The sequence below is a fragment of the Artemia franciscana genome, chromosome 7 (genome assembly GCF_032884065.1).
Source record: "Artemia franciscana chromosome 7, ASM3288406v1, whole genome shotgun sequence".
Taxonomy (NCBI): Eukaryota; Metazoa; Arthropoda; class Branchiopoda; order Anostraca; family Artemiidae; genus Artemia; species Artemia franciscana.
In genome coordinates this window covers 40,712,982-40,976,286 of record NC_088869.1, presented here as the reverse complement: position 1 = coordinate 40,976,286, position 263,305 = coordinate 40,712,982, and the positions used below count along the sequence as shown (strand labels likewise).

Genomic DNA, 263,305 nt, shown 5'->3' with positions numbered 1-263,305 from the left:
TAGAAAACTTTACATTAATTAGAGAGGAGAAGGGGCTTGTACAAGAATTATCTGAATGATAGATCATATGAAAACAAAAGGAATGTAAAGAAAGTGGAGAAAGTATTGAAATATGAACTAAGGAGGTATGAAGCGGAGGCTTTGGATAAAATTGCCAAGAATCTGGAAGATGCAGCTAAACGGCAAAGTATAGTACTGGCACGTTAATAAATTGAGAGAGAGTAGTCAATCCGGATTTGTCCCAGTTAGAGATTGGAACGGGGCTACAATTAGTGATAAGGAAAGAGTTAAAGAGAGATGGGCAGGACCTTTTGAGAATGTGCTAAACAATGCTAGAGTTGCAGGAAAAGATATAGAATAAATTGAAAAAGCTTGTGATACCTTGAATTTGAAAGAAGATTTGTTTTGCGAGGAAGAATTAGCGATAGTATTAAAAGCATTAAAAAAATAATACGGCTCCAAGTGCTGATAGTGTGGTAAATGAGTTTCTTAAATGTGGTGGCTCTGAGGTTAGAAATAAGTTACTGAAGATTATGAATATGATTTTTGAAAAACAGGAAGTACTTAGCGATTTTAGGAAAACTCTCATTTAACCCACTGTATAAGAAAGGTGACAGGAATGAGTGTGGTAATTATCGAGGCATCTTTTTAGATTGAGAGATGCTGCAGACAAAGTCATGCAGGAAAGGGTTGTTTTAGGAAAGGTAGAGGATGTGTCGATCAAAATTTAACTCCTAGGTTAATAATTCAGAAATGCCTGAGTTATCAAACACCTTTGATTCTCTGTTTTATAGACACAGCAAACGTACGATTCTGTTGATAGAAGAGCTTTAGTGAAGGTCTTTTCCTTGTATGGTATGCCAGACTAATATATCAAAGTGATTAATGCTATGTACGAGAATAATACTGCTGCGGTTAAGGTTGGAAATGAGGTTAGCAGCTGGTTTCGTTTTAAATCAGAAGTTAAGCAGGGTTTTGTTCTATCCCCCTTTATATGGATCATTTTGATAAACTTTGTTTTAAGCAGCTTATGAAAGGCAATGGGAGACTACGAAATAAAATGTGGAGGGAAAAACCTCATGGACTTAGATTATGCCGATTATTTAAGTATCCCAGCTGAAAGTGTGAGCAAAATGAATGAACTTTTAGGGGTTTTGCGAGTTCTGGGTGCTAGAATAGGTTTGAAAATTAATGTTCAGAAGACCAAGTCACTAAGGCTGGGAATAAGTGAAGATGAAAAGGTGACGTTGGGTAGCGAAAAGATTGATCAGGTGGACAGCTTCACTTATCTTGGTAGTATTATTAGTTAAGACGGTGGGAGCAGTGAAGATGCCGAAGGTAGAATAGCCAAGGCTCATGGTGTTTTTTTTTTTTTTTTTTCGCAGTTAAAAAAAAGTTCGGAAGTATAAAAGATGAGACTGTAAACCAAGATCAGAATGTTGGGAGCAACTGTGATGACAGTGGTCTAGATGACAGGGGTTCTGAAGCATGGGCGCTTTGAAAAGCGGATGAAGATTTGATAGATTTTTTCCTGTGAAATTGCCCAGATGACTGACCGTATTCCAAACAGTAGGCTGTACGAAAAGTGTGGTTCAATCCCGCTTTCTAGGGCTATAATAAGAGAAAGGTTGAGATGGCTTGGGCACGTTCTGTGAATGAAGGATGACAGCTTGCCGAAGACTGTCCTTTTCGGCCCGCCGTCTAGGGTTAAACGGAAAGCGGGTCGTCCGTGGTTGGGATGGGAGGATGTCATAAAGTAGGATTTAAAGGAAATAAAAACTTCCTTGTAGGGTGTAAAGAGGGAAACTTTTAATAGACTGCGATTGGGTTGACCTCAGGCGGCTTAATGCTGTGACGAGTTGTATTAGCAGTAGAAGTATATGAATATGGTTTTTTGGAAGTCTAATTTTTAGAAATATGGCCGAAATGTTGCATATAATATGCAAGGAGAATATAAATCTAATAAACATAAAAATCTTGATGTTTTAAAAATTGTTGTTTTGAACAACGTAGTAGTATTTCCTTCTTAATTTATTTTTGCAGAAAATATGATACGATTGTCCTTTGTGGCTATTAAAGTAATAATTCCGTCTTCTACTTATAAACTAAAAACAGGAAGTCTTTTGAATGGTCTTTCTTCATCCTATTCTTCTTTTATTTTTAGGCCCTTTCAGTACTTGACTTTGATCTGATGTCGATCCTTATAAATAATCTTGCCCGTTTAGCGTAACTATTTCTAGTCTTGTTTCATTTATTTTGTCAATTGCACTAAATTTTAAAATTATTGGCAGCACAAACAAAGACTTTAACATACCGTCTAATACTTCTTTCTTTGATATCCAGCTTTGGTCATAGAACTAGGCATCTTGCTTTGACAATTTTAGTTCATTGCTTCTGATTAAAAACTCGACAAGTTGTTGCTCAATAATTCTCTCTGCATGTACATAAACTCTTCAGACTGATGAATGACACGCTTACCATTCTGTCTCAAATGCTTGAATTGACTCTAAAGTGTGCTTTATATCTAATATACTCTTTTTGTGTCACATAATCTGATTGAATTGCATCGCCTTTAAATTAATTCTAAAAGGGATTATGTCGATATAATTTATGTATGACTACTCTCTGCGCTTGCGTCCTCTCTAAATTTGCGAGTGAAGTTGCCAAGCTTATTGCAAGACAAGGCAACATAAATATCTGTTTTCACTACAGTGAGTTCTTGATTGCAATTAAATAAAAAAAACAAGTTTTTTCAACTGAAAGTAAGGAGCGACATTAAAACTTAAAACGAACAGAAATTACTTCGTATATGAAAGGGGCTCCTTCCTCATCAACGCCCCGCTCTTTACGCTAAAGTTTGACTCTTTCTCTCAACTCTTCTTTTTAAAACAGTAAAAAACTTTAGCGTAAAGAGCGGGGCGTTCATGAGGAAGCAGCCCCTTTCATATACGAAGTAATTTCTGTTTGTTTTAAGTTTTAATGTCGCTCCTTACTTTCAGTTGAAAAAACTTGTTTTTTTTATTTAATTTCTGAACATTTTTGAATCAATGCATGTTTTGATTTTGGCTCTGCAGAGAAATAATTAAAACGAAATTTGCATTTTTTTTTTTTTGGCTAAATGGCTTTCTCATAATTTTGATCGAATGATTTTGAGAAAAAAAGAGCGAGGGAGGAAGCCTAGTTGCCCTCCAATTTTTGGTAAATTAAAAAGGCAACTAGAACTTTTAATTTTTTACGAATCTTTTTATTAGTAAAAGATATACGTAACTCATAAACTAGCTTACGAAAAGAATGTTTTATTCTCATGTTTTTATTACACATATGAGAGGGTTCGCCACCTCGTCAGTACCTCTCTCTTTACACTAAATCTTAAATTTTGTCCCAATTCATTAAGAATGACCCCTGAATCACAAAAGCCGTAGAATAAATAGTTGACATTGCTAAAAACACTTTAGCGTAAAGAGCGAGGTATTAGGAGGAGATGAGCCCCTCATATGGGTAATAATTTCTGTTCGTTTTAAGTTTTAATGCTGCTCCTTACTTCCAGCTGAAATAAACTTTTTCATATTTATTTTTTCATTGTTTTTTTTTTAAATAATGCTAGTAAATCCTGCGCTCCCTTCATGGAAATTTTCTTCCCCCATGACAAATTCCTCGATGGAAAGTTCCCCCAGTATATCCCCCTCTTCTCAACCCCTCCCCCAACCAAAAAATCCTCCTGAAAACACCTGTACACTTCCCAATAACCATTACTATATGTAAGCACTGGTCAAAGTTTGTAAATTGTAGCCCCTCCCATGGGGACTGTGGAGGAGTAAGTCGTTTCCAAAGACATAGTTATAAGGTTTTTCAAATACGTTGAGTAAAATGGCTATCTCAGAATTTTGATCCGTTGACTTTGGGAAAATAATTAGCGTGGGAGGGGGCCTAGGTGCCCTCCAATTTTTTCGGTCACTTAAAAAGGGCACTAGAACTTTTCATTTCCGTTAGAAGGAACCCTCTCGCAACGTTCTAGGACAACTGGGTCGATACGATCACCCCTGGGAAAAAGAAAAAAGAAAAAACAAAAACAAACAAACAAATAAACACGCATCCGTAATCTGCCTTCTGGCAAAAAATACAAAATTCCACATTTTGGTAGATAGGAGCTTGAAACTTCTACAGTAGGGTTCTCTGATACGCTGAATCTGATGGTGTAATTTTCGTTAAGATTCTATTACTTTTAGGGGGTGTTTCCCCCTATTTTCTAAAATAACACAAATTTTCTCAGGCTCGTAACTTTTGGTGCGTAAGACTAAACTTGATGAAACTTATATATTTAAAATTAGCATTAAAATGCGATTCTTTTGATGTAGCTATTGGTATCAAAATTCCATTTTTTAGAGTTTTGGTTTCTATTGAGGGAAAACACTTGTGATCTCTGGGAAGCAGACGACTGACGATAAACTGAAAAAGGAATTTGGCTCTAGCATTCAGACTTCAACTCGGATTTTTTCAAGTTCGACCTGTAGTTTTAGTATACTTTCTTTCGCTGGCAGTAATTCGGTAAAGTAAGGAAATAGCTGTAGTTGTTACAGTTTCAGTTCCTCCACTATTTTAAGAATTGTTTTTTTCACAGGACAATCGCCATATGAAGAAAAACCGAAACCTCAAAAAGGTGAGTAACATTTTGTGTTAAGTTTTGGCACTCATCCCTCAAGTGGGGACAGTAGTTCGTAAGAATCTAAAAGGCTGAAGTCTTTTTGGGAGATTAAGACATTGATCAAATTGCAAGTAGATCTGGTTTAATTTAATTTATAAATTCAATGAATGATAGTTTAGTTTATTATATTAAATCTTGGGTAGATATTTGGGTGGAACATTAATCAAACTTAAGCTAACAGATAATAAAATAAATTATAGTCTAATCTTCTGGCTTCAAGCAGCATCAACAAAAAAAAAAATTGTAGGGTGTGAAAGTGCTCAGAGCTGACTCAGTAGTGTTGACTTAGCAAAGAGCGACTTGTCTCTCATGTATTTTTTTTTACCGCCGTTTCGTTTAGAACGGATGGTCCTAGGAGTTTTTAAGGGGATTCCTTCAACGGGAAATCGCAATCCTTTTGCTCTTTTCTGAGAGTGCAACATAGTCGGAGAGTAGCCAACACCTACCCATTCCTTTTTGCCTCCGCAAAAATATAGAACTACCCCCACCTCCTCCTCTAAGGCTTTGTATCCAATTTTAAAATAACTATTTTTCTCGAAGTGGTTTCAAGTATTTAAAAGATGCGCCTCCAGAAGAAGTGGAGGTATGAGCCAGGTAGTCACAGAGTCTTAAATCGCATAATCGGCCCATTTGTCAGAGACATATTTTAGTAGAAAAAGTGGGAATATTGCACTTTGTTAAATCTAGCTGAAACCATCCAGGGAGCTGAATTATAGATCATTGAAGACACATCTTGGACGTGTGAACCTAACATGCTGCACCTGTTTTTGAGCTGAAAGATAGGCTTGTTATATCTTGTTTAAGTTGGAATCATTTAAGGATATTCGATCCATAATCAGGTGTCCCCTGGGAACGGCATGCGAAACCGAGATAGGTCTTAATTTGATACCAAAACCAGACAAGTGCAAGCTGCGTACTGAAATTTGCTTCCACTTAACGCAGCTTGATAAGTGCAAACTACAGGAATGTGAAGCTTGGCTGCAGACTGATTCGTGGAAACGAGCAAGTCCTGAGTCGTGGGAAAAAGCATTAAAATGGTGGGATTTCGGGGATACCACACAGAAAAGAACCGAGTTCTGATGTTGCTAAGTTCAGTGTTTATTTCCAGTTTTTGGAGAGGCCACTCAACTAGTCATGCTGCTATTCACCTCGTTGATAACGTAAATAATTGTCTACAAAGGAACAAAATTCCCCTAACAGTATTCTTTGATTTTTAAACAAGATTAGAATGCTAAAATATAAAAGGATCATGCACTTTCAATGGTTTGAAAGTTATTTGAACGGTAGGTTTATTAATGTTATGATTGACGACGTCGTTTCTACCCCATTTCCTGTAGCTTGTGGGGTCTCACAAGGCTCGGTGCTTGGTCCTCTACTGTATTTGATATATGTTGATACGATGAGGTTTTACCTGCCAGGTTCTTGTCTGACCTCGTTTGCTGATGACACTGCTTTTAACATTTTCAAGCCAGTGTTTCATTTTTTGATTTTGAAAGCTAATCGTGTTTTAAATCGTTCTTATATTTTTACTAGTTTAAGCTTACTCTCTGTTAGTAATGCGAATACAAGTTTTATTTTATATTCAAGAGTAGGTGAGCCCAAGGACATTAATGTAAAAAAAAAAAAATTTCGAAGAAGCCAGTAAAACAATTGCACGAGACGCGATACCTCTATTTCTACCTAGATTAAAATCTTTCATAGAAACGACATAGTGGTATTGTCGCAACGATAATTGCACAAGGAGTTGGAGCGATTCGACATTTTAACCCTTTCAGTCACGAATTATTTTCCTTCGATGGAAAATTCTAAAAACCAGACTGCGTGACACCTTGGGGTACCTAATCATCGTCAATTTTTTTTAGATTTTTTGGAGGAACCTTTCTATGTTTTCTAGCGTGTACTCAGTTGAGGACAGTGTGATCAACTTTGTAGTTTTTCATCAGATATAGTGAGTTTATTGAGAAGTTATAAAAAAATACTAGGTACAGACAAATTTCACTTTTTAATGTGGAACTCTTTGAAGCAGTTCCTGTCCTCTTCTAGACACAATGGAACATTGCATTTCAAACACATAGTGGGAGTTTTCAACACGCATGGCGAGTTTTTACACCTACTCTGGCCCTTTACTTTTTGAGGCCAATGAGAGAATGCATCATTTTTCACTGCTGAGCACGGACGCTGAAACTTCATCTTTCTTTTGCGAGATGCTGATTCGTCTACATTTTCATGTTCGTCCTCCTCACTAGAGGTGAGATTCCTTGGGCGACCCCTTCTTCTGGGGGTCATGCCTTCAGCAGACGTAAGCGCCTCTGCTATTTCCATGCGGAAGGAGAGCAAGTCCATCGAGCGTTCTGCTTTGGCCTTCCGATCAGCTACATATTCTAGCCATGAATTGCAGATGGATAGGTCGACCATGTGGAAGATCAGTCTCATGGTCCATTTCTTAGATCTAATGAATGTTCGGTAATATGATAGCATTTGATCCATCTTGTCCACTCCACCCATATACTGGTTATACAGGGATACAACTTGGGGCTGGTCAACCTGCAAGTAGGCTTTTGTTTGTTTACACCATCTGCGTACCTTGTTCACTGCTCCACTTTCAATCATATTCGATGCAAGGATAACTGATCTGTTGTCCATCCATTTCACCAAGCAGGTATCTCCACTACTAGCCACTACTTCACAGAATGATCCCCTTCCTCTCTTTTTCATGTCAGAATCAGTTTCCAGCCTAGCTCCCTGAAGCCTGTTGCCTCGTATAGTGCCTGTTCTGTAGAGGCCCATCTCACTTAGTCTTTCCAGCAAAGCCAAAGACGTAAAGAAATTGTCGAAATAAATTTTAGTAAATTCCACAAGCTGAAGTCGTCCAGCAAGATTCAAAACCATACCTGCTCCGAGGCCAAAGCTTTTGTACTCTTCAGCCATGTTCGTCTTTTTGCTCTGATAAATTTCAAAAGAGAGTACTCTTCCATCCGCATTACACAGCACGAAGATTTTGATGCCCCATGGGCAAGGTTTTCCCCGAATATACTGTTTGATATCAAGGTTTCCAGTAAAAGGGACCATCTGCTCGTCACAGGAGAGGTGCTCAGACGGAGAAATAGTCTGCGTTTTCTTCTGCACAATATCAATAATAGGTCGCACTTTCCAAAGACGATCCAAGTTATCAGGGTCTTTGGAAGTATTATCAACCAAGTGAACGAAGGACCGAAGGCGGGAAAATTTCGTTATTTGAAAGAAACAACGAAAAAAGCAATGTAAAAATTACACGCCGCTTGCTCAGTTTGCTATGCGTTGATCACACTGTACTCGGTTGAGGACACGTAGTTTGAGAAAAATCGCCTGCCCTCCAGTGTTCACGCAGTTAGTCTATTTTTGGCCACTAGATGTCTCTACTTATCTTGTCTAAGTATTAGTTGTTTATGGCCTTAGATTCATCCATATTCTTACACATAGACTGGAGTCTTACCTGGTTCTGCACTATTTTGAGATCCATCCATTCCTCAACTTCAAACTTTTGTATAAAATGGAGTTTTGAAGTTAGAACTTTCAAACTTTTTTCAGATTATTTCTTGATGAATGAAGCTTATGGCGCGCTAATTTGAATGCATATTTACCTGTAACATAAGACACTAGGTGGCAGATAATGGTATGTTCTCAACTGAGAACAAAATGACTGAAAGGGTTAAGAGTGTTTCACCGCCACAAATTTTATTAATTTTATATAATGCTTTAGTCCACCAATATATCCCATATGGATGTGTGTTGTGGTCAAGCAAGTTTTATTCAAATTTTAAAGGAGAACAAATTCTTCAAAACGAAGATGTAAGACTTATTGGTGGATGCTTGGAAAATGTTAATGACAATGATCCATGTTATAATAAACCTAAAAGGCTTAGGGTGACTTCGTGGCTACCAAGCAGGAATATTGTCGTGTCAGGTATTTCATGGTCTTTACAGAGAAAATAAATCACTTCATAGTTATAGTACCCGCAATGCTGATAATCTAATCACTGAATACAGAAGTGGAACTAGACTAGGTTTTTCTGTCAGATATCTAGGTCCTATGGTTTGGAATTCTCTACCGTAAAGCATATGGGTGGTGGGGCACCTTAGTTTATTGAAGAGAAAAAAAAATATTTGGGGTCTTGGTTCATAGATGATTTTTTGTTTTGTTTTTCCTTTTCTTTTCTCTTTTTGATTTTTGTTTATTATTTTTCCCCCATTTTCATTATTAGAGATCGGTCATAATTTGGTTGTTTGTTTATCATTATTTATTTCTTTTTTTCGTTTGTTTGTTTTGTTCTGTTTTTAAGAGTTTTGTTTGTTAAGTGTTTGTTGTAAATGCGGTCGCCAGTTTCAAGTGCTGTTATATCTTTCTTTTGGCAGCCACTTAGATTAATGTTCTGTGTTTTGTCATTTTGCAATTAAATGAATTAAACTGAAAAGACACAAATCACGGACCCGTGAAATTTGGTATGATTGTTTTTTTTTTCAATTAATACTATATTACGAAAATAGGAACGTCAAGAATCTGCGAGAAAAGAAATTTACCGGCTTCCTCTTTTTAGGAAGTTAAGAACTCGAGAAACGAGAAGAAAGAAGAAAAGAAACTCGCAAGAAGGTTTAAAAAGTTTTTAGCTGAACATAAAAAGCTTTATTCCAGCAGGCGTGAGATGCAACGTCGTTTCGAAATCTATAGGTATTTATAGCTATTACAGCTGTTATTTTATTACCTATAAATGCTGGTTCTTAGTGTAAAATATGGATATTAATAACGGGGTGAACTTGCAATGTTATGTCCTTCAGGGCTGGTGTTCCAGTCCGTTGTCGCAATTATTTGGTTTGGAACGGGGGTCAGCTGAGTGACTAAGTAAGCTCATCTTGAATTGACCCAGCTCGAAATGAGTTTCTGGAAAAACCTGGGGAAGGGAACCAGAAAAGGTATGCAACAGCCCAGGATAGCCGGTTTCCATGACATTTCCTGGCTGAAAGGCTATGACACGGAGATTAGCACCGTCGGTATAGACTGTAAAGTCTAGTGCCGTTTCTTTACCTTTTTCAGTTTCCGGTTTGTCAGTGTTGCGATGAAGCATTCTATTCTGCCCAATCATGATGCGTTTTGTAATGTTTTTTTTTTTTTTTTTTTTTTTAATCATGGTTTTACGGCTGAATGTGGTTGAGCAGACACTCAACAACCGTCTCAAGGCTGAAAATTTTATTTCAAGAAACCTGAAAGACATAAAATGTTAATTGCACAACAAAATTGAATTAAGTGTGGAAGTGCAAGGAGCAGAGCGAGTATTTACCGATTCGATAAAATTACAAAATTCTATAATATCGAAGCATTCCATCGCCTCCACTACAGACACACTGTTTGCAATTCTTTCATTTCTACGTTAGACAGGGCTATACTGCTCAGGGAAAAGATGACTTTTTTCCTCAACCGTGGAATGTTTTACTAAATCTAATTGTTACTTGAGATGGTCAGTGACCTTAAAAGGAATTAAAAATGAGGGATTCATTTTAGAATTTATTAAGAAATACTTTGAAATTTACCAAAAAGAATGGTCAGATTTGACATAGCTTCCGCGAAGAAATTTTTTTTTTTCCAAAAAATCAAAAATATTTTTCTCAAATTTCACTCAAATAAAAAGTGGGCTCGTATTTTAAGATGGTTGCAATAAGATAATTTTTCAGTGTTTTTTATGCGCTTCTATGGTAATTTCTTCTTGTTTTCTTAGACTCGATGCTCCACCACAACCAATAGAACATATTATAAGTTTTAGTTAAATCAAAGTGTCAGGTCTATTATCGGGTATGAGAAATTTGAATGGTAAACAATGTTTTTTTTTCTTTTAAATTGCCAGTGGATCTTCGATATCGAATATTGGGAAATGAAGATGAAATTCAGTTTTTTGGTTGTAATATGTAAATTGTAATTCTTACAGTTAAGATAGAGTTCTAAGTTGTATAGGTACGCTGGATTCCAATCCCTCTAATTTTTGTTTGGTATTGAGGGGGGGGGGGGGGGGGGTTGGCAGTGGTTCAAAATATAAAAAAATCCTTCCTGAAGCGTTTTGATTAGTCAAAATTAGAAACAAAGGTCTGTTTAATCATAAAAAAATAAATGAGTTTGATTTCAATGATTCGCTCTTACTTGAGTTTATATTATAGTTTTATATCATATATAATTATGAGTTTAAATATTTTATATTTATATAATGATTCGCTCTTACTTGAGTTATAAGCCTCAATATCAAGCAAGTCAATGTTGAAGTCACCGTAGTGTTTCTTTGTGCTTATTTGGATCATCTCGAACCCCTGCTTGTCGATTGCTCCCATGTAGGGTGCAAGACTATCATGCTGACATAACTCTTGACGTAACTTTGATTTAGAGATTTCAGGGGGCTGAGAAACTGAAATTATCAAAGTCAAATTTGTATTAGCACTTTTTTAAAATAGTCGTACAGATTTTGGTTCCCTATGTCAACAGTACTATAAAACTCCTCGTGGTACAACAAGATCCCGTAACCGCTATATATTAGAGGCTTATAACCTCTATGTATTAGAGACTTAAACCCAAAATTTTGAACTGTGAATTGAAGCTCAAAATATAGTTTATATCGATATATGTAAAAACAACAACCAAACCATACATAAGGCGGCTTAATTTAAACATGCAATATCGAATATTCTTAAAGTACCAAGGACACTAGTAATGAATTCTAATTCTTTAAATTGGTTTAGTGGAAACTTGAAAAACCAAATACATCTAAAAAAAAGAATTTGAACCATCCTGGAACTCAATTTTTATGTGTTACAAACATGTAGGCAGTTTTAACACTTAGTGGGCGCCAAATTTAAAAGTAAAGAGCATGTGTGAAAAATCAGCAAAAAAACAAGCGAAAAAATATCTCACCATGGAACTCTAGAATGTGCAACTTTCCTGATCGCTGGAGCAAAGGACAAACGGTGCCATTAATTGGCAGTAAACTGGGTCAAAAAATTGTGTTTGAATGATTGAAATTATGCAAAAATATAACCCAATGTCTCGTTACCAAATAAAGGTTAAAAAGAAATGTATATAGCATTGAACTGTTATAAATCTGAGCTATATATTGATGTGTTTAATTTTTTTTTTTTTATTATTTTTTTTTTTTTTTTTTTTTTTTTTTTTTTTTTTTTTTTTTTTTAATGAGAAATTTTAGATTATTAATTAGTTGACTTACCTACAGGAGCACATTTTTAGAAAGACTAAGTAGGCTAACTTATTTTGTTGTTTTTTATTCCTTTAGTTGACTATTGACTTATCAAGAGAGTCGTCTTTTCTTCTGTTTCGAAAAATATCATTTTTCTTACTCATTTTGACATATTCCCACTAGCCTATATTTGTCCAATTGCTAACGGTTGTAGTACCCTATTGATTGTTGGAATGCTGGACTATATGATGTTCGGTTCAGTTTCCTGTATAAAGAGGAGAGGTTTTCGCTTTTTTTTCGTAATTCAGCAAAGCAACTAGGAGAAACTTCACGCAATGAAAAATATCCTAACATTTATGTAACAACCAAAAGAAGAATCGTGGAAAATCCCTTCCGGAAAATGTGTTTTGATAACTGAATAAACGATTTCTGTCAAATTTTTGTGGGCCTAAAAAATCAGCTACACAAACATTCGAGAAGCTAACTGACGCCTTGGGGACAAAACTTTATCTACAGCGAGTGCGTCCAAATGGCATAAACAGCTTCCCGAGTAATGGGACATATCTGCAGTTACTAGCCAAAACATTTCTTAAGTTCACGAAGTGATAGAATGAATGTTTATGCAGTGAGTAAGCTAGTTAGCGTGAATACAGAAGCTGTTATGATTCCTTTCAAGTGATTGTTCGACTATACAATTACCAATAGCGGTGCCTTAATAATTTGTGCGTGGACACGCTAGAATGCGTAAAGAACGAGCCAATTTTGTTCGAGTTGGTTGTTACTTGCGATGAAACATGACAGTTCATTTACTACCCTGAAAATACATGGCAATCAATGATATCCAAGTCTCCAGGATCCTCAACACCACAGCTTGTGTTTCAAACCAATACCTGATAGTTTTTCAAGGTCAAAATTCAAATCAATGCTGATTGTCTTCTTTAATATCAATTGAACTTTAATGGTTACTGGGTTCTAAGTGGTCCCAGGAGAAACAATATAGATGAAGGCCATAAAAGTGCTGTGAGGGGTGGCTGTTTCACCAAGACTATGCTCTTGTTTACAAGGAACCATAAGTGAAGTAGTTTCTTACCAGTAAAGTAACTAGTGTGATAAACCATTCAGCTGATTTGACTGCCCTTTGTTTTTTAATTTCCTAAAGTCAAATTAGTGGTCGTCTTTTAGTATTTGGATCTTTGCATGAATATTTTATGATTATCATTTCGAAACTTTACATTCTTTTACGTTGGTTTCTTTTAATTTTCTCTACTTTTATTTTACTAAAGTAGTTTCTGCGTTTCAAATTTGAAGTTGTCCGAAGTTGGACCTCATTCGCAAATTCTGCAATTAACTTTTGTAAACTTGTTTTGTTTCTTTTCCAGGCAAAACCAAAATATTATTAAAGAACTTCAAGAAAACGAACAAGGAACAGCTGTTTACGGAGACACGTTTTTTGCCGATTTGACACGTAACTTTCATTAATTATGTTTTATCATTACAAATTTGTTGATTAGTTGTGAGTGTAATATTAAAAGAACTTTCAAGCAAAACAAATTTTAAATGAAAATTTCTTTACGTAATAATGTGTTATAAATTTTTTTTTCGATACGTGCTTGAAACCCTTGTATACTTAGTTGATAATTTCCATTTGAAGATTTTCGTTTTAAATACGTCCCAAATAATTTCTGTGCGAAATTATTTGTGTTTGTTGACATCCGTTTCCGAATATCAACAAAATTGTCACCGCCATTTTTTCACAATAACAGGGATTATAGAAACTTGCTTCAGAGGTAGTTTTATACAGGGTTGCCGCATGTTGCAGTGTAAATGATGTAGATTTCCAGTCTATGTTTTGATTAAAAATCATTCTCTGGCGCCTCGCCAGTAAAAAAAATTTGTACGGGTTAGCTTATAATACTGTCCCGTCATCAAAATATCCTGTCTTTTACACAAAAAAAAAAAAGCAAAATTAATAGGTTTTGACTCTTTTTAGTCGTATAATAAACTTTCGGTCTTCTTTCACTTATTATTATTTTCCGCTTGAAGTACTTTCACCATAGTATCAGAATTGACTTTCTTCTTGGTTGCAGAAAGAATCTAAATTACTTAATAACTACTACTTTAGGTAATTTCTGTATTTCATAATACTAAAAAAAGAAAAACAAATCTTAACGATAACGGTTAATGGTCTTTAAATAAATTCTAAGATCCCATCCTCTTTATAATCAACATCTTAGCAAAAAAAGGAGAAACAATATTCAAAAAGAGAGAACCTTTTAGTAAATATTTTACAAATGGAGTGTACACAAATTGTAATTAGTTGTGGAACCATGTCTGGGACCTTTTTTTTCTACAAAAAAAAAAAAAATCAAATTACTAACACATAGCCTATTGAAAAAAAATCAGCTTACATCAGTAAATAATGGTGTTCATGTAATTAGTAAATAACGGAATTAGTTCATATTTTAACTGAAGCTCTACACTCCACTGTGCCGTAACAGAAACATATTAAGCAGTAAAGAACAAACTGAACAGGAAAGACCTGGTAAACTTATAATTTTCAAATAATAAGCCTTCTTCTTCGAGAGCCTTGCAACTAAGAAATACTATCAATTAACTAATGCTGACACAAAAATTTTTACTTTGTAAGCTAAATGGAGTCATGCTTAGGAAACTACATTTTAATTCCTCTTCGGGTTCAATATAAAACTTTAAAGAGAAGTATTTGCGCAGAACTTGCTTTGAGAGAAGCTCAGTTGTAACTTTGGATTTGAAAACGTATTATATGACAAACCTATGAAAATACTGGAAGATTGTTAAAATTTGAGATTCTGAGTGAGGAGATTGGAGGATGTACAAGAAGACTAGAAGTAATGAGAATTTTCGTATACGGGTTTACATAATCATTCTAATTAGTTTGTCTGAAACTGGCATTCACTTCCGCAATATTTACTTTAAAACAAATTTAAATTAATTTTTCCTAAAATTTAACAAATATTGGCAATTGGGTTCGTATCATTATCATTACATTCATAATCTACTCTGAAGATTTTTTCGAATAGGTTTTTTTTATGCATGTTTTGACATGGAACGACTCAAAATACGCGTTCCGTTCTATGGTCTGTTCTATGTTCCAAATTTTTTTTTTAATGTATCGATGGACTAGTCACAAAAAAAAGAAGGAATCAAAGAGATTGATTAATATTTAGTTAGATTTGGTTTAGATTATTCTGAAGTCTTTGGATATTGTATACTAAATAAATTCTTAACCTGGGGAAAAAGTTAGTTAAGCATATAATTTAGGATTGGAGAGAAAACATACTAAAATGCTGACAATGTTACAATGCAGAGAAAAATATTGGCTGCGTTTGTATTGTTCTCTGTCAAAAATTAAATACTTTGGTCAAACGAGATGGGCTAAATTGTCCGATTAGGGGGCGATTTAAATAGTTCTATTATAAAGGGCTAAAAAGAAAACAGGATGTAACATGGGCTCAATCATTTGTAGTAAATTAGATAAGTTCAACCACCCTAGTACGAAACAGTTCGCCTTAATTTTTCTAATTATTCTTATATATTTATTATTTAGAGGAAGAGTTTCAATATCACAAGGGCTTAAACATGTCTTACAAAAGACAAGAAACACTTTTAAAGAAAGCAGTAATTCCTAAGCAATCTGCTCCTGAAGAATTTGATTGGAGAAATAAGTCAGCAGTCACGCCTGTGAAGAATCAAGTAAGTTTGGATTTTGAGGTTTTACAACCCGTTTACGCTTATCATAGTCAACACAGTGACACTGATTTAGTAAGAGCCATCTGCCTCGAACATTATTTTTCTTGCTAAATTTTGTCTTCTGTCTCGTCATAAAATGTGCAGGATCATAGCAGTTAAGAGAGGGGAGCTCATTCGATTGTAAATTTTGAGATCAAAGATGCATTTAGTAGAAAAGTGAGAATGTAATTCTCCTCCTGAGGCCACTCCCCCCTTAAAAATATGATAAATGGTAGACACAAAGTACCTTCTTTGCTTGAAGCTGAACAAAGTCACTTGGAAACTCGGATCATTTTTAATAACAATCGTTTAAGGAGGCTATATCACAATCTAAGGGGGCTAGTTAATGAGTACAAAGGCTATTTAACCATACAACAATATAATTCGTAGCTGTTGTTATGTCGCTTATATGGTTGATTATTTAATCGAAACTGGCTTTTAATAAAACACGATCATGGTTTTCATGATGCATGTTTTGGTTCCAAGGGGAAATTTCCATAGTCAATGGTTGTATGTCTAAAAAACAGAGGAACGATAATAACACATTTTATTTATATTACACAAAGTGTAAAACTAAATCTTATTTATTAAAAAACTAAATACTAATTTATTAAGCCGTATATTTTACTACCACAAGAGATCTGTATACATATGCATCGATTGACCGAATTACGAATTGTTTTGCCATGGATTAATGGAAGACAAACATACCCAAAAAAGTTTAGATGCAGCTCAGTTCCCACAATTACAGTGAGAGAATTGAAATACCTTCCAATAAGCTGGATAGAAGTCCAAATATATATATATATATATATATATATATATATATATATATATATATATATATATATCCCCGTCGGGCCCCAGCACGCTTCTATATATGGATTTTAATGGTTGGTCGTCTTCTAACCGCAGACATCAAAGCTATGTAGCTGATTTCGACACGAGCCCCGGCACTCGGTAAGTAGTAACCTCAAAATGAGTCAGATTTGTTTACTACTCTTTCCTAGGGAAAATAAAGGGCTCAGCAGTGAATACATAAAATGTTGAGGGTTCCCAATGACTTATAATAAAGAGTTGTATTGTTTATGGCACCTTTGTAGGTTTGTACTGGGATTTTGCGCCACATTTTGTTCGTGTCAAATTCAATTTCGGATTGAAAAGGAATTTCTTTTGAAGTGTTATGTAAAAATAATAATGATTTGTTATAATGTTTGAAATTCAAATTTTTGAGTATCGCTGTGCTCGTCCATTTCTTGTATATGCCTTTGAAATAAAATCAGCGTTTTATAGTGTCTGTCTCATGGGTTAACATATACATATTTTCAAAAGAAACATGTCGAATAGACAAACAGAAACATGATAGTTTGCAAAACTTATCAAAAGTCGCTTCATATTCGTAGTAAGGAATATCTTAAGGGAAAAAATATTTTAGCCTTTTTCGTATGATCCTTTAATGGAATTGTATCATCGAATTTACTTCTACTATTTACTGTTTTTTTTTTCAACCGTCCTTGAGGTATCACAAGCTACGGAAACAGCTAATTATACTTGAATCGGAAAACAAGCCTAGTGGCAGTGCTTCCTAGTGTGATGAGCTGCTGTGTCAGTCCACGAAAATGTAGGTAAGGGGGCAGCTTTTTTCAATGAAAATACTAAGGAAAAGATAATTTACTAAATCTAGACAAATACCCCTCCCCCTTTTTTTTATAATATTTGAATGCCAAACATATGATTCCATAATAAATGTATGTCCCTGCAAAAAATAAATTTCAAGTGTCGAGTTCGAAGAGTCGTGTAAGTTTATCAAGCCGAGTGGCCGAGTTTCTATCGACTGGTCATGATAACAAAATCTTTTTTTGTCTCCTTTTATTAGTCCCAAACTTTTAAACCAAGTATTTGTCTAAAAGGAGTAGACCAAATACTTACTATTATCAATGAGACAACCGATTAGCTTCAAATTGCTATCGTCGAAGATTTTCTTTTTTTTTCCCAGAAATAGTTTTCACTCTGTTTAGAACGACGTTGAGAAAATGCAGAGAAATCATTAGAATGTCGTATATATGATTCCATAAGAATAATCCCTGTTTGAAAGTGGAAGCAACAATTGAAAAAATAGGGAATAAAGTCTCGTTTTTATTCAGTCTCGAAATATTTAGATATTATTTTAGACTACGATAAATTTTGAAAATGATTTTTTTTTAATTTTTGTTTTTAACAATGACTTTTAATGTTTTGGTTTAGAACTTGGTCACATAGTTAATTAAACCAATTGTTTTACGATGGAATTTTGCGAGAGAAAGGTTAGGATAATAAAATTTACCCGCATGGAGAATTTAGAACTGGAAGTTTCATTTAATCGAATATCAATTTACCTCTGGTTTTACTTGTTTTAGGGTAGCTGTGGCTCTTGTTGGGCATTTTCAGTTACTGGCAACTTAGAAGGTGTCTATAGCATTAAACATGGAGAATTGCTTTCATTCTCAGAGCAAGGTAAAGCTATATTCATCCTTTCTTGTTCTTTTTTCTAACATCTTCCTCTTCATCTATAATGTTTAGTACCAGGAGACCGAGTTTCACTCTATGGAAAGAAATAAAGAGAAATCCATAGGATGATTATGGTATTAGTTTCAGTGTTTAATTTGTCTTCGGAACGGGATTAATTTCAGCTTCAATAAAATATCAGTATCAATGGTCCTTAAGTAATAGTTACCGGGATTTCCTCCATGACATCAGATTAACTTGGCATGTTATGGGAGATATTGAAGAATTGTCAAATATATGCTGTCTGCTTATTTTGGAAGTACGGCGTAAATTTATCTGTAAACAATTCTAAGGATGTTGTATGGTGCTGGAGTGCTTAGTTAATGAATGGTATTGCAAGACTTTTCGTGTTTTTGTTTTGATAGTGCTCTTTGAAGATATATTCATTTATGGTTATTTACTATGAAAGTGTTTGTTCCGCCATAGTTTTGGTCGCTGGAATTTTATTCTATCTCGCAGTAGATGTCTAATCCTTGTGTAATTTGATCCCAAAACCTAAAATATGTTTGAAATTCAAATTCTTGAGCATTGGTGTGTTTTATTTCAAAGGCATATACAAGAAAGGGATGAGATTAAATGAGTTCGGGGGGGGGTCGGCCTGATTCTTCCCATCTGCGGTTTAAGGTTTTCGGGTTTATGTTGCTTTAAGGTCATTTTTCAAGAATTTTTCGGCAAATCTTTGCCAGTTGTTTCTTGTTGCTTCTGCAAACAGGGATAAATCTCACTCATGTAATTAAGTTTGATATTGAGCATATATAATGGTTGATTTAATGAGGAAAAGCCAAGGGAAGTATACCAAGAATTTTGGTGTTTGCTAATTGAATAACTTGCACAGTAAATATTTGTTTTTGTGCGTATGGTATATTATTATGCTATTAATAGGCAATCTAATAAGTGATAGTAATCCTTATGCATAATAACGGAACGATAAAAAGTCCTAAGAATCATTAAATATTGACTGGCTTGTAAGGTTGACCTGTTATACGTTAATTAGGAAAATATGAAGGAAAAGTTCAGACTTGTGGCATCTCAAAAATGTTAAGATTGCTGCAATTTTCACTGCAATATCTATTATTTTCTTTTATTTACGAATTTATGAAGTTGTGTCTCGTTCCTAAATGCATGCCATCGCCTGGCTAAAATCTTGCTTACGGCTTTGTGGTGATTCTGGATTTTTTTTATTTATAATCATGACAAGTTCAAAGCTTAATAAAGGTATATCGCAACAGTGAGAAATCAGTTTGGTAAAAAAAAATGTATTACATCTAAACTGAATAAATATATTACCCTAACTTCATCAGTGTATTGAAAACATGGAGCTTTTTTTATGGTGTATGTTTATTTCTGTCTTTTTGCTGTTGCATTGGTGATTTCTTTTTTCATTCGAGTTATTTATAAATACAACACGGTTTCACAAAGAAACCATTTCCTTTTTTCATTATGGCGTTTGATGCCAAAATGTTGCGTTCAAGCGTCTCTAATTTAAATTACATAAAAAAAACTAGTTTTTTTAACTGAAAGTAAGGAGCGACATTAAAACTTAAAACGAACAGAAATTACTCCGTATATGAAATAGATTGTTCCCTCCGCAATCCCTCTTTCTTTACGCTAAAGCTTTTAATTGTTTTAAAAAGCAGAATTGTGGCAAAGAGTCAAACTTTAGCGTAAAGAGCGAGGGATTGCGGAGGGAACAATCTATTTCATATACGGAGTAATTTCTGTTCGTTTTAAGTTTTAATGTCGCTCCTTACTTTCAGTTAAAAAAACTAGTTTTTTTTATGTAATTTCTGAACGTTTTTGAATTAATTCATGTTTGATTTTGACTCTCCACACGTAAACTATTCAAATGAAATTTGCATATTAATTCCTTTTTTGGCTAAATGGCTTTCTCTTAGTTTTGATCATACGATTTTGAGAAATATGGGATGGGGAAGGAGGCCTAGTTGCCATGCAATTTTTCCGTTACATAAAAAGGCAACTATTAATTTTAATTTTAACGAATTTTTTTATTAGCAAAAAATATACGTAACTTTAGAATTAACTTACGTAACAAACTTTTATATTCTTTAATTATTATTATGTATATGAGGGGGTTTGTACCCTCGTTAATACCTCGTTCTTTACACTAAATCGTAAGTTTTGTCCCAATTTTTTAAGAATGACCCCTGAATCAGAAAGGCCGTAGAATAAATAGTTGAAATTACTAAAAATACTTTAGCATAAAGAGCGAGGTATTTATCTCCTCCTAAATACCTCGCTCTTTATGCTAAAGTATTTTTAGAACCCCTCATATGCGTAATAATCTCTGTTCGTTTTAAATTTCAATGCTGCTTCTTCCTTTCATTTGAAAAAACGTTTTCATGTTTATTTTTCATTGTTTTCTTATAGTAATGCTAGAGAATCCTGCGCTTTTTTCATTGAATTTTTCTTCCCCCATGACAGATTCCTCCAAAAAAAGATCCTCCAACATAGCCCCCTTTCCTCAGCCCCACCCCCAAACAAAATAAAATCCCCCTGAAAACGTCTGTACACTTCCCAATAACCATTACTATATGTAAACACTGGTCAAAGTTTGCAACTTGCAGCCCCTCCCCCAGGGATTGTTGGGGAGTAAGTCATCCCCAAAGACATAGTTATTAAGGTTTTCAACTATGCTGAACAAAATGGCTATCTCAAAATTTTGATCCGCTGACTTTGGGAAAAAAATGAGCGTGGGAGGGGGCCTAGATGCCCTCCAATTTTTTTGGTCACTTAAAAAGGGCACTAGAACTTTTCATTTCCGTTAGAATGAGCCCTCTTGCGACATTCTAGGACCACTTGGTCGATACGATGACCCCTGGGGAAAAGAAAAAAAAAAAACAAAAAAAAAAACAAACAAATAAACACGCATCCGTGGTTTGTCTTCTGGCAAAAAATACAAAATTCCACATTTTTGTAGATAGGAGCTTGAAACTTCTACAGTAGGGTTCTCTGATACGCTGAATCTGATGGTGTCATTTTCGCTAAGATCCTACGACTTTTAGGGGGTGTTTCCCCCTATTTTCCTAAATAGGGCAAATTTTCTCAGGCTCGTAACTTTTGATGGGTAAGACTAAACTTGATGAAACTTATATATTTAAAATCAGCATTAAAATGCGATTCTTTTGATGTAGCTATTGATATCAAAATTCAATTTTTTAGAGTTTTGGTTACTATTGAGCCGGGTCGCTCCTTACTACAGTTCGTTACCACGAACTGTTTGATCAGCAGACGATTTATTAAAAGGGAATTGGGAAAAATATGAGCTTTCCCAAACTGATGACCTATCTAGATCGTCTTTTTTGAGAAAAAATATATCAGTCTCTGTGTATAGCTATTGCTCATTTAATAAGATAGGTAATCTCTTCGTATTCGTTGAAAACCACAGTCAAACTTTTCAAGAAAGAGAAGTGGTAATTTCGAATTCTTTGATTTGAAGTAAATCGAGAATTTTTTCTGGTTAAAGAAAAGAGAAGAAAGAGCTGTTTAACAACGGTAAAATAATGTACGCACTGCAATAACTTGCTTGCACCTTGTTAGCGAGCATACGATTATAAGATGGATTATCTGACTCGGACATCTCTGGTACATATTAAGAATATCTTTCTTCTATAAAAGGTTTTGTTTTTCCCTCGAATTAGCTAGAAGGTGCATTATTCTCTCTCTCACTCGCATTTGCAACTTCTTTAGAGTTTTGGCTGTCAATGATATGTTGGCCTAGAAGTCTAAACATGCTACCTTGCTCTACTTCTTCTATCATATTCAACAAGAATAAATTTCCTAATTTTGTAAACATAGCTAAACTGTTTAATATACTGAATTTTATCTACACCAATATAGATGTAATTCACCAATATACTGAATATTTTATCTACACCAATGTGTACATACGTGTACATACGGGGTAAGGGGAAGGATTTTCCTCCAAGTTTGGTTGGGAGGATCTATATGTCTCCTGTTAAAATTTTGAAAAAGTGATATGCAGAGAGGGGCACCTTTACCACCTCCCCTCCTTGAATAACGTCTTTTTTTTCCTCACAGAACAGGTATAAAATTCGAGGCTTTTTAGTTTCACTGATCGTAAAAAAAAAGAACAAAAAAAACAGTACTTCTAAGCTTGAGGTGTCATTGAATTTAAACTTATTTAGATTTAGTAAATTTTCAACAGGAATGGTATTAAAAGAGAATCCATTAATTACGCAGTCTTTCAAGCCCAGATTTTGGCTTTCTTGGTGCAGATGAGTGTAGTATGCTAAATATTTGCTGGTATGTGTCGATTTTATTTTTGTCTAGTATGGAAAAACTAATAAGTAAATCATAATATCAAAAGTTAAATTTAACAGTTAATAATTTAATTTATTTTTGAAAAATAAATTATCTGTTTTTTGGTTGATATAGACTAATTTTAGTCAGTTTAATCAAACCTATTGAATTACAGTCATAATAGTTAATTTGAATGGATTTTAATCAAATTTAATATTCCATTATAAATAATTTTTTGCGATTTATTCATGGAACTAAAAGCATAAAAGTGAGATTTTGAGAATGTGTATAAGTTTTACTTTGATTAGACCTACATACGAAATAAATCCAAACTAGAGCCTGATTTTAGGTTTTTGTTCTAGAGTTGCTTGACTGTGACAAGCTTGATGGGGGATGTAATGGAGGACTTCCAGAAAATGCTTACAAAGCCATTGAAGATTTAGGAGGACTTGAGACAGAAGACGATTATCCTTATAAGGTATGCCTTAAGTAGCAGTGGGAGAGCCTGGGATTTATCCTTTAACAGCACCATACAAACAAATGAGGTTTGGTGGTTTCACAAACTGAAAAAAAAAACAACAATAAATAAGATAAAAATAAAAACATCATTTTCAAAACAGACGGCAACAGTTCGAAATATTCTCTTTCTCGATTTCTTCTCTTTCTTGGTCATTTTTGTTTTATGTCTAACAATAGAAAAACGTAAAAAAGCATTTCAATTTCCAATAATCAGGCTATTTGCGCTATGGCTGTAAAAAATTAATATAAAATAGATTCTTATTTCCAATTAAAATCCAGTTGTCATCAAGCCATGGCTAATTAGGAGAAAAACCAAGACAGAAAGTCCGAGTGAGAGGCAAAGCTGGAATAAGCCTTTTTCAGAATTGTATAAAAAAGATATCATTTAACTTGTTGATAGATAGTCTATTATTCATCCATCCATCCTGGGGCAGAAGTATTTGAATTTCTATGAGCCATTTCAAATATAAATAAGAAACATAATACTCGGTGATTAAGATAAAAGCTAATTCAAAATGGCGGAAGAAAGTTTTCTAAGAAGTACCCAAGTACCTTCGAGTAGGCATTTAAATTCCCCAAAAAAGTTGGCTCAGTGGTACACTACTTTAAATCATTGCACCTGCCAGTTAGTTGAAATAAAAACTCTTCTCTATAAGGTTAGACTCTGCTGCTCTGCTAACAAAGATAGCTTATTTTAAGATTAGGTAACTGTAAAGGATTTGTAAATTAGGTTTGTTGCCATATTTCAGTTGTTTATTTATGACAATTCTTCCATTTAAGCAATATTTTGAAACCTAGAATTTCCAGAATCGTTGTACGAACTTACATCCTCTTCATTGCTGGACATGAAGATTCAAATTTAAATTTTATCTATGATTTTCGCTGATTAAAACTTGCTTTCATTTTAATGATTTAGAACTAGGGCAGTCGTCAAAAGAAACATCTGCCCATATTATTTAAAATCAAAAATTCAGGGGGGTGGGGGGGAGGTTGTTTGTTAATGAATGCAGCATGAAAAAATTAGTAAAATTAACAAACGCACGACCTTGTAATTGAACAATATTGTTATTTAACATTCAAACGGATAATTATTGGTCCTTATGAAGTCGTGATATTCTTCCTCCTTTTCCAACGACGACGCATTGATGCAAAGAAAATGAGTCCCCCCAAGCAAAGAAAATTCAACCTTGAGAAAACGATAGAAGCTTCCAAAACAACTACTTTCCTTTTCAATTTAATTCCGCTTTAATTCATTGAGGTTTATTGTATCAAGCTCGTGTCATATAAATTTGGGTGAGAGCTTGTCCGATTTGTAATTTGCCTGGTTTTCTAAAGGAAAATGTAATATGAAAACTAGCTATCTGATATGGCCCACTGTGAAGATCTTTTTTTTTTTTTTTTTGAATGTTCTCATCATTTGAAGTTTGTCCTGTTTTATTGTTAAATGTTTCAAGCACCTTTTATTTTTCTTGAAGTAGAGATCTCTACCTCAGTGCTTTCACGAAGGGAGGGGGGCTAAAGGGTAGACAGGTCCCTCTTAAGCTTGTTAATACCCGCCTGTAATAAGTCTTGATCTTGCTCTCTACTATCGATAGAAAAAGCATCTTTTTTCTCTAATAAAAATTTAGCCGGATAAGGCAACATAGAAAAGAAAAGCTAGTACCAAAACTTCAGTATTGAAAGGCCTTGAAATTATAATGGCCTTTATATGTTTTATTTGTTCGTATTACAATTACTATAAAATGGGGAATTGTCAGAATTAAAGAGTTGCTGGGAAATAGACTTTCCAAAAATACGCCCTTTTCGCGTTGTTTTTTGTCGTAAAAAGGAAAAAATAATATTTGAATATTTTTTCTTTAACCCCTCTTAGGATGACCACAAAACTTTAACTGCTAATCGTTAATAAAGTTCAAATCTAAACTAATTATTTCTGTCACTTATATGATTTTTTTTCGTTTTGAAAAGCAGACTGTGCTCAAAATATACTGAAGCTAGAAAAGGAGTGAAAACCCTGGCTCAAAGTCAGGTAAAAATCCTCATCCAGCACTTTATCGGAAAATTTCCAATCTGGATATTCAGTTCATGCTACTACCCCAGAGTTCGGCTTATGGGTTTCATGCAAAAACTTACATTTTCATGGCATGAAGAAACGTTTCTCAGACAAGGAGTTTACTTGCCTTCGTCATTGAAACAGTGCCAGGTGCATAGTAGTTATCGTGTGAAGCCAATAGCACAACAACCAGTGAACTAAAATATACTTAATTAAGAATCTTATACTTGCTGTTCTTTTAGTAATCAATTCTTAATAAGAAAAAGGCTAGCTTGTTTTCTACTCAGTCTAATATTTCAGCTCTGTAATAGTGTTAGAGGATTTTGTTGTTCCTTGTTTGTTCGTTGACATGAAGTACTGAGACACGCCGAAAGATTGTTGACCTGCCAGTGTGACGCTTTAATGACTCAGTCGGGCATGGCAGAGTCGAATTTTCGTTTGTCACAGATTATTTGTTTTGTAAAATTTTATTTATATAGGGTCGTGGAGGGCAGAAATGTAGTATCGATTCGTCGGAGCAGATAGTTAAAATAAAAGATTTTTTGGAGATTTCTCAAAACGAAGAAGAGATAGCCCAGTGGTTAGCTGAAAATGGTCCTGTGAGTGTTGGAATAAATGCTAATGTTATGCAGGTCAGTAAGTTTCTTTTTTTGTATGTATTTAATTATTTAATTTATCTGTAAATATATATTGTTTGCTGTTTTTAACTCATTTTTATTAATTTATTGTACAAACAATACAGAATGATCATTTGAGTTGGATGTCTAATATGCTAAGCATTTATGATCTTTCAATGTATTTTAAATACAATTTTATAACTTAATTGGATTAAAAAAAAAGTTAAATGAAGCATGACAAAACCACTTTTTTAACTACGTACATCCTAGAAATCTTATGCAATTAGGTTATGCCAATAAGAAAATTGAATTGAAAACCTCCATAGTTTTGTAATAATTTATTGAATTTATTTCTTTTAAGATTCTCGGTTTTTCAGATAAAAGTAAAATTATTTGACACTAAAATTTATCAAACACATATTTACTTTACAAATAAGACTTGTTCTACACAGAATTGTTGTAATGTAAATGAGACTTGAATGGTACAGATCCTACTTGAATGGGTACCACGAGCTTAATAATATCGGAAAGCTATGGTTATGATGAGAGAGTCAAATGAGTTATAAAGAGGCACAATAGAGTCCAGATTTCAAGGGAAGAGGCCAGGCCATTCCCTGGAACTTTGATTTGGGTAGGGGGTTTTATTTTTAATCATGGGAGCCACAAAACGACTGGAAGGTGCGTATTTCTTTATTTTTCGAGAAGCGGGGGGACACATAACCCTTCTCCACCAGATAACCTTGGAAGAGAAATTTTTATTATTAATAATGTTCCTAAATTTATACAAAAGTACCCGTGGTATAGGAAGATTCCCCCTCCCTCTCACTAAGATATTCTCCTCCTTCTAAGGGTCTAACCTATTCGTACCTATGCCATGAAATCCTGATGAACTTAGGTTCGATCAGAAACTTTCTTTGAATTTTTTATTGATTTCTGTAAACCAAATTTTATTTTTTTTTTTTTCAGTTTTATCGTCGTGGAGTATCACATCCAAAGAAATTTTTCTGCAATCCCAAAAACCTTGACCATGGAGTTTTGATTGTTGGCTATGGAACTGAAAGTAAGTTATTTTCGTATGCGTGTGTTTCTTTCCGTTAATTATCTGCTTTAACTGATGAGTTGTTTGCAAATAATTGATTAGAATTTCGGCAATTTTGACTTACTCCTATTTAATGTTTAGTATAACGCATTCAGTCTATTTCGATCAGCAAAACTCTTCTTATCGGTTCCCAAAGAAATAAGGCTGAAAAGATGGAATGAAGTGAAACAAAAACGATGCAAAAGCTAACCGATAAGGACGAACGAATATTCATGACACATGAAGCCGCTGCTTAAGGATAATATGTTTCCAATAAATGTCGACGCAGTCAATATAATGTAGAATTTACTGGACAAATTCTTTTGTCTTTGCAAGAAAGAAAATTCTATTTTGCAATATATTAAAAACCATACCATTCAGATCCAGTTTCGTCTGTGTTCAATACGCTCAATGTCCAATTTATTTTAATTCCGGAATTTCTGAAACGGTAGGGTTTTGCTGAGCAAACCGGCTTAGGGAGTTTTCTTTGAATTTGAGAAGAAGGATTTGTTTGAAATTTTCCACACAGTACTTGAAGAACTTCTTTTTATAATATTTGGAAAACAAAGATTGAATTTTAGTCTGCAAAATAGTACTGTTGATAAGATAAAAAAGGGATATTAAAGTCTTCCTGTTGCTTATTCTTAAAAAAACAGACTTCAGTACCTCTTTGAGTTGACGAAGTAGTTTGTCTTGTTGATGAGTAAAACAACTCAACCTTTCCTTCAACTCCGCCAATTAGGGGGAAGCGGGGCATCTGCCCTCGAAAATTTTTAAGATACCGATTTTTGTGTTCTTGGCAAAAAATGAAAATCATATTTGTTTTTTGTACTTTACTAGTTGAAACAGTTTGACATATAGCAAAATGTTTTGAATGGAACTTTATTTTTTTATTAAAAATATTCAGTCCTGTGGTGGCGCAGTGGATTTGACCTTAGCTTGGTAACACGGGACCCAGAGATCGAATCATGCTGCAGGAATGCACTGCAGGGCCGACGCACGGACCATAGTAGTCAAGAAGCGTCGTTAATTCTTAAATAAAATAAATAAATAAAAATATCCATAGCGTGATCTGGATATAGACGACCGAGTTATTTTACCATTTTATGAAAACAGTGTACCTAGAAGGTACTTATCCCTGAGCAAGAATTCTACTAGTACCAGTTCCTCAAAAGTCTATAGAAGATACAATGAAAATTGAGTTTAAGCAGTGGCAGAGTATAAGCAATACTGTCAATGATCCGCACTTTTTCAGGGTGGTAACCCGAGGTTCCAACAACAATTCTTTTTTCTTATGCAGAACATATGCATGCATCAAAATGTAAAGCTGCCCAAATCATAGGTAACATTGATGAAAACAAAAGTAGTTAAAATTAAAAATTATATTAAATAGAAAATGGAGAAATATTAAATATCTTTAAGCGGCCTTCTTTTCGTTGCAGATGACATAATAGCTTCTCATAAACGAAATAAAATGTTTTAACATTTCTAATTATCGTTTTTTGTGTTCATAACCATAACCAGAAACTTCGAATCATTTTTTCAGTAAATGGATCAGTTGAAAATATTACAACGTGTTCAGTCAAACGCTATAACGCGTACCTCCCCCCCGAAAAAAATGGCGGTAATCTGATGGAGAGAGTGACCGTTCTTGTGTGACATTGTAGCAGTTTCTACTCATAGTAATCCTTGTTATCTTTGACTTTCCCTTTTTGACATTTTAAATGTCAAGAATCAACTGGCCTTTTCAACAGATCATCTGTCCAAAGTCCTGACCTATGCTCTGCAAAGGAAATTTTAACTTAAATGCGCCATTGCTTCCGTGGCGTTGATTTATGACATTTAACAGGATTGTTGGATATGTGCAATTTTATTCATTTTTGTTCGAAATACTACGAGAGTTTTATAGTGAATAAAATGTTGATCATGAATGTGAAAACAGATTGTTTGTTTAAAAAATTATGAATCAATAACGGTTTTGTGGGAACTAAATTTTGTAATAATCTGGAAAGGAATTAGTAACATTTTTAAGATCAATTAAAACTTATTTATTAGCATCTAAACGGTCCAATGCTTTGTTTAGTTCACATTTTTTAGCCTTTTAAAATAGAGCAAGTACTTTGTGTCTTTTAACAAAACGAAAAAATCGCTAAGAAATAGTAAGATTTTCAAAATCTTACTTATATTCTCAAAAAAGAAATAGTAAGATTTCAAAATTAATTCTGTTCAAGCAAGATTTGGTTAGCAAAATTTTGATTTGAGTTTCTGATAAATCAGTTGAGTATTTTAAAACAAATTGTCTAGCCAAAATTTATTTGCTATATGAAATTGATGAACATGATCCTGTTGATTACCTAGATCTCTTCAAGGGTGCTTGTCTGTTGAGCTTAGGTTGGACTGTCCAAACCAAGCCCGTTCATGTCCGGGATAATACAATCTGATGATAAAATACCCCTGTTTATAGCATGATGAAAAATTATTTGCTGTATCAATAATATAGGGTCAAAGAAGATTTGCCCGCTGATTGAGCTAGTAGAAGGGTTAACTAAAGAATTCTATTAAAAAGAAGAAGTGGCTTAAATTAAGAATAATAGATAAAGAGGTGATGTTAGGTAAGGAGAAAATTGACTGGGTTGACAGTTTCACATATTTTGATAGCATTCTTAGTAAAGGTGATGATAGTAAGGATGTAAGATGTTTCGAAATTTATGTAGATCATATAAATCTTATGTTTTGGCTATTTTTGCCAATGATTGCTAACCACAAATGCGTTGCTTATTTCAATAACACAGTTGTTGAAAAACTTTTTTTTTACTCGAACGAATTATTTGGTTTACCAGTAGTGTTTATAGGCCTCATAAATCTCCGGGAGGGGGGAATGTATACCATAGGAATGCGAAAATATAAAGTAAAAGTAATTTGATGTCAGATGTCAGAAAAACTGGGGGTGAGGGAGTGCAGATGCCCCCCCTGTCCAGTTCTAGAACCACCACTAAGGGCTACTATGCAGGAGGTGGACAGATTCTAACCCTTCAAATGGGCTATCACTTGCTATGCAATCTCGAAATTTTTAAGCATTGCTTAAAATACGTGCATTACCAGAAATGAATTTTTATCTTGTGCGACCTAGACAAATAGTGATGCAGAAACGAGTCCTATAGTTAACTGAAAAAAATGGATGTGGTTTTAGCTATTTGGATATTTAGCGTCTGTTTTGATAAATTTTGATACACATAAATTGAAATCTTCTACTTGGCTTTCGATTATTCGTATCGTTTTACTATGTCATGTAAAATGTCTAATGACCTAAACCCCCACTAGGAACCGTTTTAGCTACTGGCGAATAGGTGAACCCTATCTTTATATCCTGATGAATCCTCTCCTTTTGCAATTTTATTTCGTAAGGGTATATATGACCTTTTAGTAGTATAACTTAGATTTAAAATAAGGATTCCAGGCGTTGGCAGGCAAAGTTTATTTCTCAGCGGTTAAATGAGAAAATGTGTTAAAGAAGGTTTTATATTGCGAGAAAAATGTGTCAGTCAGTTTTTACAATGAAGGTATTGAAGCATTTGTTGTCCTTATCATAATATAGCCTCTATATCTTTTCTAAATATATTTACTTCTAAGAATGTGCCATGGATGGAAATCTATAATACGTGTTTTGAGAGTGAATACCTAATTTTTAGCATGTGTCAGTTATGTCGTTTGGATCTGGGAAGACCTTTGTCATCCCAATTCAAAACTAATCTACTTTCAGAACCCACTCACTGTGTGACTACTAATTTTTCGGATTTAGCTAGCAGTAAAACTGGGAATTAGTTAAAATTAAACCCGTTCGTAATTGGCATTTAGCTAGCATCCAGAACTGGATCAAGCCAAAGTTGAAGTTCAATCGATCTGAGCTTAGTTAAGCTGAATCAATCAGAATTTTACGGTTTTGCTACTGGCGAATAGGCGAACCCTATCCTGATGAACAAAACACTTCAAACAAACAATAAATAACAAATTGAAAATTTGAATAAAAAAGAAGTGAACTATTAAGAGGAGCTATTGTATTTACTCAATAGAATACTTGTGAAGAGAAACAAGGCCTGTATGAGATCTCAGATACTGACAAATGGGATGATTATGGTTTTAGTTGATTTGAGCATTTTAATTCCCTATTGCGAAAGGTAAAATGTGATCAGAAGCATCAGCTTAAATATACTTTCGAAACGGGCGTATTTTCAGTATTAAAATCTCATCATGAATATGAAGAAAAAATCAGAAAACTGATCTATCGTTGTTTGTTTATTTTGGTTTTTAGTTTTATCAGCAATGGTGCTTGAGCTTACCTACATCATGAAAATACTATTTCATCCTGTTCAACCTTCTCTATTCAATCTTCTGTTCAATTTCTTTTTCAGTTACTCCTGTTAAACAAAAAGTTTTGCCATATTGGATTGTGAAAAATAGCTGGGGAACAAGATGGGGTGAGCAGGTAAATAATTTCGTATATTCTTCTTCATTTTATATTTTTCCGTTTAATACAAATTTTCTAGAAAGAGTTATTCTTACGCACAATTGTGCGTAAGAATAATTCTTCCACAAAGTTTAATATGTAAGTAGAGTAGAAATTATGCTAAGAGAATCTTTCTTTTTAAAAAAACGGCGAAAATCCTCTTATCTTTGGATTTTTTTAATATTTGATTTGGACATTGCTCTCTTCAGTGAAACGCCGGCTAAGAATTGCGGTTTCATTTGAGTATTGTTATCTTACAAGTCAGGTAAATAGGGAAGGAACTTTTATAGAAAAATAGGGAAATAGGGAAAATCTTTTCAAAGTGTATTTGAAGTAATGAAAGATTAGTGATGAGTAATAGAATTATTTTTCGAATAGCGGAAGCAAGGCTCAAGTATAGAGTATTCACGTGACCTTCTAAAAGGCAAAGAAACAAAAGCAATTGAAGAACTTCCGAGTCCCTAAAAATTAACTTTAAGCCCAAGTGTTTTCTAAATAAAATGGTGACCTGGTATCAATAAAGTTAAACTTAAATTACCAACCAGTAAACCTTAGTTACACGCAATGATTCAGGAGGAATCAGCTGTAATTCGCTATTGGCTCTCATTTTCAAAGGAGGTGGTTTTTTCTTCTTTTTTTGCCTGAAATGACGGAATTTATTATAATATTTGCAATGAAACCAGATTTGTATTGTCATAATAGAAAAATTGAAATGACAAAAAAAAAGAAAAACAGACACATTCACCATATGGATTGTGTCAGTTTCATATGTTTTCGCTCAAAGAGATGTATATTAATGAACTAGCAGCGAAATTGGAAAGAACGCTGAACGCAAAACTCAGGACAAAAGATTCAGTCGGACAAAACTTAACCCGTGGAGAATTCAACCAGAGAAAAGTCAACCTGGCAAAACTCAATGCACACAAAATCAATTATTGAACCCCGGCGCAGGAAGGGGAACCTTAAGGCTTGTATCGTCTTTAAAGCCTTGATAGTTTCATAATTCTACATATTTTTTCAAACTTTTTTTGCAAAATTCCAGAAGATAGTGAATGGTTTTTTCTCCGGGGCATAGTCAATGTTCTTGACGCCCCGACCACGTTGAAAACCGTGATGAAAGATGTAGTAAACGTTTCGGAAGGAGGAAGGGTTTATAGGCGATCAAATCTTTGTTGGTCATTTTCAGAGGGCTATATTATGACGTCGATGATTAGGATGCCTAGGACAAAATATCTTTAAGGTGATCAGCATTGCGTGAAAAATAACGAAGACACTAATTGTCATTCTCGACCTCAAAAACAGCAAAAATACATAATGACTCGGCAGTTAATATTAGCACTGATAATGTCCATAATGATGACCTTTGACCATGGCAATGGTATCGATGGTGCTTAAAATGATGCTATAATAATGATGAAGATGGGCGACCTTTAGTTCCCGATAGATCTTTTGGTCAGGTATGTGAGTTCCCCTCCCCTCCTTCCTTTTAGAAAAAATCAACTTAGGGTTTGACTCTGTCTGGCTTTAGGAATACTCGTGAATAGGTCTTGGGGAGTTCCTATCTTAAAATTGCTACACAGACTACTCGAGAAAGTTAAAAAAAAACTTCGGCTGAAAAATGTACATTTTCGATTTTTGAAACGTTCTCCGCTTGAAAAATCCTCTGAGACTTAAACCTATTTACCACACAGACCTGATTCCAGGAATCTTGTTCATAAAGAGTAGATTTAAAAAAAGTATTATCTTTATGCCGAAAGATTCAAGCAGGGTCGGGGTCCCTCGCATTAATTTTTGGGGAATGTTTCTTGTAACTTCTCGTAACGAGTTTCCTTCCAATCTCGTAACTACAAACTGCAGTGCTGAAAACTTGTTTATTGGAGCGAATATGATTTGTATTTGGGATGAAATGGTAAAATTTAACTTTCTTTTTTTTTTGAACTGTATTATGTAGCTTACAAGGATAATTTTATTTGCAATCAATGAAAACCTCGTTTTTTATAAACAAACTTATTTATAAATATCAATAATGCTTTTTGTTATACCATCAAACTCTCATGTTCAAACAAATTCACAAATGTAATTTTTAATTAACAAGTCATAAGTAAATATTGTTTTGTTGATCAACGATTACAAGAAGATTTTTATGATATTTATGACTGAAAAATTTTGTTCTACAGTTTAACTTGACCTACCTTCCTCTCAAATTTAGCTCTAGTAAAGCTAGGAACAGATTTGTTCCATTGGTTTTAGCAGGTTTTTATCCAATGCGTCATATGATTAGTTAAATAATATTAGGGAACAGTCATTTTACTGACTTCTATCTACAACTTGTTTTTTATTAACAGTAGGTCTTAGGATACAAAAACAAATCCAATTTATGTCATTTGTGTCATCCCTTTAAGCTATATGGCAACATCCTTTCCTCTTGAAAGTCGCATAAAATGTGCATATGGTGGTAGATAAAGATAAAACTTACTACTCTTCACATTAAATTAGTATTTATGAAAAGGTCGTATGTAGTTATTTATAACCACACAAATAGTAGAATTGTTTTTACCTAACGGCAAATATTTCACAGGTAAATAATTCCACCTATAGCTTTTTTTCTTAAGTGTTTAATCCATGAAAATTCTCTCTTGATGCTCCAGCAATAGCCAGCCATTATGTACATCCCATCTATATTCACACCGGGCCTATATGACCTTCAAATCTTGGTGGAATCGCTCATCCTGTTCATCAATGACAGCGTCAAGATTTTTTGAAAAGTTAGCAAGTTGGTTATTGAAAAAATACAATTTCGTGCTCATGTTGCAATCAAGCATTTTGAAGCATTTTTTTTTTTTTTTTTTTTTTTACTCTATGCTAGTGTTTATTCTTCCTCATTTCATATGTATTTTTTGATTTAGGGTATTATTTATGGTTCTTTTAGTGTTCTATTATTGTGTTGTATGGCCCATAACAAGCAAAGCTTCTTGGGCTGAATGGCCTATATGACCTTCAAATCTTGGTGGAATCGCTCATCCTGTTCATCAATGACAGCATCACGATTTTTTGAAAAGTTAGCAAGTTGGTTATTGAAAAAATACAATTTCGTGCTCATGTTGCAATCAAGCATTTTGAAGCTTTTTTTTTTTTTTTTTTTTTTTTTTTTTTTTTTTACTCTATGCTAGTGTTTATTCTTCCTCATTTCATATATATTTTTTGATTTAGGGTATTATTTATGGTTCTTTTAGTGTTCTATTATTGTGTTGTATGGCCCATAACAAGCAAAGCTTCTTGGGCTGAATGACTTTTTTACGTTTGTAATAGTGCTTTAGTATTAATAAAATGATTGTTTGATAATATGTAGGGGGAAAAGATTTTTTGAAGAAAGATACTTTTAAAAATTCTTTTACAAATTTTTGATATGTACAAGAAAATGGTTTTGCTATATTATTTGCAGATGATGCGCCATTGGAAACAAAAAATTGCCTACAGCACTAATGGTCTAAATCTGCAAGTAAATCCAAATTGCATTATTGCAGGTTTTCATCTAATAGACTAGTCCCTAGTTTAGTCCTGGTTGGTCAGCAATGGTTACTAACATGACAAACTCATGCAACCCAGTTACAATTGAAAATCTTGGAAACATTTATCTAAATTTCCTGGGCCTTAAAGCCTATGATCAATGATTTAATCTGTATTCTTGATATTGCTGTTTACATGCCAAACTTCATCTCTGACTGAAAGAGGGGGAGGTTGTAGCCTGTTAACATCACTTGTATCAATAAAAAAAAATACTTGATCTATTGCCAAGAATAAGTTCTGATTAATTGTTGAAATTTGGCATATTTCATTATTTTTTTAGTATGACTAAGATTGAAAGTCATTTCAGGGTTTAAAGTACTATTAAGGAAGATTCCTTTTTTTTACGGTCAGTTTTATGTCTTATTAGAAAAAGCGTTAGAACTATCCAGCCATCATCGGAAGAATTTTCTGTTATTTAAATGAGTTGCAGTGATATTCAAGTACGACTAGTAAATTCATCCCAGTTGTGGCTGAAACTTGTTTGTACATATCAGACTTTCCAGGGCAATTTGTTCGAGTTGTCCCTTTGTATTTGTTACTTTGTAAGACAGGTTGAAACTTAAAGTTTCATCTACGAGACTACTGACTGTCCTAAATGAGAACTTTGATTCGGAAGTTGGTCATCACACAACTAAATGGTGTGCAATGTAGTGTAATTTGCACCCTGAGGTGGGGAAGGATCGACTCAAATCTTGCTATTATCGGGTACGACCTCGCTGCTGGTATACCCCACCAAAATAGGCCTTAAGATGGCCTTAATAGAAGCTATAAACGTCTAGCTTTACAAATAGTACTGTGGTGCACATGAATTAGAAAATGAAAAAATGAACGTTGACAATGCTCTTGCCAACTGATATCGCCAAGTGTTTTTTGATTTTTCTCATACGGAGGGAATTCAGTTTTCATAATCGTGGTAACGATCAATAGAATATAGTTGCAATTCTTTTTAAACTAGGGGAAATTACGCATTTCTATTTGTAAATGTCTCTTATGCGGAAAAATTGCATCAAATAAAGCTTATAGTGGAAAACTTACCCCTTCCAAATATCATTGAGAAGCTGATCGATTTACACAATAAGATGATGGCAATGTCGTATCGGCGCTTGCCGTCTTATTATAGTTTTGATCCATTTGTATTATAACTGTTTTCCTTCTGTTTGTAGTTTTTCTTTCCAAATACCACACTATTTATCTTTCTTATATGGGTGGTTTATAAATTGATACTATTATTTTTCTCTCAGGGATCAACATACTAAGATGAAATTTAGCACAAGTATCTACAGCCTTTTTTTCTTTTCAGGGATACTATCGTGTTTATCGGGGTGATGGTACATGCGGTATAAATACAATGGTCACCAGTGCCGTTGTGGAGTGAAGCAATAAGGCGAATCTCTTCTTTTCATTTTATTATATATGTAAAGCTTTACTTATATGAATGGATTCTTAATTACTTTTGCTGTGGTTTTTAGTATTTCCGTTATTAGTCAATTATATGATTTTCAAAGCGTTTACAATTGTATTTTACCTTTTATTCCAACTGTAGGAATACCTTTTTATGACTAGCTGACTGTTTTTATGGCTGTTTTGTTTGGTACCTAGAACACAGTGTTCGGTGACCCTTGAGAAAAGGTTACTAAAATATTTTTGGGTCAACGTTTCTTACTTTTTATCTACTTTGTGTAAAAGAAAAAAGGTCTGATACCTGCATTGGCTTTTCATGACATTATCATTGCTACGCATCAGATAGGGTACAAACTCAACTGTTGAAATCAGTTTTTCCTGTCAAGACCAACCAAAACTGACATGAGATTTAGCAGAAATAGTAGTTTATTGTGGTCCAGGTGTTTGTTATCATAATCCTTAGGTTCTTTCTTTTTAAAAAAATTATAGCTTTTTTTTTACTGTTGAGTGCTCTGAAGTTCTCTAACAGCGCATGTAATAACCCATTTTAACACAAAATGGGTCTTTCTGTGAACTAAAGGATAGGTGAAGAGTCTCTATACCAAAATCTTGGAACCTTTCCACACAAGTAAGCGTCTATTTGCGGCACCACAATCTTTAAAGTTTCTTATATAAAAATGAAACTGTTTTGACACCAAAGGCACTTTAGCAATTTTAGAAATTGTGACCTTATTCTTTTTTCAAACCGTCAGCTATTCCTCTTCTTAGGAATCAGATTTACCTCTTAGATTGGGTGGAACCCTAAATAAGCTTCTGCTTTATCAACGATGACAATTTCTTTGCTGAAGATTCATTTAGCAGTTAGTCCGAAAGTCCAGTATTCTGAAATATTTTGCCATATCGCAGTCCATACATACACAACTTGTATGTTTGGAGAAGGGTTTATGGTTAAAGAGCAATAAGGTATTCGAATAGTGGCTAAAACCGTGTACAGTTTGACAGTCCTAAGATTCAAACACATGATAAGAGACCATTACTATGTACTTAACGCGTTTAGATTAAAGACTACGATCTAATCGTAGCAGGACTGTTGTCCAAATAATCCCTACGTAATCACGAGTCCAAAGAACTGTTGTCCAAATATATGATGCTAAGGAGAATGTGTTGTACTGAAAGGTTCTTGAATTGGATAAAACACAATTTTCCATGACTCTCATTTCAAAAAGACGCAGTAAGCTCAATATCCTACTAATATGTAACTTGGGTTTCAACTTCAGAGGAGAAGGTAAAGCTAATTTTTCAATTCTTCTGGGTATGAATATCAGTAATGCACGGGAAAGACTTTTCTTCAGAAATGCTTAAATTTAAAGGTTAATAGAAAAAAATTGAAGGTTTTCTAAAGATTTTCATGCAGCGTGTATAGGTAATTCTTTCATATAATCCTAAATAGGGTTGTTTCTTCTGGGAATATTTCTAACAATATCTTCAGAACTTTGGGTTGCACCATTGATGTAACTGGAAACTGCATGTAGAGGAAGCTGTAACTAGGTTTTTCCCAAAATGTACTTTTCACTTGCAGGCGGTGACTGCGATATTTTGAAGCAACTCTATAACTTACATTGCGGTAACGAAAACACCACCACCGTAAACTAAACATTATGTTAATTTGTTCTTTCTTTTATTAAGAAGGAGTTAAAATTTAAAATTCTTAGACTGGAATATAAATTTTGGTATTTTAATTGAAGCTAATAGTCAGCTTGCTTAACATCACAGACTCGGGTACAGCTAAGGGGGGAACTTCCCCCAAAGCTCCAAGGCGTCTTAATTTAGCTCATGTTTCCGCATTTGTCGGCACACTGGACGATTTTGTTGGCACACTCCATATATCACCCCTTCAAACTCAAAACCCTAACTTCACCCTTGCATGGGCTCTCTTTTCCAATTTGTAACTCTGAAAACTGTTGGAATTCAGAGATTTGACAAGAAATGGTTACAGCCGGAAAAAAAAAATATCGAGTTACCACACAGGAAGGCTTTGATAATGATTAAGGACCTTGAAGTATTTTTAGATTAACCTCAACAATCTTAAAAGCAGGATATGAGTGAAAATCACTAAAAGCACGCTTTCCATGATGTTGTAGGTAGAAAGTAATGTAATGCAGGTGGATTAAAAAAGGTGTTTTTGCATAAAAATGCAGTTGAGTAGCTAGGTAGAAGTAAGGGGATGCACCTGACGCCGGGAACAGTATCTGCTGTGTCATCATTTAGATACGCACCATTCAGGAAAGCGATAACCAATTAAGTTCTTAGGGGGGGGGGCAAGACCAACGTTTTCTTCAAGTGCTGATAAACCTACCTAGACATCTGTGGAAATGAGGATCTCCATGGATTAGTTTTAGCCAAATGTGTTGTCTACAAAGAGATGTAAGCATTATTTTTGGCCATTGGCGATTAGCCTAGTCACCACACTATCGGCATTTTCCTTGCTTCTATCTTAGGGCCACACAGGCAAAATTTTGCCAGAAAAAAACTCGTTTAATCCAATAAAACCTCAGATCATCTATTTCGACCATTCAGTTTGATATTTCAGCCTTGTAATATTGACATGGGATGCTTGTAACATAACAGTCTATCAGAGGGTAAGACTTTTTGACGTCCGTTAGAAAACGTCGAATGATCAACATCACAGGAGAAAACGCTGTCGGATTAAATTGCAGTGTAAAAATTCAAGCTCAAAACAAGTTGCTTGATTTTTCAAAATGGTTAAATATATTCTGTTTGTTTCTAGCCACTATTTTAGCCTGTTTCCGATCAGAAATACCTTAAAGCATTTAAAATTTAACCATTCTAAACTAAAATTTGATAAAGATTTGGAATAGTTCTGCTACATCTTAAAGATCTTAAGAATGTGCAGTCAACATAGTATAGTCTACACAAATACACCCCTTCCCTCAATAAACCTTGTATATTTCAAGGAATATTTTTAATAATCAGATTATAATGTTTCCTTCTATTATTATAGGCTATACGTTTTAAAATAATTTCAAACAATAGCCTATTTTGAGAAATTATCTACTCAATCAAACAGTAAGATAAATTGCAAACTGGGAAGACAGTTGGTTTTATATAGGCCTACAAGCTATAAGGTATGGCTGGATTTATGCAATAGAGGAAAAGATAGAACCCTAGAATTAGGGTTATTGGGTAAAATTCTTGTTAATTGACTTCTTGCTATCTTGGAAAGGGTTTAGGTTAGGAAAATGAAACTTTCAGGGATGAAGCTACAGACTAAAGTATGTCCCAGGAAGGTATTTTGAAATAACTACCTCCACTCCTTCTCCCTCTAGAGGCCCCTGACCTTTGATGACCTTTTAAAATATGTGTGTTATAAAAGTGAAACCTTGCAGAATAGATCTTCTGCTTAATTAAAGTACAACAAAATTGTTTTCAGCTTCATAACTTTGCTTAATTCCATTTTATAAGGTTTTAAATATATGCAAATACATTTCCTAAATTTTGGAAAAAAACATTGATATGGCTCAAAATTATACTCAAATAACAGGAATTGCATTTTCAGAACCAAAGGCAGAGAAAAGACAACTAGTAATTGAAAATTAAGGTAAAATGTTGTTTTGTCAAAATTTCAATAGGTATAGACCTGTCATGTAGGCAAATTTCAGGGCCCTCTAGAGGGAGAAGGAGTGGAGGTGGGTACTTTAAAATATCTTCCCAGGACATACTTTAGCCTGTAGACCCATCCCTGAAAGTTTCATTTTTTTTTAACCTAAACCATTTCTGAGATAGCAAGAAGTCACTTAACTAGAATTTTGCCCAATCTGTCTACATATAGCCTGAATTAAATCACTGCTTACAAAATCAAAAACAGAAAAAATGGGAAATATATTTGCACATCAGAGGGGAGGGGGGTTAAAGTATAGCAGAGCTACAGAAAAAATGTGTTAACTACTGTTTTCTGCATATTATGAAGTAGCATAAGAATTGTTTCCTTAACATGTTTTCCTCTCCATAGCCCTAATTCTAGGCTTCTACTAATAAAAATATTATTAGGGCTATATATGGGACCATCGGGTGGGCATTTAAATACAAATATTATTCACTTTCTTCTTTGGTATACTTTAAAATCACCCTACCTTTGTTTGCAATTTGAAGCAACTAAATGGTAAGGTTTATTACAAGGCAAAAATTAGATTGGCCTGAAAAATAAAACCAAAAAGCAAACTTACCATTAGACATTCTATCCAATGCTCAAGGTTGCTATTTAATTACAACTTCTTATATGCTATAAAAGTTGTAAATTTTTTCCCAGTTAGGTTACAAGATAAAAGATGAAATTACAATTTGATGCATCTTTTTGAAGTTTCTCTGAATACATTAATTGGCATATTGTGGACTTTGAGCTCATTTGCTTGCTCCTCAACTTGCAAATAAGTTTACAAGCTGATTTTAAATCTGAATCATGGGGTAAAAATGGACTAAACCCAGCAGAGATAATACTAACTGAGAATCAGTCAAAATCAGTGCATTTTTTAGTGTCACAATGGAATTAATAAATACCTCTAAAGCCATCTCAATTGTCCAGATTTCTGGGGAAAGTATGAAGTAAGATTTAGGCATAAGGTTTTAAGTGGGGATGCAAGGGGCACTAATTCTACCATGTTCCTTATTTTATCTTTTACTTCCTTATCTGAGTGCCATGATGGAAACCAATTTATGGAGGTATAGGCTTTTTTATTATTTTTTCCATTATATAGAGATTTCAAGTAATAATACATTTGGGTAGGCTATAAAAGGGGCTGATTATCCAAAAACAAGGCTTTTGGATCTACTATCTTCAGGTGCAGATTATTTTTCTAAATTTTTATGTATATGCCTGTTAGGATAGGTAAAAATCTGAAAACAAGGCAACCTAAAAAAAAAAAAAAAAAAAAAAAAAAAACACATTGGTGTGATTTCAAGGTAATGTCATTTGAAGAGGGTTTCCTCATTGTCTGTGTACTACACTTTTTGGTGGTCAGCTAATTCTAGTGAATAACTCCCAGTTTTGCCAATTCACAGAAATGATGACAGGGGGAGGGGTGGGGGCAAAATGCATTTTTTTATCTAGAGGGGGCAAATTTGCAGTTTTTTTTTTATATTTCCAATGTAGATACCAAAAAGGGTATTTTCAATGAAAATACCACAAAAAAGGTATTTTTAAAAATCTAGAGGTGAGGGGGAAGCAGGTACAAAAGTGCTTTTTCCATAAATGCCAAGCAAAAAAAAAAATAACACACATTTGCAAGGAACTTACCATTTGTTAAAAGCAATTTGATTTTTTTCAAGTATTTCTGTGAAAAAGCAAAGAAGATGTTGTTTAATGAAATAGATGAGTTTTGTTTACACAATTGGACCCAGAGAAAGCTTTATCTCCCAAGGCTGTTCCTGTGGGTGGAATCAAATGCAGGTGTATATGGTATAGAGGAGAAGGGATAACCATCATGTCTATATTGAATGCTTGAATGAGATTTTGACAAAATAATACTAAATACTGTAACTATACTATTGATTTCCTATTGACAAGACCAACCATTACTAGTTCAGTTTAGTTTCATACTTTTACATAATGTTTTTCTATTTCAGTTATTTTTTTCATTTTTCAAATCTCTGGTTGGAAAAGATGTAGTCATTGAGCTGAAAAATGATCTTTGGTAAGTTTGCAAACATGTTTTTAAAAGGTTCTCCATTTGTCATTAGGCTATTGAAAAAATCTTATTTGAATATAGATTGTGACCAGACCCTCCAGCAACTGACTTTCTCGCGTGTATATAAGGTCTTAAGTGCTGATTTCCTATAGGTAACACCTCTGAGTGAAAGTATCCCTTGAAGTGACTTCTCTCACTAGCCAGTTTTTTTTAAACATTTTTTTAATTTTTGCTTAGTATGGGCTGTGGTTTGTTCTTTACTAGGTTGCAGCTATCACTTCAAACATGATTAAAAACAAGAAAGTAGTTTAAATCTATTAGCTTTTTTTTTAAATCTGGAGTCTAGTAAAAAGGAACCAGAACCACCAACAATATGGTTGTGCTCGACTGTCAAACAGTCAGGTTGAAGTGTAGTTAGTCTAAAGATGTGTGCTAAATATAATTTGTCATTTAAGTAACTTCATAGAAATTTTTTTTGGTTTGTTCTTTTCTTGACCCTTCTGTTGCATGGTACCTCTTTGATTGTCTGAATGTTCCTGGCTGATAAAAATAACAATATATAAATAATCAGATTTAACTTCAAGAAAACAGAAACTACCTCAAACCAGAGAACAGCTAATGTCTCCAAATCCTGCTAAAGACCAGAATGACATTTGCAATTAAAAGTCATTCCTGAACAGCAGACAAGAAAATTAGAGCATTAAGAATCAATGCAACGAGATTTGTTTCCAGTTCGGGTTTCCTTGGCTCTGTAATTTTCGTTGAAGGTCTTCATGGCCTGAGTATTTAATCAAAACATACTGGAATTTTCAATCAGATTCATACTGGATAATTTTTGCATGGGGCCAAATATGATGATAGTTACTTGTCCTTGAGCCAAAGTCCACAATGTGAGAGCTGAGGTTAAGTATTTAAATGTATTGGAAGGAAATTACCACATCCTGGCCTTTAATTTAATATAACATTTTCATATACTATATTAAATCCTTTACTAGCAGTTACTGCAGAACAATGGCTGCAGGAATCTCCTAAGGAACAAGAGGATTGGAGTTTCTGTTGCTTGGTAGTAATAATTATCACTTCCCTAAAGTGTTAGAAGTCATTAAATATGGCAAGCTCAATGTAGAAAATGCCATATCTAGTGTCTTTGTTTTTCGTTTTTTTTTAGTAGTAGTGCTACAGCCATTATTGGCTGGCATTGTTCTGAATCCAAATAAAAAAATTGAATCGATAAAGAGAAAGCAAGACATATAAAGAAATTCTGTGTAGAAATTCTGTCAAATTCACCCAGTATGAAACTTCTCCTGACGAGCTGACCCCCTGGAGACTTCCCTCTCAATGGGAAATTCTCCACATTCAAAATCCTCCCAGCAGAAAATCCGTACTCCCACCCGAAAAATGTATGCATGTTTCCCAATAACCAAAAAAAGCAATTGGTAAATTTTATAACCCGGGGGTTTTAGGGGTCACTTTATCTCTATTAAAATCCAAACAGAGATCATTGAAATATTGATCATTTTTCCGCGTTACCAAAAGTATTGTATTCACAAAACTTTACAGTTTCATGAATGTAATTAAACAAATAGAAAAGGTTTTTCAAATAAAGTAAAGAGCAGCTTTAGAACTTGAAACATATATAAATTACTCTGTATATAAGGGGGGCTGCCCCCTTTTTAACACCTTGCCCATTAAACAAAAGTTTTTTAGTGCTTCGACAAATATTATCTTTCCAAATGCAAATTTTCTTAAAAAATTTGAAAAAAGCCAAACTTCACAGTAAAGAGTTAGTAGCTAAGGAAGAGATAGCCCCCTTAATGTAATGAATAATCTGTGCCTTACTTTCATTTGAAAAGCTTTTTTCTCATTTAATTTCCGATTATTTTACAAATCATACCCAGGCCCAACCAAGATATAATTTGAGGTACCGGTCCCTTAAATCCCGTATTAATTGCTTTTAAAGTGTGTAAATCAGTAATTGTATTGAAACGTCCTACGTTTAAATTCGCAATATCAATTTTGGATAAAATTTGATTATACTTTAAAAATTGTCAGTGAATAGTAATTTTGGTAAAAATTCCTTGCTAATAGTACTACTAAAGAATTTCAGATGAAAAGGAGTATTATTGTTAGTGTGGATGGAAATTCAGTGAGGCTTTTGATCTTTTATATAACTGAAGCCATCACAACCTCTACAATAGGATTTTCTTATCGATAAATACATTACATACATTTCTTTAAACACATTGAAGTACCTCGTACAAATAGAAAAAGAAAATAACACCATTTAAAATTGCTGAAAACTAAATTACCAGCAGCATTTGCCGTCCCAAAGAAGTTTCCTCGTGGGACTGATGATACCTGCCTTGCCTTTTCCGCCTCTGTGCTGGTAGATATGGAAATGTAACATTTTAGTTGTATAGAGAAACGATTTAATTCATTCCTACTCCCGCCCTACCTCTTTCGACATTTATCTGAAGCCTCATGAAGAGTAAGCAGTTTGTCTATTGAAATGTGCCTTTTCAGGAATCAGCCCTGTCCCTACCTAAACAATGACTCACCCCTTCCTCAATATAGCAGATACTTAATTACAGATCATCAATAGTAGCCTAATTTCGTTACAAATAAAGCGAATCAACTTGGTTGAATCCAGTACTGCCACCGGTAGCTTCTCAGAATTTTAAATTGTTTGTGAGTTCGTCGTCTTTGGGATAAAATCGTAGTTTAATGCCCTAAAATGGCAGAAAACAAGACTTTCCCGGGGTATTTCCCCTTTTTTCAAAATCAGGCAAATTTTCTCAGATTTTTGTTTTGGGTGGGCAACAATAAACTGAAAGAATTTTATATATTTAGAATCAGCATAAAAAGCCAATACTGTCGGCGTATGATAATTCCATTTTTAGTTTTGGTGAGTATTGGTCCAAGTCACTTTTTACTTCCAGTTTTTTTTTTATCACAAACTATTTTATAAGATTCTCTTGACATTTTTTTTTTGAGCCTGTTCATTTTATTTAGTTGAATAGGACAATAAAAACAAAGAGGGTTAATGTGAGAGCTGGATAGTAAGTTTAAATTTTGTTTTTCGTTCTCTGTTTTTTTTTTAATGTCTGAATATATAAGGGATTTAAGTTTGAGGGGGGGGGGGGTGGTTTTTCCTATCTTGAAAGAGGTACATTTTACATGGCCGTTATAAAATTAAAACGTGGTACCTATGCAGGCAGGATGGATTTTGAGCATCTCTCATCCTTCCGGAAACTATTCTATGGCGTAGAGAATTGCATAAAGACAAGTCTACATTGGTTCTAATCTACGTAAGCAATAAATCTTTCTGCAATTTTGGTTTGAGTTTGATTTTCTTTTAAGATTAAATGCATAATAATTAGATATATCATTCATGAAATAATTGATCCTTTTGCCAGAAGTCCTTGTCGTTTAAAATTTATTGTATTATGTTTCATTTTGCATGCAATTTAATTGCTCTTTTTATTTGAGTTTTTTCCAAAAAGTATTTGAAAATAAACTTCTTCCTTCGAAAAAATTTCATGAAATATATTCCCTGTCACCCAACCACCACCAACATTTTGACGTTTGGCCCCCCCCCTCCCTGGAAAATTTTCTGACGGCGCCCTTGTTCTTTTGAGTTTGTATGTTGCTCCTTACTTCCAGTTGAAAAAAAAATCTATTATGTCATAGATTTTTCATAAAAACCTCGATTCTCCCTGTTCCGATTCATGTCCTGTTCAGGGGCGCTCTGAATGGAATGCCCTAGATTTTTAAAATAACTTCTTGGTATTTTCATTGAAAGAAAATCGTAAAAAACCAGCAAAATTGGCACCACCCCTAGATTTTGAAAAGTATATTTTTGTCTTTATTAAAAGAATTCTTACTCCTCCCTAAATTTTTATGAATTTGCTCCCCTGGTTTCGTGACTACTTTGTAGCTCAGTTGAATAGTCGTAATCAATTTTATCATTTAGAGAACAGAGTTTCTGTTTTTGGAAATAAATCTTACCTTGAATGTGATGTTGGTCGTCAGGGCTGTCGGTTTGCAATTAGTCGTTTTAGTGTACCCTCATACCGATATGTCGTTTTGAAAATATTTTTTTCTAGCATATGTGGAACGCTCCACTCTGTAGACCAATATTTAAATCTGAAGCTAACTGATATTGCAGTTACTGATCCAGATAAACATCCACATATGGTAAGTTAACATATTGTTTTATTAATACTGCTCTTTATCTCATTTTGGATAATTAATTTCTTTGACAATACAACTTGTCTCTGTCTTGTAAAGATAAACTTTTGTTGGAAGTTTGTTGTTGGCCCAAGTCTCATTCTTAACTAAGAGCAGAAGGGACCAAGCAACCTCTGTGACGCTCTAAGGGAACATAAAAGTTGATTAAGAGTAACATCTAACTACGAACTTGCCTGTTCTACAACACACTATTAAAAACAAGAAAGTATTAAAACATTTATGGCGAATACAGATACGAATGACTTGAGCAGCGAATGATTAGAGCAACATATGTTTTAATATAATACTGGGAATCGACTAGATTTCATTTTCCCCAAAGTGTCATCCACACAGGTTTCAACAATTTCCAAGAAATACTTCAGTAAACATCAACATTACATAGCTTAATATTTCATCGTCCATTGTTAAACTGATCTAGGTTTTAACTAGACTCAGTGTAGAAAAGAACATCCTGTTCCTAGCAAGAACTGATAGAGCTATGCAGATTTACAGACATTTTTAGGACTTCTGGATACAGTATTGAAATTTCTTTCAGAAACTCAAAAAGATCTCAAGGCTTTTTGGCAGAATCATTCATAAATCTTTTCACTGGGGTCGTTAGTAAGTTTGGGTTATGCCAAACTTACTAGGTTATGCCAATACCAGCTTCCTTTTAACGCCCTGCTTCACTGGCTAATATGCTGGTTTTAAGTCACACTGGCAAATAAGCATCTATCACAGGCATCAACTCCAAGTTGAATAGTATTTGTAAAGTGGCTTTTGAACTCAAAAGTCTACCCATAAAAAACTCCCTTTACATAGCATCCTTAGGCAATTCTTTTACTCTAGCAACGTTACTTTTGCTTAAAGTCTGCATGATTTAAACATTGCTTAGTTGGAAATTCGCATTCCCCCAAAAATTATTTGCTTTCTGGATAGTTTGCTCAAAATATTTGTTAGTTTCTATATCTATAATGTCGTCTTGTGTAGCTGTGATAAGACCGGTAGTCTGTGAAAACCCGTTCTACCGCTTGTCATAAGTCAGTGGCTATCTAAAAGTTAATACAATTTATAGCGCATCCTTCTATGCATGATAAAATCATACATTTTTTAAAGAAAAATGATATAATTTGTTTCAAACTCATAATTAAGTAGTCCAACACAAGGTAGACATGGCAATGAATGTAACCCACGACTCAATTGCCTTAATTTAGGATAAAAGTGACCACTTATGATAGTTCTAACACAGCATTGTGTACCAGTCTGAACATTTTAACCGCATTTACATGCTTCATGGCAGATGTAAAAGGTTAGAATTTCTGCAATAGGGTGCACCATATTAGGCCAATAGATTTAGTAATAGTTCTGTCAAAATCTTTCGTTGACTATTGAAATGTCGATTATATATATATAAAAAAAGGAAAAAAAAGAAGAAAAAAAATGCGTTGCTTCATTCATGTATTTTCAACTTCTGACATTTTTTTTTACTCTACTTTGCCTCTAAATGAAGTATTTAAGCCTATCCATGATAGTTATACATTTGATGTGCATTCTTCACTATTTTGTATGCACTCCTGAATCCTTTTGGCTGTGAATTGGCTTGTTTACATATTAAAACAATACGACTGTATGCGTAGTGGCAGACTTAAATTTTTCACTGCATGCAGTTACTCTTACTTTGAATTGGGAACAGGTGAAATGGATTACGCCAATTCTCTATGAATCTCAATCTTCGTTCGAAGTCCTAAAATAGAGTTCAAAATTCTTCCAAAATCTCAGGTTTTCGCGAGAGAATACTAATTTTCATGGAGCTATCCCTTACAAAAAATTTTTCTTTATAGAGTACTTATTCCGAAACTGGTATTTCTAATCAAACACATTAACTCGAACTAGAAGTTTTCGTTAGTCTCAACAAAAATATTTAACTATCTACTCATGTTTTTAGCGATTCTTTAAGTAAAAGTAGGTATGATTGTATTGTACTCAAGCTCAGTAGCGGTTGTCTCTTATAGAAATGCTGAAAAGGCTAGCATAAACGGCTTAATTGCTCAAGAAATGATTGCTCTTGTTGCGACTAATCAAAAATTAACTCGACAGATCAATAATTTCCACTAATACGGAAACGTAAGGCATACACAGAAGCCGACCTTCCAAGTTTTACACGTTTCGCGCTTTTATAATTTATAGAAGTAAATAAACCCTGTCTATACATTCAAGACTCCTTCTGATCCCTGAAAGGGGAGTGGCTCACGCTAGCTGGAATCAAGAGAGCAGCGATAGCTGGATAGTATAACTATTGGTTTTATGTACGGGATGAAAATTTTGTTTTGGTAACACGACTTACTCTGTTTTTCGCTCGTTTTTCTTAAAACGCGCGAAAAAAGTTTTTTAAAGTTTTTAAACTAAAAAGTTTTTCTTAATTTGCCTAGTAACTATAGATTTTTATTGACTGAGTGGACACCAACAAATGGAGAAAAATATTAGCTTTCATTCACTATATCAAAACTTCTGCTGCATGCAAATTACCTTTTTCTAACTAAGTTTAAGAACAATGTAGTATACCTTGGCTATGCTTAGCTATAGTGAAAAATCCGTGAAAAAAACTACAAAAAGTCCGTGGTTTCTAGAAAAATCAAGAAAAAGAATCGTAAAAACCAGTATTGAGGCACATAACAATACCAAATTTTCATCTAAGATGAAATTAAAAAGTTAGCTTCTTTTTTAGGTATAAAATCAACTTTTCTGCTTTTTTGTCTTCCACCCAGTGCTTCCACGATATATTTGTTGAGTTATTTGGAGGACGGGCTCCTGAAGTCGTAATTCTTCCAAATAATGCCCGTGTACACCTATTAATACCGTTTCATGCTTTTAGCTTTCCGTTAAGAACTGCTTCATTCGAGGTTCAGTAGTAAGATATGTCCAATTACCAGCTGACGAAGTAGATACACAATTACTACAAGATGCAGCAAGAAAAGAATCGTCCAAAAAATGAAGGAATTTATGTAATTTTTATTTTATTATAAATCAGTTTTCACACGGTGTCTTTCTTGTTATTAATGATGTGAAATTAACTCTTTGGCTCCAAGAGAATTCAAACGTGCAATATCACAGAATTTTGTTTGACCAGAAAACATCTAATGATTCCGCTCGAAATTAGATGCTTGTATAACCCCGATTACTTTAATCTGAATTTCCTTTTTTCGTAATAGAGCCTTCCATGGTAGGCAGAATATTGGATACGGTGATTCGAAATTGTTTGTCTGAAGCTGATTCGTAGCCTACATTCTTAAACTAAGCAAACTTAGATTAAGTAGATGATTCTTCAATAAACAAGGGTAACTTAAACGGTTCCATCGATATTAAGTATAATACGAAGATTCCAATTTACAACATTTCTATAAAAACATATGCAACCTATATACTGCCTATCAAAGACAACAGTCCATGGTACGTCTACTGATCCGAGTGGTAATAGCCGAGATGATTAATCTACATGACTCTTCAATAACATAACATTGTTAAATTAAAAATTTCCGCAGAAAAACTAGACGATAGAACTGTTCATCTTGTCAGAAAGTTACTTGAATCAGCTATCCTTTTGTTAGAATAATTTACTTCGGCAATCCAGAATAAAATATGTGCACTGGACTTTCTATGTAAATAAAGAAATTCGCAGGAATAGACAGAAATCTTCAGTAGTATGGACGCCGGGGATTATTCTGAAACAAAAGATAAAACAGATAAATAAAAAAAAAAAAAAAATCGAAAAAGAATGCAATATGAATTTTCAGCAAATTTTGATGAGAAGTCTAGACTCTCATCTATCTTCAATAGCTTGGACATCATTGAAAAAAAAGTTCGAATACTGTAGGTTTGGTAGACAAATTTTCTTACAATGCCCAAGATTATTATTTTTCATAAAGGAGAACGGTTTCCCTTTTTTTAAGTTTAATTTGCTTAAAAAGATCAAATTTTCCTGCTGATTCTGGATATACAATTAACTTTGGTTTCATCAACATAAACTAATTCGCATTAGGAAAGGGGATTTAAAAAAATTCCTCGCGCGTAACATTTTATCACAAAACAAGAAGCCTTTGAATACGTGTCGAAAGCATACCATTACAGAAAGATAAGACATTACAATTACGAAGAAGATTCTATACTGTTGTAATTGTCTACGAAAGGCGATCTTTTGAAATTTTGACTTTTTCAATCCTCTAATAACCATTTTTTTTCATAATTTCGAGACAAGTAAAACATTTTCTCGTGTACAACAGTGTCTCATGTCTAATAATCTGAGTAATTAGATTCTTAATCTGAGTAAGATGAAATTAAAAAGTTAGCTTCTTTTTCAGAAGCAGATCTGAGTAATTAAACATTAATATTACTAAAGATAGTACAAATTAAACAGGTACCAATTTCAAAACATACCCAGTTCAAAACTAAAGTTGATTAACGCTGTTCAAAGCCAACAACTAATATCCATGAAACGTTTTTAACGGGTCACGGTATATCAAGTTAAGTTTATTAATAATATTCATTCAGTTACGGTTACTTCAGATGTTTTGTTTGACTTTTTTTTCTCTACTCCAAAACACATTTTTGAAGCGCACAGTCAATAAATTATTATTACTGGAAGCCCCATAAGAAGTAATTCTTCTAACTGTATGAAACAATTAAAAAAGTACGAATATCTATATGAAAAGTCCATAAGCTGTCGATTTGGCAATTTCCTCAATAGAACGGGATGGCGTAGATTTCTTTCCAAAAAAGGCCGATTCGAATAATCCCTCTAATCAGTTTTCCGTACTCGGACCTTAATCATTTTTTATTTAAATTTTTTACCATCATTACCATATTTCAAGTAATCAAGTTTAGTATGGTGTTCAGAAGAGGTAACCAAAAAATCATCCCTGTCAAACTTATATTCTCAGGATGTCTAATTTTTTTTCTCATACAATTTTAAATCCCTGAAATATTTGTTAAAGTCTTGTTTAAAAAGAAATTAACATATTTAAATAACATAGACAATTTTATAAACCTCATCTAAACTCTGACAGAAGCTACGTTTCGTCTTTAAAAATCACTAAACTACATGAACAGGATTTAAGCGGCGTTCCAGAAATCGTTGGGAATAATTTTGCAGCCAACGTCAGTGGTTTGCAACTAGCTAGCATGTATATGCATTTTTCATTGCGGCGCAGCCTGATACTCGCTAATTCCGGAATTTGATATAATCAAATTAAAAAAGTTGAAATGATATGCTCGAGCTATGGTTTTCAATATTGATATAATTACTGGCACTTCTTGTTTAAAAACTTAACAAACAGATCATATAAGCGCTTGTGCTGTGTATTATTTTTGATAGTAGCTGTGTTTGGACCTTTCTTTATACACATTCGATTCAGTCTGTACTTTCCAGAAAAGGCCGTGTTACTGATGAATGAGTTAAGAAAAATTGAGGGAAAATCACTCTTTGGTGACAAAATTAACGTGCTCATTGCAGACAGTGTAAAAAAAAAAAAAAAAAAAAAAAAAAAAAAAAAAAAAAAAAAAAAAAATCTGATCAAACAGTTCGTGCTAACGAACTGTAGTAAGGAGAGACCCGGCTCAATAGCAACCAAAACTCTAAAAAAATGGAGTTTTGATATCAATAGCTACATTAAAAGAATCGCATTTTGATGCTGATTTTAAATATATAAGTTTAATCAAGTTTAGTCTTACCCATCAAAAGTTACGAATCTGAGAAAATTTGCCTTATTTTAAAAAATAGGGAGAAACAACCCCTAAAAGTCATATAATCTTAACGAAAATCACACCATCAGATTCAGCGTATCAGAGAACCCTATTGTAGAAGTTTCAAGCTCCTATCTACAAAAATGTGGAATTTCATATTTTTTGCCAGAAGACAAATCACGGGTGCGTGTTTATTTGTTTGTTTTTTTCCCCCAGGGGTCATCGTATCGACCAAGTGGTCCTAGAATGTCGCAAGAGGGCTCATTCTAACGGAAATGAAAAGTTTTAGTGTCCTTTTTAAGTGACAAAAAAATTGGAGTGCACCTAGGCCCCCTCCCACGCTAATCTTTTCTCCAAAGTCAACGGATCAAAATTTTGAGATAGCCATTTTGTTCCGCATAGTCAAAAACCATAATAACTATGTCTTTGGGAATGACTTACTCCCCCACAGTCCCTGGGGGAGGGGCTGCAAGTTACAAACTTCGGCCAGTGTTTACATATAAAAATAGTTACTGGGAAGTGTACAGCGTTTTCAGGGGATTTTTTTTTTCGGTTTTGGGGTTGAGGGGAGGGAGCTATGTGGGAGGATCTTTCCTTGGAGAAATATGTCATGGGGGAACAGAAATTCAATGAAAAGGGCGCAGGATCTTCTAAAATTACTATAAAAAAAAAACAATGAAAAAATAAACACGGAAAAGTTTTTTTCAATTGAAAGTAAGGAGTAGCCTTGACACTTAAAACGAACAGAGATTATTACGCATATGAGGGGTTCTAAAAATACTTTAGCATAAAGAGCGAGGTATTTAGGAGGAGATAAATACCTCGCTCTTTATGCTATAGTATTTTTAGTAATTTCAACTATTTATTCTACGGCCTTTCGGATTCAGGGGTCATTCTTAAAGAATTGGGACAAAACTTACGATTTAGTGCAAAGAGGGAGGTATTAACGAGGGTAAAAACCCCCTCATATACATAATAACAATTTAAGAATATAAAAGTTTGTTATGTAAGCTAATTCTTAAGTTACGTATATTTTTTACTAATAAAAACATCCGTTAAAAATTAAAATTTATAGTTGCCTTTTTATGTAACCGAGAAATTGCAGGACAACTAGGCTTCCCCCCCCCTTATTTCTCAAAATCGAATGATCAAAACTAAGAGAAAGCCATTTTGCCAAAAAAGGAATTAATATGCAAATTTCATTTTAATAATTTATGTGTGGAGAGCCAAAATCAAACATGCATTAATTCTAAAACGTTCAGGAATTACATTAAAAAACTAGTTTTTTTAACTGAAAGTAATGAGCGACATTAAAACTTAAAACGAACAGAAATTACTCCGTATATGAAATGGGTTGTCCCCTCCGTAATCCCTTGCTCTTTACGCTAAAGTTTGACTCTTTGCCACAATTCTGCTTTTTAAAACAATTAAAAACTTTAGCGTAAAGAGCAAGGGATTGCGGAGGGGACAACCCATTTCATATAGGGAGTAATTTCTGTTCGTTTTAAGTTTTAATGTCGCTCCTTACTTTCAGTTAAAAAAACTAGTTTTTTTATGTAATTACACAACTGAACCGATAGACGGAAATTCGACGGAACTGAACCGATTCGACGGAACTGAACCGATAGACGGAGTCGTTTTGAAATCAATTCATATTCTTACAGTTACATGGATACCATACAAATATTAAAAAAAAAGACAACAAATTTTTTATATTTAGTTTCTTATAATGATTTGAATCGTTAAACTAGCTTAATATAGACTAAAAAAGTAGCATTTGCTTTAATTATACAGGGTGGGCCAAAACTCACTGACCCATTTCAATTTTAAATAGCTTTTTTTTTGAATAGTTATGTGCATGAAATTTTAGTATCATAAAGTCAAGGCGATGGAAATTGGTTTTCTATCGCGTAGGTATACCGTATGTTGTACGTATACCATACTGAATCTTTTCCATAATTAATTTCCAGGATCTGAAAAAAATAAAAATATTAAGAAAATAAAAGATATTAAGAAATAAAAAAGATTAAAAACTAAAAAGGGTAAGTGACTTTTGGCTCACCCTGTACATTCTCTTAAGATTTAATCCAAAATTCTTTATCATACTGTCAATAATATCACATCGATTCACTGATGATTGGTTTCAAGAAAACTGCCTAATTAAATATGTAAATAATAAAAATAACATTTAATCACCCACAGTCTACCAAAATAGATTATAATGGAGCACTACAAAAAGAGGAAAAAAAAAGAAACCAACTTCCAAAAAGACAAAGATACGACACTCAAATGAATGCAGCTGAGAAACATCGCCTATTTAATTTAACTTTTAGCACTGTATTATTTCGAATGCTAAACCATTGTTTGGAGGGCTCCGTAAGACCATATTTTTGAAGGCGGGAATGCCTATAACGCTTGGGAATGTACAGTAAAAGTTTTGTATATTTATAGTAGCACTTTTTGACGTTTTTAATGTCTCTCACTGACAGCATGTGTGATACACTGGCGAGGTAGGTTATGTGTGGTAGCCACACTGAACGATAAATCGAGGCAAGAAATTTAATGGAGTAGCGTCTGCGATTCGACATTAAAAACGCATAGGCACATAATAGTAGACTTCACAGAGGGCTCATTGGATTGGTAATCAAAAGTTCTAGTGCCCTTGTAATTAAAAGGTCTAGAAATTATGTCTTTGATGATGACAGATCCCCACTATTTTCAAGGCAAGGTTCCTAAGTTGTAACCTGGGGCATATAAGATATATATAGAAAGGGTAATCGTATAACCTTTGGAGGGCGCACATTGGATTGGTAATCAGAAGTTTTAGTGCCCTTTTTTAAAATTCAGACTGATCGGAGGGTGATAGCCTCCCCCCCCCCAAACACCTCGTATTTTCCTGAAATACATCTGATTTCAATTTTGAGATGGTCATTTTTGTCTTAGAAACTTCCAAAAGAGCTCATTCGATTGAAAATTGAAAGGGCCAGTGCCCTTTTCAATATTTGTAAGGGATTAGAGGGCAACTAACCCCCTCCCACACCCACCATTTCCCAAACACATCAAATAAAGATTTTGAGATGGCCATTTTGTTCAAAGTAATTGAAAGATCTGGAAATTATGTCTTTGAGGATGCCCCCCCACAGCTGTAAGCTATGCCCTGGAAGATCTGGAAGATTCTGGAATTGAAAGATCTGGAAATTATGTCTTTGAGGATGCCCCCCCCCCACAGTTGTAAGCTATGCCCTGGGGCATATAAGGTATATAGAGAAAAGGGTGACCGTATAAACTTTGGAGGGGGCTCGTTGGATTCGTAATCAGAGGTTCTAGTGCCCTTTTTACGACTCAGAGTGATCAGAGGGTGGATACCCCCCACCACACCTCGTATTTCCCGAAATGCATCTGATGGAAATTTTGAGATGGCCATTTGTTTTCGTAGAAACTTTGAAAACAGTTCATTCAATTGGAAATTGAAAAGGGCCAGTGCCCTTTTTAGCAGTCGAAACTAATTGGAGGGTGACTAGCCCCCTCCATCGCCCACCATTTCCTCAAATACATCCAAACAAAATTTTGAGACAGCCATTTTGTTCAACGTGATTGAAAGTACCTGAATTATGTCTTTGAGGATGACACCCCCCCCCCAAAGCCCTCAGGGAAAAGTCAGTTATGCCCTGGGTGCATATAGGGTATATATAGAAAGAGTGATCTTGTAAACTTCATAGAGGACTCGTTGGATTGGTAATCAGAAGTTCTAGTGCCCTTTTTAAGATTCAGAGTGATTGGAGGGTGGATAACCGCCACCCCTCGAAACCTTGTATTTTTCCGTAATGCATCTGATAGAAATTTTGAGATGGCTGTTTGGTGTCATAGAAACTCAGAAAAAGGCTCATTCGATCAGAAATTGAAAGGGTTAGTGCCATTTTTATTAGTCAAAGTTTTTCAATGAAAAGTAAAGAGCTCAATTAAGCCAAGAATGAGCAAAAATAAAGTCAAATAATCTTACAAAGGTAAAACTACCACAAATCCCTATCATTAAATAAATAAAACTCAAAACGAACATAAATTAAAATAAATAGCCGAGTCAAACTCAAAACGAGCAAAAATTAACATGAGTAGGGCTGATTACCCCTATGCCTTCTCAAGATTAGAACACACTTTGCGCTTTACTGAAAACAAAATACGTTTGTAATGTTTTCACCTTTCTTACTTTCACAAGTAAAAATTACCAAAACCTTAACGAAGAAATGTCAGTATATGTCAATTTAACTGACAATCCATAACCATTTGTTTTTTTGTTTTTTTCAGGACTGGAACTAAAGCCGTTATTTACTGTGACTCTATTTCAGCAATCTACCAAGGTGCGAATGTCCACTCCGTAAACCCACTAGCAAATCACTCGCAGAAAAAAGTCTTGCAGATGAAAAAAGGTAATGAAAGACAAAGTTTTTATGGTCCCAATCACACAATGAGATTAAAGACAAGGATATAGCTGGCACAGGAGTAACATATGTTTTGCTAAGGAATAATCCCTTGACTCGACATTTATCCCTTACCACAGGCGGGACTGAACCCGCAAACCTCTTATCAAGAGGCACTTGTTCATTTACCGTTCTGTGACAAGGTATTTATTAATTTGATTTTTCCACAAAACAGTATATTCTTTGGCTAAAGGGATTGTAATGGTCATCTTTGACAATTTTCAATTTAATTTTTTTTTAATTAGATTTTTAAGAAAATATTTAATAACAGAGAGGGCACCACAAAAAATGCCATCGGGCTCGGCACCTAGTCAATCTAGGCCTGAATGGAAGAAGCCGTATAGCGTAAAATTAAACATCGCACAGTTGGGTTAAAAAATGGGCGTGTCATACACAATATAGTATAGATTTAAACAGGAAATGCTGAATGTCTTTACTCATTCTTTCTTTTTTTTAGGTCAACTTTATTTTCTAATCTTATTTTTTACTCACAACGTTGGTTCAAACTGTTTTTGAACCTATCGTAAGAGTATCTTATGTATTCAATATTGACACACCTAAAAAGTAATACAATATTTGACAAACAATCACATTTCTGTTTGGTGCAATATCAAGAAAGGTCATACATCAGGAAGTGATTCTCGAATGGCGTGATTCATCAGTAAAAGACCATGGCAGATTATATATAATTCCGAGTGACACTTTTTTATTTACTTAAGCTAAGATTTGACATATAATGGCCGATTTTTAGAAGCAAACTCGATTGAACAAATGCTTTTTGAGAACTACAACTGCTATATCTGACTGAAAACCGATTTTGAAAAGTCTTCCTGTAACAATAGTCTGATAAATTTCACTAAATCTTATAACAAGCCAAATATTTTCAAGAAGTTCAGGAGTACTTTCAAGGAGTTCAGAAGTTTCTTTTAAATTAACAAACACAACATATCGACTACATACCAAGGGGTTAGGACGAAATCTGTAGGCTAGCATCATTCGTTTCCTATAAACGTCAAACTCGTCGTCATTGGTAGAAAGCTCCCCTGGCTTCTCCATTCCCAATCCATGAGAATCAGACGTCGCATTCCTACAAATAATCAGAAATTAACCAAAGAACGAGATAATATCAAAATTACATCAATACTTGAGCAAGTGGGTGCAGGTAGTCTATAAGCCATTAAGGCTCAGCCGATTAGTGCATCTTAGAAAATAAAAAATTAAAAAAAAACATTTCTTTTTTATCGCTTGAAAATATTCAACACCATTGCATTTTGTCCACTCAACTATAATTACAGGGGTATTCCAAACTTTTCGTACTATAAAAAGAAATAAAATCATTTTTGCTACAAAATACTATTTTTATCAAACAGTTTGCGGTAACGAACAGTAGTAAGGAGCGACCCGGCTCAATAGCAGACGAAACTCTAAAAAACGGAATTTTGATACTAATAGATATATCAAAAGAATCGGATTTTTAAGCTGATTTTAAATATATATAAGTTTCATCAAATTTAGTGTTACTCATCAAAAGTTATGAGCCTGAGAAAATTTGCTTTGTTTTGGAAAATAGGGGGAAACACCCCCTAAAAGTCATGCCATCTTGACGAAAATCACACCATCGCATTCAGCATATCCGAGAACCCTACTGTAGAAGTTTCAAGCTCTTATCTACAAAAATGTGGAACAGATAACTTTTTGCCAGAAGACCGATCACGGGTGCGTGTTTATTTATTTGTTGTTTTTTTTTTCCCAGGGGTGATCGTATCGACCAAGTGGTCCTAGAATGTCGCGGGAGGGCTCATTCTAATTTAAATTTTAATGTCGCTCCTTACTTTCAGTCACTTTTTTATTTATTTAATTACTCAGAGAGCTGCACATTTTTGATCATTTTAATCGATTCTCTGACATAACCATCAATGACAATTATCGAAACAGAATACACACTCCATCAATAATCACCTGCAGTTAGTTGCCAAAATTCTCAAACCTACTCAGATGACGCGAGATAGATGGAAAGCTCATCAGGGGAATGAATTTTAATTTCAGCCATTTATTTGCGACTATCGAGTTTTCTTTTCCTCTGAGCAGAAAAATGAAGAGTTTTGCGAGCACGTCATGTAAGTAACAAGGAGAACGAAATGATTTGGGAATTATTGGATTATTTAGGAACCAACAGGCAGTCATCATTTGAACTTTTACGGTCAAAAAGCATTGTCAAATTTAATTCGTCAGTTTTGTTCATTTAGTTTCATGTTTCAACGTGGCTGCACTTACAAAAACGTGATACTATCCTCAAACTTCATGATTTTGAAACAACCAAGAGATAATTATTAGACAACAGGGTTTCCAGGAATAGACCTAAAACGGATCGATGGTGCAAAAAATATTTTTAGTTTAATGTCCTTGCGCTTCAAATCCATTGGTAGATAGATATAATACCCTAATTTTTCTGGCATTTGATTGACTTTCTAGTGATATAAAAGCGATTAGTATTAAAGCTAATCCTGAGAATTTTCCACATCCATGATCGAGAATTGTGACCTCAGTGCGAACAATACAATAAGCTAAGTAAGACATTTTTAATTTGGTGACAAAAATATAGACCTACTATCTTAATGATGGATTCGACTGTAGCTGCAAAAATAAGTAACATGAGAGATTAACAATATCGAAGGTAAAAAAAAGTTGCGACAACATGAATCCGTTTTATTTTGTACCATAAGAATGCTGACTTTTCCGCACGATCTTAAAGCAAAAACACGAGTCATCTGACCTTGTACGTCGATTAGATTTTAGCTTCAAAGAAAAGCAAGTGAGAGAAAGATAGAGGGAGAGGTATAGAGAGAGTGAGAGAGAGAAGTTAAAAGATAGACTTAAGAACGAAAAACAAGCGTACATATTTATAGGAGCCGTTATCCCCGATCCAGAAGCTCCTAAACCTTTGCCTTCAGTCCAGCCAAACTTTTGAAGCATTTTAAAACCCACATTATCTTCAGCTATCTTGAAGTCTTCATAATCAGATACGGTCATTGACTTTCCAGTTTTCAGCGCTTGATACTGCAAAAATAACTATTATTTGATATACTATTCACTGACTATTTATTTTGAAAGTGGATGAAGGACAAAAATCAGTCTCTTGAAGGCCCAGCATGTCCACAAAAAGTGAAAAAGTCGACAAAGAAAAAAGTTATTCACAGAAAGAGAAGTTTAGACCTTGAAACGTTTAAATATTGTTGACGAAGCGACTGATTTGCACTGTTTTGCTAGGCCAATCTAGATATTGACAATTCGACATGACATAGCTAATGAAAATGAAATAAGAAGGCCTGTGTTGATACTTATGAGAGAGAAAGTTTCTCAGATCTAGATTTACAAAGTTGATTTAATTTTTTTTAGGTTGAGTTTAGTCATGCTGAGTTTAAAATCACTTTGAAAAAAAAAATTTAACAATTTTGTGACAATATCACAAAATGCTAAGCTACTCCAATCTAAATTTTCAATTTTCTGAAAGTAAAACAACAAACAGGCAATATTCTAAGGAAGATGGAAAAACGACAGTCCACAATTATAAAATCTAATCATTGAAAAAGATTTAACTCTAATTATAATTAGTTAAACCCCCAAAAATAAGCTAGGGAACTTGTTAGGTTCGGAGACATTGTTATTTTCCAAAAAAACATGCGTAATTAATCATAAAATAAGCAAATGATTTATACAATAAAGATGAAACGAGAGGGTAAAACTCTCTTAAACTTGGATTCAGACAGTTGTTATCCTAGATAAACATGTTAGTGGAAATGCGTGAATTTTTACAAGCTCTGAGATTTCAGGGTGAGAGTGGAAGATGTTAAGTAACAACGTCAGTTATTTTTACATAATTTAATTGGCAAACTAAAGTTAATATCAGAATTTTTTCGCCTAATCCCCATGACCTAACAAAAATATTCTTGCCCAAATAATTGGTAAGTACTAGCCTTAGATGTACATGATAGATATGTTTCAGTTTTTTTTTTTGCGAACACGCAGTATGTCTTTGGAGCTTAATAACTTTCAAATTATTATAGCAGGATTGCCTCTCTAACAGAGTAGGTTAGATCGAGGAAGCTTACAATGTTGGTTCTTCAGCTTTAAGTTAGATCAGTTACCCCCCCCCCCATGATGACTGGACTGAATCACGGACTTACAACTAATTTAAAAAAAGGTCATCATTAGAAACTCTTTTTTTACATAAAGGTGCCAAGTCTTCTGAGGTAGAAACATTGGAAAACACACTCACCATAATTAGTCATTTGCAGAGAGTGACAGAAAAATCACCACGGTTTTACGCCACCATATGTTTTCCACCACCTTTTAATTCAGGTAGGTCAGAATAGACACAGATATAGACATAAGAACTGACATAGACAAAGACACAAATATAGACAAAAACATAGACCATAAGACTAACATAACCTTTCTATTTTGACCCAACTAATCCTCTTGATGATTCAAGATTTCCTGGGTGGTGGAAAACATAGGGTGGCGGAAAACCACGGTGGCGTTAAAACACCCACATAGAAAGTAAAGGCTAAGAAGTTCGGGATTTTTTTTTCTTTTCTGTTTTCCGGCCAGTCAGAGAAGAGATTTGTAAGTTTTATCTGGTACCAGGAACGAGAACTAAGACCATTTTTGTCGAAAAGAGGAAAAAGATTGAGGAACTATATTTTGCAGCGAAATTACCTACTATTGTTCAGAGGCAGTTTCGACGCGAAACTACCTTTAACTACCAATAACAATATTGTTAATTTATTACTATTTTCGTCGTGAATCTCACAACAAAAAGAAAAGACCAGATTGAACTTAGTATCTTCAGATTGAGTGCCGTCAATGCAAAGACAAATGTTTACCTTGGATGTAAATTTAGCCAACTCTTCCGGAGGTAAGTAATCCCCAATGTGATGGGCACCACCTGCTTTTTGCGTCAACTCTTCGGCTATTTTTTTAGTTTTCTCCATTTCTTGTCGTCGCCGTTTATGCTCCCAGGTGCCACCTTCTGTATCCTCATCTGAATCATATTCATACTTAACTTTTCCTGCCCGCTCAAGACGATCTCTTTCCATCTTTTTCTTCTGCAGCTCTTGATAAAGGTACTGCATCTGCAATTAAATAAGTAATATAACCTATTACAAATCCTGTATTACTTGTATTACTTTTTATTACTTCTGTATTACCTTTTAGCTTATAAATGAAAAGAAGAGATGCTAACACCTAGCTCAGTCTTTCCTTAACTTTTATTACCATATCCCGGTACAAGTCTTCCAAATTTCTCACGACCGACCTCATAAAAAAAACAATACTTTAAAAAAAAATTCCTTTTTTTATATAAATTCAGCTATTTGTTTGCTTACTTCATAATAAAAAATTTCAAATGTATACGGAAGAAAATAATAACTCGTTAAAAAGTTAATAATTACGTTTATTTAAAACTTTATTAAAATAATGAACATTATTTTTTCCTTCGTTTTTTTCCCAGTGAAAAAAAAAGTCTGGTACAGGAAGGGCATAAATACAGGAAAATATTTAAGCCGGGAAGTATCCTGGGAGAATCATAATTGCAAGCAGCTCAAAGTACGGCCAAAAGGAGTATTATTTTTTCTAACAATGGTTAGAATTAGCAAAGAGTGCCGATTCAGATTGCTGGCAGCGCTCGCTGTCTAAGTAAAGAGCCATATGGCTTTATGTAATTTTTTTTTCTTTTGACCACGCCACTTCCTATGGAAAAAGTGGTCGTAGAAACTTAGGACAAGAACAATTCGTATGAAAATAGAATTTCTATTGCTATTTTTTAATGACTGACAGTGATTGGAAAGCAGCCAGCCCCCCCCCCCCACACCACTTTTATCTACCTAACCCTACTTAACCCCAAAGTCAACGGATTAACATTTCGAGATGTCTATTTTGTTCACAACTGTCAAAAGGTCCAATAACTACGCCTTCAATAATTACATAATGCCAACAGTCCCCGAGTCAATGACTACAAATTATAGAATTTTCCCATTGTTTACATATAGGTCCTATTATTGAAACATAGGGGCAAGTTTAATCCTGGGTGTCCAAAAAGGCTAAGGATATTAAGGTGGAATTTTCAGGGAGTGTTAACATAAATCAAAAGACACTACGTGCGTCCAGGTTGTCAAGAGGGTGTATCTGCAGGAATGGATGAGGGTATTAAATGAAAATTTCAGGGCAAGTTGAATAAATTAAAATATACTATATGTATGCCGTATCACAAGAGCGGCAAAGGATATTAAAATTGAAACTTTCAGAGCATTTTATTGGGGATATTAAACTAAATCAAAAGACATTGTGCGCTAAGTGCATAACGTTGAAACTTTCAGGGCATGTTGAACTAAATCAAGACACTATAAGTGTAGAGGTTGTGAAAAGGGAGCATCTGAAATATCTCTGGAACAGCTAGTGACTGAAGGTTTTAGGCAAGTTGAATAAATCAAAAGATACTACGTGACACCCAGGGTTTCAAAAGAGCTTGACTTCAATATATCAGGCCCAGCTGATAAATTGGTATACAGTCAATTGATATAAGGTTATCAATAAGCGACTTGGGGGACGGTGCTGAAGCTTTTAAGAACCCTTTTGACTTAAATTTCAGACCAAGTCCATCTTAAATTTTGATTTAGGGGGGGGGGGGAGGGACCTGGGAGAGCTTATTAATGAAAATAAATGATCGATGAAAAATATGTTCGCGTTGAATCTTAGCGCGAAATTTTCTTCTTTTTTCATGTTGACCTGCTTAAGATTTCACGCAAATAAGATACCTTAATTAAAGTATCAGAACCAAGCGAACCTCAACCGGAAACAAATCTGGTTGCACTGATTCACGAGGTCCCATTTTTATATTTATTTTTTTTAATAAATAAAGCATTTTTAATAAACGACTTCAGAATACCTTTACTTAAACAGACAATCACTTAATACAAAATATAAAACAATAAGACTCTTAAAAAAAAAAAAATCGTCAGTCAATGTTTGTCTATACTCAAGATTGTAACTGAAAAGGGGTTAGGATCGCTTCAGCCCTTTAGAAGGCCAAAAACTATGCAAATTTGTAATCCATTTCTTTGAATACACCCCCCCCTACCCATACATTTAAAATTCTGTAGTACAACTATTACTAAGATTAGTTGCAAAATTTTGTCTAAAATATAAATAGCAAGACACAGTTTAATTTTTTAAAATCTGAGTAGAAAAACAAAAACGAGTAAATAATACAATGAATAACCAAGCCAAATTGTAAACGAATAGAATTACCACAAGATTACCACAAACAGGTACAGGGGCAAAGCCCCCCTAACTTTCTAAGGGCCAGAGCGTCATTTCCGCTTTACAGAACACAAAATAAATTCTAAAAGTATTATGATTTATATTATTAATAAATCCAAAATTACTAAGTCTTCATGTAATGAATATTATTCCATATTAGACAGTCGTTCAACTTTCATTAGTTATTTTCCAGTTTGGTTACTATGGCGATTTTTCTTTTTTTTTGTTTGATGTTATGGCAAATAAAGACACACACCTCGAGAAAAGAATTATTTTCGGTAAAGCGCAAATGACGCTCTGGCCTCTAATAGGCAAATGGACACTAAATGTGTAAAGTAACAGTCTGTTTGTTTTAAGTTTGACTTTATTATTTGTTGTACTTTCTAACCATTTTGGGTCTCATTTATTCATTGATAGTGATTTGTGTTGGTTTTAAGTTTGAATTATTATTTGACATTCTCTCAAGTCGTCTTTGGTTTGCCTTTCGTCTTTGGCTAACCTACACTAAATTTACTTAGGCTAGGATGCTATCTACCCGATTTCAACCGATCTAGGCATCAAAATCCCTACTAAAAATACGAGGTTTCTACCTCTGATTCTGTCTATTGTTTCCAATAACTGTAAATCAAGTTCATATGTGTCACTACTTTCTCTGTCGATCGATTCTACAGGGGCATATACATATATCACTGATACCATGCACTTTTTAGTAATAAAACGAGCTACTAGAATTCTACTATTAATACCTTTCCAACCAATGTGAGACTTGGAAGCTTCCTTGTTCATCAAGAGCCCTATTCCCTGCCTATACACCCCATTTTTTCTACATGAATAAATAAATTCTGTATCATATAATCTCATGTTTCCTAACCCCGGGAGATGAGTGTTTCGAACTCGTCGACTCGATGAGTGACTCATCATCGTTAGGCTTTCTATTAACAATAATAGGTATAATTATTGCCACAAATTATGCAAGGATTGGATAAAAGAGAAAAGGAGAGATGGGGAGAGAGAGAAGGAGAGAGCGAGAATATTTTACCTTAAGCTGATCCGTGCATTGTTTCCATTGAGCGTCAGTCAAATTTGTAGTTCCAAATACTCTCTTGGCATACTGTATTACTTCAGGATCTGAATATTTTATTTGTGACAGTAAAGGTTGATTTGCTGGAATCAATGTTGGTTTCGTTGAACTTGTTCCTCCAATTGCCAATGAGGTAATATTGACAACAGCTTAAAAGGACAAAGATTAATATTCATAAATTTCTCCTATATGAAGCAAATTCTGGAGAAAAAAAAAATTACTTCCAAGAACAACGAAAAAACTACGTTTTCCCATTTAAGGAAATGAATACATTGCCGCACGGAACAAGCGAGAAGTCAGAAAGGACCCCCAGCTCAGTTCGAATTCTGAATGAATTTTTGTTATGTGAATATTTTGAGTCGTTTCCAAGTTGAGGATAGGAATAAAGTAACAATTTTGACAGTGAAATTTGTAGCGAAACTTGAATCAACCCATGAAAAATATAAATGGCAAAGAACAAAACAACAAAGAGCAAAAGTAATGCAAGTTTCAAGCGTTTATTTGACATCTAGCCAGAAAAAAACTACTGATCTGTATATACATTTAACTCGCAAAAAATGGATAAGAAACGCATTACGTGGTGTTGTACAACGGGTTATGGTTTTTCTAGAGCGTTTTTACAATTAGAGTCAGTAAGTTTTTGGATGGTCACTAGAGAGTATACATTTTTTTTTTTGTATCTGAAGCCTACAGGCCATTACTTATTTATCATCACAGAGATTGCACACAATCAGCAGACTATGGTTGTAACTTGTTTCATCTTACGATTGGTGAATCAAGTTGAAAATTTAAGAAAAAGGTATTTTTTATTCATGTTCTGGTGGTGGGGGAAGAGTGTTAAGTATGTGCTGGGGGAAAAGGGCCAAACTTTTGTCTCCTCCGGTCATTCAAAAAGAGTCTACCACCTACGCAACAGTTTCTTTCTGTTGTATGCCTGTAGCCAAAAAGGCTCTTTAGTAAGTGCTTTAGTGACAATACTGAACTGAATTAAGCACATTTTTGAAAGGAGGAAATAAGGGAACCCACAAAATAGGATAAGAAGATAGCTGCCTGTCTCAGTTCAAAAATAAATACGAAGTGTATATCATTGCAATATTATAAATAAATACCATTCTTCCCATCTCAAAACCAGTTTTTCCCGCCTTCGAAAAGAACCTTCTTTAAAAAATTCGGCAAGTACTCCAGCACAGAAAATGAGCTTGATTTTATTATATTTAAAACTGTTCGCCACTCAAGATCTCTAAGAAAACTATTGCCAATAAAATACAAACATTTTCAATACAAAAGATAGATGTTACTAAAGTTGAAAGATGAAAGCTGAAACACTACGATGAGGATTTTGTAAAATGTGCAAAAACTTCATTTTTTTTTTAATAGCAGTCACATATTAAAAAAAAAAAAAAAAAAATTCTGTACTTTCTATATTAGTTCAAACTTTTAGCAGATAAATTCCTTGATGGAACAATAATGCTCCACTCTGATTGCATCTGTGAATACAAAAGTAAAACAGTTCAAAATAGGGATGATACCTTTTTATTGACAGTGAAATATAAAATTATTTAACTGGATATTTCGAACACATGCTGATGATGAACACTGTATATGTGTTCGAAATATCCAGTTAAATAATTTTATATTTCACTGTCAATAAAAAGGTATCATCCCTATTTTGAACTGTTTTACTTTCGTCATGGAAAGGCAGTGTGGTCTTCGAAGTTATCTCTGTGAATACACGAGCTAAGATGATTCAGTGTTCTACTCGTAAGTTGAGCACTTCTTCTACCATCCCTTCTCTAAAAGCTATACAAAAAATCTCGAAAAAACAGCCCTATCTGCACCTACTACGTTTTCAGGAAGCTAGTTCTCCTAAAATATTCCAAATAAAATAATAAAAGAACCCTGAAAACTTATTAAGAACAATGGAATTCCCAAAAGAAAAATGTAGTGCGAAGATCCTGCCTGTGTAATCAACAAGGTGTTCGCAGTGAAAATGAAGGTGAAAAAAAGTTTAAACAACAGAAACTGAGAGTAACGTGAATTGACTGGAATAAAACCAATCAAGAATATACAAATCAAAATTTTTACATGAAGTCTAAAATGAATGTAAAAGAACCAAACAAACATAGGATTCAAACAAAGCCTCAAAATACACCGAACAGACTAGAAAGGAATCAAAAAGTTCGAAATTCTGTTAGATTTACCTGTAGATTTCACCTGTACAGAATTTTCCCCGTTAACATATTGATTGCGGTTATGCATTTGACAGAGCAATACATTGATCGGGATACCTAGTGTTTATACAGTGGCGGATTTACAATTTCCTAAGTGGCCAGTTCTGATTTCTCCTAATAGAAATTTGGACCATTTGGAGCAGTTTTTACAAAAAGAGGTATTAGCAGTGCCCACATTAATGGTGGCTTAGCAAACTGTACGTACAGGACCCGTGTGGATGAGTAATTGGTCCTTAATGAGGTAAGCAGATTATTAATTTTTTGTCTGAAAAAAAAAAAAAAAAACAACCATGGGACGTCGAAGAAAGCAACCTCGTACTACTGGAGTTGATTCAGAAAGCACTCAAAGGGGACTACTAGTAGCACTGATTCTACAAATATATTCACGATTTCAGTCGTTGCGCCAAGTCTAAATACTGTTATCATTTTGGTTACAGAAAATGGAAAAAAGCTAGATTTCTTAGAATATTCCCGTTTTCCATGTTTAGAACCCTTCCAGAAGGGAAACAACTGTATTTATCAGAAACAATCTATGTAGAGCACAAACTGCATAATAGAATAGTTATTTTTATACCTTCTCAAGAGGGGGGGGGGGGATTTTAAAGTCGTAGCCACCATTCCCAACCTAAAAGACTCTTCCCTCTTAGAAAATTATGGTCTAAAAATACAGCAGTTACCTATTTCAGTATCTCCATAGCAAGCAAAATCCCATATATCCCCGACTCACACACCTAAGAATCAAACCTGGGTCAGCTTTATCTATTTTCATATCAGTTAGCTTATCATTAAATCCTTTTCTCGTCCAAAATCAGGCATTACTCAACATTATACCTCCCAACTAAGTCATTCAATTATCAAATAGACTTATGAGAAATCAAGAGCTTAAAATAATATAAACCATTAATATTTTCATACCTGGAGGTGGAAGGGCTACTTTTTCGTCAACTTGAGGGCCCCATCTGCTTCTCTTTTTTGAAGATTGATCCTGGATTTCTTGTTTTATTTCCCTAGATGGCTCAGCTTTCACAAAGACAGGAGCTTCAATTTTTATACCTGAAACATTTGGTTCTTTCTTCACAACTACTAATTCACGTTGCTCTTTTTGAGAAGACCGGAGGTCTGAGACGAGACGTCTAAATTGTAAATATGTGGAGCTTACAGGACTCAGTAAGAAGCTGAAACATTATGAAAATACGTAAATATTACTATCAACAATGATTACTTATATGATTACAATAACTAATTACTAATAACAATACGCGCTAATTAGAGATTGACGGTTGTCATTCCTGTTTGTCATAAGCAAAACTTAAAATGAGATTTCGAGAGTATATGATAAGCCAAACACTAGGAGGGGAGAATCCTACTAGTAATATTAATAATGATAAAAAGATCTTTAATTTGCTTGTCTGATTAATGGCAGTTCCGTCTTTCCAAAAATATCCAACCAGCTTTAAACGCCAGGTCTCCATAGCATGGGCTTATACACGAAAATATATGATAAGTAGCAAGGGGAATGACCTTAACCGTTATTAAAGTTTCCAAACTAAGGCAATCCTATAAGCACTTAAAGAACCGATGATAAAACCAATTGTTTGTGTACCAAGCTATATTTAATGCATGATTATTTGCTTTAATTTATGAAAGCGACCCTATTTATAGAAAAAAATGAGCTTGCCCATTCTGGAAACTACCGTATAAATAACTAACTGTATATTTATTAAGTTTTAAAATACGTAAGTTGGTATTTAATGAGCATAAATATGAAAAGCGATTGGGGTTCTTATTAAAGTACTACTGAGAACACTTTACAGATCAGCTATACATATCTAAACTTAAAAATTATAATAAATGAATTAATCCTCAAATATTTTCTTCCACTTTGTAAACTTTCCTCCATAGGGAATTATGAATTTAAGGAAATGCTTGCTTAAATATACTACTGGTATTTTGGCGAAATGAACAGATTTATCAATAGATCCATCTTCTACATTCGTATTTAATGATGACAATTACAGCTGAAGTGTATCCGCAATAACTTACTTACTAAACAAGAGCCAAGAGCTCATATGGCACTTGTGACAGGTTGGAAGTGCCGAAAGCTTCTTCCCACTAAGTTTCAACACGAAATCTCCACTCAAAAGCGTTTTCCAAGATTTCTGGTTTCCCCCCTTGAACTCCCTAATGTCACCGGGTCCAGTCGGGATTTAAAATAAGAGCTCTGAGACACATATATCTTCTAAATATCAAATTTCATTAAGATCCGATAACCCGCTCGTAAGCTAAAAATACCTCATTTATTCTAATTTTTCCGAATTAACCGGCCTTCCACTCCCCTCAAATGGTCAAATTGGGGAAGCGACTATTTCTAATTTAATCTGGTCGGGTCCCTTATATGCCTGCCAACTTTCAGCAATCGCTACATTGATCACGCATCTAGTTTTGGATTTTCTTCACGTAAAAACTGAAGTAGTCCGGGGTTCGAACCTGAGACCTACGAGAATCATACCCCTAGAGCACAAGCCATACTCAAGAAGAACAATGATTTGTTTTATCGGCAAATAAAATTCTCTTCAACTACTTTGTTCACTTGCCCTCCCCCCCCCAGATGGTCAAATCGGGGAAGAGACTATTTCCAATTGAATCTAGTCTGGTCCCTGATACGCCTGCCAACTTTCAACGACCTAGCTTATCTGGAAGTGCCCGAACTATTCAATCCCCCTCAAATCCAAAAAAGTGAGCGGATCCGGTCCGGTTATGTCAATTACGTATTTGCGACATGTGCTTATTCTTCCCACCAAGTTTCATCCCGATATCTACGCTCTAAACGTTTTCCAAGATTTCCGGTTTCCCCCTCCAACTCCCCCCAATGCCACCAGATCCGGTCTAGGTTTAAAATATGATCTCTGAGACACGAGGTCCTTCTAAATATCAAATTCCATTAAGATCTGATCTCCCGTTGGTAAGTTAAAAATACATCATTTTTTTCAAATTTTTCCCAATTAACCCCCACCCCCAACTCTCCCAAAGAGAGCCAATTCAGTCTAGTTATGTTAATCACGTACCTCGGACTTGTGATTATTCTTCCCAACACGTATCATCACGGTTTCTCCACTCTAAGCGTTTTCCAAAATTTTCCGTTTCCTCCACCAACCCCCCCCCCCAATGTCACCTGATCCGGTCAGGATTTAAAATGAGAGCTCTGAGACATGAGGTCCTTCTAAATATTAAATTTCATTTAAATCCAATCACCTGTTCGTAAGTTAAAGTACCTCATTTTTTTGAATTTTTTCGAATTACCGAAATACCTGCCCCCACCCAATTCCCCAAAAGAGATTGGATCCGGTCTAGTTATGTAAATCACGTATCTAGGACTTGTGCTTATTCTTCCCACCAAGTTTCATCCCGATCTCTACACTCTAAGCGATTTCAGGTCACCCCAACTCCCCCCAATGACACTGGATGAGGTCAGGATTCAAAATAAGAGGTCTGGGTTACGAAATCCTTCTAAATGTCCAATTTCATTAAGATCCGATTACTCGTTCGTAAGTTGAAAATACGCCATTTTCTAAAATTTTTCGGAATTTACGCCCCCTCCTAACTCCCCCAAAGTGAGCGGATCCGTTCCAGTTATGTCAATCATGAATCTAAGACTTATGCTTATTTTTCCCACCAAGTTTCATCCCGATCCCTCCACTCTAAGCGCTTTCCAAGATTTCAGGTTTCCCACTCCACCCTCCCCCCCCCGATGTCACCGGGTCCGGTCGAGATTGAAAATCAGAGCTGAGACACAATATCCTTCTAAAAATATTAAATTTCATTAAGATCTGATAACCCGTTCGTAAGTTCAAAATACCTCATTTTTTCTATTTTTTCCGAATTAACCGTCCCCGACCCCCCCCCCCCCGAATGGTCGAATCGGGGATACGACTATTTCCAATTTAATCGGGTCTAGTCCCTGATACGCCTACCAAATTTCATCGTCCTAACTTATCTGGAAGTGCCCAAACTAGCAAAACCGGGACCAACAGACCGATGGAATTTGCGTTTGCTATATGTCACTTGGTAAATATCAAGTGCCATAAAAAGCATAATCACGTTCTTTACAGCAAAAACATTTCTGCTGTCCTTAACAGCATTTCACTCTAAAGGGGTAAGATGGTTTTTTTTTACTAACTACAGACGCTCAGCAATAACAACTTATGTTCAGAAAAATTCATATTTCAATGGTATGAAATGAAAGACTTCCTAAGAGAAAGGTAAATCAACCTAAGAAGAAAATTCCACTGAAAAATTATTTTGGAAATGTTTATAAAGATAAATACCTGTATACAGAAAAGAAGCAGATAAACAGGAAATATAAAAGTGGTTTTTTTTTAGTTATGACACTGAAAAAAAATGTATGAACATTTTCAAAATTTTCTTTTCAAGTTTTCACAAGCAAATATGGCATACCACATGCAAGGAAAAAGGTAGTTCCTAAGCATCTGTATCTTGGGAGCAAAACATTTTATTTGGTGCGATGAACACAATCAAATTATCTCGAAATTAAAAAGGGGAAAAATTAATATTTTTTGACGAATCTCTTTTCCATCTTGGAGCCTATGAAGCAAAATTGTCGAATTTTAGGGGTCAGGCTACTGAGTAGCCTAAGCATCTACAATGAATAATTGTTTGGCGCCATTTTTGGTCCGATATAACTTGTTGGGCCATTGTCTTTAAAAATGAGCAAGGAGTCCCTATTACCGTCTGCAGCAAACGTTACTGCACTATGCAAAGCGAATTTTTACTTCCAAAGACTAATGAATATGACATAGATGGTGTTCCGCTTACAAGATAGGGGCGCTTGCCCCACAGCTAACGTGACCATTGATCTTTTGAGAACTGTCTTTGGACACTGAACAGGCAGCTGAAATACTGATGTCAATTAGTTACCACGGACCTGTGATTTGCCAACATTGGATTGCTTTGCAAGGAGTCCTTATAAGTAAGCGTTATGAACCAGCCAGAAGTAACTGATGCATTGAAACATGAAACCAGAGCTGCTATCTATGTGAATGGAGCCTTAACAATCGAAAACTTAGTAAAAAAAAAATTACATCAATCAGACGGGGTACTGTCAAGGTAGCTGTAGCAGTCATTTAAAAGGTTTCATTCTCAAATAAAATCGTCCAATCTTTTTATTAAAATAAACAGCTTGAATAAAAAAAAATAATTGATTTTTTTTCATTCTAGCAGCATTTTTTTCATAAATATATACAAAAACAGGGTTCAAGTACCTGAATACTGAATTAGTGCCAGCAGCTGACCTCATGTCATCTTCCAAATGATCGCCCTCTTTAGCAACTTTTGCAGCAAATTGACGGACATCTTCTAGCATCTCCTGCTCACTAGGTGAAACTGGAAAAACTTTTCACCCTATTAGGCACGTCAAATAAAATAAAATTAAAAATTGGACAGTTAGTTAAATCTAAAAACAAGATCTGAATTTCATAGCAAATACATTCGTTTCAGATATAACTTAGTGTTTTGAAATTCTTTAAAGTGCAAAACAAATAAAATAAAAATACATTTCAGTTATTCTAGATAATTTATTTGTCTGATGAATGCTCAAATACAGGGCTATTCAAAGAGAGAAGAGGGTTATAATAATAACAATAATAATTTATTTATAACCCACATCATAACAAGTTATGGCACTTGTGGAGTAACACAAAAAAAAGAAAATGAAATACACTGCAAATAAAATACACTACAAATAGAAAAAAAAACACTACGCTACAATGAGATTAACCAAATAGACGGACCAAAGGATGATGAGGCGATGAACGATAAAAAGCTGATTCCGACAACCTTCCATGCAGGAAGGCCATCTTTGCACTTATATCAGGGACATCAAACTTACGAGTTATCTTACCATTGCTATACAAAGGGGGGACATAAAGTAAAAATTTACAATATCTGAAATAAAAAGTCCGAATCTGATTCACATCATTTTTCTTTAGAAGGGGATAAAGACCAGAAGGATAAAAGACAGAATGGTCACAGAATGTAGCATATAGTCTACCCAGTGCACGTCTATTATACTTCCCTCGATTAGCAACTATCTTAGAATAGCCCATTTGAATTTTCTTTTGAGCATCACGAACAGTGCACTGCCACCGAAAGGCGGAAACAAAGGGTTTAAAAACCGCGACAAGCTAAGGGAGCATTAGAGGAAGTCGGACCATTAAAAACTAGAAATTCACGTTTCTCAACATTTAGAGAAAGACCAATTTTAGAAAATAAACGTGAAATTTTTGAGACCATAAACAAGAGACCTTGCCTATTTTTACACAAAAGTAGAAGACCATCCGCATAAGCAAGATAAGAACCATCTGAGAGTCCAATAAAATAATTTCATCTAATTTCATCCAAAATACCAGAAATACACATTTTGAATATACTAGGTTATAAAACCACTCCCTGTTTGACACCTCGACATAAACGGACAAACGGAGATCCAGATTTATTAATTCGGAGGAAAGAATGCTCATAACCAAAAACGAAGAAGAAAAATGACTGAAAGATTTACACCATTATTAAAAAGAAAAAAAAAGCTTGACTGTGAACTACATTGTCAAAAGCTTTAGAAAGTTCCAAAGTACACATATAAAGTGGCGACCCCTCAGCCAGGCTATTCTTAAGGGCGGAAGAAAGAACACTGTGTGCATGTTGACAACCAATACCAGATTGGAACCCGAATTGATTCGATCCGAAATTTATATTTTCATTTAAATGAGGAATTAAGATATATTCAAGGATTTTACTCAAGTTACAAGTAGTGGTTATAGGGCGATAAGATGAACATTGAGAAGGGAGTTTTCCCCGCTTTAGAATTGAGGTGACAGTTCCACAAAGAAAGTTATCAGGAACCAGTGAAGATGTTAAACATTTAAAACAACAACTGTAAATGAAATAAAAGAACAAAACACTTTGGATCTATATTATTTACAACAATACCTTCAATATCAGTGGATGAAGATTTCAGTTGCTTAATTGCATTTTCAACAGCAGTTATTGATACTGGAATAATATGGCCCTGATGAAGCGAAGGCGGAAGAATTTTAGAAAGTAACCGAGAATAATGTGACTGCATGAAGAAATTAATTTTAGAAAAAATTCCCGAATAGTAAACATACCAAGTTGAACTAGAAATCGAATCACTATTATAAAGATCACTTTTATCCAGCTTCTCAGAATTAATCAATTTAGACCAATCCTTTTTAGAGGCTGGAAATTCCATACCCTTATAACGAATGGATTTAAGGTAATTTTTATAATCATTCTTTGTTTTCTGCTTTATATACACAACAGACCCCGTTGTAGGTCTACCACAATCAACCCAAATTCGAAGCCAAAGTTTTGCCTTATTTTTATAATTCTTTAATTCATGATCGGCAGCCCATATAGATTTCCGCGTTTTTATACGAATACGCTCTTTGGGAACCGCAATTTTTTCAGTTTCTTTCATACTTCTAATTATATCATCATAATATCTATCAAGATCACGCTTACTACCCTTTACTTGCAATTGGAGTACATAGTAAGGCACACGAATACAACTAAGCAATGTAGATAAAGACAATGTACATAAAGCAATATCGGCTCTTTTCCAATTACTAAGTTTAAACCATTTATAATTCCCAATAGGGGCAACAATTTAAAGGTTACGTTTCAGTTTAGCAGTAAATGAAAGCGATAGATGGTCAATGTCATCAGTATCAATATCAACATGAATAATCGAGCATTCTAGCTGTGACGAACTGATTATATGATCAATATTAGAAACACTACCAGATTGATGGATGTAGGAGTATGATAAATCTTTCTTCAGAATCACGTAAGGGGGCATGCACTCCAATATTTCTCGGGATCGATAACTTTGTTCATCCAAACCCATATTAAAGTCATCAAGAACTATAAAATCAAGTTTATTTTCCTTGACACGATTCATCACGGACTTTAAAGACTTGCATGTAATATCAAATCTATTTATTGACTCCACTGTATTATTTTTATATGGAAGATAAACATTAGCAAACACAATAATATTTACTCTCACAGCAAGAATGTGCTTATCCGAATAAAAAAGGGATGGGTTCGAAAGATCAATACTTTTTTTTTTTAAATACAGGCCAGACCTCCAGAAGGGCGGCCACGCGTGGTAACTGCATCAGAAGTAAAAACAGGAAATTTCTGCCAGAGGCATTTAACAAGGTTTCTTGCAGGCAGATAACGTCAAAGTTCTCGTACAGATCGTCCATATAGGCATTTTTATTTTTTGTGCCACTGATATTGTGCGATATGATTGAAATTTGTAGTCATTTCGAGGTTTGTTGACTTGCAAGACCACGGAGAATGGAGCTTGACGAGCTAAAGGACACATGTTTACCATTGTAATTGGCACATTTTGGTGAGGCATTACATGGATTTTCTTTTGTACTAATATTAGGGCTGGCACAACGAGCACATTTGGGCGCAGGACTGGGACAAGAAGACTGGAAGTGATGGGGCGATCGGCACTTAAAACAACACTTTGGAATTTGCTTAAACTCGATCAGTCTAAAGAATTCATAACGAAATCGTACACCGTCTTTGAAATAAGCAGCTTTAGCAAAATAGTCCACAAAATCAAGCTTAACTGTTTTTTGAAGAGCTCAGCCTTTTGGAAGCAACAATACCGCTGCTATTTGTGAAAGACTGAATCGCATAATCCTCTGGAACACCTTTTATAATGGCCGTTGAATGTGTCATATATTTATTGGCATTAACACTTATACAAAAAGGGGCAGGGCGCGACCAGACCCATTTTCTAACATCATATGAAAATTCCTCTCCCCTCTCCAGGAAAATTCGAACAAATTTAAGAGTATCCTTTCCCACTAATGCAAGAAAAAGAAGAATGCTATAATGACTGTTATTGTTCAAACCAGACATAAATCCACTAAAAAAATACATGATAGCATTAGCTCAGTCCAAATTTTTAAATGACAATTTAGACAACAAAATAATGAGAAAAAAGAAGCACTAATTACACATTCCTCCATTATCCCCAATGTCTATAATCAATGTCTGTACTATCATTCATAATGATCTAAGTCAAAACATAATTATATGCCTCTAAAAATGGAAGCAATTAAAAAGATCTGCTAGAGAAATTCTTGAACAAGTGGAGCAAACATCATTATGCACAACAGTAGAGTCTATATGCTATCTTAAAAAAATATATATTCAATGGGGAAGCTACAAAAAGTACCAAATTGTTTTTGCTATATATGTGGCAGCTAACAGGGTTAGTTACCCCATTTATAGCCAAAACAATTTGGTTTCAGTTTCAATTTCAATCATCTAAAAAAACTTCATTTCTCTAAAGTTTTAAATGCGTCATTAGTACTTTTTGTAACTTCCCCCATGAGATTTATGTTTCTAATATAGCGTCTACACATTACATAGCCATCCAAAGAAAAAGAACATGAAGATGTAGTGCAAATTCCTTAGTACAAGAGAGGTTCACCCTGGACAAACCTTCCAGCCTCTACAAGTAATGATAGAATATCAGAATGGCCACCTCTCCCGAGTAGAAATGAATCAGAAGTATTAACGGGTATTAATCAAATTATCAACAAAAAGCCAGATGAATATCCAAATGAATTAACACCTAACATGTGCCTATTTATACTAAATTCTAATGCAGTACAGTCAATGAACCTAAAACAACCACAAAAAGCAAAAATAATAAGCGAATTGGCAAAGTTGTACCTACCCAATCACATGCATATCCAAGCAAAAAAAGATCTTGCTCTGCTCCTAGCAAAGCTAAAGATTGATACACAGCAAAATGAAAATTAAAACAACAAAGCAGCATATTTCAATACTTCAGTGGAATGTAAGATCACTTTCAGAAAATAAGTTAAATGAACTTTTATCTTTTATGAATAAAAATTCCATTGATATTGCTTGCCTTCAAGAAACCCATTTGACTAATAACCAACAAACAAAGTTTCCAGGATATACTATCCTGAGAAAGGATAGGTCTTCTCAGAGAAAAGGAGGTGGCGTAGCTATAATTTTAAATAATAATATTAAATTTTGCGGTATTAATAATTGCTACCCCTCCTAATCTAAATACATATTTTAACCCCAAAAGTGGTAAATTTTCAACTATTGACCTACAAATTGTTTCAATAAATATACTAAATAAAATTTATATTAAGAAAATTGAAAATCTATGCACTGACCATTTTGCAATAGTATCCTCTTTAAATGAACCAGCCAACATTCTCCCACATATCCCTAAATATGTCAACACCAAAGCAAATTGGACCATGTTTAGAAATAAGCTTAATGAAGAAGTCCTAAGTTTAACCCAGAAATCTCATACCTCAGTTGTAACTGCTGACACGTGTGCTGAAGCTATGACATCAATATTAACAAATGCAGCTAATCAAGCTATCCCCAGAACTTCACTTAGGAAAACCATCCCTAAACACACCCCTAAAGCATGGTGGACAAAAGATTGCCAAATTATGTGGAGAATAAAAAATGCAACTAGGAGAGCATACCTAAGAAAACCATCCCCTGACACATATTTAAGTAAATTACAAGCAGAGGCTAACCTCAAGAGAACAATAACTAATGCCAAATATAATTATTGGAATAATTTTGCAAATAATCTTTCCAGAGAAACATCTGAGCCAAGAATACATAGACTTATAAGCAAAATCTGTGGGAAAAAAACATCCCCCAACCCTCTTATGTATGAACTAATACATGAGAATTCCCACTATGATAACGACACTGATAAGGCAAAATTATTTGCCTCCCTTTTCTCAAAAAAGCTAACATCAAAAAACCAAAATATCACCACAAAAATCATGACAAATCCTATTTACCAGCCCCGACCAGGTTCAGAATATATAAACCATCCCTTCTCGATACATGAATTGAATAATGCAATTCAGCATATCAAGGCCAATGCTACAAGTAGCTATGATAATATACACCCTATATGGATAAAGAATCTTTCCCCTTTGTACAAACAGGAGCTCCTAAATTGCTATAACCATGCATGGGCTACATCCACATTCCCTAATAACTGGAAATGTTCATCTCTCATACCAATTTTAAAGAAAAATAAACCTAAACATGACCTCAGTCATATAGACCCATAATGATTACCCCAGTGCTGGGAAAATTAATGGAGAAAATGATTTACCATCGGCTGCTTTGGTTTGTTGAGAAGAATAATCTGATACCTCATACTCAAACTGGCTTCAGGAAACACCACTCATCAACAGATGCTTTCATAGTGTTAACAAATGCAATAAATGAATCCCTATCAAAAAATAATGTCTCAACTGCTGCATTCCTAGATTTTGAAGGAGCTTATGATAATGTTGACCACCAGATTCTATTAGTTAAACTTACAAACCTTGGACTACCCCCCAAACTTGTATCCTTCATAAAATCCTTTATAGAAAACCGAAGTTTCATTGTTTGTGTAGGTTCAGCCTCTTCACCCAAAACTCCAATAACCAAAGGCCTTCCACAGGGTGCAGTCCTGAGCTGCCTCCTATTTTCACTTTTTCTGTGGGACATGAACCTCCCACATACCAATCTACAGTACGCTGACGATCTGGTATTATGGGCAACTGGCAATACCTTCGAGATTACGCATTCAAAGTTGCAAAATGCACTTTTCCAATTTGAAAAGTTCTCCCAAAAGTCCATTTTACCTACTGCACCCACAAAGTCAAAAATTATCCAATTCCACCATAAGCGAAATCATTATGACGCTAGGCTAACATTAAATGGAATAACTTATCCCAGAGGACAATCAAATTAATTACCTAGGGCTCATACTTGACCAAAAACTAAATTTCCACCTCCACATCACAAACACAATAAAAAAGTGCTATAGAAAAACAAGAATAATTAAAAGGCTACTAGCCACACCTTGGGGCTGTAATGAGAAAACACTAATCCAATTTTATAAATCATATATAAGACCCCATATTGATTATGGCCTCATAGTGTATGGTGCTTGTGCTAAGACCCACATGCAAAAAATCGAAACGACACAAAATGATATAATTCGTCTTATATTTGGTCTTAGGAAACCAACAAAAACTAAGTTTCTGCTTACTGAGAGTGGACTATCACCAATAAATGAAAGAAGAAGATCTCTACTAATTAAGTACCTTACAAAAATTGAAGCCAATGATTCTCATACCCTGCATAACTGGTTAAGAAATCCATCTATGTTTAGAGGCGTTGCAAATGAATATGCAAATATCCAGAAGAAGTTCCCAGTGCCAGTAAAATCTATTGCACCCACATTCCCCCAAACCCCCCCTTGGAGTTGGTCAACCCCCATAATAAAGACTGACTTCTCAAAGTGGACCAAAGAACTTACCCCCATTTCTTTTATTCAGAAAAAATTTGCCGAACTAAATAATGTTGCTTATAAAAACTATTTCCAAATTTTTGTAGATGGGTCCAAAATGAATGAGAAAGTGGCAAGCGGAGCTTTCTTCCCAACCCATAATATCGCTTTAGGAGAGAGATTACAAGATAATTCATCTGTAATGTCTGCCGAGCTAAACGCCATAATCATGGCACTAGATTTCCTCATGGTTAATGAATATATGAAAGTTAATATTAAAAATATTATAATATATTCTGATTCTTTGTCAAGCCTAGAGCTTCTTTCGTCAGCTTCTCAAAATAAGATGGATATTGACACATTTCTTTGTCTTAGGATTATTGATATTTTTGCTTCAAATGGTATTTTAACTCATATACAGTATATTCCAAGCCACTCAGGTATAATAGGTAACCATAAGGCAGATGAAATAGCCAAAAATGCTTTAAATATTGACCAGCCAAGTGGGAGACCTATCCCCATTAGAGACATTTACCGCTGGAGATTTACAGAGGTACTGATAATTAATAAGAATCCTACCCCATCACCTTTCCCAAGTAAGCACCTTTCCAAGATTTATCATAGGATTTGGTCAGGTTCAAATGGGCTAAATTTTCAGGCATTTTCATATCAGATTCCTAATTCAAGTGGCGAAGTTCCCTCGTCCCCCCTTTGCAGGTCATGTAATCTTAAGAATGAAACAATAGATCACTGCCTATTTGAATGTAATATGCTGACGTCTGCACAGTATACCCTGCGACGTAAAATAGTAGAATGCTTCAAACACCACAAAATTCCACCAACAGCCAAGAGTCTTGCTGACCATACTCTCCCGCAGAGCACAGAGATCAATATATACTCTGTTATAATTCAACTGCTGGTATCAAAAGATATACTTCAAGAAATCTGAGCAGATACAAATCATACAAGACAAACCAGCTCCATAGCTCTGTCGATCTCACAGAGTGAGCCAAAAGGAAAAGGGCTAAATAGTATCAACTGAAAAGCCCGTCTGCTGAATAAGAAGAAGAAGAACAATTGCCTCTAGTATTCACTCAAATGGAACAATTTCTACCTCCAATATGCTTAAGATGATAAACTGCTTTTCAGTTTAACAATACATGACAAATAGTTTAATGTTTTTAGAATAAATAAATGTGGCAAAACCAACACTTGAGAAAATACCACAAATATCAAAACTTAGCAGTATCATAATGACAGAGTGATACTTTTAAAAAGCATTAATTATTTCGATGTATAGAAATATCTTCCTTTTTTCTGACATTTTCAGAAACACAGTAGCACATTTTCCAATATCAAGGTAAAAATAATTTTCAGAACTGGTTTTGAAATATAGTTGCATCCAGGATGTGATTAATCACTGCATACTCTTTTTTAACTCACTTTTTTAGCTGAGCAATCAGTAAGGAGAGTGCATTTAGATATCTGCACAAAGAGAGAGGGATTGGAGGCACTTCCAGATCCTATATTATTCCTAAGGTATTTATACTAAAAAATTGAGCATAAACCTGAATGTTTTTCAGATGTTTTGTCATCTCATACCCTCAAAGTATCAGGCACAATTATTGAGTTGTTACCTTATAGTTACCTAAGCTTACCTTTTGACATGTACTATTCTCATGCATAATTTTTATTTGTGTTGCATTCAATTGTTGACAGGATACACATTTACATTCAGATGATAACTTCTAATATTACTAGAATATTTTTATACTTTGTTCCTTGAAGTTACACATTTACGAAAATGTCTATAGCCTAAATACTTCTACATGCATAGGCCTAACATAAGCACTCACCAATTTCCTTTTTGATGCAGCTTGATGGCGTAGGTGGTAATACTTTGCTCTCAGTCAGCTTTTTGAATTGTTCTAGAAAAGACCCATCATTGCTAAACTTCAGCTTAATGGCAGGAGCTGGATTATTTGAAGATACTTCTGTGCTTGAGCTTCTAGTCTCTGCACATTCATTGCCACTGTTTGAATTGCATGATTCTTTTGATATACCTCTGCAATAAGTGTAATTATAAACCTTTTAAACTGAGTCAGCAGCATAAAACCAAAAAGAGAAAAAAAGAGATAATAATTCAGTCATTGTTAATGACATTTCCTCTCCCCTTTTTCATATAAGGAATATCTCTCTTCATGCATGCCATGTTTTAACCCATGTTTTCATACGAAAACAATATGGATAACCAACTAGGGTGCACAAAATAGGGTTGTGTGGTTTCCATCCCATAAAGTCATGCATTACTTTGCCTCTGACTTTATTACTTGGCAAACTTTACCTCTTTTCCTTAATGAGCCAAACAAAACATAAGATAACATTCCCCTGTGTCCTGTGATAGCATGATAGAGCAGCTTAGCATATAAAGTAGTGACACAATAACTGAATTAACCTTTCATACTAGAGAGGCTTTCAGAAGCAGAAAACACTGATCCTTGAGCAAGGCACAACAAATTAGTAGAGGCAAGCCATTTGACAGAAAACTGTAATCATTTTGTGTATTTTGAATCGAAAATTATGTAAATAGGAACAGAGTAGCTTTTCTTAGACTGGTACAGTTGCTTTGCTAGATGAATGAACCATTCAGGAATGGACCTTTAGCCTAATCGTAAGTAATGAAAAGGTTTTAGTCATTTTACCTAAGCACATAGCCTATCATAAAAAAGTACATGAGCCACAGGTTCTAGGGGATTCAAAATGACTCCCCCTCCCCTATGTGCAGGTGTGAATTTAAATTTCGATCGACTCTTAAAACTTTTATTTGTCTGTCAAAAATATTTACCAATTTTGTGAGAAGTTTATTGTGCTGAAGTAGGGGAAAGAGAATAAGTAAGCATAGTAAAACATTTTTGCAGCCAAAAATTTAGGGTGTTGATTCCAAGTTATTTGATTTCCATGTTTCAATGGACAATTTTTACAAACATTTCTCTGAAAAATACACATAATGTAATATTTTTTTCCTAATATACATGTCCTAATGTTTCCCAGAAACCCAGCTAGACAGGATGAAAATCCCCAGGCAATAATTCTGTGAAAGAAGAAGGTGGGTCCAAGAGGGCAAGGTAACTGTGCTAACATAGGTGTACTTTACTTTTGTGCAGTTTCCACTGTAACAATTATAAAAATCTTTTTACCTGTCAAGGGATTTTTAGGGGTGAAAAAAAGGGACCAAAGTGGGAAGGAATTTCGATTGCCATTCATGGTCAAAATATTCTTTTCCCCATGAATCAGAAACCATGGCAAAGTCACCCAAAGAATCATCATGTTCATGAACCTCATAAGGAACTCATTTTCCCTGGAGACAGGTTTTCTTTGTTTTTTCATTTTCTTTTCATTCACACTTTTAGTTGTGTTCATTTAAAATAAAAAAGAAAAGAAACTCCAAGACTAGCAACAAGTAAAAACAATTCGTTGAGACTTCAACTTGCAAGCTAACTCAATCACTTCTTTGATTTCTTTGAAAGATTGATGAGCTTACTTATCAGGCTTGACTTCCTCTTTTGTATATCCTTTTCAGCCTGGTCTTTTTCATCCTTTCGTTTCTCCATCTTCTCACGTTTTCATGGCGCCCTCTAGCAGGAAATTGGCCAAAGCAATGTCCATGGAATTGCTTAAAGCCACTGCTCTTTGTAAGCAATCAGTGGCTTCTTTCAACAGGGCATCAACAATTACTTGTTTTTGTTTTTCAGAGGCCCATTTTTTCTTGCAATGATTCCTTAAGTCTATCTGGCTCTTTTTTGCTAGATATGTCTACTAGGCTCAGCTCACTTTTTTTCTCTTGGTCTTGGATGCTTTGTTCAGCAGCTTGTTCCTTTGCCTTGCTCTCCACATAGTCTTGGTATTCTGACCAAGCCAACCTAGCAAAAGTCAACAATTCTTTGGAATAGGAAACCTTTAGACTTTGCCTCCATATGTGTTTAATTTTTCAGCCACATACAGCTTTGCATTCAGGATTCTTTCTGACATGGAGGCTCCATCCAACTAGAGAAGTGTTCCTGAGAGTGAAAAACCCCTCTCTACGTTAGTGCTGCTGTGGAATAATGTCAACAAAGCTTTTACAAGCTTCAACAACAGCATATACTTTTGCCCACCAAAAGCATCCATCATAGAGAAGATTTGATGCCAGGAATGTTTGACACGTGATGGTGTTGGTTCTACTGATCTCTCAGCTTGCAGCAATATCCATTCACTTCTAACACTGTCCAACACTTAGTCCTAATGAGGTCTCTGAAGCAAGCACAACTATATCTGACAGACTTCTACTCATTTCCTTTTTGTGGGATCCAGGCATCTAAGCACTTTGAAAAGGCTAAAAGAAGAGATGGGGCACTATTTAATTAAGTGTTTGGTAGCTGCGTTAGTATGCCCTTGCGTCCTTCAATGGAACCCATGTCTTTCTGCTAAGGTGAGTTTCTGAACATCTAACACAAGCTAAACCTGATCGCCTGCAATAGTGTTCTGCAAATAGCTGTCCAATTTCACAAGAAAAATGGTAGGAATCTTATCAGCAGATATGAGAATGTCAGGTTTCAGAAGTCTTGCAAAAACAGAAAAAATCAAGGTTTTCAGCTTGGCATGAAGAGTGCACACAAGGGGTTCAATCTTCTGAAACACTGCTATGAATTTCGTAAAAGCTTGGATACAAGAATTCAAGTTCTGCAGACATATCTTTCCTTTTTAGGTAGCTTACAATCTTGAGGTACTTTGCTGACGACATGACATTCTTCAAATGTTTCTTTGATGGCACATAATACAAAACATACTCCAAGAGTGCTGGCCATTGATCAATTGCTTGGCAAACAGCAGAACCCAATATCTGTCACCTTGTTGGGAAGTTCTGAATGGAACTATTATATGGGAAGCCTTCCTTTTTCTGGCATTCTGTCAAAACATATTTTATTTGTTTATGTTGCAAAGAGTATTTTTACTATATTCACTTTTTCAATGCTCATTTCAGAAAAGCAAATAATCTTAAAAAACAAAATGAACATTTTATTATGCCAAAAAAAGGCAAATTGTCTAACCTTATCACTAAGGATTATGATTTTCTTCTTTTTACACTCTTTTTTGGCAGTCAAGACTTACAGAATTTTTTCAAAATGTTTTGGAGGGCCCATGCCCTACTTCTAAGCAAGGACTTTAAGTTCCAGGTGGCTTAACTGGGGTGAGGGAAGAAAAACTTGTAACTAGTTTGGGCTCAGATAATTTTATCACATAGTCTTACCATTTGATTACAGAGTCCATATAATTTTATTTACTCAACTTGGTGACAGTTTTTACATTGATTTCAGTTTGTTGAATATGTTAAATCCAATAGAGAACAAATAGGACTTTTTGTTATTTGTCAAAAAACAATTTGGAAAAGTGGGGATATTTTATCAACAAAATTGATCATGCATGGCTGAGAATCTATAAGTTGAGACTTAACTATAAGGGTTTGTTGTGCAAGGCCTAACGGCCTTGCATAAGGGTTTGAAGGGTGCAAGGCCTAACAGGAGGGGGAAGGATCACCTCTATCCCCTGGATTTGCCAATCTAACTGGTAAATGTTAAGGAGATGACCAAAAGCTTGTGATGAAAAATAAATACATATCTTATGCAAAATTAACCTGTAGACTAGTTTTTACATTATCTTTCTAACTCACTGATATAAGCACAAACTAAATCTAATCTTGAAACAGCAAAGAAAAAGTGACTTAAGCAACAATTTCAAATAAAAAGTGACAAATAATGACAGGCTAAAATAACTGAAAGACCAACTGTTATGGTTAACTTTATGAAGCACAAGAAATGAAATATAGGTTCATTTTATGAAGCACAAAAAATGACAAACTGGTATGAGTGATATGGTTCATTTTATGAAGCAAAAGAAATGAAGTACAAGAAACTATCTACCCTTGAACATTAACACAATATGATCAATCCATCCCATCCACCCTATAGGCCAATATTACTCTCTATCATTGAATGATACCATCTATTGCAACCACCATATAGACCAATTTTGTCCTTTTATTAGTTGCCTATGTTTATAATAGTAAACAGACACTTTGGTTTCAGCCAAAATCTTCCACTGTTTTCTTGCTTCTTTCTGAACTGCAGTAACATACCAAGAGACCAGTACAGTCATATTTGCAGAGAAACTATATTATCTAAAGAAGGTCTTTCTACATGATCTTATCTAAAGAAATTTTCTGTAAATATTTAGTTTTGTTCCAAGTGCTCTAAAGTGCATATTACTGCATATGGCACAATTTTGATGATTGCATATTATTTCTTAGTCATTATTAGAGAAGCACATCCATTTTTTAGCTTTCTAAAATCCCCTTTCAACAAGAATAAAAATGCATGAAATAGTTAATGATACCTATAGAACAAATCATATTAGTTCATGATCCCTGTGGACAGTGGGGTGAGGTCTGTATTCTAAATTTATTCAAGCCTATAGACCAATCCCTGAAAGTTTTATTTTCCTAACCTAAACCCTTTCCAAGATAGCAAGAAGTCAATTAACTAGAATTTTACTTTTTTGCCCTATTATGCTTCCACTAGAAGGGTGTTTATTCTGAACTTTGGTAAAATTCTAGTTAATTGACATCTTGCTATCTCAGAAAGGGTTTAGGAAAATGAAACTTTCAGGGATTCATCTACAGGCTAGAGTATGTCCCAGGAAGGTATTTTAAAGTACCACCTCCACTCCTTCTCCCTTTAGAGGGCCCTGAAATTTGTCTACATGACAGGTCTATATCTATTGAAATTTTGATGTAACAACATTTTACCTTAATTTTCAGTTTCTAGTTGCTTTTTCTCTGCCTTTAGTTCTGAAAATGCAATTCCTGTTATTTGAGTAGAAAATGGAATGGAATTGAGCAAAGTTATGAAGCTGAAAACAATTTTGTTGTAATTCAATTAAGAAGAAGATCTATTTTGCAAGGATTCACTTTTATAACACACATACATTTAAAGGTCATCAAAGGTCAAAGCCCTCAAAGGTCATGGTCATCGAAGGTCAAGAGGGAGAAGGAGTGGAGGTGGGTACTTTAAAATATCTTCCTGGGACATACTTTAGCCTGTAGACCCATCCCTGAAAGTTTCATTTTCCTAACCTAAACCCTTTCCAAGATAGCAAGAAGTCAATTAACTAGAATTTTACCTATGGTAAAATTCTAGTTAATTGACTTCTTGCTATCTCAGAAAGGGTTTAGGTTAGGAAAATGAAACTTTCAGGGATGAATCTACAGGCTAAAGTATGTCCTGGGAAGGTATTTAGAAGCAACTACCTCTATTCCTTCTCCATCTAGAGGGCCCTGACCTTTGATGACCTTTAAAAATATGTGTGTTATAAAAATGAAACCTTGAAAAATAGATCTTCTGCTCAATTGAAGTACAACAAAATTGTTTTCGGCCTCATAACTTTGCTCAATTCCATTTTATAAGGTTTTAAAGATATGCAAATACATTTCCTAAATTTTGAAAAAAAACATTGATATGGCTCAAAATCCTACTCAAATAACAGGAATTGTATTTTCAGAGCTACAGACAGAGAAAAAGCAACTAGTAACTGAAAATTAAGGTAAAATGTTGTTTCATCAAAATTTCAAAAGATATAGACCTGTCATGTAGACAAATTTCAAGGCCCTCTAAAGGGAGAAGGAGTGCAGGTGGTACTTTAAAATACCTTCCTGGGACATACTTTAGCCTGTAGACCCATCCCTGAAAGTTTCATTTTCCTAACCTGAAACCTTTCTGAGAAAGCAAGAAGTCAATTAACAAGAATTTTACCCAAGAAGTCAATGGACTAGAATTTTACCAACAAATTGATACATTTTCTGTGGATACTTGAAGTAGGCTAGGCAGGCTTAGGCCTATCTTGGCTGTGACAAGATTTTGAAAGACTAAATTTCAGTTGGGGGACAAGGTCTGGGAGGAACACTTCCTTCCTGCTCCCTAGCAAATTAAACCCCTGTTTGAAAACATCAAATCCCTCGGGGATAGGTTTTAGAACATTTTTTAATTTTACTTTAGCCAAAAACAAAATTAAGCCTACCTTTTTGAATAGAGTTTGTTAAAAAATTGTTCATTATTGTCTCCCTTTTCTAGTATATCCGAGCTTCTTCCCATAAAATTTTTTTGTTGTTGAATTTGGTCCTCAATTTCTCGCTTTCTTTTTAGAACCAAGTCCATTTTGTAAATTCAATATTCTGTTTCTTCTTAAGCTCTGCAATGACGACGATAATGATACAGACAATTAGTAAACCTTTGACAGGAAAAACTTAACGTTTATTACATTTCATTTGTTTTTCAACATCAAAACTTCACACTCGTTGATAACTATCTTCCAATGTACTCTAAATACGACTACTAATCGGATTTTTCAAGTATCTATCGCTTGATTTCACAGAAATTTATTTAGGGGTTGTCTTAATTGGTGTAATAAGCTGCATAACGCTTTTTACGGCTTATACGTCGGATGGCGGCGATTTACGCGTCTGTCCAAATACAAAAAAGCTCAAGGCTTTTTTTACCAGCGGAAAATTCAAAAGTTTAAATCATGCGAAATTTCCAACTAGGCCTAGTTAAAAACCTCCCACAAGAATGGGTAGAAGTGCTGTTAGAAGCAGTGATGATTCCTAAACCAGGTACAGACAGTTCAAAGATCGAAAACTACAGATTTATTACCCGTGTTAGGCAAAGTTTATGAAAGACTTGTAAAGAAAAGGCTAAACTGGGAAGTGGAAAAAAGAAAAATACTTAAACATGTGCAGTGTGGGCTTAGGAGAAATAAGAGTACCATTGATAACCTGGTTTGTTTTCAAAGACATGCTGCCTATACGTTACAAAACAGGTTGGTAATGATAGCTGTCTTTCTAGATGTTGATGGTGCATTTGATAATTTGGTACACAGACAGATATTACTAGGACTAATTGAGGCGGGGATCCGTGGAAGAATGCTAATATTTATGAAAAATTATCTAGAAGATTGTGAAGTGCATGTTAGGGTGGGAAACACCATCTCCAGCCACTCCACCAAAAGAAAAAGGGGAGTCCCTCAGGGATCAGCTTTGAGTCCAGATTATTATAATCTGGGTGAACACAACATACCTTTAGATGATGGTGATTCTAGTGCAGGAATTTTTGCAGATGACAATAACCTGTGGGCAGTTAGAAGAACAATTGAAGATGTTGTACCAGTAATAAAATCCATTCTTGGACAGCTTGAAAATTGGGCAAGTGATATTGATTTAAGCTTTTTGGCTCACAAAACAAAAGCTATGCTTATAACAAGAAAGAAGTCTATAGTAGTCCCATCTTTAATCCTAAATAGAATGCCCACCAAATTTGTGGACCAAACAAAGTTTCTGGGATGCATAATTGAAAAATGTTTAAATTGGAATTTACACATTGAAAGCATTAAAGCAGCCTGCATTAGGAGGATCAACATAATGAAGGCATTAACAGCCACCACATGGGGAAGCAAAGCTGACTTTCTGAATAAATTCTACACAACATATATCAGGTCAAAGTTAGAATATGCAGCAGTTGTATATCACCCTGCAAATCAATCATCCCTTAAAAAACTAGACATTATACAAAATACAGCATTGAGGATTGCATTTGGAGCTAGGAAAACGACCCCAGTTTCATTCATATTGGCAGAAAGTGGCCTGGATGACCTCAAAACTAGAAGGAACATTGTTACACTAAAATATTTAGCAAAAGTATGGGGGTCAGATGAAACAAATCCAGTGAAATCAAGGATTGTAAAACAAGGTCTGCACACAACTGCAAACAAATACAGAAAGCAGAACCAGTTAAACTTCCTTGAAAGGTCCATTCAAATATGTGCTCAATTTGACCTAGAACTAAAGATCACGGAAATGTTACATGTTCCAGACATGGACTTACCTTCACCATGGAAGTGTTGCAAAATGAAATGTTCAATGGTCATGGAGAAAAAAGAAAACTTAGACTTCGCCACTAGCTTCAAGTTGCTGGTTGAAGAAGCATTTAGGGATTTCCTTGATATTTATACAGATGGATCCAAAGTAGATGACTATAGTCCAGTTGGAGCTGCATTTGTTATACCAAAAAAGAAAATTACAGCACAGTATAAGTTACCCAAACAAACTTTGATCTTTCAAGCTGAAGTTATAGCAATAAAGAAAGCAATAATATATACAAAAGAAAAATCTGAAAGAATATCCTAAAGTATTGATTTGCTCTGATTCAAAGAGTACACTAGAAACACTCACCAAAATAAGTAGAGGTGTGACATGGTCAAGGGAAGTGGCCAGTTGCTACAGAGAATTAGTCACAATACCCACAGGTCAAGAAATTGTTTTACAGTGGATAACAGCTCATGTTGATATACATGGAAATGAAATAGCTGACCAAGCTGCAAAAGATGGCACCACTATTGAGGACCCCTTCACATTTTGTGAAATTCCAATTCAGATTATGATGATTGAAGAGGTTATAAAAAAGCAGCAGCAATACTATTTTGAAGAAAATCATAACCTCTTGGGAAATTGGTTTACAACACGAAAAACAAGAAGGAAGTCAGAACTGAAACTCTACAGGAATCTGACCAGAAGAGAAGGAACCATAGCTTTTTGTCTAAGGTCCCGACATGCAGGTACTCATTCATACCTTGTAAGATTTTATGGAGATGTTAATATCTGTGATCATTGTGACAGTGAAGAGACAGTTGAACATATTTTAATTGATTGTGATCATTATACGCACTAGAAGACACATAGAATCATTCTTCAAGGAATATTAGGAAATTATTTCAGTGAATCTACTACTTGGTGGTTTCCTATGTGATGAACTAAAAACCACAGTCATAGGCTTAATTGTGCAATTCTTAGAAAAAATTGGATGTGACAAGAGGATGTAATTAAAGATGCTGGGAATCACTTAATTTCCTGCATAGCAAGCAATTACTCAAAGAATATATAGAGAGGACCTGAGTGACCATGTAGTCAAGAGGGGTCCGAAATTCATCTGATCATCATCATCTTGTATTGGATTCACAAAATTTAATTGCTCTTTTGTTAGCTAAAGTGTTGCTGTGGGGTGTTTCAAACAGGCTAAATTGGCTTTTTAAGTCTACTTCCATATTACTAGCATTGTTTCTAATAAGTGTTCTTTTTAATTTAAATTTTGTTTAAACAAGTTACTTGTTTAAAAACTAGTAAAGTTTTGCATTTAGGGGTGCCAATCCATACATTCTTTAAAAAAAAATTACTACTTCAGAACATAAGTCACTAGATTGTAGACTATAAATCACTAGAGTTATAATAATCTTCATCACTGTAATAGTAATTGTTTTATTTCTTTGCCATGTTCTATTTACAGGCCCACCTACAGGAAGGAAGAAAAATTTAAATGTTTACAAATACCTTTAGATTGATGGTTCGTTTTTTCTCAAGCAAAAATTATTCTTGAATTTTTGAAAAATGCGTTTTTGCATCTTTATGCAGAGAACAGAGCAAAATTTTTGCTTCCTCCCTGTATTTTCCCAAATTGGTACCCTTGGCTTATACCCTGATCACTTAAAATTGGCTATTGGTGATCTATTTGAAAAACTTGCTTCTTATTTTTACTTTTTTTTCCTTGTCAATTCAAAACCTCATTTTTTCCCTAACAACTATAGAAACTATTGTCTTTTTACTGTAGTTGAGCAAGTATAATCACTGGGACAACAGCAAAAGTTTTGAAAATTGTATTTTTATATTTTCATGGTAAAGATTTATCCCAATCAACACACATTTAATAAGTATCAGTCTTATTGCTTCTTTTATAAAAAAAAGGTACTTGTTAACTATATGGAACAGAGCCAAGAAGTAAAGTTATGTTAATCCTAACTAAAGTATGCCAAAATATGATGAAAATATAATACTTTAGTGTATATAATAATATAATTTCGGCTATATATTTGCACAATAGGGGGAGAGGTAAGGATAAAGTAACCCACAGTCCCCAGTGTAGGGATTGTATGTCATGCAACTTGCCCTTTTTTACATACATGATATCTTATCAATGGAAAAGGGATGATATTTGATTCTGGGTGTGCTCGGAAGGGCAAAGTGCATTAACTTTGATTAATTTTGAAGGGCATGTCAAACTAAATCAGAAGATACTATATACATCCTTGATTTAAAAAAAAAATCATATATGTAATATCAAAAGACGGCTGAGGGTTTTAAGTTTAAATTATCAGGGCATGTTGAGTGGATATCAAAGAATTTTAAGTCAGTACCCTATCCCATTCTCTTTTTAGGTACTGTCTAACCAACGATAACTAATCAAAATTTTGAATAGCCATCTTGTTCAAAATAATCAAAAGGTCAAATACATATTCATCTAGGGATGACAAAACTCCCCACAGCCTGTGGTGCAAGTTTTTCATGCTATATTGGTCGCCCATCATTTATTAACAAGGTTGGCTATTGGAAAAAGGGGGTATTTTTGACCCCAAGTCTCCAAAAAGGCCAAAGGCATTGAGGTAAACTTCTAGAAAATATTGTTGAGATGTCAAAAAAGTTAAAACACACAATATGCAGGAGGGATGTCCAAAGAACGCAACAGGTATAGTTAAGGTTGGCTAAGGGCCTTAAGTTGAAACTTTAAAAGGATGTTGAAAAATGAAGAGAGGGCAACCAGTTCCTCCCTTTTTTGTTTTAGATGCAATGCTTAAGACTGATGATAATCTTAAAAAGCCCTTTCATCCAAAATAGTCTCTAATAGCTAATAGCTATTAGAAAATGTCTAATAGCTAGTCTAAAAGCCATAACGATTAAATAAACAATCGTCGCAAACATACAGATAACAGGTAGTAATACAAATGAACAAATCTTTATTAGAACTTTATTAAAAAAAGACATTTCAAATGTTTTCAGTTTTTAAATTTTATAAATAAAAAATTGTATAACTTTAAGGGAATATATATCAGCTTATGTAAATCAAACTGACAATGTACATTCATTTATATTGTTTTTTAGTAAAGTACAAATTATGTTCTGGCCTTTAGATGGTTTGGGGGATGTGAGCCCTACTCATATTAATTTCTGCTTGTTTTGAGTTTGACTCGGTTATTATTGTAATTTATGTTTTCTTTGGGTTTCATTTATTTATTGATGGTTGTTTATGGTAACTTTACAATTGGTAGATTATTTGATTTTATTTCTGCTCATTTTTGGTTTAATGGAGTTTTTTACTTTTCTTTGAAAAACTTATTGGTAAAGTTTTTTAAGTTAATTTCTGTTTGTTTTTATTGATATAGTCTTTCCAATGAAAAAAGAAAATAATGTTTATCTTTTAGTTTTTCTCTGTAAGAAGTCATACTTTGGATTGTTATTTGTAGATTGGACAAACTTTTTCAACAATTTTTGACAATATACACCAATTTGAAAATCTTGACAAAAATGATACCGTTTAGTTTAGTTTTATACCTCCTCTAATTGACCTGAAAAATATAACTTAATACCATTCCTCAACAAGTTCTTTCTATTCTCTTTGACAACCTGGATATACTTATACTTTTTTGACTTCGTTAAATTGTAAGAGCACAAATAGAAAAAGTAGTAACCCTTTAAACTTTAACTTAATAACCTCAGTTGTTCTTGGGATATTGATGAGATGAATTATTGGCAACCAGTGTACACATGGTGCCTTTTGATTTAGGTTTAAAGTAACAGTTATTTTTAAAGTATAATGGGTAAATTGCACTGCTGTGGGGGGTTGACACACCCAATATCCCTAAATATGTAGTTACAGGACTCTACAACTATGCTGAACAAAATGACTCTCTCAAAATTTTGACTCAAAATGTTTGGAAAATTATGGGTTAAAGAGGAGGGCTGCTTGCCCTCCAATCACTGTTGACTCTTGAAAAGAGCACCAGAAATTCGAGTTTTCAATCGAACTAGCTTCTTTAAAAGTTGTAGTTATATTATTAGCGATGATAGAGTAGCGCAGCCTATAATATTGCTTATATACCCTTTTTAAAACCTGTGTGCATATAGTCTTTTCGTTTAACTGAAACGGTTCCGTTGCAACTGAGTCACCGTGTAACTAAACCCTCGTGCAACTGAACCCCCGTGTAACTGAACCCCGTTTAGCTGAATGTTGGGTGTAACTCAAATTAGAGTCTTTACATGCTCAACCTTGTTGGAATTGTTTGCTTTTTAATGTCATGATATAAATAACTGTTATGATGATTAATAAAAAAGCTGTGTTTTGTTGTCACAAAAACAAAGAAAATCAGACGTCACATACTCTTAAAGCCAGATTTATTTCTCTTTTTTATGTCTGTTAATGGGGGTTCCCTTCGCCCTGTCACTGTCAAGGGGCTTAGGCGTTAACCTCCCCCTCTCTCATCGAAAAACCCTCCTTGGAAAATACCCCCAAGCAGAAAATATGGTTTTCCAAATTTAAATATTTTATTTGAGTTCTTTTGTCCACTCTGCAACGCCTCGCTCTTTACGCTAAAGTTTGACTATTTCTCACAACTATACTTTTTAAAACAATAAAAAATTTTAGCGCAAAGAGCGAGGCGTTGCAGAGGGGACAACCCCTTCATATACGGCATAATTTCAGTTCGTTTTAAGTTTTAGTGTCGCTTCTTACTTGCAGTTAAAAGAACTTGTTTTTTTATTTAATTTCTGAACATTTTTGAATTAATGCGTGTTTTGATTTTGGCTCACCGCACATAAATAATTAAAACGAAATTTGTATATAATTTTTTTTTGGCTAAGTGGCTTTCTCATAGTTTTGATCAGAATATTTTGATACAAAAAGGGGGTGGGGGAGGAGGCCTAGTTGCCCTCCAGTTTTTGGTTACTTAAAAAGGCAACTAGAACTTTTTATTTTTTTTTATGGACGTTTTTATTAGTAACAAATACACTTAATTTAAGAATTAACTTACGTAACGAACTTCTATATTTGTATATTTAAATACATAATTATTAGGTTTTTCGACTATGCTGAACAAAATATCTAACTCAGAATTTTGTTCTGGTGACTTTGAGAAAAAATGAGTGTGGGAGGGGGCCTGGAGTGTGGGAGGGGTGATGGGATCTTAATGGAATTTGATTTTTGGAAGGATATCGTATCTCAGAGCGCTTATTTTAAATCCCGACCGGATCCGGTGACATTGTGGGGAGTTGGGGGGCATAAAATCTTGGAAAATGCTTAGAGTAGAGGGATTGGAATGAAACTTGGTGGGAAAAATAAGCACAAGTCCTAGATACCTGATTGACATAACCGAAACAGATTCGCTCTCTTTGGGGTAGTTCAGGGGGGAGGGTTAATTCTGAAAAATTAGAAAAAAAGAGGTATTTTTAACTTATGAACAGGTGATCGGATCTCAATAAAATCTGATATTTAGAAGGATATCGTGTCTCAAAGCTCTGATATTTAAAAGGATCTTGTGCTTTAGAGGTCTTATTTTTAAATTCCGATCATATCCCCTGACATTGGGGGGGGGGGGGGAGTTGGAGGGGGAAACCGGAATTCTTGGAAAACGTGAAAATTGAGGTATATTTATCTTACGAATAGGTGATCGGATCTTAATGAAACTTGATATATAAAAGGATCTTATGTCTCACATGCTCCATTTTCGACTCGAATTGAATCCGGGGGCATAGGGGGTTGGAGGGGGGAAACAGAAATCTTGGAAAACGCTAAGAGTGGAGGAATCGGGATGAAGCTTGGTGGGTAGAATAAGCAAACGTCGTAAATACATGATTGACGTAACCGTACTGGATTCGCTCTCTTTGGGGGAGTTAGGGTTCAGTGCTTTGGCGAGTTTGGTGCTTCTGGACGTGCTAGGACAATGAAAATTGGTAGGCGTGTCAGGGAGCTGCACAAATTGACTTCATAAAGCCGTTTTCCCTGATTCGACCATCTGGGGGGCTGAAGGGAAAGGAAAAATTAGAAAATATTATGTATTTATAACTTACGAGTAGGTGATTGGATCTTAATGAATTTTGATATTTAGAAGGACCTCGCGACTCACAGCTCTTATTATAAATCCTGACCGGCATAAAGCCTCTGATTTTCCTTTAAAATCAATCTATTGATTCTCAGAATTTTGCTAGAGCTCATACCATATCAGTTCTTATATGAGCTCTTATATTACGAGTGGGTGATCGGATCTTAATGAATTTTGATATTTAGAAGGACCTCGTGACTCAGAGCTCTTATTTTAAATCCTGACCGGCATAAAGCCTCTGATTTTCCTTTAAAATCAAGCTATTGATTCTCAGAATTTTGCTAGAGCTCATACCATATGAGCTGTTGGCTCTTGGCTCTTCCGGCCTCGTCACAAGTGCCGTATGAGCTCTTAACTCTTGTTTTATTTGCACTCGTTTTCATGGAAAACGTCAAAATATATGGAAAGTAAAAAATAATTTTGTATATCTTATTAGCTTTTTGAACAGTTCGCGGTAATGAACAAATTTTCAGCGGGTTTGGATTTCTAAGAAAAAATTCCACGTAAGGGGGGATTTCCAGAGTGGTAGGAAAAAAGGTTAGAAATTGAAGTTTTTATCAACGCAAATAGTATCGTTAGCCTGGATTTACAGCTTCTCAAGATGACCTGGAAAATAAAGCTTAATACCATTCCCAAAATTCTATCTGTGCTCTTTGACAACCTTGATGCATTTACACTCTTTTGATTTAGTTAAAATGGAAGAGTAGAAATAGTAACATCTGTAGCTGTGAAAGTTTCAATTTAATACCCTTATTCGTTTTTGGGATATTGCCGAGAAGTCTTATTGGCAACCAGCATACACTCCGTGCCTATTGGTTTAGTATAAAAGCAACATTTAGTTTTAAAGAACAATGGGCAAATTGCATAACTGTGGGAAGTTTGAAATACCCAATATCCCTAAAGACGTAGCTACTGAACCCTTCAACTATGCTGAAGAAAATGCCTCTCAAAATTTTGAATGGCTGTTTTGAAAATCAATTGGCTTGGGAGGATTGCTTTTTGCCCTCCAGTCACTTTTGACTCGTAAAAAGGGCACATCAGTAGTATTTTTATATTAGTAGCAGTAGCAACAGTGGTAGCAGCAGTATTAATAACTGTAGTAACATGTACATGCTGTCTTTCTTTCAGTCCCCTTTATGATAATCCTGAAGTTTCATCTTGATACGGTAAGCTGTTTCAAAAATATTGCTCATGCATTCTTTTGACCCTCTTTTGACGCTTTTTTCATCTCAATACTCTTGGCCTTAAAAGTATTTGCAATTGAAGCAGTAGTTGGAGAAGTTTTGTAGTAGTGGTAGTAGTAAGTAGGAATAGTTACTGTACTTCCGACAGCAAATCCTATTCAGAACGCGGTGCAATTCCTTTTTGGTAGGTCCTTCCTGTCGTAAATCCTAGGGAAAACGTGGTGTGATTCCTTATTGCTTTTTGGTAGGTAGTTCCACGACACATTGAATAGGGGGTTCCGATTACATTGAATAGGGGGCATACTGACACACTCTATTGAGAGATAGGGAATATGATGACACTCTGTTGAGAGATAGAGTATTCCTTGTTACATTGTGTAGACTATTTCTCAAATCCTTTGTCTGGTAAACATATGTGTTTGTGGGAGACATGATTCTAACCTGGATTTATCCCCCCACCTCTCCCCGCTAGACAGCCATTTTCTAAGCGTAGACAATATAAAGGAATCGCACCACGATCTGAATATGATTTACCGACTGAAGAACCTACAAAAAAGAATCTCACCACGTTCTGAATAGGATTTGTCTGTCGGAAGGACCTACCAAAAAGGAACTGCACCACGTTCTGAATAGAATTTGCCGTTGGAAGTACAGTAATCATTCCTACTGTAGTAGTAGCAGTAAAAGTACAAGTGGTAGTAATATTAGCAGTAGAGCGCACATATTACCTTTTGGTCGATTGATCATCCCTTTAAGCATTCTCTTAAAGTTGCAACCAAATACCCAAGTCAATTCCTAAGATACGTCCTTTTTACATTCTGTATGCACAGTGTGTTTTGATCTAGTTCAAATACCCCCTGGACATTTTGTCAAATTTTCACCTTCATAATACGTAGCCTTAGTAGTTCTAGTACCGTAGTAGTAGTGACAGTAGGAGCAGTAGTAGTAGTAATAGTATCGTATTGCTAATAGTAGTAACTGTAGTAGCAGCAGTATTAATAGCAATAGTTGCAGATACGTGTTGTCTGTTGATCAGTTGAACATCCCCTTCGTGATGCCACAGAAGTTTCATTTTGATACCCTAGGCCGTCCCAAAACTATTGCTGATAACGCTTGTATCAGCAAATTGTTTGCACGTAGCATGTTTTGATTTATTTAACTTATTTATCTCAAATATTTTCATTTAGTTCAATGCTCCACTCAACATCCTCAGGTCAAACATGCCCAGCTTTCTCAATAACATAAACTATATGTAAACAATGGACGAAGTGCCATGAAAAACCTTAGGTGCCCCCAAGGCACAACTTACAACCCTTGCCGCTGGACTCTGGGGGCTTGTGTCAACCCTGAAGGCATTGCTACATGTTCCCTTGACTATTTTCAACAAAATGGCTATCTCAAGATTTTGATCAAATGCGTTTGGGGAAATGAGGGCGTCGGAGTAGCAGGAGGATGGCTTGATGCCCTCCTATCACTTTTGACTCTTAAAAAAATTAGAACTTTTAACTCCCAATCAAGCGTGTCTTCTCTAAAGCTTATACGACCATCCCTTTCAAAATACCTTTATGCCCCTGGGGCATAACTTACAATCTTTGCCCCCCAACTTTGGGGGGTTGTGTCAACCCCGAAGGACTTGTTAAATAATATTTGGACAATTTTAAACAAAATTACAATCTCAAAATTTCTATGAGATGCATTTAGGGAAAATAAGATGGGGGGGGGGCAGATAGTTGTCTTCTCCGATCACTTTTGATTCTTTAAAAGGGCATTAGAAAAGGACACTCTGATTTTCAATTGAATTTGCCCCCTCTGAAGTTTTTCGACCACCACTTCCATAGAAACCGTATATTTTATTAAGGGCAACTAGTATTACTTATAGCCCTTGCCCTGATGACCCCGGAGGGTTGTCAACCTTCCACGACATAATTAAGACATAGTTAATGGACCTTCAATTATGATGAAAAAAAAAAACTGTCTCAAAATTTTGATTTGATTTGGTTGGAGAAATAATCGGCGTGGGAGGTTAGTTGCCGTGCAATTACTTTTGATTTTTAAAAAGTACACTTGAACTTTCAATTTTTAATCGAATGTGTTCCTTTCGAAGCTTCTACAACAACTATTTTTATACGAAAGGAATTGATCAGGAAAAAATAAAACATTGTGCCCACATCGTTCTTTACATAGGCAGCACTATTGCGCTGCCTATGATACCAGTAAGAAGGCCCATTGCAGATGCCTGGTACCAGGTTTGACACACAGAATAGGGGACCCTGTAAAATAATTTACTGGTGTAATCTCATTGAAATACTTTATTCTTCCTTGGCTCACAAAACTTTCATGCTGTAGCATACTTCTATTTTGAATTTCTTTCTTTAGCTATTCTAAAACCATAGTCGCTGTGTCCTAAAAAACACCTAAAAAATGGCAATGTAGTTGAGTTCATTCTTCCTCTTATAAAATGTTCCTTTGAACGTACTTCATGATATCAATTGTTGACATTCTGGCTTTTATGCAAAAATCTCCTCGGGCCCTGAAAAATAGAAGTTGTAAGATTTTTGTAAATGATAAATATCTGATCACGGACGTTACTCTAAAAAAAAATGAGTTAAACACTTCTAAAAAGTTTCGTATGATTTAACTGGTTCACTTAGACATTGATGCTATTGAACTGAAACTTATAGAGCAAGAAAGTTTATTACCTTAAAAGATCTTTTTTTTTGCATCAGTAAAAGAAATATATTTATATAAAATTTGTCATAAATCGTTATCATGCCAAGTCAGACCCAACCACTTCGTTGAGACAAACTAAGGTTTGACATTTAATAGCCGCGGGAAAAGTGGAAATATGAATAAAAAAATAAAATAAAATAAAGAAAATTTCAAAGAACATAAAATTTTAAATTCGAGTTAACACTACTACTACTTCTAACAACTCACCGTAGCACCAGTTCACCTTAGATCAGCCCAGCTACGTACGCTTCTCCTCCACCCCAATCTATTTATAAACTCCCTCTTTAAATCATCCCAGGAAATTCCTATTCCCCTTAAATCTTTCCTTAAAACTTCCTCCCACCCCAACCGAGATATCCATAGGATGGATGCTTATGACTTGTTTGCCACCCTCCAATTTCTGGGGGAGGGGACTGAAATCTAACACCACATAAGCTATAGTAAATAAATAACTTCCATGAAAAAGCTTATAGTGAAGAAGGGAGGTGTTAAAGGAATTTTTTCAGCGGGGGGGGGAGGGGACTGAAATCTAAAACCCAATTAGCTATCGGAAATATATAGCTTCCTTTAAAAAGTTTAAAGTTGAGGTGGGAGGGTTTAAAGGAACTTTTCCCGGGGATGAGGATTGGAATCCAACACCCAATAAGCAATCATAAATAAATTATTTCCATAAAACAGCTTAAAATTACACACGCGTATTACAAATTTTTTTTTCGTGGGATAGGGGGACTGAAATTTAACACCCAATAAGCTATCGTAAATAAATAAATTCCATAAATCAGCTTAAACTTAAGGTGGGATATGCTACAGGAATTTTCCCGGGGGCCGAAATCTAACACCCAACAAGCTGTCGTGAATAAATAACTTTCATAAAACAGATTAAAGTTAAGGTGGGAGGTGTTATAGGATTTTTTTAGGGGGATAGGGGGACCGAAATCAATTACTCAATAAACTATCATAAATAAATGACTTCTATAAAATAGCTTAAAGTTAAGGTGGGAGGTGTTAAATGAATTTTTCAGTGGTGTGGGGACTGAAATCTAACATCCAGTCAAAGAAATGAGGGATTTTTCATTATGACTTCTCGGAAAAAACTCTTAATAAGGTTTAAATTTATCTCTAATAACAACCCTCCCCCTCTGGAATCACTTGCTAGGGTGGGCTAGCCACATATTGTCATGGTGGCGTGAAATATGTATAGCCTGGGCTCAATGAAACGTGACATTTTCATTAAGACCCCTGAGGGATGCCTCTGTATATTTCTCAAATTTACCTATAATAACAATCCGCCCCCTCTTGAGTTAGTTGCTAGTATCCCTGTCTTTCTTTCATTCATGTTTGTTTTTGCTTGTATTTTATCCTATGTCAGGTTTTTTTCACGTTTTACTTTTCCATTTGTTGAGTTTTAACTGCTTTTTCTGTGATTTTACAGTTCTTTTTGCTTATATTTCTTCCTTTATAAGCCTTCCACGTTTTGTTTTTTCCGTTTTTTGAGTTTTAACTCCTCTGTCTGTGATTCAAAAATGCCTTGAAACTTTATTTTTATTAATAAAACATTTTTTTACAATAAAAAGTCTGTGCCTTTTTAGATTTTGTGTTCCAAGACGAATCTTAAATACCTAATCATTTGCGTTATGAAATTCTAAAGCCAATGCTATATAAGCTAAAATTTTAGGAAAACCTTAATTAAACCACCGTATAAGAAAGGTGACAAAAGTGAATGTCGTAATTATCGAGGCATTAGTCTGGTCTCTGTAGCTAGTAAATTACTTAGTAATGTGATACTTTTTAGACTGATAGATGCTGTAAACAAAGTTTTAAGGGAATAACAGTGCGGGTTTAGAAAAGGTAGAGGATGTGTCGACCAAGTTTTCACTCTTCACTCTGAAAAGTCCCTTCGTTGTCAAACACCTTTGGTCCTCAGTTTTATCGATTATGAGCAAGCTTTCGATTCTGTTGATAGAAGAGCGTTAGCAAAGGTCTTATCCTTATATGGTATACCAGACCAACACATTAAAGTGATTTGTGCTACTTACGAGAATAATACTGCTGCGGTTAAGGTAGGAAATGAGGTTAGCAACTGGTTTTGTATTAAATCAGGAGTAAAGCAGGGTTATGTTCTATCCCCCTTTATATGGTTCATTTTGATGGACTTTGTCTTAAGGAGCACAGTAATGTCAATTGGAGACCACGGAATGAAATGGGGAGGGAAAACACTCTTGGATTTAGATTATGCTAATGATTTAAGCATATTAGATAAAAGTGTAAGCAAAATGAATGAATTTTTAGAGGTTTTGTGAGTTCAGGGTGCTTGAATACTATTACTACTACTACTAATAACTCACTGCAAAACCAAGCCGTCTGAGGCCAACAAAGCTACGCACGCTCCTCCTCCAACCTAATATATTCAAGGTCTCCCTCTTTACACCCTCCCAGGAAGTTCCCAGAAACTACTCCGTACATGTAAGGGGATTTTCCTCCTCAACGCCCCGCTCTTTACGCTAAAGTTTGACTCTTTCTCTTAACTCTGTTTTTTAAACAGTAAAAAACTTTTGAGTAAAGAGCGGGACGTTGAGGAGGAAATCCCCTTACATATACTGAGTAATTTCTGTTCGTTTTAAGTTTTAATGTCGCTCCTTACTTTAGTTAAAAAAAAACGTGTTTTATTATTTAATTTCTAAACATTTTTGAATTTTGGCTTTCCACATAAATAATTAAAACGAAATTTGCATATTAATTTCTTTTGGCTAAATGGCTTTCTCATAGTTTTAATCGGAAGATTTTGAGAAAAAAAGAAGCGGGAAAAGAAGCCTAGTTGCCCTCAAATTTTTTGATCACTTAAAAAGGCAAATAGAACTTTTAATTTTTTACGAACGCTTCCATTAGTAAAAAATACACGTAATTTAAGAGTAACCTACGCAACGAACTTCTATATTCGTATGTTTTTAATATCTATATGAGGGGGTTCACCCCTCGTCAATACCTCGCTCTTTACACTAAAGCATAAATTGTGTCCCAATTCCTTAAGAATGACCCCTGAATCACTTTAAATACTTTAAAATACTTTAGCGTAAAGAGCGAGGTATCACAAGGAGGTGAACCTCTCTTATGCGTAATAGTTTCTGTTCGTTTTAAGTTTTAATGCTGCTCCTTACTTTCAGTTGAAAAAACTTTTCATATTTATTTTTCATTGTTTTTTTTTAATAATGCTAGAAAATTCTGCACTCCCCTCATTGAAATTCTCTTCACCCATGGCAAATACCTCCATAGAAAGATCCTCCCACGAAACCCATCCCCCCTCAACTTCTCTCCCCCCCCCCACACACACAAAAAAAATCCCCCTGAAAACGTTTGTACAATTCCCAATAACCGTTACTATATGTAAACACTGGTGAAAGTTTGTAGGTTGTAGCCCCTCCACTGGGACTTTGGGGAAGTAAGTCGTCCCCAAAGACATAATTATTAGGTTTTTCGACTATGGTGAATAAAATGGCTATCTCAGAATTTTGATCCAGTAACATAGGGGAAAAGATGAGCGTGGGAGGGGGCCTAGATGCTCTCCAATTTTTTTAGTCACTTAAAAAGAGCACTAGAACTTTTACTTTTCGTTAAAATGAGCCCTCTTGCAACATTCTAGGACTACTGGGTCGATACGATCACCCCTGGAAAAAAAAACACGCACCCGTGATCGGTCTTCTGGCAAAAAATACCAATATCCACGTTTTTGTATATAGGAGCTTGAAACTTCTACAGTGGGGTTCTTTAATACGCTGAATGCGATGGTATGATTTTCGTTCATATTGTATGACTTTTAGGGGTTGTTTTCCCCTATTTTCTAAAATGACGCAAATTTTCTCAGGCTCGTAACTTTAGATGGGCAAGACTAAACTTGATGAAACTTATATATTTAAAATCAACATTAAAATACAATTCTTTTGATGTAACTATTGGTATCAAAATTCTATTTTTAGAGTTTCGGTTACTATTGAGCCGGGTCGCTCCTTACTACAGTTCGTTACCACGAACTGTTTGACAAAAGGTAATATAAATATGAATCTTTAAAAAGTTTATAGACAATAAAACCAAATGGTTTTTTTTTGGCCTTTTGACAGTTGTTCCGACCCCGCTTCGTTCAAAGCTAAAAGCTGGTTCTTGCTCTTTGCTTTACGAAAAAAAATTTAATGTCTGACCGCCAAAACTGGGCATTTATGACACTCGTTATCTTCCTGAAAGGATAAATCAATTGTTTTTTGTTTTTTTTTTTTTTAGTGAAAGGAAGACTTGGGGCCCGTTCCAGCCAATGGGATACCTACTGTCAGTGCATGTTGAACTTAACTTTAACCCGCCGCTCCCGCTTATGGTAAACCCACACCCGTTTTCAGAGTATTTTTCAGCTGTTTTATTTACAATTATCTAAAACTTCCTTAATATTCGGGTTTTCATGAAAAGTTTTCTGGAATGTAAAACCAGTTTTTGGTTTTCTCTTCCCTCTTTAGAGAATACAACATGGACAGCAAGATGAACACATAGACCTTTATTTTCTTCCTTTTTTATTTTTTGAACCAGTTCCTCTAAAGTATTTCTTAACCCCTCTGTAATTTCTCCTGGCTAAAAAACCAAGGATCAACCGGGGCGAACTTAAATATAGCTTAAACGTATATTTTTTATTTCTTAAAAAGTTTCCCCCTGTATTAACTAAACAATTTCGTTATTAGGTTCTTTCCCCCAGACTTGATTTAAAATCAGTTCTTTCCCCAGACATTAGCTTGATCGGTAGTTGACAAATCCTGCACTAAATTATTTGATGGGACTCAAAAGTATTCTAAATCTTGTATTTCACTGCTAAATAATTGGTTTGTAGCAGGAGTGACAGGCGGGTCGGTTTCGAATTGGCTCGTTATAGCAGGGTTGTGACACGAACCATATCGTCCATTCTTCTGTGGAAGGGCTTGATATGCTGGTTCATTAGTTCTTGAACATATATCTTCCAAATCTATTTAATTAAATACCTCTTCGTTGGACTTATTAAGAAACCCCTCAATAAGATGGTCAATTTTGCTTTTAATATATTTCTGTCAAAGATTTACAAAATTTTGAATTCAGAAAGGGAAACAAAGAGGTTAATATATGGTTTGTGAGGTCATATACAAACTGTCTGGTAGATATTTAAAAAAAATCATAAATAAAGGGGCATCTGTCCCTGGAAGGTATACAGGATAGTCACAAACAAGGGATATTTTTCTGTGGTAGATATTTGTGGTATGTGCTAAACAAATTAGTTTGGGTTCTAATTTTTAAACGTCAGTCTGTCAGCTTTGAATGAAAAAAAATGGAAATATGATTGTTTTATCCCTAAGGAAATTTTTATGATGTGAGCGATCTCTATGCGGTAGTTTTTTTCATAACCTTCTAGGAGTAATGGAAAATGATATTCTATCACGTAGAAAAAAATTTAGACATTACTAAATACAATTTAAAAAACGTTGCAAATCACATGCTAGATCGCTATTAGGTGTTGCTAACCCTCCACTGCCTCTCAATAAAAAATCATTCCTTCATTCGGTCATAATAAATAGATAAAAAGGGGGAATATGATGCTTAGACAGGATAAGGGGTCAGGAAGTTACCCTATCAATGCGTGTTGTGTGAGGTTGTAACCCGAACAATGTCGTTTTTGGGGGGAAACACATGTTATTCATAAATTGCTATATTCTTACCGACAGGTCTTGTTATGGTAAGCCTTAGATACAAGGGAAAAATACATATTCCATCTCTTATTATTCGTCTCAATGTTTTGACTGATTCAACATATCATTGCTGGTAAAATATATTTATGAATTTTGTAAATATCTGGATCACGAATTTTTTCGACGCTACCACTTTTTACCATGGATTTTAAATAGATTTGTTGCTAATTCACCAACAAATTATCTGTCCATCTATCTAGTCGCTGTGTTAACCCACCAGAAATGTGCTTTCATTTTTTCTTTATATTTGACCTGAAACTATCATATATTTCTTACTTGGCTGAAGCATTCTCTCCCATAAGTTCTGTCCTTGAAGAGGGTTTTCTACAAGACTTAGCTACAAACTGATTTGAACCAATAGAATTCATAAAATGAATTATTGCAGCATTGTGGCTACAAACAGCTTCGATAAGTCCTGGAAAATAAGAGAAGCTAAAATAACGAAAAAACGGAGATAAACTAAATATTGCTAAATGAAATTAACTAAAAGTTAGCTAAGCAAAGCAGACATTAAAGTTTTTTTGCTGTTTTCTACTGCGTTTTACATTTATCTTTATATAATTGCTACAAGTCAAATAAGAAAATATTTTGTATCACAGTTTAAAGTGTGCCGAATTTTATTTTTTAAATCAAAAAGACAAGACTTGTCGACATTTCAAGGCAACGATTCAAAAAGGAGATGGGGAACACGAATCAAGGATAGATTTAAAAAATTAGAGAACAATATAGAGGAAAGATGACGGAGCTTATGTGATGTGATGAGATAGGACAATTGAAATAAATACTCACAGTAAAGAATTAGTATTACATAAAAGAAACATGCTTCCGGGTGGCATGAAAGAAAATACAAGTAAATATTTGCAAAACAAGCAAAAATAACTTGAACTACTATTGCTTTTCTGATCTTGAGCTCAGTTTCCTGAAAACATAACACACGATCCCGCTAAACAGAGTGCGAATTTAAATTCAGACAATATAGGTCTTCAACATGTGTAACATCATTTTAACAGTCCGCAAAAATCATGTAACCTAAGATAGATGCTATGAGTCTTTCAACATTCATAGATTCTGTGCTTTTAAGCAACCTATTTGGCATGCTTTAATTACTTAAGAAGTACAGTCGACGATGATACACAAAAATAAAATGATTTGGCCTGACATACCAAGACCGTCACGTTCCAAGACTGCGGTTAAAATTATTCCCTGAGAGATTTTTGACCAAAGAAATAAAATTTACCAGGTCTTATCCTAGCCGGTGGCCAAGGAGCCTTAGAGTCAGTAGGAAGTAAAGCAATTCAGCCCAATATTGCTATTGAGGTATAAAATTGAACATTCAGGATAACCCACTTCCTTCTAGTATGATCCCAGCATGATCTAGCATGCAACCCAGTTCCACTGGAGCAGCAAAAATATTTAAAAAGAAAACAAAGCTACTTAAGCAATACGATAGTAGCAGAAAGTGTCTCTTAAAAGAGCCACTATTAGTGTTGAAAATGTAGGGTAATGATAAAAAAGAAGACAAGAAAAAAACATTAAAACAAGAGCTAAGAGCTCATATGGCACTTGTGACGAGGTCGGAAGAGCCGAGAGCTCATATGGTACGAGGTCGGAAGAGCCAAGAGCTCATTTGGACGAGGTCGGAAGAGCCAAGAGCCAAGAGCTCATTTGGCACTTGTGAGAAGGTCAGAACCTAAAGTTAAACTTTATAGCACAAGATCCTTCTAAATATCAAATTTCATTAAGATCTGGTCACCCTTTCGTAAGTTACAAATACCTCAATTTTCAAAATTACCTCCCCCCTCCCAATTCCACCAAAGAGAGCAGATCCGGTCCAGTTATGTCAGTCACGTATCTTAGACAGGTTTCTATTCTTCCCATCCAGTTTCATCCTGATCTCACCGCTTTAAGTATTTTCTAAGATTTCCGGTCCCCCCAACTGCCCCCCCCCCCCCCAATTACGTTTGATCCGGTTGAGATTTAAAATAAGATATCAGAGTTACGAGGTCCTTCTAAATATGAAGTTTCATGAAGATCCGATCACTCCTTCGTAAGTTAAAAATACGTTATTTTTCTTATTTTTCAGAATTACCCCCCCCCCCCCCGCAATTGAGCGGATCCATTCCAATTATGTAAATTACGTATGCAAGACTTTTGCTTATTTTTCCAACCAAGTTTCATCCCAATCCTTCCAATCTAAGGGTTTCCCATCATTTTAGGTCTCCCCACCCCAAACTTCCCCCAATGTCACCAGATCCGGTCAGGATTTAAAATAAGAGCTTTGAGCCACGATATCCTTCTAAAAATCAAATTTCATGGAGATCCAATCACCCATTCGTAAGTTAAAAATACCTCATTTTTTCTAATTTTTCAGAATTAACCCCCCCCCCCCCCAACTACCCAAAAGAGAGCGGATCCGTTCCGTTTATGTCAATCATCTATCTAGGACTTATGTTTATTTTTCCCACCATGTTTCATCCCGATCCCTCCACTCTAAGTGTTTTCCAAGTTTTAGGTTTCCCCCTCCCAACTCCCCGCCCCCATCACCAGATCCGGTCGGGATTTAAAATAAGAGCTCTAAGACACGATATCCTTCTAAACATCAAATTTCATTGAGATCCGATCACCCGTTCGTAAGTTGAAAATACCTCATTTTTCTAATTTTTAAGACTTACTCCCCCCCTCCCAACTACCCCAAAGAGAGCAAATAAGTTCCGATTATGTCAATCATGTATCTGGGACTTGCGCTTATTTTTCCCATCAAGTTTCATCCCGATCCCTCTACTCTAAGTGTTTTCCAAGATTTTAGGTTTCCCCCCTCCAACTCCCCCCAATGTCATCAGACCCAGTCGGGATTTAAAATAAGAGCTCTGAGACACAATATCATTCCAAACATCAAATTTCATTAAGATCCAATCACCCGCTCATAAGTTAAAAATACCTCATTTTTCTAATTTTTAAGACTTACTCCCCCCCTCCCAACTACCCCAAAGAGAGCAAATAAGTTCCGATTATGTCAATCATGTATCTGGGACTTGCGCTTATTTTTCCCATCAAGTTTCATCCCGATCCCTCTACTCTAAGTGTTTTCCAAGATTTTAGGTTTCCCCCTCCAACTCCCCCCAATGTCATCAGACCCAGTCGGGATTAAAAATAAGAGCTCTAAGACACAATATCATTCCAAACATCAAATTTCATTAAGATCCAATCACCCGCTCATAAGTTAAAAATACTTCATTTTTTCTATTTTTCCGAATTAACCGACCCCTTCTCCCCCCCCCCCCAGATGGTCAAATCGGGAAAACGACTATTTCTAATTTAATCTGGTCCGGTCCCTGATACGCTTGCCAAATTTCATCGTCCTAGCTTACCTGGAAGTGCCTAAAGTAGCAAAACCGGGACTTTAGGTTTTCCCCCTCCAACTCCCCCCAATGTCATCAGATCCGGTCGGGATTAAAATAAGAGCTCTAAGACACAATATCATTCCAAACATCAAATTTCATTAAGATCCAAATACCCGCTGATAAGTTAAAAATACTTCATTTTTTCTATTTTTTGCGAATTAACCGGGCCCCCACTCCCCCCCAGATGGTCAAATCGGGAAAACGACTATTTCTAATTTAATCTGGTCCGGTCCCTGATACGCTTGCCAAATTTCATCGTCCTAGCTTACCTGGAAGTGCCTAAAGTAGCAAAACCGGGACAGACAGACAGACCGACAGACCGACAGACAGACAGACAGACCGACAGAATTGGCGACTGCTATATGTCACTTGGTTAATACCAAGTGCCATAAAAAACCGTAGGAGTGATACTGGCCAAATCTCGAAAACAAAAGTACAAGGAGTCATAAAGCAGCCTTTAGTTAGATAGACTATCCTATAATAAGTTTGGTGTACCAAGAAAATAGAATTTGCAGCAACAAGAGATTTCCTGTATCCTAAACTGAACACTGAGAAGGGAGCGCAGACAGAGCAGTGTAACAATATTCTAATATTGTTCAATAATGTAAAATATTCTAACCATTCAAGAATGTAACTCAGAAATATAAAAATGTAACTAAGAAATAAGCCCTTATGGTAATTAAATAAAAAAAACAGGTTTTTTCAACTGAAAGTAAGTATCGACATTAAAACTTAAAACGAACAGAAATGACTTCGTATATGATAGGGGTTTTTCCTCCTCAACGCCCCGCTCTTCACGCTAAAGTTTGACTCTTTCTCTAAACTCTATTTTTTTAAATAGTAAAAAGTTTCAGCGAAACATATACGTGTTGAAGGTGATACAAACGAATTAAGTAATCATGTAGAATTGTAAATAATGTAAAATCCAAGATTGAAAATCAAGAAAAATTCGTAAACATTTTATTTGTTTACATTACGTTGTTATAAAGTCATTCTCCGTGTCACAGCAATTGGAACGAAAAATAATTTATTGGCTTAGAATGTGAGGAGTGATCGATTATTAGGTACACACAATACTTTTATATCCTTTATATCCTTTACCTTTTTTTTTACACACAATACCATTAAAAGAGCCCTGGAGGGTTCATTATACATGGACATGGAAATGAAAGATATTCCGACATTTTTAGTTATGAAACTGGCTATCAAAGTTTAAGAGGTTATACAGACAGGAATAGCATAAGAAAAAAACAAAATAAAAAAAAATGCGAAAAAAAGATAGGAAAGGACTTGCAGTTTGGAAAGCCTGTTTTAATTGGTGATGATACTGAAACAGAATTGAAATTAATTTTGAAAAAAATAAGGGGGCTGCCCCTTGCTCAACCCTTGCTTTTTACGCTAAAATCGCAGGTTTTTTTTTTTAAATACTTCTCATTCAAATTCAACGGTCCTTATATTTGAGTCGTTTCAAACAGTTCGTGGTAAAGAACTGTAGTAAGGAGCGACCCGCCTCAATAGTAGCAGAAACCCTAAAGAACGGAAGTTTGATACCAAGAGTTACATCAAAAGAATTGTATTTTTATGCTGACTTTAAATAAATAAGTTTCATAAATTTTAATCTCACCCATGAAAAGTTACGAGCCTGAGAAAATTTGCCTTATTTTGGAAAATAGGGAAAACACCTTCTAAAAGTCATTGGTGTGACGAAAATCACACCATCAGATACAGTGCATCAGAAAACCCTACTGTATAAGTTTCAAGCTCCTATCTACAAAAATGTGGAATTTTTTGCTAGAAGACAGATCACGCATTTTTATGCTGATTTTAAATATATAAGTTTCATCAAGTTTAGTCTTACCCACCAAAAGATACGAGCCTGAGAAAATTTACCTCATTTTAGAAAATAGGGGAAACACCCTCTAAAAGTCATAGAATCTTCAAGAAAATCACACCATCAGACTCAGTCCATCGGAAAACCCTACTGTAGAAGTTTCAAGCTCCTATCTACAAAAATGTGGAATTTAGAATTTTTTGCTAGGAGACAGATCACGGATGCGTGTTTTTTTTCCAGGGCTGATCGTATCGACCCAGTGGTTCTAGAATGTCGCAAGAGGGCTGATTCTAATGGAAATTAAAAGTTTTAGTGCCCTTTTTAAGTGACCAAAAGAATCAGAGGGCACCTAGGCCCCCTCCCACTTTCTTTTTTTCCAAAGTCTTTGGATCAAAATTTTGAGATAGACATTTTGTTCAGCATAGTTGAAAAACCTAATAAATATGTCTTTGGGGACGACTAAATCCCCCACAGTCCCAAGGGAGGGGCTGCAGTTACAAACTTTCACCATTGTTTACATATAGTAATAGTTATTGGGAACTTTAGTCATTTTCAGGGGGACTTTTCCGTTTTGGGGTGGGGGAGCAGGGGGGAGGTGGTTACGCGGGAGGATAATTTCCATAAAGAGGGCGCAGGATTTTCTAGCATTATTTAGAAAGAAAATAATGAGAAAATAAATAAATGTTTTTTTGCAATTGGAAGTAATGAGCAGCATTAACACTTAAAATATTAAATATAGAACGAGCATAAAATATTAAGTATATAAGGGGGTTCGTCTCCTATGCAATACTTTGCTCTTTTTACTAAATTATTCTTAGTAATTTCAACTATTTATTCTAGGGATTTAGGGGTCATTCTTAAAGAATTGGGACAAAATTAAAGCTTTAGTGTAAAGAGCGAGGTATTGACGAGAGGGTGAACACCCTCATATACGTGATAAAAATATACAAATATAGAAGTTTGTTACGTTAATTAATTCGTAAGTTACGTATATTAATGACTAATAAAAAAATATGTAAAAAAAAGTTGAACCATGCGGTAAGCCAAAATCAAAACATGCATTAATTAAAAAAATTTTGGAATTTAAATAAAAAACAAGTTTTTTAACTGCAAGTAAGGAGCGACTTCAAAACTTAAAACGAACAGAAATTATTCCGTACATTAGAAGGGTTATCCCCTCCGCAACACCTCGCTCTGTTTGACTCGTTGTCACAGCTCTACTTTTTAAAACAATAAAAAACTTTATTGTTTTTTTTTAATTAAAAAATGAAATATCTAAAAAATGATATCTTGCACCGTATTGAACAAACCCGGCATGGCATTATCACAACCTTTTGCAGTATTATCGAGGTATTGCAAGTTATTAACAAAATCCTTTATGGTATTATCAAAATCTTACCTGATATCAACAAAATATTTTCTAGTACTATCTAAACGTGTTTGATAATGTCAAAATCTGAAATTGTGTTATCAAATTCATGTCTGCTTTTATCAAAGTTTAGCATAGTCCTATCAAATTTCGTACTATTACTATGATTACCAAAATCTTGCCAAGTAGTACTAAAATTTCCTTTGGTTTATCAAAATCTTATCAGATATTATCAAACATCTTGCATGGCATCATCAAATTCTCGACTGGTATAATGAGAATCCTCTATGATACTATCAAAACCTTACATTGTATTATCAAAATCTTGCAAGTTATCAATAAAATCTTACAAGCATTATCAAAATCTCAACTGACATTAACAGGATGTTATCTAGTACTATCAAAACGTGTTTACTCTTACCAAAATCTGATATGTTGCTATCAAAATTATGACCGTCATTAATAAATTTAACATAGTGCTATCAAAATTGTGTCTGCTATTATCAAGATTATCAAAATCTTGTTAAATGTGATCAAAACTTGTCTGATATTATCAAACATCTTGCATTGCAATGTCAAAGTCTTATATGATATTACAGAATCTTGCTAGGTAAAACAATTTTTTGTATTATCAAAATCTTGTTAGATATTATGAGAATCTTCTCTGGCGCTATCAAAACCTTACAAGTTATCAAAAAATTTATCCAGGGTATTATCAAAATCCTAGCCGACATTAAACAAAATATTTTCTGGTACTATCTGATATAATCAAAATCTAGCTTTGTGCCATTAATTTCTGTCTGTTATTATTAAAATCATACCAAGGGTTATCAAAACCTTGCACGACATTAATAAAATCTAGCATGGTGCTATCAGAATCATGTTTGATACTACAATAAATCTTGCCAAGTATTACCAAAATCTTGTGGTGTGGAATTATCAAACATTTTTCGCACACATCACATGGTATAATGAGAACCCTTTATGATATAAAAATTTTGCATGATATTACCAAAATCTTGCAATTTATTAACAAAATCTTGAATAGTATTACCAAAATATTACCTAACATTAACAAAAACATCTTAATGGTACTATCAAAACGTGCCTAATATTGGCAAAATATGACCTGATGTTATCAAAACTGTGTCTGCTATTACCAAAATCTAACATAGAACTGTCAAATTACCGAACTTTTACATGATATTATCAAAATCTTGTCTGACATCATGAAACAGTTTGAATTATATTATCAAAATCTCAACTCGTATAATGAGAACCCTCTATGATATTACCAAAACCTTACATGGTATCATCAAATCTTGCAAGCTATTAAAAAAACTTTGCATGGCATTATCAAAATTTTACCTAACATTAATAAATTGTTTTCTGAAACTATCAAGCCGTGCCTGCTATGACCAAAATCTTAATATGGTGCTATCAAAACCGTAAAAATAATAAAATAAACATAGAAAAAGTATAATAATAATAATAAAAATAAGTAATAATAAATAACATAAAGGTACAAAAATAAATAAATAAAGATAAAAAGTAAATAAAAATAAATGAAACAAAACAAAAAAATAAATAAAAAAATAAAATGAAAAATAATAACTTAAATAAAAAAAGATCTTGTATGGTATTATCAAAATATGTTCATGAAACAAACAAATTATTTTCTGGTACTAGCTGAAATTATCAAAATCTAGCATCCTGCTATGATAGTCATTCTGGTATTACCAAATCTGGTCAATAATTGTCAAAATCGTACATGGTATTATCAAGTCTGGTTTGTCATTACCAAATCTTGTCAGAAAAGACCAAAAACACTTCTGATCTCCCAATCTACTAGCAAAATCTTGCTTGATATGTACAAAGTATTTTCTGCTAGTATCAAAACTTGTCTGATATTATTACAGGCAGCGCAAGTAAAGAGCGGCCTGGGCCCAACTTATTATATATATATAATTTTTTTTTTTTTGGGGGGGGGGGCTTTAGACTATGGCACTTTCTTTATGAGGAGCTGTTATAGAAACCTCATAAGCAGCTCTTTTGATTGAAAATTGAAAGGGCTAGTGCCTTTTTCAATCCTCAAAAGTGATTGGAGGGCAATCAGACCCCTTTGCAGTCATTTTTCCAAACCCATCCGATCAAAATTTTTAGATAGCCATTCTATTCAGACTAGTTGAAAGGTCTGGAAATTGTGTCTTTGAAGGTGACACACCACCCCCTCAGCCCTCAGGGAAAGGGTTATAAGTTATGCTCTGGGAGCATATAGGGTTCTTATAGAAATGTTGTTCGAATAGACCTTGGAAAGGGCTCGTTGGATTGGTAATCAGAAGTTCTAGTACCCTTTGAATAGTTGAAAGCGACTGGAGGGTAACCAAGCCCTCCATACTAATCATTTCTCCACACACATCCATTCAAAATTTTGAGATGGCCATTTTGTTCAGCCTTAATAAAAGGTCCAGAAATTATCATTTTGAGGATAACAACACTCCCCCCCATAGCCCTCATGGCACCGATTGTATGTTGCGCCTTCGGGGCATACAAGGTTTTCTAGAAAGGGTGGCTGCATAAATTTTGGAGGGGGCTCATTGGATTGGTAATCTGTGCTCATAGTGCTGTTTTATCAAAATCGTGCACTTTTATCAAATACCATGTGAGACTTTGATAATACCAAAGAGAATTTTAATTATGTCTGACAACAGGTTAATAGTAATAGAAAGGGTTTGGTAATATGTAATATTTTGGGAATGCAGCACATGTTGTTTGATAATATCAGATTTTGATAATACCAGACATGATTTTTATAGCAACATGCTACTACTACTACTACTACTAATAACTCACTGCAGCACCAAGCCGCCTGAGGCCAACACAGCTACGCACGCTCCTCCTCCAACCTAATCTATTTAAAGCCTCCCTCTTTACACCCTCCCAAGAAGTTCCCATTTCCTTAAATCTTTATTTATGACATCCTCCCAACCCAGATAAGGACGACCTGCTTTAGCCCCAGACGGTTGGCCAAAAAGGACAATCTTCGGTAATCCGTCATCCTTCATCCGTAGAACGTGGCCTAGCCATCTCAACCTTTCTTTCATTATAGCCCCAGAAAGCGGGATTGAACCACACTTTTCGTACAACCTACTGTTTGAAATACGGTCAGTCAGCCGGTTACCCAGAACAATCCGTAGGCAATTTCTCTGGAAAACATGTAGTAAATCTTCATCTGCTTTTCGGAGTGCCCATGCTTCAGAGCCATATTTGACCACTGTCATCACTGTAGCTTCCAATATTCTGATCTTGGTTTGTAGACTTATCTTTCTATTCTTCCAAACTTTTTTTAACTGTGAAAAAAACAGCCTGAGCCTTAGCTATTCTACTTTTAACATCTTCACTGCTCCCACCATCTTTACTAATAATACTACCAAGATAACTGAAGCTCCCAACCTGATCAATCTTTTCATTACCTAATGTCACCCGTTCATCTTCACTTATTCCTAGCCTTAGTGACTTAGTCTTCTTAACATTAATTTTCAAGCCTATTTTAGCACCCTGAACTCGTAAAACCTCTAAAAATTCATTCATTTTGCTCACACTTTCATCTAATATGCTTAAATCATCAGCATAATCTAGGTCCAGGAGCGTTCTTCCTCCCCATTTGATTCCATATGCTCCTTAAGACGAAGTCCATCAAAATGATCCATCTAAAAGGGGATAGAACACAACTCTGCTTAACTCCTGATTTAATACAAAACCAGTTGCTAACCTCATTTCCTACCTTAACCGCAACAGTATTATTCTCGTAAATAGCGCAAATTACTTTAATGTACTTTTTTGGTATACCATATAACGATAAGACCTTTGTTAACGCTCTTCTATCAACGGAATCTAAAGCTTGTTCATAATCGATAAAACTGAGGATCAAAGGTGTTTGACAACGAAGGGACTTCTCAATTATTAACCTAAGAGTGAAAACATGGTCGACACATCCTCTACCTTTTCTAAAATCGCATTGTTCTTCCCTTAAAACTTTGTCTACAGCATCTCTCAGTCTAAAAAGTATCATATTACTCAGTAATTTGCTACCTACAGAGACCAGACTAACGTCTCGATAATTACGACACTCACTCTTGTCACCTTTCTTATACAGTGGTTTAATTAAGGTTTCCCTAAAATTATTGGGTACTTTCCCTTTTTCAAAAATCATGTTCATAATATTCAGTAGCTTATTCCTAACCTCAGAGCCACCATATTTAAGAAACTCATTAATCATACTATCATCACCTGGGGCCTTATTATTTTTTAATCCTTTTAGTACTGTTGCTAATTCTTCCTAACTAAACAAATCTTCCTTCACATCCAAGGTATCACTAACTTTTTCATTTTCATCTATATCTTTTCCTGCAACTGTATCTCGGTTTAGCACATTCTAAAAATGTTCCACCCATCTTTCTTTAACTTTTTCCTTATCACTAATTGTGGCCCCATTTCTATCTTTAACTGGGACTAGTCCGGATTGGCTACTCGCTTTCAATTTATTAGCATGCCAGTATAATATTTTACTATTATGCCGTCTAGCCGCATCTTCCAGATCCTCAGCAATTTTATCCATGGCCTCCACTTCACATCTCCTTAGATTTTAATAATATCGGGCAATTTTTGGTAGTATCAATTAATATCTTGTTAATAACAATAACATTTTGATAATAACAAACAAGATTTTGTTACACGATTTTGATAGCGCCATACTAGATTTTAATGATTTCAGGTATGTCTGATAGTACCAGAACTGTGAGTACGCAGCAATCAGGCTCAATAGTAACAGAAACTCTAAAAACGGAATTTTGATACCAGTAGGTGTATCAAAAGAATTGGCGGATTTTGTTAGTTCCAAATAAACAAAATTCATTACGTTTAATATTATTCATTAAAAGCTACGATCTTGAAAATTTACCTGATTTTCGAAAAAGGGAGAAACACCCCGAAAAATTCAAGGATTTTTTTTTTCGAAAACTTACACCAGTAGATTCAGCATATAGGAGAATCCCATTGTAGAGGTTTCAAACTCCCATCTGCAAAAATGTGAAAATTTTCATTTTTTCGCCACAAGAATGGTCATTGAGGCATATTTATTTATTTTTTTCGTTATTCCCAGGGGTGATCGTATCCAATCAATGGTCATAGAAGATTAGAAGAGGATTCATACGAAAAGAAATTAAAAAATTCTAGTACCTTTTTTAAGTGACCAAAACATTTGGAGGGCAATTACCCCCCCCCTATTATGCCTCTTTTTCCGCACAGTCGTCCAATCAAAATTTTGAGATACACATTTTGTTCAGCATAGTAGAAAGAACAATTAACTATAGCTTTTGGGGGTAGCATGATCCCAAATAGCCCATGGGAGTATGTATTTTAAGTCATGAAATTTACCCATTGTTATATACAGTATTTGTCATTGGGAAGCATACAGACATTTTAGTGAGGTGGGAGAAGATTTTCTATAGGAATATATTCCGTGGAGAGAGAAGTGTCTAGGTTTGAGCTTTCCACGGTAAATTTTACACAGGAAGAATTTTTCAGTATTCCCTATACAGGATTCTCTTTATCTGTATTACTTTTACTTTGACCACTCCAATTCACACGTAAAGATGTTCTGGGGGAATTTTTCCCGAGACATTTTCAGTGGGATTGGAGCTGTGTGGGCAATTTTTCCACGGGAGGCTTTTGCGTGAGATAAATCCTCCATGGACGAATTTTCCGTGGGAGAAATTCTCCATGGAGAAATTTTCCACTGAGGATACTTTCCATTGGGGCGAAATGATTTCCGGAAGAAAAATACAGGGAGGGGGAAATTGTCGGCATGATTTGAAAGCGATCAGATATTAAATGAAAAAAATCTTTTCAAATGAAAGTACGCTAGGGAGAAATTTCAGGTGGAATCAACCACAAGAAAGTTTGTGGGGGAATTTTACGCAGGGGTGGAATTTTTCTGCATGGGGAGGCTGGTTTAATTAAATAGAAAACAAACAAGTTTTCTCATATGAAAGTAAAGTGGAATATAAAAACTTAAGACAAACTGAAACTAGACCTATGTTGCCTGAGCAACGTGAAGTGTTGCGGCAACCTTTGTCCGGCTTCGTCGAATAGTGTTGCGAGAGCAACATTTTGGTTTTGTTTTTTTTGCTATCGGTTAAACGCTAAAGTTGTCAGCCTATCGAAGCTTTTAAAACGTTATGTTCAAAGAAGAACGCTATCAGTAATAACATGATCAAAGGCTATTCCTCAGCGTTGAAAAAACAACAATAACAAAAGAATATCGAAAGAAGGGACTAAATTGACTTTGCAGCAAGTTGAACTTTATCCTTTTCAATCGTAGACATCGTGACGGATCAAGACTTGGAACAATATCTTATATAATCTAGTTGGTATTATAAAGCTATCCGTAACTTTTCAGGATCAAAATACCATAGATTACACTCTATTAACTATTACGAAACTGCCTCGTTGTTTTACGTTATCGTTTGTACCCGTTGCGTAAACACTTAATTCTAGGTTACAGTGAGTATGGGTAGGCTACACCAACTAGCAAAAGTTACAAACCCCTCTTCACTAAAGATGATCGTAGCCTAACAGACAATTATTACTTACAAGTCCCCTACATGTCTTACCACTGGAACCAACTCGGTCTTATCATCAAATTAAACAAAAAAAAACAAGTTTTTTTAAAGAAAGTAAGGAGCGACATTAAAACTTAAAACGAACAGAAATTACTCCATATATGAAAGGGGCTTTTCCTCCTCAACGCCCCGCTCTTTACGCTAAAGTTTGTCTCTTTCTCTTAACTCTACATTTTAAAACAGTAAAAAAAAAATTGCGTAAAGAGCGGGGCGTTGAGGAGGAAAAGCCCGTTGAGGACCAAAAATTGGCAGAAAATGCACTTTGCTGAGACACAATCTTTTTGGGTATTTGGACTGGAACTTTTAATTTCCGTTCAAATGAGCAGTCATTCGACTTTCTCGGGCAACTGTTTCGATATGGTTGTGCCTGGGAAAAGAAAACATTAAACACGCAAAAAATGTAAATTTTGCAGATGGAAGCTCGAAACATACTAGGGTTATCTAATCTGTTGAATTTCATGCTATAATTTTCATCAAGATCACTTTCCCTCTTATGGAGTTTTACCCCTTTTTGTAAAAAAAGACGAATTTTTATCAGGCTCTTAGCTTTTGATGGGTAACCATAAATGTGATGAATTTTAACAAGTCAATTCTATTGAGGAATATATTGCTATCAAAACTTCCTTTTTTAGAGTTTTGTTTACTGCTGGTCTAGTTGGCTCCTTACAGTTTTTGCCACAAACTGTTTGATAGGTCAAATTGTAAGTTAGGAAGGTGGGTGTAGTGAAGATGTAATAAAGAATAAAGCCAATGTGTAGAGTGTTTCTTTTTTTTTATTTTGCTGTAGAAAAAAGCCAGGGAAAATAGAATGATTAGGCTTTAAACTATGATTACGGATACATGATTTCAAAATAATGAGGTTAACCATTCTCTCCCTTTAGGGGGATATTTTTGCAAAAGAATTATTTTTGAGGATAAGAAGGTCTACAAACCCTCACCCTCTTTAACTCTACTAAATCAATCAAAGTTTCAAACGTGTATTACTTTTGTTACGTAACTGTAACACTGATAAAGACTTAATATTTGAATTCAGTTTAAGAAGTAAGTTTTGTATAACTATAATTTTTTGCCAGTCCTCAATGTTTAAATTTGGCTAACGATTCGTTGGCTCACCTTACAATAATAATTTTAAAAGAAGTTCGCAAGATGTATGGACAAAATTTAGGCTATTTAAAAATTTTATACTGGGTAAAAGGGAGACTTAACACATATAACCATTTTATATTTAACCAGCTTACCAATCAGGTTGATGATAAATCTACACTCGGGTTGACTACCGCCACCATTAACATAGAAGTTTGCATGACCAACTGAGAAATCAAGTCCAAAGTGGAGGCCATCTTCTTTGCCAGCATTTGTATAAATGACATCCGTGAATTGTGCATCATTTTTATCTAGCCTCTCCTCAGGCATATTTTTTGTATGATGAAAAGCAGGGCCAGCAGGATCTAAGCCTGTAAGTGTATTTTTGGTAGAAAATCAGAATTTCTATATTAAGAGAGACCGTAAAACAGTAGAGCAGGTGACATATCAAAAACTGGCTTTAGTTCTAAATATACCGTTATGTATATACTTAGCTTTAAACATGCTCCACGATTTAAAAGCTTACGTCCTTGTGATTCTCTCTTTCGTTCGGTCTATATATATATATATATATATATATATATATATATATATATATATATATAATATTATAAAAAACAAGTTTTTTAAAATGAAAGTAAGGAGTAACATTAAAACTGAAAACGAACAAAAATTACTCCGTATATGAAAGGGGCTTTTCCTCCTCAACGCCTCGCTCTTTACTCTAAAACTTGACTCTTTCTCTTAACTCTACTTTTTAAAACAGCAAAAAACTTTAGCGTAAAGAGCGGGGTGCTGAGGAGGAAAAGCCCCTTTCATATACAGAGTAATTTCTGTTCGTTTTCAGTTTTAATGTTGCTCCTTACTTTCATTTAAAAAAACTTTTTTTTTATTTAATTTCTGGACGTTTTTGAATTAATGAATGTTTGGATCTTGGCTCTCCGCACATAAATAATTAAAACGAAATTTGCATATTATTTTTTTTTTTGCTAAATGGCTTTCTCGTAGTTTTAATCGGAAGATTTTGAGAAAAAATGAGCGAGGTAGGAAGCCTAGTTTCCCTCCAATTTTTTTGATTACTTAAAAAGGCAACTAGAACTTTTAATTTTTTACGAACGTTTTCATTAGTACGTATTTACCACGTATATGAAGGGGTCCATTCCTCATCGATACCTCGCTCTTTACACTAAAGCTTAAATTTTGTCCCAATTCCTTAAAAATGACCTCTGAATAGAGTTCAGTTCACTGAACTCTGAAAGCTAGTTCGGTACTGAGCTAGCTTTCAAAGTGAGAACTTTGTGAGATCACAAACAATTGGATTATATTGATTCAGAGTTCAAAGTAAAAGGATTGGTTTGAATTGGATATTCATGAACTGTGAGTAAAACCGGTCTACTTTAGTGTGACTAAAACTTATATAACTATTTGATCGGATTAAGTGTATCTGATTTGATCTGAATTAAATAAATTCATTTCTCGCTCGACTATATTCTGTTAACGGGGGATAGTCACACACCCCTTTGGCTTTGAAGATATGACTGTCTGTACCGCATAGACGTACTGTGTTGCAAGTTTAAAAATTGATAAGGGAGTTCGGCAAGGTACCGTATTGTCTCCTAGTATATTTAAATGTGTGCTTGCATCGTGCCTGCGTCCCCTTAGAAGTTCTGTTTTTTACGGTAATATTGGTTTGTCTTCTATTGCATATGCAGATGACGTTCTTCTTGTTGCCGGACTCGTCGTGGATTGCGTTCTAATTTTACTATATTAACCAATGAACTATCTAAGATTGGACTGTCAGTTAATGCGTCTAAATGCAAGTTTATTTGTTTTAATAGCCCTTATGCGGTCGCTCCATTCGTTGCTGGGCCTGCAGTTCTACCATGTTCTTCTCTAGTTAGTTGGCTTGGTCTGTGTCACGGCCCAACACTTTCCACTACCTGTTCATCCCTAGTGAATCAAGCCGTGAAAAACCTACGCGTCGCTTACGGAAAAATATCCCCAAACAGAAGCCGTTACAACCGTAACGGTTTGTGCATGATTTATAATGCTTATTGCGCCCCTGTCCTTTTGTTGTTATCAGGCATGGCTCATCTGTTTCGTAAGAAAGATCGACATACTCTACGTACGGCTTATTTCAGATACTGCAAATTCTTCCTCCGGCTTCCTAGATGGCACCGAAACAAAACAAAAATAATTGCTCGATTTGGTTCAATAGATGCGCCTTCTCGGATTCGGTCTTCCAGTGACGATTTATGTTAAAAGACTATCAACTTTATTCACGTTTATGACCCTCTGCAGCCTTTTTTCCACATTGATACTGGTTAATTAGTCCATGTTGTCTTTTGTTAGCTGAAATTTTTTCTTCGCTGTTTATCGTTTCTGTTTTTATTTATTTATAATACTCCGTACTTTGTGTTTTTTTTATACTTTTATGGGTAATAAAGTTCATTCATTCATTCAAGAGGTCATGTTCAAAAGCCATGTCTTGTTCTAAGCGATTTTTTCCAATGACCATTACCATAAGGCAAGGTAATCTTTATCAATACAACTAGTTTATAGCAAATCTTTATCTTTTTTTTAAAATCATAAATAATTAAATAAAATAAACAGATTTTTCTGGGATCAAGTAAACGCATTAGAAAACTATCAAAAGACCTTTCCCTGCCCTGCAGCAGAAATTCATTGCCTACAATGAATCATCTAAGGCTAGTTTTGTGTACTCATTTGACTGACCGTATACCAAACAATAAACGTACAAAAAATGAGGTTCAATTCCACTTTTTACGACTATAATGAAAGGGAGGCTAAGAGGGCTAGGCCACATTCTATGGAAGGGTGACTGATTGCCGAATATTGTGTTTTTCGGTCATCCATTTAGAACCAAGCGAAATGAAGGTTGTCCCCAAGTGGGACGGGAATCAAACAGTTCGTGGTAACGAACTGTAGTAAGGAGCGACCCGGCTCAATAGTAACCAAAACTTTAAAAAATGGAATTTTGATAACAATCGCATTTTAATACTGATTTTAAATATATAAGTTTCACCAAGTTTAGTCTTACCCATCAAAAGTTACGAGCCTGAGAAAATTTGCGTTATTTTAGAAAATATGGGGAAACAACCCCTAAAAGTCATAGAATTTTAACGAAAATTACATCATCAGATTCAGCGTATCAGAGAACCCTACTGTAGAAGTTTCAAGCTCCTATCTACAAAAATGTGGAATTTTGTATTTTTTACTAGAAGGCAGATCACGGATGCGTGTTTATTTGTTTGTTTGTTTGTTTGTTTTTTTCCCCAGGGGAAAAAACCCTGTTTTTTCCCCTCTCATATAAATAATAAAAACATGAGAATAAAAAGTTCTTTACGTAAGCTAATTTATAAGTTACGTATATCTTTTACTAATAAAAAGATTCGTAAAAAATTAAAAGTTGTAGTTGTCTTTTTAATTAACCAAAATATTGGAGGGCAACTAGGCTTCCTCCCCCGCTCTTTTTTCTCGAAATCATTCGATCAAAATTATGAGAAAGCCATTTAGCCAAAAAAAAAAAAAAAAAAAAAAAAAAATGCAAATTTCGTTTTAATTATTCGTCAGCGGAGAGCCAAAATCAAAACATGCATTGATTCAAAAACGTTCAGAAATTAAATAAAAAAAAAAAACAAGTTTTTCAACTGAAAGTAAGGAGCGGCATTAAAGCTTAAAACGAACAGAAATTACTTCGTATATGAAAGGGGCTCCTTCCTCATCAACGCCCCGCTCTTTACGCTAAAGCTTTTACTGTTTTAAAAAGAAGAGTTGAGAGAAAGAGTCAAACTTTAGCGTAAAGAGCGGGGCGTTGATGAGGAAGGAGCCCCTTTCATATACGAAGTAATTTCTGCTCGTTTTAAGTTTTAATGTCGCTCCTTACTTTCAGTTGAAAAAACTTGTTTTTTTTTATTTAATACATCGTTAGAAAGGATTTAAGGGAGCTGAATTCATACAGGTCTCTCCTCTTCTTCAAAAAGAATGTTAGAAAACATCTTAATAATTAAATATTTATTAGTATATTTATTAATTTTTTTATTATGCTTTTGAATATTTCGAAATTGTTATCATTTATTATGTTTTATTTGATACTTCAAGGGGTTTGAGTGGAGGAAGAGTCATTAAAAAAAAAAAAAAAAAAATTGATGGTAGTTCCGAGTGAAGATTTGAGAAGACAGGAGGCCACGATATATTTAGAGTATGAATTATTTAAGGGGCCAAACGAGTATCGGTGCATAAGGAATTGTGTTAAGTACATCTTTGTATTTTCGTTTTGAAATTAAAACCCATATTGAACTTGAATTAGAACTTCACGGGGAGTTGAGGAATAACGAATGATGCTTTGAACAGAATGGGATGAAGGAGGAGCGTGCCCAGCTGTATGGGTCTCATGCGGCTTGGTGCTGCAGTGAATTGTGTGCAGTAATAATAATAATAGTAACATTTAGCGAAAGACACTAGCAATGCCATATGTATGTTACCTAGCAATACCATATGCATGCGGGGATGTTTCTCTCGTTATTTTTATGTAATTAGGGTATACCCTGGGCTGTCTTAAATTAGAACCCAGTTCTGCACATTTTTGGTAGTAGTTTAAGGAAATGCAATGGCAAAAAATAGCTTTATGAGCCTACTGCTCATTAGGGCAAAAATGCAATGGCAAAAGATAGCTTTATGAGCCTACTGCTCATTAGGGGCCAAACTTTCTCCCAGTAATGGATTAAATTGCATGGTGACGCAGAACAACATCGCGGGAGAATCCTCTATAGGAGGAAAACGCTGTGGCAGGGCGTAAGCTTCAGATCTATGGACAACGACCTCTGCAAAGGAACGTACCTGCAAGACTGGGGACCATGCGGTGAACTCTATTCCCATTTGAGGAGCGGCAACCCTCGTTGAAATTATAGCCTAGTAAACGACACGGCATTCGCACCGAACTCTGATTAGTGGATAACTCCTCTGGGCTTGGTCTGTTTTGACGGGCGTTTTCGGGCTGAAAAACCTCTTCCTTGCTAATTTATCTAGTATGGATTGCCTCCCATTAGTGGCATAATATTTGTAGGCATGAATATATAATGAGTCGGAAGTAATAGGCTTGGGACTGTCTGTAAAGAATTTCGACTCTTGTTGATAGAAAAGCATTGCCAAGTGCTGAAAACTATGTTATGACCAAGATGGGCCCAAGATTGCACAAAGCCGTTATTCATACTGGAGGTCCCAATGACTTCTTGCTGTCCGCTTCCAAGCCGATTTAAGCGCTTCGGTGTAGACTTGAGAAGATATGTTGATACCCGTCTTGCACTGATATTAGGGATGATCACTTTTCCTGAGGCCAAAATAATTCCATTTATTTAAAAAACATAGAAATTGGAATGTTACGACGTTAAAAATTGACGATCGTATTGGCATTTTGACTGACGAATTCAGACGATTCGAACTGAGTTTCAGAAACTCATATCCCAAGGAGAGGTAACATGAAATTAGGTGATATAGAATTTGTTTACTCTGGCAGTAAGGATGGGGTGCATAGACAGGGAGTAGGGCTCATGATAAATAAGGAGGCTGCTAAGTCTCGTTTGGGCTGGGGAAGTTTTAATAGTAAAATACTAATTGCTCATTTTATGACTAAAAAGTTCAAGGTATCAGTTATAGTAGTATATGCCCCTGTCAAACCGACTGACGGATATACTAGTGACTCGGATAAATTTTACTTACAATTACAGGAGCAAATAGACAGGGTCCCAGGTACAAATACGCTGTTTTTACTAGAAGATTTTGACAAACCAGTTTGTATAAATAGGGATAGATGGTATCTTAGCCTAGGTAAACTTAGTGTAGGAAAAGAAAACAATAATGGCTACGTAATTTTGTAGATAGAACAATGTAGTTATAAGCAATGCGATTTTTGGTTATAAACTGGCCAATAAGTTGACATGGAACCCACGTGATGGTCAGACAGCAAACCTTATTGATTATATTATAGTAAACTGAAGAGTGGCAGGATCAATACAAGATCCTAGGATTTATAGGAGTGCTTTTATTGATATTAAAAGTAAAGATCACTATCTAGTAGTTTCTAGGGTTAATTTAAAGCTGAAATTTCGGAAGGGTAACTACCTCCCGGGAAGTTGTGATGTTGGTGACTCCAAAATGAGAATTCGACAGAAACTTTCCAGAAACAGTCGAAAACTAAACTTCAAAGTTTAAGATTTGACAATGTGGAAGATGGGTGGAAAAATTTTAGAAAAACAATTTGCGAAGTTGCTGATGGTGTCTTAGGGAAGATTGTTAAGGCTTCAACTAGGAATATTAGTGAAAAAGCTTTATGTCTAATAGAGAGGAGAAGGGGTTTGTACAAGAATTATCTGAGTGATAGATGATATGAAAACAAAGGAATGTAGAGAAAGTGGAGAAAGCATTAAAATATGAACTAAGAAGGGATGAAGTGGAGGCCATGGATAAAATTGCCGAGGAAGATCTGGAAGATGCAGCTAGACGGCATAATTCCACTGGCATGCTAATAACCTGAGAGGTAGGAGTCAATCTGGACTCGTGCCAGTTAAAAATAGTAACGGGGCGACCATTAGTGATAAGGAAAGACTTAAAGGGAGATGGGCGGAACTTTCTGAGAATGTGCTAAACTGAGAAAAATCTAAAATTTGTGATACCTTGGATGTGAAGTAGGATTTGTTTTGTGAGAAAGAATTAGCGACACTACTTAAAGGATTAAAGATAATAAGGTTTGATGTGCTGATAGTATGGTAAATGAGTGTCTTAAATATGGTTGCTCCGGGGTTAGAAAAAAGTTACTGAAAATTTGAAATATGATCTTTGAAAAAGGGGAAGTACCTAACGATTTAGGAAATTTTTAATTAAACCACAGCATAAGAAAGGTGATAAGAGCGAGTGTTGTAATCATCGAGGCATTAGTCTTGTCTCTGTAGGTAGCAAATTATTTAGTAAAATGATATTTTTTAGACTGAGAGATGCTGTTGACAAAGTTTTAAGAGAATAACAGTGCGGTTTTAGAAAAGGTAGAGGAAGTGACGACCAAATGTTTACTCTTAGGTTAATAATTGAGAAGTGCCTTTGTTGTCAAACACCTGTTGTCCTCAGTTTTATAGATTATGAGCAAGCGTTCGATTCAGTTGATAGAAGAGCTTTAGCGAAGGGCTAATTCTTATATGGTATACCCGATAAATACATTAAAGTGATTAGTACTATATAAGAGAATAATACTGCTGCTGTTCAGGTATGAAACGAGGGTAGCAGGTAGTTTTGCATTAAATCGTGAGTTAAGCAGGGTTATGTTATATCCCCTTTATATGGATCGTTTTGATGGACTTCGTCTTAAGGAGCACAGGAAAGGCAATGGGAGACCACGGAATCAAATGGGGAGGAAAAACTCTCCTGGACCTTGATTATGCTGATGATTTAAGCATCCTAAATGGAAGTGTGAGCAAAATAAGTGAACTTTTAGAGGTTTTACAGGTTCAGGTTACTAGAATATGTTTGAAAATTAAGGTTAAGAAGACTAAGTCATTAAGGCTAGAAATAAATGAAGATGAAAAGGTGACGTTGGATAACGAAAACATGGATCAGATGGGCAGCTTCGCTTCCCTTGGTAGAATTATTTTGAAGACGGTGGGAGCAGTGAAGATATTAAAAGTAGAATTGTCAAGCCTCAGGTTGTTTTTCACAATTAAAAACAAGTTTGGAAGCACAGGTAGATAAGTCGAACCAAGATTAGACTATTGGAAGGTACAGTAATCACAGTGATCAAATATGGCTCCGAAGCATGGGTGCTCCGAAAAGCGGATGAAGATTTACTAGATGTTTTCCAGGGAAATTGCCTCCGGATTCTTCAGGGTATCCGGCAGACTGATTGCATTTCAAACGGTAGGCTCTACGAAAGATGTGGTTCATTCCCACTTTCTAAGGCTATATGGAACGAAAGAGTGAGAGGGTTAGGACATGTTTTGTGGATGAAAGATGACAGATGCCAAAGATTATCCTTTTCGGCCAACCGTCTAGGGGTAAACGGAAAGTAGGTCGTCCTCGTCTGGGGTGGGAGGATATCATAAAAGAAAATTTAAAGGAAATGGGAACTTCTTGGAAGGATGGAAAGAGAGAGGCTTTGAATAGAATGGGATGGAGGAGGAGCATACGTAGCTGTCTTGGCCTCAGGCGGCTCGGTGCTAAGGTGAGTTGTTAGTAGTGGTAGTAAAATAAACAAAACTTTCGCACTGGAGAAACACCTACAAGGGTTTGCAAAAGATAATAAATTTGGCAATTATGAATTTGAAGTGAGTGTTTGCATAAGAAAGTCATTTTCAAAATTTTACCAGTAATTCTATTTATATTCCGCTTCGAAGTTTTTCCAGCAAAACCTGCAGCATGAGCACCCAGGCTATGACCAATAATGTGGACTTTTTGCAGTTTGGTGAGATCCACAAAACGCCCCACTAGTTGGCCAACTAGCTTTGACTTTCTTGCTGCTCTGAAGTAATTGATTACACCAGCGTAGATAGACCAATCAACGAGAATCACGTTGTAATCTCCCGCTCGAAGGTAAGCTATAAGAAAATAAACAACCAGAAAATGCCTAAGGCACTGCCCTATGATTTAAAGTGCAACTACTACAGATTCTATAACTTTAAAGTTTGGTAAATTACACGTATTTTTTAAGTGTCCTTTTTCTGTTGGAATTAGTTTTCGCTGGTGAGAAAATTTAAGAAAAATTCGAATTCTTTCTAGAGCCAACTTTCAAATAATACTTGGAGTCATGAATATTCTGATGCTATATCCATTCAAATTTCCTTTGTTGCATAGTTTTAAATACACTTAGTTTTAGGTAAAATGATATCATTCGAACGTTTCAACATTAGTTATCTCAGAAACACCTAAAAAAGGTCTTTAGTTATGGTCAAAGGGGATATTCCCTCCTCCAAATTCTCTTTAACAATTTCTATAATATAAGTATAATATTTGTTGATTTTCTTTTTACATCCATCAAGTCAAACCTCCAAAGAAAAAAGGAGAAAATTTAGTCTCCTAACCTGGTCTTCCCGCCTACAGAACCAAACTGACGAATTCCTTTAAATCAAACAGTTCGTGGTAACGAACTATAGTAAGGAGTGACCCGGCTGAATAGTAACCAAAACTCTAAAAAAAAAGGAATTTTGATACCAATAGCTACACAAAAGAATCGCATTTTAATGCTGATTTTAAATATATATGGGTTTCATCAAGTTTAGTCTTACCCATCAAAAGTTACGAGCCTGAGAAAATTTGCCTTATTTTAGAAAATAGGGGGGAAAACCCCCTAAAAGTCATAGAAGCTTAACAAAAACCACGTCATCAGATTCAGCGTATCAAAGAACACTGTTATAGAAGTTTCAAGCTCCTATCTACAAAAATATGGAATTTTGTGTTTTTGCCAGAAGGCAGATCACGGATGCGTGTTTATTTGTTTGTTCGTTTTTTTTTGTTTTTTTCCCCAGGGGTGATCGTATCGACCTAGTGGTTGTAGAATGTTGCAAGAGGGCTCATTCTAACGGGAATGAAAAGTTCTAGTGCCCTTTTTAAGGGACAAAAAAATAGGAGGGCACCTAGGCCCCCTCCCACGCTAATTATTTTCCCAAAGTCAACGGATCGAAATTCTGAGATAGCCATTTATTCAGCGTAGTCCAAAAACCTTATAACTATGTATTTGGGGACGACTTACTCCCCCACAGTCCCCGTGGGAGGGGCTACAAGTTACAAACTTTGACCAGTGCTTACATATAGTAATGGTTATTGGGAAGTGTATAGACGTTTTCAGGATGATTTTTTGGTTGGGGACGGGTTGAGAAGAGGGGGATATGTTTGGGGAACTTTCCATCGAGGAATTCGTCATGGGGGAAGAAAATTTCCATGAAGGGAGCGCAGGATTTTCTAGCATTATTTAAAAAAAATGAAAAAATAAATATGAAAAAGTTTTTTCGACTGGAAGTAAGGAGCAGCATTAAAACTTAAAACGAACAGAAATTATTACGCGTATGATGGGCTCACCTCCTCCTAATACCTTGCTCTTTACGCTAAAGTGTATTTTTAGCAGTTTCAACTATTTATTCTACGGCTTTTGCGATTCAGGGGTCATTCTTAATGAATTGGGACAAAATTTAAGCTTTAGTCTAAAGAGCGGGGTACTGACGAGGTGGTGAACCCCCTCATGTATGTAATAAAAAAATAAGAATACAAAAGTTCGTTACGTAAGCTAATTTATAAGTTACGTATATCTTTTACTAATAAGAACATGCGTAAAAAATTCAAAGTTCTAGTTGCCTTTTTAAGTAACCAAAAAATCGGAGGGCAACTAGGCTTCCTCCCCCGCTTTTTTTCTCAAAATCATTCGATCGAAACTATGAGAAAGCCATTTAGCCAAAAAAATAAATATGCAAATTTCGTTTTAATTATTCATCTGCGGAGAGCCAAAATCAAGACATGCATTGATTCAAAAACGTTCAGAAATTAAATAAAAAAACAAGGTTTTTTAACTGAAAGTAAGGAGCGACATTAAAATTTAAAACAAACAGAAATTACTTCGTATATAAAGGGGCTGCTTCCTCGTCAACGCCCCGCTCTTTACGCTAAAGTTTTTACTGCTTTAAAAAGTAGAGTTGAGAGAAAGAGTCAAAATTTAGCGTAAAGAGCGGGGCGTTGGTGAGGAAGCAGCCCCTTTCATATACGAAGTAATTTCTTTTTGTTTTAAGTTTTAATGTCGCTCCTTACTTTCAGTTAAAAAACTTGTTTTTTTTTTATTTAATATGGTTAAAAGATGAGTAGGGAAAACACAATGAGTGCATTCAGGATAAAAACAACCTCTTTATTTTTCTTCTTTTCTTTTCATGTTAGTTAGAACATAAAATATTCATACAATGAAAGGAAATTCCTACAGCAGAATTTACAACAACATTTTCAAAGTAACAATTATCCAAACATAAATACATACATAACATAATAAAAATAAAAATAATAACATAAATAAATACATAAATCTCATAGTAAAAAGTAGAAATGCTTGAATAGAGGATGCATCAAATAAAATTGCCGTTCCATTTCAAATCATTTCGTAAATATTAGTTTGGAATCAGTTTTCTTACAGGAGAAAAGTTTTTAAGATTTTTCAGAAATGGTTGTGGAGCGTTTGTAAAAATTAAATCTGCATTTGAAACATTAATGCATACAGACCAAACAAAGACTAGATCAAACAAGTAGATGAATAAATCACAGAAATTAACAAAGATGCTATTTTTCCTTTTTAGGAAAATTTGCAATGAGAGGGTGTGGGAAGGAGAGAAAAAAGAGAGCAAGACGGAGGGAAGGGGGAGGGATATATAGATATGTAAAATAACTTCTTTAAATATCTGCAGTTAAATTAACTAGACCTAAGATTAGAATCAAAAATAATTCAGAAGACCCAATTTTTGTCAAGACCCTGAATGATAAATTGTTGTTAAAGTCTTTTCCATATACGTTTAGTAGGCTACTAGACTACTCGCTGTATTCAGTATTTTTACCACTAGCTTTTCCAAGCAAAAATGAAGTTAGACATAAAACTGTTAAGGGAGGAAGGGCTCAATTAGGTAAAAGCAGTGACGTAAATTGTTGGAAACTAAAATCGAAAAAGTAAAAAAACACAACTGAAAATGCCTTTTTTAGGCATTTTTGCCTTGGAAAAAAGGTGAAAATGACATATATGTCCCTCCTAGGTTTTCAGAAATACAATTTCTCTGAATTGAACCCCCCCCCCCCTGAATAGAAGTTGTTTCTCGGTCTTCTTAGCTGAAAAGTTTGTATTTATCTGTCTTTGTTCTTCTCTTTTAGTTAGGCCTGGACTTTGACTAGACTGTGATATTTGAAGAATAAGATGCATCGGCGAAACTCCGCTTAAACTTTCAATATTTGGTGCATCTTACCATCTTTGATAGCCAAAAATATTGGCTTGTTAGGGCTGTCAACATATCCGTGAATAAATATCTTTGTTTCCTTTTTTGGGTCCAGGTACTTTGAGTTCTTGAGTAGGCGAGAATTTGATACCACTAGGCCTTCTGGTACATCTTTATTTTTCCTAAATGTTTTACAATAGTTAAAGTAACGGTATGCATGAGGATTTAGTAAGAAGGTAGCCTACTTGCGAAAAATTTTCAGGGAGAGAACTTATACTCCTAGATTATAAGATAGCCAGTGTCTTTCATTTTTTACAACGGGTAATTCCATAGAAATGCCAAAAAAAGCTGACCATGTCAATTGGACCCTTACAGGTTTGGACCATCAAATTTTGTATTTTCACAGGTCTATAAGCTAAACTAAATTTTCAAAAGCTCTAGCTCCTCATGTCAAGCAGCTTGGGATTAAGGGCCGCATTCAATTGATAAATAAAATAAATAAATAAAACGATAAAGTTTGCCATTTATCGCTTCAGAATTTCTTTGCCCTTTGCATTTGTATTTCGTAAACTGGTTGAAAGGTATTGCTAAAATAAAAAAATAATAAAATGAAAGATAAAAGAAAGTAAATAAAAAAGAAATGTTATCTAATGAAGGTTCCGCCTGACCTATCAAAGAATTAAATGAACAGTTATTTAGGTTCACTTATTTAAAAAAAATAGTAAAGGAATTGTGTAAGGATTAGCAAAAGGTCACGTTAAAACTTAAAGGGAACATAAATAAAGTCATGTATTAGTTCGAAGTTAAAATGCACAGAAATTACTCTGAAGGAACAATGGAAATCCGAAACGAACAGAAACTAAAATAAATAATTAATCAAACATAAAGATTACTATGGATGAATAAATAAATCCTAAGCAAGCACAGATGAAAATGCATAACTAGGTCCAAATTAACGTCAACAGGAAATAATATAATAGAAATATGACTAATGGCATTCTAATCCACAAAAAGTAGTTTAGCGACATAGATCACCTCTAAACAAATATGCCTGCTAACACTTATTTCCTGATCAATCTCAGCTTTTAGATATTCATTTTCTTGATAAAAAGGGTCTACAGTTATCGGTTTCCACGAGAATTATGTTGGGGTAGCGTCTTAAAATAGGCCAAACAACTCTTGTTTCTTGTCAGCTTAACACTTGAGGTTTAAAACTTTGAAACTGAAGGTCCCTCCGAAAATAGGAAGAACTGAAAGTTTTTTTTTAAAAAGCTTGAAACCTATAACCTCAAGTTTTTTGATCAAGGGGGTTCCAATGCACAAGGAAAAAACAAACAAAAAAGAATACTAATTTCAGAAAACCGGTGGACGAAAAAGGCCAACGAACTCTTTCTAAATTTGCCTAAAATCCTGAGCCAATGGCTCCTTAATGTGCAAAAAAAGTCACAAAAACAATTCAATCGGCTTTCAACTTTTATTAGCAATTCCTTCGCCCCCAAGAAACTCAAATATGAAAAAAATATCTATTCCGCTCAAAATTGAGCCAAAAAGAGCTGTTTTTTTGTTTTCTTTTTGTGCGAAAACAGCGTTGTTCAGCGTTTTGTATGCTATAGATCTCTTTCTGAATATTTCACAAGGTTACTGACCTCCAAACTACACTAGAGGGTAGCAAAAATCCCCTTATCTAGAATATTAGGTTATATTATATGTCCCTTCTGCGTTTTATGACAACTTTTAGAAGAGGGGAATTTTCAATCATACCACCTGTGTCAGTGACGCTATAGTAACCTCAGACCCAATAAGGCTATTCACTACTTTATCAAGAAGAAAGACATGGAGTACCTTGTATGAGCTGAACTAACATAAAGATATTAATTCCAGTTGATGGGAGGCGAAATTTTACCCATTCAGTTTCGCTCAAGAGCCGAAATTTCACTAGATACGTTGGAAGATTTGTTCACCAATAAACACGAAACTTAAATTCCCTGGTTCAACGTGGTATTAGAATCATGGTTTTCTGAGGCGTGCACGCTACCTTTTCAATAGTGCATGCAAAGGCAGGACCAAGGGCAATGGAACAGAAAGAAAGGTTTTCTAAAATGTGTAACAATTCTAATCCCCTCCTGCACTTGAAGCAAAAGTGCCAAAGTAAAAAATGCTTATATACTTGTATGCTAAAAGTAAAAACCTTATCCTAAGAAGCTTTAGATTACTTTCTCTTATAACCAGGCACTAGCAGGCTTCGGTGTTTAAAAAGTTTTGGATTCCTAAGACTATGAAACTTTGAAGCTGATAGTGCCAGGACGGTGAGGGTTAGCGGTTAAATTGTTTGGGAAAAGTTGACATGGGTATAGGTACTTATCGCCTATCGGGTTTCAAGTAGCCTACATCTCACCATCTTTGGTGTTTCAGCCAGTTCCCCCTCAGGCGATCCAAGGCAAGCCTGCCAAAATTTTGTGAGGTCCAGGCTCTGTTAACAACGCTTGTCTATCATGCATTTGCTTGGGAGCTACACTACCTTGAGGCTTGGCCCAAAGCTGCCCTTCGGTTGCCTGTTTGTCTTCTGATTTGAATGCTTCTGACTCTAGCGTGTAATTGGAGGTACTAGTTGGGCCAAGATCCACTTGTTTATGCAAGACTCTTCAATTAGAGATGGTCCGGAGCTGACTTGAACACTTTTACTTACCGATGTTTCTCATAAACACACATTGAATAATTAGACAAAGCTTTTTCGATGAAAATGAGCATCATTCATACTTGACATAACAAGAAATTTAACAAGAAACGTATCTTTACTAAAAAGTTTTTTTTCCTACTGCTCCTGTAACCGTGTTTTACTTTTAAACAGTGAAAATCCAGTAGATTTATGTTTCAGCTTTTATATTGATTTTTTACAATATATTCATGGTCAAAACACAGTGTTATAATAATTGTCCTCTAACAATAATTATATTTACCAATAATTATTGGTTTTCAAAAGATAGAAACAGTATAACAGTAATAGCAGTGCTTACCTCGTATAAAGAAAGAAAAATACATTCCGAGGATCAAATATATCTATAAGTCGTTCAGCTGATTTTTCTTTCGCTTCAAATTGAGAGGACAAAAATGCAATCTTCGACACAAAAAACGGCTGAGCTAACCGTACGCTTCTAGTTTCATACCAGTACTTAAAGATTGCTAAAATAACATCAAATATAACTTAGATTATGGAGAATATTTTTATCTATATTCAATTATCTTTTTCGCAAGGGATTTTCGAGAGTGGATTTTCATAACTAATAATTCAGAAAGGGTTATTGTTTTGTTAAAATGGGTGCCTTACTGCCTTTGCTCTAAAAACACTGTTTCGACGAATTCACCTCCACGCCAGGGGTCAAGACTTTATTATTTGCTTTTTTCTGTTTGTATTTTTCGCAGGGGTATTCTCATTAACCCAATGGTCATAGAGCTTCGAGAGAGGACTCTTTGACCTATTATCGTAGCTTCTAGTCCCCTAATTGGGTAACGAAAAAACCTTCATCAGAAAGGAGTGTTGACTGTTCCCGGTTTGCACCCAGAAACCACCCTTCCATCCCAACAAGGCCCAAATATCTGTGCGCTAACTTCTGAGTAATATATTTTCTGAGTAAGTCATGAAGAGTTGGAAAGCATAGAACGTATCAAAATCATCAGTGTAATAACAAAATTTTTATTTAAAATCAACCTGGCGGAAGCCATGAAAAACCTGGGAGCCATGGCTAATTGGAGCTAAGCCAAGATACATAGTATTATTAAGAGGTAAAAGTAGCATTTCAAACAGTTCGTGGTAACAAACTGTAGTAAGGAGCGACCCGGCTCAATAGTAACCAAAACTCTAAAAAATGGAATTTTGATATCAATAGCTACATCAAAAGAATCGCATTTTAATGCTAATTTTAAATATATAAGTTTCATCAAGTTTAGTCTTACCCATCAAACGTTACGAGCCTGAGAAAATTTGCCTTATTTAGGAAAATAGGGGGAAACACCCCCTAATAAACGTAGGATCTTAACGAAAATGACACCATCAGATTCAGCGTATCAGAGAACCCTACTGTAGAAGTTTCAAGCTCATATCTACAAAAATGTGGAATTTTGTATTTTTTGCCAGAAGACAAATCACGGGTGCGTGTTTATTTGTTTGTTTTTTTGTTTTGTTTTTTTCCCCGGGGGTCATCGTATTGACCAAGTGGTCCTAGAATGTCGCAAGAGGGCTCATTCTAACGGAAATGAAAAGTTCTAGTGCCCTATTTAAGTGACCAAAAAATTGGAGGGCATCTAGGCCCCCTCCCACGCTCATTTTTTCCGAAAGTCAACGGATCAAAATTCTGAGATAGCCATTTTGTTCAGCATAGTCAAAAACCTTAATAACCATGTCTTTGGGGATGACTTAATCCCCCACAATCCCTGGGGGAGGGGCTGCAAGTTACAAACTTTGACCAGTGTTTATATATAGTAATGGTTATTGGGAAGTGTAAAGACGTTTTCAGCGGGATTTTATTTTGTTTGGGGGTGAGGCTGAGGAGAGGGGGCTATGCTGGAGGATCTTCCCTTGGAGCAATCTGTCATGGGGGAAGAAAAATTCAATGAAAAGGGCGCATGATTTTCTAGCATTACTGTAAGAAAACAATGAAAAATAAACATGAAAACGTTTTTTCAAATGAAAGGAAGAATTAGCATTGAAACTTAAAACGAACAGAGATTATTACGCATATGAGGGGTTCTAGAAATACTTTAGCATAAAGAGCGAGGTATTTAGGAGGAGATAAATACCTTGCTGTTTATGCAAAAGTATTTTTAGTAATTTCAACTATTTATTCTACGGTCTTTCTGATTCAGGGGTGATTCTTAAAGAATTGGGACAAAACTTACGATTTAGTGTAAAGAGCGAGGTATTAACGAGGGTACAAACCCCCTCGTATACATAATAAAAACATAAGGTTATGAAAGTTTGTTACGTAAGTTAATTCTTAAGTTACGTATATTTTTTACTAATAAAAACGTTCGTTAAAAATTAAAAGTTCTAGTTGCCTTTTTAAGTAACCGGAAAATTGGAGGGCAACTAGGCCTCCTTCTCCACCCCTTATTTCTCAAAATCGTCTGATCAAAACTAAGAGAAAGCCATTAAGCCAAAAAAAGAATTAATATACAAATTTCATTTTAATAATTTATGTGCGGAGAGCCAAAACCAAACATGCAATAATTCAAAAACGTTCAGAAATTAAATAAAAAAAAAACTAATTTTTTTAGCTGAAAGTAAGGAGCGACATTAAAACTTAAAACGAACAGAAATTACTCCGTATATGAAATGGGTTGTCCCCTCTGCAATCCCTCGCTCTTTACGCTAAAGTTTGACTCTTTGCCACAATTATACTTTTTAAAACAATTAAAAGCTTTAGCGTAAAGAGCGAGGGATTGCGGAGGGGACAACCCATTTCATATACGGAGTAATTTCTGTTCGTTTTAAGTTTTAATGTCGCTCCTTACTTTCAGCTAAAAAAAATTAGTTTTTTTTTTATTTAATCACTTGTTAAGAGACAGCCTATTATCCATCCTTGTGCAGAACTAAGGTAGATAAGAGGATAATGAGGATAATTCAAAGGATCCAGAATCCTCGAGCTATGGAAGCTGTGTCAACACTGGAGGAATTGTTATATTATCTTTTGACTATTTTGAACAAAATGCTGTCTCAAAATTTCGATTAGATGAATAAAATTCATTCGATTAGATGTATTCAATTAGATGCATGGGGGTTGACACGGTGGGTGTCAACCCCGAAGACATTTTTATATCATCTATGGATCTTTTTGAACAAAATGGCTATCTCAAAATTTTAATCGGACGCATTTGGGTAAAAGAGGACACAGGGGGGGGACTAGTTTCTTTGGTTTTTTGACTTTAAAATGGGCACAAGAAATTCTTATTTACAATCAAATGAGTCCCCTCTGAAGTTTTTACGACCACACCCTTCCTTACAAACTTTATGTCCTTATAATGTACGACTAATACAACTTATAGCCCTTACCCTGAGGATTGTGGGAGGGGGTGGACATCCCCAAAGACATAATTACTGGACCTTCCAACTATGCTGAACAAAATACTGTCTCAAAATTTTGACCGGATGTGTCTCGTGAAATGAAGGGCTTGATGGGGGCTGCTGCCCTCGAATAACTGATTATTTGGTAGATGAAGGATTTAAATGTTGATGCTGTTTAAACTTGTGAGCTTTCATTAATTGTTTTCGTCACAGTCTTTTTTTGTCTTTCTTTTTGTTGTCTTTCAGTTTACTCCTTTTTATTTTTTTTGTATGGAGGGTCACAAGTAAATCATCATTACTATCTTTTTAGTCTTCAACTAGACGTTCTTACATTCCAAAAATTGTAGTCTAGAATTTAAGTTGCAGAATTTAACTTGTCTCTCAAATTTTACTAACTTCTGACAAGGGAACAGAACAAAGGTCCATTTTAAAACGTAATTCAATAAAACGGCTATTTTGTCCAAGATCTCATTAATATTTGTAGCAACGCAACAGATCGATTTTAAGTGCCAGAAAGGTTTTACAAATGGTTCCGGTTTTGAGAGTTGAGTCATTTTTAGTCATCCATTATCACAGTCGTTTCCTGAACCTGTTCGTCGGTAGAAAGTCGGTCAAACTTTTTTTTTTGCCGTTACTACTTTAAGAAAAACAATTTTTAAAAGCTCTCATTAAATTAAAGCTCGAAAAGTGCCCGCATTCAAGATTTGATTGAAAATGAGTCAAATCATATTCAGTCAAGCAATCACTTGACTGAAACTCATAGTCGATTGAGTCATGAAACTCAATCGTCATAGTCAGATTATTTTTAGTCAAAAGTAACATGACTAGATCGAGGATTAAGTCAAGTAAATTGAGTTCTTTTTTAGGTGTTTTCTTTTATGGAGAAATGAGCTAATAACGTTTTTTCCCTTATAACTTTGCAACAAATGTATGTGGCTAGATTTCCTCGTTTCATCACTCGTCCACAGTTTGGTTTCAAATATCAACTTTAAAATTGAAATACATAAAAAAAAGAGATTATGACGGGTTATATATAAATGCTGATGATGACGACAATGTAAATACGTGAACGGCTTATACTGTCCGTTCAATTTTTGTTAAATTGCTTATCTGCTCTTCTAAAATTTTAACGTCTACGAACGACAACAAGTTTTCTATCATTCAATAGCTGAGACTTAGCTCTATCCATCTACTGAATTAATTTTTTTGGAATTGTTTGAACAAGGTCTTTTAGATTGAAAATGCATTGATTATCAGCTAAAGATTTTTGAAAAAAGGATAATATTCCTAGTTTTCAAGCAAGTTTAATTCCTTCTCCAAGATAAAGTTTAAGGAATAGTAAAATAATGCCTTGGTGTATGGATAGATCTGAGACCAGTAAATCCCACTGCATCTTGCACTTTTTGGTTGTAGTTACAGCTTCAGGATTGTCGCAAATCGTTTGTTTCACAAGGAACAAATACCTTAAAGCGTAAAATAAAATGAAGAAAATTTACTGCTCCACGGTCTATGTAAAATATTTTTGAAAATTTGTTTCAAATAAACTAGGTCCTGGTATTTCCAATGTTTGTAAAATTCAGAAATACTAACGTTCTACTAAAGAAAAGCCTGCTTGCATTTTTAAGATAATTAAATTGTATAGTAAAATTAATCGATTTCATGGCCGATAATTAAGAGCTTTATAAATTAGTCTTTGATTTTCTTGAGGCTATTTAAGGAGTTCTTTGTTCTAAATCTCGTTTTGTTGCGTTTTTTTTCAGTTAAGCGCTTGTGTGTTCGCCCCCCCCCCCATTATGGTCAAAGGTATAGCCTTATGGATACATAAGGAACTAAAAGAAAGCAAAATATGAAATTATGACTTCATTATTTGCAGCATTTTTAAATTAATCAGATTATCATGTTTCCCTACTTCAAAATTGTTTAAGATGAAATTTTTATCGAATATTGCTATCAATCGCGGGGGACACTAGATTTCGTCGAGTTGAGACTACAGAAACCCAATTTAACAAAGAATATCTGATTTATAACCAGAATCTATTAACGAAGAAATATATCATTAGGATTACATGACCGTAAGGGCCTGGGTTCCAGTCGAGTCCTAGCGTTGCTGATTATTTGGTTTGTGACAGTGATCAGCGGTGTGACTCTCTAAGCTCAGCTAGAGCCTATCCAGCTCCTAATGAACAGCTGGAAAAATATGGGGAAACACACAAGAAGCGATGGATGATTTGCCCCACCCCTATCGACGCATTGTACTCCTGGTAGATGGCAGAGCATAAAAAAATATGTACTTGCGGTACGTTGTGTTATATATAGGATAGTCAGGGGGGGTGTATATTGTAGAAAACTAACCATGAGGTTGGCAAACAGTAAGGTTCAAGTCGAGTCCTAGTGTTGCTGATTATTTGGTTTGTAACGGTGATCGGTGGTGTGACTCTGTAAACTCAGCCAGAAACTATCCAGCTCCAAATGTTTGTTGTTGTAGATACTTTAAAAAGATTGAATTGGAACTGAAAGGACAAAGGCCTTTTTTCATAGTCAAAAGTGATTGGAGGAAAACTGACCCCCTCCCGCACCCCAGGGTTGTAAGTTATGCCCTTGGGGCATGTATGGTATATACAGAAAGGATGATCGCATGAGCTTCAGAGGGGGCTCATTAGATTGGTAATCAGGAGTTTTAGTGTAGTTTAATATCAGGGTGATCAAAGGGTGGATACCCCCCCCCCCCAAAAAAAAAAACTCGCATTTTCCAGAAATGCATCTGATAGAAATTTTGAGATGGCCATTTGTTGCCGTAGAAACTTCAAAAAGAGCTTGTTCGACAGGAAATTGAAAGAGCCATTGCCCTTTTTAATAATCGAAAGTGATTGGAGGGCAACTAAACCCCCTCACACACCCACTATTTCCCCTAACACATCCGATCAAAATTTTGAGATAGCCATATTGTTCAATGTAATTGAAAGTTCTGAAAATTATGTCTTTGAGGAAAGCAAACCCCACAGGACTCAGGATAAGCGTTTTAAGTTAAGCCCTGCGGGCATATAAGGTATCATAGGCAGCGTAATAGGGCTGCCTAAGTAAAGAAGGATGTGGGAATAATGTATTATCTGTTTTTTGTTGTTTTTTGTTGTTTTTCTTTAGACCAGGGCACTTCGTACAGATGCAGTTGTCGTAGAAACTTACAAAAGGGTTCAATCAATTGAAAATTTAAGGGGCTAGTGCTCTTTTTAATACTCGACAGTGATTGAAAGGCAACTAACCCTCCTCCCGCGCCTAACATTTCACCAAACAGATTCGATCAAAATTTGAGATAGCCATTTTGTTCCAAGTAATTTAAAGGTCCGGAAATTATGTCCTTGTGGATGACAATCCCCCCCTCCCAACAGCCCTCAGGAAAAGGGTGGAGTACATAAGGTATATACAAAAAGGGTGAGTGTACAAATTTCGGAGGGGCTCATTGAATTGGTAATCAGAAGTCTTAGGGCCCTTTTCAGAATTCAGAGTAATCGGAGGGTTAATCCTCCCCCCCCCCACTTAAATTTTCCTAAAAAGAATCTGATTGAAATTTTGAGATGGACTTTTGTAGTCTTAGATACTTCAAAAAGGGTTCATTCGATTGGAAATTAAAAGGGTTAGAGCCTTTTTTTAGTAGTCGAACGTGATTGGAGGGCAAGTAACCCCTCTCATGCCCACCATTTTCCCAAACACATTCAATCAAAATTTAGAAATAGCCATTTCGTTTATCGTAATTGAAAGGTCAATAGAATGGGTCATCATGTTGACATGTACTGTTGTGTTATGTATGGGAGCGTCTGGGTGAGGGGTGCATTGTAGAAAATCAACCATGACATTTGCAAACAATAGGGATCTAACTGTACTTCTTTTATTTTATTTGGATGATTCCTTCAGAAGTGGTTAACTACTAAATATTTGTCATTTGGCTATTTTAATTAATTTATAACTTTTAGTAATTGCTGAAATACTTCTGTCAATACACGGATCATAGCTGATGCTTTGCGTTGGGGAAAATGTATAGTTTAAGTCTACATCGCGGATGGACATTAATACGCAAGAAAACGACTTGATTCATTTTTAATATTGAAACTTCTTTACCTCTTTTAATAACTGAATATTGATAATTCACTAATTTGTCAATATGAACAAAAAATACTACAGATGATACATGACTTCATGTATTTATCGCTAAAAGTTAGCTTAAAAAAGCAAAAGAAAGAAAAGTGAAAACTTACTTCCATCTCCTACAGGGAGCAGAAGTGAAGATATGAGCAAAAAGAAATCCGTTCTAGAGACAGGAAAAAACATCTTGCAAGAACTCAGTTGCTAGCAAAATTTAAATAGTATTACATACTCTATACTTTTTACTTCTCTTTTAGTAATGCTCTTTAGCAATATTCTTTTATATGTTGATCCACACAATAATGACCAAAGAAGATTTTGGAGGATTAGCGATTGGACGGTTCTTTCCGAGAAAGGTTCAAACACCGCGAAGGTAAATGAACTCCGAGAATAGCAACCTAGTTTAAGTGGCTATTGTATTGAAAGAAGCGAAAGTTACAAACACCAAAAACAAAACGAACGTCCTATGGCTGCTACAACATAGGTTTTCTGTTAGTACAGAAACATGGCATAGATACAACTCCAGCAAGAAACAGATAAGTCCGAAAATCAAATGGATCTTAATGCTTGAAAAGGATGTGATGTTTTTCCTGGAACTTTAAATACCAAAATACTTTATATTCACACTGACTTTTATTTAATATTCCTTCGCATCTGTTAGCCCCATAAAAAGTCTATAATCGAATCCTTCTGTAAAACTTGTGTATGACGGAGTTTTAGAGTGCTCTAATTAGCATAAAGGTGGCATGTTAGGAACAAACTAGCTCTGGCTGTGATTATTCAACTATTCCCATTTACCATGGACCATCATTAACTCACAGCCAAATGTAAACGATTTCACTTGATTTATTATATTTGTCTACTTCTGTTACAAGGTAGTTATCATAGGCAGCAAAACAGTGCAGCCTAAGTAAAGAGAAATGTGGGCACAATGTATTATTTATTTTTTTGGGTTTTTTTTTGACCAGAGCACTTCGTATCGAAGGGTTGATCGGAGGACAACTAATCCCCTCCCACGACCACCATTTCCCCAAACACATCCAATCAAAATTTTGAAACAGTCATTTTGTTCAACATAGTTGATAGGTCCGGAAATTATGTATTTGAAGATGCCGACCCCCCCCCCCCCACAGCCCTCAGGGCAAGGGTTGTAAGTTGCACGCCCTGGGGGCATATAAGATTTATATAGAAAGGTTTATCATTAAAACTACGGAGGGGACTCATTGGATTACTAAAAAAAAAATTAGAGCTCTTTTTGAGATTCAGAGTGATAGGAGGGTGGAAACCCCCCATACACCTCGTCTTTTCCCGAAATGCATCTGATAGAAGTTTTTGAATGACCATTTGTTGTCGTAGAAACTTTGAAAAGAGCTCATTTGATTGAGAATTGAAAGGACTAGTGCCCTTTTTCATAGTCAAAAGTGATTGGAGAGCAACTGACCCCCCTTCCATACCCCAGGGTTGTAATTTATGGCCTGGGGGCATATATGGTATAGAGAAAGGATGATCGTATAAACTTCAAAGGGAGCTCCTTGAATTGGTAATCAGAAGTTCTAGTGTAGTTTTTGAATCAGAGTGATCTTAGGGTGGATAACCCCCCACACCTCGTATTTTCGAGAAATAAATCTGATAGAAATTTTGAGATGGCCATCTGTTTTCGTCAATCTTCAAAAAGAGCTCGTTCGATTGGAAGTTGAAAGAGCCAGTGCCCTTTTTAATCATCGAAATTGACTGGAGGGTAACTAACCCTCTCACACGCCCACCATTTTCCTAAGAACATCCAATCAGAATTTTAAGATAGCCATTTTGTTCAACGCAATTGAAAGTTCCGGAAATCTATGTCTTTGAGGATGAAACCCCTCCCCCATAGGTCTGAGGATAAGGGTTGCCAGTTAAGCCCTGCGGACAAATAAGGCATCATAGGCAGCGTAATAACGCTTTCTAAGTAAAGAGCGATGTGGGCAAAATGTATTATTTATTTTGTTGTTGTTGTTTTTTTTTTAGACCAAAGCACTTCGTATAGAACGAGTTGTCGTAGAAATTTGCAAAAGGGTTCATTCGATTAAAAAGTGAAGGGGCTACTGCCCTTTTTAACAGTCGAAAGTGATTGAAAGGCAAATAACCATCCTCCCGCACCCACCGTGTCCCCAAACACATCCAATCACAATTTTTGAGATAGCCATTTTGTTCAACGTAGTTGAAAGGCCCGGAAACTATGTCTCTCTGGATTACAAACTCCCCCTCCCCCCTACAATAGTCCATAGGGCAAGGGCATACCATAAAATGAATATATAGAAAGGCTGATCATATAAACTTCTGAGGAGGCTCATTGAATTGGTAATCAGAAGTTCTAGTGCTCTTTTTAAGATTCAGAGTAATCAGGTGTCGGAACCCCCCCCCCCCCCTATCATACTTTCCCGAAATGAATCTGATCGAAATTTTGAGATTGTCATTTTTAGTTTCATTCGACTGGAAATTAAAAGGGTTAGATCCCTTTTTAATAGTCAAAAGTGATTGGAGGGTTACTAACCACCCTCCCATGCCCACTATTTCCCCAAACACATTCAATTAAAATTTAGAGATAGTATTTTATGTAACCTAATTGAAAGGTAGGGAAGTTGGTTCTTTGAGGATGACAGCCTCCCCCACAGCCCTCAGGGAAAGGATTGTAAGTTGTACCCTGGGGCATATAAGGTATATATGTATATAGAATGGGTGATCGTAGAAACTGTGGAGGAGGTTCATTGGATTGGGAATCAGAAGCTCAAGTGCCCATTTTAATATTAAAAATGATCTAGGATACCCCCCCCCCACTTCGAACTTTCCCGAGATGTATTTGATGGAAATTTTGAGATGGCCATTTGTTGTCATAGAAACTTTGAAAAATACTCATTCGATTGGAAATTTAAAGGGCTAGTGCCCTTCTTAACAATCGATAGTAGTTGGAGGGGAACTAAACCCCTTCCCACACCCATCATTTCCCCAAACATATCCAGTCAAAATTTTGAAATAGTTTTTTCTTCAACGTGATTGAAAGGTCCGAAAATTATGGCTTAGACGTTGCAATTTGCTCATACCGTGTCTACGTGTTGTACCTCGACTAGTTTTTAGAGAGTACATTAATATTTGTTCTATGACCAGGTAAGGGGAAAGACCAGCCCAAAATCCGTCGGAGGGCCGTATCACAGAACTGCCGTCTTCAAATTCGTTGAACAGCTGAGGAGTTTTTTTCTTTAAGATCAGCCATTTTCTGGAGATAAATTACATAGGAGTTCACTTACTAGTGATAGTTGGAGGGTGCGAAGAAGCGAAGCATCTGTTCACCATTGTAGAGGTGAAGGTCCCAGTTGCCTGTTCTTTCTGCCACAATTGAAGACTTCAGTAAATCAACAGCATTCATATTAACATCAATTTAGAGCTTCGAAGTCCGTGATGTTCGTGACAATGACGCTTTGAGGGAGTTGAGCCTGCTTGAAAACGTATTAATGGACGGCTATTGCTCTAGCTTCGTAATTTCAATATATTCTTAAGACACCGACAAATGCTAATGAACAACTTGAAGTTTGCCTGAACTGTTGCAAAGATCGATCTGATAAAAATCCATTGTCAGGGCAGTATTGTACATTTCTGCTGCAAGTTAGGTATTCAGGACCCTATTAACAATGACGTTAGCTCTGATAGCCCGAGAATAGGCTTTTCCGGCAAGAATCTGTTGAACTGCATTTCATCCTTGCTGGAAATTCTCCTTGAAAATATTATGTGGACAATACCGCCAAAATTCTCCTCAGCCTAACTTCAATCAAAAAATAACAACTTGTTTTTCATTTAATTTCTGATTCTTTAAAAAAAAAGCTGGAAATCATCCCTTTGTGTTTTTTTTTACAGAGATCCCCCTCAAATGAAATGTTTTCCGAGAAAAAATGCTCCTATGGTGAACTTCTCCCGCAGAAAATCTCCTCATGAAGAATTTTTACCACAGAACACCCCCTCCCTACGGAAAATTTTTTCAGAGAATTCCAATCCTACTGAAAATTCCCACAAGAGAATTCATTAGTACATTTCTCCATAAAATTTTAATTGATAAAGAGATAATAAGACAAATAAAGAGAATCTCGTGAAAAGAAATCTGGCAAATTTTCGTCGTACACATCTCCTCTAGAAAGTTGACCAGCAGAAACTTCCTCCTACTGAAAATTATCATCGTGAAAAAAATCAGGGGAAGGATTTTCCCTGAAGAAACTCCTTTCCCCCCGCCCGAAAAATGTTGATATGGTTTCGAATAACAAATAATTCCTCTTTAACTATGGGCAAATTTCATAAATTACAGCCCTTTCAAAAGGGCTGGGAGGGGGGGGGGTCGTGTCATACCAATTAGCGTAGTTATGCAGCTTTTCAGCTATGCTGAACAAAGCGGCTATTTCAATATTTCGACTGGATGACTTTTTTAACAACAAGAACGAAGGTGCTATTCGCCTTCCAAAATTCTTGCTCACTTAAGAAAGACCCTTGAACTTTTAACTTCCACTCGAGAGACCCACTTGCCAATCTTTTAGGACCCTTAGTTCGATACGGTCATCTTTGGGAAAAAATAAAAAAATGGAAATAAACAAGCATATGTAAGCTTTTCTTTTGGCAGAAAATACAAATCCTCCAATTTTGCTGATGGTGCTTGAAACCTCTAATAGTTTTCTGATACGCTAACTGTAATTTCGCAATTTTTACTAAAATTTCTTAACTGTTTGTAAGCGCTTCTCCCTTTTTTTAAATCATGCAATATTTTTCGGGCTCTCCGGTCTTGAGGAATAATATTAAACTTAATAAACCTTGTGTATTTAGAATTAGCAGAAGAATGGAATTCTTTTGATGCATCTATTGCTGATAAATTTTTTTTTAGTTCCAGTTACTATGGAACAGAGTTGCTCCTTACACACAGTTCTTATCATGAACGGATTTTAAACATTGGGTACATGACGGCATATTACACACATAACTGACTAAACTATCACAATTGATTCTGCATAATTGTAACTGCAACTTTTTCTTTATTTCGTAAGATTCGATGTGCAAGTTCGATTGGCTGAACCCCTTTAGATTGAACGTTGGCATTAGTAATTTTCATTTATGTTGTTGACGGTTCTAATTTAACACATAACTAACTAGAGTTTTTCAGACTTTCTTTTTTTGCCAGGACACGATGGGTACGACCAAGCCCTAAACTTTAAAATCTAAAGTTGCCCTGCTTTACATTTTCAACAATGTTCACTACAAGAACAGAACGTTTTAAGCAATAAAGAAGTACCATGATTCGGAAAATACTCCCTCAGCTAGAGCTTGTACGCCTTGGCCCAAATAATTTTTTCAAGGCTCTTGACAAAATTCTGATGTTTGATCTTGCCTCTTTATTTATCCAGTTCCAGCTCCAAAAATTGTAGGGAGGTATATGGACTAACAACAAGTCCTTTCACCTCTTTGACTTCTTCTCCAGAAAAACTAGCTACTGGAAGCGCTATTTTCCTCCTGTCTGCAAACAATGGATATATACGATTATGAACAATAATACACTGTTATTGATTGTGGGAAGTGCGAGTACCTGAGCTACCTGTCCCCAGCAGTTTAAGGCACTAGGCTGGCCGGTACCAATACGGCTCTTCCTACTCATTCCCGCTCTCTTCTGCACAATCAAAAACTATGGATAAATCGCGTCCCTTTAAAAAATAGACTTCTTCAAGCTTTAATCTTTATTAAACAATATTTCTCTTCTTTAAGGTATCAATTGCTGCCTTAAATATCTTACGATCAATTTCCCATGGCAGGTTAGAATTCAGGATAGCTGTATAAGTATTTGGAATCTTAGCCAAGGAGCAGAAACGCTTAAGAGCAACAGTCTCCTCACTCTGAGTCTGACAATCAAATAAAATATGCTGGATTGTTTCCTCTGCTGAAAAGCAGATTCGGCATAAAGGGGAATGATGTAGCTTCCAATTAAATAACAAGCTATTTAGAAGTAGGGCACCTGATTTCAGCCGGTAATATAGCACTGTATTTAATCATGTATGAAATGGAGATAACATTAATTTACTGTGATTAACTTTGCATCTTTGCCTGATAATATCTCGTGAATTGAGGTCAGAGGAAGGACTAGGAGATAACATGGAAGCCTTTGCTGCTAGAGAATCAGCCATATCATTATATTTTATACGTTTATGACTAGGAACATTTTGAAAATAACCTTAGTTTTCTTTGATCTTAAGATTAAGAAGCTGTATTATATAAATCTTTGTCATTAGCAATCCTATTAATATTTTGGATCAGTAGTAATGCTGATTTAGAGTCGGAGAGACAGAGTATATTTTCAGATTCCATGTTATAATTTATAAGTGCATCCAAGGCCAGGCGGATGGCACATAATTCAGCTGACAAGATAGAAGATCCCAATGGGAGAGGAGAATAAATGTTCAAATTCAGGGATAGGATACATGCTCCAGCTCTTTCCCTCTGGACAGATCCATCTGTATATATTTTTCTATAGTTGGGGTAAGCCTTTGGGATGTGTTCAGCCGAAATAGTCTGGATCTCGTAATTAGGAATCAAATCTTTACTAATAGAGATAAGTTCTACTTGACAGCTTGGAGGACTCATTTCCCATTGGGGGGATTCAGTAAAGGGATATGCATAAAGCGAATGTTAATTCCAGTTTGGGACCTCCAGTTGAAACTGATTCCGTGATGAATGGGCATTGGGACAGGCTGACTTCTCAGCAAAGGTATGTGCATATACAGCATGCTTTGGATTTGCGAGAAATATTTTATCCTTAGACTAGATGCTCTTTCACTTAGGGACACCAATCCCGACAGTATTCTTAACTTTGACAGAGGAGTATGCTTATGCACACCCAAAGCTATTCGAATAGCAGAATTTTGTAAAGATTCAAGGATTTTGAATGAGGATGGAGGACGAGCTGAAAAAATTTGAATCCCATATTCTATATTTGAACGAATATATAATTTGTAAAAATCCAAAATAATTTTTGGGTGACATCCCCACTTACTTCCAGCAAGTCTTTTTAGAATACAAAGTCTCTGAATAATCAGAGATTTCAAAGAATTAATATGTTCATGCCACTGCATTTTAGAATCCATTAATAAACCAAGTAACTTCACTGAATTGCAATATGGGATCTCCCTTGAGAAAATTGTCAGCGGATTAGGAGGATCTAGAGTACCATTAGTAAATATAATGGCTTTTTACTGATTTAGTTTTACTGATTGAGATTGGGAAGCCAAATGCTAAAGAGAATCTCTGGACTAAACTTATATCCTGTTGAATAACGCTTTGAAGAAGGCTAATATCCCTTCCCGACTTCCAAATGATCAAATCATCTGCATAAAGGCCAAATGGTGCATGAGATACTTGAAATTCAGAAACATACAAGTTGAATAGAAGAGGACTCAATATTGCACCTTGAGGAAGTCCTCTCGTAATGGGGCATTGCTCACCTCTAGACTGATTTAATTAAACGTAAAAATATCTATCAGTTAGAAAAGACTTTATAAAACTTATAAAAAGATACGAGAAATCAAGATTTATTAGGATTTCCAATAATTTATTGTGGACTACATTTCCATAGGCATTCGACCAGTCAAACAGAACAGCCATTGTGACATGTCTTATTTTAAGAGAGTTACAAACATCAATGTCTAGCCGGGTAATGTTGTCTAAAGAGCTATGTCCTTTTCTGAAACCTGTTTGTTCACTAGGAAGGAGATTGTTGACTTCGGCAAACCACTCAATTCTTGATAAGACAAGCCTTTCCAGAACTTTATTAAAGGAAGGTAATACCGATATAGGACGGTAAGACTTAAGATCATTAGATGAATAAGAAGGTTTTAAAGCTGGGAATACCTGAGCAATCTTCCAAGCATCTGGGAACTTTTGACTTGACCAAATAAGATTATAAAGACTTAAGAGGGCTGTATGAACCACCTTTGGGGACTCAAGAATCCACTTCATATAAATACCATCATAACATGGGGAAGACTTGATATTAAAAGAATTAAGTGCTACACAAAATCCATCTTGGGAAAAAGGTTTCATCAGAGTACCCTTATAAGAACAGGCAAGAGGGAGATTACAAAAAGGAGGTCGGCTGGGATGAAAATCTGAGCAATCATTTTTAAAGATATCGGTAAACAGACCTGCCTTCTTTTTATCTGAGACAATTGGATATTCGTCCTAAATGATATCATATCTACGGTCATTTATGTTTACATACGTTATGAAATTGAAAAAAAAGATACCGGGACGGAATACGCTCTATGGTAAAATTTATTTCCCAGTTAAAAACACTTTGAGAAATAGGAGGGTAAATCTGTGAACTAAGACAAACACAATATAAGCTGTGAAAAGAGACCCAGAATAATAACCCAGAAAGGAGGGTTACTTGTTCAGCACGAACACCTCGAAAGACCCAGGATTAACAGCCATTTTTTTCCAAATGAATTGTCTACGCACTTTCAGATACGCGTTCCATTGACCATAAATCAAACACAAAGCTGTACTAAAATGTCATTTTATCTTATTTTCTAGGGATGCAACGAAACAATGGGTATTATACGTTCTGCGCTGCGGATGAAAGGTTGTCGTTGTTTGTGATTAATATTATCCATCTGGGCAAAGCAAAATGGAGATCTGCCGTAAAGGGATTGGAGTCCGTAAGAAAAGATAGGAAGCAAATTTAGACACCGTAGAATGGAATAAAGAGTGAGTCTCTCATAAATTGAGGTGAAGATTATAGTGAGATGTTAGGATTAGAATTGTTAGTTGCAAAACAACTCTAACAAATTATCAATTTTTAAGGATCTTGAAATGCTGTTTTGAGAGCAAAAGAATAAATATTTGTCAACAATAGAATTTTGTGCAGAAATAATTATTTATATCGAAAAAGTAAGCCTAAGCTTACAAGTGTAGTTTTTGGTAGAATATTTTAGATTTACAATCTATAACACAGATTACCATAAATCTAAGTAGTCCTCTTTTGGCTTGCAAAAATTAGACATGGGGTAGGTCAGATAGCCTAATGATATATGGCCAGGGGGAAAGACCAGTGTTTGGGAGAAATAGCTTAACTTTTGCTTTTCAAGTAAGTAACGACAATCTTGTTGCACGATGCAATCTAAACATATTAACTAGATGACCATCTTTTGCACCTATATTCAGAGTAGCAGGTCATTAAATAAATGGACACCTTCAAAAGACATAGTTAAATGCTGATAATTGGTGTCAAGATTGTAGAATTACGCTCTTGAAAGAAATGTAAAATAAAAAGAGCTGATTGATTCCTCATATTACACTCTTTTTAAATGTAGACTGAAAGACCAGTGATAGAAATTATCTAAGAAAGTATGCCTTGCTAACTTCAACATTTTGTAGCCAGATAGATGTGTAATTGAAAAGAAACTCATTGAATAGTCTAGCTACAAATCTAATGTGAAGATTTTTGGCTGACCACTTCTAAAGGAAACATGCTAAATAAATAGAAATAGTGCCATGGTAAGAATTCCAGTACTTAAACAGTACCATACCTAATCATTAAAATATCATTTAAAACATGACAGTATGTTTCTAATCTTGGACCTGGTGTATGCTATATAGGTTTATATGGTTAAGATTGGCTGATTATTTGGACTAGCCTAGACTAGTATGGTATGATTAACTAAACTCTAAGGAACTTGGTTTTTCAACATTTAAATTTAGACAAGCATTTACCCCTATAGCCCTGCCTATTTAAATAAGGGTCTTGACAATATTCATCCTTGGCTTCCTGATCATACTAAAGATATCCTAGCTGCCCCATTAGCTATAATCATCCAAAAATCAGTCAAAACATCACAACAAAACATCCAGTGGACTAGAAAAATGCATGCATAACTCATGTTTTCTAAAAGAGAAAAAGAAACTGCTGCAAATTACAGGCCAACCAGTATTACCTCTTCTGTTGTCAAAGTGATTGAAGAAATAATTAATTACACTTTTATTAAACATCTTGAAAAGAATGGCATCCTTCACCATTCTCAGCATGGTTTCTGAAGTGCTAGATCTGTTGACACAAATATACTGGAGTCTTACAATCTTGTTACAAATCTAATAGACAAGGGAATTCCTGTTGATGTTGCCCTCTTTGACCTGGCCAAAGCCTTTGATAGGGTCTGCCACAAGAGACTGATTGTCAAGTTACATGCTGCAGAAACAAACAACAAAGTTGTTGGCTGGATTAAGGCACTTTTTTAAAGAAGCTTAAAATCATTCTTTTAAAGAAGCTTATATCATTAGAATACGTGATTTTTTTTCAGTTCATTTGGTTTTTCTTTCCAGAAATTGAAAATAGTTAGAAAAGGGAGGGCTATCTAATTTTTTGAGAAAGATGGGGTGTAAGAACTAGAGTTAAGATGCCTGCCTTGTCAACTTTCTAATCTCATGGCTCAAACTGAAAAAACAAAACAAAAAAAATCTCACAGAATTGTTGTATGATTTCACCAACAATATGCCCCATAAAATTCTTGTTGAATGAGGTAAGAGGATTGTCAATGAGCCAAGGCATGAAAGAACAGATTGTAGGATAACAATAGTTGCATTATGTTTGTCATCTCTTCTGAAGCCTGGGTTCATTTTCCTAGTTTTGAAACCCAGCCTTTTCTTCTAAAGCATGCAAAGAAAGAAGAGTGATATTTCCTCTTGTATTCAGGTGAAGGATCAAATAAATTATGAAACATTGCTGAAAATTATGTTGCTTTAAAGGTCAACATTGCAGGAACATTTCAAATCATGCATTAAAAATTTAAATTTGTACCTCTTCTAGTGCAGAACAATCTTATCAATAGTATAGGCAGTGTCAATCATGACACAATTTTCCATAGTCCAAAAAAGCAAAGTATTTTGTTAATATGGTCCAATAAGACAAGTGGTGTAACTTCAAAAATGCAACTTGTTCTTGTCATCTGTTTTTGCTTCAGCAAAGGTTTTTGTGCTTCAATGCTGCAAATGATTCAATAGGTATAGGTCTTGCAAAGTTCATTAGACTGCGCTTAGAGCTTTGATTAGACATGAACAATTTAGTTGGAGTTTGCTTTAATGAAGGTAGTAACATGTCCAGTTAGTTATAAGGGTGGTCAAGTAGAGATGTGAAAGTAGTATTTACTTACCATTTGAATGCATTGTGCTTTGCATTGTTTAAACCTTGCTCTGGTGAAGGACTTTAAATTGGACTTAATTCAAATGCTATATAGATGCTTGCCAAAAAAAAATACTTGTAGTAATTGTAAAGGCCTTTAGACTAGACTTCATTCAAATGCTATATGGATACTTGCAAGAAATTGTTGTTTTTATCCTCTTCCCCCAAATAAAATGAATACCAGGATATGCACTATCATCCTTTCTGCCACATTATAACAAGCGAAAGCTCCTTCACTTCTGCAACACACTGGATGGAAAGATATGATAGTGTTGTCACTTTTCTGGAGCTTTCCTATATTGTTGTTAGAGCACTGGAGAGCTTTGCTGACAATTAGTCAGATTCAGGTCTAATTGTGAAAGCCAACTCTTTAATAGCATACATAACTGAGTTCAGCTTCGTTTTCTCTCTGATTCTTGTTGGAAAAGTAAGGTTATTTGTGCTTTCAGCCTCTGTTTCTCTGCAGGAGGAAATTGTAGACATACTTGAATGCTGTAGACATATCAGTCAATGCAAATCTGCATTACAAGAGCTTGTACAAGTGAGTTTTCCTTCTATTTGTGGAAAAGTAGCTGAGATGGCTGAAATGTTGGGACACTCACCCAAATACCAATAAATCATGATAGGTTATTCCCCTCTTTGGTCACTTCTCTTTTTTAGAAAGACTTTGTTTTTCCCCAATATCTCTAGCAGTTATATGAAGAACTCCAAATGAGATTTCTTAACCATCAAGAACAAACATTTTAAATCCAACTTCTGCTCCCTTGTTTTATTATGATGCTATATTAGCCAAAGTTGTGAAAAAGCTGCAAAACTGTGTGCAGCTCCATTTATCTCAGGCTATCCTTCTTGCTGAGCTGACTGTCTGGTAAATCAAAAGGATGTCTATAGGCAAGTCTCATCATTCTGATAAAGTTTCTAGAACTCTTTGTATCTGCAACAACTGATTTTTCCTAACTATACATTTACTCTGGATTGTATTTTTCACCCTCCCTGCTACCATAGCATTTGCAGAGTGTAAGAACACTAAAACAGCTTAAAATATATCTCCAAAATTAGATAGGGGAGGGAAGGTTGAATGACCTCACACACCTGTCTATCAATCATGATGTCAAGGGATGTCTATCAATCATGATGTCATTGATCAACAATGTTTTACCAAATTATGAGTGAAAATCAATACTGATGGAAATATAGGGAGTATTTACGGTGATTATGTCTTCTGTATTTGATTCAAGGATTGGCAAGGACAGAGCTTGCCAATTTGATTAATTGAGTGGATTATTATTATTATTATTTTAATTGCATAGTCATAAATAAGCTGAAAAGGGAACTTCGAAAGTAGTGTGTTTAGTATTGGAAAGTTTCTGGATTTCTGGTAGCATTTAGCTGATAGCTCCCCCCACCCTGAAACAAAAATCTTAAATATGCCATTGCCTATTGGTTACACAAAAGATTAGAAAACCATGGTGTCACATGGTTCCTGATTTTACAAATTTTATACATTTGAAAGATTAATGGTAAAGACAGTATTTAGAAAACTGTCATTACCAAGTTGAATAATTTATTAAGCCAACCAACCTGCAACAAAACTACATAAGAAAACAGCAATCATAAGATAATAAGCAGCAAGCATAAGCATAAAAGCACTAAACACAACATCTCCTTTCTTTCACAATAATAATTGTGCTATAAAAGCACACACACAAATAAAGAAACACTACCAATTTAAATGTCCATTATCTTCCTTGGCTTAACCACTCTACCAGTTCTTGTTACATAGGGTCGTGAATAATCCTCTCTGTTTCTGCTTTCACTGTTTGCTGCTGGAGGGGGTGTTGGAGTTCTGTTTGGGCTGTCTTGGAAGATTTCTCCAGTACTATGATTATCTGGAGTCTTTGGAACAGCCTTTTTTGGAGAAGAGGATTGAGTCACAGGAGGGTGAAATTCTGCAGGAAGGTCCTCATCCCCTGTGAATCCTGAATATTGTTGAGCACTGTTGCCTTCAGCACTGGACCGTGGTTTCCATTGGGCCTGATTTCTGCAATAAAATCTACCATTTTTGGCTTGTATAAGGTAAGATCTTGGAGATACGCATTACGTCACTACACCTTTCATCCAACATGTAGCTTCCTTTGACAGCTTGACCCAATGGGTTGGCTGTCTTTCAACTCTATTAGATCTTTAGCAGCCTTGTTATAGTTCTGCTTCTGCCTTTCTTGTTGACTAGTTCTTGCTTCAAGGAACTTTGTCTTTGGAACAGTATTTGGCTCCAATTGCTTTTGAGTACATGGAAGGATGGATCTTAAACTTCTACTCATAAGAAGCTGGGCAGGTGATGCCTCACCATCTACTGGAGTATTCCAATATTCTAAAAGACCAAGGTAGGGGTCTGTATTGGACTCTATAGCTTTTAGCATGATCCTACTCGCTATATCCATGGCCTTCTCAGCATGGCCATTAGACTGTGGGAAATTCGGACTTGAAGTCAGATGCTGGATGTCCCATTTCTGCAAAAAGGACTGGAATTCATAAGATGTAATCTGTGGTCCATTGTCAGACCGAATTTTTTCTGGAATACCATATCTAGCAAAATGGGTCTTGAGCTTCTTTATTACTTCTGAAGAGGTTGCTGGTTCCACTTGGTCAATCTCTATGAAACACTTTAGTAGTCACTGGTTACTATATAGTCTCTTCTGTTGATCTTGTAAAGGTCAATACCCAGGTATTCCCAAGGATACTGTGGGATTGGTGTTGATATCAGTGGTTCTTTCTGATTTTTCTGGAAAATTTCCCACAAGCTTCACAGTTCCAGATCAGATCTTCTATAGCTGAATTCATATTTGGCCAGTAAATGGAGCTTCTGGCTCTTTGCTTGCTTTTCTCCATCCCTAGGTATGATACGTGCAATTGCTGCAGAATGTCCCTTTGTAATGCTCTTGGAATGACAACTCTATTTCCTTTTAAAATGATGCCATCAATGCTGGACAAATCATCCCTAACATTCCAGTAAGGTTGCATGCTAGCAGAACATTGGTGTCGGTGGTTCGGCCATCCTTTTTGTATGACCGAGGTAAGTTCTATCATATTTGGGTCTCTCTTATTTTCTTCTAAGATGATCCCCATCTTTTTATCACTGACTGGGATACTTTTCATAACTGAGTGAACATGGAATTCAATCTCCAGGGAGCATTCTTCATCAAAGTGGGGTGGATGCAGTCTTGACAGTGTGTCTGCAACTGGTAAGTCCTTTCCTCTAACATATTGAACCGTAATATCATATGGCTGCAGCTGAATCATCATTCTTTGGAGCCTGGGAGGGGCTTGGCTTAGTAGTTTTGACAATATAGCCTCCAGTGGCTTATGATCTGTATGTGCAATGATTCTCCTCCCATAGACAAATTGATGAAATTTTTTACAGCCATAGAGGATAGCATATAGCTCTTTTTCAATCTGAGAATAGTTTTGTTCTGTTGATGTGAGAGCCCTTGATCCAAAAGCAACAGTTTTTCCACCTATGCTCAACTCTGCCCCGAGACCATGCTTGGAAGCGTTGGTTTTCATCTCAACAGATTTTGCCTTAGTATCAAAGGTTGCAAGGTTATTACAGATCAAAGTTCTGATTCTATTCATTGCTGTTGCATGTTCATTGTTCCATTCAAAGGCAGTTTGTTTTCCCAACTCTCCGAGGGGATAGCTTAGAGATGACAAGTTTGGAATGTATTTTGAAAGGAAGTTTGTCATTCCAAGGAATGTGGCCAGTTTGTCTTTGTTTGATGGATGTGGCATCTCAATTATGGCTTGAACTTTTGAAGGATCTGGTTTGATACCATCTGCAGTTATTAGATGTCCAAAATATGGCACACTTGTTGATCCGAATATGCATTTTTCTGGATTAAACCTTACTCCAACTTCCCTGGCCTTCTCTAGGACTTTCCTTAAGTTCTCATCATGTTCTTCATCTTTTCCTGATATAAGGATATCGTCAACAATGACGCCAAGGCCTTTCAAGTTGCCTAAGGTTTCTTCCATCTTTCGCTGGAATTCGTCTTGTGCACATATTAATCCAAATGACATTCTTTTGTATTTATACCTGCCAAATGGGGTGTTGAAAGTTGTGACAAGTGAAGACTTCTCAGTTAATGCCAGCATCAAATACCCAGATGTTGCATCAAGCTTAGAGAACTTATTATGGCCATGAATTTTGGCTGCTATATCTTCAAAAGTTGGCATTGGATAATAGGGCCTTTGTATGGACTTATTAAGCTCTCTTGGATCCAAGCATAAACGTAACGAACCGTCTGACTTTTCCACGGCTACGATTGAATTAACCCACTCGGTTGGAGTCACTACTCTTTCAATGATGTCTAATTTTTTCAGGCGCTCGAGTTCGCTTTTAACCTTCTCATGTAAGGCAAAAGGTATTCTCCTGACAGGATTAACTGATGGGATTGCATTCTTTTCTACATGGATCTCTACTTTACCTGGGAGTTTACCTATCCCAGCAAAGACGTCATCAAACTCTTTGGGAATTGGGTTCTTCAGACCACTCTTCTTTGTAGATAAGGAAGAGATAGATGTAGCTACCTTCACAAACCCCATTTCTACAGATGCTTTGTATCCTAGTATTGGGTTCGACTGTGTATCAACTACAAAGAAACTATTCTTTTGTTGATAATTCCTTTATGTCTACAATTTAAAGAGCATACTCCCGCAATTGGAATGCGAGTTCCTCCGTAAGCTACAAGGATCTGACTTGTCTTGTTTAGTTGTGGTTTGGGTTTAAGTCTGTCAAAGACAGATTTTGGGATAACATTTGCTTCAGCTCCTGTGTCGATTTTGAATAGAGTTTCCCATGCTGAATTATTCAGTTTGATAGCCACAGTCGGTTGGCTTGATTTCTCAGCTATGGCTCCAATAAGTAATGTATCAATATAAATTTCTTGTTCTTGATTTCCATCTGTTCCTTCCATATCAATAGTATCTACTGGTTTGCTACAGCAGACATGAGCAAAATGATTTGTCTTTCCGCACTTGGAGCAAGACTTCCCTTTTGCTGGACATTTGTGATTTGGGTCATATGCCCCACCACAGAAGTAACACTTCTTACTTGTTGTGGGTTGGTCATACTTCTTTTGTCTTTTTACATAGTCTAATTCTTGTTTTACATTTGGCTTCTTTACTGTTGTAGGTGACAAGGACATGGCTGACATGGATATGAGCTGCTCTTGTGTTGTCTCAAAAGCTCTTGCAATTGTCACTGTAGTATCAAGAGTAAGGGTTCCACCTTGAGATAATAGTTTTTCTCGAATTCTATGTTGTTTCAGTCCACATATTAATCTGTCTCTCACCATCTCCTTCTCAAAATTGTCCATGGACTGCTGCCATCACTTAACTTCTTTTCTGGTCTTTCACAGTCTTTGACAAGCACCTTGAGGGCTGTAATGTAATGTTCAATTGATTCATGCTCCAACTGATCCCGCTTATGGAATTTATAGCGAGCAAATATAGGATTGTTCATAGGAGCATTGTACTCTTTAAATTTCTTAAGATAAACATCAAGTTTGTCTTTTTCTTCTGATGTTAACGTCCAAGTACTAAAGACATCTCGTCCTTTTTCCCCTAGCCAAAGAAGAAGGTATGACCATTGTTGTTTGGCATTCTTTCCACTCAGTGGTCCGCTGAATATAAGATTTACATGCTGCTCAAATTTTGTCCATACTTGTAGACTGGCTGATTCCCAGTTGAATGATGGGCATGGAAGAAGATTGTCCATTTCTGAAACTTCTGACACCATGTCTTGTTACCAAGTCAAATAATTTATTAAGCCAACCGACCTGCAACAAAACTACATAAGAAAACAGCAATCATAAGATAATAAGCAGCAAGCATAAAAGCACTAAACACAACAAAAACCATCAAGCGAGAAGTCAATAGAACTACCATCAAATAGTGGATAGCCAGCTGTGTATTGAATGACCTTTTTTATGCCATGGTGAGTAAAATAATACTAGTGATTCATTCTTAAGTGAAGGTTAGTGATGTCAAAGTGTTTCAAACTATTAGACTATTAAAAAAAAAAAATACTAATTCTGAACCAGTTTTATAAATTGGTTTTATGACTAATTTTATCACTCTTCTGGACAAATGTCTTTAGAGAAACATCATGAAGAGCTGCCAAGCTGCAAAATAACAATGATCAAATCCTTCATCATTGAATTAGAGAAACCACAAATATCCAGAGATTTAGCTGCTTGAACTTAGTGCAAAGGGCCAAGTCTCACATCTGAATTAGTTGTATAATTGCTGAATTTTCAGGGTTTTTGCTTAGTGTTAGTGCTACTAGGTGTGAAACATACCTGATACTGACCAACAGAAACACATGCAAAATACTGTCTACAAGATAATTCAAGGAAAGAAGAGAAAATCATTCATTTTTTTATTTATTCCAATAAAAAAGAAATCCTGAAAGACCCCAAAAATACTTCTGCTTCATTCTTTGATTGTTTGTTAGAAATGACTATTAATAATAATTTTTCAAAATCATAAAAATGTCCCTATTGCCCCTTTTCCATTCTATTGAAGTTGTCCATCTAGTCACTTTTGTTGTTATCTGATATTACCTCTTCATCCTTATTTCTTCCTAATTTAAGTGATTTCATCTCTTCAAAATTAAGTTTAAAATGTATTCATGCACACTAAGTTCTCAAAACATACCAAAACTATAGATTTTGCAATCACAATTATAAGCCCCTAAGATCCTCTTTTTTTTATCTTAGCCTGTGAGATTGTTGCCTTTCCACTTAGACCAAAGCGAATCAGTATGTCACTGAATTCATTGGGATGAAAGCCATTAAGATTTTTTTTTACCTTAGATAATCCATACAATAATTACCTTAATTTGCACTTCAGAGCAAATTAAGATCCATTGTGATATATGCACCCCACTTGTGCTCCAAGGGAACACCATTCCATTTAACATCCAATGACTTCTTGAAAAATTCATTATTGGGTGCTGAGACTGTTTTATTTGAAAGACTATTCTAGTTGTTTACTGCACTGCATGAGAAAAACTGTTGTTGGTGCTTAATTTTGACAGATGGCTTGAACAGCTTCTATGAATGTCCCCTTCTTGTCAGTGCCAATTTTTTGGGAACATGACAAATGAATTGTGTGGGGGGTCACACATTAATTGTTGGGGGGGTTCACACATTAATTGTAAGGGGGCATATTGTCAAGTAAGCTTATATGTCATAAGTATATCAGCTATCCATCATTGGTAAACATATTGACTGCTTTAAACATTCAGCATAAGCCTTGTCTCTTATCCTAGATACTGCTTTTGTATCATTCACAGTAGCTTTACATCACCCCTGTATCCTGGTGATGCTATGCACATTCCAAAATCAAGCACTGGTCTGACAAGGGCCTTGTACAACCTCACAAAAACAAAGGGAGACCAACCGAATGTAGGTTTCTTTAAGAATGCTAAGACAGAGTTTCCATGAGACACAGTCTTTTTGCAGTTTGAATGGAATTTACACTGGTGGTCAACAATGATTCCATGAGCCTTTCTTTATCCACACTTTGCAGCTCATGAATGTTATTTACAGGTGGATTGACCATAGTATACTTGAAACCTGGCTTGTACTTGCAAAATGAATAATATACATTTGTCAATATTGAAGTTCATGTGTCATGTTGGTGCCCAGTTTTGAATATGGTTAAGATCTGCTTCTAGTGGCTCATGATGGACTGTAACAAACAGCTTTGAGTCATCAGCATAGGAAGTTAGAAGTTTTTTAGTTAATTAAAAAAAAAATCATTTATATAGATATTGAATAGGGTAGGTCCTAAAACACTACCCTGCAGGACACCACTGGTGACTCCACATCTCTCAGAGAGGATTGGTTCTCCTTCTTTAGTAAAAAGCCTCACTCTCTGTGTTCTATCTATAAGAAAAGCAGAGATCCAGCCCACAAGCTCTGTATTGATTCCATTCCACATGAGATAAGTGTTTTGTTCAACTGTGGAAGTGGAACTTTGTCAAATGCTTTTGCAAGGTTAAGCAACAAGACATCCACATGTAAGCCCTGATCAATCATCTGGTATAACATCATAAGTTTCCAGAAAATTCGTTTTTACAGACTTTCCTGGTTGTAAACCATGTTGGCTGGGTGATACTGTACCATTAAGTTTGATATTTCATGTCAGTCATTTACCACTCTTTTCAGGATTTTAGCAACAACAGAAGTCATACTTATGGGACAGTAGTTTTCTGTAATGGCTGTATTTCCCTTTTTGAACAATCCTTGTCAATCAAAACCCTAGTTAATTCCACACCCAGCCATCTGATAACCTCACTTCTCACTTTAATGGCAGAAATGTCTGTCCATTACTGCTTTGTTTACTAGGCTACAGTTCTTTGAAAAGTACTGCGTCCTGAATTCAGCTTACAGACCTGTTTTGCAGCTCTGCTCCTTGCTAGGGAGCTCATAAAAGATCTACTCAAGTGCTACCACAAGCAAGACAGGGAATGCTTCTTTTCCAGGAATAGGGATGAAGAAAGATCTCAGATCTCACATAGGAGATGGTATTTGATTGAGAGCATTGAATTCCTTTTACTGGTTGCATTGATATAAATCTGAGAGCATTTGAACCTAAGAAGGTCCATAAGATTAGATGCCAATCAAATTTTGTGGAATCTTTCAACTAGGAACTGTTAATATTGTTGCACTTCTGAGTATTTGAATTGCATCAGAGGGCCATTGTAGTTTTTCTTCAACTGTAACCTAATGGTCACAGATGTTGCAACACATCACTGGGCCTTGGCATGGGAAATCTGGTTTTTGTTCATTTTACTGTACTATAAAACAGAATCTTTTTTACCTTTTCTGTGACTCGAGGAAATCTTACATAAAAAAAAACCTATGCAGATCTACTATGGAAAAGAATGGGACTATATGCTGAATAACAGCTTGTGAAGTACATGTCTGAAAAATTAATATATATACAGAGGACAGTGGTAGTAATTTTCCTGAAAACTTTATCATAACATGCACTGGGCAGAATCTATGAAGTTGTTTTTTTATAGATGCACAAAGAAATTAATAGAGGCTACAATGCCATTTTAAATCCTCCTCAATGCTACCAAGGAGCAGCTGCACATAAATATTCCAAAAACCTGAAAAAAAATGATTACGTGAAATTTGCCCACATACTTTAGTATAGAAAACAAGATTTGACTTGAAAAAATGAGAAGATGCTGAGAACATACATGAGACAATCTGGGGTTAAAGCACATAGTGACAATAATAAAAAAAAAATTACAATCTGCTGTGTTGCATACAAGAAGCAGTTAATTGACACAAAGAGAGGCAGGCAAGACATTCCAAATACTCAGAAGCACTTGTGAGAAGAAAAAAAACTGACCTAGTCCCTCTGCAATTGATGCAGGGAGATTATTGTGCCAAGTGAAAAAGAAGCAGGTTTGATGGCACGTGCTGAAACTAAATTATCCAAATTTGGTCCCCTGTTCTGACTACATTAATCTGGCCCCCGCTAAGAATCCCACCACGCCCCCTGTACCCATTTGTAATTTAAATAAAGTTAAGTGTAAAAATGGTACCTTTGCAGGTCGTTTTAAATTTCCCACACTTTTGTTAAGCAACGCTGAAAGTCTTAATTTTGACAAACTTAATGAATTAGACTCCTTTTCTAAAATATATAGATCAGACATAATCGCTATTACTGAAGTACACGCTCAAAATACACACATGTTAAAAATGAATAATTTCACCCAGTTTATTAAACTCAGACCCGAAACCCACCCTCTGGGTAAGAAAGGGGGTGGAATTCTTTTCTTTGTCCGTAATGATTTTTATCCTTCAGAAATATTAGTTCCTTGTCTTACTCCCTTTGATGAAATTTTGTGGGTTTGTGTTCGACCTAAAGTCTTACCACGTCCTTTCAACTTGATTGTCCTGTGCTGTTTTTACTACTCTCCTGGGCAGAGAGCGACTGAAAAAATTAATTTTATTGAAAAATTGCATGGTAGTGCCGACTATGTACTATCTAAATACCCAAATGCTGGAATTTTCCTCTTAGGTGATGCAAATGAATTAAAACTTGAGTCTACATGTAATACTTTTAGTCTAAAACAAATTGTAAAAGTCCCTACTACCAAAGGCAATTCTACTCTTGATTTAATATGCACCAATATGTCAAATTTCTACAGACCCGTCACCATTCTTCCCCCTCTCGGAGGTAGTTACCACTTTAGCCTACTCCTATCTCCACTAGCTACAATTAAACATTCCTTTACTATTACTGAAACCGTCTTTAGACCTCTAATTGACTCAGGACTCTACAATTTTGGCTCTTGGATCACCAGTGAAAATTGGTCCCCTGTGTACCAAACAAATGATGTCGACTTCAAGGCTTTGTCCCTCCAAAGTTTATTGAGGAATAATTATGAAGCCCATTTTCCGGAGAAAAAAATTAAAATATGCTCTACCGATAAACCTTACATTACTGCGACTTTTAAAAAACTAATAAGGAAAAAAATCAATTTGTTCAAGCAAGGACATATCTCACAGGCTAATGATCTAAGAAAGTTCCTGAAGAGAAAATTGAGAAAGGCAGCTTCTGGGTATTACAATAGTAAGGTTAAGGATTTGTATTCTAACAAACCCAAACAATGGTACAGGAAAATCAAAGAGATTTGCGGAAAAAACCCTGTTGAAGTTAATTTTCATCTCCCTGAGCCCCCTTCCAAGATAGCCAACGATTTGAACCTGCATCTTGCGTCCATAGTTCAAAGTCTCCCCCCTTTCACTGGCTCAGGTCAAACTTTTCCTCCCTCCACCTCTTTCCCCCAAATTTCTCCCTCTGATATTATAAATAAAATCCAAAAGCTCAAAAAATCAAGTACTTGCCCATTAGACATCCCAATTGACTTGATTAAAGCCTTTTCAGACACAATTGCTGGACCTTTATCTGATATTTTTAACCAAATTACAAAATCTGGTAAATTCCCAAGTTGCTGGAAACTTGGTTTTATAACACCCATCCCAAAGAAATCTTCCAGTCTGACTATAACCAACATACGTCCTATTACACTCACTCCAGTTTTTTCTAAGCTTTACGAAGGGTTCCTTTGTGACTGGCTTAAAATTAAAATTATACCACGCATTGACATCCGACAGTTTGGTAATTTAAGAAAAACCTCCACCACCCATTACCTTGTACACTTGATTCACACGATCCTAAGTGAACTAGAGAAACCAAATGTTTGGCTAAACCTGGTTTTAGTCGATTTCCAAAAAGCGTTTGACTTAGTTGACCACACTATCCTAATTCGTTTACTACATGATAACTTTGAAATTGACCCACTCTTAGTAAATATTGTTATATCGTTCCTTTCAGACAGATCACAAGTTGTAAAATACAAAAATACCTTCTCTAACCCCCTCCCTAGGTACTGTGGAATACCTCAAGGAACCTTATTGGGACCACTATTATTTCTTGTCATGATTAACGAAATTGGCAAGGAGTTCCCCCAACGATGGAAATATGTTGATGACTTGTCGATCCTTGAAGTATGTCATAGGAATATTAAAAGTGACCCCGTTGAAATCCTAACCCAATGTTCGGATGAATCCAAGAATCTAAATATGACAGTAAATCCCACTAAATCACAGATAATGACAATAAACTTCTTGAAATCTACTCCTGCTTTTTGCGATCCGATCCCAAGCGAAATGCTAGTGAAACATGTTAAGCTTCTTGGTGTCACAATTTCTAATGATCTTAAGTGGGAAACACATGTATCCAACATTGTTAAACAAGCAAATGTTTCACTATCCATTTTTAAGCTACTAAACAAATTTAATTGTCCTAAGATACATTCCCTCCGTGTTTACTTATCCTTTATCAGACCGTTATTGGAATATGCATGTCCGGTCTGGCATTCGCAACTTTCAAATGAACTTAGTGACAAAATCGAGTCGGTCCAAAAGCGTTCGCTCAGGATCATTTACAAAGAAGGCAAAATTCCATACTCCTTCCTCCTTAAAGCTGCGCGCATTACCACCTTAAAAGAAAGGAGGGAAAAAATTTGCCTGCTTTTCGCTAAATCAGTCATTTCCAATCCCCGCACTGAGGACTTACTCCCTGATTTTCACAATCCCATTAGACTCCGACTCCCCCGGTCAGCCTCCTTAGCAATCCCAACTTACTCTCCGATTCATGCTGTTACAGAAAGGTTTCGCAAAAGTTTTATACCATTTATTCTGAAAAACCTTAATAATAATTCGTGATCATGTAATTGCCAAATTCCCCTTTTTACTGCAATGTTTTTGTAATTTAATTGTTAAGTTTATCTTTGATGATTTTACTTTTTTAATTCCTTTTAATTTTAAGTGTTTGACTTAATGTACTATTTTGATTTTTTTCTTAGCTTTTAGTGACATATAAAGCGAATTCGGCTCTTTAGAGCTTGTGATAGTTCTTTTGCAAATAAATCTTATCTTATCTTATCTTATCTTATCCTAACCTGTTATATAACTTTCAAACAACATTCCATGAGAAGACTGTTTCCAGTTTTTTTTTTTTTTTTTGAAGACGCCCTAAGTGAGAGATTTGTAAACAGTATTAAGAATTCTAGAGTAGCTGCCATACCAGAAGCAGTTAACAAATACTTTGGCCATTCACAGTTAAAAGTTGATGAAGTATCATCTGAGAATGTGTGGAACCTTGATGAAATTAGTGTTTTAGGTGATTCAGGGAATAAAAATTCAGTGATGAAACACAGACTCAAGTTCAGAAAACTGAACTCTATGAAATATTTATTTCAGTAATGTTCTATAGCATCTTGTATTTTTTTGGCCTCTGTAGTTTCTGTACAGTTGGGCCCCAGGTTATCTTCTGTTTGTTCTTGACATGTTCTCATTTGGTTGGAATCTGAATAAATTAAAGCTAGTGTCCACTAATCATGGAAAACAAGAGTCAAATCTCCTCCCTCTGCTAAAATATGTCATTTGATCATGGTCAGTTTGACCAAAATATAAATATGATCAATTTGTTCAGATATTTCATTTTTTGGTCTGGCTTCTGGAAAATTTGATGTGGAGCTGTTCCTTGGTGGCATTGAGAAGAATTTGAGATGCTGTTCTAGTTTCTGTTAGTTTTCCAGTGAAAGAAGCAACTTTGAAGGTTATCAGTACTTTTCTCAAGACACAAATCCAAGGGAGATAAAAAAAACTCCAGGAAAGTCCTCTCTGCATATATTTATTATCAGATGTCCACTTCTAGCTCAATCTAGCACATCATATCTATGATTTCTGGTAGGTAACAAATCAGTAGCTTTGTTCTTATATATCTGTGGAGTAAAAGTTCTATTGTAGACTTTTTTAAAGGTCATTTGATGGGCCAGTGCCACCCCACAGAAATACTTATATCCTTCTTATTGTTGTGAAACACCTTAAAAAGAGGTTAAAAAAGTTTGAAATGAGCTCATTAAGTGTACCCTTTCCACTCATTCCCCAAAAATCATCAGTCTTCTGTGTAAAGGACTTGTTCATCCCAAGCTAGAGTTTGGAATGTCTCTAGGCTCCCTGTATTTTAAAAAAGATGTAAAATTTTAGAAGATGTGCCACCAAAGTGATATCTGGCATATGGGAGCTTTTCTACCCTGCAAGATTAGCTAAGCTGAAACTCCCAACACTTATATACTATAGAAATAGTGGTGATGCCATTCTATCCTATAAGGCAGTGAAGGCTAATGCTCTGCCAGCATTATTTTCTATTGTTGGTCTTAATTCAAGAACCAGAGGTCATTGGCTGAAACTTGTTAAGTAGTTTACCCTATTCACAGTCTGTACTCAAGTCTTTTCCTCAAGAATCATCAACAGTTGGAATAAACTATCTGAAGATACAGCCACTGCTGAATCTTTTGACATTTTCAAATGAAGGCTGGATGCTGAGTTTTCCTTGAGGGACTGTAAGCTCGACTGGGAAGCTACTGATCCAACTGCCCCTGGCCACTAGACTACAATGGAAACAACTTCAAACATGAACTCTGGAGCCTCACAAGGAAAAATCCTTAGATTGCTCCAAGCTGCAATTTAAGGTAAAAACAAATTAATGAGGATTTCTAAAAATAGTCTTAAAAGCCTTGAAAAGTATGTTTTGGGTTGAAATAAAAGCTGTACAATAGGAATTGCCACTGTCGAAGTCCTCTATCCCTTATATTGAAATTTTACAGCCTTGAACAACAAGGAGAATCACTTTTCTGCAAGGATATATGTCCTGTGTTTTCTTTCTTTTTTATTCTTCACTTCCAGCAGGACACTAGAACATCACAGAGAGCTTTTCAAGGGTTGATTTTAAAAGGAATATACTGTAACTAGTGCCTGTTGTAAGTATTTTAAACACTGTTAAATCCATTGTAAACTTTTAGTTTGTGGCCAAATTATGTTGGATTGATTAGACAGTCTTGCCATAACTTGTAGAGCTGGGTCACAAGATTCAAATTAATAACAAAAAACTAAATGCCAATACCTACTCTCCTGGACATCTGACGAAAACCATTTAACCCCTTTTTTGTGCTGTAAAAGGTAAAGGTAAAGGATACGGCATTAGACTTTACAGTCCCTACCGGCGGTGCTGATCTCCGTTTCTTGGCCCTTCGGCCAGGAAGTGCAATGGGGGGTTGGGGGCCAACCATCGTGTGCTTTCGCACACCCTTCCTGTTTACCTTCCCCAGATTTCTCCAGGTACCCATTTAAAGCTGGGTCGACTCTGGCTAAGCTTACAGAGTCACGCTATTGACTCCCGTCCCAAACTGAACAATTGGGTACACTGGGATTCGAACCCGCGTCCTTTCAGACAAAGGATCCCAAATCCAGCGCACCAACCGACTTGGCTAGGACGTGCTGTAGATAGAGATATTCAGTTTTAATGAAGCTTATATCATTAGAAAATGTGAGTTTTTCTTTAAATTCATCTTGTCTTTCTTTCCACAAATTGAAAATAGAAAAGGGAGGGCTGTTTAATTTTTGGGAAAGATGGGGTGAAATGAAAACAGATACAAGAACTAGAGTTATGATGGCTGTCTCATCAACTTTCTAATCTCATGGCTTAAACTGAAAAAAACAAAACAGCTCATACAATTGTTGCTTGATTTCACCAACAATGTGTACAAAATTCTTGTTGAATATGGTAAGAGGATTGTCAATGAGCCAAGGTATGAAAGAACAGATTGTGGGACTACAATAGTTGCATTTTATTTGTCCTCTCTTCTGAAGTCTGGGTTCATTTTCCTAGTTTCTGAACCCTGCCTTTCTTCTAAGGCCTGCAAAGAAAGGAGAGTGGTAATTCCTCTTGTATTTTGGTTAAGGATCAAATAAAAAATGAAAAACGGCTGACAATCATGTAGCTGTGAAGGTCAAAATTGTAGGAACATTTTAAATCATCCATTGAAACATTAAATTTGTACCTCTTCTAGTGCAGAACAATATTATCAATAGTATAGGCAATGTTAATCATGACGCAATTTTGAATAGAGCAAGAAAATGCAAAGGGTTATTTTTTATATATAGGCCAATGAGACAAGTGGTGTAGCTTCGAAAGGGCAGCTTGTCATCAGTATCTATGATAGTAATTAGATAGAAGAAAGGTTTTCGCACTTCAACACTTCAAATGTTTTGACAGGTCTTGCAAAGTAGACTATGAGATTGTGCCTAGAGTTTGGATTAGACTTGAACAAATTAGTTGGAGTCTGTCTTAAGGAAGATAGTAACATGTCCAGTTTTTACAAGGGTGGTCAATTAGAGATGTGGAAGCCGTATCCACTTAGCAGTTGCGTGCATTGGGCTTGGCATTGTTAAAACCTTGTCCTGGTGAAGTACTTTAGACTGTACTTAATTCGTATGCTATATGGATGCCTGCAAGAAATACTTACGGAAGTTGTTAAGGTCACAACAGCCTTTAGACTGGACTTAGTTAAAATGCTATATGGTTACTTGCAAGAAATTATTGTTTTTTCCTCTTCCCCCAAATGAATTGAGTTGTTAGGATCTGCGCTGCCATCCTTTTTGCCACAATGAAAAGCAAAAGCTCCTTTACTTTTGCAACACACTGGGTGGAAAGATATAATACTATTATCACTTTTCTGGAGCTTTTCCCTGCTGTTGTTAGAGCACTGGAGAGCTTTGTTGATAATCTGCCAGATTAAGGTTTAATGATGAAAGCCAACTCTTTAATAGTAACCATAACCGAGTTTAGCTTCATTTTCTCTATAATTCTTCAATGAATTCACCCCAGTCCCTTGAGTGTTTTCAGCTCAACAGAGAAATAAAAAAAAAAATTGTTCCCTTTGACTGGTATTTTTTTTAAACAAGATAATTAACAGCTGGACTATGTTAAGCACTGATACACTTAAAATCGGGACTAAAGTTCAGCTCATCCAAAGGTTAGCCTACAGACTAAAATCCACGAAAAATGTGAATAGACTAAAAACCAGGAAAAGCGTGTAAAGCAAACTATCAACAGTACAAAAAGTTTTAGAATTTTCGAAATAACAGTAAAATCTCTGGTCCTTTCCTTTCCATGTGAATGACTAAAGTCAGATCATCTCCAAAATAAAATTTTTCAGACTAGTTTCCATGAAAATCTACTTTTTATAGATGCAAATCTTTTGGATCAGGCTTGTTTGAAGGGTACCTTTAAATCTGTGTCTCTCCTTCCTCCAGAAAAACTTATGTTTTTTATATCTATGATTTTTCTATAAATTTTTCTCGAAATTTCGTATGGTGCTCCTGTTTCTGGGAGAATTTGGTGACCCCCCCTCCCTTCAGAAAAGGAATTATTTTCTTGTGTGGAAGCTAGCCAGAAGTCTCTGAGTTCAAAATCCATTAAATAAGAACTCTCCAAGGATATATTGTTTTTTTAAAATCCAAACTGCATCTAAAAAAGTCTATGGCTTTGCTAATATTATTATCTCAAATTGAATAAGAAAGACATAGAGGCAGTAGTTCTTAGTGAAAGGATTCATCGTTTTACTTATAAAATTTTTTGAAATATTAACCCCAAATTAATGAATGTTCCAAACCAAGTGAAATTGTGGCTCTAAACCTGGATTACTTGTGGTTGCCAGTGTAGTGGTAATACTTCTGAATAAAATGGAGGACTTGAAAGTTTTTAAGTGTCGAATATGATCTGTTTGTGAGTCTAGTGCCAAATATATGAAACATACCAATAAATGGAAGCATATTGTTCAGCCTTCAAAACTTAATGGCTCACACGTTGATTGTATTAAAGATCTTGCATTCAGCATTATTTAGGTTTATTTTTTATAGTTAAGTGTACTGTTTATGCTCAGTTTTCAATTCTTTTGCATTGATGTTTGCCCCATAAAGTGTCACAAAAACCTGTTATTCCTCTATTTGTTGATGCTATTTCTATTATGTTAAAATAACTAAAATCTCATACTTCTGACACAGACGGTGTTTGCGCCTGTTGTCTGAATCTGCCTTCCAAAGATTTAATACAGCACCTATAGCTATTATTTTAGATGTGTCTTTGTAAATTTTCTCCCATGTAGTTTAAAAAAACAAACAGTGGGGTAATTTTATTTGTGAATTTTGGGAAGGGTTGCATTTGGGCAATTTATGTTGGGCTACAAGAATTGCTTGTAATGTTTACATGTTATTTGGATATGTTTCATTGCCACATGTTATCAATCTAGTTAATTGTGATGCGAAGTTGTCAGTTTGTTTTTGAACAGAAAATATGGATTGCCAACATGTGTAGTGGACCACAAATACCAGCATGTAAAGACTTTTTCGCCCCCCTCATGGACCCATCTTAGGTCTATTCATACCTGATAACCACAATTTTCTAAGTTTTTTGTTGATTCAGAATTATCAAAGTTGTCAACCTTGAACCTTTCAACCTTTTATGCAAAGTGATTTTCAAAATATTTTCCCGATAACTAGGGGTTATTAAGGCATAAGTATCATAAAAGGCCAGAGGAGGATGGCTGGTTGACACCAAATCCCTTTCAGCCCTTAAAATAAGAATATTAGAACTTCTAATTTCGAACTAGATGAGCCTCCTACCCAGTTTCTATGAAAGTTTCAATGTGGAATAAACAGGGTAATTTTTTTTCTATCCTGAAACGTGACACTGTCTTTAAAACTTCATGATTTTGAATCAAGGAAAAGAAAAATATGCCATAAAAAGAGAGAAAAGTAAAATTTACAATCAGTCTGAACTCATGAACATTCTTCTCGGTTTATTTTCCATAGTCTTTACAACGCTTGTGCTCTTTTTTCACACAACACATGGGGATAAAATTTGCTTTTCTTTAGTTTCTAGTTTATAAGGTGCAAACTTCAGCTGACAATTCTATGTGTTTTATCTCGTTAATAGAACTGCACAATGAGTCGTGTATAGTTGTTAAACTTCTTGCTGTAGACCCATCTTCAGTTATGATGGTATCAACATGCTATTTTGCCTTTTAAACACATTTATGCACCTTCAAAGTGTAGCTTAAATTTTGTAATTCCTTTTATTTTAACTATTCACATTTGTGTAGGAGCTCTTTGCTGCATCGCCATGGGTGATTATTATAGAAGCAGGCATCCTTATCAGCAAAAATCAACTTTGGGTGGCAGTTCTAGTAGTGCAAACTTATTGAATCCTTGGCCCAAACTTATTAGCCAGCCTCAGGTGCAGAATTCAGGAAATGTGCCAAAAAGTGCTAATAGTTTTAGCAGTTTCAATAGTTCAGCTTTTGCCTACAGGGAAAGTGAATTGAATCCAGAAGTTTCTCAGTATTCTACTGCTGATAAGAGGCACAACAATACAAATGAGCAGAAGTACTTGAACATGCCTACAGCAGCCTCTTCTCCAGGGCTATTCTTGCCTGTGCCTCCAGCTCCACTCCTTAAATATCCTCAAATGGAGAAACAAGGAACTTCTCTTCAATCAAGGTATGGGACTTTGCTGCCTCTACCAGGTGAGCAAAGTTATGATGTTTATGAGAATAAAGAACCTATGTATTCCAACATTAGACATGATGAGCAAATACAGTCAACCAGTAATTATCAACTGCCTAACAGAGCGAGAGTGATTTCAAAAGGTCGTCAAGGCATGCAGAAATATCCATCAAACATGGGTGATAATCGGGATAGATGGGATACTAGTGGTAAGAGAAATGACAGCAAAAAACTTTTCACAAACAATTCAGATGGAAGGTTTTTTGATAGGAAAACTAATGCTACTTTTGGTCAAGATGGTGGTTTTCACGAAGACCAATTTAATGATCAGCAAGGACACAATTTTTATGGAAGTGCCAATTATTCCTACACTAAAAGGGAATCTGACCAATATAAAAATGTTCCCTTTCATCCCAATGACCAGGATACTGACTATTATACTGATAATAGTAGACATTGGCAAGAAAATGCCAACTACCCTGATATTGAAGAACAGCGCTATGATTCTATTGACAATAACCTTCCAGGCTTTGAGGACATGGCTGGCGAAAATGACATTGCATATCCTGGTCAAAAGATAAGTGTTGGGTCGAACTTGGGGTATATGAAGCAAAGACCTAAGTATCCAACCAGTGATAATCGGTTGGAGGCTATGGAATTACCTGTGAGTTCTTATCCGAATGAATTTGTGTCTATGCAAGGTCGAGACATTCCGAATGAAGTCATGTTTCAAAAAAGAGTGAACAGACCGTATGAAAAAGCTTCAAATCAAATGAAAAGAAAAGCACCCATGTCGAAATCAGGACAATTCTATCCCAATGAAGGTAAACAAAGACAGGAAAATACTCCAGTGTTGCATAGTGAAAGAAATTTAGGTCCTGATTTGAAAAAACGTGCTGTTCCTGAAAGTGTGGAACCTACCAAGAATGCATTTAGCCTAATGGGTGAGTTATTATTTATATGAATTATTGTTAAAATAAATTTGGTTTTGTAGATCTTTTAGAATTAATCCAATAATGGAAGCCTTGGGTAGTGAAAAACAACGTTTCTAAGTTACGGATTAGGATTTGTGTAACTAATGAAAACTGTTTGCTGCAAATAGCCCATCTCAGGTATTGGCTAGTGCAGTTCTACAGTCTTGCACGGTTAATACAATCATAAAGGCACTTACCACTCTCATCATTTACGTATATCATATTTAAGATACAAATTAAGGAAACACTATTCAGTTGGCAGAACCTAAAAGACCAACAGGATTAAATATGTACTATCATCTTTAATGAGAAAAATAAATACACTCAGGATTGCAAATGTATTTATCAGATAAGGTCTGCTATGGCAATGGTTTTAGATTGCTTACTTTTTACTGGGACAACTTACAAAAATAGATCATGTGTGATGTGTAATCTCTATCGTAATTTCTGGGCTTATTTACCCCTCCTCGTTTTAATCCAGTTATGATGACCAATTAGTCATACTCAAGAAAAACGGCATGCTCCTGCTATCAAATTCATTGCAGTCTGACATAATACAGTAGCTTTTTGTTTTTGTATCAAGTTGTGGTATAAGACTTGATCAAAGGATCCCAAAAGTACGGTGTTCATATAGCCTTTCTCCATTAGACTCGACTCCATATAACTTACGCCCACTCAAATCACACCAATTTGTCTCAAGCCTTATTCAATTCAACCATCAGTTTAACTCAACCCCATGCAACTCAAAACCATGCTATTCTGAACCTTTCTTTAGTAATTTTTTTTTATTATTCCTAAATTCGTGGTGCCAAGTAGCCTACAATTAAATATCTGAATTGCCGCTTGTGTGTTATCGAGACTTTTCAGATGACTATTGAATTTTCTTTTGAAAAACTGAACAGAAAACGATTTGGGGATACCTTCCTCAGGAAGATCATTCTAGATTGAAGTACGACGTTGGATGAAGCTGTTCTTCAAGTAATCTGTTCCCGGCTTGCCAGCCCCAAGATAATTGGACCGATTGGTTTGCCTCAGTGTCTGTCTTGTTGGTTCGACAATTGGAGGCGCAATACAAGAAAGCTCTAGAGAAGGAAATTAATTCAAATACTTGTAGAAAATAGCCATTGACGCTACATCAAACCTCTCACTAACAGACTGAAGAGAGTCATGGGGAACGACTAAACTTGCCCCTATTAGCCCTATTTGGATCTTTTGGAGTGGTGCCTGTAACGTTTTCAGAGCTGATGGGTAGAAGGTTTTTGCAGCGAAGGGTTACCCACGGATTTCTTGCGCAGGATTTTTTTTTACCCGACCAAGGTGGGTGTTCCAAGAGAGATCCGTGGAGAAGTGGATTCCAGGGGCTTCGTTCAAAAAGATGAAGCTAGGGTGTATGTATGGTACATTTGATCAGGAGACCATTAGCTCTTTTATTTTCGATGCGTTGAATCTGATTATCCAGGCATCAGACCACTTTTAAATTTCCAAAAGAAATGTCTGTAACGGCAGGGAGGCTTTGATTGGGCCATCATGATTTGGGATGACTAAATGTGTTGTAGTGTCATCGGCAAAGTGATGCAGAGGGCTTGCAAGGTTATCTATCATGCCATTTTTGTAAAAATGAAAAGCATAGGACCCAATATACTACCCTGGGGTACGGCTGTCTTTATTAGATATTTAAATGTGGTTAAACTGTCAAGAACAAACCGCAGTGAACAATGAAAGTTGCAGCAATTGCTGCAATCATGATTGCTGCATAACTTTATTTTTGCTCCTTTTTAAACTTTGATATGGTTTTTTACTTTTTTTTGAAAACCTCTTTTCCGAAACTAATTATAAAAAAGGTTTTTATGGCACTTGCTATTTACCAAGTGACATAGCGATCACGAATTTTGTCGGTCTGTGGGTCTGTCCGTCCTGGTTTTGCTAGTTTGGGTATTTCCAGATAAGCTAGAACGATGAAATTTGGCAGGCGTATCAGGGACCAAACCAGGTTAAATTAGAAATAGTTGTTTCCCCAATTCGACCACCTGGGGGGAGTGGGGGGACGGTTAATTCAGAAAAATTAGAAAAAATGAGGTATTTTTAACTTACGAACGGGTGATCAGATCTTAATGAAATTTGATATTTAGAAGTACCTCCCGTCTCATAGCTCTTATTTTAGATCCTGACCGGATCCCGTGACATTGGAGGGAGTTGGAGGGGGAACCGGAAATCTTGGAAAACGCCTAGGGTGGAGAGATCATAATGAAACATAGTGGGAAGAAGCTCTTGGCTCTTCCGACCTCGTCACAAGTGCCATATGAGCTCTTGGCTCTTGTTTTTTCTTCACAAGCAACATTTTCTTTTTGTAGATGAACATGAAAAGTTATAAGTTATCACATTCTTCCATACCTGTCCTGGACAAAATGTGACCAAAACGGAGCTGAAATTTTCAGTGTCCTTTGGCCCTTGGCCTTATAAGCTCTGCTAGCTTCAAATACATAAGATAGCTGGATAAATTGTTGTTCTTTCTTAGAACGGGTACGAGTGTTGGTAGTATCACATTGAAGAAGCATAAAATAAAAAATACTTACATGATGATTACTGTTGAATAAAGTCCTTTTCAAACTGTTGTCACTTCCGACAAAAGGCGTGAAATTTTTAAATTATATTTTTGAATTCGATAGGATTATTTGGAATTCATTTTTATCAAGAGGTTTTGAGTTATGTCATGGGAAATGATATATAGGCGGCTGAGTTGCATGGCGTTTACATTATATTGGATTGTATTGCATAAAGACTGAAATAACTGAGGTGCAAATGAATATAGGGGGAAAATTAACGGGATTGAGTGTAACAGGGGATGAAAAAATGGTATTGAGCTGATTTTTTTAGTTACACAGTGTTCTGTACACTGAATCCTGGGTTGAGTTACTATAGAGCTCTGTATTTAAAGCCGTAAGAAACACAAGCTGATCAGTTTTTCTCCTTGGGCCTAGTATCTTTTTACGTAAGTTTGGGCTCTGGGCTTGATCTTTTATCTTAATCTGGACACTTCTATTTAAAGCTCGACTAACTATTGTATGGCTCTGTGAAATATCAAACCACGTCTTGCTAGCCCAAGACGATTGTCTCTTAGTTTTTGATCTCACCGGGAAATTCTTCTTACCTTTCTGCTGAATAAATGACGATGGAAGGTCGTGTTGGAGGGCCCCACTTCTTTGGTCATTTCTGTTTGTCCCTTGTTTGTAGTGGTCAAAATGTATTCTTATTTCTGTTTTTTGTTTTTCTTGATTTTTCTCTGTCTTTTTCTGGGCCTTCTGCCTTGTTTTTCGTGATGGGGTATAAATAAAATGATGACTTCATTCCTCCAATCTTACAGATTAGAAGCCCTTCTATAATTGGGGTTCAAAAGAATTGCCATGTGCCTACCTTTCTTCTAAATCGATTGTGGGGGTATAGTGGTTAGGGGGAGGGGAGGCCGGAGGATCGCTTCCATACTTTGGCTTGCAAACCATGCAGATGGAAAAAATAAATCCTAAAAAATGTGTAAATCGTATTGCAACATATTCGTGTTGCAAAAATTCTGTTTTGTGGGTTTTTTGGTGGCCCCCGCTTCACTTTGGTTAGACCGCAAGGAGCTCGGGCCTTTTTACCTCACAAATTGTTGTATGTATATCTCCTAGACCATAATATATCTTTAAATAATTTTTAACGGGTTTGGGTTAAATGAGGGCTCAGTTGCTCTGGGATTAAGTTGAATGAGGATTGAATTTAATAGGCTTCAATTAAATCTGGCTAAACTCTATGGGGCTGATTTTAGCGGGGATCAAATTGAAATGGACTACCAATGAGACGAATAATAATGCTAGCATACCTCTTGTTCTCGAGATGTATGGGGAACCATGTTTTGGTGTAGGATTTGTATTGTCAATAAATGGAAAAAAATCTTTTCAACTAAAAGTAAGTAGCAACATTAAAACGCAAAACGAACTCTAGTTATTCTGTTTACGACGGGGCTGCCTCCTCCTCTCCCTTTGTTCGTTACACCCAAGTTTTTCAGTGCTTTGAAAAAGCTCCTAATTCTGATTCAACAGTCGTTTTTAAAGAATTGGGTCAGAATTTAACGTGAAGGGTGGAGCAAGGGGCAGCCACTCTCATATGCGGAATTATTTTTGTTTATTTTCAGTTTTAATTTTGGTCTTTACTTTCAGTATTTTAAAATTTATATTTATGATTGTATTTCAAATCATGTCAGAAAATCGCCCTTGTATGTATTGTTTTTTGACCTCAAATATGCTGAACAAAATGGTAAAATCCCAAAAGTTGTATCGCATGACTTTTAAGAAATAGTATTGAGAGGGGTCGAGAGACTAGTTGTCTTCTAATCTTTTTTGTCGCTTTACCCTTGAGAAAAAAAAACAAATCAACACGCAGCTATGATCTCTCTTCTCGCAAAAAAATGCGAAATTCCACGTTTTTGCAGATAGGAGCCTAAAACCTCTATAGTAGGGTTCTTTGATACACTGAATCTGATGGTGTTAATTCCAATAAAATTGCTTGACTTTTTGAGTACTTTCTCCTTTTTCGAGAATCATCCAAATTTCCTCCGGTTTGCAGCTTTTCATAGGTAACATTGAATTTAATAAATTTTATACATTTGAAAGCAGCATAAAAATACCATTGTTTTGATATATTCATTGTTATTACAACTTTTTTTTTAAAGTTTCGATTACTGTTGGGTAAAGTCGCTCCTTACTTACAGTTCATTACCACGAATTATTTGATTGGCTGTCATGTCGTATTTACGAGGGAATAGGGGTAAGATTCAAATATATGAAGTTCATTGGTGTTGTTCAGTATTTCTCTTTCTTTTTTTATAAGTTAAAACTGATAAAGAAAGTCTGAAGATTATGTAATTTAATAAGAAAAGAAGAAAAAACTTAAATAGCGTCCTTTTGATTTTAAAATTACCTGCAAATAATTTTCGGAGGAAAGAAAAAAAAAGAACATATAACTCATAATCAAACTGAAGAAGCTAATAAGTAGATAAAAACTAATTATCAATCTGTGAAGCTTGTGCATTTGCTTCAGTAGAAGTTAGTTTGTATGTTGAGAAATTATGCAAGTAGTAGAGTAATAGATATGAATACTGTCCCTGATTGACCTTTGAAATCTATGCACTCGATAGAGAATTAATCGAAATGGCAGGTGATTAGCCTATTAAAATAGGGTGTAAGACGTGCATAAAGGTACGTTTGAGTTATTAGCATTCATTCCATTTATAAATGAATATATATAAATGTACATATAATATGTGTGTAGTTCCCCTTATTTAGGATAATAATGTTTGACTAAAAGTTTGACTGTTTGTCTAATTTTTTTTTAAGAACAATTCTTGAATCACAAGGGCCGTTTAATAAAATAGGAAGTTTTCCCAAAAGTGCTAAAAAAATTATTGTGAAGGGCAAGGTATTGAGGAGCGGGCAACCCCTTTATGTACTGAATAATTTCTGTTCGTTTTGAGTTTGATTGTTGCTCCTTACTTTCATTTGAAAAAAACTTGTTCTTTCTCTTTATTTATATAGAATGCATGTGTCTCTCACATGATTTTTTCTTTTTGTAGCCCAATACGGATAGATAAAGTCGATTATGAGGAACAAAAAATGTTAAGGACTGCAGTTGACGCTCTGTACCTATCAAGTACTTAAGTCTAACTTTATTTCTTTCTTTTGGTCTCATTTTAGGAAGTGGTCAATTGTTCAAGCCCGCCACTGAAAGAGTTGCTCTATTACCGACTCCTTTAGCAAGGAAAACACTTCTTGATCACCAGCATCCTGGAGTAAGTCCAAGAGTATTCAGTGTCAATGGAACCAAATTGTTATTGTCTCGTTATAGAATACAGCTTAATTGGCCTTGCCAATGGGGTAATTTCATCAAAACCCTGGGAGGGGGGGGACAATTGGAGACAATTTTCACAAATGACAGTGAAAACTGAAAATGAGTCATATAGTACTATAAAGGTAAAGATTTACTAAAGAAAACTCACCCGTTCCTGTGGTTGCTTGGATTATAAAGGCTCATCTTAATTTTGACAAGAATATATATATATACTAGCTGTTGGGGTGGCGCTTCGCGCCACCCCAACACCTAGTTGGTGGGGGCGCTTCGCGCCCCCCCCAAGCCCCCCCGCGCGCGTAAGTCGTTACGCGCCATAATAGTTACGCGCCATTGTAGTTGTGTCCCTATGTCCCACCTTTGAATATAGATAGATATATATATATATATATATATATATATATATATATATATATATATATATATATATATATATATATATATATATATATATATATATATATATATATATATATATATGGTTTTAACTACGTAAAACTTGCGAATATACAACATTCTTTGCTGTCCCATTGTCTTTGCATATAAATAGATTGTCAGGTTTACCGACTCTTGAACATGCAACATATAATGGTCCATGGGAAAACAATCTGTATTCAGATCTATACCTCATGATTCTAATGATTGCCCTTGAGCTTTGTTGATGGTTATTGCTAATCGACCATTCCTTGTCCCGGTGTCCCGGTCGTCATTTATATCCCCCTGTTTCCCCCGGTGTCCCCGTTGTAGTTGTGTCCCTGTGTCCCGGTCGTCATTTATATTCCCTGTGTCCCGGTCGTCATTTGTATCCCGGTGTCCCGGTCTGTATATACATTCGTTTTTTAGTTTTGTTTTTCTCCTTTATTTTTTTCCTTTTTTTTTCTTTTTTAGTTTATTTAGATTTTTAGATTTTTTAGTTTTTTTATTAGTTTTTATTTTTTTTTTCTTTTCAGTTTTTTTGTAGTTTTTACCTTCTTTTTAGTTTTGTTAGTTTTTTTTTTTTACTTATGTCCTGGTCGTCATTTATACTCCCTGTGTCCCGGTGCTTTGTTGATTGCTAATCGAACATTCCTTTTGTCCTGGTCGCTTTCTCTTTGAGTGTCGTCATTTATTTTTTTCTTTTTTAGTTCTTTTAGTTTTTACCTTTTTTAGTTTTTTTTAGTTTTTTAGATGAAAATTTTTTTTAGTTTTTTCCTTTTTTTCTTTTTAGTTTTTTATTGGTTTTTACCTTTATTTTAGCTTATTTTTCAGTTTTTTCCTTATTTTTAGTGTTTTTTTTATTTTTTATTTTTTTAGTTTTTTACCTTTTTTTAGTTTTTTTAGTTTTTTTAGTTTTTTAGCTTTTTTACTTTTTTATTAGTTTTTAGTTTTTTTTTGTAGTTTTTGCCTTTTTTTAGTTTTTTCAGTTTTTTATTAGTTTTTTATTGGTTTTTACCTTTATTTTAGCTTATTTTTCACTTTTTTCCTTTTTTTTAGTTTTTTTTAGTTTTTAGTTTTTTTAGTTTTTTACCTTTTTTTAGTTTTTTTAGTTTTTTTTAGTTTTTTAGCTTTTTTATTTTTTTTATTAGTTTTTAGTTTTTTTTGTAGTTTTTGCCTTTTTTTAGTTTTTTTAGTTTTTAGCTTTTTTATTAGTTTTTAGTTTTTTTTTAGTTTTTGCCTTTTTTTAGTTTTTTTCTTTTTAGTTTTTTTGTAGTTTTTACCTTCTTTTTAGTTTTGTTAGTTTTTTTTTTTACTTATGTCCTGGTCGTCATTTATACTCCCTGTGTCCCGGTGCTTTGTTGATTGCTAATCGAACATTCCTTTTGTCCTGGTCGCTTTCTCTTTGAGTGTCGTCATTTATTTTATTCTTTTTTAGTTCTTTTAGTTTTTACCTTTTTTAGTTTTTTTTAGTTTTTTAGATGAAATTTTTTTTTAGTTTTTTCCTTTTTTTCTTTTTAGTTTTTTATTGTTTTTTACCTTTGTTTTAGCTTATTTTTCAGTTTTTTCCTTTTTTTTATTTTTTTTATTTTTTTTAGTTTTTTACCTTTTTTTAGTTTTTTTAGTTTTTTAGTTTTTTAGCTTTTTTATTTTTTTTATTAGTTTTTAGTTTTTTTTTGTAGTTTTTGCCTTTTTTTAGTTTTTTTTAGTTTTTTAGCTTTTTTATTAGTTTTTAGTTTTTTTTGTAGTTTTTGCCTTTTTTTAGTTTTTTTTCGTTTTTTAGCTTTTTTATTTTTTTTATTAGTTTTTAGTTTTTTTTTTGTAGTTTTTGCCTTTTTTTAGTTTTTTCAGTTTTGACGTCACCTGATCCAGTTTTTTCAGGTGACGTCACCTGATCCACACATCCACAGACAGACAACTTATTTTTATATATATAGATATATATATATATATATATATATATATATATATATATATATATATATATATATATATATATATATATATATATATATATATATATATATATATATATATATATATATATATATATTTATATATATAATATATATTTATATATATATATATTTATATATATATATATTTATATATATATATATATAATATAAATATATAAGAAACTAAATTTCAGCTGGGGGGGGGGGTGAGGACTGGGTCTGGCGGGTAGTTGCTCCCTTGCCCATACCAAATGACGCCTCTGGTCCTCGCATTAGTACAAAAGCTCTTTTCGGCTTCACAATCTTACTGAGTATTGTGTGCTGACTCTAGTGTTTTAATCACCAGCAATAATCTTTTGCTTCGATTTCTTTTCTCTTGGATCTCTCGGATGTGTCCCAAGAAATAAAAGGTCATCAGACCTTGTAATAGAATTTTGGCAAGTACCCTTTTTTTTTAAAGGAAACAGGAAAACGCATGCATTCTGCGTTTGCGTGAAAAAAGAGCGAAACTCAGTTAAAGAAATATATTTTTCGGCGGTGGGCTCAATTCACGATAGGCCAGTTTATGCTCTAAGCTTTCATGCCTAAATCCAAAAACAAAAGGCTGGTAATCTTTTTGACAGTGAATGCTGTTTTGTTTGATTTAAAGATTGTTGGTTACTTTTTTTTGTTAAATTATGTCTTTTGTATAGTTTTATTTTTCTTTTGGTTGTAGGAGTGAAGCTATGGAGAAAAAAAAAGAAAAAATAAGGGCTACTAGAAAAAATGAATGATTTTGTCAGGTATTTTTGTTGACAAAATTTCTACTTCTGCAAGCACTGGGAGCGGAACTATGTAAAAAAAGGAAATAAAATGTTAGGTACGGCTCCATGCTAGAACACTAACAATATACTCTACAAAAACAATGTCCTAATGCTTTTGACATTCTTTTTATACGGGAAAATTATATTTTGTTGATTTATTAGTGGACTCTTGTGCATTACCGGAGAATAAGGATATCTTATTTGTACTATGATTTGATCAATTTTTCTATTTATGTATTTTACGATAAAATTAAGGTTGGTGTCTCGGTACGCGGGTTGGACCTTTTTGAATCCAAAGCTGGGGCAGTAGCTTGCTGATTCCAGTATACATGAAATGGTAAAAACGCGTTTGATAAAAACGTTTCAGAAGGAAAATATTAATCAGTGCTCTAGATGGAAGAAAATAAGGAAGAAATATCGTTGATGTACTATCTTCCCCCCTAAGAGCAAGAAATATCATAGAAATCAATCGTATTTTGTATGATACAAAGTATCTGATATTTCTTTGACCGATTAAAATTAGAGGAAAACATTTTCTGTAGGTCCAATATCTCGAGATAGTAACGCTTTTTGGGAGGGAGATGGGATTTGTTTCTGTGTCCTCTAGTTTTTGAAGAAATATATTATTAATCTTCATAATAATAAAACCAAAGAATATACTAGATTTTGAGATATACTTTTTTTGTATCCTTTGAGATCCACCTTTTGTATCTCAAAGAGAGAAAAAAATCGAAATAAACCCTTATCTATATGTAATTATCAATTACATTTTCACGAATTGGTGCTATTGCTTGCAAAAAAAAAAGAAAAAGAAATAGTATATCACTACAATCCTAAATATAGGATATCCTAATGCACTAGATTAGTAAGATGTTATTCCGAGTTTAGATGCCTTTAGGTCCCGAAATTAGCAAACTACTGGCCCGAATTTATATCCTAATTAAATAAAAAAAAAACAGTTTTTTTAGTCAAAGTAAGGAGCGACATTAAAACTTAAAATGAACAGAAATTATTCCGTATATGAAATGATTTTACTTATTGATTTTACCTTTTTTTTAGCTAAACGGCTATCTCAAAGTTTTGATCTGACGATTGTGATAAAAAAGGGGTGGGGGAGGGGGACTAGCTGCCTTCCGATTTTTCCGGTTACTTAAAAAGGCAACTAGAACGTTTTAATCTTATTTAGGAATGTTTTTATTAGTAATAAATACACGCAACTTATAAATTAGCTTACGTAACGAACTTCTGTATTCGTATTTTTTTTATTACATATATGAAGGGGTTCGCTCCCTTGTCAATACCTCACTCTTTACACTAAAGTTCGAATTTTGTTTGAATTCTTTAAGAATTACCCCTGAACCACAAAGGCCGTTTAAATAGAACAAATAGCTCTTTTGAAATTACTAAAAAATACTTCAGTGTAAAGAGCGAGGTATTGACGGGGGGATGAACCCCCTTATATGCGCAATAATTTCTGTTCGTTTTAAGTTTTAATGTTGCTCCTTACTTTCAGTTGAAAAAACTTGTTTTGTTTTTTATTCAATTTTTGAATGTTTTTGAATTAATGTAGCTTTTGATTTTGAATTACCGTACATGAATAATTAAAACGAAATTCGCATATTTATTTTGCTTTTTTTGGCTAAATGGCCTTCTCACAGTTTTGATTGGACGATTTTGAGAAAAAAGGGTGGAGGGGGGGGGCTAGTTGCTCTCCAGTTATTTTGGCTACTTAAAAAGGCCACTAGAACTTTTAATTTTATTTACGAACCTTTTTATTTGTAATAAATATATGTAACTTACAAATTAACTAACATAACGAACTTCTATATTCATATATTTTTATTACGTGTATGAGGGGGTTCACCCCCTCGTCAATACCTCGCTCTTTACACTAAAGTTCAAATGCTGTTACAATTCTTTAAGAATGACCTCTGAATCACGAAGGCCGTTTAATTAGAATAAATATCTTTTTTGAAATTACTAAAATACTTTTGCTTAAAGAGCGAGGTAATGAGGAGGGGATGAACCTCCTCATATATGTAATAATTTCTGTTCATTTTCAGTCTTAATGTTGCTCCTTACTTTCAAGTAAGACTTTCAAACAGTTCGTTGCTACGAACTGTTTGATGACATTTTGGTGAGAATATGTAATTGAAAGTCTAGTCGTCCTTAATTTTCGCAATTTTTTGTTTTGTTTTTATACATGTTTGTTAATTGAGCTGAATTTTCTTTGTTATAATAATTTTCTTTTAACTTAATTCTAAATATGATCCTGTCAATAACTTATTTATCTTCCTTTCTTTTTCTAATCACAAAGGAATTTACTGTTGTTTTTTATTATAGGGGCAACATACAGCTTCAAGACACAATCCTAGCCCTTCTGTGGGCTTTCCAAGGTTTGTTAACAAATTTTCGTTTCTTTTCATTAGATAAAAACATCCTATCGCTCTAAAAGTGTAATTGTGAATCTGCTCGTTGGTCGAATTGTACTACTCGTTTTGGACTCGTTCGTTCTCTGTTAGTTATGTACAGAATTAAACATAGAGAACTTTTTACAGACTAACTTTCTTTACAGGGTGGACTGCTTTTGTATTTAAGTATATGTTTAAAGTAGGAACTTTGAGCTTAATCGTCTCTAAAAAGGAGAAAGAACTGTCACTGTTTTCGACACGAACAAACTGAGGTCCATAAAGAATTACTCCTACCATAGAAAGGTTTTTTTTATCAAAAATTCTTTCTTTTCTGACAAAGGAAAGACGAGTAAATGATCTGTAGTTGCTGGGGTGATGACATTTTATTAGTTAGTTGGTGTTAATCTTTTAGGCTTTGGAAACAGATTCTTCCCTAAAAAAAAACAAGATAGCTGTGCAATAATACGCGCAGAAAATTCTTATGAATGAAGTCCAAATATCATTTATCATATTCTATTCTTTAGTATTTTGTGATTAAAGTGGAATTAGCATTAGTTTTAGATGGTATTATACTAAAACAGTATAAAAATATCTCATCTTCTATTTTTACCTACATTTGGCTTACCTATTGCAATTTATGAGTGCTTTTTTATTCCAATATCTTTATCGTCAGTTTTCCTGGTTCATCTACCAAGATCAGCTATGAGGGCCATCTCAGGCTACACTCTCGAAGAACCAGTGTCTCTTTAAAAAATTAAACTTTTGCGTGGCAGCACTCATACACTCTGTCCGTCTTTCAAGTTTTTTTTTCTTTTTTTTTTTGTAAAGGAGTAGGTCTAAACTAAGAGTAAAGAATAGGTGGTGAGGGACTGACAGCTCTCCTGCTGTTGCAAGAAGATTAGTCTAGAATAAAATACTATATTCATTAGCTTACCTCCACCAAAAGCGGGATAGATAGCCTGCCGTGGATTAACGTTTGATCGAAGAACCAGTGTCTCTTTGAAAAATTAGTAATTTATTACCCAAAATCAATTCTTTTTTTCGGCAATGCATAGCTCTTCAGCAATATTGATTTTTTTTTTTTTTTTGCTTATCGTTCAGGGATGGTCGTATTGAACCAACAATGGTTGAAAATATGAAAGATGGCTCATTCAAACAATTCAGTTTAAGAGCTCTTTAAGCAGTAATAGAGAAGGTACCGCCAATATATTGTATGGGTTCTATGTCTCCCAAAATGTTTCTAAGTCCAAAAATACTTGATTGAGGTATCGAATGGCGTAATATAAGACGTTAGGTCTCCAGTGACACATCTTCAGTAGATTGTGTGCTTCTTGTCAAACAAATTATTGTGTCGTCTAAAATGTATTAGTTAAAAGCAGACAGAAATCAACAACAAAAATTTCGCTGTTTCGCCTTAAAGTAAACCACAACACTTTCCGTAAATACGAGTTTGGTGCTGTTCCCTGTATCCTCCGCTCTTGGCGCTAAAGTTTAACTTGGGCTCTTCTTGAAGTTTATTGAGGTGCAATATAATAGCTAGTCATTGATTCCAATGCTTTATTAATTGCTTACTATGCTCTAACCCCTCCTTCCTGCGTACGTGACTTGTCGAAATACTAAAAGATGACCTTGAATTACAATTTTGTTAAGAGCACCAGGAGAAGACGACACCTCAGAATAGGAAAGAATGACTTCATAAAAGTAACAAAAACAAAGTCTCTTGAACAGCTACAGTTCTCGGATTCTGTTTTTGCGGACTGTAAGTTAGATTTGTGAAAATAATAAAAACCGGAAAGACGGACAGAGTGAATGAGTGCTGCCATGCTAAAGTCGAGATCTTTTAGATAATTATACAAAAGTACCGATCCAGCGAAAACATTTCTGGTCATAGAAATAGGGTAAATGATGACTTCTTGTGGTAGTCTAGAAGCATAAATCTTTGTGTTCTTTGACTGATAAGAAAATAAGAAAAATAAGAAAATAAGAAAGTATCTATGAATATAAGTGAAAACAAAGGGTGCAGAACAGATTGGACTTGACAAAGTCTGATCTTTCTAACTCACTTTCCTTAACTCATCGACTTTCTCCATTTTCGGATTTACAGCTTAAATCATAAATAATTTCTTAAACAATAGCCTACTGTCATTCCATTTACGAATTAAATAAATGAAAATACAAAGAAATGAGTATGGTATTTATATTAGTAAACTGATATGTATTTCATTAAAAACCCTATTTCTGCTGTTAGGTGATTCTGATACAGCCTACCAGAAAAACACCACAGTAATCATGATTTTAATTGATTTTCGTGCTATTTATATCGGCAAGCAGGTGTCGTATTCAACATTATGAATGAACTTTATTACCCGTAAAAGTAAAAAAAAAACACAAAGTACGGAGTATTATAAATAAACAAAAACAAAACGATAAACAGCGAGGAAAAAAATTCAAACTAACAAAAGACAACATGGACTAATTAACCAGTATCAATATGGAAAAAGGCTGCAGAGGGTCATAAACGTGAATAAAGTTGATAGTCTTTTTACATAAATCATCACTGGAAGACCGAATCCGAGAAGGCACATCTATTAAACCAAATCGAGCAATTATTTTTCTGTTTCGGTGCCATCTAGGAAGCCGGAGGTGGAATTTGCAATAACTGAAATAAGCTGTACGTAGAGTATGTCGATCTTTCTTACGATTAAATAAAAAAAACAAGTTTTTTTAACTGAAAGTAAGGAGCGACATTAAAACTTAAAACGACCAGAAATTACTTCGTATATGAAAGAGGCTGCTTCCTCATCAACGCCTCGCTCTTTACGCTAAAGTTTGACTCTTTCTCTCAATTCTTCTTTTTAAAACAGAAAAAAACTTTAGCGTAAAGAGCGGGGCGTTGATGAGGAAGCAGCCTCTTTCATATACGAAGTAATTTCTGGTCGTTTTAAGTTTTAATGTCGCTCCTTACTTTCAGTTAAAAAAACTTGTTTTTTTTATTTAATTTCTGGACGTTTTTGAATCAATGCATGTTTTGATTTTGGCTCTCCGCAGAGGAATAATTAAAACAAAATTTGCATTTTTTTTTTTTTTGGCTAAATGGCTTTCTCATAATTTTGATCGAATGATTTTGAGAAAAAAAGAGCGGGGGAGGAAGCCTAGTTGCCCTCCGGTTTTTTGGTTAATTAAAAAGGCAACTAGAATTTTTGATTTTTTACGAATATTTTTATTAGTAAAAGATTTACGTAACTTATAAATTAGCTTAAGTAAAGAACTTTTGTATTCTCATATTTTTATTACATATATGAGGGGGTTCTCCCCTTGTCAGATCCTCGCTCTTTACATTAAAGCTTAAATTTTGTCCCAATTCATTAAGAATGACCCCAGAATCACAAAAGCTGTAGAATAAATAGTTGAAATTACTAAAAATACTTTAGCGTAAAGAGCGAGGTATTAGGAGGAGGTGAGCCCCTCAAATAGGTAATAATTTCTGTTTGTTTTAAGTTTTAATGCTGCTCCTTACTTCCAGCTGAAAGAACTTTTTCATATTTATTTTTTCATTTTTTTTTAAATAATGCTAGTAAATCCTGCGCTCCCTTCATGGAGATTTTCTTCCGCCATGACAAACTATCGATGGAAAGTTCCCCTAGCATATGCCCCTCTTCTCAACCCCTCCCCCAACCAGAAAAATCCTCCTGAAAACGCCTGTACACTTCCCAATAACCATTACTATATGTAAGCACTGGTCAAAGTTTGTAACTTGTTGCCCCTCCCACGGGGACTGTGGGGGAGTAAGTCGTCCCCAAAGACATAGTTATAAGGTTTTTCGACTACGCTGAATAAAATGGCTATCTCAGAATTTTGATTTGTTGACTTTGGTAAAATAATTAGCTTGGGAGGGGGCCTAGGTGCCCTCCAATTTTTTTGGTCACTTAAAAAGGGCACTAGAACTTTTCATTTCCGTTAAAATGAGCCCTCTTGCAACATTCTAGGACAACTGGGTCGATACGATCACCCCTGGGAAAAAGAAAAAAAAAACAAATAAACACGCATCCGTGATCTGCCTTCTGGCAAAAAATACAAAATTCCACATTTTTGTAGATAGGAGCTTGAAACTTCTACAGTAGGGTTCTCTGATACGGTGAATCTGATGGTGTGATTTTCGTAAAGATTCTATGACTTCTAGGGGGCGTTTCCCCCTATTTTCTAAAATAACGCAAATTTTCTCAGGCTCGTAACTTTTGATGGGTAAGACTAAACTTGATGAAACTTATATATTTAAAATCAGCATTAAAATGCGATTCTTTTGATGTATGTATTGGCATCAAAATTCTATTTTTAGAGTTTTGGTTACTATTGAGCCGGGTCGCTCCTTACTACAGTTCGTTACCACGAACTGTTTGATCAAAAGGTATGTAACTGTTGCCAATTTAGCTTTCTTTCCCTCTCTTTGTAGTCTTGGTAAGTACGATGGCGCTGAATCTGCTTCTAAAAATCATGGAAAGGAAGGTCTTTCAATTGATTGGACTATGCTTAGCAAAGCAGTAGAAGCAGCCTCAAATGTGAGCAATCTGTCTCAAATTGCCTCAAGAGAAGAGACTAGCAGTCAACCGTCGTTGAGTCAACTAGCAGCCAAACTAGCAGTCAAACAGTAAGAAGCTATGCTAAACTTCTGTTAAACCTGAGTTCTTTGTACACGACCCATTTAAAATGCCAAAAACATTCTTTGTTGAGATTAGGATTGTTTTTTGGTCAATTGTCTTGTAATCCTATATATGGTATCATTTGATTAATTTGTCACATTTCTTTCTTTTCTCTTCGGAAGTCTGGGGAAAAAAAACGAAACGGAATTCTAGAGTTCTCCTGTATTTTGAATTTGTTCGTGTAATTCTTATCAAGATAGCCCCACTTTCCCGCTTTACTTTCTCCTTTATATAAAATTATACAAACAATTTTTTGATAAGTTAATATTTTTGTTTTAACAGAAGTAGTAATATTTCCACTTTCTCGTGAAAAATTTGGAGTTGCCCATTTATCGATTCTGTTTTAGGCAAATGGTTTTTCTGTGCCTAATTTCTTACAATCCTGTTATTCTTAAGTGCGCTTATCGTTTACTTTACTATAAGTGGCGCTGTAGCGTTGCCTCTGGAAGATGGTTGTGTGGGTCTATTATCTCGGCGGAGTGACTTACTTGTCTTTGTGTTTTGATGATCCTAGTGTTTTTCTCGTAAAATTACGGGTTTCCAAAATAAATGTAGTTGCAAAATGTATATTTCATTGATCTAACAACAACAAAAAAGAAAAAAAAACATCGACGATTTTGTTCTACGGACGACAGTCCTGACAGGTCCTCCTACCCTTTCGGCTGACAGTCAATAGGTCTGGTGTTGTGCCTGTAATTCAAATCAGGCTCCGACATCAAGAAAATTATTAGATAACTTCTTGTCGTATCAGTAGTTATTCTACTAATTTTGTGCATAATATGTTTTTTAATTTATCTTATATAAACCTGTATAATAAATAATGAACTTGATAAAACGCCGAATAAAGTAAGTGCACAATGACAGAGTAAAAAAGAAAAAGAAAAAAGGAAACTAAAAAAAAAACTTCAAAGACAACAGCAATGAAAATATAAATTAAAAAAAAACATGTACTTGGAAGTCGTTTGTTCCTTCTGCTAGTTCTATATATATATATATATAAATATATATATATATATATATATATATATATATATATATATATATATATATATATATATATATATATATATATATATGGAGAAAGGCTCAGTGATGGATTTGTCTGGTGATGCGCTTGTTAAATTCGGACTCCTATGTCAAAAATAGCAGCAATGAGAAATAAAAATAAATAATAACAAATGTTTGGAAGTCGTTCCTTCTGCTAGTTAAACTTTTTTATTTATTTAACTTTGTATGGGAAAAGGCTCTGTGGTGGCTCTACCTTGGCTAGACTGTAGAGATGATATCTGACTATCTACGTCAATGTTAGTTTTGTTGTTCTTTTCTCGTGGTTTTAAAGTTGGCTCTAAATCACATTTTTGACTTTAGGTCTTATTTTTGATACATTGCCTTTTCTAGAGGAACCCAAAATCCACAGTAAGATATAACTCGTGTTAAACAATATCAGAATGTATTTATAACTATTCTAGTATATGTTAAGTTATGTTTAATGGTTGAACTAGACTAAACCAGAAGCCAAGGATCCAAGCCAACTAGACTAAACCAGAAGCCAAGGAAGCTAAAGATAATTTCTTTGTAAAGCACCGATTCGTCTTTCTAAGCCCATTTATAAGCGGTCTTGTCACTGTAGGGGGTTTTGTAATAAAATGAATTAGTGCCTTTGTGGCCTTTCATAGTTAATCTTGATAATACTTGGCATCCATGTTATGATTAAATCGTATGTTTGGAAGTTTCAGAGGTGTTTATAGTTGTGATGGTAATTGCTTTTCTTCTCTTCGTTGGAGCAATTGTAATGTTTGAACTTAATTATCGTGTGGATTCTTTTTAGGTTTGATGGAAACAAAAAGGAAACGATATCTGACGGTAATCGTGTGGTTACAAGTGATAAAGCGGCTGAATTACTTCAGACATGGGAATGTTTAATGAGTGGCGTTGAAATTCCTCTGGAGCAAAGCTCAGAAATCAGACCTGAACCGAAGTTAGAAAAGAAGGCAATAGAGGAGCCCTCGTTGTCTAGAAGTAGTAGGATTCGGAATACTCCCAAAAATCGGTCACCATCTCCAGGAAGAAGAAGAAAAAGGTCGAGTAATAGAATGTCTTCTCAAGAAGATGCTGACTGTCGTAGTGTAAGGTTAGAAAAATCTAAAAGCAGAAGGCACCGATCTCCTAGTTACAATACCGATTTAGTTGGGAGTTCTCGAAAGGACTTCCGTTATCGTTCGATAGAAGGTTCTATAATAAGAGAGTCTATACATAAGAGAGTAGCACATTCGCCCATAAGGAGTCTTAGCAATGGTAAACGCAGTCGAAGTCCAGAAAGATTTTTTGATAGAAAATTCAATGAAAGGCATATAAGCCTAATGACAGATGGTATCGATTCAGTGTCTTCTCGATTGGGTGTTCAAAGTACCAACTACAGAAAAACAAGAAGAAGTACATCATTAGAAACTTCGAGAAGAGGCTCAACCGATATTCGAAAACATTCTCCAAATTGGCTAGGGTCACTGAATGAATACGATGAAAGTAGAAGAAAGAGGCGTCATGAATCGTTAGAAAGACGTCATTTACGATCAGGAAGTCGTCATCGATCCCCCAGAAGAAATTCTAGGCGCTCTAAAAGTCGTACAAACGTTGTTAGGTCTTTTAGTCCTCCTTCTATTGATGAAAATTACCCAAGGAGCCCGTTAAGAAAAATCTGGAATCAGTCACCTTCGAATGCCGTATTTCAAATGAGGAGTAGATCAGTAACTCCTGTTAAAATCGTTCATGAAGATGAATTAGAAGCAACAATAAAGTCTAGAATGCGAAGTCAATCTCCTCTGTTTTCACGTCTAGGAAGAGACCGCTCTTCTCCTTTAAGAATGGCCGAACCTAGGCAGATCACTGACCATGATCTCAGATGGCGGCTCAAATCTCGTGAGAATCGTGATTACTCGCCAATTTCGGATGCAGATCACTCTCCCGCACGCTCTCTCCCTGTTCAAGAAGATCTTCGCCATGTTCTGTTACGGCGTTGGTCTCCTGGACCCGAAGCAGTCCCTGTTAGAATAGAAAAGTTGTCTAGATCTAGAACTCGATCTAATTCTCCTGATGTGGCTTGCCGAAAGTATTTACCATTTGTCCCATCCCCACCACCTGGGTGGCTACCCCGTCCCGTCCCTAGAAATTTAAACGGAAGTCCAGGAAGACAGCGTCGACCATGGTCACCTGTTCCAGTTACAGCAGAACTTTCTTCCAGCGTTGAAAAAGATGCTCCTGGTCTTCTTTTTGAAGCAAAAGAAGGACGGGGATCTCCTTTGTACAGTTCATTAGAAGGTGTGGCCCACAGATCGACAGAGACTCGAAACCGTAGATCAAGGAATAAAAAAAGAGGAAGAAGAGTAGCTAGTTCAAGTGAAGAGTAAGTTTAATTTATACGTATTTAATCTTTCGGATTTGTCACTACCGTTGTCCCTCTGTTCCGAGTACCGAGGATTATAAAAAATGAAACCTGATTGTTGGAACTAGCTAAAAATAATGTAGACTTCTTAAAAAACAATCAAAACTTCTATTTGTAATGAAAAAGACCTCTACTTTGCAGTTTTTGGTAGTAGTAGTAGGTAGACCCCGGTGCCGTGTTGGTTATCTTTTCGGTAGCTAATAGCTGATTTTTAGAAAAAAGGATGGAGCACCAAAGGTTTTTCTCCTACGGAACTTCACTGGCTGACGCCAAGTTTTCTTATTTGGAAGGAGTTCCAAATCTGTTCAAAACACCCCGAGTGACGTCTCTCTCGAATGTGAATGAACAGACGAGTCTGTTAAAGCCTTTTAGAACTCTGAGGATACGTACTACATAATGAGACATGTAAATTCGAGGAAAACGCGATACAAGCAACACTCAAAATTCTGTAGGATCAAGGGTAATAATTTTTGAGATCCTTTTAAGTTTGGACAGAAAAAACGAAATTATTCTGAATACGAGACAAGAACGCAATAGTTAAGGCCACAGAAGAAACTTATTCTCGGTGAAGCCACAGAAGAAACTTATACAATATTTCAATCCGATTTGGATACCAGTTCCAAGATCCGGTAGAGAAGATCCAAAACTCAATAGAATAGTCTACAAATTCTGCAAAAGAAGTCTCGTGGTGACATGTCTAGTTTTAAATATAGTTAAAGCCGAATCAAAATTAAAAATTAAAGTCGTCCCGGAAATTGGGGAAAAAAAATCTGAGGAATTATTTGAATCTCGTACAAGATTTTAATCTTATTCCTCTTTTCTTTCCAAAATTCAAACGAATTTTCTGGAACGGATATAGTAAAATGCGAAATTTGTTAACTTTGCATTTTTGTAGTTTCGCCAAATCGACCCGATTTAAATTAAGAAATTAAAATCATTTTCTAACATAAAATAAGTTATTTGCTTACCGAATTTTCTGCTTTTGCATTGGTTTGACCTTTACTTTTGTTTTGTTTTTCTCATCTTTTTTGTTTACCGACGTTCAGTAGTGAGTAATAAAATAAGTAAAATATGGCCTTTGGTTGCAAGAGTTCCAGAACATACTTTGAACTCACGGTTTCTCAGAAATATTTTTAACTTAGAATCTGAGCTAAAGTTTTCATCTGCGTTTAAAACAAAAATAGCGATTGAAGGTGTTATACTCCCCCCCTCTCAGTTTTCATTATGCGAAGTTCGAAACAAATCAAAACTGTTGTGGCTTTTAAATACTATCATACATCCAAGCAGTTCATATCTTTTGTTGAAACATGACAGTACGAGGTCGTTTTATGAAGAGAGGAAAATTTTACAGAAAATAATACTTTGTAACCCTCTAAATTACAAGTATTTTTGCCGCTTCGTGGCATACTGAATCACTTGAAAGACGGAAACTGGTAACCCTTAATCCCAAGTTTAAGATAAAAAACGAAAATTTTTTCTATGAGATGCACTGGAAACGAGAGCACAGGAATGGAACGACCGAGGGAATGACAAACTACGGCTCATGAAATAAGATAAATGTTAACAGTGAATAATCTTAATAGCTGTATAAAAAGCCAAATAAGATATGTAAAGGGCAAAATTTTTATTGCTGTGACCCAATTCAAATAAATTATTAAATTATGGTGCAAGAAATCAAGAAAAATACCTCTTTAAGTAGATCTAGCGAAATTTCTGGGCCCACCTCTCTTAAATACTCCACTGCCTCCTCTGTTTGTAAGCTCTTATTCCCATTTTATGGTTAGAAATCAATATCGATACAAGTTTGTAAAGTTACCTCGGACGCTAGCTTACTTAGCACACCGAAATCAACAGATCACTGGAAAACTTAAGGCTAAATTTAGACAGACCGGCAGCTTGCCACCGTGTCGATGGCACTGGTGGCACGCTAGTGCGCCGCCAAAAATTTTCTGTACGCCAGTGTGTTTTTCATTGGTGGTGCGCCAGCGGTAAATGGGTGTGGTATCGGGGTCTAGTAGTAGGGGCCAGTTTGAAAAAAAGAAAGGGAAATGAAAAAGCAGCGAAAATAAACTAATACCATGGCACCAAACAGCTTTAGAAGCTGTAGCCTTCCTTTGAACGTCTAGTTGTCTTCGGGAATCATCAAATTGTTAACATTTGAATTTCTATGGACGAAAAGCCTTGTCAGGTGTCGCTAATTACTTTTGCTAGTACTTGTATGATGTACGCCCTACCTAATGTTCTTCTAATATTTTTCTCTGACACTCAATCCTAATGAAATATCAAACAGTTCGTGGTAACGAATTGTAGTAAGGAGCGACCCGGCTCAATAGTAACTGAAACTCTAAAAAATGGAATTTCGATACCAATAGTTACATAAAAAAATTGCATTTTAATACTACTACTACTACTACTAATAACTCACTGCAGCACCAAGCCGCCTGAGGCCAACACAGCTACGCACGCTCCTCCTCCAACCTAATCTATTTAAAGCCTCCCTCTTTACACCCTCCCAGGAAGTTCCCATTTCCTTTAAATCCTTATTTATGACATCCTCCCAACCCAGACAAGGACGACCTGCTTTCCGTGTAGCCCCAGACGGTTGGCCAAAAAGGACAATCTTCGGTAATCTGTCATCCTTCATCCGTAGAACGTGGCCTAGCCATCTCAACCTTTCTTTCATTATAGCCCCAGAAAGCGGGATTGAACCACACTTTTCGTACAACCTACTGTTTGAAATACGGTCAGTCAGCCGGGTACCCAGAACAATCCGTAGGCAATTTCTCTGGAAAACATCTAGTAAATTTTCATCTGCTTTTCGGAGTGTCCATGCTTCAGAGCCATATTTGACCACTGTCATCACTGTAGCTTCCAATATTCTAATCTTGGTTTGTAGGCTTATCTTTCTATTCTTCCAAACTTTTTTTAACTGTGAAAAAACACCCTGAGCTTTAGCTATTCTACTTTTAACATCTTCACTGCTCCCACCATCTTTACTAATAATGCTACCAAGGTAACTGAAGCTCCCAACCTGATCAATCTTTTCGTTACCTAAGGTCACCTGTTCATCTTCACTTATTCCTAACCTTAGTGACTTAGTCTTCTTAACATTAATTTTCAAGCCTATTTTAGCACCCTGAACTCGTAAAACCTCTAAAAATTCATTCATTTTGCTCACACTTTCATCTAATATGCTTAAATCATCAGCATAATCTAAGTCCAGGAGCGTTCTTCCTCCCCATTTGATTCCATGGTCTCCAATTGCCTTTCCTGTGCTCCTTAAGACGAAGTCCATCAAAATGATCCATATAAAGGGGGATAGAACACAACCCTGCTTAACTCCTGATTTAATACAAAACCAGTTGCTAACCTCATTTCCTACCTTAACCGCAGCAGTATTATTCTCGTACATAGCGCAAATCACTTTAATGTATTTTTCTGGTATACCATATAACGATAAGACCTTTGTTAACGCTGTTCTATCAACAGAAACGAAAGCTTGCTCATAATCGATAAAACTAAGGACCAAAGGTGTTTGACAACGAAGGGACTTCTCAATTATTAACCTAAGAGTGAAAACATGGTCGACACATCCTCTACCTTTTCTAAAACCGCATTGTTCTTCCCTTAAAACTTTATCTACAGCATGTCTCAGTCTAAAAAGTATCATATTACTCAGTAATTTGCTACCTACAGAGACCAGACTAATGCCTCGATAATTCCGACATTCACTCTTGTCACCTTTCTTATACAGTGGTTTAATTAAGGTTTTCCTAAAATCATTGGGTACTTCCCCTTTTTCAAAAATCATGTTCATAATCTTCAGTAGCTTATTCCTAACCTCAGAGCCACCATATTTAAGGAACTCATTAATCATACTATCAGCACCTGGGGCCTTATTATTTTTTAATCCTTCTAGTACTGTCGCTAATTCTTCCTCACTAAACAAATCTTCCTTCACATCCAAGGTATCACAAACTTTTTCGTTTTCATCTATATCTTTTCCTGCAACTGTATCTCGGTTTAGCACATTCTCAAAATGTTCCACCCATCTTTCTTTAACTTTTTCCTTATCACTAATTGTGACCCCATTTCTATCTTTAACTGGGACTAGTCCGGATCGGCTACTCCCTTTCAATTTATTAACATGCCAGTATAATATTTTACTATTATGCCGTCTAGCCGCATCTTCCAGATCCTCAGCAATTTTATCCATCGCCTCCATTTCACATCTCCTTAGTTCATATTTTAATGCTTTCTCCACTTTCTTTACATTCCTTTTGTTTTCATACGACCTATCGCTCAGATAATTCTTATACAAACCCTTTCTACTCTCTATTAAACCTAAAGCTTTTTCACTAATATTCCTAGTTGCTGTCTTAGCACTCTTCCCTAGGACACCATCAGCAACTTCACAAATTGTTTTTCTGAAATTATTCCATCCATCTTCCACATTGTCAAATTTTAAACCCTCAAGTTTAGTACTCAACTGTTCCTGGAATTTTTTTTCTCAAATTTTCATCCTGAAGTCTACCAACATCATAACTTCCCGAGAGGGAGTTACTCTTCCGAAATTTCAGCTTTAAATTAACCTTAGACACTACTAGATGGTGATCTTTACTTTTAACATCAATAACGGCACTCCTATACACCCTAGTATCTTGTATTGATCCTGCTAGTCTTCTGTTTACAATAACATAATCAATAAGGTTTGCTGTCTTACCATCACGTGAATACCATGTCAACTTATGGGCCATTTTGTGACCAAACACCGTATTGGTTATAACTAGGTTGTTATACCTACAAAATTGCAAAAGCCTATGGCCATTACTGTTTTCTTTTCCTACACCAAAATTACCTAGGCTAGGATACCATCTATCCCTATTTCTACCAACCTGGGCATTAAAATCTCCTAGCAAAAACACCATATTTCTACCTGGTACCCTGTCTATTTGCTCCTGTAACTGTAAGTAAAATTCATCTGAGTCACTAGTATCTCCATCAGTTGGTTCAATGGGGGCATATACTACTATAACTGATACCCTAAACTTTTTAGTCATAAAATGAGCAATTAGTGTTCTATTATTAATACCTTCCCAGCCTAAACAAGACTTAGCAGCTTCCTTATTCATCATGAGCCCTACTCCCTGTCTATGTACCCCATCCTTCCTTCCTGAGTAAACAAATTCTATGTCACCTAATTTCATGCTTCCTACCCCTGGGATATGAGTTTCTGAAACTCCTAATAAATCCAGTTCAAACCGTCTGAATTCGTCAGTCAAAATATCGATGCGATAGTCATTTTTTAACGTCGTAACATTCCAAGTTCCAATTTTCATGTTCTTTAAATCTTTGAAATTATTTTGGCCTCAAGAAAAGCAGTGATCCCGGATACCAGTGCAGGATGGGGACCAACATATCTTCTCAAGTCTACACCGAAGCGCTTAAGCCGGCTTAGAACCGGACAGCAAGAAGTCCCTGGGACCTCCAGTAAGTTGGAGGCTTTGTGCAATCCTGGGCCCATCTTGGTCACAACATGGTTTTCAGCACTTGGCGATGCTCTTCTATCAACAAGAGTCGAAATCCTGCACAGACAGTCCCAAGCCTATTACCTCCGACTCATTATATATTCATGCCTACAAATATTATGCTACTACGGGGAGGCAGCCCATAGTAGATAAATTAGCTAGGAAGAGGTTTTTCAGCCCGAAAACGCCCATCAAAACAAACCAAGCCCAGAAAATTATCCAATAATCAGAATCCCGTACGAGTGCTGTGTTGTTTACTAGGCTATAATTTCCTCGAGGGGCGCCACTCCTCAAGTGGGAAAAATTGACCGCAAGTTTCCCAGTCTTGCAGGTACCCCGAAAGGGTCGAGGCAGCCCTTTACAGAGGCCGTTGTCCATAAATCTGGATCTTACGCCCTGCCGCAGTTGTCCTCCTATAGAGGATCCTCCCACGATGGTGTTCTGCTTCACCATGCAATTTAACCCATTACTGGGATGCATTTTAATGCTGATTTTAAATATATAACTTTCATCTAGATTGGTCTTACCTATCAAAAGTTACGAGCCTGAGAAAACTTGTCTCATTTTAGAAAATAGGGGAAAACATCCGCTAAAAGTCATACAATCTTAACGAAAATCACACCATCAGAGAACCTTATTGTAGAAGTTTCAAGCTCCTATCTACAAAAATTTGGAATTTCGCAATTCCAAATTTTTGGAAGGCCCCCTCCCACGCTCATTTTTCCCCAAAGTCATCGGATCAAAATTCTGAGATAGTCATTTTATTCACCATAGTCGAAAAAGTTTGTTCTACTGAAAGTGAGGAGCAGCATTAAGACTTAAAACGAGCAGAAATTTTTGCGCATATGAGGGATTTACCTCCTCGTAATACCTCGCTCTTTACGCTAAAGTATTTTTAGTAATTTCAACTATTTATTCTATGGCCTTTGTGATTCAAGGGTCATTTTTAAGGAATTGGGACAGAATTTAAGCTTTAGTGTAAAGAGCGAGGTATAGACGAGGGGTGAACTCCCTCATATACGCAATAAAAACATACGAATATAGAAGTTCGTTACGTAAGTTAATTTCGTAAATTACGTCTATTTTTTACTAATGAAAATGTTCGTAAAAAAAATTAAAAGTTTTAAATTAAAAAGTAAAAATTAAAATTAATAAAATTGGAGGGCAACTAGGCTTCCTCTCTCTCTCTCTCTCCTTTTTCTCAAAATCTTCCGATTAAAACTATGAGAAAGACCTAAATTACGTCTATTTTTTACTGATGAAAATGTTTGAAAAAAAGTTAAAAGTTTTAAATTAAAAAGTAAAAATTAAGATTAAAAAAAAATGGAGGGCAACTAGGCATCCTCCCCCTTTCTCTCCTTTTTTCTCAAAATCTTCCGATTAAAACTATGAGAAAGCCATTTAGCAAAAAAAAAAAAATTAATATGCAAATTTCGTTTTAATTATTTATGTGCGGAGAGCCAAGATCAAAACATGCATTAATTAAAAAACGTCCAGAAATTAAATAAAAAAACAAGTTTTTTTAAATGAAAGTAAGGAGCGACATTAAAACTTAAAACGAACAGAAATTACTCCGTATATGAAAGGGGCTTTTCCTCCTCAACGCCTCGCTCTTTATGCTAAAGTTTTTTACTCTTTTAAGAAGTAGTGTTAAGAGAAAGAGTCAAACTTTAGCGAAAAGAGTGGGGCGTTGAGGAGGAAAAGCCCCTTTCATATACGGAGTAATTTCTGTTCGTTTTAAGTTTTAATGTCGCTCCTTACTTTCATTTAAAAAAACTTGTTTGTTTTTTTTATTTACTACCAAAGTAAGATACAAATATAACACTTTAGAAACAAATTTGGGCTATATATTTGCACATTAAGGAGGGGGTATAGTATAGTCGGTCTGCATGCCTAATGTGTTAGGCACGATTATTCTGCATATTAGGTTGTAAAATTTTTTTCTAACTTCATACTGTCCAAATACTTTACCCCCGTCCCCTTAATGTGCCAATATATTGCCCAAATAAATATTTTCCATCTGTTTGGTCACTTTTCTTTGTCTTGTCTCACGCTAAGCTGAAAGAAACTAACGAAGAAAAAAACGGTTTTTATAATTTGTCAATGAATGAACAACTTGAGTGGTAGGGCCTTTATCATACAAGTACCGTTTTGCTTAATTGTTTTCACAGTTCAGTCTGGCAACCCTGATGGAATTGTGATGCTGCTCTAAAACCTCCATAATTTTAAACAAACAACAACAAAATCTTGTAAAACTGCAATTTCTGGTTTCAATAAACCTAAGATGAAATGAAGGGGCAAAAAGTGTTTTTATTTTTATGTCTGGTGCACTTAAAACAGTGCCAATCTACTGTAGGTTGGTAGTAAAAGATTAAAAAAAATATTTATTGAGAGAGGGGCCTGAACATCGCTATTTATAAGGTATGTCATCAAACTCAGGTTTGTTTTTACATGTAGTACCTATATAGGTCGGCTTTGTCACCTAAAATTGGTCTATAAATATTTCCCAAAAAAATCTATAGACTCCTGCCAAACTTCCGCTAAACTACTCCTCATTAGTCAGGATTTAAAAATCATTTTTATTTAAATTATAGTCCATATTATCTGTTTCGAGGTCGCTAGCTGATGGTTTTGACTGGCTGATGGTTATGGAACGTCTAGCTGATGGTGAGCTGGACTGAATGGGTTAGCTTCATGCAGGAATAAATGGAATGAAGGGTTATATAACACCAAGACCTTCAGATGAAAAAAAAAACAACGATTTCTCGTTTTGAAAAAAGAGCAAACACATGGTAGAAGGAATAACACTTGAGAGGTTGCCCCAGCGTGAATAGAATTCAGTTCATGTTTAAAAGCAGATCTCTTTTTTATACATCCCTGTAAAGAGTAATTCAGTGTAAAGAGGGGGGAGTAAGGGTAAAGTAGCTCCACTGGGGGGGGGGGGTATGTAGTCTCTTTACGTATTAACTTTTGATGTTGCTTCTTAATTGAAAGAAATTACATTTTAATTTAATTAAGGCACATATCAAACTAGGTAACCCGTAACTGGATCTTAGTCTCTTAAATTGTCATTAACTAGGATATATCTGTAGCAATGTAGATTGTTGAGGTTGAGTATCCCTAAAGCAGAGGTATTCAACCTATTTGTTTCATAAGATCCTGAATTGCTTGTAAAACTACACTTTTGAATTACTTCACAGACATATTTGAAACACTGCTTACTTGTGCAATTGTTGTTTCTGTGTATTCATGATCAATCATTCAATAAATGAATATATAACTTCATGTAATCAGTATTCATGCACGCTTTCAGGCGATCATGTTTTGCCATAGTTACAAAAGAGGGAATCCAGTTAATGTTAAATGTTAATGAATATTGGCCTAAAACGGATTTTTCAATGATCTGTTTTGCTAACCAATCCATTGGTAGTTTATTGCGTATGAAAAAACTATCAGAAGGATTGAACACGTTTTGATTTTTTGTCTGTTCAAAAACCTAATGAATATAATTATTCTTTTTTTTAGCGAGGTTTCGCCATCGCGTCGTGCTAAGCTGTGGCTTGATGTTATTGAATCGACAAGCAAAATGCAGCCAGTCTCACAGTCCAGCTCTACGAATGTATGTACTGTGAATCCGCTATTTGCTGCACACCGGCCAATTCCTCCGCCTGGGGTGCGTCCAGTACTACCTAATTATTCTGTTTCACCTTCTGGCCCCAAACACTAAAATCAATCCGTTTGTAATTTTTTTTTTATCTATTTTGTTTTTGATTAGAGTCGTCCTTTAAGGTAGTTAAAAAATTAGCCGTGTTGTAAGGTAGCCCATTAAACTTGGCTGTTGAAGAAGAAATTAATTCTGTTTTGTTTAAATTGTTTTTGCTCTTCTTTCTTTGGATGTGTTGTTGTAAAAAATTTCATTACATTCTCAGTTGCTTGTTCCTTGTCTAATGGTTTCTTCGATATAGCTTGTTTTCAATCATTATGCTTTCTTTCTGTGAAGCCTTTTTAGTGTGTGTTGGTCACCAGGCACAACAAGTTGTGGGCGGGCTATATCACAAGACCCAAAAACGCATGGAATATATCACTGAAAAGAGAAAACTTCTATGAAATAGAGCAAAATGATGTTCGTGTCAACTTGGGTCTTCCCCTCTCCCTTGGACAACGTTTCACCCTTGGTTTCCCATCTGAAGACTTTTCGTTAATAATGTATGCAAAGCCTTTCGTTCTACGTTTATTATTTTTGGATATTTAGGTTGCACTGAGGAAATTCTGCGGCAGCTAGGCTTGGATTATTGTTCACGAGAAATCTTGTTGTGCATTTCATTTTTATTGACAACAAAATTTCAATTTAAGACTCAAATCCGACCAAAGCCTTTTTTGCAATTATTTAGATATTACCCAGAAGGCGCTTGAACGGTTCTGCACTTTACACGTTCAATTGGATATTCCCTAGAAATAAGTCTTAATCCCAAGTAGCAATAAAATATATTTTGCCAACTATTCGTAGAGGCTAATTTTCGGAGCTGGATTTAAAGCTTTGACGCTTCTAGGCCCAAGCGTTTTTGTGAAATATTCGGGAAACCCCTGAAAATTCCGGGATGGTGGAAGCACTGAACAGAACGAAACTGATGAGCCGAAAGTAATGAAAAAGAGAGGTCATACCGTAGTCTCAGCTACCGTTCTCGCGAGACATCTGGCAGTTTTTTCTGTGAATCACTTTTCTGTGGAATTGGTAGCTCGGAGGCGGAGTGCATCTGTCACTTTAACGGTAAACCGCTGCAGTCCAGTTTTGTTAAGAAAAAATCACTCAGTGATAATTATTGCGTCCCTAGGCCCGGATGTATTGGACCTATTAGTAAATCCTGGCCTGCCAATTTCAAAGTATCTCATTTTGCTCAGAGACCTTTTCTGAACTGGCATGGAATAATTCAGATACATATGGCAGAGGGTTTGATCCCAGTGTGTTGTACAATGTCGTTTTTGGGGCATTTTCGAGACAAGCGGCAGGACGAGTAAAATCCTTAACTGCCAATAATCTGTAGCCTATATCTAGTGGATCGTGATGGATTAGTCAGAAGATGGAAAATTATAGTATTTGGAGGCTTTTTTGAACCTGAACTAGCATGATATTTTACGGACAATTGTCTTTGAATTTAAGAATCGTAGTAAAGAAGTATCAAACTGGTTGTACAATACGGTTTGTTGTCTTTTTTCGAGTACTTAATTTGCATAAGACAAGGACTATCGTTGTAAAAATTACCGGATCGCCAAACAATAGTGTCTTACCAATAAAGAGCATAAGCCCGGTATTGAGCTGGCAAGTGAATGAAGTAAAAGTTTTATATCTTGGTAAAACCCCTGAATATCATCAGACTTAGTGGGAAGAATAGTTTCTAATCTTGCTTAAAAGAGTTTGAAGGAGAGCATTTAGTTTTACTATACATCTAAGATTGGAAAGTGTATTTATGGATATCACTTCGCTTCTGTCAGCATGCGTCGAGATTGAGTTTGTGAAACTTGTCGTTTTGTCGAAATAGGGAAGTAGCACTCACAATTGCCCGATCGGAGGCAAAGCTCTAGCTTTCTTTGTAGCATAGAGCCACAAGCCTTCAACATGTTATTTGTTGATTAATCTTATTTATTTTGTTTGTTCTTTTACGAGACCCACTTCACATGGGGGGGGGGGTGTAATGTAGAAACTTTTGAGGGCACCAATTCGATTGGAAATTAAAAGTTTTTGTTCTATTTTAAGTGTCAAAAGCGATTGGAGCCCTCCTCACTTGCTTCTTTTTACTCATTCTATTCCCACAGACCCTGGGGAAGGGATCGTGAATAAATCAAATTGTCAGTTATTTAAATATATGTTTTATAATGTAAAAGAGGGCTTGTGCAATGTCTCAGGAACGACTAAAACTATTGAAACTGAAACTTACAGGGATCATTATATGCATTATGTTTGTGTAAATTGTACCATCAACTCCTAAATAAAACGGTTTAAAATTTGTGGGTGTTTTTGGTTGTATTTATGCACTATTCTTTTATACGCTAAATTTAGTGCAATTCTCCGAAAAACGCCAGTTCGAACTGCTGCCGCCAATATTGGGAGTGAAAAGACCACACTCCTGCATACTTACTTGTACTTGTACTTGTTTCAGGACACAAGCTCTTCAGCTCTCCCTGGCGCTATGATCTGGCAGACGGTTGAGTGCCAAGCCGCTCGGTCGTGTGTGTGTGGTGCACATATTTCAAGCCACTGCTTGTCCCATCTTCGGCCGTGTCGTCGGAAACCACCAATCGGCTCTAGGTCCGCCTTGAGTGTGTTAAGCCAGGTCTTGACTTGTCCACCTCGCTTCTTCTTCCAGTGTGCGAGGGGTTTGCAGTATAGCACCTTTTTAGTGAGGGTGTCATCTGACCTCCGACAAACATGGCCAAACCAAGTTAGGCGGCGTTTTTTTATTAGGGCTTCAATGTCATGCTTCTGGTGGCATCGTCTACGAATTTCGACGTTGCTAATTCTGTCTCGGAGGGAGACACCGAGGATTTGTCTCAGGCAGGAGTGGTCGAATACTTTGAGAGCATGAACATCCGCTGCTTTCAGGGGCCATGTCTCGCATCCGTAAAGGAGTACGGAGCGGACGGTTGCTTCAAAGATCTGGATTTTTGTTTTTAGTAGGACGTCTCTTTGTCTCCACAGGTTCTTCCTAAGTTGAGCAAAGACTATCGATGCTGATGATATTCTGCTCTGGACTTCCGTACTGCAGCCACCGGAAATGTCAATGAGGGATCCCAGGTACTTGAGCTGGTCAACGACCTCTAAACGGGAGTTGTCGATAGAGATGCCCCTTGTGAGTACATCCTCAGAATTTGTCAGAATTTTGGTTTTATCCTTACTGATCTTCAGCCCAACCAAATCTGCAGTAGCAGCAACATTACACAGCATGGCTTGCGCATGATCTATATCGTTTTCTAGCAAGGCAATGTCATCCGCGTAGTCAAGGTCTTTGATGGAGAAGTCAGGGCTTACTTCAACGCCTCTGGCAGATTGCATGGCGCGCTTCATGATCCAATCGATAACAAAGTTGAAGAGGATGGGGGACAGGATGCAGCCCTGTCTCACCCCGAAATCGATGTCGAAGAGGGAGGACAGCTCTCCATCAGCTTGTATACAGGCACGAACGTGTTGGTAGTATGCCTGAATAAGGCGTATCAGCTTATCAGGGACGCCGTCCTCTTGCATCGCAGCCCATATGCCATCTCTAACGATCGAGTCAAAGGCCGTTATAAAATCTATGAAGACGGCTATAGTAATCTGATTGTGTTTCATGCGGTGTTCGAGAATTTGCCGGAGTGTAAAGAGCTGATCAATGCAGCCCATTCCTGGCCGAAAGCCCGCCTGGTTTGGGCGTGTGGTCGTGTTTCTGATTGAGCTGAAGCGGTTGAGTAAAATCATGGCAAATATTTTGGCAGCGATGCTTATGAGCGATATCCCCCGGTAATTCTTGCATTCAGCTTTATCCCCTTTTTTATACAGGGGGATGATAATTGAAACTTTCCAATCGTCTGGGAGAACCTCCTGTACCCAAATTTTCTTGAGCAGTTTTTCTAGGTTCTGTGCAAGAAGCCTGGGGCTTGCCTTGTAGATTTCTGCTGGTATGGCGTCAATTCCCGGCGCTTTATGATTCTTCAGCTTCTTTATTGCTGCCAGGATTTCCTCTTCGTCAGGGGGCTCTATTTTGACTCCTGCGTATTGGTTAATGAGCGTTGATGAAGGAGGTGGGGGAGGTTGGGTCACTTGAAGATTTGGAGCAGGTGGATTTGGATTACGATAATTAAGAGCTCCTGCATACATTACTATAAGACGGTGTTAGAGCCTTAGCGAATGAAGCCAATGCTCAGTAGTAGTAGTACTAGTACGATAATTAAGAGCTCGTCTAAAAACCTACTTTTTTGTGCACTAACATCCTTAGCCTATAATCGCCCGGCCATACATTGGCAAAAGAAAACCAACATTGATATTCCTCCCTCTCTCTGGGAGAGAGGGAGGCTGAAGCAATCAGCTCTGACAAAACTTCCCTAATCTATCTTGGGTTAAGAAATAATCATCCTTATAATTTAAGGAAAACACTCACTTTGAATTATTATACCATAGTTGACGAGAAACTTAGAAATATTTATATAATTCAATGTAAAGAAAGTTTCGATCAAAGAGAGAGATTAACAAATGAAAGGAGATAAGTAAGGCCACTGATTGGGGAAACCGTAAATAACCACTTTGATTTTAAATCATTCGATTCAGGTATGGCTTGGAAGACGCCTGGTCTGACTGAACAATATATATATATATATATATATATATATATATATATATATATATATATATATATATATATATATATATGTATAAAATTTATGATTCATGCTTGCAGAATGTTCAAACGAAAGTTTAATGCAATTAGCAAAATTAAAAGAGCTGAAATGAAGCCATGTAACAGAAAAGGAAAAAAGCGAATTTGCACGAAAGGGGAAAGGAAACGTGACACTATAACGGGTGTCATGTATGACATCCAACAGCTTGTGATTGGTTTCAATGGCAGCTCGTCTTTGGTCATTCTTCTAGATTTGTATATATTTAAGGAACAAATAAACCCAACCATTTTTTTTTTTTTTTTTTACAAGACGAGTGCATATTAAGCAATTTTGCATAATAGCACAGTCTGTATTACGTAGAATATGTAGCTTTTCTCGTCTTCTTGTTTTAAGTTTTATTCTTGTTTTAAGTGAGTAATTTTTTTCGTTTTATAAATGTTATGAATTCAGTCGACCTCATTTCTGAGCGCAGAATCCTTACTTAGAATGTATCTAGTAAAACAAAGCTTATCTTAATTGGATACGACATACGACTTTCTTAAAATGTTGATAACCTGAAAAGTATTTATGTAGCTACCTTTATTTCCTAAGGACATATCTGAAACCGCGGTGGACACTGGAATACCGTTGGTTGATACCTGCCACATGAGCCTGAAAAATACCAGTTCAAAAATCTTTTGTTGGATTTGGATTGAAAAACTTTTGCTTAAAACACAATAAGCTCCAAGGTTCTGTTTATATTTGTAGCAATGTGCTTTTTCATTAAATTACTTTTCTGAAAAAAAGGTTAAAATTGCATCTTTGTTTGTGTTGCAGATTATGTTAATCGGCAGCTTTATAATCGTCTGTTTTTGCTCATGGTGATGGTTACTTGGGTATTTGCTCAGGGCACCATTTTTGGGGGTGGGAATTTTCCTTTTGGGCAGTAGTTTCTATTAGTACAATTGTTGAAGTAATCTTTGACGGGCCGTAGTTTGTGCACTTTCTGTGGCAGAAATAAACAAGGTGAAAATCTCGTTTATATTCTGCTATTATAATTCATTCATTCATGTTCTTACCTTTAAGTATAACTTGTGTTCTCTTCTAAGGCATCGAATTTTCCTGAGAAATAAAAGAGGGAGAGAAGCAGACATTGGCCATTTTTCTAATAAAGAAGCAAATATTCAACTGAATTTACTTTTTCTCTAAAGCCTCATTTAAATTTTGTGAGCCTTAAAAAAGAAAAATTGTTGTGCAATGTCTGATGGAAGTTAATCCTACCCCTTTTTGAGTAGTTACACAATTTTTGACAACTTTAGGTCCTAGGTTGCGCCAATTGTAACATTGAAATTGTATTTTTAATCGTTTTACTTCTAGATTTCTTTACTTCTAAATTCTAGATTTTATTTCTGGCTCCGACCATAAAGACTATCTAAAAAATTCTGTCTGAAAAGCTGATGATGAAAGTGGCGTTGAAGGGGCTACATGCCCACTGTGTGTCTCATACCATATAAATGAAAAGCCCTCGTATTATTCATGCTAATGCAAGCAGTCATATTATCTTTCTACTAAAAAGGTTTGGTCAGAGGGTGGGGGATTATTAGACTATCTTGGGGCTAGTTTTGTCTTCCAGTCATAAAATTCAGATTACATATATTAAAAATTCTTGTTCGATTTCTGATCAAACAAAGTGCAATCTGCCTAATTTTACCTGAAATGTTGGTGGTACTTGAGTAGAGGAATATCTGACCTTCTTCGGTTCTCAAATCATAGCGATTAAAATCTTTGTGTGATTTTAGTTCCAATAAGGTGCAACGCACCTACCTTTCAGCCAGAATATTGACGTTAGGAAGAGGGGATGTCGGATTTACCACTTTCCTAATTTTTCTCCATTCATGGCAATCGGATATCTCATTATCATTCTCTTACAAACTGGGTATCATATGTTTTACCTTTCAATAAATGTTGGCGGTAGGAGGGAGGAAGGGCTTTAGATAGATCACATGCCTACCTCGCTCCTCCACTGGTAGGGATAAAAAATCATTCCATGATTCCGGTTTAAACAAGTTGCAAAATGCCTAGCTTTCTACTAAAAAGTTGGTGGTGGCTTGGAGGAGGATTTGTTGAGGACCTGCAATTGTCCTTTAATCACGCATACTGAAAATCCTCTTATGATTTCCGTTCAAAAAGATGCAGCATGACTACCTTTCTGCTAAATGATCGACGGGGTATGTTAAAGGGGTCACGAGCCCACTTTTTCCTCTAGTAATATCCATTCAAATCTTGATGAGATTCCACTTCAAATCAGATCCAACATACCTGCCTTTCTGTTAATTGAAGTAGGTAGTGGGGTTGGAGTACCCGCATTTGTTGAGGACCCGCAATTGTCCTTTAATCATGCATACTGAAAATCCTCTTATGACTTCCGTTCAAAAAAGATGCAACATGACTACCTTTCTGCTAAATGGTCGACGGGGTATGTTAAAGGGGTCACGAGCCCACTTTATTCCTCTAGTAATATCTATTCAAATCTTGATGAGATTCCACTTCAAATTAGATCCAACATACCTGCCGTTCTGTTAATTGAAGTAGGTAGGGGGGTTGGTGTAATCGTAGGCCTACTCAATGTGCCCAGTAAAACAGATTGAATAGGGTTCAATTCAAAATTGAATTAGGTTACATACATAGCCTGGGTAAACTTGGCTTGAGGAATCTTTCTGTACAGCCAGAAATTCTCTATCTATCACTGTTGCGGCGATACAGAAGAAACATTTACCAGTCAAGGCGGTGAATCACAGGGACACAAAGTAGATATATGCTCAAGCGCATGTCTCCTTTTTCACTCAATGTTCTGGGCTTTGAACTCATGGTGCACGTCTCTATTGGCGAGAGAACATGTTAAGGGGGTTATGGAAAGCTGGGAAAAAGACAGGAAAGTCATAAAGATTTCAAGCAGATGACATTGAAAGCACAAAGAGATTTGAACAATTATTCGCAACATCCGCATGGCCAAGAAAGAGCAGTCTATTTTTGTGAATTACAAAATGTTCTGTTACTATCTGTCATGATCAGATCAGTGGATCCTATTGTACTAGTCACTTGTTTTTTTTTTTTTTCAGTGAGTCTTTCGTACCCGTAAAGACGGGAAATGGGGCTGAAGTAGCGTATCACCTAGTTTAGAACTGATCTATGTATGGAAAGACTGCTGATGGCGTTGCCTCGGCAATTTATGTGTTAGTGATCTCCTTGAGGTAAATAAGATTATCTTCTAGTATGACAACGACTCCGCTCAAAATTATATTTGGACTCTCTTCAGTTATTTTTTTTCAGATAGTAAACCGAAGCCGGAAGCCTGAATTGATCATGTTCAAATTCATGACGAAGAGTCACGCTCATATGATGGGTGATTCTGTTTGTGGAGGCATAGAGAAAAAAACAAGGAATGCTAATGCTGTAGAACACATGCGGGATCTCATTACGCTCATGGAAAAAAAAGACTTCACAAACTAAGCGACAGTAAGTCTTGTGACGAAAGACTTTTATTGTCGGAAAAATGAGAAGCTGCTAAAAAGAAGAACAGGAATGTGTCATAATTTTTAAGTTATTCAAGATTACTCTCGAGAAGGGTGGCGCTGACCCACTTTATAAGTGCGACCTTAATCAAAATTTTTGATAGTTTATTTCCTCCAAGAAAAAGCTAAACGTAGCAAATGTTTGCCAGAAGCTGTCAAACCTCCAAGAGGGTCTTTAAAATTAAAGACGCAGGATTTTCTTTTTCTCCGTCTACCTGATTATATTTCTGACGAGCAAAAGAGGCAGATTTGGCAAGACTTTCAAGTGATTGATGTTGATCGTAGTGCATACTCGGAGGGTTTGGAAAGCAATGTTTAGACGATTAGTTGAAACAAAGGATTATGATTTATGTTTTTACCATCTGAAGTAGAGAGTTATTTTAGTTCTAAGGCAGACTTATTATCAAGCTAACAAAGGGGATTCATGTATGATATCACACACACACACAAAAAAAAAAAGTTTGCAAAAAGGCTTTCAGGAAAATTGCAAAGTAATTCGTTTTATACTTTTGAAATGAATTAGCATTATCCGAAATCAATGCACACAAGGAGAGCTAAAATTGGTTCTAAAACTATTGATTGTAAACAGAAAGAATATGGATTTCAGATGAGTTTTTTTCATTTCTAGGCTCTCCTGGAAAGCTTGGAAAATTGTATATTTCCCTTTTTTTATTACGACAGCCGCACTAGTGGGCATTTTGCCACAGAGCTGAAAAACGCTAATTAGAAAAAAACGAAACTTCAGCACAGCAAACTTTCCTGATAAAATTATTTGTCCACACACTTGCACATACAGGAAGATTCAAAACGGATTTCCCCTGTGATGAATCCAAAGGATTTCCCCTTCCTTGGAATAATTCACTGATACACCCTAAGAGTTCACTGTGTGTTTTTCCGTTTATAAGTTTATCGGTAAGGAACTGCATCAAAATATCTTAAAAGAGTTACATAAGAAAACATGTAAAGCAAGCCATAATTTTATTCAAATGTTTTTGTACACATAACAAAATATAGCTTTAAACTAATGGTAAAAATTTACCACTATTATACACAAATCCAATTTTTGGTACAAATGCAATGATATAATCTCTCTTTTTGTTCCGTTGAGGAGACATTGAAGGAACTAATGGTGAAAGTCGTCCCCTGTTGTAGACGGATCCAGCTTTTTGTAGGAATGAAATGATAGAACCTCTGTTTCGGTTCTGTTGAGGAGGAGCATTGATCATCGGCTTTCGTCTCTGCTTTTTTCTCCATATTGATGGAAAGCTAGAAGTGCCTTGAAAGTATGCTAGTATTGATAGAAGTAAAATTAAGGCTGCTTTCATGTGCATCTGCAAATAAAGTTAATTGAATGATAATAGCAGGGATGAATGACGCTCTTTGACGTTTTTGTTATTCAAGTTGATTAACAATATCAGTATTACTCAGTAATGTTCAACACTTACAGCCTTTCCCAGTAATGTCCAGCTATAGAAATTCTTTTTTGATTTTCTTAATCTTTGTTTCAATACTTTACTTTGAACAAACTACTGTGAAGATGATTTACTTTTTGTAGGTACAGAGTCTGAAGGCGTTAAATATGTCGGTGTTTGTCAACCAAGTTCGAAAGCATCGGTTATGTTCAATAATGTCCGTCCAAATCATTGGCTTTGTTCATTAGAATTAAATGCTAGTTCTTCATATATTATTTTTCGTAAGTAGGCTATTGTTTTGTAATTAATTTACATTTTTCATTTTTATTTACTTTTAATTTACTCGACATTGTTTTTCATTACCTTTAAAAACATATCTATATCTAAGTTTTGCTACCCCTCTAAAACCGGACCGAGAGCTTTGTTAGCAGAAGTTTATAACACTCAGCTGTCCTACAAAATCTAGTATCTACCGAAAAATCAAGTTTAGTTTGGAGTGGATCCCACCTAATAGACCATGATAAGTTCAACGGTGCCAACGAAATTATTCTCCAATGCTTAGTTTCATTGATCTAACCTAGTATCTACACAAGACCTCAGCTTTGTTTCGAGGTCCTATCTAGTATGTACATACAGGATATTGAAATTTTCGCCAAAGCCTAGTATCTGACAAATTACTCTTTATCAACAGTAGACCACCAGGAGCAGCATGATACCATCAGCTTCATCACTCAATTGTTTAAATAAAGACTGCACATTACACAAATACGTAGAGCAAAATTGCTTTGTCGCTCATGCTAAAAAGAAAGCAAAAGAACAACAAGAGCTGGAATATAAAAGGTGAGCCTATTTTATCAGTGTTATTACTAGATATGACCATAATTAAAGTGTAGGCTGGGTAGGCTTATATTGGGTTGTTTCTCAAGACAGCAGCCATAGAAACGGGAGAGGAACAGATACAACTTGGATGCACTTTTGGCTACATTGTGTTGTTTCAGTACAAAGCCGAGATAACAACTTTATTGAAAGTAAAATTTGAGATGAGAAATTTGTGGGAGCCTATGTTATTCTGTGTATTTCAAACTACTTCGCAGAGAATCCAAGAAATGCCAAGATTCTGCTCTTCCAAAATGTTATATTCAGTCTTATTTTTATTTGGGAGATTAATAGAACAAATACAAAGTTTTTAGCAGGAAAGTAAAGAGCAAAAAAAGGGAGACATTGAGATGGATTTCGTTTATATAAGGAGTTTAGTTAGTTTTCGTGATAAAGGATGTAAATCTCCAGTAAAGGGTTTTCGGTCAAGGCGACTTCAGTAGCATACTTTTCGTCTTGATTTGAGACCATTTTAAAGGGACTACAGGCTCTTTTTCAAAAATTGCTAAATTTGTTTTCGTGATAAAAAATTATGTTTAAGTTTAGCCTGAGTAACAAATTACAGCTATGCAATTTGCCCATTATGCTTAAAAACTAAATGTTGCTTTAAAATTAAATCAAAACCTACTGTTTGAACGCTGGTTGCTAATAAGACATCTCAGCAATTTAACAAGAACGATTGAGGGGATTAAGCTCAAACTTTCGGGGCTTCTTCTGTTGATACTTTTGCTCTTAAATTTTTGCTAAATCAAAAGAGTTTAAGTGTACCCTGGCTGTGAAAGAGCATAGATGTAATTTTTTTGTGAATTGTATTGAGTTTTATCTATCAGATCAAATAGAGGATGTACATGTACATGACTAAATTAAACAGTGCTATTTGCGTCATGATTTTCAAAAGGGTTTAAGCTGTTTTAAATTGCTGAAAAATTTTTTCCAGCATACAAATAGTAAGTCTGACTATAAATTCTTAAAAAGAATGGAAAAATTCAAACTATCATTTTCTTTTTCCCTGAAAATGGTCATGTCAATATAAAGCGAACAGAACTTAATTTAAAAAACTTTTTCCACATAATAAGTTTTTCAAAAATAAGTAAAGAACTCCATTAAACCAAAAATAAACAAAATAGAATCAAATAATCTACCCAGCATAAAACTACAACAAATCAGCATAAATACTGATTTCAGCGTTCGAGTCAAACTCAAAACGAGCAGAAATTAATATGGGTAGGGTTCAAAACCCTTATGCTTTCTAAAAACCAGAACATCATTTGTACTTTACTAAAAAAAAATTCAAATGAATGTGCGTTGTCAGTTTAATGTACGTATGCTGATATTTATTCCTTAAAATCTTGATTAATTTTTGATTTCTTAAAGTTATAAAAGTGAAAACTTTTAAAGAATTTTAACTGTAAAATGATCTATTTTGTTCATTTGTGATGTAATAGAGCTCTTTGCTTTTTTTCTAAAACCTATTTAGTGAAAAATTTCTTTTAAACTAATCGCCAATTCTTTTGGTGTCAAATGTCGTTAAAATTTAGTTTCTAGTTTTGGTGAATATTCGCCTGAGTCGCTCCTGACTTAGAGTTTGTTATCATGAAGTATTTGAACCTGTTCATTTTGTTCAGTTGAATTCAAGTTTTGAAAGAAAGAGGGTCAATTTGACAGGTGGATTGTCAGTTTAAATTTAGTTTTTCTCTCGCTATTGTATATTTTTTTTTAAATGCCTGAAAGCATTAGGGATTTTTGTTTGAGGGGGGAGGGGGTTGTCCTGTTATGATAACCAGTATGAATTCAAAATATGCCATCTGTGCAGGCAAGGTGAGCTTTGAGTATGGGTCCTTAGAAATATGAGGATCGTGGCAAAACCCCACCTTAGGAGGTTTTGAGATCCTGGAAAGCTTTTGATCTAGGGCAGATAAATGAAGCTTCCAGGAATGAAATAAGAGCCTAAAATATCCCCTTGGAGGCTGTTTTTAAGTTCCTATCTCTACTCCTTCTATATCTGTTACAATATTGAGAAGCAAAATCTTTCCGTAATTTCGTTTTGAGTCTCATTTTCTTTTACTCTAGGTTTTGGACATTAAATGCATAATATGCGATAATAATTAAATATATTATTGATTTAATGAATTTATCCCTTTGCCAGGAATCCTTGCTCTTTAAAATTTACTCAGTTTTTTTGTTTTTTTTCATTTTGCATGAAAAGTTAGTTATTGTTTTTATTTAAGAATTTTTTTCTAAATGTGTAATAAAAAGTCATCCCTACGAAAATGTATCCTAAAATATGTTGTCTTGCTCCTGCCCCTAACTACTATTCTAGTGTTTGGCCCTCTGAAAAATTTTCTGTGGTCCCTTGCCCAGAGACATAGTAAATGAACCTTTCAACCATGCTGAACAAGATGTTGTAGGAGAAAACGGGGTGCGGGAAGGGACTGGTTTCCTTCTAATTACATTTTTCTCTTAAAAAGAGTAATAGCATTTTCAATCCAATAGGCCCCTCCTGTTTCTACGACAACTCCTTCCATAGGAAGTGCCTTGGTAACAAGAAAGAAAAATACATTGTGCTAACTTCATGCATTGCCTATGATTGCTTTGTTTCGTTCCAACCACTATGACAGGCACGGATCCAGTGTCAAGTTTTATGGGGGTTGGTAATGCTTGAAAGGGGGCGGGGAGAATATACATTTCCAAACATAGCTAACCTTGTTTGATTTACAATACTGCTTTTTTTTGAAAATCTGTTCCATACCAAAAAAAGCAATATTCGAATAAAAACGCTGCGTAAGCCATTTGGGGAGAAATCTTTTAGCCTTCCCCCATCCCCCTCAATCCGGGCCTATACGGTAAAGTTTTTTTTTCTTTACAAGGCAAAACTGATAGGACTTTCAGTTTTAAAGCAGCTTTAAATAATTGTGCTTAAAAGTGATTGGGAAATAATAGGACATAAAAGGAACTTGTACTTCGTCAATTTTCAAGTCATAGTACAAATTAAATTATAGTTAGATTGGTTACCATTGCGCGAAGATACATTACAATTAAAGTCAGTACCATTGCCGATTTAGAATTAGAAAGGGTAATTAGTCTCACCTTTAGTTTTCTCGAAAATATTAAGAGATGAACTACTGTATCTTTCACTTTCTGATATAAACTAAACTAATTCTTCAACTTTATCCTCACGCAACAATAATTGGTGGTAGTGCCACTCAAGAATTGGTTGCATGATCTTGATTTGAAACCTCCCAAGGTCAATAGATAACTGTAAGAAAATTACCTAAAGATGGTTGCAAAGGATATGAGTAAAATTTAAAATGTTGCAATTTTTCTTTGTCTTTTCCATTTGGTGTTTCTGTTTAACCCCAGTATCTGTTATTAAATACCTTATATTAAAATGTTTTAAGCGTGAGTAATGTTTTACTGAGAATTCCCAGATAATTTGGATTCTGTATGGCAATAATGTTGTCCACTAAATTTTTGTTAATTTATAAATGAATTACAACTAAATTTTTGTGGGCTATAGGGTATTCTATTCTTCCTCTTTATGTCCCATTCCCTAAAGTTCTTCCTGATGAGACTTCTTGATGAGTAAAAGTAAAACTAAAAGCGGTCAAGTTTACGGAATATAGCATCCCTTCAGGAGAAGGCCAGACTAGTTGGGAAGTATGCGAATCCATCAAGTAAATCTTTCTTAAATATCGATGTTCGTCTGAACCTTTATTAAACTTGTTTACAAACTTCAAGTAAAAATAAATCCTTACCAATTTGTATCACACAGGAAAAAGCCCTCTGTTTTTTATGGCACTTGGTATTAACCAAGCGACATATAGCAATCTCAAATTCTGTCCGTCTGTCTGTTGGTCTGTCGGTTCCGGTTTTCCTACTTTAGGCACTTCCAGGTAAGCTAGGACGATGAAATTTGGCAGGCGTATCAGGGACTGGACCAGATTAAATTAGAAGTAGTCGTTTTCCGATTTGACCATCTGGGGGGGGGGGCTGGTTAGTTCGGAAAAAAATAGAAAAAATGAAGTATTTTTAACTTACGAACGGTTGATCAGATCTTAATGAAATTTGATGTTTGGAAGGATATCGTGTCTCAAGAGCTGTTATTTTAAATCCCGACAGGATCTGGTGACATTGGGGAGGAGTTGGGAGGGGCAAACCTAAAATCTTGGAAAACACTTAGAGTGGAGGGATCGGGATGAAACTTGGTGGGAAAAATAAGCACAAGTCCTAGATACATGATTGACATAACCGGAAGGGATCCGCTCTCTTTGGGGTAGTTGGGGGGGGGGGGTTAATTCTGAAAAATTAGAAAAAATGAGGTATTTTTAACTTGCGAACGGGTGATTGAGTCTCAATGAAATTTGATAATTAGAAGGATATCGTGTCTCAAAGCTCTTATTTTAAATTCCGACCGGATCTGGTGACATGGGGGGAGTTTGGGGGGAATCTAAAATCATGGAAAACGCTTAGATTGGAGGGATGGGATGAAACTTGGTGGGAAAAATAAGTACGGATCCGCTCTATGGGGGGGGGGGACGTTTAATTCTGAAAATTTAAAAAAATGACGTATTTTTAACTTACGAAAGAGTGATCGGATCTTCATGAAACTCCATATTTAGGAGGACCTCGTAACTCAGATCTCTTATTTCAAATCTCAACTGGATCCAGCGTCATTGGGGGGGGGGCAGTTTGGGGGACCGGAAATCTTAGAAAATACTTAAAGCGGAGAGATCAGGATGAAACTGGATGGGAAGAATAAAAACCTGTCTAAGATACGTGCCTGACTTAACCGGACCGGATCTGCTCTCTTTGGTGGAGTTGGGGTGGGGGGGGGGGTAATTTGGAAAAATTAGGCATTTGTAACTTACGAACGGATGACCAGATATTAATGAAATTTTATATTTAAAAGGATCTTGTGTTTTAAAGCTCTAATTTTAAATTCCGACCAGATCCTGTGCCGTTGGGGGGGGGGGGGAATTCTTGGAAAACGTGAAAATTGGGGCATTTTTATCTTACGAATAGGTGATCGGATCTTAATGAAACTTGATATATATAGAAGGATCTTATGTCTCATATGCTCCGTTTTCGACTCGAATTGGATCCGGGAACATAGGGGGTTGGAGGAGGGAAACAGAAATCTTGGAAAACACTTAGAGTGAGAGATCGGGATGAAACTTGATGGGAAGTATATGCACAAGTTCTAGATACGTGATTGACCGTGATACGTAATTGGAACGGATCCGTTCTCTTTTGAGGAGCTTGGGGGGGGGGGGGGGTAATTTGGAAAAATTAGAAAAATTGAGGTATTTTTAACTTAAGAACGGGTGACCGGATCTTAATGAAATTTGATATCTGTATGGAATTCATGTCTCAGAGCTCTTATTTCAAATCCCGACCAGATCTGTTGACATTAGGGAGAGTTGGAGGGGGAAATATTGGAAAACGCTTGGAGTGGAGGAATCGGGATGAAGCTTGGTGGATAGAATAAGCAAATGTCCTTAATATGTGATTGACGTAACCGTACTGGATTCGCTCTCTTTGGGGGAGGGATTCAGTGATTTGGCGAGTTTGTTGCTTCTGGACGTGCTTGGACGATGAGAATTGGTAGGCGTGTCAAGGAGCTGCACAAATTACTTGATAAAGTCGTTTTCCCAGATTCGACCATCTGGGGGGCTAAAGGGAGAGGAAAAATTAGAAAAAATGAGGTATTTATAACTTACGAGTGGGTGATCGGATCTTAATGAATTTTGATATTTAGAAGGACATCGAGACTCAGAGCTCTTATTTTAAATCCTGACCGGCATTAAGCCTCTGATTTTTTTTTTAAATCAATCTATTGATTCTTAGAATTTTGTTAGAGTTCATACCATATGAGCTCTTGGCTCTTCTTGTCTCGTCGCAATTGCCTATGAGCTCTTAGCTTTTGTTCTTAGCTGGATCTAGTAAAGAACGAACCCCAGGGAATCAGGGAGCAAAGACACTCACATATGACACCATACCCAACATGACATAATCTTGTATATGAACATACAGCTTTTGTAAAAGGTTGTGTTTCACTTTTAAAATGTTTTGCAACTTATTGGAAGCACTTAGATGTGACAATTTCCTTTGAAAGGCACCCTTAAAGAGCTCTCTATGGTCTCACAGTGCCCCGCAAGTAGTAAAAAAAAAGAACTAAAAGAGAACACGTCAGTATGGAAAAATGGTGATTCTCCTTGCTGTTCAGGGTAGGGGGCTGTAAGTTTTCTATTATGGGGTTTTCGACAATGGCGATTCCAATACTGTAATTTTCATTTCGATCGAATACCATTTTTGAGGGGTTACAACTATTGCTGCAACCATGAAAAACCCCTTCTCTAAACAATGAATAATTGTTGGTTTATACACTTCCAAATTCAAAACCAATTAACTACACAATACCGAAATAGTGCTTGATTTTCACCAAAGCATTTGCATTGTTGTTGACAACAAGTCTCAGGCCAATATTGCAGTTTAGAAGTCCGACATGAAAACATAGTAAGTAGACGATGCACAAACAGTATTTGATTTCCTCCAAACTTAGTGTGCAGAAATTATTGATGCTGTTAATTATAATTCAGGGGTTAATATTCCAACATAGAAGTCTAAAATTACAGACTGACTGCTCCTTTACGAGTCCGTACTACTGTATTTCTGCTATTAATTAATACCAACTGCCCTTTCAGATAGAACAGCAAAGTTGTCATTATTAATATATAACAAAACTATCGAACAGAAAAATTTCTCAGTAACGAGCTGTTAGTAAGGAGGAACTGGTGCTAATGACTTTTGATGGCAATATGTTCATCAAAAGAATCAGCTTTATATTTCGTTTCTAAATAAGCAAAGTTCATTTAGTTTAGATCTACCCACTAACATTGAGTCTGACACAATTTGCCCCAGTTTTGAAAAAGAGCCTAAGTTGCCTCAAAAGGGTCAGTGGTCTTCAAAAAATTTACATGATCAAGTTCAGCATATTAGAGGATCCTATTGCAGCGTTTAAAGTTGGTATTTAAAAAAAATGCAAAAGTTTGCTTTTTTTCGAGACGAATGATTGCGGATGCGTATTTGTTTATTTTTTTTTATTCTTATCCAGGAAGGATCGTTTCGAACCAATGACCCTGCCAGAGCATTGAATCAACTTGAACCAATGCTAGAGCATTGGCAGAAGGATTATTAGTATGGAAACCAAAATTTGCAGGGCCCTTTTTAAGTAGAAGAAAAGATTGTATCACAGCAAAGGGGTCTTTCTGCTATTTTGTGTCAAAAACAATAATTTGTACCAAAATAGGAGAAAATCTATCTATGAAATTCTTAGATTACCAATCAATTCCAACTTATCGAAAAATGTAGTTGTTTACTTCGCTAAAAAGAAAATACCTGTTTTTAACTGTCACTAAAACAGACAGAAATTAAGTTAAAAAGACACCATTTCTCATGAAAAATAAACAACGAGTTTTAACTTAAAATGAGTAGAAATTGCCACGGATATAAGTTGACTTTGTCACCCATTCCCCTTCCCAGATAGGATGGGGATTCATTCCGGCTTTGCTAAAGTTAATTTTTTCTATGCAGATTTTCTTTTTTTGGCTCAATTCCGTGAATTTCTTGTTTCGATATAACCATATTTGTAACCTTGAATTTAGTTCTATTCATCTAAAGTGTAATTCGTTTTCAGTCTGAGGAGCTGATCAGGAAATAAGTAAAATCAGATAAGTAAGTCAGGGAAAATTGACTTTGGTTTTAAACCAAAATTGACTTTGGTCAATTTTGCGGACGAATTACACTTTAGATGAATAGAACTAAATTCAAGGTTACAAATATAAGACATTCTATTTGTCACAGAAGTAATAAGTGACTTAAGCTTAAAACGAGTTTAGTTACTATATTTTAGACGGAGTTGTTGCACTTTAGACAGTCCGCTATGAATATCAGAATATTCATATTCTGTCATATCAATATTCACATATCATATCAATATCACATATCAATATTCACTTCTTCCTTACTTCAGTTACTAATTATTCAACAAACAAACAACATGAATAGAGCTATAAATGACAAATCTAGTCTATCATAATGGTTAACCAATATCAGAGATAATGCAAGAGCCGCTTTATATAAACTAAGCAAACTTTGAAACGACTAGATTTTATTTCAGCAATATCAGACGAAAAATAAATAATAATGGTCATGTAAAAGGAAATAAATATGTTAAATAGACGTTACAAAGCGATACATAAACAATCTCTCACACAACTGTTTTCAATATGAAAACAGCTAAAAGTCTTCAAAATATTCATAATCTTCACGATCAGGACTAAATACAGAGTAGACTCTCTTAGACCATAGATATTCCGGTCTTGGCGGTTCATATTTATAAGATTCGCCAGTTGCTCCTAATACATATGATGGCAATCCGTCTGTTCTTTTACTTAACTCTGTTTCACTTTTGTTTTTCTTTCCAAAATATTTTTGAAAAATAGTGTCTCTCTTTTGTTTGCTTCTAAAAAATCTTCTTAATAAAAGTAAATCTCCATCTTTTGAGACTCCTTCAGCCTTCGACGGATGAATATGCATTGGACTGTCCATAGCTCTATTCCGTTTTGTACTGTGCATCGGTATCTTTTCATATACTCCCCCATATTTATTTCGTAGTCTTTCAATATTTTCACCTTTTTTGGGGAGTTTTTGAAGACTTCTAAGAGCTGTTAAAAATAAATTTGATTTATTTCCCTTTTCTGATGTCATCTCCTTTTCTTCTAAAGGTATCCCTGTTGCTGATACAACCAATAAATAAAGTGTCGCAAAGACTGCCAATTGACCCTGAAATGTGAACATGCAAATTAAAACTCAAAAATTTTATCAAATTTTATCAAATTAAAATTCAAAAATTTTTAAAATTTCTATGCTGCAGAGCTGTTACCGAGTTGAAGAAACAGAGGCAAGCTTAGCAACTTTCTTTGTTGAAAATAGCCTACTAAGTTGAGGATCAGGTTTAATTGGTTAAAGCTTTACCAGACAAGAACGTCATAAAAAGCGTAAAACTTGCAAAGCAGAAGGCAACCAATATCATGCGTCAGGGCCTATATGGGTGTTATAAAGTTGGGTTATATGGGTGTAATTTTGTAAAAATTTTGAACTGCTTTCTCTTTGATCGTTGGAAGAAATACGGATATTAGCAACATCAAGCAGCTAGATGCGCAATTTTATGTTCGGAAGCATTAATTTTTGGAAGTATAACTAGTCAACCTAATCAAATGCGAAGGTGAAGCGGTTAAAGGAATATAGAAGACTTTTAAACAGTGCTTGTTGAATGAGTTACCAACCTTGTTGATTTTTGGAGGAATATAACGAACTCGAAGATGGGAAACGAAAACGATTATGTGTAAATTTCGTAGATTCATGCATGAAATATATAAATATATTTCTTCGTATATTAATATATGGTTGCCCAATCGTCTGAAGCAGCGAATAACCGTTGTGTTCGAGTGCAAACACAGAATGAAGACAAAATCATTGGCACTGAAATGCCAATGATTTTGGATTCTCAAATACAAAAATAAAACAACTAAAAATGGTAAGGGATAATTGTCTTAGCGACCATTATCCCGAATATATTTTGGAGGAGGATCAAGTTACAGAAGTAAAAAAGGCCAAAATCTATGTAAAAAATATAAAAAAAGAAAAAAATAACGAAAACTTTAATATTGTAGAGGGGTTGAAGGGGCGCACATTGGGAATGGGGGCAATTGCCCATCCTATATTTTAAAATCTCTTTCTGAATTTTTATTAGCAATATATATATATATATATATATATATATATATATATATATATATATATATATATATATATATATATATATATATATATATATATATATATATATATATATATATTATATGTCTTCAGGTTAAAAAAAGTAAACAATCCTTGGGTGAGATTCTTGTGAGCATAATCTTATGTGGTTGTAATCGTGTGTGACTACAACTCAGGACCCTGCAGAGAAAGAAATCCCCAGAACCTATTGAGCATCAAATCTTACGGGACAATCTTTCTCAACCTTTCCCAAGCAATCAGAGTAAATACAACTTTTCTTTTTCTATGTTTTGACACAATTAGTGTTTTCTTTTTACTTCTTTAAATTTTTTGCTTCCGCCAAAATATACTTCAGTGTTCGTTTTTATTGCAATGTCGCGTCGAATTAATCATCCCTGGGTGGTATGTTTGGATCTAACATTGGAAAAATGGGTAATTATTAAAACATATTCATCATATCAAATCGCTCATGAACTTAATTATTCCTGGTATTTATGTCTATAATTGGACGTACCTTATGCGGTGACACACAAAAAATATTGGCACTTTGTCCGATAACAAAAAAAAACAACAAGCAAACAAACGATGACACCTTTCACTGACAGAAACCAACAGTGCCACTTTACTCGAAAAAAAAAACTTGACAGAAAAAAAACGATGAAGCTGCTGTAATGGCAGGAAAAAAACAATAATACCTGGTACAATGAGAAAAAAAAATCGATGGCATTTTTCGCTATGACAAAATTATGTGCGTCCCTATTTGCAATTAAAATTGTATATTCTTGCAGGGGGGTTGACCTCCCGTAACACATAATTACTAAACCTTTCAACAATCCTGAAATAAATTGATATCTTAAAGTTTTGTTTGGATGTTTGTTTTGGGAAAATGTGGGCGTGGGGGGAGGAGTCGGTTTCTCTCAAATCACTTTAACTCTTAAAAAGGGCACTATAAATTCCGATTTAAAATCAAATGGGACCCAACTGAATTTAATACGACCACTCATTCCATAAAAACCTTATATGTCCCCACGGCATAACGTAAAGCCCTTGCCATAGGGCTCTGGGGGATTCTGTCAACCTTTTGTGGGTTGTCTTTGGACCTTTTTAAACAAAAGTACCATCGCACATTTTCAATCAAATGCGTTTGGTGAAAAGAGGGGTAGTTGACCTTTACTTTTGACTCTTAAAAGGGAACTAGAACTTCCGATTTAAACCAAATGTTGAAATTGGCCAAATGTGCCACCTCTGAAGTATGCAACCATCCCTTCCATATGAACCTTAAATGCCCCAGGGCATAACTTACAACCCTTGCTCTCAAACTCTGGTGGTTTTTATCAACCCCAAATGCCTTTTTGTGTGATCTTTTGACTATTTTTAAAACATGAATGTCTAAAAAATTCTACTGGATGCATTTCAGGAAAACACAACGTGTGTGGGGGGGGGATAATTGTGCTCTTGATCACTTTGACTCTAAAAAAAAGGGCACTAGAACTTCTGATCACCAATCAATAGACTGGTTGCTCTCAAATCACTTTGACTCTTAAAAAGGGTACTATAACTTTCAATTTCAAATTGAATGAGCCCTATCTGAAGTTTATACGACTGGGCAGTCCATAAAAACCTTATATACCCTTATGACATAACTTAAAACCCTATCACCAGGGCGTAGGCGGTTGTGTCAACCCTAGAGGCATTATTATATGTTCTTTGGACTACTTTGAACAAAATTACTATCTCATAATTTCAATCAGATGCGTTTGGTGAAAAAAGGGGTAGTTGGGGGGGGGGAATAAATGCTCTCCATCAATTTTGACTCTTAAAAAGAAATAAGAGCTTCCAATTTTCAACCAAATGAGCCTCCTCTAAAGTTAAAAAACAATCCCTTCCATAAAAACCTTAAGTGCCCCTATGGCATAACTTACAACCCTTGCGCCCAGGCTCTGGTTGTTTGTATCAACCCCAAAAGCCTTGTTAAGGGATCTATCGATTATCTTGAATAAAAAGACTATTCAAATTTCTATTAGATGTATTTCGGGAAAACAAGACTTGTGGGGGGGGGGGGGTGTAGCTGCACTCTGATCGCTTTGACTCTTAAAATGCGCAATAGAAATTCTGATTACCAATCTAATGAGTCCCCTCCGAAGTATATACGATCATCGTTTCTATAAAAAACCTTATATGTTCCCAGGGCATAACTTACAACTCTTGCCGTGAGAGCTGTCGGGGGTAGGTGTGTTTTCCTTAAAGACACAATTTTCCGGACCCTTCAACTATAATGAAACAATATTGCTACCTCCAAATTTTGATTGGATGTCGTTGGGGGAATGATTAGCGTGGGGGCTGGTTACTCTCAAATCACTTTTGACTCTTAAAAAGTATTACTTAAAAAACGTTTTATTTGTATACTGTAAAAAGTGACCTTAATCGGTTTATTTTTAATGTACCAAAACTCCTATATTGTTTTGTGTTTTCGGTAAAGCGCTAGTTTTCTACAATCCTACAAACAAAGGGAAAAATGATTCTTTCGTTTATTTGTACTATTTTTATTGTTATATGTCAGATAGACTGTGAAGCAATGATTTTGTTCATTTTAAGTTCAACTTCATTTCAACTTCGCTCTTTAATTCCCTCAAAAAACTTTTTTTTTAAATTAATCTTTGCCCTTTTTAACTTAAATTTAATGCCGAAGCAACACTGTAATGATTCTTTTGATTTTTTTCCGAGGGGGGCAGCACCCTCATACACGGAATAATTTCTGTACGTTTTAGGTTTTAACTTCTATATTCGTATGTTTCTATTAAGTATATGAGGGGGTTTGCCCCCTCGTCAAGACCTTGCTCTTAATACTAAAGTTTGAATTCTGTTCCAGTTCTTTAAGAATGACCCCTGAATAACAAAGGTCGTTCAATTAGAATAAATAGCTCTTTTGAAATGACTAAAATTACTTTAGCGTAAAGAGCGAGGTATTGATGAGGAGACAGACCCCCTCATATACGTTAAAAAAACAAGTTTCTTAACTGAAAGTAAGGAGCGACATTAAAACTTAAAACGAACATAAATTACTCCGTATATGAAAGGGCTCTTCCCCCCTAAACGCCCCCCTCTTTACGCTGAAGTTTGACTCTTTCTCTCAACTCTACTTTTTAAAACATTAAAAAACTTCCAACACGCATCCGTGATCTTTCTTCTGGCAAAAAATGCAAATTCCACATTTTTGTAGATTGGAGCTTGAAACCTCTACAGTAGGGTTCTCTGATACGCTGCATCTGATGATGTGATTTCCGTTAAGATTATATGACTTTTAGGGGGTGTTTCCCCTGTTATATAAAATGAGGCAAATTTTCTCAGGGTCTTAACCTTTAATGGATAAGACTAAACTTGACGAAATCTATATATTTAAAATCAGCATAAAAATCCGATTCTTTTTATGTATATATAGATACCAAAATTTCGTTTTTAGAGTTTCAGTTACTATTGAGCCGGGTCGCTCCTTACTACAGTCCGTCACCACGAGCTGTTTGAAAAATAAGATACAGAATCTACAGAAAATCTATAGAGAAGGCTGAATTCAAAGAAAATTTCACTTTGCGGTCATTTTTTGTTTATTTATATTGCTCTTTCCTGTGGTCTTTTAGGTTTTGTTCTGGAACAAAAGAACACTGAAGAGTTTGAATTTATTTCCACATGTTTCCATATTTATTTCCAATTTATTTGGAAATAAATAAATAAATAAATAAATATATATATATATATATATATATATATATATATATATATATATATATATATATATATATATATATATATATATATATATATATATATATATATATATATATATATATATATATATATATATATATATATATATATATATATATATATATATATATATATATAAAATATATATAATCCAATTTATTTGGAAATAATTTTTCCAATAATAACCGATTTAGAAATCGGTTTTACTCAATCAAGAACTTGAGCATGTTCGCTATAAAACGTAAGTACCGACCAACAACCCATTTTGCGGTAATGATTGGATCCAAACAAATACAGATCAAAAATCAAAATTTTTAATTAGTATAATTTAGTTCAGTCTTTTGGAATATCAGGACATTTTATTTGGGGTTATTGTACTTCTATATTAGTTCCGAAAGATAGTAATTTTCATTAGAATTAATTCTTAAATAAGTTGGCACAGATTATTTTCGAAAGACACAGCTTTAAGATTCGTATTCCCAACGAAAAAAACGTAAATCGTAAAAATTATGAATGGGCGTATAACCAAAAGTAAATTTCGGATTATTTCGTTTTGCTTTTTGTATCGTTGCTTGTGTCTATGAAAGGAAAAACTTAGCAACATTCATAGAAATCTGAGATCAATGGCCTCATAGTCTGGTTGATCTTACATGACTCTTTACTAGGTTGCTAACAGTTACCACTGCGCACGGGAGGGGGATAGTCCCCTAGATTTTGGAGTGTACATTTCCCCTTGCTGCATTTTCGTAAACTAACAACACTGGCCGCATAATGGCGAGAACACTTTCAACTTTGAAGGATGCGAGTTCAACCAAGTATCAATGTTGAACACAATAGCCTGAGAATAGTTCACCATTAATTAAAATTTCATGGCCTTGCCTTTTTCAACTAAAAAGGCAATACGAAGGTCCTACTTAAAGAAAAAGAAATACATTTAAGCTCACCATTTTTATTACTTCATAAATATCAAAGTTTTCACTTTCAATGTCATCACGTTTCTATGTTCAAAATATATCTGGCTACTTTTAGGCTTGTAAAATGCTTTTAACGGTCCACCAAGCCACGTCATTAATTTTGGTAAAGCTTTTCTCTGTTTTCGTATGCATAAGTCTGCCTTTTCACAGTTTCAAGGTAACCCGTGATGTTTCTTGATTTCAAAGTAATTAAGCAATCTTCAGGAATTGTATCTTGTCAACAACAGGTTTAGGCACTTAACACTAAAGTTTCAAGCCAAATATAGCCAATTAGTGATATTTTGATTGAAGCTGAAATTGATTGTAAATACGTTTGGGATTGAAATTTCAGAATTGGACTCCCCTATTCTCGAATGAATTGAATACCTTCCGCCATGGTCTCTTTGCTAAATAATATGAAAAAAACTTCGTTTTCTTAAAGAGTTAAAGAGGCTGCGTCCCAAAGTCAAACCTTAAAACGTACAGGAATTAGGAGAGGCAGTTGAGGGCCTGCCGCCCCCCAAACCCCCCGCTGTAAAGACTCTTTTGTACAGGTTTTTTGTTGTGGGGGGACTTCATTGTTACTAATTACTAGTTTCGGCGCAATGGTTCTCCTGTCCTCTTGTGTTTAACATTTTTCGAAGTTATTCCATTATTCATTCATTTCAATTTTTTGTTAATTAAAAGAGGGCCTTTCCGAAGCCAAGAGCGGGGGATTAGGGGGCTGCAGCCCCCCACAACAAAAAACCTGTACAAAAGAGTCTTTAAAAGGGGGGGGGGGGTTGGGGGGTGGCAGCCCCCCAACTGCCTCTCCTAATTCCTGTACGTTTTAAGGTTCGACTTTGGGACGCAGCCTCTTTAACTCTTTAAGAAAACGAAGTTTTTTTCATATTATTTCTGTACGTTTTTCTACAATCGATGGTGAATGTAATTTAATAATAATTTTCCATGTTTATTTTCTCGCTTTCTGTATCAATAAATTCAAACTGACAAAATTATCTAATTTTGATAATTTTAATAGTTTAGCAGCTTAATTAAAAATTTAGCAACTAGTGGTTTTTACCCATCCGCCTCCGGTTTATGGGCTCAGCGCGCTTCCGCTGCGCCAAGCTGCTGTTATGCTTGTTATCAAACAAGTTATTACAATAGAAAATTTCAGCTGATTATTTTGATGTACTTGAATGTTGATATTCGTAACTTTTAAGAATTTCAAAAATTCTTGATAAGAATTTCAAGGATTTTAAGAATTTCAAAAATTCGACGCGGAATTCTCCGAGTAATTTTCCTGGAAAGTTTCTTTGGGAAATCTTAACCCCCCGATTTTCTAGCTTAGATTCCTGTACGTTTTAAGGTTCGACTTTGGGACGCAGCCTCTTTAACTCTTTAAGAAAACGAAGTTTTTTTCTTATTTTGTGAAAAAAACCGCCCGATAAGGGACTTAAACCCTCGACCCGAGGATTAAAAGTCCCACGCTCTACCGACTGAGCTAACCACCTGCATGTGTGTAAATATAACTTTTAAATAAATTTTAAAAATTTCAAATTAACATGGGCTCTTATGGAGAAATGGGTTAATTAAGTGGCTAATGCGTGGTTTCTGGAAAACAGGGAAGGAGTTATAGGATCGAGCGGAAATTTCGCGGATAAGCTCCTGGGCCGTAGGGGACCTTAACTTGTGAATTTCAGCCCGATCGGACAACGTTAAAGGGGGGGGGGGGTTGAGGGGTCGAAACTTTCGGGGGGTTAAGATTTTCCTACGAAACTTTCAAGGGCACTTACTCGGAGAATTCCGCATCGAATGAGTCTTCGTACACCCAGATCCGATGTCGGCTGTGACCTGTAGGCGTCGAGAAAAAAAAAGAATATGAAAATTAAGTGGCTATGCGTGGTTTCTGGAAAACAGGGAAGGACTTATCGGATCAAGATGAAATTTCGCGGATAAGCTCCTGGGCCCTAGGGGACCTTAACTTGTGAATTTCAGCCCGATCGGACAACGTTAAAGGGGGGCTGGGGTTGGTGGGTCGAAACTTTCGGCCAGATTTTCCCCATGAAGGAAAAGTCGGAAGGGGATGAAATTTGGGGCAGGTTTCTTAGTTGGAGCTCGGGCTACGAAATGCATCCCTCCCCATCCCTCTGCAACCACTGGAACCGAAGATCGCTTAACATTGTCGTGGTTCGCCTCTTTATAGAGGCACGAGTGTGCCTCCTTGATGGATATATGTCAAGCTAGCAGTTTGAAACATGCTCAAAGAAATCTCGATGGGGCAGCCACTCTCGGAAATCACGCACACCAGATGGCACGTGCCAGGCGTGGTGTGTGTTTGCTAAAAATGGAGGAGCCGTGCTGTACATAACGTAAATGTACGGCCTATGTGTCATTCTGAAATGTACATCGTGGCGGAAAGTAGGCATCCCCTTGAGTAATCTTTAGTTTCGGCTGAAATATCTCCAAAATAAGCACATTTGCCGCCATCTGCATCATGGTACTAACTGTGTGCTGCTGGCCCCATAAAAGTATTTTGGGAAGCACAACTTTACCAGAAGGTGGAACTGAACAATTTGAAGTAATTCAACATTTGAGGAAATGATGACCATATTATTTGCTGATTCGTTTGAAGCATCTGCTGTTTACAAATTTTAAGAGAATTTGAAAATATTCCAATTCTAGACCGCTTCACAGGAACACTAACAGTTTTATTTGCATATAAGATTGTAAGCCAGAGGGGAAGCGGTTTCAATTGGATGGGGAGGAGTTTATGACTCCCATCCCAGATTTTTTGTACCCTCCTCATATTTAAAAATACCTTTTTGGTATTGTTACTGAAAAAAAGGCCTTTTTGTATTTTCATTGAAAAATTGAAAATAAAAATACACCGCCCCTAGGTTTTGTAAGTAACTTCACTGCAGAGGGCAGACTGAGTTCGTGCCCTGGAGTGGTTTTAGGGACTCTTACACCCCCCCCCCCAAATTCAAGGGTCAGAAGGGTAAAAAATATCAATAGAAAGCCAATTTCTTATCGGTGATTTCCCAAACATTAGGTCTTTATCCGTACCCCATGTAACTGCAAGGATGTTTACAATTTTCCCTATTTTTGGATGTTCTTCAAAATGCTGCCCCGAAAATGCCTTCATGGTTATCTTCGAGTGTATATCTAATAATGATGATTTTGATGTTTCGTTATGAATCCTGGACTAGCTGCTGCTTTCACTTTACGGTTGTGTTGCTGTATTTTTGTCTTTGTGTTTATTTTTGAACTGTAGTGTTATTTATTATTTTATCTTTGTCTAGGCCTAGTTTTTCAAGCTCGTATCCACGTGGTTCCTAGTAAAATATATAATTGTATATGTGAGTAATAAAATGATTGGAATTGAACTTGTATCGAAAAGACATTGCTGAAAAAGTCTCCCATTGAAATGCAAAGCATTGGAACCAATCCGACGCAGGTTGGGCAATACAGCTTGCAGAGAAAGGCTTTTGGTACGTTCAGGTCAAAAAGCGATACGATGTGTCACGAATTTAAGCCTTGCTAAATATGAACGACTTGCATAAGATGCTTGAAGTGGCATATCTGCTGTCCATCCTGACGTTTCAGCTGGATAAAACAATGGGTAGGTAAAGGGTTCCACACGATAGTCGGTGATTTTTTAACTGACCAAATTTGTGCCGCGTTGTCTTATAACAATTTCATTTGACGGAAAAATACAGTCGGCATTAAGAATATTACTACAACTGCTAACAACTTACCGCAGTACCAAGCATAGTGAGGCCAATACAGCTACGTACGCTCTTTCTTTATCCTAACCTATCCAATGCGTCCCTCTTTACTCCCTCCCAGGAAGTTCCAATTTCCTTTAAATATTTATGTGTGACATCCATCCGACCCAACCGAGGACGACCTGCCCCCTGTTTAGCCATAGACAGTTGACCGAAATCTTCGGTCATCCTTCATCTGCAGAACGTGCCCTAGCCACCTCAGCCTTTCTCTCATTATACCCATAGAAAGGATTAAGTATAAGAGCAGCATATGAATGTAATAATATTAATCTATAATAATCATATATATAATCATATGAATCTAATATTAAGAATATTACTACAACTGCTAACAACTTACCGCAGTACCAAGCATAGTGAGGCCAATACAGCTACGTACGCTCTTTCTTTATCCTAACCTATCCAAAGCGTCCCTCTTTACTTCCTCCCAGGAAGTTCCAATTTCCTTTAAATTTTTGTGTGTGACATTCATCCGACCCAACCGAGGACGACCTGTCCCCTGTTTAGCCATAGACAGTTGACCGAAAAAGACAATCTTCGGTCATCCTTCCTAGTAAAATATATAATTGTATATGTGAGTAATAAAATGATTGGAATTGAACTTGTATCGAAAAGACATTGCTGAAAAAGTCTCCCATTGAAATGCAAAGCATTGGATCATCTGCAGAACGTGCCCTAGCCACCTCAGCCTTTCTATCATTATACCCATAGAAAGGATTAAGTATAAGAGCAGCATATGCCTCATTACATGCAGTAGGGTTAAACTGTCTATAATCGAAGCCATTTGGAACACTGAAAAACAGCCGTGCGACTGGGGGCTGCTGTGAAAAAGCAAAGTTGACTTACATCATCCTCCACTTCTCGCATTTTGATGTAACCTTCGGCATGGTTGCTTGTGTCCCGCAATATTACTTCCAAGACATCCATTAGGTTACAAGAGATCCCATAATTTAAAGGCTTTATGTGACGTTCCTCGACAGCTTCATCGGTGTCTAATAAGTACAATTGGCCATATGAGAGAGGTTCAAAATCACCCTTAGTGGTTTGTGATGGATGTGTCGCTAAATTGATTTAGTGGTAAACTTTTCTAGCTACACTAAAGCTAAAAACATTTCGACTGTTGATGGTTGGATTATCCCTTGCGTTGAATGGAGCTAAAGCGAAACAAGAGTTCAAGTTTAGAATTCGTTCGTGGAACTTCCTAGAGAGCAATTGACGCTCTAAAAAAGGCTAACCAATTCATTTGGAAATTGTAGAGGCGGCATCTCCAAATGGATCACCTTTGTTTGCTGCTCTTCCCTTGTGAAATTGGACGGCTAAGCAGTAAATAAATACGATGTTGAATGGTCCCAATGACTTGTAATTAACACCTACGTAATTACGTCGCCTTTGTAAGTTTATACTGAGTTTTGTGCTGTAGCTTGTTGGCGTAGAAGACTTGACGACATGGCTCTTCTGACCCAGTATTCCTTTGTTGTTCACTTTTATTTTGGACTTGTTCTGATACTCACTTTCGCATGTCTTGTAACCACACAATTCTTTGTTCATCATTTTCGTCTCTGATTCATTTTAATCCTCGTTGTTGCAGGTCTTCTTACCGAACAATTCTTTGTTCTTCACTTTCGTTTTTAATTGGTTTCGATCCTCATTGTAGCAGTTCTTCTAACCGCAATTGTCTTTGTTCCTCGCTTTCATTTTTACTCGTTCTGACACTCGCTGTCGTAGATCTTCTAACTGGACAGATCTGTCTTCTTCGTTTTGGATTTAAATTATTTCAGAAAATATTTAATATTCTTTGCTTTACCTGCTTGAGTTGATCTAGTTTCATTTAACGGTCCAGGTTATTCATTTTAACCTTGTGAATTTACGTTCTTGGGGTAGTTCCCTTGGTCTTAACATGTTTGATGGTTCAGGTGTGTGTACACAAATTTCTTCTCGTTCCAACGAATTACCATTAGCAACAATTGAAAATTTTGTTTTTGGGTCTTCCATTAGGCAGTTTTGCTTATTTTAGTCATAAAACGTTTTAGAAAGCTTTTTAAAATAGATAAATACATTTCCTCGGACAAAGTTAGCAATTGCTATGAATAACATCATTGAAATAACTTTCGCAGTGCCTTGAGGACAAAACGCAAATTAATAATTGCTCAAAATGGACAAACTGGACAATCAAATGAGACAAGATCAAAAGTACGACATGAGAAGTGTAAATTCAAAATATATATAATAACCAACCTAAAACATCAAATGTAACAAGGGAATTCCGAGGAGCTAAGGCAAAGGACGTTGAAATATGTCTAAAGTAATGATAAAACAACAATGAAAACAATACTTGCAAAAACGACAGTTACAACGAGTCAAAAACAAAATGAAGAAAACGGGGTTAAAAACGAGGTTAAACGTGGTTAAAAGATAAGCGACAGTTGAAACAAAACGAGCTAAAAACGGAAGTGAATAACAAAGAAATATACGCTTACAAGACATACGACAACGAAGATCAGAACAAATCAAAATCATACTAAAGAACAAAGAAATATGGGTTTAGAAGAAATGCAATAGCAAGAACAATGGAATATGCAGTAAGAAGATAAGCGGTAATGATAATTACAAACGCGAGCGTGAATCAGAAGTTTCAAAAATGATAGTGAAGAAGAAGGAATTATGCAATTAGCAGACACGCGAAAACAAGTATCAGAAAGTATCAAAAATTAAAGTGTACTGTTAGAAGGAAAGCTACAGCAGGAATTAGAATGGGTCAAAAATGAATGTGAAGAAGAAAAAATATTACATTAGAAGAACAACACCATCGCAATTCTCGACGCCAAAAAAATGGGGCGCAAAACTCAGTGCTAACCTAGAAAGAGGCCATAAAGTATGGAAGTGTTAATTACAAATCATTGGAACCCTTCAACATTGTGTATATTTACTGTGGAGCTCTCGATTTTCCCAAAGAGTAGCAAACAAAGTTCATTCACTTGAAGGTTGCTGCCTGCTTGGTCGAATTGCATTCCCAGCTCCACAGTTTCCAAATTGTTTTCCCAAGGTTTTCACAGCAGCCCCCAGTAGCACGGCTGATTTTCAGTGTTCCAAATGGCTTCGATTATAGACGGTTCAACCCTCCTGCATGTAATGAGGCATATGCTGCTCTTATACTTAATCCTTTCTATGGGTATAATGAGAGAAAGGCTGAGGTGGCTAGGGCACGTTCTGCAGATGAAGGATGACCGAAGATTGTTCTTTCCGGTCAACTGTCTATGACTAAACAGAGGGCAGGTCATCCTCGGTTGGGTCGGATGGATGTCAGACATAAATATTTAAAGGAAATTGGAACTTCCTGGGAGGGAGTAAAGAGGGACGCTTTGGATAGATTAGGATAAAGAAAGAGCGTACGTAGCTGTATTGGCCTCACTATGCCTGGTACTGCGGTAAGTTGTTAGCAGTTGTAGTAATATTCTTAATGCCGACTGTATTTTTCCGTCAAATGAAATTGTTATAAGACAGCGCGGCACAAATTTGGTCAGTTTAAAAAGGACCGACTATCGTGTGGAACCCTTTACCTGCCTATTGTTTTATCCAGCTGAAACGTCAGGATGGACAGCAGATATGCCACTTCAAGCATCTTATGCAAGTCGTTCATATTTAGCAAGGCTTAAATTCGTGACACATCGTATCGCTTTTTGACCTGAACGTACCAAAAGCCTTTCTCTGCAAGCTGTGTTGCCCAACCTGCGTCAGATTGGTTCCAATGCTTTGCATTTCAATGGAAGACTTTTTCAGCAATGTCTTTTCGATACAAGTTCAATTCCAATCATTTTATTACTCACATATACAATTATATATTTTACTAGGAACCACGTGGATACGAGCTTGAAAAACTAGGCCTAGACAAACATAAAATAATAAATAACACTACAGTTCAAAAATAAACACAAAGACAAAAATACAGCAACACAACCGTAAAGTGAAAGCAGCAGCTAATCCAAGATTCATAACTAAACATCAAAGTCAGCATTATTAGATATACACTCGAAGATAACCATGAAGGCATTTTCGGTAAATATATGACTGTTCATATTATTGACTTAATAATAAAGTGAACATACCGCTTAATACCTTTTTATGCTCTTTACGAATAAAATTATCGCTTCTATTGCCAAATCCATATTTAAGCAATTTTTGACCTCGTAAAAATGACGAACTTTCAAGTAAAGTATGAGTTACTAGTCGTTTTCGACAAAATAATACTACATTTTCTCAGTGTCAAAATTATTTATAATAAGGTTAGTTTACGTTAGGTCAAAAAGTGCTTAAATTTAAATTTGCGATAGAAGCGATAGTTATATTCATAAAGAGCATAAAAAAAGGCATCGAGTGGTATGTTCACTTTATTGGTAAGTCAATAATATGAACAGTCATATATATTGACTGTATTATGCTCCAGTATTATAAAAGAGTGTTTGGTTTACATCAGACAACTCATTCACAGATTCTGAAAGGTGATATGGGCCTGTTTTCTTTAAAGCTACGTAGGTATATTTTAATGCTTAGATTCTGGTTGAAGTTAACTAAGAGTAATGAAGATAGACTAGTAAGAGTGGCATATGAAGAGATGTTGAAATGTGGTTTAAAAACCTCGTGGCTATCCCAAATTAAATCATTACTAGAAAAAGTAGGAATGCCTTATTTATGGAATAATGGTCTTTGCTCTCGCGATGTACCAACAAATTTAGAAAGCCAGGTACAATTTATAATAGAGAGTCAGGAAATTCAGCATTGGCAAGGGCTGGTTCTTGATTCTACAACCCTACAACATTATAATCAGGCAAAACCTAGTTTTGGGGAGGAAGTTTATTTTAAACTTAATTTACCGGCTATGATTCTACGTCGTTGGATTCAGCTTAGGGCAAATTGTCTTCCAATCCAGAACAGGCAAAAAACGTTCGACAAAAATAAAATGATAGTTGGTCCTGATAGGCGGTATCTTTGTCCTCTTTGTAAAGATAATATGAAAAAAACTTCGTTTTCTTAAAGAGTTAAAGAGGCTGCGTCCCAAAGTCGAACCTTAAAACGTACAGGAATTAGAAGAGGCAGTTGGGGGGCTGCCGCCCCCCAAACCCCCAGCTTTTAAAGACTCTTTTGTACAGGTTTTTTGTTTTTTTGCTAACCCCCCGCTCTTGGCTTCGGAAAGGCCCTCTTTTAATTAACAAAAAATTGAAATGAATGAATAATGGAATAACTTCGAAAAATGTTAAACACAAGAGGACAGGAGAACCATTGCGCAGAAACTAGTAATTAGTAACAATGAAGTCCCCCCACAAAAAAAAAATGTACAAAAGAGTCTTTAAAAGCTGGGGGTTTGGGGGGCGGCAGCCCCCCAACTGCCTCTTCTAATTCCTGTACGTTTTAAGGTTCGACTTTGGGACGCAGCCTCTTTAACTCTTTAAGAAAACGAAGTTTTTTTCATATTATTTCTGTACGTTTTTCTACAATCCATGGTGGATGTAATTTAATAATTCCTGTACTCCTCGTACAGGAATTAGGAGAGGAACTTGGGTGGCTGCCGCCGCCCCCCCGCTTTTAAATCATTGTATAAAATAGAAAAAAATAGATAGAATGACCGAAATGTTTCTTTTGCTCATAAGAAGCTAATTTTCTGTTATCTCTCAAATGATAAGCTGTCCAGGTGTTATCAAAATTTTTTTGATGTTGTGAAAAAAACCGCCCATCAGGGACTTGAACCCTTGACCCGAGGAGTAAGAGTCCCACGCTCTACCGACTGAGCTAAACACTTGCATGTGTGTAAATATAACTTCTCAATAACTTTTAAAAATTTCAAATTAACATGGGCTCTTATGGAGAGAAATCCGTTAATTAAGTATCTAATGTGAGGTTTCTGGAAAACAGGGAAGGAGTTATCGGATCGAGTTAATTCACTTAACTTGTGAATTTCAGCCCGATCGGACAACGTTAAAAGGGGGGGGGGGGTTGGAGGGTTGAAATTTTCGGGGGGTTAAGATTTTCCTATGAAACTTTCCAGGAAAATTACTCGGAGAATTCCGCATCGAATGAGTCTTCGTACACCCAGATCCGATGTCGGATGTGACCTGTAGGCGTCTAGGAAAAAAAAGTAAATGAATTTTAAGTGGCTATGCGTGGTTTCTGGAAAACAGGGAAGGAGTTATCAGATCGAGCTGAAATTTCGCGGATAAGCTCCTGGGCCCTAGGAGACCTTAACTTGTGAATTTCAGCCCGATCGGACAACGTTAAAGGGGGGCTGGGGTGGACGAGTCGAAACTTTCGGCCAGATTTTCCCCATGAAGGAAAAGTTGGAGGGGGATGAAATTTTACAGGTTTCTTAGTTGGAGCTCGGGCTACGAAATGCATCCCTCCCCATCCCTCTGCGACCACTGGAACGCTTAACATTGTCGTGTGTCGCCTCTTTATAGAGGCACGAGTGTGCCTCCTTGATGATGATGAAGACTTGGATCATTTTCTCCGGAAATGCCCGGTGCTCTTGGATTTACGGGAAATTTATTTGCATGGGATTAATTTGATGCTTCCGGGTATACACAAAATAGTAACCCAACCACAATATTTCGAGTGGGAGTATATATAGAAAAATCTTTAATAAGAAGAAAAAGTTGTATATGATCAATTTCTTTTGTAGTTAGATTAGGTACTAAATACACTTATCTATCTATCTATCTATATTTACCGCATTTTCAACCAGAGAAACAAACATTACAAATTACTTTTTCATTATTACTTCAGAATTCAAAGTGAACACATCTAAAATCAGATATCTTACGAACATTATTAAAGCATAATTTTTTTTTAAGTTAACTATTTATCATTTCGTAACAACAATTGACTTGGGATTAGTGACGCATAATCCTTTCCTATGTTTATCAACTAATTCAGTGACCTTCAGGGATTATTGAATTTTCACAGGAAATGAAATAATAGATTATATTATATTATTATTGGATATTCTTGTTCATTTAATTAAGGTGCTGTAACATCTTTTCAAATCACTGCAAGGGCCGTATCTACCTGTCGGTATTTAGTTACCCTTAAATTACAGGAAATAGATGAGTGGACTCCTACGCTTCCCTTGTTCTTGGATGGACTAAATGGACTACACTCGTTTAATGGAAAATAGGCTGCTTAGATCCGAGCTTGTTAAAGTGAAAACGACTGCTCTTCGCTCTGAACTTCACTCGAGAAGGAATAATCTTGTTATTCACGGCCTAGAATTTTCAGAAGGCGAAGACCTCCGTCAGAAAGTAAATAGCTTCTTCGGTCAATAGATAATGCCAAGCAGTTACGTACCAGTTTTGTATACAGAATTTCAAAGAAAACATCAAACTCCGAGTCGTCTAGTCCTAGAGGCCCGGCCATTAGAAACAGTGCGTAACGAAAAAAAAATCAAAAGATCCAATTTTCGCTAGCCTAGAAAATTTTGACCACCCTGAAATAATGAAAGAGTGTGGTAAATTGAAAAAAAATTGTTTGAGTGTGTCTGTGGACTTGCCTAGTAATCTCAGTAAAAGACGGAAAGAACTATTATCTCTCGGCTACAATCCAAAAACGCCAACAATACCGAGTGGGAAAGTAGCATAAACGCGAAAAGGATTTAACTTTGGTTATAAACAAAAAATTAAAGGCGTCGCAATGGACGAAGCTGCAAGATGACTGCTACGATTCATTCAAACTTCCCCTGGCCAGGCCAGAAAATCCCAATGAATCTGATTCAGAAGCATAGAGTCATTATAATATTATTTTTTTCATTTAGTTAGTTGTTGGGGCAGCTATAGTATTAATTGTGGTAAGTTTCGGTGAGAATACTGGTAACTTATGGAGGTAGAAGAATTAAGTAAAATTTATTAATTAAAAAGTATTATAACTGCTCCCCTTGAGAGTATATTTGTTTGATTGCCGTTTGCTTAATCTTGAAGTTTTTTTGTTGATCCAAACAGATATTTTTTTCTTTTCGTGTATCCTTATTTGTTTTTTTCTCTTTCAGTGTGGTAAGAAAAGTTTGGGTTTGCAAACTTCAAAGTGGTCTACTGCCCCTTTCAGAAGTACAGCCATTACCTCTCTCGAGTATATGGTAAGTTATGAATTCCTGTTCCGACCTCCCGGGGGGTTCCTCCTTATCGACAGGTCAAAGTAATGCAAGATTAAAAAGTTAGAAGAAAATTTTTTGGATCTGGAATTAGTTTTTGATGCTGAAATTAATAATGAATCAGATTCACTAATGTTTGATAAGATTAAATTTCCTAGAGCCGATATGAAGAGGTGTATAATCAAACAGTTCGTGGTAACGAACTGTAGTAAGGAGCGATACCAGTAGTTACATCAAAAGAATGGCATTTTAATGCTGATTTTAAATAAATAAGTTTTATCAAGATTAGTCTTACCCATCAAAAGTTACGAGCCTGAGAAAATTTGCCTCATTTTAGAAAATAGAAAATTCATTTAGAAAATACCCCCTAAAAGTCATACGACCTTAACGAAAATCACACCATCAGATTCAACGTATCAGAGAACCTTATTGTGGAAGTTTCAAGCCCCTATCTATAAAATGTGGAATTTCGCATTTTTCGCCAGAAGACAAATCACGGATGCGTGTTTATTTGTTTTTTTGTGTTTTTCCCCCCAGGGGTGATCGTATCGATTCAGTGGTCCCAGAATGCCGCAAAAGGGCTCATTCTAACAGAAATTAAAAGTTCTAGTGCCCTTTTTAAGTAACCAAAACAATTAGAGGGCACCTAGGCCTCCTCCCACGCTCATTTTTGCCCAAAGTCACCGGATCAAAGTTCTGAGATAGTCATTTTATTCATCATAGTCGAAAAACCCAATAACTATGTCTTTGGGGACGACTTACTCCCCCGTAGTCCCCGTGGGAAGGGCTGCAAGTTACAAACTTTGACCTGTGTTTACATATAGTAATGGTTACTGGGAAGTGTACAGACGTTTTCAGGGGGATTTTTTTGGTTTGGGGGGATATTTGAGGGGGGAGGGTTACCGGGGAGGATCTTTCCATGGAGGAACTTCTCATGGGGAAAGAGACTTTCAATGGAGGCGGCGCAGGATTTTCTAGCATTATTTAAAAAAAAACAATGAAAAAATAAATATGAAATGTTTTTCTACTGAAAGTGAGAAGCAGCGTTAAAACTTAAAACGAACATAAATTTTTACGCATATGAGGGGTTTACCTCCTCGTAATACCTCGCTCTTTACGCTAAAGTGTTTTTAGTAATTTCAACTATATTTTCTACGGGCTTTGTGATTCAGGGGTCATTCTTAAGGAATTGGGACAAAATTTAAGCTTTAATGTAAAGAGCAAGGTATCGAAAAGGGGTGAGTCCCCTCATATACGCAATAAAAACATACAAATATAAAAGTTCGCTACGTAATTTAATTCGTAAGTTACGTATATTTTTACTTATGAAAACGTTCGTAAAAAATTGTAAGTTATAGTTGCCTTTTTAAGTAATCAAAAAATTGGAGGGCAACTAGGCCTCCTCCCTCGCTCCTCTTTTCTCAAAATGTTCCGATTAAAACCATGAAAAAGCCATTTAGCCCCAAAAAATTAATATGCAAATTTCGTTTTAATTATTTATATGCGGAGAGCCAAGATCAAACCATGCATTAATTCAAAAACGTCCACTTAAACAAACGAAATTAAACAAAAAAAAAGATTTTTACTGTTTTAAAATGTAGATTTAAGAAAAAGAGTCAAACTTTAGCGAAAAGAGCGGGGCGTTGAGGAGGAAAAGCCCCTTTCAAATATGGAGTAAATTCTGTTCGTTTTAAGTTTTAATATCGCTCCTTACTTTCATTTAAAAAAAACTTTTTTTTTGTTGAATGTGACTAAGGGACGCTCTGATTCTCAACTCACTATTCTCCAGCTTAACTGTCAAGTGTTGTGCTTTTCGTTTTCTGATTTAGCGAATTTTTGCGAACAGCTGCAACCAGATGTAGTCGAGACTTGCGAAGTTTTTTCTAACAAGACATACCTATACCCTTTTAGAAATACCTGGTTATTCTTCCCAATTCCTGCACGGATCTACAATGAATAGAGGAGGCGTGGCTATATACACGTGGCAAGAATATTCAACCTGCAGCAATAAGGAATTGACCCAAAATATCAAAGGAGTTTGTGAATATCTCTTCTTGGAAATAACTTTACCTTCGCAGAAGAAAGTAACACTTGGAAAAGTTTGCCCTCCACCGGCGGAATCTGTCTCTTCGTTCTTCAAAAATGGCCAAATATCTGATTATCTAGAGAAACAAGGGAACGAAGCCATCTTATGGAGGACTTTAACATGAATCTGACTCTTCCTCTATCATCAAGTGCGATAGATTATAATTATTATAATGTTTGCTTCGAACATGTGCCCCTCGAGTACGATACCTACTTTAGTAACTTCCAACTCCCACTCATTGATTGAAAGTAATTTTTCGACGCTTTCGATCCAATATCGGCCTCTGTCTTGCTATTTGACATTTAGGATTACTTTCATCTGCTTACGAATTTTAAAATATAGCACAAAGATTGTAAGCCCAATGCCATGCCTACGCAGGGATTATGTCACATGAAAATTAAATGGTGAGAACCTAGAAACCCTTAAACAAGTTTTGGAGAGCAAATCCTGGGATAAGGTTTTGAATAGAGAAGATTTTAATGCAGGATAACATTTTTATGAGAAAGTACACAGATTTCCGCTCTAAAAAGTGTACCAGGAAGACTGGACGGAAAAATCAACCCATCAGCCCTTGGATTAGTCATGGAGTGCTCCAGCGTATTAATAAGAAAAACAAGCTCTGAACTAATCACATAAATGACCCTTTTATAGCGATGCTTGAAAAATATATTGAATATAAAAAAGGCCCCCGATCAATTTTACGTAAGGCTAAGAGAAATTATTTAATTGGAAAGATAGCTGAAATAGGGAATGATTCGCGGAAGATATGTAAGGTTGTAAACTCTTTATAACGTCCCTGCAAACTCCCACCTGAGCTTCCTTCAAGATTGTCTGTAAATGAGGAAACTATATTTTCCTGCTAACTACCGTAATGATATATATGAGAGGAAGTTCTCTCTCACATGTACATCTATTGCCAAGCTAGTATCAAAATATGAAGATGAAGGCCTAAGTTGTCTCCTGTTTGGTGACTTTAACTGCGGACTGTCTGACCCTGAAAGCAATAGATCTCAGATCTTACTCCATCCTTGTCCAAGTATCACCTGTCTTGGAAATGGTCGCGATTTTACGTACATCCATCAATCTGGCTCCGTGTCTCAGGTGGACGATTTCTATTGTTCTTCTATGATTAAATTCTCCTTTGCTACTTCGGTTCTTCTTGATTACTCCATATCCGACCACATGCCGATCTGTAATTCTTTTCAAATAAAGCCACTGCTGCAAACTTCACCCACAAATTCTCCACCTAAATGGTTGTACAGCCTCAACTGGGAAGCTGCTAACATCGATTCTTACCAGAGTTCATGTGACTCCATCCTGTCGAAGATCCGAATTTCTTTCGCACTTCTGGGTTGTCCGAACATGACAGTAGACTCGAAAAAAACCATCCTACTAAACATCTACTGCTCTGAGATGACGCAGGCTATCCATACAGCTGAGAAAGCTGCAGTTCCTGTCCGCAAAATCCGTCACGGCACGGAAGTGCGTAACTGGCAGAATAATCCTAATCTTGTAGCCGCATATGATTCAGCAAAATTCTCGCTACAATTATGGGCAGATTGTGGGAAGCCGCGCTCCAGAGTAGTCAACGCTGTTCGTATTCACACAAAACGTAAATTTTGCAAAGCCATAGCATAGCATAAGGCTAACGAAATTGCCCATACCAGCAAGATTGTCGATAACTCGCCACCTGCTTTATTGCGTCTTCGAACTAAGAACAAATCTTCCAATGGCCCACCCTACATGCCAGAAAAAGACTGGTGCGACTACTTCAGAGACCAATTTTCATCCCCTAATTCCTACCTAGACAACACCTTTTGCCAATCCCTCGATAAGGAGCTCCAGTTTGCAGTTAAGGATATTTGCTTCCTGGTCACTCCGTCTTTGATGCGTTCCAAATATCTTCCGATCACTGTTTCAACTACTTTCTGTGAGCTATTTGAATCCCTTATTTTTGATGAAACTGCACTTCGATGTACAACTCTGGATGACCAGTTCGGATTCAAAAAGCACTCAGGACGGGAAGACGTTCACAGCGAATCTTCTTGTTAATGCCGATACAAATGGTGATCTTCTCGTCTTTGGAGCGCTTGATGTTAGTAGAGCCTTCGATTCTGGCATCCATGGCCATATCCTACTCAAAGCCCTTCAGCGAGGTGTTTCCTTTTGCATCATTTCCCCTGTCTACAGTATTTACAATAAGCTCTCGGCTGTCATCCTGATCCCCTCTCCGTCCAGAACTTTTCCTTCTAAAGAAATGCTGAGTGTCAAGAAAGGTGTAAGTCAAGGTGGCAAAGCTTCACCATCACTGTTTAATAACGCTATCATCGAAGCACAACAAGTAATAAAGTCCTCGTGCTTTTTCCATGGGATCATTTTATCGCTGCTGAACTTCGCTGATGACATTCTTCATGTTTCTCGTTCGATTTCTTTATTTCAATAAAATTACGACTCACTTGCAGCAGCATACAAACAGATCGGACTTTCCTTCAACGAATCTGAAACAGACCTTCTTTTCTTCAATGGTTCAGAAATGAGCTTTCAATTAACCTCTCCGTTAAAATTGGCGACACTCGGATTAAGCCCTATGAGTCCCTTACCTATCTCGGCCTCCCTATTTCTTCTACATTGAAGGACACACGCTCAGCACTGAAAAGCCACTTTTGTTCCCTTCTACGAGCGTCTTACGGATTACTTCTTGCCAATAAGTATCGTTTCAAGCGTCCTCTCCGTGCCCGGCTATACAATGCTTTTACTACCCCCCCCCCCCATCTGCTTGCTCTGGCTCCCTTCTGGAAAATATTCACAGCAACCGAAAAGAAAGCCATTTGTAGCGCATTCTACTGATATGTCAAGTTTCTCCTGCGTCTCCCTCTGTGGCACAGCAATGTTTTAAGAGCCAGTCACCCCTGGACTAGTGTTATTTTATAATGTTTGTAGTTGAAGTGTATTTAAATTTTTTTTCTTTTTTTGTGCTCCGTCTTTTCCGTTTTTGACGGGTAATAAATTAATAATAATAATAATATTGAGGTCTGAAAACATTGCAAATGCACTGGGATCATTTTTGTAGAGTTGAGAAAAAAGCGACTTCCGTTAAAACCCCCACGAAGAGTTTTAAAGATTACCTAGGCGCAGCATGCACCAATGCAATGGCGCTCCCTCCTGTCTCTCCGTCTGAAATTCTGTTTATTATACGAAACCTATGAGGAAATTCAGCTTCTGGATTCGACTGAGTACACACTAATGTGTTCAAAGCATTTGTGTCTGCAGAAGGGTACTTTCCCGGAACGGCTAAAGAAAGCTAGAGTTGCTCCTTTTCACAAAGGAGGTTCTTGAGCTGATCCTACGAGCTATAGACCAATTTCCCTTCTTTCTGTTTTTTCAAAGGTTTTGAAAAACCCATGCAACAGCAGCTACTCCAGTTTCTGGAGAAAAGGGGTTTTTTAATACTCATCAGTACGTTTTTAGACCAGGATAATCCGTTCAAGATGCATTAACGGCTTTGAGTTTGTGGATCAGCAAAGTTCTCGATTCTTGCCTTCTACCTGCAGTGGTCCTGATTGGTATCAGAAAAGTACTTGATAGTATGTACTACCCTATTCTCCTTGACAAATAGGAGCACATAGGAATAAGAGGCGAAACTCCGGATTGGTTCAGATCATACTTGAGGGACCGCAGGATTTATTTGGGAGAAGATCCAGCGAATAATGTATTGGTCAATTGTGGTGTTCCCCAAGGATCAATATTAGAACCACTACTGTTTCTGATTCATGTTAACAATTTGAGTAGCGTATTAAACTCGACACGCACTATTCTTCGCTGCTGTAACCTATATCATAATTAAGCTTCTTTTCAGCCTGTAGATGACGATGAGCTCGTGGCTTTTGCCGATGATACCACACTAGCTTAGGGCTCAAGCTTAGGGCTCAAGCTTAGGGCTGTTTTCGAGGAGACATATTTCTGGATGAATTCTAACTGTCTTGTAATGAACGTAGATAAATCTTGCGTTTTGTTTTTCTGCCGGGTCGGAAGTGTCCATCCAGAGATATGTGGTATCGAAACATCTAGAGGCTTGATCAGTCGGCCAGATAATCGCTTTGCAAAATACCAGGGAGTCCTGCTTTATGAGAACCTGTCATTCCTGCATCACATTCACGCAGTAGAGCAGAAGATATCCCAGAATCTTGAAATAACAAAGAATTCAAAGAACACTTTTCCCCAGGAAACACTGGTCCTGCTATACATCGCTCTTATCAAACCCCATTCACAGTACTATGCAATTATGTGGAAATCGACTTTTAAATATCACCTGCAGAATCTCAATTCGATTCATCAGCGATATTTGAAATTAATTGGAAAAATTGAAGAGTATTTGTAATTGGAGTCGGTGCACCATCAGTCATGCTTGACCTTTGTGTTCAAGTTTCTAGCTGCTGAACTCCCGTCTGCATTTAAAACATTATTTTGACAAATATCGGACCAGCATAATGTAAATACACGATCATCATCATCAAATCTTCAAATACCCATCTCCCCAAATGTACGATGGGACCGAATAAAACTTATACAAGGCTATGGAGCCTGTTCCCAGAAGAGCTGAGAGAAGAGAGCTCCCTCATGTCATTTAAAAGAAGAGTAAAAAATCATTCATTAGCATTGGAAAAGACTAGTTAAATAATGGGTAATAAAATTATTTTTATATTAAGTATTAAATATAAATAGAAACAAGCTTAAGTTTTTTGTTTTTTCTTGATATAATGATGAGGTAGTTTCCCCTGGGGCAAAGGGCAGGAGGATAATTGGTAGTTTTGTTGTATAAATCAGAGGTAAGATTATTTCTGAGAGTAGGAGCAGTGATCCCTCTGCGTATTATGTTTATGAGGTAACGATTGAGGATCTCGGCGTCCAGGAATGGACTGAGTATTGTTGTTATGTGTAATTTATTTTTGGAATTGATAATAAACCCATTGATTCATTGATTGATTGATTGCGTACTTAATAAGCATCAAATTGAAGAGAATTTTGAACTAAATAAAATTTAATTTTTTTTTAATTAAAAGGATGAAATTAAAAATATCAATAAGATCCTTGTGAGCATCCCAGCCCTGGGCTATCAACACAAACGGACCGAATTTAAATCTCTTGGTACGATACTTGTCATTGTAGATACTTTTTTTCCGAGTATTATAATTATGTAAATCTTGTGACTGGGAGAATAAATTTTGATTAAGATAATATGGCGATAATGTCTTGATACCACGTTTAAGTTTGAAGATAATTGCTTCAAAAGTCAATTGTTGAGAAATTGGTAATAGATCTAAGTGAGCATATAAAATTACTGCAATAGGCTTATTTAGAAGTGAAATAGAAAGATTTAACGGAATAAAAACTTTCAGAATTCTTAGGGCTTTATTTGATAAAATCTTAATAGGCTTATTATGGCTTTCAAATGTAGATAAATATAATAGGGAATAGTAATTGATATTAGAATGAATCAGAGCAAAATAAATGCTTCGTAATTTAGAGTATTGTAAGCAATGCTTCAACCTTCCCATTAAACCAACACACCTTGAAATCTTTAATTGTAGTTTTTGATTACGTTTCGATAAGCTTTCGTCAATTACAAGTTCAAGATACTGTTTTTTGTCCACCCGAGATATTGAATAACAAGCTCCCAAACTGGGGCAAATTCTAGGATTTTGAAAATATTTCCATGATACTTCCATTGAAAAATGATAATTCCGTCCCTCCCTAGATTTTGAAAAATATATTTGGCAAACCTCCAGCAAACTTTCTTGAATGGACACCATTGTGTACGTCTATCAATAAAACTACGAGTGTCAGGGGTGCTATTTCATAAAAATGTGGGTGGATATTTAGAGGGTGGATATTCTAACAGGGATTTTTGCGTCGCAAATTGACATAAATAATAAAGAAATAATAAAAAACCTCAAAGTGTATCAAATAAAAAAGTTTATACTGAAAGTAAGGAGCAACATTAAAACGTAAACTAACTGAAATTACTCATATATGAGGGGGTTGCTCCCTCATGAATCTCTCGCTGTTTATGCTACGGATTTCAGTATTTAATAAAAGCTTCTTATTCCATTTAAATGGCCATTACATTATTATATTTACATTTTCGTATTTTACATTTTTAAAGGAATTTTTATATTTGCATTTTAAAGGAAAGAATAAGTATGCATAAATTTTACAAAAGAATATAAACATAGAAACATATAATATATGAAAATATCTACGAAAAATATTTACAAAAATAAAAATCTATAAAATATTTTTATAATATTTATTAATTTAATATAAACATATTTGACGTAAATATAATATGATAAAATGTAAATATAATTGTAATATAATAAAGGGCCATTTAAATGGCCCCTTGCGTTTCAGGAGTCGTTCTTAACGAATTGGGACAAAAGTCAAGTCTTAGTGTAAAGGGCAAGGGATTAAGAGGCAGTCCCTCTCATATAGCCAAAGGAATAATTTCTGTTCGTTTTAAGTTGTATTGTTGCTCCTTACTTCCAGTTGAAAAATCTGTTTTTTTAATTTTATTTCTGATTGTTTCTAAAATTAAACTCAAAAATCTGCTTCCCCCTTCATGGAAAATATCAGGTGGCAAATTCTCCCAACAAAAAATTCCTCATATTAAAAGTTCCCCCATCAAAAACTCCTCCAGAGTAAAATACCCCTGGATAATTCCCTCCTCGCTGAAAATTACTCCCAGAAAATTTCCCCCGGACAACTTCCCCTAGAAAACTCCACTTAATTTCGCTTGAAAAGAACTGAAGCTGTTTCAAATCATGCCGCTGATTTCAAACCAATCCTCCCTCCGTTTAAGATTTTCCCCAAAATCCCCCTCTTTGAAAGTCCTTCGCGTAAAAAATTCCTCCATGGAAAATTCCTTCCCTTCGGAAAAATCCCCAGAAAAATCCCTTGTCGCTGTAAATTTCCTCTAAAATAAAAGAATTCCATAAATGAATCCCAAGAAGATCCCCCCGGAAAACTTCTTCCCCACAGAAAATTTTCTATAAGGAAAAATCCCATTGAAAAATTTCTTTTTTTTTCCAATAATGAACGCTATATAGGAACAATAGACAAATTGAATAAATTACTGCTCTTTTCTGAGGGTCTATGAGAAATATCTTAAATTATACGACTAAAACTCTGAGATAGCCATTTTTTCATCATTGTTGAAAGGCCCAATAACTATGCCTTTGGGTAAAACATGACCCCCCTCCCACAGCCCCAGGGGAAAGTTCTTTAAGTTATTGAATTTGCCCATTGTTCACGCAAAGTGTTTGTTATTGGGATGCATGCATACATTTCGGATGGGGGGGGGGACAAAATTTCTTCTGAGGATTTTTCCACTGGGTAATTTTACATGGGGGGGGGGGAAGTTTCCAGGAAATGACATTGTCAGGAGAAACTATATACAGTGGGAATTTGCCATGTCTTGTTTTCTCTTTTTCCGCTCAATTTTACGCGCGGAGTGGTTAAGAGTAATTACCCAGGGTAAATTTTCACCGGCATTGTCTAGAAGATATTTCCGTTTGGAGGGGGTTTCTCCGTGGAGGAGGGGCCAAATTCTCTGGCAATATTTATTAAACGACCAGAAATTAGGTTAAAAAACCTCACTCTTTGAGTGAGATTTTTTTCGTAAAAACCTCACTCGTAAAGAGTGAGGTTGACCTCACTCTTGACGCTAAAGTTTTTTAGTACTTTTAAAAAAGCGTCTTATTGTTCTAATTAAACGGCCCTTGTGTTTCAGGAGTTATTCTTAAGAAATTGGGACATAATTAAAACTCTAGCTTACAGAGAGAGGTGTTGAGGAGGGGAGACCCCCTTCATATAATTCTGTTTGTTATTAATAATTTCTGTTCGTTTTAAGCTTTAATGTTGCTCCATACTTTCAGTTGAAAAAAAACTTGTTTTTTAAATTTAATTTACTCTAGATTGCAAATGGCGCTGCAACAATGATTCAGTGAATACAAAACCTTGTGTGTAACATGTACTTAGGATGTAGTAATAATTTTACTTATATACTTTGTAACCTGAAATTTGCGGTTATCAGAGACCTTAAAAATCACCTGGAATTTTTGCAGTAGTTCAACTACATGGTGTACTAAACTAAATATTCTACAAGACGAAGTAACTTTTATATTATTTTTAATAAAAAAATAGTGGTGTAAAAAAATATACAGATTAGAATCTACCACGGGTTTTGAAGTGCAGACTCATTTGACAGGGACTGAGCTGTCTCAGCAGGTGCTAATGATTCTGAATTCGACCATTGTCCAGATGAAACAGACTGTGTAAATTGAGAATTGGATGTAAAATCTGAAGGTGCTAAGCTAGATAGCTGTGATCCTGCTCCAAAGGGAGAGTTAACAGGCGTACCATTGAATCCTAAAGAAGACGAGCTAGAACTTGGGGCCATAGGATTGTACCCACTAGCTGCTCCGGTAGTCAAACCAGCAGCTCCTGAAAAATCAATCGAAGGTGATGGAGCACTGTCTACAAAAGAGCTTGAGAATGGGCTTTTAGCTGTAGGAACATCAATCATTTGATTTTGAAAACCAGGCATTTGGTTTGAGAATGAAGCAGGCTGAGAAGCAAAGAAATCAGCAGTAGAAGTAGCATATCCAGGGGGCTGTGGACCATATGATGAAGCAGAAGAATCGTAAGCTGGATCCTGGATTTGAGGGTCATAGGCTGAAGACTGAGGAGAATAGCCAGAGACTTGTTGTCCATAACTTGAGGTTTGAGGAGGATATACTGGATCTGGTTGAGCGTATGATTGTGACACAGGAGGCTGAGGGGCATAAGCAGAGGATTGGGACGTATAACTTGAGCTTTGGGTGGGGTATCCTGGATTTTGTTGGCCGTATGATGGAGGTGCTGGAGGCTGGGGAGCATAGGCAGAAGCTTTAGGTGCGTAGTTTGAACTTTGTATAGGATATACTGGATCTTGTTGAGCGTATGATGGCAGTTCAGGAGTTGGAGGGGAATAAGCAGGAGCTTGAGGTGCGTAATTTGAGCTTTGTGTTGGATATTCTGGATTCTGCGGAGCATATGATGAAGATGGCTTGTAGCTTTTTATGGTTGGAGGGGAATACGCAGGCATCTGAACTCCATAGAGTGGGTTTGTCACATCATAGCCTTGACTAGGGTTGCCATATGTAGCTGGTGGAGAAGCCATGTAGTATTGGGTTGCTGGTGCATGATTAGCCTGATTTCCTTGTGGGAGCAAGCCAGAAGGCAAAGCATTTTGGTGCTTTGATCCCTTTTTTCCATGAATTATCCCAGATAGAGCATTGTCCATCAGAGATTGAATACCAAGACCTCCAAAACCCGACCCTTGGCCTTTACCCTTTGACTTTTCACTAGACCTAACAGGCACCATTGCAACTGGTACGGCCATAGCTTGTTGAACAGGGACAGCAACTGTATGATACACGGGCATATTTACAAAATGAGTAGGCGATGATAAAACACTTAAAGGTGAAGGCACTGAAGCTTTATGCATCCCTTTATGATTGGTATGAGCTGGTAAATTCAATGGCGATGCAGACTGAATAGGTGGAGCACTCATAGCAGGAGCTATATTGTTAGACTGAGAGCTGTAGGCTGAGCTACCGTAAGCTGTAGGTGCACTACCATATGTTGAGGGTGCACTGTATGGCTGATAGTATGGCATTGGATCTTGCATCACAGGAAGTGCCGTCGCTGAAGGTCCTTTAACTCCTGTTTTCCCTCCGTGACCACCTGAAAATAAAAGAAATATAGGCATGAATTTCAACTTGACTTGAAAAGCTTTTCTATATGTTGTCTACTGTGAACTTACGATTGATTTTGCGATTAAGAATCAAGATTAACAAGCCTATTACCAATCTTCTAGATGACAAGCCTTAGCCAATCAAATTTGGAATGTAAAAAAAAAAAACTACATATGACTTATCCAGTAGTTTATACTGTGGTGCCTGGATAAATGCAAAACTTAAGTCTTTGCCGGAACAATGCCCACTAATATGTTAAGAGCCTAACTGAGCAAACACAACTGCTTTATTTCCCTTTTTTATTGATATAGAAGCTCAAAACCTAGCTCTACTAACCCAGATGTATAAAAGATAGAAAAACTATTCTATCTAGAGATATTTTAATTCTTGTAATTTACGTCCGATTAAAGTGGTGGCTTTATATACTTAGATATTTGAAGTGGTAGTTTCTCTACTGCCTTAGTGATTTATTATTTTCTGTCGGTAATTATGTCTAGAACTATTCAACATTCACCCTTTCCCTGTAACATACAATTATCATGTTTTAAAAAGCAGAATTCTACTGATTTTGTAGATCAAAGTCTAGAATACCCTTTCACTGATGTCTCCTCTTGAGCTTTTAGACACTTCCTTGTATAGCAATGTCCCTGTATACGCAAGGGAATGTTGCTCCAAAATATCAACATTAAAAAAAAATGTCTTTATAAGACAAAGCCATGGAAAGTAAATACAATACTTTAATTAATATTAAATTTTGAGCAGTATACCATTCATTTTCTTAAATATGTGAAGCTGTACTAAATTAAAGAAAAAGTAAGTTTTTGTGTAATTTTCAGTATGTTTCAGTTAATATTCAAAACATACAAGGTTTTGAGGCAGCTTCAAAGATGATGAAATTACATGGGAAAGATTTAACTTTTCGGATTGTTGGATGCGGTACAATTTAACAAAGAATAATTCCTGATTTTTTTGTATTCATATAAGAGTATATATATATATATATATATATATATATATATATATATATATATATATATATATATATATATATATATATATATATATATATATATATATATATATATATATATATATATATATATATATATATATATATATATATATATATATATATATATATATCCTGAACAATCCTGAACCGCAAATTGATGTTACTGGATTTTTATGTCAAAATGGTGGCTCATTTTAAGTCAATTTGGTTTCTTCGTTTACTCTTTTTCGGTAAAAAACATACCTATGCTTGTCTATATTTTGAAAAACATAGTTTGCACCCTCAACGTTTTCGTGAAACGTTGCCACAGCATAATAGAGTGTAATTTAATTTATTTCCAACCATCCAGATCAAGCTATTAACTAAAATACAAGTAGTCAGAAGACTCTCAAGAGGTTCTGTGATTGAACGACACACAATTCCAAAATGACTACAAACTTTATTGTAGCAAAATTGCTTTCCTTGTTACTACAAACACCGACCTAGACAATATTTTTGTTTGGTATTTAAAAACACGGTGATTATATTTATCATTGTCCAAATGCCCCTTGCCCAATTTTAAAAGATCTTAGTTTTTAGTTAACTATTTAAAGAAATTTTTTCCTGATTAGTTTTTGATTATAAGAAATATTAATCAAAGCCAACATTATAAAAAAGGAGCAAAGGATAAGACCATTAGTGTTGCTACTAAAATAGATGAGGGGGGATATAACCAGCACTAAAGGCTGGAAACATTTCAATGACGGTCCCGATTCTTTTTAGTCATGTTGATAGCTAAAACTGGTACCGGAAGAATAGAATGTACAACAGAATAAAATAAGTACTTAGTAAGTTAAAGCAACAACAGAATCGTAGCTTGAAAGAGCGATTGTTCTTACAAAATACGTTTCCTTTGGCTGTTTTAGTAGTTTCTAACTATGGCATACTTTTGTTCTAAGATTCTAGGCGTAAGTTGGTAGAAACTGTTAAAATTGCACTAAGGGAAGTGAAAAGCTTAATAAATAAGAAATAATAATGCATGATAGAAAAAAGTACTAGCAAGAAAAAAAATAGATGCAGGTATAACCATATTGGCTTTTAATTTGTTTTTTCTTCCGAACCTATCGGAATATAGACACTAGGTAAGGGGCTTATATGAACTGGATTTCAAAAAAGTGCTCTGGTACAACTTTTTAAGATTGTGTTCCGTAGGACTTTTCCGACTCTTATAATCCTAATCCGAGTTGATAAGCGAAGAAACAACTCTTAGAACTTCAAATCAATACAAAAAATTCAAAGTGTAATCTCATTGACAGAAAATAGTTCTGATTTTTTTTTTTTTTTAACTTATGTCCTCTCCCAATCTTGGAATGCTTCTAAAAGTTTATTCCCTGCCCTTATCTTAGAATTGAAGCGGAAACCACAGCTCCCTTTTATTACAATGTTTAAACGCTGTCATTAATACTAACATTAAGAATAGACTTCATGGTGCTATTAGCTTATTTTTGTACTTAATTGGTTTTTTTTTTAATATAAAATGGATATTATAGACGTAAGTAAATTCAGACTAACCTGCGAGTCCAGCTAGTCCTCCAAGTCCTTTTTTGGACATGTGTGCTTTCGCCATAGACGCCAAGCCTGTAGCATCTATGGGTAGCCAAGATAGGGCTGAAAGCACAGCAGCCTGAAAAATACATCAAATAACAATAAGTAAAATATCTAAAAGTTAAAGTTGTGTAAAAAAGTGAAAGCATTTAAAAAGGCCTTCCTTGACTGTTGCAAAATTGTTTTTTAGTGTCTTCACGGGTTGGCATATCGTTGCGATTAATTTAACGACAACTACTAATTTAAGGCATATATTAAACAAAAAATTTTTTTTTTTTTAAAACGAAAGTGAAGACTAATGAGAAAGCGCAGTAAAGACATGAAAAAAACATATATTATTTCATTTATGAGGGCTTTCGCTCCAATTCCACTCTCTTTAAGCTAAACTTTGAGAAAATTTTTTTTTAAATATTTTGAGACATAACGAATATGGCTAGTTAGCAATTGAAATTGTTTTATTTAGTGGTTGGTGATCGAAATTTAAAAAAAAATATTGCACTTTTTAAAAGAAACCTAATTAAATGAGTTCCATAATAAAGTATTTTGATAAAAACGAAGGAAGAAAACTAAAGCTCTTTTCGACATTGCTATTTCGCTAGAGGATTCATTCTCGATGCATTGAGATAGAAAAATCTAACCTTAGCGCGAAGCAGCCCCCACCCCCTCGATACACATTCGAAAATTGATGGTGGTTTAAATATCTTCTTCCCTCCTTAACTTGAAAAAAAAGGTTTATTTAATAATATTCAAAGATATCCTGAATGAACCTTCAGGTACAAGTGGGAGGGGGTCTATGGACCAATCTTGTTCTTATAGAATGCGTTCCCCTATCCACCTCTCTCTAGTTAAGCATATAAAGACAGCCAGTCCACTCTTATGCCCTTTTATATATATACATATATATATATATATATATATATATATATATATATATATATATATATATATATATATATATATATATATATACTCTAACGACACTTTAGTCCTTAGAGGATTGAAGCGGTGGCAGCTGATTTGTGTTTTTAGGTTTGACTTAAAAGCGGTTTCATTTCTTTATTCGTTGTAAATCTGTTTGTTTTAAATTTGAATAAAGTCTATGATTTCATTTCTTTGCAGTTTAGTTATAATGTGTATTTATGTTTAGTTTTGCTGGTTGGTTGAATATTTTAGATACATTAAATGAAAGTTTACCAGCATACAAACCCTTTGAAAACTCCTCTCCCCATTTTAAAAGCTATTTGTATAAAAAATAATTTATCAACAATTTTTATTAAAAATATTCAATAACTAAAAGCTATTAAAATCAAACTCACCAAAAGGTAGATTTTCATTGTTTTCCCTTTTTACCCCTAGTTCTTCACTCTATCACTACTGATTTGAATATAATTTCATCATGACGTAACCTAGCTTATATACCAGAAGAATTGGCTAAGAATATATCGTTGAACCTACTGGACAAGGCCAAGGGGATTTGAATATAAGAAAAACAACCCTTAATACAACGGTGCGATTATAAAAGCTGTCAAAAGATGTAAAGGGTGATGATCGAAAATCCGGTTAAAGATGCAATCTCAGCTAAGGTATGCCGTTGAATGACCTGTTATAGGATGTTACAGATTTAAATCAATTTTCATTGTATTTTTTATTTTGTAAAATGTAAAAATCTAAGTGTAAAACATAAAACAGACATAACTTTATGCAGCCATTAAGGTACTCTCCAAAAATATAGGTTAGTTCAAAATAATGCATAAAAATTTTCGGCCATTAGATATTTAATATTTTTTTTAGCCTTAAAGAGCCCCTTCTAACATCCATTTTAGAAGATTCTTCATTTACAAGTGCCAAAAATTCCAAAAACCTCTTTCAACAGAAGGTATTGAAAATCAAATAGGTAATACATTTTTTAGTTCACTGAAGTTAAATAAGATTTTTTTTTTCTACCTGTTCGTTTTGCGGCCATGATCACAATGCATAATAATCATCATAATCAGCAACATAATAATCAAATAGGCAATACATTTTTCAGTTCACTGAAGTTAAATAAGACTTTTTTTCTACCTATTTGTTTTACGGCCATGATTAAAATGCGTCTCGATTTATTTCTATGCTTTTCGACTCAATCATAAAACAATCATCCGATTTTTAATCTAAGCAGCTAAAGCACAAAGAATAGCTGTTCAGAAATACGCTCAATTCCTTTAATCTTTAAAATATTATAAACTTGTAGCAGGACGATATTTTTTTTACTCAAAATATGAACTCTCGTAGAAGATCTTCCCACAATAAATTCATCATGGGACTGTGATCCATGCCTTGCCCCCACCTTAATAATATATTTTGAGGATTTTTTAACTGCAAATTTTATACGGTGAACCTATATTGGTGTTACGTTTGAATTTCTATCCATGCACTCTAAAAATATTTCCTCCCCAGAAGCGAAATTATGTGTATGTGCCTGATCTAGGATAGCAAAAAGAATTTAAAAAGAAATAAAATGAATATTCAATTCATTTTAAAGAAGTTTTACTTATCCAGCCTCATTTCTTGGCAGTTTCAATTGTTCTCAACTGTGGAGTAAAAAAAGGAAAATAGAGAGGAGCAAGAAGAGGAATAAAAATTAGTAGCCTACTCCTATAAATGTTCACAGCAATATGAGGCTGCCAGATACAAATTCACTTTGTCTATAGTTGCCAAAAACTTTATCCAACCTGTCTGATTTTTTGCTTTCGCTACCTCACAAGGAAACATGAAATATTTGAGGTCATTTTTTGTAATATCAATTCACACGTCAGTGTCTAACTGCTTGATCAGGTAGATGGCGTTTTATGCCAGAATTATCTCCAGCTTTCATATATTTAAATATAAAAAAACATTAGCATATATATGCATAATAACATAATATTTAACATAAATATTCGCATATATATATATATATATATATATATATATATATATATATATATATATATATATATATATATATATATATATATATATATATATATATATATATATATATATATATATATATATATATATATATATATATATATATATATATATATATATATATATATATATATATATATTGTATATATATATATACATATGTATATATATATTGTTTGTTGTTTTTTTTTCACAAAAAAACATTACATCATGTTTTCATTAATGTTTTAAATGGAAAAAACTAGTTTTTTTTAACTGAAAGTAAGGAACGACATTAAAACTTAAAACGAGCAGAAATTACTCCGTACATGAAATGGGTTGTCCCTTCCGCAATCCCTCGCTCTTTACGCTAAATATTTTAATTGTTTTAAAAAGTAGAATTGTGGCAAAGAGTCAAACTTTAGCTTAAAGAGCGAGGGATTGCGGAGGGGACAACCCATTTCATATACGGAGTAATTTCTGTTCTTTTTAAGTTTTAATGTAGCTCCTTACTTTCAGTTAAAAAAACTAGTTTTTTTTATTTAATTTCTGAACGTTTTTGAATTAATACATGTTTGATTTTGGCTCTACATACATAAATTATTAAAATTCAATTTGTATATTAATTCTTTTTTTTGGCTAAATGGCTTTCTCTTAGTTTTGATCAGACGATTTTGAGAAATAAGGGGTGGGGAAGGAGGCCTAGTTGCCCTTCAATTTTTCGGTTACTTAAAAAGGCAGCTAGAACTTTTAATTTTTAACGAAGATTTTTATTAGTAAAAAATATACGTAACTTAAGAATTAACTTACGTAACAAACTTTTATACTCTTATATTTTTGATTATATATATGAGTGGGTTTGTTCCCTCGTTAATACCTCGCTCTTCACACTAAATCTTAAGTTTTGTCCCAATTCTTTAAGAATGACCCCTGAATCAGAAAGGCCGTAGAATAAATAGATGAAATTACTAAAAATACTTAGCATAAAGAGCGAGGTATTTATCTCCTCCTAAATACCTCGCTCTTTATGCTAAAGTATTTTTAGAACCCCTCATATGCATAATAATCTCTGTTCGTTTTAAGTTTTAATGCTACTCCTTATTTTCAACTGAAAAAACTTTTTCATGTTTATATTTTCATTGTTTTTTTTTAATAGTAATGCTAGAAAATCTTCCGCCCTTTTCATTGAATTTCTCTTCCCTCATGACATATTCCTCCAAGGAAAGATCCTACCACATAGCCCCCTCCCCTGAACCCCACACCCAAACCAAAAAAATCCCCCTGAAAACGTCGGTGCACTTCCCAATAACCATTACTGTATGTAAACATTGGTCAAAGTTTGTAACTTGCAGCCGCTCCCCCAGGGACTGTGGGAGAGTAAGTCATCCCCAAAGACATAGTTATTATGGTTTTTGACTATGCGGAACAAAATGGCTATCTCAAAATTTTGATCCGTTGGCTTTGGCAAAAAAATGAGCGTGGGAGGGGGGCTAGGTGCCCTCCAATATTTTTGGTCCCTTAAAAGGGCATTAGAACTTTTTATTTCCATTAGAATGAGCCCTCTTGCAACACTCTACGACCACTTGGTCGATACGATGACCTCTGGGAAAAAAAAAAACAAACAAACAAATAAACACGCACCCGTGATCTGTCTTCTGGCAAAAATATGAAATTCCACATTTTTGTAGATTGGACCTTGAAGTTTTTTCTATGGGGTTCTCTGATACGCTGAATGCGACGGTGTGATTTTTGTTAAGATCCTATGACTTTTAGGGGGTGTTTCCCCCCTTTTTTCTAAAATAAGGCAAATTTTCTCAGGCTCGTAACTTTTGATGACAAAGACTAAATTTGATGAAACTTATATATTTAAAATCAGCATAAAAATCTAATTCTTTTGATATATCTTTTAGGATCGAAGTTCCTTTTTTTAGAGTTTCGTTTACTATTGAGCCGGGTCGCTCGTTACTACAAATTTTAAAGTGTAGAAATGCCGTTTTGTATTATTCGAAATTAAAAACTAATAAAATTGCTTATGAACTATAGGAATTTAGTTGACCCTGCTTATAGTAAAAAATTTTCCAGGGATGATGTAAATTTCGGAAATAAGTTGGTTTACAATCCCAACACTAACACTACTCATGAAAAACCTATTTTTAAACCATATAAGTGCTTCGCTTTACATTTATTCTGTAAAAAGTCAATAAGCATTTAAGCATTAAGCTACAAACAATCTATAACGGTTTGTGTTTTCAGTAAAGCGCTAGTTTTGCATAAAAAAAAAAAAAAAAAAAAAAAAAAAAAAATCAATTTTGAACTAACGGTGACGTAATTTTTTTTTTTAACGCTGACCAATAATCCTTAAAAAGTATATCTGTCGTGATACAGGTTCGGGCAAAAAATGACTATGACTTCGCGCTTAAAAAACGAGCCAAGTTTCTGAACCTTAGCAAAGTCATGTTTTTTTTTGTTTTTTTTTAATATGCTGGCTTTACTAGGGTCTCCGTGGCCCTTAAACCTGGACCCCTTCTCCCTGTCAGCTTTTAAGAAAGGTCGGTATGTTTCCACCCTGTTTGAATCGTAGATGTATTACGTAAATAGATACCAGATGGCATAGAAAAAGTATTTAAATGTGCGATCTTGTAATCAGCCAGCAACAACAGGCCTCTAAAATGAATTATAGATCCGGTGGTGAAAACAATGAATAATTCTGTTTAGATAATCGGACTTGAACAACTAGTTTTGCTTGTGCATCAACCGCTTCAAAGACCTGAAAAGGAAAAAGAGACTTTGGAAACCTTTGCTGGAGGCTTGGGAGAAAAGGTATTTATTATTTAAACCAGAATCACGGAACAATTTTCAAATTTGGTCCATAGTCTCCTTAAGCTATCCCATTACCACCAATTTTTAAGTAAAAAAATGGGTACATATTACCTTGTTGGAACCAGACCAGGGGCGTAGCTCCAGCATTTTATTGGGGGACAAGAGGGGTCCATATACGGATAGTCAAGGGACATTGACTATATAACAATTTTGTCTCCAAATTATGGGGAAACTACCCCTTTACCCCCTCCACTTCAAAACATCACCCTTGAACCCGACCCACACAAAGCTTTTAAAAGAAGGCACAAAATAAACACATGGCCTCCAGACCCCTCCTCTGGCCTCTCACCACAATCTTTTTTTGCAGATTGGAAGAGGTTTTGCACATTTTTTAAATTGAAATGATTGTCTGGATCATTGGATTCATAAAGTGGGCCCGAGGCCCTTCCAGCTACTCTTCTTGATATGAAATTCGCAGAAAAAAGGTAAACAAATTCTTATCTTGTTTGAACCGAGACCACGCAAGAATTATCATTTTATATTCCTGGTGAACCCAGGGGCTAGATAGCTTCAACCTCTCCTACTACCAACTTCTTTAAAACGAAGATAAGAATGTTTCACATTTTTTCACCCTTTTTTTTCTTTAATAAAAATTCGTGGATGTGTTTCATTTTTTAGGTGAATCAAATAAGCTTTTTCAATGTTCATTATTGGAGGCACAAAGAGGGTTCGCGGCTCTTCCAACGCTACCCCCTCTGCCAACTTTTCAGTAGAAGGGCTGGTATGCTTTTTGGTTTGAAATTTGAGAGGAGGGGTACATTTGGCAAATGGGAGATTGAATATAATACTTTTCAGAAGCGTCTGACTTTTGCACGAAAGTGGTCAAATATACTTCAAACTTGAGTGCTATCAAATTGTGCTAATGGAACGGCGGGAAAATCTTTTCACCCACCTTTCGAGTTGAAAGGTCTATCACTTTAGATTTGGTAGATATATGTTTAAAACCAAGGAGAGTAAAACCATGCGATTTTTGGCAGTCTTTCAATCTGTACAATCGAGGCATTAAATTTCATTGCTAGATGACTCTCCAACTTTTACAGCGTTACTTGTAAGTAAGAATCGTAAGTCCCTGGGTTAAGGGAAAACTAACCGGGCTAACCTAAATGTGGGTCAGAAAACGTTTGTTTTCGATCAGCCAGAACATAACTTTATTTCTCTTCTTTTTAAATTTTAATGCCGCAAATGCTTTTACCAAAATTAGCATAAATTGATTCCGTTAGTACATATATCTTTTTCAAACTTGAATTTTAGATCGTTGCTCTTACAATAGAGGTCATTGCAATGAATCGTTTGACACTAGCCTTAGGTGTGTAGTGACATGCTTAAAAATACTTTTAATCAGCTTGTGGTGGACAATTGAAACCCATCTTAAAATAATATATACAGCTTTGTTTGTTTCAAATTTGTCTCGAGTCATACTTTTAGCATCAAACTTGCAATCAGCTCGAATACCGCATATTATGGAAATCAACAATGTTTTGTTGACAAAGTACTTGCTACACGGTTCTTCAAGATGTTTGCTTCGCCTTAATACTACCGTCCAGTTTCTCAAAACCGTCCCGTTTCTAAACAAGAAATAAATTTCTTGTTTAGCACTAAAACAGCATTTTAGCCATAATTCTATTTCAGAAAAGTTTCAACTAATTTCAAGGACGTACATCAGGGACAGCGTTATAGTGCTGCCAAAGTAAAAAGCCCCATACCTTCAGCCTATGATTATTATTTATTTTTCGCCAGAACCTTTCAGAAACTTCGGAGCAGACTCATTCAAATGGAAAATGAAAAGTTCCAGTTTAAATTTTAAGAGTCGAAAGATGTTGAAGGGTAGCCATCCCCCTCCTGTAACATTTTTTACTATACTGCCCTCCATTTTTTTTTTTTTTTTTTATTAAAAGCCAGAAACTTGCACCCTTAAGGAATTAATGCAAGGCAACCTTTATGAACCAAATAAGAATAAAAAAGTTTGTTTCACCCGGTAATGGGCCCAAAACTTTTTTTCTGGCTAGCTAACACTCACAATACTTTTGTTTAACCGGTTACTTGACTTTGAGTGTTTTTATCAATCCATATTAAAAGACTTGAGACCCAAAAAAATAAATTTCGCTTCTCCAATCTGCTTGAAAATAATATTCTTTAGTTTACCAGTTGGAACCTATACAGAAAAAGATTTAAAAAAATGCTTGGTTGAAGGTATATGATGGCCAAAAATAGGCCAAATTATTCTTCTTCTCTGATTGGTTTGCAACCTATAGAGCCTGTAGTCAGGACCAGTGTAATCCAAATGAAAACAACTACTTCGATGATTTTTTGTATGTATATATAACACCCAAAAGTAGGCCCACAATTTTTTTTCCCAGTTGGCTTAGAGTTACAGGATTTATCAACAGAACCAAGGGGATCTCAGTGAAAACAAAAGCTGTGGGAAAAACCGTTGTATTGATTCATGATGCCCCCAAAAAGGCCCACATTTGTTTTGCCTCCAATTAGCTAGCAACTTATTGGGTATGTATACTGGAACAAAAACATCTAGGAATAAATAAATATTCTGAAAAAAAATGCGTTTTTTCGATTCTTAAAACTCGAAAATGGACCAAACATTGTTATTCTCCCATCACCATGGAACTTTTGTTGTAAGTTGTCTGGACCAAGGGAACCTTAACAAGAACTTTGATGTTTAAAGAAAAATGATGTAGGTCTAATATTGATTTTTAGCGTAAAATTCTGAATTTTTTACGCCTATATGTTTTAAAATTTAAGACCATTTAGGGATATCAATTATAATTTCAGAAGTAATTAAGAGAAGGAATTAAAGTAATAAATAACATTTTGATTTGTGACTGGTCCTTTTCAAGCAGTTTTGATAACGAACTGTAGGTAAGGAGCGACCCGGGTAAATAGTAACCGTAACTCTAAAAAATGGAATTTTGATACCAGTAGATACATCAAAAGAATCGTATTTTTATTCTTATTTTAAATATATAAGTCTCATCAAGTTTAGTTCTACCCATCAAAACATACTCGAATCTTAATGAAAATTACTCCATCAGGGCGTATCAGAGAACCCTACCGTAGAGGTTTCAAGCTCCTATCTGCACAAATGTGGAATTTTGAATTTTTGCCAGAAGAAAGATCACGGATGAATGTTAATTTTTTCCCCCAGGGGTGATCGTATCAACCCACTGGTCCTAGAACCTCGTGAGAGAGCTCACTAGAACGGAAATTAAAAGCTCTAGTGCCCCTTTTAAGTGACCAAAATTAGAGGGTTACTAGGCCCCCTCCCACACTCATTTTTCCCCAAAGTCGCCAGATCAAAATTTGGAGATAGCCATTTTGTTCAACATAGTCGAAATATCTAATAACTATGTCTTTGAGGGCGACTTAATCCCCCACAGTCCCCAGGGGAAGGGCTGCAAGTTATGAACTCCGCTCATTGTTTACGTGTAGTATTTGTTATTGGTAAGTATACAGATGTTTTTAGGTGTTTTTTCTTCTGGTGGGGCAGGGGGGCTGGGGGGATTAGGTTACGTGGGAGGATCTTTTCATGAAGTAATTTTTCACGGGGGAAGGTAATTTCTGTGAAGGGGGCGATGGATATCCCGGCATTATTTAAAAAAACGATCAGAAATTAAATTATAAACACGTTTTTTCAAATGAAAGTAAGTAGTTACATTAAAACGTAAAACGAACAGAAATTATTACGTATATGAGGGGGTTTGTCCCATCGTCAATACCTCAGTGTTTATGCTAATGTATTTTTAGTAATTTCAAAAGAGCTATTTATTCTAATTCAGCGATCTTTGTGATTCAGGGGTAATTCATAAAGCATTGGAACACAATTTGAACTTTAGCGTAAAGAGCGAGGTATTGAAGAGGTGGCGAACTCCCTCACATTACATACATGAGGAATTTCGCCCCCTCGTCAATACCTCCCTCTTTACGCTAAAGTTCAAATTTTGTAAAATAATGGCCGTTATAAGCAATAATTTGCTTGTGATATTTTCCAGCCAATCTTAGCAACTAAATTTACCTTAAGCAGCTTCAGAACTTTGATTTTTATGTGATAATTAAATAAAAAAAAAACAAATTTTTTTAACTGAAAGTAAGGAGCGACATTAAAACTTAAAAAGAACAGAAATTGTTCTGTATATGAAAGAGATTGTACCCTCCTCAACGCCCCGCTCTTTACGCTAAAGTTTGACTCTTTGTCACAACTCTACTTTTTAAAACAATAAAAACTTTAGCGTAAAGAGCGTGGCGTTGAAGAGGAGACAGTCCCTTTCATACACAGAATAATTTCTGTTCGTTTTAAGTTTTAATGTCACTCCTTAGTTTCAGTTAAAAAAA

General features: G+C 35.5%; 7 protein-coding genes and 1 long non-coding RNA gene across 15 annotated transcripts; 4 read left to right on the top strand and 4 right to left on the bottom strand.

Moving 5' to 3' along the window:
- The first annotated feature begins 4,504 nt into the window (after positions 1–4,504).
- LOC136029303 (putative cysteine proteinase CG12163) lies at positions 4,505–36,349 on the top strand. The gene is made up of 10 exons (XM_065707568.1): positions 4,505–4,657; positions 9,277–9,407; positions 13,287–13,372; positions 15,494–15,639; positions 18,072–18,168; positions 22,863–22,978; positions 25,549–25,701; positions 26,653–26,746; positions 31,174–31,247; positions 36,136–36,349. Exons 1-10 carry the CDS (start codon positions 4,631–4,633, stop codon positions 36,208–36,210), a joined length of 999 nt encoding a protein of 332 aa, XP_065563640.1. The 5' UTR covers positions 4,505–4,630; the 3' UTR covers positions 36,211–36,349.
- A 2,548-nt stretch (positions 36,350–38,897) lies between these two features.
- Positions 38,898–49,209, top strand: LOC136029305 (U6 snRNA-associated Sm-like protein LSm2). Its single transcript, XM_065707571.1, has 4 exons — positions 38,898–38,998; positions 41,877–41,944; positions 46,045–46,135; positions 49,041–49,209. The coding sequence occupies exons 1-4, from the start codon at positions 38,996–38,998 to the stop codon at positions 49,158–49,160; spliced, it is 282 nt and encodes a 93-aa protein (XP_065563643.1). The 5' UTR covers positions 38,898–38,995; the 3' UTR covers positions 49,161–49,209.
- A 307-nt stretch (positions 49,210–49,516) lies between these two features.
- Positions 49,517–87,744, bottom strand: LOC136029304 (SURP and G-patch domain-containing protein 1-like). 2 transcript variants are annotated; one of them, XM_065707570.1, is made up of 9 exons: positions 87,548–87,744; positions 81,295–81,503; positions 72,291–72,411; positions 67,927–68,186; positions 64,739–64,929; positions 61,266–61,514; positions 59,276–59,436; positions 57,340–57,466; positions 49,517–49,887 (listed from the first exon to the last, which is right to left on the bottom strand). In XM_065707570.1, exons 1-9 carry the CDS (start codon positions 87,682–87,684, stop codon positions 49,861–49,863), a joined length of 1,482 nt encoding a protein of 493 aa, XP_065563642.1. In that variant the 5' UTR covers positions 87,685–87,744; the 3' UTR covers positions 49,517–49,860. The 2 variants fall into 2 exon arrangements, with proteins under 2 accessions (XP_065563642.1, XP_065563641.1); XM_065707569.1 differs by having other exon boundaries at positions 49,746–49,887; positions 72,291–72,420.
- A 306-nt stretch (positions 87,745–88,050) lies between these two features.
- On the top strand, positions 88,051–259,381 carry LOC136029298 (serine/arginine repetitive matrix protein 2-like). Of its 7 annotated transcripts, none has more exons than XM_065707559.1 (10): positions 88,051–88,139; positions 127,992–128,123; positions 150,264–150,437; positions 171,506–172,852; positions 178,609–178,703; positions 184,278–184,330; positions 188,796–188,990; positions 190,871–192,442; positions 201,535–201,682; positions 209,686–210,909. In XM_065707559.1, the coding sequence occupies exons 4-10, from the start codon at positions 171,526–171,528 to the stop codon at positions 209,863–209,865; spliced, it is 3,570 nt and encodes a 1,189-aa protein (XP_065563631.1). In that variant the 5' UTR covers positions 88,051–88,139; positions 127,992–128,123; positions 150,264–150,437; positions 171,506–171,525; the 3' UTR covers positions 209,866–210,909. The 7 variants fall into 7 exon arrangements, 6 of the variants coding, with proteins under 6 accessions (XP_065563631.1, XP_065563635.1, XP_065563630.1 ...); XR_010618011.1 differs by lacking the exons at positions 88,051–88,139; positions 127,992–128,123; positions 150,264–150,437; positions 209,686–210,909 and adding exons at positions 150,509–150,620; positions 211,483–211,620; positions 238,570–238,656; positions 259,269–259,381; XM_065707563.1 differs by lacking the exons at positions 88,051–88,139; positions 127,992–128,123; positions 150,264–150,437; positions 209,686–210,909 and adding exons at positions 150,509–150,620; positions 211,483–211,570 and having other exon boundaries at positions 201,535–201,749.
- On the top strand, positions 88,353–89,708 carry LOC136029694 (uncharacterized). The gene has a single exon (XM_065708199.1). The coding sequence runs from the start codon at positions 88,353–88,355 to the stop codon at positions 89,706–89,708; it is 1,356 nt and encodes a 451-aa protein (XP_065564271.1).
- On the bottom strand, positions 98,862–142,261 carry LOC136029299 (lipase member H-A-like). The gene is made up of 7 exons (XM_065707564.1): positions 141,791–142,261; positions 134,497–134,662; positions 131,513–131,664; positions 127,898–128,128; positions 119,684–119,899; positions 105,438–105,576; positions 98,862–99,214 (listed from the first exon to the last, which is right to left on the bottom strand). Exons 1-7 carry the CDS (start codon positions 141,861–141,863, stop codon positions 99,136–99,138), a joined length of 1,056 nt encoding a protein of 351 aa, XP_065563636.1. The 5' UTR covers positions 141,864–142,261; the 3' UTR covers positions 98,862–99,135.
- On the bottom strand, positions 220,369–227,154 carry LOC136029297 (uncharacterized). Its single transcript, XR_010618010.1, has 2 exons — positions 226,762–227,154; positions 220,369–221,059 (listed from the first exon to the last, which is right to left on the bottom strand). It is a non-coding gene; the product is annotated as an uncharacterized LOC136029297 (long non-coding RNA).
- Positions 248,928–254,562, bottom strand: LOC136029296 (DNA-directed RNA polymerase II subunit RPB1-like). Its single transcript, XM_065707556.1, has 3 exons — positions 254,467–254,562; positions 253,118–253,229; positions 248,928–250,543 (listed from the first exon to the last, which is right to left on the bottom strand). Exons 1-3 carry the CDS (start codon positions 254,482–254,484, stop codon positions 248,988–248,990), a joined length of 1,686 nt encoding a protein of 561 aa, XP_065563628.1. The 5' UTR covers positions 254,485–254,562; the 3' UTR covers positions 248,928–248,987.
- Positions 259,382–263,305: the final 3,924 nt, after the last annotated feature.

Coding starts and splice junctions, on each gene's coding strand:
- LOC136029303 (XM_065707568.1), top strand. CDS start 4,631: ATGAAGAAAAACCGAAACCTCAAAAAG. Junction 9,408..13,286: donor CGTCGTTTCGAAATCTATAG/GTATTTATAGCT, acceptor TTTCTTTTCCAG/GCAAAACCAAAATATTATTA. Junction 25,702..26,652: donor TAAATGCTAATGTTATGCAG/GTCAGTAAGTTT, acceptor TTTTTTTTTCAG/TTTTATCGTCGTGGAGTATC.
- LOC136029305 (XM_065707571.1), top strand. Junction 41,945..46,044: donor GAGCTGAAAAATGATCTTTG/GTAAGTTTGCAA, acceptor ATTTTTTTCTAG/CATATGTGGAACGCTCCACT. Junction 46,136..49,040: donor CAGATAAACATCCACATATG/GTAAGTTAACAT, acceptor TCATGCTTTTAG/CTTTCCGTTAAGAACTGCTT.
- LOC136029304 (XM_065707569.1), bottom strand. CDS start 87,684: ATGGACTTGGTTCTAAAAAGAAAGCGAGAAATTGAGGACCAAATTCAA. Junction 72,421..81,294: donor CTGCATCAAAAAGGAAATTG/GTGAGTGCTTAT, acceptor TAGGGTGAAAAG/TTTTTCCAGTTTCACCTAGT. Junction 49,888..57,339: donor GATTTCGTCCTAACCCCTTG/GTATGTAGTCGA, acceptor CTTTTGTTTCAG/AATAATCCCCGGCGTCCATA.
- LOC136029694 (XM_065708199.1), top strand. CDS start 88,353: ATGATAGCTGTCTTTCTAGATGTTGATGGTGCATTTGATAATTTGGTA.
- LOC136029299 (XM_065707564.1), bottom strand. CDS start 141,863: ATGTTTTTTCCTGTCTCTAGAACGGATTTCTTTTTGCTCATATCTTCA. Junction 134,663..141,790: donor GCTCCCTGTAGGAGATGGAA/GTAAGTTTTCAC, acceptor ATGTTATTTTAG/CAATCTTTAAGTACTGGTAT. Junction 131,665..134,496: donor TTTTTCTTTCTTTATACGAG/GTAAGCACTGCT, acceptor TAAAACATTTAG/GAAAAATAAAGATGTACCAG.
- LOC136029298 (XM_065707559.1), top strand. CDS start 171,526: ATGGGTGATTATTATAGAAGCAGGCATCCTTATCAGCAAAAATCAACT. Junction 192,443..201,534: donor GTAGCTAGTTCAAGTGAAGA/GTAAGTTTAATT, acceptor TCTTTTTTTTAG/CGAGGTTTCGCCATCGCGTC. Junction 201,683..209,685: donor GGCCAATTCCTCCGCCTGGG/GTGCGTCCAGTA, acceptor ATTTTTTTTCAG/ATAGTAAACCGAAGCCGGAA.
- LOC136029296 (XM_065707556.1), bottom strand. Junction 250,544..253,117: donor AGGACTAGCTGGACTCGCAG/GTTAGTCTGAAT, acceptor TTTTATTTTCAG/GTGGTCACGGAGGGAAAACA.